At 41.4% G+C, this 228,422-nt stretch overlaps 9 protein-coding genes and 3 long non-coding RNA genes across 22 annotated transcripts; 5 read left to right on the forward strand and 7 right to left on the reverse strand.

The window, feature by feature from the left end:
- Positions 1-2,598: 2,598 nt before the first annotated feature.
- LOC127599621 (uncharacterized) lies at positions 2,599-3,175 on the reverse strand. The gene is made up of 2 exons (XR_007962154.1): positions 3,059-3,175; positions 2,599-2,762 (listed from the first exon to the last, which is right to left on the reverse strand). It is a non-coding gene; the product is annotated as an uncharacterized LOC127599621 (long non-coding RNA).
- A 1,150-nt stretch (positions 3,176-4,325) lies between these two features.
- Positions 4,326-11,796, forward strand: eif4g2a (eukaryotic translation initiation factor 4, gamma 2a). 3 transcript variants are annotated; one of them, XM_052063639.1, is made up of 20 exons: positions 4,326-4,433; positions 4,570-4,626; positions 4,975-5,100; positions 5,184-5,286; positions 5,380-5,511; positions 5,585-5,651; positions 5,728-5,879; positions 6,279-6,389; positions 6,487-6,669; positions 6,763-6,916; positions 6,993-7,156; positions 7,238-7,345; positions 7,488-7,595; positions 7,684-7,788; positions 7,874-8,089; positions 8,418-8,676; positions 9,244-9,448; positions 9,526-9,734; positions 9,812-9,933; positions 10,788-11,796. In XM_052063639.1, exons 7-20 carry the CDS (start codon positions 5,796-5,798, stop codon positions 10,851-10,853), a joined length of 2,094 nt encoding a protein of 697 aa, XP_051919599.1. In that variant the 5' UTR covers positions 4,326-4,433; positions 4,570-4,626; positions 4,975-5,100; positions 5,184-5,286; positions 5,380-5,511; positions 5,585-5,651; positions 5,728-5,795; the 3' UTR covers positions 10,854-11,796. The 3 variants fall into 3 exon arrangements, with proteins under 3 accessions (XP_051919599.1, XP_051919598.1, XP_051919600.1); XM_052063638.1 differs by having other exon boundaries at positions 6,993-7,345; XM_052063640.1 differs by lacking the exon at positions 4,570-4,626.
- Positions 11,797-12,812: 1,016 nt separating this feature from the next.
- ctr9 (CTR9 homolog, Paf1/RNA polymerase II complex component) lies at positions 12,813-29,588 on the reverse strand. The gene is made up of 23 exons (XM_052063598.1): positions 29,420-29,588; positions 28,927-29,025; positions 28,274-28,513; positions 28,073-28,190; positions 27,636-27,725; positions 27,290-27,546; positions 27,103-27,210; positions 25,967-26,203; positions 25,472-25,690; positions 24,538-24,721; positions 24,354-24,442; positions 23,091-23,276; positions 18,994-19,081; positions 18,763-18,911; positions 18,570-18,686; positions 17,674-17,819; positions 17,424-17,495; positions 16,298-16,433; positions 16,068-16,214; positions 15,413-15,561; positions 14,871-14,961; positions 13,498-13,607; positions 12,813-13,423 (listed from the first exon to the last, which is right to left on the reverse strand). Exons 1-23 carry the CDS (start codon positions 29,462-29,464, stop codon positions 12,994-12,996), a joined length of 3,507 nt encoding a protein of 1,168 aa, XP_051919558.1. The 5' UTR covers positions 29,465-29,588; the 3' UTR covers positions 12,813-12,993.
- A 1,079-nt stretch (positions 29,589-30,667) lies between these two features.
- Positions 30,668-61,600, forward strand: mrvi1 (murine retrovirus integration site 1 homolog). 4 transcript variants are annotated; one of them, XM_052063582.1, is made up of 39 exons: positions 30,668-30,810; positions 31,161-31,249; positions 31,927-32,046; positions 32,126-32,306; positions 33,592-33,653; positions 33,736-33,796; positions 33,867-34,025; positions 34,195-34,312; positions 34,384-34,434; positions 34,608-34,685; positions 34,758-34,814; positions 34,886-34,945; positions 35,028-35,083; positions 35,777-35,870; positions 35,956-36,087; positions 36,161-36,246; positions 36,510-37,218; positions 38,109-38,244; positions 38,321-38,389; positions 40,430-40,458; positions 44,587-44,790; positions 47,295-47,401; positions 47,530-47,591; positions 47,931-48,104; positions 48,408-48,454; positions 48,606-48,647; positions 49,438-49,839; positions 49,940-50,018; positions 51,178-51,295; positions 51,401-51,431; positions 52,818-52,958; positions 53,388-53,519; positions 53,898-54,051; positions 54,180-54,229; positions 54,316-54,453; positions 55,513-55,577; positions 57,518-57,640; positions 57,984-58,115; positions 59,329-61,600. In XM_052063582.1, exons 1-39 carry the CDS (start codon positions 30,761-30,763, stop codon positions 59,486-59,488), a joined length of 4,758 nt encoding a protein of 1,585 aa, XP_051919542.1. In that variant the 5' UTR covers positions 30,668-30,760; the 3' UTR covers positions 59,489-61,600. The 4 variants fall into 4 exon arrangements, with proteins under 4 accessions (XP_051919542.1, XP_051919544.1, XP_051919543.1 ...); XM_052063584.1 differs by having other exon boundaries at positions 38,109-38,217; XM_052063583.1 differs by having other exon boundaries at positions 35,959-36,087.
- LOC127599620 (uncharacterized) lies at positions 32,413-148,085 on the reverse strand. Its single transcript, XR_007962153.1, has 2 exons — positions 148,025-148,085; positions 32,413-32,753 (listed from the first exon to the last, which is right to left on the reverse strand). It is a non-coding gene; the product is annotated as an uncharacterized LOC127599620 (long non-coding RNA).
- Positions 63,880-169,484, forward strand: lyve1a (lymphatic vessel endothelial hyaluronic receptor 1a). 2 transcript variants are annotated; one of them, XM_052063674.1, is made up of 6 exons: positions 63,881-64,054; positions 64,122-64,299; positions 64,380-64,519; positions 65,906-66,088; positions 66,176-66,248; positions 66,721-67,060. In XM_052063674.1, exons 1-6 carry the CDS (start codon positions 63,970-63,972, stop codon positions 66,782-66,784), a joined length of 723 nt encoding a protein of 240 aa, XP_051919634.1. In that variant the 5' UTR covers positions 63,881-63,969; the 3' UTR covers positions 66,785-67,060. The 2 variants fall into 2 exon arrangements, with proteins under 2 accessions (XP_051919637.1, XP_051919634.1); XM_052063677.1 differs by lacking the exons at positions 66,176-66,248; positions 66,721-67,060 and adding an exon at positions 169,455-169,484 and having other exon boundaries at positions 63,880-64,054.
- ampd3a (adenosine monophosphate deaminase 3a) lies at positions 68,440-98,945 on the reverse strand. Its single transcript, XM_052063637.1, has 15 exons — positions 97,169-98,945; positions 75,811-76,033; positions 75,196-75,382; positions 74,310-74,475; positions 74,021-74,240; positions 73,736-73,865; positions 73,444-73,638; positions 73,238-73,369; positions 72,771-72,934; positions 72,564-72,690; positions 71,622-71,785; positions 71,420-71,540; positions 70,191-70,364; positions 69,855-69,965; positions 68,440-69,082 (listed from the first exon to the last, which is right to left on the reverse strand). Exons 2-15 carry the CDS (start codon positions 76,029-76,031, stop codon positions 68,909-68,911), a joined length of 2,286 nt encoding a protein of 761 aa, XP_051919597.1. The 5' UTR covers positions 76,032-76,033; positions 97,169-98,945; the 3' UTR covers positions 68,440-68,908.
- Positions 75,268-93,987, forward strand: LOC127599617 (uncharacterized). Its single transcript, XR_007962150.1, has 3 exons — positions 75,268-75,418; positions 75,948-76,060; positions 93,491-93,987. It is a non-coding gene; the product is annotated as an uncharacterized LOC127599617 (long non-coding RNA).
- On the reverse strand, positions 88,061-90,058 carry adma (adrenomedullin a). Of its 2 annotated transcripts, XM_052063684.1 has the most exons (4): positions 89,846-90,037; positions 89,127-89,229; positions 88,894-89,007; positions 88,061-88,803 (listed from the first exon to the last, which is right to left on the reverse strand). In XM_052063684.1, exons 2-4 carry the CDS (start codon positions 89,219-89,221, stop codon positions 88,500-88,502), a joined length of 513 nt encoding a protein of 170 aa, XP_051919644.1. In that variant the 5' UTR covers positions 89,222-89,229; positions 89,846-90,037; the 3' UTR covers positions 88,061-88,499. The 2 variants fall into 2 exon arrangements, with proteins under 2 accessions (XP_051919644.1, XP_051919643.1); XM_052063683.1 differs by having other exon boundaries at positions 88,061-89,007; positions 89,846-90,058.
- Positions 94,724-186,443, forward strand: sbf2 (SET binding factor 2). Of its 4 annotated transcripts, XM_052063578.1 has the most exons (43): positions 94,724-94,889; positions 105,120-105,205; positions 129,765-129,902; positions 137,255-137,383; positions 137,477-137,587; positions 138,614-138,719; positions 142,613-142,745; positions 143,271-143,379; positions 143,555-143,668; positions 143,938-144,015; positions 144,242-144,355; positions 145,026-145,154; positions 145,357-145,455; positions 146,865-147,069; positions 147,171-147,280; positions 149,374-149,523; positions 155,473-155,541; positions 161,114-161,284; positions 162,294-162,559; positions 163,895-164,067; positions 164,310-164,383; positions 165,413-165,496; positions 167,048-167,243; positions 167,397-167,524; positions 168,905-169,080; positions 169,259-169,392; positions 169,493-169,694; positions 170,214-170,410; positions 170,596-170,736; positions 171,567-171,650; positions 172,797-172,871; positions 175,026-175,204; positions 176,280-176,456; positions 176,648-176,749; positions 178,897-179,082; positions 180,643-180,769; positions 180,985-181,112; positions 182,983-183,207; positions 183,283-183,384; positions 184,000-184,190; positions 184,993-185,080; positions 185,153-185,284; positions 185,474-186,443. In XM_052063578.1, the coding sequence occupies exons 1-43, from the start codon at positions 94,835-94,837 to the stop codon at positions 185,570-185,572; spliced, it is 5,772 nt and encodes a 1,923-aa protein (XP_051919538.1). In that variant the 5' UTR covers positions 94,724-94,834; the 3' UTR covers positions 185,573-186,443. The 4 variants fall into 4 exon arrangements, with proteins under 4 accessions (XP_051919538.1, XP_051919539.1, XP_051919540.1 ...); XM_052063579.1 differs by lacking the exon at positions 172,797-172,871; XM_052063580.1 differs by lacking the exon at positions 165,413-165,496.
- A 3,263-nt stretch (positions 186,444-189,706) lies between these two features.
- swap70a (switching B cell complex subunit SWAP70a) lies at positions 189,707-207,155 on the reverse strand. Its single transcript, XM_052063643.1, has 12 exons — positions 206,986-207,155; positions 204,192-204,332; positions 202,397-202,570; positions 202,090-202,314; positions 201,023-201,169; positions 195,339-195,447; positions 194,919-195,100; positions 193,662-193,769; positions 191,880-192,046; positions 191,620-191,818; positions 190,916-191,012; positions 189,707-190,035 (listed from the first exon to the last, which is right to left on the reverse strand). The coding sequence occupies exons 1-12, from the start codon at positions 207,079-207,081 to the stop codon at positions 189,917-189,919; spliced, it is 1,764 nt and encodes a 587-aa protein (XP_051919603.1). The 5' UTR covers positions 207,082-207,155; the 3' UTR covers positions 189,707-189,916.
- An 880-nt stretch (positions 207,156-208,035) lies between these two features.
- Positions 208,036-227,088, reverse strand: ipo7 (importin 7). The gene is made up of 25 exons (XM_052063620.1): positions 226,853-227,088; positions 225,050-225,131; positions 222,703-222,856; positions 221,320-221,478; positions 221,095-221,251; positions 219,959-220,048; positions 219,767-219,861; positions 219,609-219,693; positions 219,373-219,507; positions 218,988-219,087; positions 218,815-218,891; positions 218,564-218,680; positions 218,066-218,155; positions 217,747-217,912; positions 217,475-217,635; positions 216,698-216,826; positions 214,010-214,076; positions 213,731-213,856; positions 213,503-213,600; positions 213,324-213,419; positions 212,997-213,217; positions 212,069-212,277; positions 210,627-210,833; positions 210,417-210,533; positions 208,036-209,257 (listed from the first exon to the last, which is right to left on the reverse strand). The coding sequence occupies exons 1-25, from the start codon at positions 226,934-226,936 to the stop codon at positions 209,160-209,162; spliced, it is 3,120 nt and encodes a 1,039-aa protein (XP_051919580.1). The 5' UTR covers positions 226,937-227,088; the 3' UTR covers positions 208,036-209,159.
- Positions 227,089-228,422: the final 1,334 nt, after the last annotated feature.

The raw sequence follows: 228,422 nt of genomic DNA on the forward strand, positions 1-228,422 counted from the left end.
TGTGCCGGGGCCTATCGCCGGCGGCAGCCGGGTTACACCCTGAACTGGTTGCCACCCAATTAATAATCCAAACACTGCTTATCCCGAAGAGGGTCGCGGAGAGTTGCGGGAGCCTATCCCAGCTGACTGCACCCTAGTCGCCAGTCAGTCAAAGGGCACATATAGAGACAAATGACCATTCACGGCCACATTTACAGTGTCACTGACTGGGAACCGATCAGACGCTGCCTGCATACGGGTCAGGCGAGGGTACCACTACTCCATCAGCGACACCAATTAATAATAATAATCGTAATAACAGTTGTAGTAGTAGTACCAGTTATCACTATAATAACTTTTCAAATTATATTTAGTGACAACTAGCCAGAATGTTGTACAGTATCTACAATAGTCAAACCTTTACTTATTATTAATTGCTCGATTACTGCAATGCCCTTTACTTTGGAGTCAGCCAGTCCTCCATTAAGCGCCTTCAACTGGTCCAGAATGCCGCTGCTCGCCTCTTGACTGGTACTCGTAAGAGGGAGCACATAACTCCTACTCTGGCATCCCTTCACTGCCTCCCCATTCATTTTAGTGTGTTTTCATTTTATTGTTTTCAAATCTCTGAATAATCTCGCGGCACCTTACCTCTCTGAGCTCATCCGCCCCTACACACCTGCCCGGCGCCTCAGGTCTGTGGACCAGTCTTTGTTAGAAGTACCAAGGACTAAACTGAGGCTCAGAGGGGATCGAGCCTTTTCTGTTGCTGGTCCCTCTCTCTGGAATGACCTCCCACTGAACATTCGGCAAGCCTCCTCGCTGCCCATCTTCAAAACCCTCCTCAAAACTCACTTGTATTCTTTGGCATTCGACTTAGTTTTGTTCTTGGTTTTACTGTTTGGTGATTTCTACCGCCTTTATTACCGATTTGTCTTACTGTTTATTGTACATGTTAAATTGCTCCATGTACAGCACTTTGTATGCAGCGATGGCTGTTTGAAAGTGCTCCAAAAATACTGTTGACTTGACTTGACTTTAGCTTTTAAATGTTGGATCCACTTGACATTGCTAGCTACCGTTTGTTTCTGACTCTTTTTTTAATCAAGGTATCCTCAAGTCGTTTAAGCGGTAAAGGGTTTGCCATCAAATCAGTTCGGGAAATGCAGTGAATTGCGAAACGCTGGGTGAGTTTTCAGTACGTGACGTCACCGGGGCAGGCTGATGACGCCCTCAAACATCCCTTGTTCAAAAAGCGACTGCCTCCCTCGTGACGCACACAGCCAGTCAGCAGCCTTTCTTCACAGCAGCAGCGAGCCTGTACGACTAGGCCGTCCTCTCTTATTTATTGGACACCGAAGCTTTCTGGTGATAATTACGACAGATTGTCATCCATTTCCCCTTATTCATCGCTTAGATTTCCGAACACTTGTCGAAAAGAGAACAGTTAAGCTGACGTTCTTTTTGTAAAAGGTAAGCGCTTTCGGTATTTCACGGCTTCACCAATGTTAGCTAATTGACCTAGTTTGTGGCTTTCAGTGGATTGGATTGTTTTTGACATTATCTGACGTGAAAGATCAAAGAAACTATTGATAGCAATTAGTTACGGCCCGATGCTGTCGTCTTAACGGCCGCCTCGAGAAGATATTCACCATTTTGTTGCTGTGTGCTAACATCCGGTTTCTAAACAAAGACTTGAGGGAAAAACAGCTCCTGGTCTATTTTTCCTGCTTTCACCCTGTATTATTATTTAAATCTGGACTCGTAATACTCTTACGAGAACAGTAACTATCACGGTGTCTACAATTAACATTTAAATAGCCCTTAAACGCCCTTTTTAAAATCATTATTAATCATCCAAATCTGACGTTGATGCTAAATCGCAACCATTAATACAGAGCAGGATTACCATCAGAAATTATTTGAGAATCCGAATAATTTTACGTCTGTATAAATGTATTCGGTTGAATTGTAGACGTGGTTCTAATGCTCTGTCAGTCTGGTGATTGTTCTGTGACAGGGATTGTTAATTGACGTTATCACTGGTAATTTTCCATCTAAAGAGGTGTATCGGACGCTTCTCTGACCTAGACATTAAAGCGAATTGAGACGTCGATGTTTTGCTAGGCTAGTGCCTCGTGCCAGGTTAGCAGCGCCTGTGTACACCACTGAAGAATGTCTCTCCACCGGCACGTGGACCGGTCATGTGCTCAAGTGTCCTTTTCATCAAGCAGACGTTCAGCTCAAACGAGAATGCACTTGGAACTCTGGAAAGCCGTTTGAGCATGAATTACAATTCTATTATCCTTGCTCTCCATTGGAATGAAAGCTCGTGTCCTAGTACACTTTTTGTCCTCAATTTAGTAGAACAACTAAAGTACATTAGTATGGAACGACACTTTACAAGGGGGGTGTGGGGTTCCACTTGAGTCGTGAGTATGGAAAGGTATTTCTTTAGGATGACGCCACTTTATTAACCATATTGTTGCTGTTCGTTTGGTCTTATTTAATGTTAAACCCCCACCCCCCCAAAAAAATTAAGCGGTTTAACACAAGTGTACTTGCCAACCTTTTTGAAATTGAGAGCTCCTTGGATTAATGTGAAGATTTAGGAGTTTGATATAAACGACTGAGACCCCTTCAGGTTCAGAAACGTGTCACTTCCAGGTATACGGTATGTCAGTTACATTCTACAACTGCTAATAAGGATTGTTTTCATAATGGATGAATCTGACTTTTTTTTCTTTCATCACTTGACTCATACCCTGCAAATTTAATAAATACTATGAAATCAACTCATTTTTTTCATATTGAATATTCAGTACCGGTATTTTGTTTTATCTACTTAAATTGATCGATCGACATTGACCCTTCCATAAGGATTGGCTTGAACAATATAAAGGCCATTATATTTTAAATATATGCATACTGATGCCAAATATGAAATCGTCATGTAAACTTATAAAATTAATATACAGGAACAGTGCCGGTTCTTTTTGGGTCACCACAACATGAGTTATGCTGGGTTGTTTGACAATGTAACAAGTGGTCGGCATCTTTGTAGAATTGCCTTAAAAACACTTCAAACACCTGTCAAATCCTCCATAACAAAGAACATCCCAAAGAACAATTGCTGATTTAAGCATGTGGCCTAGTCCTCTTCTACTGCCCACATTCTGCTTCTCATGAATAGTGCTCCGTTTGCACCATTACAACTGTATGTTTTTAACTGAAGTGGTGGCATTTGAAGTGTCATGCTCATTTTGAACATAAACAATTAAGTCTTTGTCTACATTGTAATACAGTGTAATTGTAAATGCGTTTGCGTCAGAAGCTACCCCAAAACAGCATTGTTGATGATTACATGAACCATCATTCAATGTTGATGCAAGTGTTGTGAACTAATACTCTCATGTGGTGCATGTATTAGCATCTCAGGACTACTTTATCTTTTTGGCAGACCCATCATTGTCATAATCCGTTCATATTAGCATGTTAGCGATTGCTTAATATGAGTTAATGGTTCAAGATCCAACCGTCCATATACAAACAAACACACACACACACACACGTGTTTTACAACAGTAGCAGCACAGTATTTATAATTCCACATGTACCACTGAAAACCGAGAAGCTTGCACAATCTCCTGCCCAAATGCCAAAGAGGTCGTAGATGACTGGAAAGCCTTCCTTAATGAAAGCAAATAGACCTCGTTAAGTTTGATGGCCGTTATCATGGCAAACGCAGCCGGACTTCGATATTCATTTATTTTATTTATACAGGAAGGTTTTCACCTGACACGCATTGCGTCTTCAGTGTGCAGTCTGACAGATGGAACGCCCTCGCTGTATGTACCAGTAGCAGCATTAAAACATGCACTCACACTGTGCAACCTGATGAGATTTTTAGCAGCACGCGCTGGGAGGAAGAAAGAGATAATTTCCAAGCAAATTGGGCGCACTGTCAAGGCCTGGGGCTGCAATTATTCTGATATCTCAAGTAGTTGTTGAACATTTGCAGAATCAGCTGTTGTACAGATATTTCCATTGATTAGATAAAAATGTGTTTTGCATTCTTATGCACTATAATGTGAGGAGCATGTCTTGTTTTTCTCCTCTTGCACTAGTGAATCAACAGCCGTAAACAAGTAGAGATTGTCACTAGTTACACGTAGTTGTTCTGCCAGTGATGACAAAGCGTACACGAGTACATGGACCTTAAGGATGCCAAATAAATCCGTTCGCATTTATCCATAGCACACTTTAAAGATCTTCAATTGTTGACATTTGAATGTGATTTTTTTTAATGATTTTTTTAACAGGGTTATTCTCCTCTCTGCTTGTAGGTTGCTTTTCCCTTGTTCCTTCCCAGAACACAATTCTTTTCCAAATATTTGTAGTCAAGCCGCCAAAGTGGAGAGTGTTGTTGCACCAGGGGTTCCTTCTCATTTCAGGTATCGATTATCTTCGGACCCGTCGCTTACTGCTTGCACTGATCTTTCCCAAAACATGACGCACACAAACAGGAACTAGCATACACATAACACCCATTCTCATTTCAACACACTTTTTTTTTCTGTTGCATCACAGAGTAGGGGGAGGAGGTGGGGGTGCACCTCAGCACTTTCCCAAGGCTGAAAGCAAAAGGTGATTTTTATTTCTATTTTTAATGTTTAACATCAGTCAATTGCATGTTTATCAACTTTCTGCTGGCCTAAAAGTAGTATCTTTATGAACACAGATCAAGGGGGGGGCAGATTCTCAACTGACATTTTATTGCTCCACTTTTGGCACATTTTTTGTCGCTGCCAGCTTATTTGCCAATGAAGATTTATGCACATAACTCATGCACTAGCTACCATTAGTTTACACTGTAATGGACAAAAAGCAGCAATCAAAGTGCATGGTTTTATTTAATTGACACACGGTTATGCTATGCTATACTTTTTACTGTATTATCAGGTTTTCTTTTTTTTTTTTTGCCGTCCATCACAGCGAGTTCCTGGGGAAGCCCCCAGGTTCTGCCGCTCAGAGATGGATACCTTCTCGAAGCACTAGCCGAGAGGCCAGCTTCTCTGCTGAGAAAGGGCAGCACGATGCAATCTTCCGAAAAGTGAGAGGGTGAGTTGTGGCTCGAAATTCTTGTGATTGTTGCCTTCGCTTTGTGTTCAACTGCTGGCTTTTTGTTTGCCTCTGCTTTTTAGCATACTTAATAAGCTGACACCTGAGAAATTTGACAAACTGTGCCTGGAGCTCCTCAATGTGGGTGTGGATTCCAAGCTTGTCCTTAAAGGAATCATCTTGTTGGTCAGTGTTGTCTACAATTCTTATAGCCGTTTGTGTAGCCCATCAAGGGACTCAATCATGAACTTCGATGTGAGTGGTGTTTGTTCTTTTTAGATTGTTGACAAAGCCCTTGAGGAGCCCAAGTACAGTCAATTATATGCTCAGCTATGTCTACGCCTGGCAGAAGACGCACCAAACTTTGAAGATCCAGCAACAGAAAATCCCGCAACAAAAAAGCAGAATACAGTAAATGTGAACATATCTAGAAGAAAAAGCGTGAGCCTTTTTCGATATTCAGATTTTTTTCCCTTTGTTGCAGACCTTCAGGAGGCTTCTTATATCCAAGCTTCAAGATGAGTTTGAAAATCGTGCCAGAAATGTCGACGGTGTGCAGCAAATGGTTCTTTTATACTGCGCGTTTTATTTGTCAGGATGTCATTTGTTTTTCTTCTCCCTCTGTAGTCTTTGACAAACAAGATTGCCCTCTCACCTCGGAAGAGGAGGAACAGCGTGCTATTGCAAAGATCAAAATGCTTGGCAACATCAAATTCATTGGAGAACTTGGGAAACTCCACCTTATCCATGAATCCATCCTCCATAAGTGCATCAAAACAGTAAGGTTCCATTTAGGCATTATGCAGAGGTACTTTGACTTAGTGATTCAAAATTTGGTTTGTCTGTTTAATTATATTTTTCACTAATGAAAGGTTTGGTTGACTGTGCATATGAACTGGTTGGGTTTGGTGCCTCTAACAAGATTAAAAACCACTGGTCTAGAGCCTGTACACTAATGTACAGTACAATCTTTTTTTTTTTTTTTTTTTAAACTTGCGTTGAAACAAATTAAGCAATTGTGTTGAAATTGCGATTCACTTAAAAGGGCATAGATGATTTGGGACAAGCATTTTCGGGGTATGCTCACAGAATAAAATATGAAGTCAAGGGCGTAGTCAATAGTCAAACAAATTGGCATCCAGCACGAGAAATGTCCTAACATGCCTTTTTGCCTGAAGCTGCTGGAAAAGAAGAAGAGAGTCCAACTTAAGGATATGGGGGAAGACCTGGAATGCCTCTGTCAGATAATGAAGACGGTGGGACCCAAGCTTGATCATGAGAAGGCTCGGGTATGTTTTTAGGGAACGTTCTCATGACAAAGCAGTCCTTTTGAATGCTCTTGGTTTATATAACAAGCCACTCTTTTTTTTTTCTTTTCTCTCTCAGTCCCTGATGAATCAGTACTTTGACCGCATGCAGGCCTTGACCAACAACAAGGAATTACCTGCAAGGATTCGCTTCCTGTTGCAGAATACAGCAGAGCTGCGGGAGAACAACTGGGTGCCTCGTAAAGCGTATTTTGACAACGGACCAAAGACCATCAGTCAAGTTCGGCAGGATGCCGTAAAGGTTCATTTGAATTTTCACACCGTCGCGCGATTATCAGCGATTTTACTCGTCAGCTGTCATTTTGGACTGATGCTTACCTAATATGCCTTGCAGGACTTGGGTGTGTTCATTCCACCACAGTCTGACTGCACCAGATCGGACTTTTTCATGGATCATACCTTCCTGGACAACGCTTTCCTGCAGACCAGGGTCAGATTTGACAAAGAAGCGCTTGGGGGATTGGCTGATATGTTTGGACAAATGCCCGGTATGCCACAGTACACTTGTCCTCATGCCACACACAGCACCATTGCAATGTTTGTTTCTCCTCATAAATTGTGCAGGGATTGGTATCGGAACGGGTCCCGGAGTTATTCAGGACCACTACTCACCAACTTTGGGCCGCCACCGCTCCAACCCAATTTTCAATGGCCATAGTGGGATTAACAGCAGTTCGCATCAGCCCCAGTTTGATCCAGGGAGCAAGCCTTTCATCAAGCCAATGCAGGTGATTGCTGCAGTGGGTTGTCCTCTTGCTTACATCCTGTTGATTCTGGACCGAACCAACATTCAACATTTTTCTCCCCAGGGTCAGAGTTCGCCGGTTTTCAGCCATAAACAAAATGGCTCGGTTCAGATGCAGTCTAAAGATATGGGCCCACGCTTTAGTAAGAAAGGGAAGCTCAATGTTGATGAGGTACTTGGACTTTTCTTAAGATGGTGGGAAGACTGTTGCCACGTTCTACCTTTACATTTAATCTTGTCTAAGCACTTGACTGTGGCTTGGCCTGGTTGCATATTGCCGGTGATAGTTTTAACTCTCGTTTTTACGCCTGTAGATCAGCCTGAGGCCAGCGCAGTCATTCATCCTAAACAAAAAAGTGCCAAAGCTGCAGCCACAGATGACAATGATGCCACCAAGTGCCCAAGGTTCCTTAATGGGACAGGTAAATATTTGCATGTCGGTTAAAAACAAACCAGAAAAAAAACACGTCTTTCCAAAACCTGAATAGTGCAATGTTTTTCTTTTTGTAGTCCCCACAGCTTGGTCTCAAAACCAATCCACCACCAATTCAGGAAAAACCTGCAAAGTCCATCAAAAAGCTACCTCCGACCAAGGAAGAGCTGCACAAAATGACGGTAATGTTCTTTCTTTCTCACAGTCTTGTACAACAATGTGGATATTACATTTGCCTAACGCATTTGGCCGTCGTCCTGTTTTTAGGAGGTGCTGGTTACGGAATATATGAACAGCAAGAATGTCAGCGAGGCTGTGGCCACTGTCAAGGAGATGAAGGCGCCAAAACACCTTTTATCTGAGATGGTGAACAAGATTGTGGTGACTTCGCTCAGTCGTTCAGACGACGATAAGGAACTTGCGAGCACCCTGATTCACGAGCTCTGCACTGAGGGTCTTGTCACAAGTGAGAACCTTCTGCAGGTGAGTGTAAACAACTACGGCCATAGCACACGCACAGCAGCAGCGCTTGCAGACAGACGGCATGCAATGAAAGAGCAACTTCTACACCGTAATGTTCATTCCACCGGAGAAGTTTGTCTAATTGTCTTCTAGCTTAATGCAAACATAAATTTGCGAAGCTGCTATGGTAATGACAAATGGTAGCTTTAACGCATAGCATTAAAATTGTTTTCACTTACACTGGAACAGAGAAACAATATTACAATGTTTGTTCTTCCAATTACAAATGAAATATTGTATAGACTATACAGTGAGGTACTGCTGCTGACTGCCAACGCTCTCTGAACAGGCCATTCTCGGTGTCCTGGACCAGTGTCCCAAAATTGAGGAAGAAGTCCCACTGGTGAAGTCGTATCTGGCTCAATTTGCGGCTCGGGCCGCCGTGGCCGACCTGATCAGCATGACGGATTTGGCCCACCAGTTGGAGAACGGCGCCCATTTCCCGCTCTTCCTGCTCTGTTTGCAACAGATGTCCAAGCTCAAGGATCGCGAGTGGCTTGCCGATGTTTTTCAGAAGAGCAAAGTCAACATGCAGAAGATGCTACCCGGTACGGGCTGTCACCCCCTCACCTCTATGCGTCGGGATAGACTATAATTTAGTATAGACTAGAACGTTGGGTAATCGCTGGACTGAAATTTTGACTGAAATCTCAGTCAATAACATCTGTACACTCGGTAAAATACTCAAAAGTCACAAAGCAGAAAGGAAAGGCAATAAAACTGTTTAAGACTTGGGCAACGACGACCTAAAGGCCCTCTCACATGGCACCTGGCTATATTAGTGTGCATGGCACAGCGCAAAGATGCGGTAAAAGCTTGCCCATATTTGCAACCGCTTGCGTGGCTCTATGAAGTAAACCGGTGCTCGTTTGGCGCCGGAGTTGTGCTTAACAAGTTCTTACGAAGAACATGCTTGTTTTTCCACCGGCAAAGAGCCAAGTAGGAACTACGTCATTACATGATCATTAAGCGTTCAAGCGGCGACGTTTACCCAATAGCGCCTGCGCTAATAATAATAATAATGCACTGTAACCATCTGCTGAGCAACTTTGCATAGAATCGATTATACTTGTATGTACTTTACTACATAATAGTCAAACTGGTCCCGTCTGTAGAAATGGACCAGAACAAGGACCGCATGCTGGAGATTCTGGAGGGGAAAGGCCTGAGCTTCCTGTTCCCACTGATGAAGCTGGAGAAGGAGCTCCTGAAGCAAATCAAAGTGGACCCGTCTCCACAGTCAATCTACAAGTGGATTAAAGACAACATCTCTCCCAAACTCCATACTGACAAAGGCTTCGTCAACATCCTCACAACCAGGTAGCCAGCACCCTCCTTCACACATCCACTCTTATTTCCTCTCGCTTGCTTTCAATATCCTTTTTTGTCCCTGCTAGTTTCTTGCAGTACATTGCCTATGAGATCAACCCAGATGATGACGAAGAGCAGCTGGCAGCGCCGAGCAAAGAGCAGCTGGATGAGGAGAAGCAGCTGCTGCTCTCTTTCAAGCCCGTCATGCAGAAGTTCCTGCACGACCATGTTGACCTGCAAGTCAGCGCCCTCTACGCGCTTCAGGTCCACTGTAACGCTAAACACTTCCCCAAAGGTGACCAGCAGCACAGACACACACACACACACGCACACACATTGTCAGAAATGCTTAACCTCGCTCTCTGCTTCCAGGAATGCTGCTGCGCTTCTTTGCCTACTTTTATGACATGGAAATCATCGAAGAAGAAGCCTTCCTGACATGGAAAGAAGACGTCACCCAAGAGTATCCGGGAAAAGGAAAAGCCTTGTTTCACGTACGTTCGCTCCCCTCACACCACTTCATGCACACGAAGCAGCAACACATGCAAAAAAGAATGAAACACCAACATGTTCAAGAGAGCCATGTAATTTCGACTCTGAAAAGTCTACTAGCTTGATGCTAGTAACTGCCTGTAGTTGCCACATGATGGTGGTGCCGAGACTTTAGTCAAGGCGATGAGCAAGCAGCAGCCTAACTATGTAATTTCCCCATTGCGGGACAAATAAAGGATATCTTAATCTTCTAGCTCCCTTCACTTACTCATCCCAAAACAATATTTTTATTAGACATGGCTTTGGCCGCAGCCCAAAAACAGCCAAGTTATCCAGCGAGGTTTGTTGTGAAAAATATGACATCTACTCCCAAGATGTCAGACTTGGTCCAGAATTGGCTGGTACTGAATGAGTTAATAAAACACATTTGTTTTTATGATGCATCTGTTCCGAAGAGTCTTGACTAAAACTTGGCTGAAAACGGAAGCAATATTTCCTATACAAAATACATATTGTCGAATATCTACAGTCGAACATAAAACAATTAGAAATAAATATAACTGAATGAATTGCGTCATGGGCATAAAAATGTTATTCAAGACTTTTGATTTAGGAGTATAGCTTCACATTTAATAGACCATCAATTCTGATCGCAATTTTCGCTGCCACAATCAAATTAGTTGCCGATCAAGTGTTGCACCTTCATGAAATAACAAACAAAAATCAGTTCATCAGAAAAATTGTTTTCAAACAAAAATGTTGATTTTTAATTTTATCAGATTAATCGATTGTAAAAAGATTGGACAGCTACTGCTCTAGAAAATGCTGTCTGATTTGTTGGTTATTTGCTATGCAGGTGAACCAGTGGCTCACCTGGCTGGAAACCGCTGAAGATGAAGAGTCGGAGGATGAAGATTACTAAGAAATCTCCTAACCCAATGTTGGAATTTGATTCCTATTTTATCTACTTGGCCTCAGTCAGCAACAACGCCACTGTTATTAATCGACTTAAACCAGCGCCAGCATGTTACCATTCTGTTTATTTAAAGAGGTAATTTGTCCGAGTGTATTTAGGAATTGATTTGCATTCAGCCTAACGGGAGGTGTTTTGCCAAACATACACACACGGTTTCAGAATTTGGTCGCAGTCATCACGTGCTGCTGTTTACAAATGAGAGCATGTATTGTAAAGAGACTCTCATTTTTATCTGTTTTTAGATGCACTTTGCTGCACACCATGAGTCGTTGCAATAGTATCCTACACTTTTTTTATTTTGATATAAAGGAACCAATCCTAAGTTGCAGATTTTTGTGGTTGACAGCTGTCTGAAAGCTCCTCCAATCATTTTGTTTTCCTGTGTTGAATTTTCCACCAGGCGGCCATTTTGTATGTTTGTGGCACACAGCACAAGTAATTAATGACGGGGGGTCCCAATACGCTGCCATTTGTTTTGTTTTCCTCTAAGCAATGAATTTATTTTGCTTTCCGGCGACGTTTATATTTGAAGCTTGCAAATTCACTTTTGATGGCAGTTAGGTTTTGTTTAGTTTTTTTTTTTAATACTAAAATCAAGCATTTTGGAGTGTGGACATTAATGTGCTGTAAAGTAAGTGTGTTGCCTTTTTTAATTTATCACTTTTTATGAATATACCTCTGTATCTGACTATACTTGAACGTGTTTTATCATATCGAGACAGCCAAAGCTTAGTTTCCAGTTTGTCATATCATCGGGGTTTTTAAAGTGGTCTTTTTAATCTTCTTGCATGTGGCCACCTGCGCTTTCTTCCGGGTGTCGATGTAATGTAAACAACAGTTTGAGTGGGCATCTGCAGATCAAATTTGAATAAAGTACATTTCACGGTCACTTGTCTCTTGCTTGCTTGCTTGCTTGCAGTGTTGCCTGCTAATATGTGATATTGCAATTGAAGTGAATTAGATAAATACTGGTGCTAGGAATATATAGCGGAAACCAGAATAAAGCATTGTATCGCTGAACAGCAGTACTTGATGGTTCGTTTTATTGTGAAACCATTTTGTCTCACAATGGAGAAATTCCCAATTTACAGCAGCAAAATTATCAAAGTGAAAAAATTGTATTTTGTTGCATTTCTGGTGTTTCCCATTAATTTTCTTAAGACAACCACATGTTCTCATTGGCAGAGGAGCTGAAGTCTATCCCAGCTGATTTTGGCCACCATTCACATTCATACCCAAGGACAATTTGAAGGCTCAATCATCTTACTGGGCATGTTTTTGGAAGTGGGAGTCACCAGGGAAAGGAACACAGAGGGCGAACATACACTAACTGAATCTTAATGGAGGACTTACTTGGACGCTTGAGCATTTTGTGAAACCACACAATATTCAACCAGGTTGATGAAAAAGAAAACAATTTTGGAAACGCAATAAAATGAGCTAGAAGGGGGCGGGGTGGGGGGCAATTAATTCTTCAAACTGCTTATCCTCCCTAGAATTTTACAATTATAAAACTACTACCACTGTATAAATTAGCTTCCACAGTTTTAAATTAAATTTATAAACAAGCTTTTGACACATTTCATGTATTTGCTATTGCTGTCTGACCAAACTGAAGAGTCAGCCATTTGAGGATCATTGGAATTTTTTTAATCTTGAATTTGACAAATATTCGATACACAGAAAAAAAAAATCACTAAACTAAAACATATTTTAAAATACAAACTCAAAACTAATTATTTTTTTATATTTGGTGGTTTTAATCAAACCCAAATAAAAACTGACAAATTCAAAATTATAATACAGCGATGCAACTAGTTTCTTGCCTCACCCCCTGGCATCTGGATTTTGACTACCGGTAGTTTTATTAACCCAAACCACAATAAAGCATTTAAAAACTCAAAGTGGAGAAATTGAAAAGCATTTTTTTAATGTCATTTGTTTTTAGGATGACAAAATACAGTATTGCTCTCTTTCAAAACATTCATGGATCTGGAAAAAGAACAAAAGATGTGGTTGTACTTAAAAAAAAAGACACTTGTAAGATCATTTTCAGTATGGTCATAAATGAGACAAGTCCGTCAACTCAATCGCTGTCATCATCATTGATGGAGCCTTCGGGTTCTGAACCGTTGTCAGAATGGCGAGGGGAACCCTCGTTGTCTGACCTGGGTTCTGATTCTCGATCAGACGCCGCGACAGGTGAACCGGGCCTGGACTCATCGTCCGATCCTGACCTCTTGCTCTCGTTTTCCGACTGGTCTGAGTCGGACTGCCGCTGCACCCTCCTCTTCTTCACCGGGCTGTTGCTGCCAGAGTCGTCGTCGTCATCGGAGCCCGCTGAGCGCTGAGGGCTGCCCGCCTCACTGCCGGAACGGTTCCTCCCCTGAGGGCTGCCCGCCTCGCTACCGGAGCGATTCCTCCCAGCGTCGGAGTCGCTTTCCGACACGATGCGCTTCCTGTGGTCGTCCTCGTCATCATCATCATCGGATCCGGAACCGCTTTCTCTTTGGTTCCTGAAGAGAAGGAAAGTAGACTCGTGAGACTGCTTTTATTTTTGCGTGGACAGTTCCTCCTGCTCGCCTTTTACCTATCCTCCGCTATTTTCAGGCCATCCTCGTCGGATGACTCAGATGATGAGATGATTGCCTTTGATTTGATCTTTCCTTTGAGAGAAGGCGGGGGGCGCTCAGGCTGAAACTGAAAGGGAGAGTTCAAGAAACTGATTAATTTGAAAATTAATCTTGCTGATTATCCCTGGTATACAGGATAAGAGTCAAAGTATTTATTTATTTTTTTTTAACTTAAGATGCATCAAAATAAAAAATAACTAAACAGATGTTTAAAATGTTTAATGCAGTGATACTGTAATAACAATATAATAGGCTAATATAAAGAAACAAATTGGCTTCATGAAGTGTAATTAAAAAGGGCCATCCGGAAAAGGGCCCGGCAGCGGATGTACTTCCTGAGGCTGCCGAGGAAGCATGGCCTGCCACAGGAGGTGCTACGACAGTACTACACGGCAGTCATCGAATCAATCCTGTGTTCTTCCATCACGGTTTGGTTTGGGGCAGCCACAAAAAGGACAAAATCCGACTTCAACGGACAGTTAGGACGGCGGAAACAAATCATTGGCACCGCCCTACCCACTCTTGAGGACTTGCACACTGCAAGAATCAAGACAAGGGCACGGAAAATCCTCCTGGATCCCCCGCACCCTGCCCACCACCTTTTCCAGCTACTCCCCTCAGGCAGACGCTACAGATCCATGCGCACCAAATCCAGTAGACAAACAGCTTTTTCCCTCTAGCCATTAACTCCTTAAACCAGGGGTGTCCAAACTTTTTGCCAAGGGGGCCAGATTTTATGTGGTAAAATGTCGGGGGGCCGACCTTGGCTGACATTCTTTACATTGAATAACAATAACCCATGGGCCGAGTTATGGGCCGGCAATGGGCCAGCTAGTATGACATATCAGTCAATATAAACACGGAGTGATGTCTTGTTAACTCGTGAGTGATGCCCTCTAGTGTCTAAATGCTATTACTCATTTAGTGAATGCTATTACTCATTTAGCCACTAGAGGGAAGCAGTACTCTATGAAACATCACTCACCAGTCTACGAGACCTCAGTCAATGCAACACGTGTTCCATTGCGCCCAACCTGCGGGCCAGACGGCACTGATTTTATGACGGGGGCCGAGGGCCGGATGAAATTCGACCGCGGGCCGCATTTGGCCCGCGGGCCGGACTTTGGACATGCCTGCCTTAAACAGTCACTGACGTAGTCACTCTTCTTGCACTACAAAATGGTACTACAAAACTACTGGTTACTCTAAAATGGTTCAATGATTTTGTTGTTTACGATGATACTAGTGCATCGTGTTATACCGGAGACAAATTCCTTGTGTGTTCTACATACTTGGCCAATAAAGATCATTCTGATTCTGAAAAGGGTACCTTTTCCATCCTCTTGCGCTCTTTGCTTTTGCGCTGCTTCTTGGCTTGTGCTCCTCCGCCCTCATCATCGCTGTCGTCTTCTCTAGGAGCTCTGCGGCAACAAAAAAATCAAAACTCAGTGTCACTCACCTATTTGTACCTTAGTCCATGTTTGAAAACAAATGGTTCTATATGATTAAATGTAGATGCTCGATATGTCCCGATCACACTTTTTTGCCACTGGAGTGAGTTTTTGGTTTTAAGGATCTGCTGATACCTCAGCAATACATTTCTATTAAAAAAATAAAATGTTAGATGTTAACATATATTTACGTTTGTTATACATTATATTACTCTTCCGTTTGACAAGCTATTAATCAGTTTTCGATTACTTGGTTTCGCTCCGATGCCCAATTAGATGTAAACTGCGGGATCAGATCCGAATTCGGGTTATGTGACAGAATCGGGACATAGCGAATGCACGTAATAAGTTAAATACAACTGAACTGTACTTCCCATAGATGTTTGAGAATCAGTGATCGAGATGAGAGCGGCACACTTACTTCTTCCTCTTCCGGCGGGCCTTCTTCTCTCCGTCCTCACCCTCGTCATGCTCGCTCCCGCTAGCTGCCTTTTTCTTCTTCTTCTTCACAGGCAGCTCTTCATCAGAGTCGTCATTGACAAACTCGTCCATGTCGCCTCCCTTCTTGCGCTGGGAGCGAATGGCAGGGTGAACTGACATTATTATTATTATTATTATTACGCCGCATTCAGACCAACATCATGGTGGGGAAACAAATCAGCTCACAAAATTTTCAATTACAGGGAAACAGAGATGGGGCACTTTGTAGAGAAAACATCGACACAGGAATTCGAGCAGTACATGTAGGTGATGACTAGTCAGCCAGCACATGCTACTAAATTATTTAGTTTATGAAATGTATCCCACCATCAACAGATAGAATGTAGATATTATTCTGTAGTGTATTTGTTTAGCAAATGAGGATGTGTGAAATACAACGTATAGTCGGCTTGAAAAAAATTGCATGTACTAATGTTAGCAGTGAATGGTCAATCCTTTGAACAGGCAACTAGAAAATTAACATTGAGCTCCAGGAGTGATATTCTTTCAAATAAGGAATTTTTACACACAAATTCCGCAAGAACCCAGGGTGAGAAAACCTGGTCTATTTGAGTGTGTGTGTGTGTTTCACTCACACGTCCTCCACCTCCACCACCTCCCTTCTTTTTCTCCTTGAGGCCGCCTTCGGCAAAGGTGAGCAGGCTCTTGGTCTTCTCCACGTAGAGAGCTCTCTGCTCCAGCAGCTTTTTTTGCTCCTCAGCCTCTCGGCTCTTCTTCTCCTCCTGAGGTTTTTTTTGGGGGGTGGGAGGGAGTACGTCATCAGAGCGCAACTCCGACGCTCAAATTGTTGCCGTGATACACGTACTTGCTCCTTCATCATCTGTTGACGCAGCAGGTCGCGCTCTTGTTCTTGTTTGGCCCGAAGTTCTTTCTCCTCCTCATCCTGCTTTCTGGCGCGTGCCACGTGGTACTGAGCCTGACTCAGCAGGTCGGAGCACTGCCTGCGACCCCACAACGCACATGGTCAAAGTGTTACACAAGCACGAATCCAATCCAACCCAATCTAGCAGACATACAAGCAATATTGCGAGCCGAATGAGAATAAACTTTAAAAGCATCACACGAAAATGGGACAATCAACAAAATACTATATGCATGTGTATGGTGCAATAAGCCCAAATGCAACAAAATAAATGTTTTTTATGTCGAAGCAAGTAAGTGGAAAAACAGCACTACCGGTATATAGAACTATATAATTATAACTTTTTGATTTATATTTAGTTTGACAACTGGGACTGGCATTAAACGGCTTGAAGCCTTTTTTTTATCTACCAAACTGGTTCTTGTGTGACGTTCTCACTGTCATCTTAATTTTTTTTTCTCTCAAGTCAAAGCAGGAAAAAAAATGTTTGAACGGCATCTCGTATTTCAAAAACCCATAGGTTGGGTCACTCATGTCGCAAGCACCATTGTAACTTTCAAAATCATTTAAAAACAAACTGCTTCTTTTCAATTTATTCCACAAACCTCTTCTGTCATCTATTGCATGCTTTGTTACAGGTGTTATGAGGATGTGTTGGATTGTATGTTGCCATTAGTCAAGACCAATTTTTTTCAATCAAAGATGGGTTGAGTGGGGTATCCCTGAATTTATTTTTGACGCCGATTTCCCAAATGTATGACCTATTAAAGCTTGCCCAAATATGGATTTTATCATGGATTGTAATTCATAACAATCAGGTTTCAGGAAAAAAAAAAGTTTACCTGTTGCCGAACCGAACCGTTAAATTATAAATATTATTAAATACTTTGTGTGAGAGGGGGGAAAAAGGGGCAATTCAGAATCAAAGCAAAAATATCATCTAAAAGGTTTACTTTCATGTGTTAAAAAAAATAAGACCAGCGTTATCATTAACAATAGAAGAGCAGCCATACACTTTGCAGACTACAAAAAGAATTGGGGGGAGGGGGGGGGGGGGTCCCCAATATACCTGGCTTCAGAAGCTGCGTGTGCAAGGTCAAATCTCATCTTGTCTCCAGCTTTGCTCAGGTAACTGAAATACCTGAAAGGGGACAACAAAATGAGGAAGATGTAGAAGAGCCTGACTGGAATGATCATTTTCAAGCATTTTCCCCAAAAAATGTGAAATTTCAAACCCGATATGGCAACATCAGGCCCGCTCTGTCCATTTGAAAAATCATAGGTTTGGCGACCAGTACGTGGAAAGCGACTGCCACTACCTGTGAGCAAGTTCCAGCTCTTTGACAGAGCTCAGCACAGCCTTCAGGTTACTCTTCTCATCCTTCAGCACCAGAGTGGCGAGCCGCTGAAGCACCAGGGCCACATTGAACATCAGTACTGTGTCGTTGGGCGCCACGTGGCGGGCCTGATTGGAACAGAACAATCCATTTCAATTGCTCATATAGAGGAAGGGCATAAATAAAGTCCTTTCTAAGACAGGGTTTCTCAAGACTTTTGGGGCCCAGGGACCCATACCACAAAGATAACCCAAATTAAACATCAGTATTCCTAAATGCAATAGGAATTTGACATGTGACCATGATTTTATGAGCAATGTCAGTTTGCACTGAATTGAACTCACTTCGCAACAAGCAGGAGTTTGGCAAATAGCGAACAAGTCTTCCAAAAAAAAAAGAGGCTTCAAAATGTTGAATCCACATCCCAGTTAAAACTTAGTCAAACTCAACACAAAACCAAAAGAATTACACATTGTCTGTTAATAACAACTACATAGCTTTGCTTTAGATAAGACAGTTTATCTTATTGCTAACAAACAATAATTGGACAAAAAAAAGCATCAGTGTCATTGTGCTATAACCCGTTAAACAATGGATATCTGCACACAAATGGCAACATATGTAGAATGACAATAAAACAAGGTTTGCAGAAATATATTCTTTATCCCCTGCGAAGAACGACTAACAATACAGCAGCGTTTGGAGGAGTTTTGACAGTCATACATATGAGTATGTCAAAATCATATATTACCCCAAAGTGGCCACGGTAACAACACCAGAACTGTCTGCAACTTTTTAAAAACGGTATGACAATACTAACCGCAAAATATTTTTGCCGACACAAAATTATGTTTTGAGAAAGGCGTCTCTGGTTTTACCTTCAGCAGCATCTGCTTGCACTCCTGGAGTTTCCCACATTTAAAGAGTGCTCGTGCCAAGTAGAGTAACACCTCCGTGTTCTGGTGTTTGTAAAACTTCTTCAGGCAATTCTCATACTGCACAGCAGAAATTCACAGTGGTGGACACTCATTGACATGCGGACAAAAGATGTCAAAACGTAAGGTCTCTTACCATCTGCACAGCGCTGATGTACTGCTTCTGCTCCACGTAGATGTGAGCCAGATTCAACCACACGTCGCTGATGTCTGCTGTGGCCTCCCTCACCTGTGCAAACACGTCCCGGGCCTCTCTGAAGTAGCCCTTGTGAGCAAGCACGGCACCTGCACACACAATATTGCTCTAGAGGCCGACATCCTTTTTATTTTTTTATTTTTTTAAAGTCAAATAGGAAGCTCAACACACCGATTCCATTGGCCGCATAGAGGTTCTTGGCATCATTTCGCAGGACCTGTTTGTAAATGGCCAAGGCACGATCCTGATGTCTCTTTTCCTGTACAAATGAAAACATGAACAAGAAAAGGTCAGTAGAATGCAGACTTTCACAAAGGATGAACAGTGTAAAAAAAAAGGAAATTAATACAAATGAATAACTGAATTATTCATAAACCCTATCCTCACCTAAATTAAATGGGATCTTCTTTGTCCTGAGCCTTACAACACAAATGTATTGACATTTTTCCATTGTCCGTTAACTAATTTACAAACTAAACTTCAACTCAGAAGAGACTACCGCCAAATTTAAGGAATTCGCTTCAGACATTTTGCAGTCCATGCTCAGGTGATGTGGTGTTTGGGGTGTACGGGAGAGGTAGTACCCTTGAGGGTGATACGGTCGCAGCTGCATTGCTGATGCTTTATAGCTGGTTGATCCCTAACTGGTCCTCACCAACACCCAGCTCTTGTCTATGGCTCCAAGTAGCAGAGTTTCTGCGGCCACACCACGGTAAACTGCTTCGACCGGCAGGCTAAACTAGACAAGGGTAACCGAGGGGTCCTTGGCCCCCTGGTGAAGAGCTTGGAGAGGAGATAGGCACCACCAAGTTTAATCGCCTACTGAAATGTCATGAGGAATAAACAGTCAGGATCACACATGCCGGATCGGTCGAGGCCCGGAAAAACAACGACCGCGCTACCCACTGATTTGCCCCAGGGTGGGGACGACAAGTTTACTACTGGGACAAGAACACCATCAAGTCATCACAGCCTCCCAAGGAGTGATACCGTCATTGGTACATGGAATGTCCGCACACTGTATGCCTGTGGGAAAGTGAAAGAGCTGACCCATGAACTAGACAGATACAGGTGGGACGTCTTGGGAATGGCTGAGGTTAGGTGGACCAGCTGTGGTGAGACCACCACAGAAGAAGGTCACAAGATATGGTATAGTGGAGAGGAATCTAGACACCAACATGGAGTTGGCTTTATTGTCAACAACAGCAAAATCAACTCAGTCATCAGCTGCACGCCTATATCCAGCAGGCTCATCAGCATCCGGATCGCTGCGCGGCCCATGAATATTACCATCATACAAGTGTATGCCCCAACGATGGATTATGATGATGCAGTAGAAACTTTTTATGAGGAGTTAGAAAACACCATCAAGGCAACACCCAAGAAGGACTTTCTCATTGTCCAGGGAGACTGGAATGCCAAAATAGGCACAGACGCACCTGAGCACTGGGAAGGGACAGCAGGACGTTTTGGGCTAGGAGAAACGAATGACAGAGGGCTAAGACTTCTGGAATTCGCAAGGAGCCACAAGCTCACCGCAGCCAACACAATGTTCCCACATAAAATCTCCCGCAGAACGACATGGCATTCACCAAATGGTGTGACACACAATCAAATCGACTACATATTCACCCCACAAAGATTCAAGTCAAGCATCAACAAAGCCCAAACCAGAACGTTTCCTGGTGCGGACGTGGGAAGTGACCACGATATGGTACTGCTGACGCTCAGACTCAAACTTAAAACACAAAAGCAACACAGTACACCACGCATCAGGTTCAACTTAGACAAACTGAAAGACCCACAAGTTGCAGGAATATTTGAGGCAAGCAGCGGAGGAAAATTTGCAACACTTAACCTACTGCAAGACATAGACTCATTGACAGACACTATGGAGAGCATACTCGTAGAAACAGCGACAGAAGTATTGGGGAAGTTTAGAAAGAAAAAGAATCCGTGGGTCACAGATGACATCCTTGATTTGTGTGACCATAGAAGGACATTAAAAAGGACCAAGAAGGATGACCCAGAGGCAGCAGAACAGCACACTCTGGTGAACAAAAATATCAGGAAGAGGATGAGGGAAGCGAAGGAGAAGTGGATCACAGAGCAGTGTGAAAACATAGATGCAGGGATACGACAGGGCAACAGTAAAGCAGCATACGCCACATTGAAGACACTGACAAAGACACGGCAACATACAGCAACAATAATAGAAGATGGGGACGGTGCTCTGCTAACCGAAAAGACAGCAGTAACCAGAAGATGGACAGAGTACTGCCAGGAACTCTACAATTTCACAATAAAACCCAACCTTAACATAATCACCGACGCCACAAAGACTACCAGCGAAGATGCCGACGTGCCAATACTCCAGGCTGAAGTGGAGGAGGCAGTAAGGAACCTGCAAATTGGCAAATCACCTGGCATCGACAACATTCCTGCAGAGCTTTGGAAACATGGAGGGCATGAGACAACAAAAGTACTCACACACATCTGTCAAAATATCTGGGTAACCAAGCAATGGCCCCAAAAATGGACACAATCTCTCGTTATTCCCATCCCTAAGAAAGGGAACTCAAGGCAGTGTCAGAACTACAGGACCATCAGCCTGATCTGCCATGCAAGCAAGGTGCTACTACGGATCATCCTGAATAGACTAAAGAGCAGGGCAGAGGAAATCATTTCAGAAGAACAAGCAGGATTCCGACCAAAAAGGAGTACCACGGAGCAGATCTTTAACATCAGATTACTCATCGAGAAACACCTCCAGCATCAACATGACCTTTACCACAACTTCATCGACTTTAAAAAAGCCTTTGACCGTGTGTGGCATGAGGGGCTGTGGCAGGTGCTCCGAAACTACAACTTCAACAATAATCTCATCCAGGTCATTCAATCACTCTACACAAATTCGAGTAGTGCAGTTCTCATTAACAACACTATGGGAGAACTTTTTAAAACATCGATCGGTGTCCGCCAAGGATGTCTTCTGTCCCCTGTCCTATTCAATGTCTTTCTGGAAAACATCATGGACGAGGCCCTTGAAGAGTTCCACACCTCCATATCCATCGGAGGAAGACCCATCTGCAACCTCCGGTTCGCTGATGACATAGACCTTATGGGAAAAAGCGAAGCTGAACTCCAGGATCTTACCACCAGACTGGAAGAGGTAGCGAGGGCTTATGGCATGGAGATAAGTGCAGAGAAAAGCAAGATACTGGTCAATAGCCACAGTAAAACAACACCAACAAGCATCACATTGAACAGGCAAACCCTGGAAGTGGTTAAGGACTTCAAATACCTTGGGTCCTTTGTGAGTGAGGATGGCAGCTCCACAAAGGAGATTAAAGCAAGAATAGGCATCGCAACATCAGCCATGACAAGACTGGCCAGAATTTGGAGGAGCAATACCATCAGCTTCACGGTGAAGGTCAGGCTGTACAAGTCCCTGGTACTCTCCACCTTACTATACGGCTGTGAGAGTTGGACACTCTCAGCAGACACGGAACGCAGGATTCAGTCCTTTGAGAACAAGAGCTACAGAAGGATGCTCCATATATCTTATAGAGAACACCGGACAAATGACTATGTCAGACAGCTAGTCACCACCCTCGCTGGAGAACAGGACCCCGTACTGTCAACGGTAAAACGTCGCAAAATGGCCTGGTATGGCCACGTTACAAGGCATACCTCGCTATCTAAAACCATCCTACAGGGGACAGTGGAAGGGAAACGGAGAAGAGGCAGACAGAGAAAGTGCTGGATGGACAACATTAAGGAATGGACTAACTGCAGCTTCCAGACCCTGCTACGAACAGCTAAGGACCGAGAGTGCTGGAGATCCCTGACTGCCCAGACCTCCACCATGGCACCCCGACGGCCTCTTAGGCCATGGGATAAATAAGAATAAGAAGAATAAGAAGCTCAGGTGATAACAGGCGAGTCATAGATAATTTTTCAGTTGTTAACTCACTCTGTGGGCACAACTCTGTGCCTTCGGCCAGCAAATATAAGCTCTCCCTCCCCGCCATATGCACCTTCACACCAATTCACGTGACACAATTGCAAGGTCGCAACGGGACTATAATTTAAAATAAATGAATACATCAGAAGAGGCGGTGAAGGTGTCTGTGTGTGATTATATGAGTAGATCACGGTCGAAAAAGGAAACTCCACGCACGGAAGACCTCAGCTGACATTCAAACCCAGAAATGCATAACTATGCTGCTAACCATGTCATTTATTATTCATTATTAATTTATTACCTTCTCCCGGTCTCTGGTGGGCTGGTGGAGGGTCTGCAACCACACGTTGCCCAGAGCCAACATGGAGTAGGTGTCATTCTGCGTGGAAGGCTGCTTCAGAATACGCTCAAACTTCTTTTGACCTGGCCCCCACTCCTGTTTGGCCAAGTGAAGGTTCCCTATGAGGGACCACGCATCTGGATGATCCTGCAACAAACGGGAACAGAGTATGGTGACGACATTCTGGGATCAGATCAACAATAATGATAAATGTAATGGCTTTGCAGATGGGCAAGGGGTGTTTGTTTATGACAAAACAAAATGTTTCCCGTTATGTTTGAATGTGATATCTTGCCATTAAATTACCGGTACAAACAATTCGGAGACCCCTGACGACGTGACAAATTTGGAAGACGTTCTCCCTCGCCCGGATGCGGGTCACCGGGGCTGTTCTGATTGACACGCCTCTACAACATCGCTTGGACATCGGGGACATTGCCTCAGGATTGGCAGATCAGGGTGGTGTCCCTCTTTTCAAGAAAGAGGGGCCAGAGTGTGTATTCCAATTAGTAACCACACTCCTCAGCCTCCCTGGGAAGGTCTATTCAGGGGTGCTGGAGAGGCTAGGATCGACAACTCTCACTGGAGCAGTTCGCATTCCAAGTGTGAAGCGGTTGGGATGAAAATCAGAACTTCCAAATCTGAGACCAAGGTCGAAAGGCAAAGTCTCAAATTACCAGTCGAAGTACATTCCTATGCTCACATATGGTCACGAGCTGTGGGCTGTGAATCAAAGAACAAGATCCAGATACAAGCGGCCAAAATTGATTTTTTTCCGGATGGTATTCGGGCTCTTCTTTAGAGATGGGGTGAGAAGCTCAGCCATCCAGGAGGGACTCAAAGTCGAGCCGCTACTTCTCCACATTGAGAGGAGCCAGATGAGGTGGCTCGGGCATCTGATGAGGATGTCCCAGCGGCAGGAGGCCGCGACACAGGACACGCTGGAGAGACTCTGTCTTCCGGCTGGCCTGGGAACGCCTTGGGGTCTTTCTCAAAGAGTTGGATGGTGTGGGTGGGGAAAGGGAAGTGTGGTCTTCCCTGCTAAAGCTGCTGCTGCCGCGACCCGATCCCAGATAAGCGGTAGAAAATGGTATGATACACACAATTCTCAGTTCATTCCCATAATTAAATTGTTTCCAATTTCAAATACTTCCCAAACTCCCCATCTTAGCTTCCCATGGATATTTACCAAATCCTTTGTGAGAACATTTCACCAAAACATACCTGATTAATCTGTAGGGCTTCTTTGAACCAATCAGAAGCCTCGTAGAAATTGCCTTTGTCACGTGCCATCGCACCAAGTCGCAAATAGCCTGGAAGGCAAAAACACAAAAAAACCTTGCGCAATACATTCTCATCATACTTGAGCTGTGTAATGGATATTTGGTTATATATTTGGTATGCTTACAGTCCACATAGTTGGGATGTTCCCTCAGAATGTTTTTGTAGAGCTTCTCCGCCTCATGGAATTCGCACATGGCCTCGTAGAGACGTGCCAGATTGTAGGAGGTGGTGACAGAAATGGCATTGTAGTAGTGCTCGTCGTGCTCACCTTCGGCTTTGGCCCGATCCAGAGAGGCCAGGAAGTATTTCTGGAGGAGGGAGGAGATTTCATGTTTAGATTTACATCTGTTTAAGGAAGACTGGGATTTAGGATTCAGTTGCACCCGAGTGAAGAAAGAAAGAAAGAAAGAAAGAAAGAAAGAAAGAAAGAGAAAGAAAGAAAGAAAGAAAGAAAGAAAATAATCAGACATTTATTGAACAGGACTAACAGTCAAAAGCACAAATAGAAAATCAAAGGACTTACAAGGAGCATGGAGCAGACACTAACACCGGACGAACCGGCCTATAGGCCCCTAACAGTGCAGTCTTGAAATCAAATGCAGTATAAATCATGTCTTACTTATTATTATAATTAAATTATAATTTGCTCATGTACAGCACTTTGTAAGATAAGCTAAGATATCCTTTATTCGTCCCACACTGGGGAAATTTACAGCCTCCAGCAGCAAGAATGTATGTAGAAAGAAGAAAGGAGAAAGAGAAAAAAAAAACAACAAACATCTTTTGTTTTCAAGTGCTCTTTACAATACAGTTGAGTTGAGTAAACTATCGAAATAAAATAAAAATAAATCAGTAAAATACTCAAGTTTAATAAGAGAAAATTACTTTTCATTATTTGGCATCTCTCAAATACTTTTACTCTAGTTAAATTCTACAAGAGGAATTTATCTACCACCGATATTTGTAGTTTTTAATCAGGCATCACTTTCAGGTATTTTAAACAAAATTTTTAAAGGCATACGCCAGACACGCATGTGTGTGCGTGTGTGCGGGTCTACCTTGGCCTCTTCCAGGTTGCCCAGCCGGAAGTGAAGAGCCCCCAGGTTGTTGAGGATCTCTGGAGGCACGTCCGCCTGCACTTTCTCCTGCAGGATGCGCGTGGCTGTGCCGTAGGCAGACAGCGCACCTTGGATGTCGGTCTGCTCCAGAATCTGAGCCAGCTCAATCCAGGCTTCCACGTCATCGGGGTACTGCTCGGTTACCTTCTTTAGATGACCCTATGTAGCAGATATGGATATTTCTTGTAATAATAATCAAAAATTATTAATGGATTCTTTTTTTAATACTCGAACTTAGTTGCGACATCCAAACCTTTGATAACGGAAATAGTGGTACCTGGGGAGCTCAGTATTTTTTTTTAGGTTGAAAACTGGTCGTCAACCAGTTGTATGGCACATATACAGCAGACAAAACAGTCTAATCAAGAATCGCAGATGTGCGAGGAAAACTGATAAAGAAAGGCATGACTGAGTTGTTGTACTTAGGACACATACTTTGGCAATGTCTCGCTTTTCCTGGTCGTCAGAAGTTGCGTAAAGGGAGCCCAGAATTTTGATGGTCTCGTAGTTGTTGGGGTAGGCCTTTAAAACCTTTTCGAAGCACTGGGCTGCATTCTCTTTGTCTCTTCGATAAACGTACATCTGCCCCAGGCCGAAGAAGGGCAATACGAAGGTGGACGAGGCAAACTGTGTGGCCTGGTAGTAATACTGAAAGGCTTGGTCGTAGTCCTCCTAAGGCCAGAGAGGGAGAAATGAATGACATGTATGAGTGAGCATGATTCTCATTCGTTCGGGTCATTGTGCAAAGCTTGAATCGAGGCAACGGTAGTCCGCCGGTTTGTTGAAGAAGTTCCGACTTTAATCAGTTAATCCTTTCATCCGCTGTAAATGTTTAAGCTTCCCTAATTAGGTCTCTGATTGGTGTGTGACGTGGATGGACACAATAGGGTTGTTGTTGTTGACAAAGATCATTTGAAGATGCATTTCAGACTCACAGACCAGCCGTGATGAATTCTGACCCACACCGAGGACAAAATCCTCAGGAGCAATTTTGTTTATGCATAGCACAATAGAGGACAGCGGTTTGTACGGGCCCAGATTCAGCAGTTCATTTACATCTTGAAAACGGAAATGCCATTTGAGGGCATTGCTGCTTGTATTCTGGACAGGTAGTATCACTGATTCTACAATTATTTGACAGCTGCAGCCCTAGCCGCCAGACTTAGCTGGCAAATGAATGTCCTACAAAGTATATACAAATCGGTCATTCGCCTTCTGACTCTGGAGTAACATAAGTCCATGTGGACAAATGATCCCTGCAACGCTTTGACGTAGAGATTTTGATAGAACTTTTTTCTTTTTGTATTCATTCTTTAGTTATTCAATGAATCGCTTTGGCCCTACAACAACAATCCTATCGCGTCCGCACCCACTAAAGACATGAAAAGGGAGAGTCTTAAATTTCAAAATGGAAAACTGAAGAAGCCTTTGGATTGAAGTCGAAACGTCTTCACCCAAAAACTAAAAACAGAAATAAATAAAAGAGTCCAATTGCCTGGAAACAAATTTGGGGGATAAACAACAAACAGTAAATAAGAGTGAAGCGACTTCACAATGACCGTGGACGCTACCTGCACGTGAAAAGATCGAGCCAGCTGGTAGCAACTCTCTGCCTGCATGGCCTCCACTTCCGTGTTGTGGAAAGCATGCAGGGCCAGATGCTGGACTTTGCTGTAGTCCTGAAAGCAGAAAAGGGCAAACCATATGAAACACAGTCAAAGCGAGGTCAAGTGAGCGTATCGAGATGCTCGTGGCTACCTTTTTGAAGAAGAAGTGGTTGGCGAGGTGGTTGAGCACCATGGGGTTGCTGGGGTCGATGGTATAGGCGCGCGACAGGAGCTGCACTCCGTTCTTGATGGAGTCGGCCTCCTTGTTGTTGAGTTCGAGCACGGCCAGTCCGACGAGGGCTCCCACGCATTTGGGGTTGAGCTCCAGGGCGCGGCCAAACGCCAAGCGAGCTTTCTCCAGTTTGTTGAGCTTGACGAAGCAGTGGCCCATTCCCAGCCTTACCTCAGCTGGCCAAATACAAAATCAATGCGACAAAGCATGTCATCTATGCATGGCTGGAGAAGAAAGTTAACACACCATATCTTTCGATCTTTACCTGGACAGCCGGGGTTTGTGCGCAGAGCCTTTTTGTAGTACGCCAGTGCTCCTCTGTAATCCTTTTTATTGAAGGAGATGCACGCCTTACCTAATAAACAACAAAGGGGTGTGTTCATTCAGTGAATGGGGGTACATTATTTGATTAAATGTGTCTATTTTTTATGATGCACCAAGCTCCTGTTATATTTTTTACATTAATTTTATTTATTTGTCTCTCTTCTCTAGTGGCAAGTGCTGCAACAACGCTTGTATGTTATCGTTTCTTCTACTATTCAATTAATTTGACATTGTACACTCTCCTAGTGACAAAAAAGAAAAACAAAAATGTAAAGATAGCTCCGAAGGTAATGCTTTTTTGCATAAATACTAGAGGGCCAAGCATTGTAAAACAGTTTTTAAGTTGATCAGTTAATCGTTCATCTGAATTCAACTTACCAAGTAAAGCAGGGATGTTATTGGTGGACTGATTGAGGACAAATTGGAACTGAGCGTCGGCCTGGTCCATCTTGTCTCCTTCCAGCAAACAAAAACAAGCTCTTCCCAGCAAATGGTTCTGAATGAGACAAGATGAGTTGTATTTATTTTAAATACTGCAAATGCTTTATTTTGTCACCTGCCCTGAGATGTTGTTCTCACCTGATCGTACATAATGATCTTGTCGGCCATTGTGTACAACAGCGTGGCCTGAGTGATGAGCTCTTTCTTGGCATCTTTGTTTTTCTCTTTGCGGGCCTGTTGCACGTAGTAAGCTGCCAGAGTGTCCAGACATGTCATCTGATCCTTTTCGTGGTCGCTGTAGTCTAGGTTGCCGTCGATACGCGCCGCCTCAAGGAGTTTAACAAAGTCCTCTGTTTTGCCCTGCTTGTAGTACTCCAGCTAAGAGAAGACAACATGGTTGTGATATCCTTTCAAATTACTTTTTCAATACTTACACTCTTTCCAAAAGGTTAGGGATACTCTGCTTTGTGGTGAAATTTCAGAATGCACTAGGATTTACACAAGTGAATAAAATTTATCAGAACCTTTGACTGCACAAGCCCAAGGGTTCAATTTTTCTGTACAACTTGCAGTTCTCCAACAATGGCACTTTAGAGCAAAAGTCCCAACAGGTGATTCATAACTCAACCCATACATATCCAAGGACATCTACTTCTATGCATTTCTGTGAGAAATGTATTCTCTCAAATTAGACTTGATTATATCATTATGGTAACTATAAACATATTCACATTTTATTTGTAAACCGTTACAATGCAAACCACCTTTTTTAAGGTAAAATATATGCTTACCGCCAAGGCAATCCATATGTGCAGCTGTGTGTGCTCCTGCTTCAGGATACTGATGACCTCGTCGCCTTCGGGCAACTGGTCAAAGTCAAGCTCAATTACCTGCAGGATGAATTCGTTACACTTAAATTAAGATTTGACAAAACGGCCCAAATAAGATCGTCCCAACCATCTGCAAATGTGTTCGTTCAGTTTTGGTGGACAAACATGGAGCAAGACCTGGTTGCAATATTTCGGTTACTTTTTTGGGGATGTTTTGTTTTTGAAGCTCTTGATGATCACCATCATCATCATATTTACTTTAGATTGTCACAACATCCCGACGGTGTATTTTAGAATACAGACATGCTGGATTAGACATTCGGTTTGTATATCGACGTCACTCAAGCCGCTTGCAGAACTGAGCAGCACTATTGATGTTAGCAATAATTAGCACGCACGGCGAGCAATGTAGCAGTGGTCGTTTAGGAACCGACATAAAAACGAAGAGGTTTACCTCATCTGTGTCCCGCAGAGGGATCTCGATAGACCCTCGAGACATCTTGGAGGAGGAAAAGCCCAAAGGCAGTTAAACCGGGAATTCAAAAACCTGCACAGCCGATAAAGTTGGTCGTAAATTGATGCCCTAAACCGGAAGCCAGCACACAGTGTGTGCATCCTAAAACTTTGTCCGATCGGGAAAAATAATATTTGTTTCTGTTTTACTGACGCAGGTTTGCAAAAATGACTACAGTATTGACAAATTTTGTTTCTTCGTTGAAGCAATTCTGAATGAAGTTATTCATGTAAAAAAGCAACAACAAATAAACTTCATGTTCACGTCTTCCTTCTCCAACCATTTAATCATCTATTACTCCATATTCTTTTTCCTTCTGCATTACCGCATCCTACTGGATAATATGAAATACTGTATATAGATATGAAACTTGGTCTGTATGTACAATTATGTAAATGTATTTCAGACAGTGATGGTAACAAAATACAAATCGTTACTGTACTTTGACCTTTAAAATATATGTCATTTACTTATAGCATAGTATTTATTTTAATGAGGGTTTTTTACTTTTACTCCCGACAGATATCTTTACTTTGTTTCTACCCATCACTTTGCCAAAATCGGGGGAGGGGGAGATACCTCCTCAAAAGACAACACGCCATAAAATTGTTTGTGTTGTGAAGACGAGAATGCTAGAATTGCTTCTTTTGGCACTGGTTTAAGCAACCTGAAGTTTGAATTGGTCACAAATTAACATAATTTTTTACGATGTACAGTACCAGTTAAGTTTAAATAGCCTGTCAGTCTGTGTTTTTGGGGATTATTCATAAATGTCCAGAATCTTCTGAAGAAATGCTGATGGCATGACAGTATTTGGGAAACAAAAATGTTAATCAAAAAGAATGTTTTACAAGTTTTACAACAGCTTTGCACATCTTGGTATTTTGTCAGTCAGCTTTATATGGATGCTGCTCTCTGACCGGAAATGACTTTCGGTTCACAGCTGTGTATTAACAAGAGTTAATAGCTTGGATTTCCTGAACACTCAATGTGCTTGAGACCATTTGAGTGTGTGAGTGTATCCAAACTTTTGACTTGCAGTTTATGGTTTTCGTGCGCTAGAGGAGGCAATTTAAATGCAAACCAATTAAATGTACCATTATCACAGGGAGTCATTTTGGCAGCGGTGAGGGGCGGGGGCGGGTAATTCTGTTGTTTGGGAGGGGGGGGGGGGGGGGGTATCAGCTGGTTTTGATGTGAAGTGCATCCAAGCACAGGAGCATCTTGAAGGCTTCTTTTACGTGAATCAGAGGACAAGCCAAATAACAATGACAGAAATATATGTTTACGCGTTCTTATTACCTGTCAGACGAACCGCGTTGGATCAAGAAGTAAGAATTTATCATTACAGTTGAACTATCTCTTGAAATATGTGTGGTGGCTTGCACCATTGATTGATTTGATTTCAATAGTGGTTTAATAGACAAGCACGCCTTCTATCGTAGACGAATCTTTTTTACAGTACCATTTAAAGATCTTATCTTTCTTTGTATACACTGTATTTATGCTTCATTCTACTATTTGATGTTCTATATTCTTTTAATAATCAAGACCACATGATTTCCTCTGGCGAGATTAATTTAATCCCTTTTTTCCATTAGATATGTTCCACTTGCTGTCATTTTGTGTGTTAAAATCATCAATTAAAAAAATAAGTAGCTGTTCCTCTATTTGATTCCAGTTACAACATATGTAGAAATGTGACAGTCCATCAGTCTCTTAGATGTACAGGAATCCAGCCAATTGGCACAATGTCTGACAGCAATGATGGTAAGTAATTCAGAGACCTTATACACTATTATCCTTTTGGCAATGTATTATAGTTTTCAGAGGTTGGTCCTATATTTACTCTGTTATGTTGACTGAAGTAACTGTACTTTCCAAGTCACCTGACCGCACACAGAATCTCTCTGGCCCCACAAAAGAAACAAAGTTTTGCGTGACTACACTCTAAAAACATTTGAATAAAAAATAACTAATGTCGGGTTAAATTTGTCTGTGTTAAAAACAGGGACTGGACTGACCCACACTTGGGTCAATTTGAGCCAAAATATTGGGGTATTCAGTTTTGACCCGAGTTTTAGGGTACAATGAATATAACAAATTGGGTCCAGGCCTTCATGCTCTGATTAAAAAAATATACATCCAAAGTGACTCAGTACTTGAGAAGTTTTGTTCACCAAGTCCCGACTTTATTCTTAGTCACTCAATTGTTTGGACGACATGTTTTTATCTTTATTTGATTCATATTCTTAAGTAACAGTACTCTCAGTGGCGTTACATCAGGGCCAGCAAGGCCTTCTCTGCTGGCCTAAACATTCTCGGAAAAGTAAATTTAATAAACTCTTATTTTTACTCTTTACTCTTATTTAAATAAAATGTTGGCACTTCTACCCACCTATGATCTTTACATACTGTATGTATAAACTACATGTCTGAATGTTTAGTGTGGGAGTTTCCTGACAGTGGGATGAGGGACGAACTGGAGGATTCAAGTGACGCAAATGAATTCTCAGAACATGAACTCCTTGACATCATGTACAATTCATGTAACACTTCCAGCACAGGTGAGTTAACAAAGATGAGTACTGGAAAACACTCACAAAAAGTGTGTACCATTAGATCCATCTTGTCCATCTCCATCAGGAGAGGTGTCAGCATCGTGCATCATACAATACCTGCACAATGTGACGTCCCAGAGTCATCAGCAGGGCCATCTTACATCCTTACAGCAGCTACTGGACCCGGAATGTCAGGACCCCATGGTGAGCAGAGAAATGTTCCACCTCACTATGAAGGAGTGGATCGCCCAATGCAGTCAGGACAGGTACAAAGTATTTCTAAAGCATCACCTGCAACTATTAAAGACAGAAACATTTAGCAAATGCATTTTACATTCCGTCACTCAGTTTACGAATGCATTATACATCATGTACAGCAGGGGTGCTCAAACCTTTTGGATCGAAGATCTACTTTTCGATCAACTAACCTCCCAGGATCTACCCTTACCAGCACGCGCGCGCGCACACGCACTCCCTGATGAGAAACAGCCTGAAACTGAGGCATGCGACGCACTTTTGCTGCCTAGTAACTATCGTAGCTCACAGGTACCGTTTTAAAGTGCTTCCCTGGGCCCTCCTAGATTCCTATTCTTTGCTCGTGCCCTCGGTGAATTGTACACAAAGCAAACTCTGAATGAGAATAATGACGATAAAAGATAGAGCGCAACAGTTCTGATCACAAGCTGCAATTGCAGACTGCTGAGAGCTAACAACTTCCGTAATCACGCGCCACCGTAAATTCAAGATTTACCTGCTTTATTTTATTTTTAAATATTTTTTGGTGAAAATGAGACTGATAAGATGATTAGGGTGCAGTGTACATTAACATAAAAACATATATTATTAACATGTACAAAGACACACAAATGGTTCTTTTTTTTTTCTCCTCGACACTCCTCGGATCTACTTGGGACCCGTCTTAGATCTACCGGTAGATCAGGATCTACCTAATTGGCACTCCTGATGTACAGTATTTGGTTCCTGGTCTGGAATATAATTGGACAAAAGAATCTGACTTCTGGCCAAACTAATCAGAGGACAGAAAAATGTTGAGGTCATCAAGAGGCCAGCACACTGGCCCTGTGGGGAAAAATCTGAAATCTGAGTGATTAAAGAAACAATTCCATTCTTAATATACTTTCAAGTTACAACTGATCCTGAACACTTGGAGCAAATAAGCTTGACTGGTAACGCATATAGGCTGAAATTTTATTGGACAAAAAAAAAAAATCTAACATCTGCATAGACGCATTTGAAGCAATGCTGTCAGGAGAAATGCTACCAAATGAAAGGAATAGATTGTTGGTAATAAATGAATACAATTTTGTGGAGCCAATGTTGTTACTGATATAGCTCAGTGCTTCTGAGAAAACACTGCTGGGCCAACAGTGCTGTTTATGATTGATGAGACGATCAATGCATTTGGACACAAACGTCTCTGTAGATATTAAATTATGTTTGTGTTTGAGTTTTATCATTTTGCTCATAAGTGGGAAGTGAGTGTTTTGCATTGACTATGACTTGTAACTTGGAATTCTTTTTGCTGTTTAGAGGTGAGGTGAACATTAGTGGAGATGCATCTTATCCAGATGCGTCAGAACTGCCAGTTAATGGTGAGCCAACTTTATTATTTTTAATCAGATCTCTTAAATAGTTTTAATCTGACAAAATGGAATCAACCAAATGCTCTGTCAGGCTTTGAATTCTCAACTCCTACGACAAAGCCTACTCCCACCGACAGCCAACAGTGTGCCTGGTTAGTTTTGTTTCCTTCCGTGTCATGTGTTATTCTTATATTACCCACTAAACTGCTCATTTGGTTTAAGCAATGAAAAAGACCTGTCAGCAACAGTGTCCGAACTTAAGCAAGCTCACCGCAAGCTGAGCGAACAGAACAGCAGCCTGCTGAGGACGGTGGCTCATTGTGAAGACGTCAACCTGCAGCTCACCCTGGAGATCACTGAGCTGAGAGCAAAGCTGGCCAGGTAAAATATCTCCTTTGAGCGTATTAAACCCGCAACTTTATTATCTACGATGAAGGAAGTGTAATCTATCGTGCATGACAACACTCTACAGTACTGTTGATGCAGTTGCTGAGCTCCTTGGAAGATTTATGGTAGAGTTGAATATTCCTATTTATTTTGGCATGAGTAGTTCCCAGCGGTCAGCCGTTCGAGCCCGATCCATAACAGAGGAACTCGAGGAGACCCGTCGGGCTTTTAAAGAGGCCCAGGAGAGAGCCAGCCGGATGCAAGCTACTTGCACCAAGCTGGTACCTCTTAAAAACATAGAATGCTAACACAATAAAAGAAAAGTACATTGAGATTTTTTGGTCTATTACAGAGCAATGAGGTTGAATGCCTGAAGGTTCACATCAGGAGGCTTGAAGACAAGGTAATGCAGATGTTCTTATGGAAAGACGATGTTGCTAGAGTTACTTTTTCATGGCTTACCGGTACACTAATTTCACAGATATACCGGCATGATCCAAACAGAAATGAAGAACTGTTTTAATTTGTGTGAACCTCGCAAAATGTATCTCCTTTACAAAATGGTCATCTCTACAGAATGAAAAACTCTCCTTTGAAAAGACATGTTCAGAGGACGGCATCAACAAACTCCGCAAAGTCAATGCTGAGTTGAAGGTAGGAGCATGCCAGTCAAATTCAGGTTTCTGCACTCTGGTTTTGTTTAATTAGGAATTCAAATACCGACAGGCTGACCTCCAAGAAGTACTGGTCATGCTGACTCTGAAAGACAGAGAAATGACGAAGGTTGGTTTACTGATCAATAAAAGCATATTTTGTTTCATGTCTAAATCACGTTAGTGTTTGCTCCTGTGTAGAAAGACATTGTCATGGATAAGATGAAGAGCTCTCATGCGGAGAATCATAACCTCATCGAGGTTGGTTTTGACACTGTAATCAGGAGCAGGTCATTGTAAATATGATGCAGGGCTAATCATTTTCCATGGTGTCACGTCACAGGGCGTGCAGGCAGAGCTGATGAGGTTACATGAACATTCACATCAAGTTCTGTCCAGGTATTTCTGTCAAGCATTTGCTGGTCGATTGTAATACCCCCTAAATAGTGTATTATTGCTGCAACATTGCCATTGTCCCGCTTGCTCTCACCCTTCATATTTTGATGTTCTAACAGAACCAAAACAGTGGATGTAAAAATATATAAATAAATACCTAACACGCACCTGCAATTTAAATGGGGTTGTTAAATCGCAGGTGCGTGTTAGGTTAGATTTGAGAGAAACAATAATGATTTCAATGTTTTGTTTAGTTTTTTTTTTTTTGCACCACTAATGTGACCTATAACCTCTAGAATGCGATTGATTTTAAAAAAATTCCAGAGGGGAAGTGTAACTGAAATTCTGTGGTTGTTCAAGTGCTCACTGGGATGTGCCTCGGTCATGTTCAATGGATGTCAGCACACAACTGCCATCACTTAAAGTGCCTCTTAACCTCAAATAAAATTCAGCAATTCTAGTAGGCTTTATTTTTCCATTATTTCTTGCAGAGTTTAGGAGAAGATTTTAAAAATTCAAGTGAGTTATACAGTTTGTAGGTCACATTAGTGGTTGGAAAAAATGTGATATGATTTATTTATTTGTTAATATCTCAAAAACATGGACTTCAAACGGGTGTATAGACTTTTTGTATGTGCACCCCACTTCACTGCTAATAAGGTAATAGTTTGACTGCGGTTTATTTTCACCTGATAGCTATGACAGACTCTGCATCAGTCCTCAGACACTGTATGGTCGAGAGCCTCCAAACCTACGTTCTCTGCAAAGTGAGATGCAAGACTTGCAGCAGGTACAGTTAAAAACTGTCATCAGGTTGTCTTTTGCTGAAACAATTCTCAGTCGCATGTTGACTGTGTCTGTGTTCCTTTCCGCAGCAGAATCACAGAGCTGTGGATGAAAAAAGCCTCCCTCCTCTCCATACAGAATGCGAGGACATTCAGAGCATCATCCGCAGGATCAAATCGTCAGAAATTGCTCATCTTTGGCGCAATAAGCATCTAGAAAAGGTGGGTTCAAATTTCACAGAGACACCTATTCAATTCAAGAGCCCATCAATTGCTTTTGGAATGCTCAACATAGGTCTCCTCCTCTGTTGAGAGCCAGGAGAAGCCTTTTCCTGAGCACCAGCAGCAACAGGCAAGCATCAAGCAGCAGCTTGTCAATGTGTATGTGGACTTTTTGCCTTTCTTTTCTCCTGTTATGGTAAAAGAGCGGATTTAGTTGATGTTAGAATCCACTCTGAGCAGCTTCCTCCTGCTAATAAAATGTCTGCTTTCGACAGAATATTTATGGGCACCTCCCTTACACAACATCGTCGTCTGTATGTAAGACTGTATTGAGGCTAAGTGCAGTTTTAGTGGCCCTTTGGTGACTGAAGACATAACAGCGCGTGAAGGAGATATTTATAAAGCTGTGCTGGTGGTTTCAGGCTGCAGGACCTTGAGCTCCAGAAGTGTGTGAGGGAGGAGAAAGGGGAGAAGGTGGATGAGCGGTCGAAAGCCTGGGAGCAGGAGCAAAAACCAAATCAGACCGGCAAGTCAATACCGCAATCAAAGAAAGTGGCCATTGTGAAGTGGTGGAAAACCCTTAGCGTTGAAGGAGCTAAAGCCCGGACTGGCGAGACCAAGACCTTTCGGGAGCTCTCCGAGAGAGCTCGGCTCCATCAAGCAGAGCATACCATCACTGATATGAGGGAGCAGGTCTGCCACCTGCAAACTTCTCTTAAATATTTGACTGAGCAAAAAAGCAGGAGCAGAGTTGTTCTCGTACACAAGGAAACCAACACTGAGAGGGAGGATACAGACAGCGCTGAGAGCAAACGCGTGAAGGAGCAGAGGGATGCGTCGGTGGCCACTGGACCTGTTCACAGCCCAGGTGGAGGAGCCTCACAGCAGCGACAAGTCCAATTTACGGTGGCAGCAGACGCACTGCTCGGGGCCCTCAGAAGAACGGAGGCCATTGTCAAAAACGCACTGGAGTCGAGCAAACTCGTCAATGAGAGCGAGAAAAGGCTGAGCCGGGTGCGGGTGAGGATGGAGGGCATCACTCAGAGGGTGGAGGCCGCTCTGGGACGGACAGCTGATGCAGACTTGCAGCTGAATTCGCTCGAGGTCCGGATCGTGGAAAAAAATAATCAGGTTGGTTTGGAGGGGAGAGGAAAATTGTTGTGTTTTTCTGCAGTCCAAACGGAAGCTCAACATTAACACAGATTATCTCAATGTTCCCTTGATATATATGAACATACAATAATTAGTCAACTATAACGGAACAATATAAAGACAATTCGTATTGTCACAGTACCAAAAGACCGACTTGGATACTACACTTGCCGTACCTCGATTCCAATAATGAAATAATAACACGGCAAAAAACATAAAACAGCATTGAAGCTGTGGGACAATAGCTGAAGAAAACAAATTGAAATTATTTTTTATTTGTATTCATTTAAAACCTCATTAGCATACTAATTATGGTACTCTTAATAAAATAAAAAAGGCAAGGGAATGCAGTACTTTTTCTTACTATCTGCACACCAAGTAAGATTAGACACAATAACATGGCATGAATGCAAAATAATTTAGCAGCATTCATATTTCCTTTAAGACTATTTCAGTGTTTGATTTGATTTAAATTAACCATTATTTTGTCTAGAAAATACCAACAACAAAAACAAAATGGCCCGTTGTAGCCTCTAATTTTCAAAAAATGTTTTTCCACATTTTGTATAAATATATATAGTATTTTGATAGTGGCTTAGTACTCGACATTAGCAAACACAACCAAGATATTGGTCACTTTTGATTCACATTGTTTTCCCCACATGTATGTGCCTCTCAGACTGATGGTAGCATCTGCGGGAAAGCCTTTTTTTTATACAGCAGTTGTAATAAAACCTCATCACATTGTTAACTTGAATTTATGCAGTATGGATGTGCAGAAGCCAAGCTATTTTCCTGAACTTCTTATATGAAAAGCAATGTGACGTGGAAAGATTGAAAAGTGTTCCCTGTGCACTTTTGTGAGGCAGTCCTGTCCCGAGCTGTCAACTGGTCCTGACCACTTGACTGAGTGTGTTGCGCCAGAAAAAGAAAGAATGGAGACTCCCCCGCCTCCACCTCATGTAATCCCAGAAGCCAGTGAGTCTCCGCAGCTTCCCATCAATGGTATGATGGCTGCATCACACTAATATTGCTTCAGATGCAGATGAGTTAAAGTGGCTGCCCTTTTTTTTTTTATTAGTCACTCAAAGAGATGAAATCAGACGCGACAGGCAGTTATTCACATCGCACACAACGGCTGGCACCATAAGTAAGGAGTGAGATTATTTTCTTTGCGAGCACATGAAATCAATTACGAGCTATGGGTAAAATTGGAGGCGGTCTTATTTGTTTTTTATAATGGCAACCTACTGTCCAAGGGGAGGCTCAAGTATATTTAACTGTGTTGAACATCTCATGAGAATTGAATAGCCTTTATTAGCTCTTTATTTATTTACTTCAATTTAAAAACCACACGGTGGTAGACCGCACCAATGTATGCCACCACATGGCTGCTGTACATCTAATGCGATTGCACTGGACAATCACAAACAAATTACAGTCGCTGACTGACACCCGGATGTCTGGGGATTGACCGTCGCCCAAATACTAACTCGCTGCTACTAAAAAATTGTGACCAGCGATGGCCCTACACTGGTGCTTTAGGAGGGATGGGTTGGGGGAGAGATATTAGCCCACAGAAATCTGTGCAGCTCCAGTAAGACACTCCAGCATTTGATTTGACATTCTAATTTATAAATTATTCTCTCGCCCCCTTCCCTTGCTCATTGCTCATCAGCAGCTCTGCAAAATGCCATCTGGCAAGAATGTTTTTCTGTCCCCAACTGCAGGTCAGTTAGAAAAGCTTCATACTCATTCGTGGAACTCTGCACCAACAAAAGCTTAATTCAGCGGATGCTTCCGAGGGTGAAGAAGCTTTACTGACTTTAGGTTGTTTGAAAAGAGAACTTTCCCTGCCTTTGCACGCCAGCTCTAGGACTTTGAAGACCAGATCGTTTTGTTGCGCTTAGAGTCTAAGCTGTCAACTGCTGATGGCCACATATCTGTCTGAATCATACCTGAAACAAGATGAGGTGGGGTGACTGTAGATGCCATGCCTCAATAAGTCTTCTAGAACAAATAAGTCAGTCTTTTTTTTTTTTCATTTAACCTTTAATTAACCAGTATATGTCCCGTTGAGGTTAAAACCTCTTGTTAAAGGTAGTCTTTGCCAAGAGGCAGCAACAACAATGAAAAAAGGTTACATACTGAACACAGAATTTTACAAACATATGAAAAAAAGTGCATATTTAGGAATATGACTCAGAACATCAGTTTGAATTTCCTTTTTGTAACATATTCCATGAATAAGGAGCAGAGTAAACAAAAGCTCTTTTACCCAACTCCATACAGGCACAGAGAACCGAAAGCAACGAAGAGTTATGTGACACGAGAGGAGGATTCTGCATTTTTCACTGACTAAGCCACAAATCCAGCTTTCCCAATATCGCCTTATAAATAAAATTGTACCAGTGACTGGCTATTCAAGTGGCCAAGCTGGCCATCCTAGTCAAGAATATACATCGATGCATTTATTTCACTGCGCTCAAGAGTGGTCACTCCTTTCTCTTTCAGTAGCTGTTATATATAATACAGACATTTCTTTAATGTGGTACTCTTCAGTTCTCTGGCGCAACCAATCCATAAGAACAAGGTCGGAAAAACATATCATTCATCCATTTTCTGTTGTATACGCTTCTTGACATAGAGAAATAGGTGCCTCTGGACAAGAGGTGGGGGAACACACTGTACTGGTTGCCAATCAATCAGAGAGCACAAACAACCACTCACATCTCACCAACGGGCAAATTTAGTCTTCCACTGAGCTAATCTAAATATTTGTAGAACTTAGGAGGACTTAGTTTTGTGCTGTTTAGCTACAGGCTGGTGTCGGTGTAGGCAACCTGAGCAGATGATTCAATCATGTCTCTGGACTTGGTTGCCAGGTTGTTGTTGCCCCCAGTGATGAAGATGATGGAGTTACAGCTGTTCTACTTCGCTCTTGCCAACACCTGCCAGGACAGAACGCTCAATTTCTTTCCAGTCAAATCTTTGCTGTGTCAGTGTCTCTCTCTATCTATCTCTCTCTGTCTCTGTCTCTGTCTCTGTCTCTCTCTGTCTCTGTCTCTGTCTCTGTCTCTGTCTCTTCCTCTCTCCCTCTCTCTCTCTCTCTGTTGTCCTGTCACATTTGCATTGCATATGATTTCCTGTTAAATGCAAATCAAATGTTCTGTCTCTTTGGCCACCACAGGTGACACAGAACAAGACAGCTGCGACAAGGTGAGACATCTACTATTAATACAATATTATACGTTTGCATAGAGGCAGAACCCCACATACAGTGAATTTTAAATAGCGGTATGCGTCTTTACATGACATGCCTCTTCAATTATACAAGACTTCAAACAAAGTCAAACATTTGGACATTGTGCAGCTGCAGCTGAATGGAATACAGATTTTGCTCTTGAAATAAAAATGAGCTGACAAGCTTTCATAATCATGCTCCTCTTAACTCCATGTGATTAATCACAAATGTATTAGGGACAGTCACTCGAACATGAAAAACTTGTTCATGACCAGAGACGGCAGTCATACTACATTCGAAGCATTCAATTTGATTCCTCTTTTTTATTTTAAATTGCAATTTGCGGGGAATATCAGTTGTGTTCCGTGTGACTACTAACCTCCAACATGTGATAAAAAAAATAAAAATCAAACTCAGTATGGTTGCGAAAGAAAAAAGGACAGTTCTAAAACTTCACATAATTTGGTCCCCGCCTGACAGATTCTAATAGGTTAGAGAAGTAAATGCGGTTTCCTCTGAGCAGCTAGAGAACAACTTCGCTGACTTTACCCCCCCGCACCCTAGTCTGAAGTGGCTCAAAGAGGCATACAGCCCTTCTCCTTAAATGGTCAAAGCTCCCAGGAGTCAAAGAGAGGCTGTTGCTGAAAAAAGACAGGGAACCGAGGGGATGGGAGAAGGAAGCGGAGACCAAGAGGCAGGAGACGTTTTCTGAGAAAAGGCAGAGCGTGGTGATGGTTGGTGGAAAGTCGGCCTGAGTCGGGAGGTCTGGGAACTGGAGCTGGACACAGGTAACGCTCCCATCTGCCTGGACAGATTCTGATGGAGGGCTTCTGTTGTGGGGGTAAGGTGACGGAAGTCTCTCTGATGGTGGTTTATTTGAGATGTGTGCAGGATGAGAGGCAGGTTAACCTCCGCTGTGTCTTTTGGAAGGTCTTATTCTCTAGTATGACTTCTAACCGGAACTTGGAACTGTTTTAATGCAAGTGTCAACTGTGTTTGACTGTGCTGATCTACTGATGCATTTGAAAGTCAGCGGCTATAGTGACTACATATCTTTGTTCACTGGCTCTCACTCCTTTGGCTCGTTATGTCACATTGTGGTTCTCTAGCAGAGCACATCCTCTGTGGGCCCCGTGCTTGACTTCGCCACATTTTACACAAATGTGGCGAGAGGGGGGGGGGGGGGGGGGGAGGTGTCTGTCTTATGTAACATCAGGATGAGGGGAACAAAGGTGACAATTCTCGCGTCTCTGTTCTTTGCTTGCTAAAAGCACTGTGGGTGACCTTATTTCACAAGAAAACAAGACTGCATTTGGACTGTGTATGCAGAGAAATGTTTGTACTGTCCCCTTGTCCCACAGGAAATAATCAAAGCGCTCATATATCTCTGTCTCACGGTCATGTCTGCAGTGTGAAGCCTCCCTCATTCAGTGGTGGCTAAAATATGAAGTGGTTTATGTTTATGTCGTGTTTTTATCTACTTGGGAGGACAACTGCTATCCAAATACACAACAAACACAAAAACTGACTATCTGATGTCAAATGATTTGGAAGTTAAATCAGACATTCTTTGTAGAAGTAGCCTAAGGAAATGAGATTAAAATACCATTGCTGATTTATCACAGCCTTTTCCTTCTTTTGTTGCGCTACGTCTTTCTATCCTATCCTTTTTAGACCAGTGTTGCTGTTTTTTTGTTTTGTTTTGGGATTTTTTTCCCTTCAGAAACTTTCACTATTGCTCACTGCAAGGCCAACTTGTTTCCTCACCAGTGACTCACTTGGCTTTTTGTCCCAGCATGTTCCTGAAACATCCTGTTTGTGATGACAGGGACTGGCAAGACAACTTGCGCAGTGAAGCTGACTGAAGATTTGTCAAATGTACCTGAAAGAACCATGATTTTAATGTACTTGCCATCTGACAGAGACGTGCGTGTTATGAGGCAAAGGCAAATGGAACCTAATGCAAATATTCCTATACCAACTGAGGTGGAGTACATTGGCCTGGCACTGTGTAGGGATTTACATATATTTGTTTCAAAGAGGGAAGCGAATTCAAAAGAGGGTTTAAATTATCATTATTATCAAAACATGGAACTTGTCAGATCACCTCCATCTGTATTATTATACTACATTTTGTCATTAAGTCACAATACGCAATGTATTTACCCCAAACAACTGTTTAGAATTCCAAATTTTCAATGGACGCCTGTGTTGTTGTGTTGGTGCTAATGTGACCGTTGTGAGCAGTGGGAGACAAACAATTGTCATTAAAATTGATCATAAAATGTTTATTTCAAGACATTTTGTAAAATGTGAAATTTGGGCCCATTTTCATTGGATTGACTGTTTTATCTTAACCCTTTCGGGGATGGCAGTTGCTACAGTGGACACCTTAGCATGTTATCAGGTTACATAGTGCATGAAAGGGTTAAGGCCATGATTGCAGATTATGACCACTCCATCTGTAGTTACCACAGTGGATTAAATATAGACTAGCCCGGGAGCAGAATAAACCAATAACACCTTACAGTACTTTACAATAGTGATGCTAATATTTTGAATGAATACGGTATCACAGGACGTCCTTTCACTCGTTATGCTCTTTCCTATGGCAATAAATGTTTTTCCCCGAACAACCACTAAATTAATTGTTCTACTATACATATTATATATTATGTATTACATCAGGGCGGCCCGGTAGTCCAGTGGTTAGCACGTCGGCTTCACAGTGCAGAGGTACCAGGTTCGATTACAGCTCCGGCCTCCCTGTGTGGAGTTTGCATGTTCTCCCCGGGCCTGCGTGGGTTTTCTCCGGGTGCTCCGGTTTCCTCCCACATTCCAAAAATATGCATGGCAGGCTGATTGAACACTCTAAATTGTCCCTAGGTGTGAGTGTGAGTGCGAATGGTTGTTCGTCTCTGTGTGCCCTGCGATTGGCTGGCAACCGATTCAGGGTGTCCCCCGCCTACTGCCCGAGACAGCTGGGATAGGCTCCAGCACCCCCCGCGACCCTAGTGAGGATCAAGCGGTTAGGAAAATGAATGAATGAATGAATGTATTACATCATATATTCTGTATTATGATATAAAATCATTACTTTTTCTAAACCGTTCCTGATTTTACCCCCTCAAAAAAATGATAACACAGCTGTCGTTATGTAATCCCCCCCCCCCCCCCCCGCCCCCTCTGTTACTGAATGTGTGATTTTCACACAGGATGTACGTATTAAATTGTGTATGTAAAAGCCCCTGTGTTTATTTTACAATGTCCCTCTGAAACTCATTGCCACAGCCAGCCTGTGGGAGTCACTCATATAAACCCATATACTTCTATGATTATTCTTTTTATTTTTCGAGAAGGAGGCAGCTCCACTGACGCTTGATGAATTCAACGTTTACAAGGGTACACTGTATTCATTTTGATTTAGCCTTAAGTCTGTTCACAGGCAAGTCTTTCGTATCTAATCAATTTAGTAACTGTTGCATGAAGGCCATTTCAGGATTTCTTTTGAAAGAAGTGTTTTTGTATCATCCTGAGCTGTGATTTCGCACACTGACGAGTCGATGTGACACTCACAGTTCTCCTGCACATAATGCAGACGCTGCACAACCTGTAGCCTGACAACATAATAAGCTGTCCACTGTAGTAACCACTGTCCCTGAAAGGGTTAAACTACTGTATTGATTATGGCGTAATTATTGTATCATTGGCAAAGTATTGCCTGAATATCATAAAGCAAATTAATACGCCGACCCTTTACTCAAATGGTTGTCACAATCTTTCAAAACGATAAAAATGGTGACAACCATATGAATGGCCAGTCATGTGATATGATGAGGCTATATTATTAGGGTTCTCACTTGAAGCCTCTTAGGCCTTTTGTCCCTGTAGCATTCAATATGCTGTATTGTATAGTGCAACTTTTCTGGATTTATTTTTAACGGAACCCTGCAAAAGCATGGCCCGCCTGTCAAGGAATGGGTGGCTTGACATAAAGAGAGAAAGGAAATGGAGGATTTTGGAGACAGAGACTCTCCTCGCTTTGCTTTCCAGCCACAACCAAATAAAATAAAAATGGGAGACCTTTTCAATTTTTTTTTCAGGTCGCAGAAGAGGCGAAGGACTTTCTGCAGGCATCTATCCAGCATAACACCAAGGAGTCCAGCAAACACTCCACTGCTGAGGGCATCTTTTTTTTCCCCCTCACCCGCTCCCGGCCCTGTCAACTCCCTGCCATGCCCACACTGCCCGAGGAAGAAGAGGACTCCCCCGAAGATCTGGACAGTTCATCAAGCTCGCCCAGTACGGTGAGTATACAACACAGTGCCTTTCTATCGAGATGCACGTATTAGGCCATGTGAGTCATTAAAAGCTCCTCAAAAGTAGTCATATTGGCCATGGTGAGGAATCACTCTCAGTGTTCCCACTTCAGGCTTCCTCCTCCAAAGAAAGTATGCTTTTGGGACTTTTTAAGCATCGACGAATCCCTTGTAGAGAAAATCCTTGTGTCCTCCTTGTTATAAGTGATGGAGGTGGTAATGCGTAGGCCTGTGTTTGTTTTGTTTCTTGCCAACGAAACTGAAAAATATTAAATCTTCACATATTCCAACAGGACAGAAAGAGGTCATTGTTTATATATTAAATGCAAGCCCCGTTATTCACTTCTTGAGATGTTAGTCAATTGTCAGTTTTTTAGGTACAGCACACACCATTTTCTTCCCTGCGATTTTTGCTTTGACTTGATTTTTGCTGTTAATACTGTTATTATGCTGTTATGTACAGACTCTGGCCTAATCTCCATCCTCATCCTCCTTGACCTGAGTGCAGTCTTCGACACAATCTCTCACCCCATCCTCCTCAATAGACTCTCTACCATAGGCATCACCAACAACCCTCTACGTTGGTTCCACTCATATCTCACTGGCCGCTCTCAGTTCATTCAACTTGATTCTTTTACTTCACAATCCCTCCCCGTTTCTTCTGGTGTTACCCAGGGTTCTCTCCTCGGTCCGCTCCTCTTCATTGTCTACCTCCTTCCGCTCGGAAACATTTTCTGCAAATTTGGCTTACACTTTCACTGCTTTGCGGATGACACGCAGCTCTATCTCTCCAGCAAACCCGACGCTTCTCTCCCACCCTCATCCCTCTCTCACTGTCTCTCAGAAATCAAATCTTGGTTCACCCATAATTTCCTCAAGCTAAACGGCAATAAAACTGAACTCCTACTCGTCGGTACCAAATCCACTCTAAACAAAGCCGACAGTTTCTCCCTCACAATTGATAATGCCACTATATCTCCTTCCCCCCAGGTGAAGAGTCTGGGTGTCATCCTTGACAGTTCACTATCCTTTCACTCCCACATCAATAACATTACCCGGTCCGCTCATTTCCACCTTCGCAATATAAACCGCCTCCGTCCCTCACTCACTCCGCACACCACCGCTATCCTTGTTCACAGTCTCATCACTTCCCGTATTGACTACTGCAACTCACTCCTCTTCGGTGTCCATCAAAAATTCCTTCATAAACTTCAACTTGTTCAGAATTCAGCAGCCCGGATCATCACGAGAACCTTCCATCATATCACCCCCATCCTCCGACAGCTCCACCGGCTTCCTGTCAAACTTAGAATCAACTTCAAATTACTTCTCTATACATTCAAAGCCATCCATAACCTTGTGCCCCCCTATCTGTCAGATCTTCTTCAAATCTCCATTCCCTCTCGCTCACTCAGGTCCTCATCCTCCCTCCACCTTTTTCTACCCTCTGCCCGCCTCAGTACAATGGGGTGCAGAGCCTTCAGTCGCTCTGCCCCCAAACTCTGGAACTCACTTCCTCCCAACATTCGTAATATTGACTCTCTTTCCTTATTCAAAACCCAGCTCAAAACCCACCTATTCAGACTCGCCTACCCGCCTTGAATCTTTCTTAATTTATTTATTATTTTATCTGTGTTTTACTATTGGTCTTGGCTGTACAGTGTCCTTGAGTGTTATGAAAGGCGCTTACAAATGTGATATATTGTTATTATTATTATTTCGTGAAAGATGGAATGGATTAATGGCATTTCCATGCATTTCAATGGGGTAAGATGATTTGAGTGTGGTCACGGAATGAAACATCACAAGACACAACCGTCTTAAATTTAAGTTACAAATCATAAAATTCGAAAGAATAACGATTATACTGCCTTGTAGATTAACTACATTGTACACATTGTTTTAACACAAACTATAGACACAATTAGACACAACTAGAAATTACTCCACAATCTAATCTAATCATCAGGGCTCTTTCTCATGAGTAAATACATCTACTAGTCTGCGAGTGACTTTTCTGCAATCCATCACTATCATTTTTTTCATTCAAATCCAAAATGTAGGAATGAATTGCTCCTTGCATCTATAATGCTGGCATCCATGAAACAGAATATTTATGACCCTAACTAAAACGAACAAAACTGCAACACATCAGGTCTCACGTTGCAAAGATTTTGGACACGCAGCACTAATTTTCTCATCCACACAATTCTTTTCACAGATTTATTCATGCAAAATGCCAAAATGTATAAATGGCACTATTATTTTACCTTTCACTGCCCGTGAGTAGAATTCTCCACATTACCAAAATATTGTTTTGTTTTTTTTTTGTCATTGTGATGGTAATGTTCTTCCATAGCCCCTTAATTAATGTCATAGTCATTTGAGCGATTGCAAATTCTGTATGTTTTTCATACACCCTGGATGACTTCCTCACAATGAGCTTTTTTATTTTTTCTCAAATGTTGTCTATGTGGTGTTTTTTTGCACAGTGTGCACCTGCTGATAGCGGCGCTGGTATCATGACTGGCCCAACTATGGTCTACCCACAGCAGGCCTCCATTGTCCAGCAAGATGGACGTCCTCTCGAGCAGGCCAAGTGAGCACAGTCAAAATCTGGTTCCATTGTATTACTCTGTCACTTAAAGTGTGAATGTGAGTGTGAAAGTTTGACTGCCTCTGCAAGTGACCTGTGATTGACTTAATAATTTGTGTGCTATGTCGTAGGCCACACAGCCCAAGAGCTCGTCTGGCCAGAAACTCCTCTGCAGGATCCATCACCACAGTTGGTAGATAAAATGCGCACACACACACACATATCAACACCTGCTCTTTTGAAGCAAAATACTGGTGGTTAGATAGATAGAGCGGTGTGATCATTTTAATGGGTATAGTTATTCCCATTAAAATAAGTCCATAGATATTGGACAGTGACGGCTTTTTATAATTTTATTTTTATATGTTGTTACCACAAGGGATCTGAAATACGGACATTCTACAGAACATCTCAATTTTCAGTGGTTCAGAAGTGACATAAACTGGAAACATAACCACAAATATGACTACTTTGAATAAAAAAAAAACAGTGTGAATTCTTCTGGACTTAGCTGAATGCATGGATTTGTTAGACAGCGCAGGTCATGTGATCGACCTGGTCAAGGACAAACTGCCGGAGATGCAGCTCTCAGAAGAGGATCGCCAGAGGAATCTGGAGCTGTTGGAACAAGCCAAAAAGGTCAGCGATCGCTTCCTGATGCGACGGGGCCGCCGTTCTACCAGCAGCCTTTCTGACTCAACCACAGGTGACACAATCCATTGGTGATTGACTCTGTGTTCAATTCTATTCCATCCAATGTGTTCATTGTAAAATGTTATGTGCTGTCAGCTCCATGGGGCCTTGAACTTGTATTTTGTGAGGAGCATTATGTAGAAATTATTGAAATTACTATTGTGAAATTCTCTGAAACCAGGGATTTTCGAATACTTATATTTACTTTTCAAGATGCAGTTTTAATAGTGCAATTAATGCTTGAAATCCTTAAGACAAAATTACAATATAATTGAGTGACATTTCTGTTATCAGTTTTTTACTTTTCTTCGTTCAGTTGTGGGAGTGCCAGAGGTGACTTGCACTCCACAGTCGATCAGTCAGGTAAATAGTAATTTTTCCTCTCTTTCCCTCGCTCCAATTCACCCTAAAGTTGTCTCTTCATTTTATCTGTGTTTCGAAGGTAGGTCAACACATACTGTACTGTATACCTTGCTGCTTGTAAAGTCATTGTCTATGTTGCCCTCTACTATAGCATCTGGACGTTGCCTCAGTGAGGGGACAAAAGGATGTGGAGGTCAGGTTTCCTTTTATTCACTCTATCGCTCAAACCAAACATAGGGGTGCCTTGAGATACACGCGACTCAGTTTACAGGTTTTTGAAGATGCCAGACATCGTTCAGCAGATTTTTTTTGCATTGACTTGCGAGCAAAAAGTTTAGATACAAACACTATATGGTGGCAATGAATTAAACTCAACTCACGTCACAACTCAACACAATTTGCCAGATACTGAACAATTTTTCAAAAGAGAGGCTTCAAGCAGTTTCATGTCTCTCCCAATTGATGTTTCCTGTCAAACTACACTAAAATAAAGATAATTGCACTTTGTACATTTTGTATAGTTCTCCATGGACTCTGTTTGCCTTTTTTTGTGAAATAGTTTTTGGGAAATTATGTCTCCTCCCCTTTAGTGCTTCTCCTGCTTGATATGGGTCCACAATAGCTTGCCCTCCACCACAACCATACATGTTCTTATATGACATTATAACACAAATGCTGCAGCAACACAGGCACGCAGACAATGGAACAATGCACAGAGGCATCTATTTGTTAATAAATGACAAACTGGCTAATTATTTACATTCTGTTAAGTTACATTATTACTGTATGTTTTCTACAATACAAAAATACACTAGAAAAAAAAATAGGGGGCTGGGTGAAACGGCAAGGCAGCATGATATTACACTTCAGAAATGAAGTCAAGTCGAAGAGGGTTGAAACTGTGTTTTGTGAAGTTCTCTCAGTTAAGCATTTACGCACACCAATGGTCCTTGAATTCACGAAAATGTCATTGGCCTCCCCAGAGCGTCCGACTTGCAGTGGATTGGAAGCCCACAGAGAAGAGGAAAGTGTCTTCTGGGACCCTAACGCCCCGTTTTACCATTCCGAAGGAGAACTGTGAATCCAAAAGTCCTCCGGGAGCCAATAAAAGTGAGGATGGAGGACGGAATTCCAACCAAACCCCGGCTACAGGAGTCGCCAAGCCCGTCCCTCGACCGCCAACACAACAGGCGCCCTGTACAGCAGAAATAAAGACCATTGGTGCCTTTCCACCGCTAATGAGGGCTGTTTCCTGGGATGCCATCGGGGGCATTAACTCCAGAAATGGAGCAGAAGACACAAGCTCAGACAAAGCTCGGGATGGCATTTTTAAATCGCCGGGGCTCAAAGAGCTTCCTGCACCCAAACTGTCCAAATTCAGAGAGGTAAAAGATCGCTCTTGGGACTTCATGTACTGCAATTTTTCCCCCCCCACATTTACCAGTAAATGCATTAAATTTGCATGTCTGTGTGACACATACACAGGAGCACAAGTTGATGCGTAACCAAACCATTGTCGGCTCCAAGTTACCAGACTTGAGTGAAGCTGCTGAACAGGAAAAAGGTGAAAAGTACTTTCATAACGGAATTTTTCTGAGGGTGTGCACTTCCTCAATATCTGGGAAAATCTGATGATGATGATAATAGTGTTTTCCTTTGTTGGTCAGATGTTCTTTTCAGGTTTCCTAAGCAGATGATGTGATTGTTTAGACGCACAGAGTACCTGTGGCAGAAGAAAATGATCGTGGTAGTGTACAAATGGGAGGTCAATTTCTGATCATCAGAGTAAAATCTAAAAAAAATTACCCACTAGGGCTGATGGTTGCAGTCCAATCAATTTCTGTGGGTAAAACAGTACAGTTTTGCTCTCAAGCTGTGAAGTCATGAGTGTCAAGGGTACAAGTCTGAGTTTTTGAATTGAAAGGAGGAGTTTCATTTCGGCAGTTACTCTCGAACAGTAACAACGTCCGGGTATTTGCCAACATCGTGTGGCATCTGGAGTTAATGACAAATTTCATGCAGATTTTCCCTATTTGTGCAGGACTTATTCCATATAATGTACCTAAATTGCGAAAGCGGTGAGGTTCACTGTTGTCATAGCACGCAGTTGTGAACTAGTTACACATTTGCTTAACCTTTAACATGTGAGGACAAATAATGTGTTAGTACATGGAACTTAAGATGGCTCTCAAGGATATACCATAAATCTAATCCAATTTACCGTATTTTCTGCCTTCTAAGGTACACCAAAAAGCATTCCATTTTTTCCCCAAAAAACTTTTGGTGTGCCTTATAACCTGATGCACCTTAAATATGGATCAATATTGTGATTTCTTGGACGTAGTCTTTTAAATGTTGTGGAGGGCTGGGCCAAAAGTTAGAAATAGAAATAGAAATAGAAAATAAAGAAGATAGCACAATGTCTTTGTATGCCAGTAATAAGGCAGAAGGCGGGTGACACCCAGAATCGGTTGCCAGCCAATCGCAGGGCATACAGAAACGAACAACCATTCGCACTCACGCTCACACCTAGGGACAATTTGGAGTGTTCAATCAGCCTGCCACGCATGTTTTTGGAATGTGGTGCTAACCACTGGACTACCGGGCCGCCTACTTTTTATCAGTGTGCTAAATTATCGTACATGTGAAACCAAAGTGTGTATGAGAACAAGTATGGACCTCAAACTGTATTTCAAGGATATCAAATACATTTTTGTACGCAGGACCTGCTTCCTCTCCAAACTCAGCACCGAGCAGCGAGGAGACCAAGTCGGACGCCATGCCAAACATCTCCGATATCATGCTGAGAAAACTCAAACTTCATCGCGGCCTTCCCGGCTGGTGCGTGTCTCAAAGCAACAGCTGCTCAATTGGATGTTTTTAATGTGCCTTTACCTGCATCTGTACTCCTTACCAAACCACCTGTTGTCTTTTATTTCATTCCAGTCCACCTCCACTCACTGAAAAAGAAGTTGAGGTTTGTCATCTTTCCATCTTTGCAACATAATTCACCTGAAAAGAGCGACGCAGAATTTGAAATATGTTTTTACAGAGGGTCAGCCACAAATTGACAATTTTCCATCATGAATAAGTCATGCTAGCCATCTAACAAGACATGAGACCATCCACGTTTGACAGCTGAGACTACAGTTTTTGGAAGCATATCATTTCCTGGCTTGCCTCGCCAAAAGACACCGAAGCAGAGTTGGAAAATTGCCAGCTGGCAAGAAGTTTTTCTGTCCCAGACTGTATTTCGGTGCCTGTTTGAGAAGCTTCTTGTCTGTCATACTGTCATTCAACACAAAGCCGCACACTGGAACTCATCATGAACAATTGCTCTATTCAGAGAGTAATTAAGTTTTACCCTTACCGATTTCAGGTTGCTCAGCATCCTAATCCTCCACTTGAAGCCTTTGAACTGAGATAGCGTGTGTGTTTGAGTGATTTTAACACCTCTCAACCTGGCACTCAACTGCAATCGAGGAGTGCACGGTGACAATTTTGAAACCCTGCTCCAAAGTCAATTAATGAACAACGAGTAAGGGAATTTTTACTAAACCCTAATAATGTTCAAATAATAACTGCAAAGCCTTGGTTGTCAAATGCTGATCGCCTCACATCTCTCAGAATGAATGATGAAATAAAAAAAGGAAATGTGACGCGACTGTTGGGTCACCCTGTACAAATCGAAAGCTTCAAATTTTTATTTCAGAGTAATTGCCCTTCCACAGTAGTTTTGCTTGTAAATGTTTCAAGAGTCCATTATTACTACTTTGATGCTCTCAAACAGTCGTTTAAGCACGAGTCTACATTGGGTCATAAAATGCAGATTTCTTTTGCCAGATGCATCCCACAACTGACAAAACCGCGTTTTGTTACCATAGTAGTGAGTTACAGTCACAATCACAGCTGCTCGGATGTTGCGGCGTCACATTTTGTCAACAGGAAAGTGATTTTGTGGTCACGATCGGCCAAAAGCGACTCGGGTGATTTCCTGTGGAGAAGATGCAAAATATGAGTGACGTTCTCTGGCTCGGGCAGTGGCCCGTCTGGTCGGTCCCGCTGGGCTGTTTGTGCATCAGAACAGTCGAAGGTCATATGTTTCCTCCCAACCCTGTCTATAGTGTGTTGGACAATGTGCAGCTTGGCTTTGATGTCTTCACAGCACAAGGTGAAAAGTCAGAATCAAAGCGGGTCCCCCTGGTTGCTTGCCTGCCATGCGATAACGTGACCATTTAATGCACACAGGCAACAATAACACGCAATATGGCTTTTACCGTGGAACACTTCCTTTGCTCTCCGCCTACTCAGTGTTTTATGGGGAATATGTGCTCGATAAATGTCTGTGCCTTCCTCCCGCCAGAATGCATTCGTCCAGCTGTCTTTGGCCTTTCGTAATGACAACTACACCCTTGAGACGCGCCTCAAACAGGCAGAGAGGGAAAGGAACCTGACAGAGGAAGATACACAGAAAGAACTCGAAGAATTCAAGGTTGCGCTAAAGGTTTGTCCTTGAAAAAAGCAATGCATCAAAATAGTGTTTCCCACCATTAATATTAATATTGTCAAGTTAGTAATCCTGATTTAAAAGGTGAGGTAACTGGTTGAGTGACCATAAATACTTTGTACAGCTCTCAAGTTTATTTTTCAGAGGTCTGTAATTCATTTGAGTGTTAATTTTTCCTGATGCCTTTTTACTTTATTTCCCTATATTTAAAATCATATACCGACTTTTCCCTCGTTTGTGATGAGTTACTGGAAGTGTCGTGTATAATTGACTGAAGTACAAGAGTTGAGTACTTCTGCTTCAACTATTTTTTACACACGCATTTAAAATTGTATTTACATACAGTGTGCGAGTACATTTTACTGTACACAATTTTGCGGAACTGTTTTGTTCATTTGTTTTTTATGGTTTTTTTTCAACTTTCAGATGACTTCCCCACAGTGGCAGAATCTGGAGCAACGTGAGGCCTACCAGCGGCTCATTGATACGCTGGCAGTGCTGCACCGGTTGGCTACTCGCCTCTCGAGCAGATCCGAGATAGTTGGAGCGGTTCGACAAGTACTGTCACATTAACCTTTGTCTACTGTACACTCACTGCTCACAACATTAGGTACACCTAATATGAAAGCTGACTCCAAAAATCTACCTCAGATTGTTTGACATACAGCAGAGTGCTGCATGACAGCAAACTGGATTCAAATTAATTTAACAAAGCATTGTTAAATTAATACTCGGCATTATTATCTTTATAAAGGCAGACAAGTATTTCCATGCACAATATTCATACATCAACACGTGTCTTCGCAAGTTTGCTTTTGCCAAAACATATACAACTGTACTTTTATTTTAGCACGCCGCTGTCAAATCGACAGAAGCTAGATCTGAGGTGGGTAAAAATTGACCTTTGCCCCTAAAATGATTTCCAATTTTCCACAGGAGAAACGCATGAGCAAGGCTACTGAGGTTATGATGCAATATGTTGAAAACCTCAAGAGGACTTATGAGAAAGACCACGCTGAGCTGACGGAGTTTAAAAAGCTTGCCAACCAAAATTCCAATCGCTGCTATGGAGGCTCCGTAGAAACTGGAGGTCAGACAGAGGAATCCATAGCAAGTTAAATTTGTCCACTTTAGAGTCTATCACATTTTATTCAATGGAAATTCCAAAATGTAATATATAGCGCTTCCAAATATAACGCTGAATGTTTCGTCATCTAGATGATGGAGTTTCTCGGGCTTCAAGATCCATGTCGCTCACTCTCGGAAAGGTGGGCAACAATCTCAGTACATATTTCTCATCCTTTTTTTATTGTGTGTACTTAACATGAACAAGCTGATATCATCTCTCACGAAGGCATTGCCCAGACGCAGAGTGAGTGTTGCTGTGGTGCCCAAGTTTAACCTCCTGAACATCCCGGGTCAGATGCCGCCCACCACCGCCGCCCCCAATGTGCCAACAGCTTCCATGCCTGGTGCAGCTCTTCCTGCCTTAGTGAGTCTTTCCTTTCCTGCGCTCATCCAAATGGGACTCATCATACTATTTGCTTTGCCAGCGAGGACATAGCAAAATACTTTCCTTTTCGTGGTTGTTAGTTTCTTGGAAAAACGATGATCAGTTCAAGTTACGGGTAGAATATGGTTTCTTTCAAATATTTTGAGTGTGTGATAGTGAGATCATGAAACAACTGGCGCTTAAAAAAAATACTTCCACAAGCCTCAGACATGACAGGACAAAGAACATTTAAATTGTGATCACAAAACAGGAAGAACATTGCACAAAATAAACCTTAAGACGTGATGTCCCTTACCTACCCGTTTCTGTTCCCAGAAAATGTGTGCTTGATTTGCTTATGCAACTGTGGTTTAACGATACTATAGCTAATTCATGGCCACAAGTTAATAATTTGGGATATCTGTCATGTGTGTTGCTCTGGACAGTTCAACAACAAAGAAACAAAATTACCGCTTGTGTCAGAAAACGATTGATCACAGTTCTATAATGTTGTCTTCACATTACCTATATGTAAATTAAAAATCTGGAAAATGTAAGGCACAATCCTTTGATCTCTCAAGTCCATTAAAAAAAAACACAATTAGCCTAATTGCGCAATTTTTGCAGAGCAATACGTAAAGAAGAAAAATATTTTTCGCAGGCATGGTGATATTTTATTATTGTATTATTGATGGTAAGTTAAAAAAGACTTGGGCAATTATACTATTAGGCTAACAATATATCACTCAAGGTCTTTATATTATCCCATGGTAACTTCGAAGAGATGATACCCAACCTTACAGAGAAAGGACGGGGAAATTCAACAGACAAAATCAGACAGACACACACTTGGCGGCATGAATCCAAAACAACACACACAATCACTTTTGTGTTTTTTATTAGCCCTTCTGAGTCCTCCCACTGAAAAACCACTGGCTTAAACATTGCTGTTTATTTTGATGGATGAACATCTGCATTGGCCGTCGAGAAATTTGAAATTGTGTCAAATTGAGATTACAGGATGTTTTAACAATTTTATGACTACTCCCATCCTGGCAGAGTGAAGCGAGTGATGTGAAAGGAAACTCCTCACCAGAGTCGACACAACAGGCGACAACAGAGTGGTAAGGTTTTTTTGTTAGACTTTTCACACACACACACACACACACACACACACACACACACACACACACACACACACACACACACACGCACACACACGCACCAGTTGATTCCTGAGGTCACTGATCATTCTTTCAAACAATGGCTCAAAAATGCCTGAAAAAGCATTTTATGTGACAGTGGGAACTTTTATCTTGTTTGTGTGACCTAGAGGATGTGTTAGAGTGCGGCAAAGCTTGAGAAATGTGGAAGTGGAAGAATATCATCAAATGTCACTGAAGTTGCTCTCCAGGCTCATAATCTAACCACAAGCTTTTGACCAAGTGCAGACTCAGTGCTATAGTCGTATCCTGGTTACGGAGAGAGCTCAGTGTTATGCCAAAGACAGAGAAAAAGAATAACAAACAACTTGCTTCCACCATTTTTTCGCACTGTGGGCCTAATTTACTCGTAATTTTCCATGCGCAATGTGATTAGTCGAGTGGAAACTGATTTTGCGTCAAATGAGTCATCTAAAGGCAGGTGCACTTTTTTTGAAATCCCAGGAAAAAAGACAAAATATTTAAACATATTGCCTATTCGACAGAGTTTTGGAGTTTCCGAATGTTCTAATCTCAGGGATGGCTTGGAGTTAGTCATAAGGAGTCATGCCCCATCACCTAAGACAAAATTCCTCTTAACGTTCCCTTGCATCTGGGTAATTTCTGTGCACTGTGACAATTGGTACTGGCATCTCACCGAGCCGTTTTCAGCAATTGCTTGACATGGCCTTTAATCCATCTGCACCAAACTATCTACCTCGGTGATTCCCAATGTTTATTGAGCCATGGTACACATTTTAAACAAAAATGTCATGTCGGTGGATACACGTCAATTATATAGTATCTGCCATTTAATAGAAGATTAATTTGTTCCGCCTCAGTAAGATGCTGGCAGAGATAGATAAACGAAAATACATTACATGTTATAAGTAAATTTAAAAAAAAATCGGTCAATCAAATGACATTTGAGAATTTCCCATGACATACAAGCGCTATTACATTAATGTGCCCCAACAGTGGCACACTGGTTGAGAATCACTGACCCTTATTTTTTGCTGCTTGCGGGCTGGCCCTGTCCTTATACCCCAAATAGGCGGTCCACTGTACACAAATGTATTTTGTAGCAATATTTATATTTTGTCTTCATTTGCATATTTTGAAAGGATAGTACAGTATTTGGGGTAACTCACAAGTACAATACAATACATCTTTATTTCGATAGTGTTTTCACAACAGCTACAGGTGTAACAAAGTCCTTTTCAGAACATCCACAGTAAAACAATGGGAAATTACTTACTTTAATATTATGGCGGTTGGATTAAGTTACAAACTCCCTTTTTTAACAGGTATTTAGTAACTACATGCATTTTAAAAGTAACTATCCTAATCCTCTATAGTTGTAAGAAAGCAAAGGAGAATGCAAGTGTGCAGTCAGTGAATGAGGCACTCATGACCAACAGCCTCTCGAAATATCCACATTCTCGCCTTAATTGTCACCAGTTGACCGTCTATATGGGAATCGGCTTCATCCTTGACAATTCCACAATGTTTTTGTGGTTCAGTAAAATACCGTCCAGTATTACTGTATGTGGAGCCTCACAATCAGAGAAGGGGCACAGATAGATATGCAGTGCTCAACTGATTGGTGTGCGGTGAAAAGTTGTGGACTCTCTAGTGTGTGACGAGCCTAGTACATCTCATGCAAAGCATCCACTGAATAGTGAACGCGGTATTTAACGCATGCTTGTTGGGATCTTAGTAGATCAGGCCTTTTGTGTTTTTTTCTTTGGGAGTGCCAGTGTTGCAGTTAATCATGTTTATGGTGTGATTGACGTACTTTCAAAATGATTGCCACTATGTAGCCGAGGCCTAGCTGTGCTTTCCTATGCAAAACAATGCAGTGGAAAGAGCGCGTCGGAGCAGGAAGGAGAGCCAGCCAAGCCCGCTGTCAACTTGGAGGAGATCAGAGCGGAAATCAGGGCAGAGCTCAAGGCAAAGATTGAGGAAGTGGCGTACAATAAAGGGTGAGGCCTCTTCTCTATGCACATGCAACGTCTGTGATAAATAAACACACCAGAGCCATTATGGCTGTTCGTCCCAAATCAACATAACATTTAAGATTAAATTTACGTGGACTAAGATATCATCCTTTTTTTTTTTGTTGAAATGATACAGTGTAACCTGTGAGGACAAACGGTTCATTACAGAATGTTAATGACCCTTTTTTTTTCCTACATAGGAAATAATAATAATATTTTCCACGGTCCGTCAGTGGCCACTATAAAACCTGTCTTAACTGTCAATTTTTTTTCCTGTAATATTGTACTTCTGTTGATTAATGGGATTATATGGGATTGTTCACTGCAGCTACCAAGAAGGGCTAAAGCAAAATAAAGCAATCCAGGAGGAAAAGCATGAAGTGGAGAATGAAGCTGCAGAAAAGTTGCTGGACTCAAAGATAAGGGATGAAGAAAGTGGAAAGAAAATCAAAGCAAGTCGGTATGGCACACAGTACAACACAGTACCTTTTAAGATGATGTACAGTATACAGTACACAAAAAAATCTCATGTGTAAATGAGAAACAATTTCATTTCTGACACAATTTTATGGCTCACTTTAATTTTCAATGTTGGAATTGCTTGTAAATATCCATAAATATCATATTATGCTGCTCCAGATATTTAGTATTTCAGTATGCTTGCAATTAATATTTTGGATTTTTTTTTTGGTAGTATTTTTGCAATTTTAAACATTAGCCTAAATTCCATGTGCAATTACTGAGTAAATTCTGTGCTGACTGTTGTTCCCATTCTTTGTTCTCACTATTTACATTGTGTACTTGTTACTCTAAGTAAAGATTTGTCTTGATTGAACTGAAGGGAATTAAAAGATGACGTCCATTAATTTTGATGTCACCTGATGTCCAGGACTGTTGGGAAACCTTTCACTAAAACACAGGCGGTCCTGACATGATTGGCAAATGACAAAAGAAAATGTTGATTTTGATTTTCGGCCATTTAATAGTGAAAAGTGAAAATGAGTCCCTGAACTGTTGGACAATCTACCCCAAACATACCAAGGGCCAAAAGGGGAAAGAGCAATTTTACAGGGAGTCAGTTTCCAGACATTTGACTGCAAAAGTACAACAACAACAAAAAAACCACAACAGGACTGTCAGGAAACTTTTCACAAACACACAAACATTTTGCAAGGGTGCCAATTTCCTGCGATTTGACAGGGAATTTGCTGATACTAAAAAAAACAAGCCTCCAAGACAACATCAAGATGATGGTACCCAGGGATATCCTGCTTAGTGCCTCATGCAACAGTAGCACAGCTAGAAGAAGGAGCCAGTTGGACTGTCATGAAAAGACAAGCTGATGCATGGGGTGTACCACTACCAAATTGAAGAAGGCATTGACATCAAGAAACTATAACCACTGGCTGGAAAATGTTGGATTGAAAAACAGCAAAGAGGCACTAATTATGGCCGGACAAGAAAAGGCCCTAAACACAAGATAAAGTAAATAGAGGCTGGGGCCTCCCACATCAGAAAAGGGCACGGGTGCAGGCTGTGTAAAACAACCTCAGAGCTTGTGCAGTACATCACACCAGGGAATCAGATGCGGACTATTTGGCCTGATACCTCCGAAGGTGGTTGAGAACAGCCAACTCATACTTTTGTGTTTTGGTATTTTTTTTTCTTCACAGGAGGATGGAGGAGGTCTTACTTCTTCTTAGTCGCATTCGCCCCAAGATTTCGTGGCGCAAACGGCTTCTCTGGATGGCGCTAATGATTTTTCTGGTGATGTGTCTCGTTATCAGTATTTTAACATTCTTCTCTGGGTACAACAAGCGTGATGACTCATAAGAGCATCAGCACTTTAATAAGAACCAAAGAATTGCTTCACAGACACTCACGTCTCAGTCAATTTACTCCTGAGTGGAATATAGCTGAATGCAGTTAACAAAGAGTTTTCAGCAGCCTTATGTATAATGTTTGTTACAGTTACTACTTGTTCACTTCTACTGAGGGACCAATTAACATTGTGGTACATGTTAAGATGATAAAAATGGCACTTTGGATATCAATCATTAACCTGCAACCATGTAAAAGTATAACGTATTTCTCAGGTCCAATAGATTTTTTTTTCTTTTGAATGACCTTGAGTACCAGCTGATACATAGAAGATATGGAATATGTATGTTATGGTTATATGGTTATTTATATAAAGTGTATTTAAATATGTTCAATTCTGAAACATTGTGAAAAATAAAATCAAGTTACTGCTGTTCTATTTGGCAAGATATTTGCACATTTGAATTATTTTTTAGGTTTCTAAAAATCGGGATCTGTCTGGTTTCTTGCTAAAATCTGTACTAAAATTGAGCCACTAAGAATGAGAGTGGGCCAACTCCATTTTTGTCATTTAGCAATAAAACTGATTTCTATTTTGACAGTTTATCAATCGAACTTCACTTTTGTTGCACAATGAATCAGAGAAGGCAGTGAATGAAATAATGTAATACCCTCTACAGATTAAACAGAATGAAACTAAACCTTGATTTAGATCAGTATTCAATCTGAAAGTGATGCCTTTTCTGTATTCTGTTCTGTACTTCAATTAAAAACTGCAAACATGGACTTAGCCCAGTCGACAACAGTTCGCAGTGGATCAATAACAAATTGTCTTCACTTTCAATAATGTTCGGCTAATGCAAGCATTTTTGCCAACCGTCGTTTGTTAAACAAACCATTTGTATTGATCTTGATGGTTGTGCATTTGTTATTATATGACGAGGCCATTTTGCATATACTGTATATTCACAGTCAGAATGGCTTTCAAAGAAAAAACAAATACAACGTGAAAATGAGTTTGGCATCCCATAAGTGGTCAAATTTGGAGTTCAACCGCAACTTTGTGGGGGTCATTTCTTCAACGTATGTGACATTACACAAGATTTCAACAAATCTATTGAGCACATTCTAACATAAACCCACTTATGACTACAAAGCACTTAATTCCAGCTGTAGCTATAAAATGCTACAACGTGACAGCGTCCCTCTGTGTCTGTCAATCGTGTACAAAGCACAAGTAGTTTTGCTTTTTTTTAGTTTTCTTAATGATAGTTATCATTATACGTATATGACATTCAGGAATGTTAAAATGTTACTTAAAATATTGCCTGTATAGTGGTGCCTTGAGATACAAGTATTTGAATTCATTCTGTGACCACCCTTATACCGGTAATTCAAAACACTTTCACCATTGAAATGAATGGAAATTACATTTTCATCTTCCCTAAAAGAGCATGACAAAACAGTTTTTGATGATCCGATATTAAGAGCTGATTTGGGCCAGTTGAAGCAGTCAGTCAATCGGTCAGGCCGTTGTAATATTGTTTTTCGCAGAGGATAAAGAATACATGCCTATGAGCTTTGTAAAATTGTATGTCTAAGTGTGTTTGCTGTACAGCTTGTGTTCCAGTACCCGTTGCTTCAAGGGTTCTTATAACAGCACTACTATTAATGCTATTTGTTAGGATGTCTGTCACATTTAGCATTGCGTGTTAGCATTAAGCTAAGCTGATTTTCCTGAGGCAAAGCTATGTGGTCACTTGTATCTCAAGACACTACTGCAATGAATGAAGGTTTTATGACAGTGATAGATCTAAGCCTTAACAAATGATGTTACTTTCCATTGTTTTTAATGGTCAAAATGCTTTGAAATTAGGACAATTTAGAAGTCAGTCAGGAAGGGCTTCTTTTAGACTTTGCAGGTTCCATTGTGGTTTGCAGAGTGCAATACGTTTTGCAATCAATTAGTCATTTGTGCCATTTTGGATTGTGTCTTCGGGGCACTGAAAATGTTGCACACTGTTTATTTTTGACTGTCTTTACACGTGTGCCTATTTGTGGTGTCAACTCCTTGCAGGGATTTGCTCTGCCACTTCACCTTGAAATAAAGGTTTGTCAAATCGATCAATTAGACTGTCCGTTTTATTAAGAAATGTGATTATGATGTGAATAGAATGCTTGCAGCTCACACACACACATGGTGTATTGTTAGTGGAATAAGCAGGCAAGCAGCTGGGGCTGCAGGATGTTATTGTGCTTAGCCATGAAATCGTGCTCCAGATAACATTCTGTAAAATGGCAGGGTCAGTTGATGAATTCATGCTACAAACAATACAAAACTCAGGACTGTCAGCGAAAGTAAGACAAGAAAGGTGGGGCAAAGTGGAGGGCATATGAGGACATGTATACTGTAAATCTTGATTTAAAAATCCTGGAATAAACAAATTTGGGTGAAAATCACATAAACTTGTCATTGGAGGTCCAAGCAAAGACCTTGTTAAGTTTAACCTCTTCAAAGATTTCCCCTCCCTCTGAAATTGTATTATCACTTTGCAGCGAGACGAAGCAAGATACTGTATCTGTAGATGCAGCGGGGTGCCAATTGCATGACGGGCAGATGAGAACTGCCAGGAAAAAAAATGACAGTAATTTCACGGTTTGTTAACAATGCTTCTTCAAGTTTTGTTCGCACATGTCTTTCTAGACAATGTCTCTGCAGGTATCAATTAGGTGTGCACCGATCGATGTTCCGCGATTAGTATCGGCGCAGATCTTTTTTCAGGAGATCGGTGATCCACCGATCCCTTAAAATTAGACCGATCTTGTCCACCGTTTTCAACTCCCTACGCAGTGTTATGAAAAAGTCGATCACTGTCCTCTTCTGCTTTAAGATGACGAAAAGGCTTTTAATTTTTAATTTATTTATTTTGCCCATAAAAAAGACAATTTTATACTTCATTGTAATTAGTCCCGATCTTGGAACTACTGTTCCTTTTAACTTAGTTTCCATGATGTTTGATGACAAATAAAGTGTGTGGGGGGGGGGGCTCTTACTGGTGAAGGATCAACCACAAGAGTTCTGTACCTGCGTCATTTCCCGTGTTGCCGTGACATGCGGGGAGGTGTTTTTGTGGAAGCAGGATCATGGGAGGATCCTGAGATCACGGGCATGTTCATGGACTTTGGAAAGCTCCCACGGGAGGAAATCATTTGGACCATACGCATAATATCAAGTGTCAGTCACACTGAATGTGTTATTGTGGGACAGTCCGTGAAACCTCATGTACAGTATTTTGCATAAGTACTGTTGCATTTGCCCTAGATTTGTGATCTTAACTGCTTTACTGGGATGTTACAGCAGTCCGTATTGAAGCAGTCCCGTATTGTTCACTGCTTGGGAGCCGTGTCGTTCGCAGAAAACTATTTTGTCTGCCTTTCTGCATAGCTTCTCTTATCGATGTTAATTTCTTTTGTCATTTGGTTTCGGGCGAGTTTGTACAGTGAAGGCAGTACACTTCTGAAGGCAGTTTCTTTCGCTTTTCAAAGTTTCCTGAGTTTGGCATTGAACCATGGCTTGTTATTGTTGAAGGAGCGGAAAGACTTTGTTCGTACACACATGTTCTCACAGCAACTGATGTATGATGTTACAGTGTCTTGTGTATTCATCCAGGCTGCCAGTTTGAAGTTTCAAAGATGCCCCAGTCAGTGCAGTCCGATCATTCTTGCAATGCCAGCTTTGCTTCATCGATCCACCTCTCTGTCACAGTCTTGACAACCGGATATACACATTTGAGAGTATTTAGGGATGAAGTGTATTAAACAGTGGTCAGAAAAGCCCAGTGCTGCATGGGCAGCAGATCGGTTTGAATCTTTAAACGTGGTGTAACAATGGTCCAGATTTTTGCCTTCTCTGGTGAAACAATCACCGTGATGCTTATGTCTGGGAAGTTCATGGTTAAGTTGTGCTCTATTAACCCTTTCAGGGACTCTGGTTACTACAGTGGACAGCTTATCATGTTATCAGGTTACAGGGTGCATTAAAAGGGTTCAAATCACCCAAAATGGTAAGGGGTGACTCTGGATGCTTTAGCTCAACTTTGTTTACTTGGGTCAGCCAGCGTTTGTAGTGCTGCGTTCGTGTTAGCTTGTGTTGGGATGTAAACACCTGTGAGTATGCAGGAGGAGAACTCACGTGGTGAGTAGAATGGCTTCTAGTTGAGAAACAGTGACTCCAAGTCCGGGCTGCAGCGTGTGTTGAGCTTCTTTTGCCTGCTCTTGAATTTCAGTGTCCTTTCAATATGTTTTATCTGCTGGTCTCGTGGGCCTTACGCTCAATCCTTTGACCTGACTTCCCACTTCCCCTTCCTTTCCGTTCTGGCAATGGGCAAAGAGTCCACACAGCCCAATGAGAGCAAATCTCCTCTATTTAACCCAGACGCACACAGAGTGCTCAACACTGTACACGCATTCATTCGTCTCAACCGCCAGAAGCCATGAAGAGCATTTTGCTTTCTGTCGCCGTAGCGCTGTCTATCACGATGGCCTTCTCTCAGGAGACAATCACAATCAACCTGAGAGGTAAAGCTTTTCCTATTTCATACGGTCTTTGCGCTTCCAAAAGTAACATTGCGTATGCTGTTGACAGTTTTTCCGGCAAAGAGCATTGCCGGAGTGATCCAACTCAGCTTTCTGAATGACGAAAGCCAGCCCGAGTACGGCTTCAATGTCACCGAAGCGCGAGACATTTGTACTAATCTTGGACTCAACCTCGCTTCCAAAGACCAAGTCACCGAAGCCCTCAATAGGGGTTTCGAAACATGCAGGTAAGACCAAAACACACAAAAAGTGAAATTTACCCAAGAAAAAAATGCATATTCTTTCAGGATTATTTTTTTTACTAAAGGTTTGGCTGGATTGATGAGCATTATGCAGTCGTCCCCCGCATCAAGGCGCTGTCAATCTGCGGCCAAAACCAGACCGGCTTGGTCTCATGGCGAGCTGCACTGGACAAAAAGTTTGATGTGTTTTGCTTCAACCAATCAGGTAGGATTTATTTGTCATTTAAGAGTGCACCGAGCATCATTTAACACCGTTAGACAATCCATCATAAAAATAAGAATCCAGCATCATGAAGGGCTTTAATATGGATTATTTTAATTCTACATATTTAAACTAAAGATTTTTATTTTTCCTTGCCGCCCTGCGGATCAAGATCAGGGGATGTGGTTAATATTTGTCAGCTGCGGGCATGAGAAACTCTTTGAAACTTTTTTGTGCTTAAGGAGTATATAAATAAACGTGACTTGACTTAAAATATTCACATGCTTTCCAATTTGATGTATATTATTGTGGTTGTTTGACACAAAAATGTCAGGGTTTTTTGGGGTTTTTTTGGGGGTAATGTTAACTGCTCCCATGCAGTTGTATTTTCTATGTTCAACAAAAAAGAAAGGCTTATAGAGATGCCACAATCAACTGGTTGACAACTAAAATTCATATTACAGTAAAAGTAAAGTACGGTACTTCCAAGTCAATAGACTTGGAAGTATTATTTTGTTATTTTATTATCAGCTAGTTCTATTCCAATGTATGCTTTTTTCATTTCAGATTACTTTGCTTTTTTTTTCTTATGCGTATAACAGAATAAAATTAGTTGTGCAGACAAGAATAGACAAAAAATATATATAGGTTTAAATGAGTGTTAAGACTTTAGTAACCAAAACATTCAAATCAGTTCTCCGTAACAGGCAGCACAACACTGCAAATTGCAACCGCAAGCGTAAACATGTTGTTAAACAGTTGCAGCAAAATGGAACATCACTTTCTTTTTAAGGGTTGTTGAAACACACATGCTATTTTTTTTCCAGAAAACACCAAAAATTGAACCAAATACTAAATACAATAATATATAATGTAAATTCAGAAGTAGAATTGCATGAGCAGCTCAACTGAGGATGGACGTAATCGGATCGCTGCACAAGCACAGTACAGTTTTATTGAACTTTTAAGTTCAGTTCATTCAATCTTCAAGGAATGTTTGTTTTTAAATAATTGTTTAGCTGCAGTTTTATTTTACTTTCATGTGCCACGCAATTTAATTGTATTTCCTATACTCAGTGCAAGTGTTCATGCGGTGATCTGAAATAATTTACATTTTTGGCAATACGATTCCTGTCTCACTTTTTAGGTGGTTTAGGCAGTGCATTTTGGGAAAATTTTGACTCACTTAGATCATTTTAGGAAGTTGTCCATATATAAATTTGCAACTTAATATCACATGCAATACTGATATGTTTTGCAAATTCAATACTAAACTCATATGTATTACCATATCTTTATCATTTGACAACCATAACAAAAGCCTGAACATCACTATAGCGATATGTACTTTATGTAATACATCTCTCCTTGTGTTTTTGTCATATACAGATTACACAGCTCAACCCGAAGAAGAAATGACGACCATGATTTCCAAGTTGGATGATGCCCCAATTCCTACTGCCTCTCTCTTTATTTTCAATCTTTCTTTGACCTCCGACCTCACGTTGCTGGACAGTCTGGATGGGGCACAGCTCGCCCGTTTAGCCGGCGATGAACAGAGCTCTGGGAAAGGTTTGTCACTTGTCTCCATTACACAAAACTCACGATTGTTAAGTCCCGCATGGGGACCAATGTACCTGTCATGTGTCATTGTTCCAGGGAAAGTGGTGCTCATCACCTCCGCATGTGCTGTTCTCCTTGTTGCAATAGCCGTCCTTGCATACATCAAAATGTAAGTTGCCTTATCATCGAGAAATAATTTTTCAGCTTAGTCTCTAGAAGTACTAAATAGCGGAAGTCCACAAGTAATGGACTCAACCAACTAAAAGAGTTTGTGATTGTCTATAGAAGCCACAAGATGGTGATAACTACTTTTGTCTAAACCAGGGGTGACATTGCGGACCACATACGGACTCGGTAGATGTCAAGTGGGCCGGACCATTAACATTATACCATACTCTGCTATAAATAACCAAAATATCATGTCTTTCCTTTGTTTTGGTATAAAGAAGCATTGGCGCATTGTTACTGTTTGATGTGTTGGGTTTGTCTCAGAGACAGACCGAGACTGCTGTTTTCTTCTCGGATCAAAACAATGTTGTCTTCTACTCTGATGGTTTTATTATATGATCTGATGATATTATACAATGACTGTATTTGCTATCGGTATCAGGCATTTAATGTGACGGTGTATTTCTGAACAGGAAAAGGCGCTTCCAGAGAGCTGACGTGACTCAGGAGCATGGAGACATCGTCATTGCAAGTTAAAATGATCACTTACAAGCTATAACCTCTCTGATTTCCCCTTTAATGTGTTAGAGCGACACAACATCTGATTTTGCACCGTGCATATTGTTTTATGTCTAATGGCAGCAGCTTTTTGGAAGGATGTACAGTAAATAGGTAGCCTCTCCATAACAATCACAATCTTTGTTTGCATCAGTTTGATATTGCAAATAAATATGAGTAATTGAGACTTTAAAGACATTGTTTGTGTGTAATCACATTGGTACAAACTAAAATTCTTGGCAAAAGCTTCCGCAACAGGTTTCTTGTGTTTTGTGTAAAGGGCTCTCACACATTCCCCCATCACACAATACAGTCTGGAGTGCAAATGTTTATATAGTGTGGCTTTATGTGAGGATGGAGTGTTTGCCCTTGCTATCATGGTTTTTTATGCCTATGATTAAATTAATCATGCAAGACATTTTCCCTCTTGTCTGCTTAGTGAATAGTGCCTTATTCAAGATTGCATTCTGTTGCAGTAAAGTTGGTTTCTCTCCTCGACACTCTCAAAGTCGAGAACAATAATGTACTCTACTAAGGGTCCAATATGAGACACTGTTGTAAATTTAATACTACATACTGTACCTACATTACCCAAATACTGTACCGAAATGCTCTCATACACACTATGGAAATGCTCCCAAATGTACAGTTCTGAATTTCTTTACAGATTATTGTGAAATATGATCATAGGGCATACGCGAACCAGGCAGTCGCCAAGGGCGTGTCACGTTGTGCCAGAAGCGATAGAATGATCGCTTCGTGCACAACAAAATAAGGAAGTGGATCCCCGAAATAGCAGACACAAAAAGAGATTTTTTCAGATAACAAAAGGAGTCTTTAATAACGAACACAAAATACCCGACAGGGAGGATAACAAAAAACGCTGGTCAAAATAAGGACCAGGAATCGAATAAAGCGAACAACAGAAAACGCTTGCGGAAAACAAATGGCAAGGAAGGTCTGATTAGTCAATATAAAAATGTCATACGCAAGAGGAACAATGGCGCGTAATAACAGCCACAAGGTTAAGAGGCAACGAATAATCTGAATAGGAAATTTGAGCGAGAGAGTATTGGCGCGGCGTGGAATTCCCCGGCAGTGAGTAGACTGCCAGAGCGTCCCAATAAAGGCATAGTAATCACTCATAAATGAGTAACAGGTGTGCAGGCGGCGGAGAGAAAGCCCGCCCCCTGCTGGCAAACACGGGACGTGACAGGGCGCTATCTGCTGGAAGGAGGCGCAAAAAAGGCTTTTGAAAGAAAAACTGCTTGTCATACTTTCCAACTTCCCGATTCAGACTCCCTAATTTCAAGCCTATCTCTCACTGGTCCCAATCAGCAATTCCTTCCACTGGCGAACAGATCTTTTATTCTGCGATTGGCTGGTGACCGTTTCAGGGTGTCCCCCGCCTACTGCCCGAAGACGGCTGGCATAGGCGCCAGCACCCCCTTGTGAGGATAAAATGGATCGAAAAATTGATGGATGGATCTTTTTGTGTTAAATTTGGTTGTTCTGAGTCCCACACTGCCTCACTGTCATATGGTGTTCCACAGGGTTCAATTCTGGGGCTTCTGCTTTCTTCATCGTATCTGCTCCCTTTGGGTTCTAGCTTAAGGAAACATTGTATTTTCTTCCACTGCTATGCGGTCAGATGTATGTTCAGATACTTTGAAAACGTGATTAATGCCTTCAACACATCTCGGCTGGATTACTGTAATGCACTTTAGTTTGCCAGCCAATCCTCTGTCAAGCGTCTCCAGTTGGTGCACAATGCTGCTCTTGACTGGTGAACGAAAGTGGGAGCACATAACTCCTACTCTCGTTCCCTTCACTGACTTCCTGTACATTTTAGAGTTCTTTTTAAGATTCTATTTGTTTTCAAATCTTTAAATGGTTCCGCCCCACCTTACATCTCTGAGCTCCTCCACCGCCAAATTGGTAATGTGTCTGAAATAATTTTATTAGTGTGTGAGAGCATTGCAGTGTGTGTGTGTGTGTGTGTGTGTGTGTGTGTGTGTGTGTGTGTGTGTGTGTGTGTGTGTGTGTGTGTGTGTGTGCGTGTATGTTAGAGAGTATTTAGTAATCTCGAATAATGTACCTTATTCACACAACAGAATTTATGGCTTCTGACTTGACAGCGTCCACAAGGAAACTGAGTTCATTGCACAGAGTTTCATGTCGGTAGGCCATGCGGATCTGAGCCACGTTGGTGCGGCGAATGTCATTTCCTTCGGGTCCATCTTTCAAGTAATCCACACCCAAAAAGTGCTTCTTGTCCTGGAAATTCACAATAGCAAACGATCACTCCTCTGGCTCCCGAGTCAACAGCTTATTGTCTAGTGCAAAGTCTGAGAAAATCGGTAAGGGTTTTAAAGTAAAATAGAATACAATCAGCCTATATTACTAGCGTAATGGGGAAATTCTGGTTTTATGGGAGTGGCAGAGAAGAATGCTAATATTTTGGCTCTCTGGGCTCGATGCTGGCCTTTTGTGTTCACCTTGCTTCTTTTTTCATCTAACCGCAAAATTAAACGTAAAGTATGGCAAAATTTACAACTGCAGGCAATGGAAATGAGTGGAATGAGCAGCAATGCATGTACTGTCCTTAGGCAGAAATTATACATTTGCAAATACATGTATGAATGTCTAGTGAAGTTATTTATACTGTTCATACAAAAGTGAATGTAAACAAGAAGAGACAGCATCATTACAGCCAACAAAACAACGTAAAACCCTGATTTAATTTCCCTATTGTCATAACAGCCAACTTTCAATTTTGTAAATTTTTGGTTTATTCCAATTTATTCCCATAAATTACTGTTAATAATCATTTCCAAGTTAGAAAATTCCCATAATTTTGCAACCCTGCGTGGCTTAGGTGTCAAAGTCAAGACTTGAGGGCCAGATCGACTTCATGTTTTTATCTGAAAATACCAACACTACAAATTGTCTTTACTTTTAAAAACACAGGGCTATTGGAGGCATACAAAATGTTTGTTACAAAAATGTGTTTGACACACCTGCTACAGAATTCAACCTGAAACTGTACCTTGTCAGAGAGTCCACATTGCAGCACGCTGTTTCTGGCTATTTCACACACATCACACGTGCTGAGCTTCCACAGCTGAGCTGCTATTGCGTATTCCTCCATCAGTGGCTCCTGTCAACACAGGAAGCTCAGTTTTAGTAGTTGTAGATTTTTATGAAATAATGACATTATACAGTTCTAATAGTTGTCATTGAGCGCCCCACTAGCAGTACAAATAGCGCAAATATGTCAGCCAATCAACAAATGTCACTCTTCCGTAGTTTTATTTCAGTGAGTTGAGTCACTGTGCAGTGAAATTCAGGCCTGAACCCATACAAACAATTACTGCGGTGTTACCTTAGTGTAGTGGAACTGCATTGGGTCGTCTGTCGACAAGGACACGCAGAGACCTTTGTGCAGGAACTCTCGCAGAGGGTTTTTCGAGTATTCCAAGAACAGGCTGTTGTTACTCAATGGAGACATCGCAATGGGCACTTGGGCCAAGTAGTACAGATACTGAAGCACGGGGCTCTAGAAGGGGGCCATAAAAACAAATGTGCTGTTTTATGTATTATAAAATGGGGCAAGTTAATTTGTGTTGATAGCTGTTGCTTAATTTCTAATCTTGATTGTTAAAGTTGTTTATTTTAGTCAGTTTGCTAGGCTGCAGTGGTGACCGGTCAATGGAGGGCGCAAGGGCACCCCATCACCACTGGCGGTGGTCACCGTCTTTGCTTTTTATGAAAACTAAGAGAAAGATACAAAGTTTGACAGTCAAATAATATTTTGAATTGTGTTTATCTATTTTATGAGTTGCACGATAAAAACTAGATAATCACTATCATGACTAAAGTTGTTTTGCTGTTGTTTGAAATCATGACGCGCTTTAGGTCTTGGGCCGCACACATCTTCACCCACTGACTCCCATTAAATGGTGGACATGCCTAGTACTTCCTCTTCAATGCAATGGCGAAGGCCAAGGTGGGGTATTGAATTCCAGCGCATCGAGGTGACTTCCTGGCTCATTTTCTGTGCGCACAATGCTTTGGCATTGACGTGTCCCTTGTTCAGGAATTACTGTTTCTGTATTTCAAGTTTGATATTTCTTTCCACCGCTGCGATTTAGAGGGCATGCTAAGATTGGTCAGTAGTTTACTCTTCTGCGGACTTGGTGTAGTCGTGCTTACTCAATCATATTAGTCTTTCAGACTACTTACTTAATTAATTACTTACAAGACAAGACAATGCAGATAAGACTGAAATGTTGGTCGGGGGGTTTCTCGGTCTGACGGTTGCTTAGTGTGAAGCAGACATGTTTTATTACCGGTAAGTTGCTGCTTGCGCTATGCCACACCATGTAGGCCCTGCTATCCAGATGTCCTCAGGAGGGTCATTGGACACTGACTTGTTATCACTTGTGTTAAGTTGAGTGGTCAGTGCCAAAGCCAACAAACCCCACAAGCATTTGACGACTTTGCTAGTTTGGAAAACTCCTTAAACTGCCGCTATGATGTTAATAACATTCAGCTGATTTTAGTCCCTCCGGGTCATCGATTAACAAAAGACATCAGGTCAGTGTAAAGTACCTTCTTCAAGTTGAGCCCATGTGAGATGTTGTCTGCTGTGAGGAAGGCAGAGACCAGATGAGTGATAGAGCCTGCTTCTCCACAGTGCGGGCGAAACTGGAAGGTGCTCAGACCGCGTTCCCTGCAGACCCCACAAGGTTAAAACTACATGCTTTCAACAACACTGATTATCCGACAAGATCCTGGAGGAATAAGCTCTTACTTTCTGAGATTATTCAGGACCATGATGTTTGCATACATGTGAAAGACGTAGTAGCTGTATGGAGGGTTCTTATCTCCAGTCCACTGTTCTGGCTTTGGGCTCCTGAATGAGAACATGTGATCGCTGTGTTTGGACTCATCATCTACACTGTCAAACCCCGATACCTGTGGAGGGAAAAACATATGTCACAGGTACAAATGATTATTTCCTTGTGGTGAATGACAAGAGCTGCCCAAATACTGGCTACAAGAGATCATGTTTCTTTATTTGTGTGACAGAAGTGTGACACTTTCAATATTTTTGAAATACAAGAAAAAAAACTCAATTTTTAGAATTTTTTATTGGCTCTTTTCCCTTTTGCATACTTGTTCACCCATCGTGGATATCAATCCATCCATATTCCAATCCGCTTTATCCTCACAAGGGTCGCAGGGGATGCTGGAGCCTATCCCAGCTGTCTTCGAGCAGTAGGCGGGGGACACCCTGAACCGGTCGCCAGCCAATTGCAGGGCACAAATAGACGAACAACCATCTGCGCGTACACACTCACACCTCGGGACAATTTAGAGTGTTAAAATGTTTTTTTTTCCTTGTTTTCCCGAAATATTGAAAAATTACTCAACAATATATCAAAATGTTACATTTCTGAAGAATTTAAATTTCATGGTAAATTCTCAAATTTGGCATTGGTTCAGCCGGTTTTCCAATGTTCCAAGTTGTAAAACTTAATCTTGTAAACTCATTTGATCAAATATGCTGTCAGATCAATATATAGGACATAAACATTTCTTTTACGATAAATGTTATGCACTGATTTGGTGGAATGGCCTTGATCTAGTACTGCAGATTCTGAAAGCCCTGGGCAGATAGGTAGGAAATGCGTGTTTGTTTGTTTTTATTACAGCAATGTTAAAATGCCCAACAGCATATTGTACTACTTACATATTTGAGGAAAACATGAAGTTCTTTATGACTCTGCGGGTGGATGGTTGCTTCAAAGAGGGGAAGGAATATATTCTGCAGCATCTTGGCAAAATTAGGCACCAGCTTCTTTGACTTAAATATGTCACTAGACACAAACACAATACTTTCTAATTAAGGACATTTTGAAAATTTGGGGGATTGGTCCGATAAATAAAGAGGACTCACTATATTCTCGGCACTTGAATCATCCACCTCATGTTGGGAGAGTACACTTTGTGGAGAATGAACCACTTGGCCAGGTTGTGCCACTCCTCTGGAGCGCGTCCGTAGATGGATAAGCGTGGCTCTGCGTGCTGGTATTTACTTTCCTCCAAGTCATGGGACACTTCCTGTTCATGGTGGAGATGGAATGTGACCAAAACAACGTGCTCTGCTCTGCATATTTAACCCTTTCAGGGACAGCTCTTACTACAGTGGACAGTTTATCATGTTATCAGGTTACAGTATATCATTATTGGTGCAAGGAAGGGTTAATACAGTGGTGCCTTCACAGACAAGTCGAAATTGCTCCTTCACCACATTGCGTTTCTTCATCGGAAATGAGGCACTCTAAATATTGTACTTCATCAAAATATCCTGTAACCCTAAAACATTCAAGCGGGCACAAAACCGCCAACTATGACTCTATTTACCTTGATTATGCGAGCAAAATACTCGCCATTGAGATGGTTGTCCGTTTTGAGAAAGATTTCTCGGAGTTCACTGGCTCCAACGGGATTATACTTGGAATTGAATTTATCAAAGCGATGGAATGTATGCCTTCCCTGTCGAAATTAATGAGCAGTCACAACTTTTTAAATATAGATATATTGGCAAATCGTGACATTCTCTTCCTTACAGCATGCACATCCAGGGAGTCCACAGTAAGGTCATAGGGGTCCATGTTGAGCTTGTGGAACACCTGCTCAAGAGTCATCTCCTGCCCAGCGTTTTCCATGACCACGCGGTCCGAATCTGTGTTGTATGTTTTCTGAATGAACGTCAGCAGGTGCTTCTGAGACATGCATGCAGCTGCATGAATGTGTGTATCCACCTGTATGAAAAACAACAGTGTTATTTTTATTTTTTTATTTTTCAAAAGAAGGCATGATTAATGGTCCCATTGCCCATGCGCTCAGAAGCATATCAACCTTTCTCACGTTGTAGAAATCTCGGTGAGGAACACTTTTTAGTTCCTTGAGCTCAGCCATCTCATTGAGCATTTCATGGAGGTGGAATTTGGAACTCAAGAAATTGAGTCGCCTGTGACAGTAGGTTTTCCTAAAAAAAAAATCAGAAATCGGCACGTTCAGGAATTTGGGGGTTTTGAAGTTGCAAAGTGTCAAAAATGGAAAGAATAATCAAAAGCAATGAAATGCTTTTTTTGGTATACAACTGGCATAGGTCATTAGCTGTCAGTTTGTTGTGCAACTTACGTGGGTCCATCTGCAATCATTGCCAGCACATGACCAAGGTCGATGGCAAAGGTCTCCAGATTTGGATAAGGAAGGTCGTGTGGACGATTTTTTCTGAGATCCTCAGCGCTATCATACACGTGCACTATTCCATCCAACAGTTGTAGTTCGTATGTCAGGTTCTCTGGAATGTTTTCCAGACTGTATGGATCCTCATCCTCTGTTGGACATGGGCACATATCTGAAGACCGAAGACAAAGTTAGTCTTCCACCAATCCGAGTCATCTTGTTTGCTCACGAATTTTAAAACCTGGTTGAACTTCCTCCTCTTCACTCCATCTGATGTTTTCAGCCCTGCGAAGGAACTGCGCTGTAGTTCTGCAGAATCGGTGGTAGGCCAATTTGGAATAATTCTCACGAATCAGCAGAGCTTTGAGAAGACTTTTGGCTGCCTGTTCATAGTCTTCCACTGTGATCTGAATCAAATATGAGCAGTAGTAATGAGTTAGTAGTCATGTGAATTCGGACTTTTTTGTTTATAACTTGATCACACAATAAGAACAAAAGTATTCAGACACCGTTCATATTGAAATAGTCTGTCAAGATCTGTGTTGTGTTGCCTTTGATTGAGAGGGGGGGGTTGCCATATTTTCCTGGTGTCCCTTTTTTCATGTCTTGCCTGGCTCGTTAGGTTTTTGTTTCCACCAGTTCTCATTGGTTTGCTCTCATGTGTTAACCAATCAGCTCTCTGAAGATACTCGTGTCCTCATTGCCCCAGCAATTTTGGATTTTCTTCAGGGTTCGTAAAATGTTTGGACAGGTGAAATTTTGAAAATGTTCAAATACCTAAAATTTGCTACGTTGGCAGGCATTCACTGCTCAGTGAGGTACAGGTTTTACTCAAAGAATTTCTCAAATTGCTTGACCAATTCATTTGGTTGCTGTCCTGTGGAAAAACACTTCCCAAATACGGACATCCCATTAATGTTTTAAAAAAAATGGACATAGGTATTTTTAACAGCATGAGTTGACACATACTTGTGACATCCTCTGATCTAAACTTTTTTTGAAAACGCACATTAGTTTGTTTTTTGTGGGAGAGATGCTTTTAATGTGAAATATTAAACTGATATTGCATCTATAGTCATCGCTGTATAGTGTGTGTGAGCCAATCCTGCTCTTCTTGCTGCACTCACCCCTGCACAGTAATCACCACTAATTGTGACCCTTTGGTAATCAGGACGGTATTCTGGCACAGATGAGCAGAGCGAACTGGAGCTGGCTGATTTGTATGGCGTAGGAGCCCCTGGCCATATCCAGTCTGGATTCCCTGAGTGCTGTATGGACATGGACTGGGAACGAATCATCTTCAAGCTTTTGCGCCTGTAAAATGAGAAACACAATTAAGTCACTATAAAGGTCAGTCTGATTTGGTGTCTGAACTTCAAAATGGACATATGGCCACATAATTTGGAAATTTGTCAAAATTACAAGTACTGTATACAATTTGTACATTCGCAGTTTGGAATTGACTTTCTTTGTGCAACCGATCCTCTATTTGTTGAAAAACGTGCCTGTTTGTTTCGACTGTTTGTGTGCCCGGGCCAAAGTGCCGTACTGAGGAGTATTAGTTTGGAGTCTTGGTGCAAGTCAATTGATGAGCTTCATCGAAGCAAAAGTAGCGTAGTGAAGTTAAATTATGACTATCGTATACAGTATATGGTCAACGTTGAGCCCAAGCTGCTTGTGTACAAATTTGGTCAGTTTTCCACAAGTCTTTTCTATTGGTTAGTCCTACAAGTGAGTTATACCTTTTGGCGCTTTCCTCAGAATGCTGTTCTGCCAACTCCTTAAGCAGTTCATGCTCTTTGGCTTGCTGCAGGCCAATGGGGCAGTCCTCGGGGACGGTGAACATAGATAATGCATCCTTATTGTCCTCTTCTTTCAGGGCCGACGCGTACACCTTTTCCGCCAGGAGTTGGGTCTCCTCCTCAGCCTGACTGAGAGTTACCTTGGGGAATTGGCGAGGCATATCTGCACGTTACAAGAAGCCAGAGAAAAGTAAGTGGTAACGTATAAAATTGCGTGTGTACAACACAGTGGGCGAGTCCTCCCCCCCCCCCCCCCCCTTGCTCAGACAGGAGTTTGACTAGGTTGTACTGTTTTGTAAACAAGAAAATCCTCACAAGGGACACTTTGTGACATGATGAGGGCAGGCTGCTGCACAACGGCACCGCCTGGAGTGAATTGTTCCTAATCTCCTGAAGACCACGGCATTTCTAATATGCATGTAGTACACCCTCGTTCTAACCAGTAAGACAATTCAGTGCAGTAGTACATCGACTAAGGGCACATCTGGAGAACCACTGTTTGTCACTAGCAACATTTTTCCACTACTGTATGACATTGCTGCACATTAGCAGGGTGGCTTTTGCATAATAGTAGGACAGCTGCATGTTACAAGTGAGTACTGTACTAGGGAAGCACTTGATGTTAGTGAAATTTTGGCTAGTAAATTAGTAGTATACAATTGTCAACTCGTGCATAGTTTTGCCATGAAATTGTCCTCGTAGCATATCACAGTTGTTCTTCTAATGAAGACAAAGAGCATACGGACCGAACGGAAAACGTGAATCCCCCTTCTAATGGGAGGGGGCAAAGGGCTAGCGGGCAATGTGTGCTGGGCGGCCGCCTTGGCGCTCCGATCCCTGGCTACAGAAACCAGCTCTCGGGAAATGAATGTCACCTCTCTGGCAGAGAAGGAGTCTCAGCTGGTGTGAGGTGAAGAAGTTCCAACAAGACATAGTCGGGCTCGCCTCGACAGCTTGGGCTCTGATAACAGTCCTCTTCAGAAGGTTTGGGCTCTCTTCCACTCTCAAGCGGCCCACAGAGAGAGGCGTCCAGCAGGTGTGAGCATACTTATCACCCTTGTAATGATTCTCCTGTCCTAGAAAGGAGGAGCTGACAACCTCATCTACGGTCATGAGGTGTGAGGTCGTGACCGAAAGAACATGATCCCACACACAAGTGGGCGAAATGGGGTTCAGGGTTTCTGGGCTCTCCCTTAAAGTTAGGATGAGAAGCTCTGGCAATTTGGGAGGGACTCATAGTTGAGCTGCTGCTCCTCAGCATTAACAGGAGCCGGCCGGGTGAGGTGACATCTGGTTATGCAATGTAAGACAGTAGTGGAAGGTGCTGGAAAAAAACACCAATAAGACGTAGTCATTCGATTCGTGTACCAGGGTTGTTCTAAAAGTGTGTTGAACTGTCTTACTAGTGAGGACAAAGCGCGTATGAGTACATGAACAATTCGGCACACTAACAGAATCTTGAATAAATGTTCAAACGGCTCGCCATACATCAGAGACTGGCTGAGTTGAATGTTATTTAAGCCAGTGTTCCACTCTCTCAGAGTGCATCCGGGAAGAACACTGTCCAGACAAGTGTGTATTGCTGAAGCGCATTATCACGAAACGGGATAGGCTCATATTGTTGTATTGATCTGCAAATGGCGATCTTTTCAATTATTCAGTAACACGAATGAGTGTATACTTAAGTTTCACAAGGAAACTCTTTCGCTGACTAACTTTTAGTCATCACATTGATTACCAACATGCACTAAAGGGATAGAATGTTTGTTTAAAAAACAACAACAACAACAACCTAATATACATCCTCCTCACATTTTTCAACCTTCCGTCAAGCATGGTGGTGAAGCATGTGCAGTGTCATACTGAAGTAAAGGATTATCAGCTTCCTTCAGAAATCAGGCAGCAGGGCAGTATCACACAAACGTAGACACACTCACACACACACACACACACACACACACACACACACACCCACACACACACACACACACACACACACACACACACACACACACGTGCACCCAGTACATTATACAGTACAATATAATTTATGTGTTTCTTGCATACTAGAGTCAGTAGATTCAGGTTTTCTGGTGATGACTATCAAATCAGAATGAATTGTTCAAATATTTCCAGGAAACATGTTTTATTCATTGTTACTGTAGCCTGTCGGCGGCAAAACGGATCTGATTTAATGGCACAATCTTTCGAGGAGCAAGCTAATGGTGCTCTCTCTGTTCCTCATAGCAATTGTGGCAAAGACTGCTCGAGCGTTAAGTCTGTTTGTATGCACTATAAATGTGAAATGCAGACAGGACCATAAATGTCTTCATTCATTATTTCCCACTGCAATGCGTTAATCCCATAGGAGTCAGTACATTACTGGGCCCAAAAGCTTAATCACCAGACAAGCATTAAGGAAGCTGTCGAGAGGAGTCGTATCACTTTTTCCGAAGGCACACCTTGTTGCTTTGAAAAAGTAACGATTCCTCTTCTCATCTGTTCTTTCCCAGAAGACATCAAGATGAATGCAAAATACAGTAAACTGCAGTGAGTCGTGAATATAGCACCGCTTGACTGTGATTAAAAAAATGAATAATTTAATCAATACATACACTACTAGTAGTAGTAATAGTTCTTGTTTACACAATTATTTCAGAAAGTGACCGGCGCACAGAATAAAATCATCTGGATCCAGATACATTTGATATATAGTCCACTTAAAATATATATAAATATATATTACGCCCGTCAAAGTTCAAGCATTAACTTTGGAGATTAATTTAAATTATTTCAATTTTTTTCACCCAACTCAGTCGGTTTTATTTACTTCCTGTAACAGCATATAATCTCTGCCCAAATGTGCAGCCAAACTTTGAGGAATCACTGGCACGAATATGGACAACCTGTCATGAATCGATTTAGGGACCAACAGGTGGCACTTAGTGATGGGTCCAGCGACACCGATGCATTGACACGTGCGCCGGGCTCACAGAACAAACCACGTGTCGATGCATTTGCTGCTTCATTACGTCACGTGATTGACACGTGAACTGCGTTGACACAGTCCAGGCTGCTAATTGACACATCGACTGTGTTGACACAGTCCAGGCTGCGTTGACACAGTCCAGGCTGCTAATTGACACGTGAACTGCACCGGTGCAGTTTAGACCGCATTGGCTGCTTGGCACAGTACAGGCTGCGCCACTTAGTCCAGGGGGCGTCGACTCAGTGCAGAGGGCGTTGACGCAGCAAAAGCCCGCCGCACAGTGTTTATAAGGAAGTGGGTTTGGCGACACAATGCCACTTGCCGAAACAAGCCAGACCTCACTCACGCTCGCTTGTCGAAGTTCGTGTCAGTGCAGACTTCGTGTTTGTGCCTTGCCTTCCTTGCCGATTATGGAGCAGAGACGCAAATCATCCGCCGTGTGGGACCATTTTGATGTCCCGGAGAATAAGGTATTATTTATTTATTTATTCAAATCGCCTTCTGTCGCCGAGAGCCTCTTGGCGAGAGGCACTCGCCGAGTGCCTCTCAGATTATTGACATGTGTTGTACCATTCTAATCCGAATACATTTCAAGGTAACTCTTAGTTACTTCTTATTCACATTTCATTACAGGTGAAATGTCAAATTTGCCGGGTCGAATTGTCATACACCAACAGAAGCACCTCCACCATGCTGAGGCATTGTTCCACCATGCTGAGGCGGGCCAAGCATGAGAATGAAGTTCGCGATACACCCAGTATTACGCCAGGTATACAAACATTCACTCATCTTTTCACGGTTGCTATGTTGATGATTTAATTGACAATCAGTAATTATTATTGGTTGACTCTCCACTCCATGTTTGACAATTAAGGTTCCAGGAAGCAGCTGTACTGGAAGGACCAACACACTTCTTTCCCAAACCTCTCCCACCTCGCAAAGGAGTTCCTTTGGACGCCAGCCTCATCCGTCCCTTGTGAGCGTGTGTTCTCCACAGCAGGAGAAATCGCTTGTAAAAGACGCAACAGGCTGAAGTTTAAAACATTGGAGCATCTTATTTTTCTCAATAAAAATTTGTGAAATAAAAGCCCTCAAGCATCCTCATTCAAATGATCTTCACATTATTTGAACACATTGAATGTTGCAAAATGAATGCATGGATGTGAATGATATTGTATACACTTCATCATCAAATCGATGAATGACCTTATGAAAATGTTTTGGAACAGTTGTAGATGCAAAACCGTGCTGGCGGCTACATAATAGATAATAAAAGAAAAATATCCCAAACCATAGGGATCCTCCCAAAAACTAAGGATGTGCTGAATAAGAGATCCTTATACACATACTTTTATTACTTCCATATTTGACCTATTGTGCGGGAATATGGGGAAATGCCAGTAAAACACTGTTTTAAAACTACAATACAAAGCAATCGGAACAATCACTGGTTCCAAATGGACGGAACCCACAAATCCACTGTTTATCAAATTAAACAATGAAATCTCATGACCTGATTGACTTCAAAATCGCCCAATTAATGTACAAAGCACACAATAATAACCTTTGCCAAAAGATCCAGAAGCTTTTTAAAATTCGAGAAAGTTGTCATAATTTAAGGGGTACTAACCTATACAAAAAAATCCAAAACACGAACAAACATCACACAAAGGAGTGTATCTGTAATAGGTGTAAATCTGTGGAATGATTCTGAAACGGACCAGTAAAATGAGGAACTCTCTTGCTGAGATTAAAAATGAATTCGAGAGTAGTACAAGACAACTACACAAATCAGAATTAAGATGATAAATTCGATGCACTCATGAAATATAGCAATACATCAGAAATACATTGATGAGATTATTTAATATATTAATGAAATGTAGCATCCATTATGAATATGAGAAAATCGACATATACATGTGCTCTAAAGAGTATGTACTGTATATACAAACCTAATGTAAAAATGTATTAGTACAGCATACATAAGGGTAAAAGCATTTGTTGATATTTAGACTTTCTTTCCTATTTAGAAAAATGATCAATTCATATATAAGAAGGGGTAGGACTCGGGGTAGGTTTTTTGCTTCTTTCTACTCCTTTGAACACATATTTGTGATGATGACTATTTTCTTTTCCTTTTTTTATATCTTACCTTCACCTTTTGCCAATTTATTACCGAATTGTATATTTTATATGTTCAATATACAAAACAATTTATCAGTCAGTTCAGTCTGTTAAGTGGGTTGGCTGCAGGGATCTTGAAGGTCCAGCAGGTGGCAGTGGTCAGTGACACAGTATCAGCACAGTATCAACACAGTGTGTCAGTGTGTCGACACGCCTCATGAGGCCTCATGGACCCATCACTAGTGGCACTATAGGGCTCCCCCGGCAGCTGCACGCCTGTTGGTCATTTGGTAATTAGTTGTATAAAAGGACTCCTGCCCGAACACTCGAGGTCGGGTCATTGTTGCTTCTCACTACTGTCATGTCTGTTGTTGTTTGCTCTTGTTTTCTGTTATGTTTTAGATTTAGTCATGGTTTTTGTTTGTTACTTTGGACTTTGTATAGGATTTAGTTTTCTTGTTTTAAATACAATTCTTCAAGTACACTCTGCTCCTCCCTCCTGCCTGCTTTTTTGGGGTCCACCACCACCTCGTAACGTGACACAACCACAGACTTTTGGTAGTTTTTCTTTATTTTATTTGATTGACACTTGTTGGATAAATGTAAAGTAATTTGCACGCTTTGCAAAGCCCAATTGGTATACCATATTAATTCTGTCTTTCGTCTATCATATTCAAGCTAAATACACTGGCTAAAGTTTCCTCTCAACACTGCTGGAAGATAGAGCTCACGGGCCGAACTAAACATGGGAGCGAGAAGTTTTGAGAATTGTTTAAGAAGGATTCCTGTAAAGATGAGTCGTTTTGATTGTTTTGTTCAACACTCGTATTACAAAGGAGAAGAACTGTATTCAAGAAATAAAGTAAGATATTCGAACAGTGTTTGGATTTATGTATACTTCAATTGATGATTTTACATTCGGAAATTGGAGTACAGTACTTGAAGAAAACACATGAATGCCAGGGGACAACATGTAATCTCCACACAGGAACCCCGGATCTCTGCACTGTGAGGTGGACGTTTTAACCAGTTCTCCGCCATAATCATTTTGTCTGATATTCATTTTACAAACACTTTATTGCTGTGCTTGTATAGTTGTGAACTACGCAACATCGGTATGAGAGCCGTTTCTAATATTTTTGGTAATCGGGCTGTTACCTCTAGAGCTGTATTCTAGCTTTGGGTCAGCAGGTGGCAGCTTAATATCATCGTGACTAGTCCATTTTAGAATTGCTGTTAAATCTGATTGCAATGTACATTCGGCCATAACATGCATGGCCACTTTCAGTTTAATGAGAATCACTCCAAGAGCTGTATCAAAAATCCTCCCGTTACAGTCTCATTCTTTTATTTGTTGTCCACATTTAGCTACATGGGAGTCAATTAGAAAACACGCTAATTATGGTGCAATGAGGGTCAACTAGAAGCAAAATAACAATCCTTCCTTCCATTTTCTAACTGATGTATGACAAAAGGCAGGCTACATCCCGGACTGGTTGCCAGTCAGTCACAGGGTGCGTACTGTAGGCCTATGGACAGACAATCAGGAAGACATTGTTCACACTCAGTGGCGACAACACAAATAATATATAAACTTATTAGTACTGTAGATGAATACCAGTCTGGCAGTGTGCATCAACACTGAGCATTATTTTGTTTGTAAAGACAGAATTAGATTTCTGTTCTCGACATCATTGGATTTTGCATGTAAGAAGAAAGCAAATAATGAACAAAAACTTACTGTATTTAAGACTGACTATTGTGTTGGAACAACTTTAATGTACATATTCAAGATTATGCATTCAAACTAGCACCAAAGATGAGCCTTTGTAAAATGTACTGTTTTATATCTGTTTTAAATATCATTAGATATTTAAAACAGTGAAATGTAAAATATGAGTGAAATGTATGTAATTACAAGCCAAGGTCTACATCCTTGGTTAGTGTGAGAATGTTGACAAAATTGAATCACTGCAGAGATGCCAACAACGTACTGCAGTGATCTTTCAGTTGGAATGTGAATTGTGCATGCATTATCACAAAGCTTTTTTTGCTAAACGCGACCCATCAGCACGATTACAGGCACGATTTTTCAAATGAGTTCACTCACCGCTTCAGATTTTGAAGTGTTAGTAAATAGCGGACACGTCTCCTTTTGAGAATCAACAACTCACGCCTCATTCAAATATTTGATACCTCATCCACCACCCTGCAAGTCCACGTCAGTCCATCCTTAACTCCTTCATTGCCGTAGCTTGCTGCAAAAACATCAGCCTGATAAATAGGGCTCAATAAATGGGCGTACTCCAGCAGTATTAAAGATTTGTTTCAAATTAAAATGTGCGGCTGAAATATACATGTGAAAGGGCATACTCCTTGTACGGACACCAAATTATATGCCTATCTTTTCAGATCGATTAAACGCAGATGAAGATATTGACAGTAAAGATTTACCCTGATCGGTGTAGGAAAGATTTCATTAAACATGATGAGTGTGTGAGAGTGTTATCCAATTGAACACCCATTTTTCCTGTTCATACCACCTGAAACCTTGTAACTTTGAGTCATGTGACCCCAGGAGGGGAAATGGCCAATTGGCCTCAATTTGGACATTTGCCACTCAGGCAGGGGTGAACTCACCCTTGTTGTCAACCATTAGACATTTCTGGCTGTGTAAAGAATTACTTTGACATGTACTTTACAACGTTATACAACGTGTACACCGACTTGTTTACATCATAGCAAAGTATCGTTTCTTCATTGTTGTCTCATGAGAAGATAAAATAACATTCGAACAAAAGTATGAGATATTGTAGGGTACTGCGTAGTAAATGTTATATGTATACAGTATGTGAACAGAATTCCATCCCTTGTCAGTTACAATCAAGACAGAAATGTGAGCCACAATACAAATAATCTCTTCTTACAGCGATCCATTTAGCTGCTTGTGTGTGCATGATCCTGCTACATGTATCCAAATTCCCAATTTGAAGTCTCCCTCAAACGCATCCCACAAATTCCAACAAAACAAAAATCTTCTTTTCCTTCTTCATCAAATATAGCACGCCAGGGTGTTCAAAAGGTTGCACTCGGCGCTTACATCCTTTTTTTCATTCATACATTTTCCGATCCGCTTATCCTCACAAGGGCCGCGGGGGGTGCTGGAGCCTATCCCAGCGGTCTTCGGGCAGTAGGCGGGGGACACCATGAACCGGTTACCAGCCAATCGCAGGGCACACAGAGACGAACAACCATCCGCACTCACACTCACACCTAGGGACAATTTGGAGTGTTCAATCAGCCTGCCATGCGTGTTTTTGGAATGTGGGAGGAAACCTGGAATTGAACCAAGCACCTCTGCAGTGTGTGGTTCGGTCCTTTTTTATATATTTAATTCTCAGGTATCATCGAGCTAGATGTAAAGCCACCCACATTTGACAGTTTAGGCTTAACATTTCTTTTAATTTGTTGCCACAATACCTGAATAGAGCTGATGAAACATCATATCAAGCTGATGTTCACTTCAAAGCTCCTTACGGAGTCCCTGTAAACGACATAGACTTCCTGCTGGGGCCATAAGCAGCCAAAGGCCCCGGAGTCCCTGATTTAGCCAGGCAGTGTTTAGGATATGAGGCTAATCCTCTTAGTCCAGGTTATCAGTGTACTTTAGAGTTGGCTTGAGAGTACTGACGTTGAGCCGCCCATATCGCCTTAATGGACATCAGAGTTGGCACAACTGATGATGCACTTGCCCTCTCCTCCCATTAGTAGTGCGCCGTCAACGAACACATCAGTTATCTGAAGATTATTATTCTCTTTAACTGAATATGCAGGTTGACCTGCCCGGATCGGCGACTCTGTGCTGTGACACACAAGTAGCATCATCAGCTCATTGGCTTACTTGAAGCAGTGACTACTGCACTTTATTCGAGTATGGTGACTAGGCCACATCCAGGTTAATTGAGTTTAATCATGGCACACCTTTACCCATCTACTTTTCACACGAACGACACACTTGAGGCCACAGTTAGTGTTGAAATATAGATGAATGTTGCTCTATTAACTAGCTGGTTTTAGATTTTGTGTTTTTACCAGTCCTGTACTTGACAGTATACAGTATTGACACCCAGATGCTATTATAATTAAATGAATGTCTTTATAAGATATCCTTTATTTGTCCCGCAATGGGGAAATTACAGTCAGAATTCAGAAAGGAAAACACTGGGTAGGGGGAGGGGGAAAAAAACACACTCGAACTATCCTCTGCTGAGACTAAGACTTAGTTTTAACACTAATGAAACGCCTTCATAGAAAAATACAATAGTCTATAGAACTGTACTGTCCAGCATTATAATGAGAAAAGTTTTGAATGTTTTGCTCTCATTTAGCAAAAATGACAGTAGGTTTGGATACAAAATTAGTACAGTAATCTCAAACCAGTGTTCCCTGGCATATTAGTGTGCCAAAAGAGATCAAGTGTTTCACGGGAAATTATCTATTCCATTATTTGGATAAACATTTTTTAATTTTCTCGATTTTCCCTGGGGGGTGGGGGGTCAATTTCATAATCAACCTGTGTTTCCAATATATGTGAATGGATTTCTTAAGTGGTGTCCCATAATGAGATTCCGATGTGAACTATGTGCTCTGGCTCAACAAAGGTTGGGAAACACAGTATATAGTAACAACTCTCAATATACTGCAGTGTAGATTAACTATGCTGAAATCTGGAATAGTAGGAAAAATGGGGTTGAACAAGAACTATTTTCGAAAAGAATCAAGCATTACTACTACCGGAGAGAGAATAGTGCAGTTCACCGTTGAGTCCTATGAATTTAGGAGGTGAGGTGAGTTCAAAAATGGAATCTGTATACATATACCTGTTTGACAAATTCGATTTTTAATTCCATGTATTGATCATAGCCAAAACTTTAGAAATGTGACAATTTGAAGTTGTAAGAGGTTTTACACACTAGATGGCAATAGAGGATATATAATTGAAGTTATAACTAGGTCACAGACTGTCACACTTGCCTGTTCGGATCATCCATTTTTTGGTTTTGTATGTTCAACTAAATCAAAGAACATCTCCAGCAGATATTTTTAAAATCAACAGCAATGCAACTGTGATTCAAATTCAAATAAATATGCTGTGCTTCAGATCCGATAGTAGAAGCGTGATAGGCGTGGGTACAGCTCCCAAGCAAGAGAGTTTAGGTTGGGTTTTGGGCTCAAATCTTATCCTGTACTCATGGTATGACAAACTTTACACAGACCAAAAAAAAAAGTTGGGAAACACTGCCCTTGAATTGAAATGTTTAACCATACACAAACCAATCTCAAAAATGATATGCAATGATTAAAACACGACTTTATCATGTTCATTTGACCCTATTGCATTTAATGACCCCCTGAGTTGCGATAGCACGTTTTTACCTTCTGAATGACCTCAGTGGGTTCTCATGGTCTATGACCATGGTCGTGCTGCGACTACTTTGATAAATAAAATACAGTAAGAAACATTATTTATATATCTCGCGGTTCATTTGCCTGACCAACTCCCCGCTACCCTGTAAGAGATAAGTGGTGTAAACTGGAGAATGGCATATTTACGTGAAGTCAATGCTGTTGTGTATTTGTTTTATGTGATTTTTAGTAGTGTCCAAGGTCTGGCCCAGAAATTTCACATTTTTTATTGGCCTGCTGATATTCTAATATTAAATTTAAACAAACCCACATTAGAATATGAAGTGATTTTTTTAAAAAGCTATCACAAGTTTTTTTAAACACACAAAAATGTTTGATGTTACAAGATAGGACACTTTGTATTTTAATGTTGTTTTTCTTATATAACAGACATCACCCAATTTTGAATCTTAAAAAAATCGAAACTAAAATACATTTTGATTGTTACAAGATAACACAATATTTCTAGCAACTTCATGCTTTGTCAGCAATAAAAAAAAATAATAATACATTTTTTATTCCTTCAATGCATTCCCAAAAATAACTTTGGCCGCTATGCTATCAGGCTAATGATATGTTGATCCATAGTGTACAAGTGGACAGAGCTGGATTTGTTTCAGCATGTTTCCTACACACAGGGTGACGTGGCCCACTTCCTTCCATTTTTCTACATGTGGCCCCCCAGTGGGAACATTTTGGACAACTCTGCTGGCAATAAATGAGATCTGCGGCCTTTTAGTTCTTCTCTGGCTGCTTAAATATGAACGGAATGACCAGCAGTTTGTTCCTGCGGGAATGTGAGCCCCCACCCACCATCACACCACCACATCCTTCTACTTCTGTTCTAGCCATCTTTTACCAATGAAGCTAAAGCCTCAGCATCCCGAGGCGGCTCTGAGATGGCTTAGTCGACAAATATGAGCTGAATCAAGCAGGAATGCGCCTCGCACCCTATCTGCCCTTTTTTTTAAAAGAAGGGGCTGCAGAGGTGGGAGGTCATAACTGAGGGAATGTAGTGAGACGAAGGAAACTCTAATGAGAGTCTGTAATCACTTAACAGAGACCAGGTGCTGCCTGTCTTGCTATATTCTAGACAATAGACTGCGCCACTTGTGCTGGAATTTACGACGGCCAGGAGCAAAAGGAAGTCAGGACAAAGTCAAGGTTTTGTTTGCAAGTTTGTTTGTTTTTTTTTTATTACAGGACAATATTATTGCTTTAACACAAATAAAATAGAGGACATTTACAAATATATAATATACCAAATAAAACAGTTATCTTCTTAACACATTCTGTAAAAGAATATAATGCCCATATACCGTATATTCCTTTCTGTACAAAAATAGTTCTATGTGTATTTAAATGTAAATTCCATATAATATTAAATAAATGAATTCCTATATACATATGCTCCAATAAAAAAACCCACACAAATATAGATTGCACGTGTTTTTGTACAAATAACAACTTCAAGTATATTTCAATCCACTGTGGACTTGCACATAACTCACAGAATCTAAGGCATTCATTTTCCTTTATACAGTGCCCAAAACTTGATAAAGGCTGAGAGCATCTATCCCCTTATTTGGCATCGTGATGCACATCATCTTCTCCCGATCATTCATTAGAGTCCAAATGGAAAAGTGCTCACAGTTTTTTGTTTGTTTTTATCCTTGCAGGACAGCACTTATCAAAGTGGAGGAGGAAGTGTGAGACTTCGCTCTTTTACACCAGAGGATAAGTCCGCTCATTTCGGTAGGAAGCAACACTCTTGGGGACGCCCAAGTGCCAAGCAGAGAGCGGGACCTGTTGTTGCTCCATGCTGTTCCATCCAGTGTTTGCAGCTCCACATCACCGAGCAGCGGGGCTCAGCGCTTTTAAAAAACTCAGTGCAGACAGTCTTGCTCTGACCTGGTCCCCAGTCCTGGAAAGATTCTGGAGAGTACTTGGCAAATCGGAGGCGTTTGGAGAATTTGAGAACAGAGCAGAGAGTCCGCGAACTCTTCGACTGCCTTGGCTTTTGTTCTTCTTTCTTGCAAAGTTCCATTCATGTTTGCCTGAGAAGAGCCTCGAGCTTATGGACTTGGGAGTCAGTGGTGCTCCACACAGGCCTGAGCCTGCCCTGCTCCAGTCTCAGTGCGACTCTGCGGTCTGGTAGGGAGCGACGTCTGCGGCCGTATCCTTGTGGGCTGATCTTGACAGGGGGGGCGCTACCAATCTTCAGCGTGTTGTTGAGAAGGTGCAGACGGTGCGCCAGGTCGTGCACTGAGCAAGTCCCCAGGTAACAACCCTGCCGTCTTGACTGATTGGCAGAATTTTTGGACCTCTTGGTTCGCACATGGGTTTCAGTGCTGCAGGAGAAACAGAGGGAGGTTGATTCAAAATCCTTATTTCTCTGACAAATGCATTTCGAAATGGTGGCTTCAGTTGAAGGTATATACCTGGAATGGGGCAGCATGGTATCCCTGATGTCATCTTGCCTGACAAAGCTTTCAGAGTTTACAGTCTTGCTGTCCAGATCCCGTCTGAGTCTGCTCCCGAGCCATATGCTGAGCCTAAATGAGGGAGGGCAAAAAGCCATTAGTCTTAAGGCAGATCATTCTGACAACTGTCGTCTCGACAATCAAACCCTATCTTTTATGAGTGCACGTGAAAGACAGATGAATCAACTCACCTCTTTTTTAATTTGGGTTTCACTTCAAGTTCTATACAGTGTGCTGCTGTGGCCACCAGGCAGCAATATAGGAAGGCTTGGACGATTAGTTTCATTTCTCCTCCTGTGGAAGCAAGACAACATCCAGTTAGTCATTTACAATATCACATGCACATTACAATTTAACTTTTCAAACTCCCTACTCCTACTGTGTCACTAGTACAGTATGCCTGTAAACTAGTAAAGCGTACACTAGGGTCCAAAAGCCAAGTTATTTGCACTTATCATTTATTTATTTGAGAAGTTAAGCTCGGGTCACATTTTCCTCCGTTAGGTAAACCTACAACCATGCTTTGGGCCCGTGGCCAATAATGTGAAGGACAGCGTCTACCAATAGAACCTCCCAAAATAGACTTGCCACAATAAAATTAAAACACAAGCTATGAAATAAGAAAAGAAAAACAATACTTGAGATTAATTGAATTGAGATTAAAATGGCCTGTTATTATGTTGCAAGAGAAATCTTGCAACAGGTTGTGCTACACCTTGAAAGAGGTTCTGACACAAACGCACGCACATTAAGAGCTGAACTGCTTATATAACCAGACAGATAACCTGTCCTTGTCTATAAACTGTGCCCTGACCTCAAAAAAGCAAGGATAAAGCCATCAGGTGGGAAAGCAGCAACCATTGGAAGGTGCTCATGAAGAAAAAAAAATTAAAAAATCAAATACACATACCTGGAATTCACGTGGGATAACAAAGCTCTTCTTTTTCTGGTCAGATGTATAGATGAGTATTCCACAGGTTTGGGGAATATTGCCACTGGTCCTGTAAGGCAGCTGTGTCACTCTGCTAATAGCTGTACACCAGACTGGGAGCCTTTATACAGAAGGTGGGAGGGGCTCATTGACTGACTCTCATCCTTTACCCCCCCTCCTACTCCCAGTGGTGCAAAAAAAAAAAAACACCCCAGAATCGTTGAAGAACGTTTTTTCAATTTAAAAAACATAACGTACACCAAAGTAATTTCACAACTTTGGCTCACTTTTTGGAACATATCCTTCAAGGCAAATGTAGCTTGTCATATTTGAACTATAAGGTTGATTTGATTGTGTTCCATAATTTTGCAAGTCAAATTGAAGGAGTGTGTCCATTTTCTCCTTTTCATGCCACTCCTTGACACAGTGAAGTTCCATGTCAGCTTGATGAATTAGAGTGAGTGATTTTCTTTTTAAATGAGAGAAGCATTAGTCAAGTCAACAAATAAGATAAATATGCCCGACTGTAAATCCAATACACTCAAGGTATTGTTTGGACAAGGTAAATAACTCGCCTTACGCCTTGATTTATTTTAACCTGCTGACTACAGTGAGGTGGAATTTTACAATAATCTAAGAATAAATCAAGAGTACCGGTAACAAAAAAATCAACTTGAACAATATTGGTCCAGACATGTTTTCAATAATTTGGATGAGTTGTTGCTTTCAGGAAAGAGTTGGCAAATCATTTCGCCACACGTTTGCCCTTAGGAATGCATGCACAGGAATTCATCAATAAATAGAATGGAATAGATAAATACAGCCATTTTTACGGGTTTTTGTGCTTCTACTCGTGTTTTAAATAGAATATTAAAAAAAACAAGGTAGAGTAATGTCAAATATTACATTTAGAGGAAGCAGTAAAATGTGATAAACAAATACAGCATATGTGTGTATATAAAAAAAAAATCCTCGTCTCACCCCCCCTCGGGTGATGTCCATCCCTCATTCAGCTCGGGTCCTCTACCAGAGGCCAGGAAGCTTGAGGGTTCTGCGCAGTATCCTTGCTGTTCCCAGCACTGCACATTTCTGGACTGAGATGTCCGATGTTGTTCCAGGGATCTGTTGCAACCACTCATCTAGTTTGGGGGTCACTGCCCCGAGTGCTCCGACCACCACAGGCACGACTGTCACCTTTACCTTCCAGGCTCTCTCCAGCTCCTCTCTGTGCCCTTGGTATTTCTCGAGTTTCTCGTGTTCCTTCTTTCTGATGTTTCCATCACTTGGGACCTTTATCTATGATCACGATATCTGGTTGGTTCGCCATTACCATCTTGTCAGTCTGGATCTGGAAGTCCCACAGGATCTTCGCTCTGTCATTCTCCACCACCTTCGGAGGTGTTTCCCATTTTGACCTTGGGGTTTCCAGTCCATACTCCGCACAGATGTTTCGGTAGACTATGCCAGCCACCTGGTTATCGCGTTCCATGTAGGCTTTCCCTGCCAGCATTTTACACCCTGCAGTTATGTGTTGGATCGTCTCAGGTGCCTCTTTGCACAACCTACACCTTGGGTCTTGTCTGGTGTGGTATATCTGGGCCTCAATGGCTCTGGTGCTCAGGGCCTGCTCCTGAGCAGCCAGGATGAGTGCCTCTGTGCTGTCCTTCAGGCCAGCCCTCTCTAGCCACTGGTAGGACTTCTTGAGATCGGCCACTTCAGTTATGGTCCGGTGGTACATCCCGTGTAGGGGCTTGTCCTCCCATGATGGTACCTCTTCCAGTGCCTCATCTTCTGTTCTCCATTGTCTGAGACATTCTCTGAGTACGTCATCCGTTGGAGCCTTCTCCTTGATGTATTCATGGAGCTTGGATGTTTCATCCTGGACAGTGGCTCTCACACTCACTCGTCCCCGGCCTCCTTTCTTTCGGCTTGCGTACAGTCTCAGGGTGCTGGATTTGGGATGGAACCCTCCATGCATGGTTAGGAGCGTCCGTGGTCTGAATCTCTTCCTTATTATTCTCACCTTATTATTCCTGCAGGGTATCTGATCACTGGCAGGGCATAGCTGTTTATTGCCCGGGTCTTATTCTTGCCATCAGGTGGCTTCTTAGGACTTGCCTCACTCACCGCAATGATGCCTGACATGAGCTTCCATGTTGTGGAGAGACAGGTTATTGGTCGATAGTTGGATGGGACTGCACCTTTTGAGGGATCCTTCATGATCAGGATCGTTCGTGTTGACCCCCGGACGGTTTTAACATTGCAGAAATTGCTGAATGGTTTCTTCACCAAGGTCCAGTGAACTTATAAATTTCTTTTATAGATCACAGTGGAGTAATCCTTTCAGCTTGGAATTTTTCTTTTGAGTTTGGAATCGAATGGGGTAATGTGTTGCGACATGTTTTCCTAATTTGACGCAAACCTTACACTTGACATTCCATCAGCATCTGAAAAATTCTATAAATAAATACAGCAATAAAACATTCGTTTTAGTATCGGGAACTGGGAAAAAGGGGGAACCCTCAGCTAGCTCTTCAGAGCTTAATATTTATGACTACATTCGACCCTTTTTACACTCAGGACAAGACAAATGCCAAACACATGTGCTGTAAAACAGTAACGACAGTTGCCTTAAGTGATGCACTTACAGGAAGACAACAATTCGAATTGTGAAATGACGACAGTAAAGCACCCGCTTTCTTTTTGGCTCCTTATAAAGAATTTTTTTGGCAATGGCAGGATGACTGACACGGTGTGTCCCGTCTTTCACTGCCAGCTCCAAAGTACGTGTGGCAGGAAACGTGTGTAATTACACCCGTGTATGTCAGGAAAAAGAGCGCTTGAAGCCTGAGGACACGCTTTTGATTGATGATTCATGATTGTAATTGATTAACCGTCAAACCTGAGCGGGTTTTTTTTTTGGGGGGGGGGGGATAATTCTTGGGTAACGATCAGCAGTACATGAATAATCCAATGTCGATGACCTCGTTTTGGCTCAAGTTCAAAAATGTTTCTGCACGTTTATTCATTGTTTGTTTTTTTTAATGTAGTTTTTTAACAAACTTTGTGGTGGCAGCAGAAAGAGCGGGGCGAACACAAAATCATGGAAAGATTGAAGATAATAGTAGCGATTGTACTTTTGTGTGTTCCGGCGATTTTTTTTTGACAACCGCAGTTGAGTTTGAGACAACTTTTCTGTTCCTTAATATAACTGGCTAACCATTTGCACGGTCAGAATAGCAAAGCTGGCATCCATGTGCAGTAGTTGGGGCATCTGAATATGTTATAATAATTGTCAATAAATGAAAGATGCGTTATGCCTATTTTTTTTAGAAAACATACAATGTAAATATTGTCAGGTTGACTGTTGGCTGATGGTTATTTATGGGAGAAAGAAAAAAAGAGGGAAATGCATGCCAACAATTGTACAGATTTTGAGGAAAAATTAAGGTATTCAAAATTTTTTTAATTTTAAAAATCAACATCTGCGATGGAGTGTGCGATGTTTTTTTTAAATTGATTTTTTATTTATGGCATATACCATTTGTTTGACTCTCAGGTCTGACTTTCCTGTTTGGAGTTTGCGTGTTCTCCTTGTTCTTGAGTATTCAGTCTTTCTTTCAGACCCTGACATATGCAGTCGGCCTGTTAAACTGCCGCTTCTCTTCTCTTACACCCCACCGACGCCTGAGCGGAGAGGGCACTCTGTGATTATGATTGAAGTTGGGCTGATGCTGTAAGGATTCTGCTTCGAGCTACTGGGAGAACTTGAAGGAGTCTACTCATGCCACTTGAAGGGTTCTTATGTTTCCATCCCCACCACGCCACCCCTAAATAGATTTTCTGTGTTTGTCTGTGCCCAGATGGGGTGTTCAGGACCTGGCCATTTTGTTGTTTTTTGTGGACTGTACACCCTTTGAGACACAAGGGCTCTATAAAGACACTTTTAAAATAAAACAATTCTCCAGGTATTCTGGCTTCCTCACATATTTCAAAAATATGCATAGTACATAAACAAGTTGCGCCCTACTAGTATGAGCACTAGTACTTATAGGGCACAGAGGCCAACGAGTACACAGTTATTCCTCACTGGTAAAACTTCATTGTCCTCAAAGTATACCAAACTTGTCCTACTAGTGAAGACAAAGAGCAAACTACAGCACGATGATAACCAGTTTAAGACCCATGTACTAGTCACCTCGGCTCTTTGTCCTTACATGTAGTGGCAAGTCACATGAGCGCACTAATCGAACGATTGTGTGTCACTAGAAATGTCAATTCCACACTGCATGACATGGGCTGCACGGTGGTCGGCTGGTTAGCATGTCCACCTCACCATGCAGAGGTGCAAGGTTTGATTCCGGCTCTGGGCTTCCTGTGCGGAGTTTGTATGTTCTCCCCTTACCTGCGTGGTTTTTCTCGGGGCACTCTGGTTTCCTCCCACATTCCAAAAACATGCACAGTAGGTTAATTCAACACTCTAAATTGTCTTTCGGTATGGTTGTGAGTGTGAATGTTTTTTTTTGTCTATGTGTGCCCTGCCATTGGTTAGCAACCAGTTCATGGTGTACCTCGGTTGCTGCCTGAAGACACTTGAGATAGGCTACTCTGCTACAGCATGTCTGCAACCCTGTGAGTAAGTGCCACTTAGTGCCATTTAATTGTTTCTCTCCTTGAAGAATATTTAATATAATTAGTGTCTTCAAACAAATGATTATTAACTAATAACAAGGGGGAGCAATGACCAATTCCCAAGAAGTACCTCTCAGTTTCAAAAAAGGTGGTGATCCCGGGCTGTTCCATCAATTTGAGGGCCAAAGCGGCGTTTGTATTTGCCATCTCGCGGACCCACGCCCATGGATGTCGTCCACGCATGCGCACTGACGGCCCTTCTGTCAAAAATGGCTGTGCTTTGGAAGCAGGAAAAATGCTGAATTGTGTTGGCACAGCTCAGGAAAAGCGGCAGACATGGCTAGATTGGCTGACTACTTTGTTGTTGTGGGATACGATCAGGAAAAAGCCGGTAAGTGTGTAAGATGAGATTTGTGGCCAGGGCGACACTCAGTGTGGGATGATGTTGATGCTACATAGCTAGGCGACTAGCTTCTGGTTAGCCGCAAAGCTAAAAAGCCAGTTTAGGGACCCCTTCGTTTTTTCTCATTAACTTGCTCAGTGCCGTGGATCCTCTGTGGGCACCGGTGTTTTTCAGAGTAACAGGCTTTTATGTGCTGTTGAGGTTGTATACCATAGGAATCTTCACGAATCCAAAATGAGTCACATCCTGTCCGCGACGGTTGTGCTTGCTGGGTGTCAGTCAAGGAAAAGCATCTGCACTGCAGTTACTGCATGCTCAAAGCAGTTTACAGGCTGCATAAAAGGAACAGATTGTCATAAAAATAGCTATGTTGACATGAGTGAGTTCAGCAGTCCATGATAGTCAAGCTGTGCATGCATTTTTTATTAAGTATTGGCTGCTTGGTTTAGTCCTGCCCCCGATGCTATTTATACGCTGCTGCAAAAGCGCTTGATGATTTGATGTCATGTGTTTGTTTTTGCGGAAGAAAGCTTCACGTTTATTTCCACGATAGCGGCTATTGTGCAGCTGTGAATAAAGGCATTCAATCCTATTCCCTCTTTTTACCCTCTCAAATGTTGATCTGTGCTGTGACAATAATTTTTACCTTGCTTCCACTTGTGACCCAAGCTCAGCTCCACTTGTTCCTTCTAACCTTGGTTCAGAGAAAAGTTGTTCTCTTCCACCAGACAACCGCAATGTTTTGTCAAGCTGGTCGTCAAATAAAATTTCCATTTAAAAGGTTTAGATGAACTCGGCTTATAAAATCTGTATTACGGTACAGACAACGTTTCAGGATATTTGAATTAATGTAACACAACCAGTTCTTTGTGTTGAGATTGGAGTTTCAAATACAGGCTCCGACCTAGAGTTGATATGTTCGCTCCTGTGCGTTGATAGGATTTCTTCTTTATCGCACATTTCAAAAACATGCATATTTCACTCAAAAGGAACAGCTCACAGGTGGAGAAAATGGTTGGATGGATGATTGGTATGCCGAAGTCTAAAACAATAAACTTTGTTAATGACGAACGTGGCTGGTAATCAATGTTGCGTGACTGATGCACCTCTTAGCAGTAACTGTCAGAAAATAAAGACACTGTAAACTGCATTATGACATTTGTTCCAAAATACATTGTGTATGTTTTAAGACAATTGTTGAAAACGTGTGCAAAGGCTAAGAACTATGTCAATTCCATCACCAAACGAGAACTTGAGTGCCTTTGTATCAGTGGCTATTTGGCGCAGTTAAGCTAGCTTTACTACAAAAATGCATCTTCCCTTGGATAGTTTGGTTGCATGACCGCTTTAGAGTGCCTCGTTGCCGAATGTGAATGCGTACGGGCCGGCTACTCTACACTGTCTCGTTGTCATGGCACAGAAAAAGCCAGTTATGTTTCGGGCATAAGAAAGATGGTACAGAAAGAAGCATCCATTTTGCTGGTCGTAGTTCACAGATGCGCCGAGCAAGACTTTAGCGCAACTCAGCAGACACGCTCACAACAAGAGTAGAGACAGCATCTTGCTTTTGTATGATTTTTGAGCCCCGTTTTACGTGCCTTTTTACTTATGCAAATTTGTCAACACACTTTTTTGTGGGTTGTAAAATTTACATTTAGAGGACTTAAATGTACAATGTACGTAAAACGTTAAAACATAACACCACATGTACAGTATATAATTCAACATAGGTATGCAGCTAACTGTCACCCAGCATAAGATGCTAACATTGCAGTCAGGCTACATCTTTATTCAGTGCTCCTTCTTGCCAGACTGTAAACAGACGTACCTCAAATACATGACAACACCTGTGCAATCAGAAAAGATCAAAATTGAAATCTCACAGTTTGATCAAGCCAATGGAAATGTGAGTTGAAATAGGAAATAAAATGAACTTGCCAAAGTAACAGCAGCCGTCGTTAAATGTCGCGACACAGAACTAACAATTTTACTCATTCAACCACGTACCCGCAGACGATCATCTGAGTGTCATTTTGATTGATAGCACTTACAATTCATAAAGCTGGACAAAATAGGAGTTTGAAATAAGTTTTAGGATCATCATCATCATCTGCGGTATAGTCATGGTTTAAACCTTTTATAAAGGCAATGATAAACATTTTTCGGGAAGGCGTCAACTACATTGTAATGTTGTATACTTTGTTCAAAGTTGTTGAAATGAAGAATTGAAATCGGCCTCGAAGACTCGATAAAATAAGTTTCCTTACCTCATGCAGTGGCATTCAAAGTAGGGCTAGAGCAAGTAAATCTTCTTTGCCACCATAGCATGCTTGTTATTCACAATAGCAGAACAGTGACTTTGATCAGTTACGTATCCCATCACAACTGACAAATGATTTTTTTTAGACACTCATGGGACAAAATGTTCTTGGCGTCATTAAAGGAGTCTGAATAGAATGACACTCAGAGAGGCAGGGGATTATTTTTTTAATCTACTGTATTTTTATCCACAAGACTGTTAGACATTGTGATGGTAAGCAGATGCACTTGTTTCCAAACAGGTGTGATACAAACATCCAGTCATCTTTTTATGGCTTACCTGACATGGATAATTATGCGTATTTCATGTCAGTTTTACGGTTCTGGAGCCTTCGGGGCATATGTGGGTAATATATTTTATGTTTTCATATTTCTGGAAGCACAAGCACTTCACACTTCCAATCAATCAATAGCCTCATTGACCAGAAAAATATCATTAGCAGGCTCTGTATAAGGGTAGAACGCTATGCAGGGTTTTTCCTGGCTCAAATTGAGCCAGAGGTGGTACCATTCTGACCAGGTGCCATGACATACTTGTATTGTGTAAATTCAAAGGACTCGCTTTCTTTTACATGAAATATACTTTAAGTTAAGAGTTTCAATAAGAATATGACTACTATCATGTTTAAGAATTTGTTTATTAAAACTTGCATAATAAAGGACTCTTCTTAGAGTCCACAAACTCTTGTATAAGGATAAAGTGCACTCATAAGTACTGCAAGGTGAGGAAGTGCAGTTTAGAAGTACCAAGAACTAAACTGAGGCTCAGAGGGATCGAGCCTTTTCTGTTGCTGGTCCCTCTCTCTGGAATGACCTCCCACTGAACATTCGGCAAGCCTCCTCGCTGCCCATCTTTAAAGCCCTCCTCAAAACTCACTTGTATTCTTTGGCGTTCGACTCAGCATGACTTAGATTTGTTTCTAACTTTATTACCATTTCGTCTTACTGTTTATTGTGTATGTTAAATCGCTCCATGTACAGCACTTTGTATGCAGTGATGGCTGTTTGAAAGTGCTCTATAAATACTGTTGACTTGACTTGACTTTAAAAAAAGCCAATAGAGTATGCAAACATGCTAGTTTAAAGAAATATATTTTTGAATGAAATCAAATCTTGATCATTTTTTAAGTGACGGTGTAGTGATTCATTGGCCTGACTTGAACCAGTTGGGTTTATGTTCCGCTCGGTGACGGCCCAAATGAGTTTCTGTCGCTACGCATGCCCTTGTGCTTGACTGGTGGCCAATGCAGGGTTTCTCTCCAAATCAGCAGAGGTAGGAGGACCCTGAACAGGATATGTGATGTTGAGACAATGGATTGATGGATGGAAAATGAAATGTGAGCACATAGTGTCGTCTATTTCATGTGTCTTTCCGATCTTGTATCCTCTGGTCTTAATCGGGGGAATTCTAATGTATCATGTTGTCATCATGGGGAAATAAGCTTGCCCGCAAGACAATTTGCCCCATAGAGTTTGTTTTGACAGCATTGTTGAACAGAATCGGTTCCAACGTACAATCATGAAAAAGTTAATAAATGCCTCACAAGAACTTCACCAAGTAGTTCCCAAGTCTATCGTCTGAAATCATCATGAATTGGATCTTTGTTGCAAAAACTCAGAGGGTTTGCTCTGTGCTGCTGGCACACTCTGCACACCCACAAACGAGTGCTTTTGTTAAAAAAATGCTTTTGACCTTATGTCATTTTTTTGTCTGTATAATAATGCACTTGTATAATAACAGATTAGAATTAGAATTAGAATGATTATGTGGGCATCTTGGGTTCTCTGATTTCGAACATGGGCTAGGTCAAAGAAGCTTGTCCATTGGTGCGACATACACTATATAGCTCTCAGTTTCAAGAACATTGGTGAGTGCAACATCCTCACTCTCATGTGATATTGCATAATTGTTGTTTATTTGGTTTTATGTAATCATTACACAATACCAGATGGAAAAAAAAACAATAATTGAAATGAAGGTCATGCATTTTGGTTCAAAATAGGTTTTAAGACGATTAATCGAATAATCAATAGAATAAGCGATTTTTTAAAATATAAGATAGTGACAGCCCTCCGACAAAGTCTCAATTTTGTACAATCAATCAAAGGTTGTATTTGACAGATTTTAATATTGTCTGAGGCTGTGGATCCAAAACCTTTTGATAACTTTGAGATTTGTATTTGATCACATTTATCAGTCTAGTTTATCAGCCGGAGATGTGGATTTCTTAAATTGCGCCCTTGTGTAGTGGTTTGAAAATAGATTATTTTAATCCCATAATTTGATTTGATTGAAAAGACAAATACATGTTGAAATAATTTTTACAGGACTGGAAACACTGTTCACTGATGTTGCTTGACTATGATGCTTTTGTATTGTCCTTTCTCAATGAACAGCGCTTCCCAGTTCTGTGTACGATTGTATAAACATTGTTTTTCATTGAGCACATTTTGTTTTTGCTCCCTTCTTTGTTTTCTTTTCACATTTGGCAATGGTGGGATTCAGACTGGGCGGTGAAGTGGCCCTCGCCACGTTGGAAGAGTTCCTTCCTTCAAAGTAGTAAAGTTTAAAACTGATTGCCGACTGAGGGATTTTCCAATTCTCCACTGACAACTATTACCACCTGGTTAATCAGATTGAACACAGTCAGATCCTTGTTTTTCTTTGACAATGCAAATTAAATTCAAATTCAGGGCAGGGAACATTTGACTTCAACCATATAATCAAATATGCCATTCATTAGGCATGCAATAAAATGAAAGAAAAGGTCAGATTGAGAATATGTTGCCATTCAGCCTCAGAAAGAGGAAATACGGACTGCAATTACACCTGGGGATGTAACTACATCTGAGCATTGGGGAAGTTTGGCAATTTGTCAAGACATTGCCATGTTTGCTGTTGTCCAAATCAGCAGAGTTTCTGAAGATGCCTTTAAAAAAGCAGAAGTTTTACCATTTGTGTTGTACAATTTTGGACAATTGACCAAGTGAAAAAAAAAGCAGAATACATTTTTTGCCCATATCTGAATGGACACAATTTTAAAACTCAACCAATTCCTGAGCACTTCGACAGCGATTTCTGTGACAAAAAAAAAAAAAAAAAAAAAAAAAAACCCACCACCATCTCTCTCTCTAACATATTTTCTAATTGAAATATGCCAGCGCTCCCTTTACATTTGCATTTAGCACACAGAAAGTTTTATTTTGTCTTTTTTTCGCATGTTGTGTGAAGCTGTTCGTACACAGTCCAAAAAAAAAAAAAACAAGGGTACTTTAGGGGTCCATTTTTGTTCTCCACTGTACAAGTTCTGTGTCTATATTTGAACCTCTCTGATAACGATCCTGACCATTTGGATCAGTTGTGTGGCATGAGGGGGAAACATCTGCAACGGGCTTATTGGGGCTGGACCAGGAAACGAATAGCCAATATTGAAATGTATTGTGAAAATATAATAACAATTAAACCTGAACAATTCTTCCCAAAATGCTGCTAGACATTCTATACATGTAAAATGGGCTGTGTGTGATGGTATACTCTATGATGACACTGCATGTTACTGTTACGCAGTGGTTCTCAATTAATTTCTGTCATGCCCCCCCCAAGGAAGAGGAACACATCTCCCCCCGCACGACTATAAATTGTATCATTTGCCTATAAAATGGTTATAAGTACACCTTGGCATAACACTGTATCCTTATTAACATATAAGAGAATAAAAAAAGAGAAATATGGACCAACTTACAACAAAGAATAGCTTTAGTAATTGGACCAAAAAAGATTTAAAGTGCATCTGAATTTCAAAAATAACATTAAATCCTTAATTTAACAATAAATATTTTTTGACTGACCATGTCAAACCATATGATACTGAAAAATAAAATTACATAAAATCAATAACTAATAATGCATTCAAACTAATCAACATTATCTCAGGAACACAATATTTAAAAAAAACTTTAACCAGCAAAACAAAAATATATAAAGGATTTGTGCTTTTTTTTTTTTTTTTTTTTTAATCAAAGATGATGTCTGGATTAATGGCTACAATGAGCACAATGCACAGCTTTTCGAAGCAGGACACAGCAACTCTCGGCTCCTGCTCAATGTGTAGCCGGGACCTGTACTGTATTTTAGTTTACTGAAGTAGCAGTCACAAAGCGGAAAGATTGTTGGCAATATTTGGCAGATTTTTGCTGAAAAAAACTCAAGCAGCTTATCAGCGTGATTGGGGTGTAATGTCGTTAAGTGACACCCTAATTTATTTGGCTTCATGCTGTCCGCTACCAAACGTTTTAGACAAAGTAAGCACATCGATCTTTCCTCGTCTGCCACTGCAGTCACATTGAAGCCTAGCGCTACATACGCCTCGTCATATTTCCTCCCTGAGAATGCTCCCTGCGCAAACTCTGCCAATGAGAGCGCCACTGCCCCCTAATGTAGTGGAGGTGCAACTGCACATTATTTTAGGACAGTAAAAAAATTAAAAGGCAGGTTTCCCGAGATCAAACGCGCCCCCCTTAACGGAACCACATGCCCCCCAGGGGTCGCGCCCCACTATTTGAGAAACACTGCCGTAATGGACACATAATGTTTGTGCATTTTCTCCACTGTCAATTTGTTTTTAGATAACAAAAAGGAGTGACATTTTGATACAATGTTTTTTTAAAAATCATTCATCAATTATTGAAAACATAATAATTGACAGATTAATCGATTATTCAAATAATTGTGAGTGAGCAGCACCACAATTGTAAAAAGGTGAGCTAATCCATATGATCGATATCAGCATCGGCAGAAGTTTCATGGTTCACACTCGACGCTCACCTCTCCCATCATGGTCGTGATGATGTCACAGATGAAGTTCTCCGGTTGTTTGCTCTTCAGAATAACTTTTGCTTGAATAGCTTCTTTTTTTTTTCCTTTTAAAGAGCTCAACCAGGCATCCTGGCGGTTGTTAAAAATAGTCTTCTCAGCTTGGCTTCTGTTCTTCTTTGTGATGTTCTTTTTATATCAGGGAGATGGCTTTGGAGACCGCAGCTTGTTTTAATACGAGAGAGTCGCCTCATGGAATGTGAGGAATTCCGTCATTTATTATCATCCCGCTCGAAAATTAGAACTCGCCGCATTCCGAGCATATGATTTCAATTAGGGGAACTGGAAAATCCCAAATACAACAGCACTGTCATGCAGATTCCTCTCTGACTAGCATGACTACTATTCGCGCACGTACGATAGCATCAAGATGCTCCAGGTTTTATGTGTTTAAGCTATGCATTTGAAATACAGAGCTAAAAGCCGTATTATCATTTGCGCCCTCTTTAACAGAGAGAGGTATTTGGTCTCGACCGATTGTTGACAGCAAGCCTTAGACTCCAAGACCCACATCTTGGAGTCTAAGGCTAAGCAGTCAGGAACATGTCAAGATGCATCGTTATTCTTCATCTGCCATCATGTGATGTGTTTGCAAATTCGGATCATTCGGGTGTGTGGCATGCTTCCTGGGATTATGGTATTAATGAGGGACGGTCAAAATAATGCATTGATCGTTTAGATTTTGGTTTTCTGTAATTGATTCCTGATCAATTTGTCAAAGAATTGACGAAAGCAAGTGGAACCTCCAAGTCAAACACACATCGTAAGTAACATTTTAACATGATTAACTGTCCTATAAGTACGAACTGATACAAACGAATTTATGCATTAATTGCCCGAAGACAGCTGGGATAGGCTCCAGCACTCCCCGCGACCCTAGTGAGGATCAAGCGGCTCGGAAGATGAATGAATGAATGAATAAAAACAATACAAAATACTCTAACTCATTCAGTACCAGCCAATTCTCGACCAAGTCTGAAAAGACGTTTAAAACGTCTTTGGGAGTGAATGAGTTAATCAGTCTCTGTCTGTCTGTCTGTCTGTGTCACACACACAAAATCTCCCCAACGTGGCAAGGTAAATGAGGATCTTACAGTGACTGAGTTAATGATGAATGAGGTGCGATAGTAAACATTTTGCTGATGCAATAAATGCATTTCATTTTTTTTAAATCTAAAACTGTTTACTTCAACATCAACTGTCACACAACTGTAATATAAAAACAACTACTAATATTATGTTTAAAATTAAAACTGATACAACGGTGCGCGGTCACGTAGAAATGTCTGTCGTGTGGACGGGGCGAATGTGCCATTGCACATGTTTGTGACTGGTGATGGCGGAAAAACTCTTCCTTCAACACATAACTCCGTCAGTATTTCAATTTTTCTGTCAGTTGTCAATTCGCCAGCAAAACGCAACTTCCTCTCCGTACTGATGGACTGCCCACTATTGTTACAGAGTGTGCAAAACAACATCTCTTTTTACATATTTTTGACATCAAATGTCAGCTGCGAAAAGCTCCAGCATGTACAGGATAAAGCGATTCAGATAATGGATTGATGACTGTTACCGTTGTAATGCAAAAATGAAGGAAATGGCCTCACTGCTCCAGTACTTTTACAAGAAGGCTGAACAAGCCTTCAGAAATTGATTTATTACGGAAAGATGCAAGGGGTACAAAACCAAACTCATGTTGACATGTTGTGTAACAGCAAAGCAAACAAAAGCCTTTTGTGTGGTTGTGTTGTCTTGTTGCAAGTAATGGGTCATTTTGACATGCCTTTTTCTATGTTCTTAATTATGCGCTTTGTCTGCAAGAAATAGAGGGCAACATTAGGGCCTTTTATCGATTCGGGTTGAACAACAGTTCGGCCCGATTCATCGAATGTCTTGTTTTTTTGTAAATAAATTCCATCTCTGGTGTAGATTAGGCAAGCGCCAAAATGTCGCCCATAAGTCGTGTCACTCTGCGTAATCGCCAAGACACAGAGTTTAATTTGGCACAGACTGACCTGCACCAAAGACTGGGGTGATGATAGTAGGAAGGAGTTTCTCCACATGCGTTGGTCAGTTTTTTGTTTGGCCGTCTGACTTAAGGGGGTTGGTTTGAGTTCAACTTTATGGAGTCACGTGACGCTGGACAAAGAGGATGCCAACAGAAGTTTCGGGCAGTGTCGTTTAAGCCTATGTAAAAATGCATGTAATAGGGGGAATTATAACTGAGCGTTGTGCAAGTTTTGCATGACTTTGCGAGTGTCTGTTTGAGCACATCAACACAGGTTCTGACAGTTACTCAAAAGGTTAGTTCTGTCATTTGTATTTTAAGATTTCAGACAATCAGCTGTGCATAAAAATCTGAATCCAAATTTGCCCTGGAAAATTACATATTTGAATGGATGCAACAAGGAACATGAACTGATTAGATCAGAATGTATTGTGCAGTGTGTCGTTTCTTATATCAAATAGTAAATATCTGTTAATCTAATAATAATCTGTTTTCATTTAAAATAATGTGTCACTGGGCTTTCGGTGCATTCATTTGATATATTTAAATTGGCAATATCAAGATAATGGTGATAATCATGATGCACAATTTTCGTACTATTTCCTCTACTGCAGAGAAATAAATTGGCAAAATATTTTTATTTTAGATTAAAGAAATGGAAAATACAGTGAGGGGTTTCATCTTTTACGTAGCACCAATTTGATGCCCACATGTGGAAATTGTATTAATTGACCGGCCATTATTCCGTTTGGAATATGATGAATCTTTGGGTTGTTGTGCATTGGAAAAACATATTTAGTTTGCCGCTTTAGCGTCCTATGACGTCCTGAACATGTTGTCAAATTAATGAGATTATTTATTGGTGTCTTTAATATTAAGTTGCTTGTTTTAAATGCACATTTTTATCCTGTGTTTTTATGCTCTTGTAAAGTGTCTTTGAGTGAGATGAAAAGCGCTTTCAAATAAAATGTATTATTATTATTATTAAGTTGCTCTCTTTGTCCATTTTAATTGGCAGGTTCTGGAGAGGGATGTGGGAAGATTATTCAGCGATTTCCCAAGAAGGATTGGGATGGGACAGCCTTCCCTCAAGGGGTGGAAATGGTGAGTAATAACAATTCCGTAAAAACGAATGCAATTTTTTGGGGGGGGGGGGGGGGCAAGCGGGCGGGGTATTGTCTGATGATTGAATGAATTTGCAAGATTTATGTCAACACCATAATCAGCTCTGTTAAATGCTTAGGGAATAATAAGCGAGCTTGTGCATGATTTTACATTGGTTTTCGGACTACCGTATTTTCACGACCATTCGGCGCACCGTATTTTTTGGTGCAGTCTCAGTAAGGGGTGCTATTTCTGTATACACACATACACAAAACGCGCTGTATTATTGGGCGCAGCCAGGCATGGTAAAACATACGCCAGCTTAAACATACGGCATGCATGCACGCACGCTAAAAACACGTTTTTAAAAAGGCAATGGAAGCAAAACTGAGTTCGGTTGTACTTTATTTCGCCATTTTACAATGTACTCACGCGACTGGCACCTGCTAGGGGCGTGCCTTTAGCGTCCTCTTACACTCCCACCCTTCACTCATTGGCGGACTTCCGCATGCCTGTCGTCACTCACGCCCGCCTTTTCTCTTTATAAACAGTGTGTCGGCCAGACGTGCTCTCAGTTAGGCTTTGGAACTCGGCGGATACACTAGACGCTCCGCATTATAAGGCGTCCTGTCCATTTTGGAGAAAATTTGACTTTTAATGGCGCCTCATAGTCGTGAAAATACGGTTTTTGAATTGTGTCATTTCTCCATCGGTGAGACCAACCCACTCCAAGTGAATTCACATCGAATGGTCAATGGAATTTCCTGCCTCATTCATCAAGGACTGTTTACTCAAAAGCACTTCCTGTGCTCAGTAATTAGCAAGCGCTTCAAATTTTTTGAATAATTGACCCTCTTGGTCTTGTCTTTGGTGATATTAAGCTTTTCTTTGTAGCTTCAATCTCTGGAAGGCCATTGGGGGTCTGTGACAGAGGGTCTATTGCCCATATTGCAAACACATTCCATTGGAGCAATGCATACCTGCTTATTTGAGTGGACAAACAAAACCCCTCAATCTTTGTCACAGAATATCTGTAAACCTTTTTTGTGCAATGGATGTCAGCGTCTGTCTTGCAGTATATCAATTTTGTTCATTTGTCTTGGCTGCAGCACATTGGTAAGCTCAGTGGTCTTGGCAGTGAAGGAGCGAAAACCACATGATGACTTCTGATCCCAGTACAGCTCTTGGAAGTACTGATCATGATATACTGTTGCAGTGTTTTGGGTTTTGCTAATTCTTTAAATTGAGATCCACAATGTGGTTTTGTTAAAATGACTCAAACACCTTGGTATGTACACTTTGTTTCTTGTACCTAGAGAACAAAGGGGTGACAACTCTGTAAATGTCAATGATGGAGAGACAGTGTAAAACTTGCCCCCTGTTTAGGGATTCAGAAGCGACAGTTTCTGTTTCACTCTGGTTTTGTTTCAGTTTATTATTTTATCCAGACATATTTTCACCCTTGGCCATTTTCTCGGAAATCATAGTGTCCACGTCTGAAAGGGAAAATAGGCTGAAGCTCTTATAAGAGGCTGAAGACTTTTGTTTTTTTCGCAACATAGTCAACATTTGTGAGTACAGTTGGAGCCAATACGCTTATCAAAAACGCAGAAAACCTCTTAAGTATGACATTTCATTTTTATACTATTTGGTCTTGAAAGAGACAACTGTGCCAAAGCAACAGATTAATAATATAGTAATCACAATGTTAAAATAAGCAATAGAGCCGGTTCAGGTTCCTACTGCTGACTCTTGTCTGGAGTTTTGTTGCTCTCTGTTCCGAACCCCGCCCCCAGCTCTACCCCACCATGTCTTATGCGCCGGGTGTTTTGAGTTTGGGGAATGTCAGAGATCACAACCTGAGGTGTTAGGTTCAAGAGTGATGTCGAGAAGAACAGCAGGTGTCAAGGCCGGCGAGTTGCATAATATGAGTCAGCCATCTAAGTCAAAAGAGCAAACCATCAAGCATTCTTTAGAATTTCACTTGATGAGGCTAATTGTAGCCATACGCTGTTTTGCCCGAATGGAGCCTTCAGTCGCTGATATAAGAGATGGCCCACAATCAGGGGTGCAGGTGGGATTTTGGTACTGGGCTTTGACGGAGGGGAACAAGCTTGTAAGAAGTAATGTTAAAATGAATATATCTGCGCCCATGCCCACAATTAATCTAGCTCCCGCAGAATTCTGTGTGAATGTTGTCAAAGGGATACCATGGGCCTTTTTTCTGCAGTGGGAATTATATGCCCTTGAGGTTAAGTGATGGGTTATTTAAACACAAATGGGTAAATTGTGAGTGGGTGAGGTCAGCAGCCTGCAGGGTCTTTCAATCTAAGGCAAAAAGTATGTGGAGGTCCGATTATGAGTTCATTGTTGATGACTCTCTGAAAAGACAGATACCTCTCTTTTTAAACCAATTTAAGACTACAATTACATTTTAAGGTCTTACTCATATTTGATAATGCAGTTTCTCTTGCAATTGTTTTATTTTACTAGATCATTCAAAAACACATTGCACTTAATGGAGCCTGTAACATGGCATTTGAGTTACACGGTGTCTCAGTCTGAACACTAGGGGTCTGTTTTACAAAAAATAGCTTTGAAAGTAAGAAGAAGAGAGTTTGACAAGATGCCATGTTACTTTCCTATGTGTTAACTACAAAATAAAGCGAGAAAAAAAAAGACAAGACTACTTCCTGAAAAGACCACCAGCATAGCGTGTCACCTGCCTGGCTTTCTCCGTGGGAGCGGAAGGGCTGTAGCCTGGCTGGCTTGACCAGAGTTGACGACAAGGCTCAAGAAACTTCGTAATTTGCGGGGGATGATGGATCTATCGCGACATGAGCCCTAGAGTGGCGTTCCAAATCAGTCAGAAAATGATTTGCAACAAGGGGTGTCAGCGTGTTTGTAGTCTTGGGGCAGAATCTGTGATTTCCTTGAAAATATGAACATTTCCACATAAATTAATTGAATTCATTTTAGGTTTGGATTTATTTTGTCAAACTTCAAAGTGCAACACTGGCCTTCAAGTCGCTCTGGGTGATAAACCATGTTGGCTCTCCTTTCTGAAAATCATCTCTCAAGTATCATGTGGAGGTTTCGTCACATTTAAATATAGTAACACGGCCACATGTTTGAAAAAATCTATTTAGTTTAGTGTTTCCAGATGTCACATAGGGATCTGCACGTTGTTTCTGCATCCTTGTGAACGTGTTCGTTTATTTTGTTATTTTTTGTTCAGCAGGGTGACTTTGGCATTTCATCTTCACTATGCTGTAATCTGAAGGCCACACAGAGAGCATTTGTTTTTTACCTACTTGTTATTAGCTAGGAGCATGTGTTTTCAAAATTATTCAGTCAATGGTGCACCTGCTCCCAGTTTTTGAAATTTAACAAAATGTACATGAACACAATGAAATGCATAGATAACAGGCAAATGGGATTCGTGTGGTCTCGTCATTGTTTCGCAGCAAGTCCAAGGGTCTCGGACAGAAAGGTTTCGTCCAGAAATTCTTCCTTCATACTATTTGTTCGTGTGTGACAGTGTTTGGTTGAGTGGTGCCAAATGACATGTAGCCATCTTTGAAGCTTTATGAAGATGAACCATAGAGTTTAGCGGACCCACTCAGCAATTTGCATTTTGGCCATGTTCTGCGCCGGTATGTTGACCATTATTCGTTGCAGATTGTCTGTGCTCCATGAAAAAGAAAATGAGTCATTTACAAACAAGAAACACATCTGGTGAAAACAGCGCATGGAGTTAAGCACGCAAAGCATTTTGTGGTCACAACCGGCCCCCAGCAAACTAAATAACCACAGATGAGGAATGCACCTCCCCAAAAAAAGCGTTTACAACTCGTGCGCGGAAAATGTGTTTCTAATCTTTTCAGGCAAGTGATGATGATAGGAACCAGCTCAAATCCTCATCTGTTATGGATGAGCCATCTCTTTCAACGGAGGTCAGTACATTTCCATCACATCATACTCTGATATAACAATCCCAAACTCATTGGGTGCTTCAAAAGGATGTTTGAGAACTTGTGGGATACTTACAGTATGTTTAAGAAACCGGAACTCAAGGAATCGGAATAAGTTGCGCTAAAACGATGAATGGAAAAACTCAAAAAATTCAATGACATAAAAGATCGAGGGAAAATCCCTGTCTCAAAGCTTTGCAGGAATCTGATTTCCACATGGACTAATGTACTACTCCCACTACTCTGTGTAAAAATACATCAGCTTGATGGCAGCGAGGCAGGAGGAAAGAGTCCGCTGTAAAAGAATTAAAGCAGTGCATATGGGCTATTAATTTAATTGTCGACGATTTTGATTGTCAACATCATTGTGACTAGTCGGCTAATTGTGGCAGTCCTAATACACACTGAAAGTCACAGATAATACAGTAGAACGTGAGGATGGCGACCAAGTGGACAAAATTAACTGCTCCTCAGATGCACTTTTTTGTGTTTGATAATGCAGATTCTTTAAAAAAAAAAATCGATGGAGCAATCGGTGGAATACTTGATTCTAAAAGTATTCTATAGCTGCATCCTTGAGATTAAGAACCACTAAAATGTGTCTGACTGCAAGCTCTCCTTATGAGACTCATTTTTATTGTTAAATTGTTTTTGTTCCTATAACAAACATTTTAGTTGGCTTTGCTAAGGAAGGGGGGGAGGATCCCAAGGGGGCATGGTACAGTGCATGTACCACATGCTCTACAGTTGAACTAGATAACTGTTTTATGTTTGTGCTTGGCTGGCCTTGTGCTTGTGTTTTTGTATATTTTGTGAGTGTTGTCTTGGATACGACACCTGTGATGTTCGAATGCCACATATTTCGGTGTTAAACAAGTCTTTTACACGTAGCCTGCAGACATTGTTCAATCAGCAGACTCATTCCTGCTGTCTACACTGGGGTCATGTTTGCCTGCGGGGAGAATATATGAAAAACGACATTTTAAACAGCAATGGATAGACGAAAAAAATCTCTGTCGTTATTTTGAGACATTTCTGAGCTCCAAGTTTTTAATTGTTAAATTTTGTTGCAGTCCTTTGCAGAAGAAAAACTGATCTGGAGTTTGACATTGACCTTTTATAATTAACAAGACTTGCTGATTCACAAACTTCCATTTGTTGCACATTCCCCCTCCTTGACATATTCTAGTTTATTTATCTATTCAAGTTTGTTTTTAGTTTTTGACGGTGACCTGTAACCTTTCCAAACGGTATTTGAAAGTGCAAGTCTCAGACTTACCTTGTCAACCATTCATCATGTGCCTGTGGGCGAGATGCTTCACAAAAAATCACGATCCTGTAGCAACCCAATCAAACACGCTTGATATAGTGGTGGGTTTTCTCTTCCACTCAGGCGTTTATCCAGCCGCATACCACAGTTATGATGAGGTAGATACACCCCGTTTGAGCTGCATGCCTATGGCAACAACGCTAGGAAAGGTCCAAATTCTGTGTGTGGATGGCAACAAAAAAAGGTTAAGAATACTGGTACAGTATGCTGCATACAAAAAGACCAAGAATGCCGGTTCATTATTCGGTTGTGTACAATGCCGTACAATTACTACAAAGCAATTGAAAGCAACCTTTTACAGGTAAAAATATTTTAAGGGCGCTTTCTTCCCAATTTGTTTATATTGATAGCACATACATTGACCAAAAAAAAAAGTATATTATGAAAACTACTTGAGAAATGAACAAGGACCAATTTATTTTCAATGGCATTGCAGTTACTTGTACTGTACAACTAATACTAATACTAATTCATACTAATGAATTGACTATCAATAGGCCCTTGGAGGCTGAAGCCAGAGACGCCAGCCATCTTACGTTGCCACTATTTCTGACAACTTCTGCTATATAATGAGAGCCTCTCAATGAAGTAACGTCACAGTTTGACCATCCGGAATATATTTTCTCAGTAACGTGAATTGTAACTGACAGAAGGTAAGTTTGTATTCTGCAGTGGATTTTGTCCGGATCGTTTTGCTTTCATTTCAAGGCGAATCTTTGATTAGCACTAAGAGATATACCATCCATCCATCCATTTTCCCATCTGCTTTATCCTCACGAGGGCCACGGGGGCGTGCTGGAGCCTTTACCAGCTGTCTGAGGTGCAGTAGGAGGGGGACATCCTAAACCGATTGCCAAGTAATCGCAGGGCACACGCAGACGAACAACCATCCACGCTCACGCTCACGCTCACACCTAGGGACAATTTAGAGTGTTCAATCAGCCTGCCATGCGTGTTTTTGGAATGTGGAAGGAAACCGGAGTACCCAGAGAAAACCCACGCAGGCATTCCACATAGAGAGGCCGGACCTGGAATCGAACCCAATACCTCTGCACTGTCTGTGAGGTTGACGCGCTACAGTGGGCCACCTAAGAGATATACCCTGAAAGAGTTAAAAACCTCAACATGTTTCTTTCAGCTCATTTAATACGGCTGTGAAGCATAATGGGAGAGATGTTATTTTGATTCTTTTTTTTCTTTTTTTTTTACAACTATTACTTTTAATACCCCATCCAACAGTTCCTTGAACTCATTATTCTTACAAGGATTGTGTGTGTCCTCGGGCTTACCCCAGCTGTCCTTGGGCGACAGTACACCCTCAAGTGAGTGCCAGCCAATTGCAGGGCACAAATAGAGTATCAATAAATTATGTCAGCATGTCAGGCAGTGGAAAGGGGAATTAAGAGGGGACAGAGATGGCATTGCCTCTGCTGCAGAGTGATATTTTACTGTTGAAATTGCCTGTATCTATATCTATATAGGATGCTCAGTGCAACAATCAAAAGAGAATAAAGTATTGCATTTAAAACAGTGTATTTACTTAAGTACACTTAACTAATGAGCATACATGAGTATGTTCCACACCAGCACACAACGTAGCTTGTTCATTGCAAAAAAAATAATAAATAAATAAATAAAATAATAATAAAAATAAAATAATAATAATAAATGAATAAATATCGCACTCTGAAATTGTTAAAAAATTCCTCTGGTATGGCCAGCTTCATATAATGAAGGAATTTGACTTCACTTGACCAGCCTGTAAACGGTTGTGTAATTTCTCTTGTCGAAAATGTTGACCCCTTCTATAATGAGGATCATGGCTCCGACTTCCGGGAAGGACGCTGATGTGATCCCAAAAACTTGCACACTGCTGGCTCAATACAGACAACAGAACATTAAACAAACCTTTCACATTTGGTCATGGCTATGAGAGTTGGCTAAATTATATTTTCAAGAATTGCTTTCAGCATGATTTGGCAGAGGTCAGGGTCAGTTCAGTAGGAAAGAAGTCTCCCTTAGGACTGCAAGCAGTCATTGCTCCGACCTTGTTCTCCTTGCAGCTTCACCATAACACACCTTTGTTCATCTTGAGCCACATTATTAGTCATTCAAGCTCCCCAGCATACCGCTGACTCAAGAAAGAATGCAGCAAAATGTTATCACTTTATGGTTTGAGTCACGTCACCAGAGTTTGACATGTCGCACTGCACGTCTGTCTCATGATGTTTGTAAAACATTCCGAGAAAGTCTAAACAGTGCATTCCACATAGCAGGATGCTGTCCTGGCCAGTGGGGGAACGGGATCATGTGTTTGTCAGGAAGACCAACTCATAAGTAATCAATGCTTTATGTGCCAGAGTGATGCTAAACATACCAGGAAACAAAACTGGAGCTGTCAAGCAAGCAGGACTTTCCATGCTGAAAAGTTCTGTGAGATCACCCGGAAATGGGACAAGATGAATTGAAGCCACACGACACTGAGGGGCGCACATAGTATTTCTGTTCTTCTGGCAAAGCAAATACCATCTTGAAGCAATTGAATCACTTTTAGTGTATAACCACCAGTGACACTGTTCATTCCCCCTCAACTAGTTTTAAGGTCTAAATGAAGAGAAACATGACATTGTGAAGTTGTGGTAGAAGACCTCTGCAAAGACAAGTGCTCAGGGCGGTCTTATTCACCACAACACAATACTAGCATTATTTTAGAGGTCTGGAACCATCTGAGAGGCAGATTCGTTCATAGCATTAAAATATTTATGGAAAAAATATATATAAATATTAGAGCTGTCAGTTTAGTGTGTTTTTATTGGCATTCATTTAAATTAATTTTAACAGGAGTAAATTTTTTCTTGCAAGATTAACGTGGCACACGTCACAGCAGATGTTACGTTTTTCTATAAATAAACCAGAAACAAAACAACAAGCGCGCTGCATAGGTCCACGCACGTTTGTTTTGCCAGCCACAGCAGCGCGAGACACCGAAAACAGATTCTTAAAGAGTTTATGAATGGAAAGTTCACATTTAAAAAGTTGCCAGATTGCTCCACTGACAAGACCAAAGTTACCTGTATCGTACAGGTAAACGATGTATGCCACTGACGCGATTGTTGTTGTTTGGAACTATTTTATGTGGAAGGTTACAGTGTTCCGTGTCCACATAAATAGAGTGAGTGGAGCTTCTCTGTGTTCGTCTGACAGTGACGGTGAAGTTCAGCGGTGCAGTGGTAGCGACCTAGCGAAAATAAAACGTCTCCAGTGTTGTCATCAAACCAAGTATAGTCATCCGAAATGATGTCTACTCAAAACCGTAAAGAGACTTCTGCACAAGAAGGACCAACAGAATCAACATAGCCTGACTGCTCTGTTCAAAGCAAACTTGAGAAAAACGAAGTATGCAACCATGGTTTAAATCCACTATAGGCTGAGTACTAGTTTACCTTAGATGTGCACTTTATAATGTTATATTGCTCTGTTTTGATTCCATAAAAAGAGCTGTTAAAGCAGCTATTGTGTGACAAAATATTTTTTCACTGTTGTTGATAGACAGTAATATTGTGTGAGAGATTATGTGTGAATAACTGCTCCAAGTGAAAAATGTTCATGTAAAATTGAAAATCAAAATTATTTCAGTAAATATTTTCCTTTTGCACATAGAAAACTGATTCATGATGTTGATGAGAGCATTAAAATGGGGAAAAATAGGACAAAAAATATATAAAAGGAAATTCTGAAACGATAAAAAATGTGTTATTTTAAATATTTTAATCGTTTGACAGCTCTAATATCTATTTTATATATATTTATACTGTATATAAAATATACGTTTTACAAGAGGTAGGCATGGGATAGTGCCTTCCTCTGCTTGCTTGTGAAATTCTGAGCTGTAAACCTCTGTAATGACAAACAAATCCTTTTAGATGGCATCATTGCATTGCTTTGGATTTGAGATCAGTACAGCTTTTATGTAGAAGATAACGATTAGGCGGTGCAGCTTGGCACATTTATTATGAGGGAGTCTAAGTTTAGGCACCTCACACTAAAACAGAGTATCTATGGTATATGTCAGGTATAAACAGAGTGAGTGCGTGTCGGGGTTATAACAACTCCCATGTAATAAAGCCACTGAAGTTCAACTTAAGCCGTGCAGTCAGTGTCACTCATGGCATGTTTCATTGTTGGCAAATGTCTTAGTTTTACTGACAGTATTTTTTGCACAGTCAACTGTAAGCCAAATCATGCCACTTTTCCACCCCAAAAAACTGTGCTTAGTTGGTGCTCAACAAGTTCTTATGAAGAACGCGTTTGGTTTTCCACCAGCAAAGAGCCAAGTAGGAGGTATGTCATTACGTCATCGTAAAGCGTCCAAATGTCACCGCTTATGTCGACATTAACCCAAGAGCTCCTGCGCTAATAATAATAAGAATAAATATAATAATGTGCTGAAAGCACCTACCAGGCAATTTAGCATAGCATCGATTATATCTAGTATTTAACAGTCGGGGACATGCAATCAGCAACCTCTTATATCTTTCTTAATCATTGTTTATTGAATATATATCAGTGCACATCTGCGATCAAATATTCTGGTGGAACACAACTGTGAAGAAGTTCACCGCTCAACATTTTGTGCAAAACTTCCCGTGTATCCAGGGAGTCATTCCTCTACATCTGCAAGCGTCATTATAACCCCACCCCCCGGCCCTTGATGTAGAGGATGCCAGAACCCAACAAATAATTGGGGGCATTTTAAGATCCTCTTAAAGCACCAGAGCTTGAGTTTAGAAAATTTCGGTGATGGAAAAAGAAAGAACTGGTGCGAACATGGGCGCTGGCCCGGAACTAGCACTAACACAAGTGCGGTGGAAAGGGGCCATCAATCATCCTTGTCATCATCAAGCTCTTTAAAGTAGATGCTGTAAAGTTGCCTTTTTGGCATATATTCCCAATTCCAAAAGATTGTTCAAGAAATACTATGTTAATATTGACCCGAGAGAGATGTTTGAGATTCTTTTTGGAAAAATATCTCTAGATCCTTTTGGACCAGTCTTCGTCTCTGACAGCAAAATAACATGGTGGAGCAATATATTATATCCATTTTTGACATTTTTAGTTCTCATGGCTAGACTGTAGGGCTCTTGGGATGACCGTGTTATGGGGGTGTCAAACCTTTGACAAACAGCGAAGCGATTGAAGAACTCTATGGTTACTGGCTTCCTTTTGGCTGTTTGATGAAATATGATTTCATATTTACCACATCCTGCCGCTGTCCCAATAGTTAATAAAGAGACATATCAGCACGAGAAGATTCAGTCAACTGTATTGAAGCAAATCATCGCATCAGCCATGTTCAGGCAGTTGTTGTGGAACCAGATGCCTCCTACTTGGTCCTCACATGGGTACCAAAATTACCAAGAAAGAGCTTTCTATTAAAACACTTGAGCTATTTGTTTCTGACAGGGAATCTGTAAGCGCAATCAAATCAACTGTAAAACATGTGACCCCAGACATAGCACATAACTTTCAAAAGTAAAACTTTGTGGAATGATGTGGGGCCCGGTTGAGGAACGGTATTACATATAGTTTGATAAATATTAAAAGCAAACTTTCAACCGCTATGTGCGTCATAAAACTGTTGCACTGTTGTTTTAAGCCATTGTATACCATGTGCGTACCATCCGCTCATCATTTGGAAAGCTGTGGAATAATTAAAGGCCTCAAATGACACGTGAAATGTCCTGTTGTGTTCTTTTTTTAATTTAAATTGTATTTATTCTTGGACTGATCATACTCTGTGTAATCCCACATTAAAAACCTCCCCTATGAGTGAGGAGGAAACGTTGTGCTATAGAAGTGGAACGAATAATCAAATAACAAAAATAAATTAGATTATAATTAAATGTTGGAGGAAAACCTCTACCTCCTGGCTTTGCAGTGATCATTTTCCCCACACGGTCTAATGTTAATGAGAACTCATGCACCATGCCGTGTAAAAATACGTTGTCAGAATGGCAGCAAGCCAGGAGCAAAGACTGCATAAAAGACGAAATGTCGAAAGTTTGAGATCATTTTTCACTCTTAAAAAGAATATTCACATTCCAATGCGTTGACTGCAAAGCAGAACTAACTGATGCAAATGTGCAATCTCTAAAAACAAAGTGTATATGTGAAGTCTTTTATTTATTCCTTTTTTTTATCATTCAATTAATTACAATTACAATTAAGACCACAGGCCAGTCATTTTCAACAATGAATATTGTGTGCACCGTCTCACCCACACAAACTCTCGGTTCAACCAAGTTCACAAACAAAAATATAATCATGTTTTTCTCTTACTATGCATGTTGCTTAACGCTTTAGTGGGACTTCTGGCATTCCTTCTCTTGAATAATTCTCTTCAAATCTGGCTTGTATTCCGTTGTTGCCAAAGCAGGCACTGTCTGCATGCGAGCTGCAGCGGTTACTTACTACTTGGTTCAGCTTGCCACATTGGGCAGGGGTAGTCAAACTTTTTTTGACCGAAGATCGTCTTTTGAAGCTACTCCCGCGATCGACCCGATCTCGCACGTGCAAGCATATACACACGCAGGTGCGCAACCAAGTACACATGTGCATATCCACCCAGGCACGCCACGATGATCAACAGCCGTAAAGGCCCAGAAAATGAACGAAACCGAAACCTACCGAGACGCAAATCTCTCTCCCCCCCGCCCCATTTCCTCTTCTCACTCCTCGCGGTTGACTTGGGACCAGTCCGCTGTCTCCTGGTCGATTGCGATCGATGTACTGGGCACCCCTGCCTTAAAAGTCAGAGGTAATTCGTTGACTAGTTCAGCGCTTAGCGCCGTTGTTTGCGCAAACGCGGTAACCTAAAGGTCAAAATTGTCAATCAAGTAACAAGATTGATGATCGGCTGACATCGTCAGCACTGTATTGCTTAGCACCGTTGTTTGAATGGCAACCAACATGTATTCTCTGTGGATGAAAGCTGTGGACGAAAACCATGTCTTTAGTACAAAACAAGTGATATCCTTTTGTTATTGTTTTAAAACTCCTGTGGCCACGCGCTGCGGTTGTTCCACAAGTAGTTGGGTGCACATTGTTTCCTTTCCTCCCAGAGGAATAGCTTCCCCTGTCCAGACTAATCATAGCTGCATATTTTAAATTTTTTGGGGGGGGGGAAAAATAGTTGTTCATCTTCAAAGCGACCATTTAAGATGCGTCATGATTAGTCTGTTAAAGAGAATGTCATTCACTGCATGCACGCCGGCACGCAATCCACAGGTTTATTTATACTTGTGAAATAGCATTCATATTTTTACAGGTTTTAGCTGAGCTGATGAGGAGAAAAAGCATTACTGTAGCCTATAGTGAACATATTAAAAATGGCCTCCTTAGGCGGCGGAGGAAGCACCTGTTCCATTGCAGGGTCATTATCAGCCGTTATCTTAGTGCTTTCTAAAGGCCAGCGCTCAGCACTCTGACGCAGGGTTTCATTGTACTCTTCTGCAAGCTCAGGATAAAGCTGTTTACCCTCCTCTTTTCATTCATCACCCTTTGAGCTCAGCAGTGTGTTTTTGATGTTTTGTGTTTAGATTCTGCACATGAAATCCATAAAAACACGTTAACTTAGACTCTCGAAGCGCTTGTGATTGTAACATTATTTTGCAGTACAATCAGAATCAGCATTTTTGTCATTCATGTACGTATACATAGTCTAATCAAAGTGTATGACATCCCATTATCTCAACTAAAACCAGCAAGATTGCATTGATATCTATCTTCTATCTATATATTGCGCGTCGTCCCGCACGCGGTCTGTCCTTCCGTCTGTCCCTTTTCAAAACGTACCTACTTCACCGCGCCGCTGCGCGCCGCCACTGCGCGCCGCCACTGCGCGCCGCCACTGCGCGCCGCCACTGCGCCGCTCAGGCAGTGGCTCACTACGATCGCGCGGGCATCTTGGCGAAAAAATGTTGTCTACCCACAAGCATTGCAATTAAATTGTTAGTTATTTAGTAGAGCTAAACATCTCTTTATTTTCGCGATAAGCAATGAAGATGAACAAAAAGTTGAACCAAGCAACAACACTTTTGTGGGCCTAAGGCCCACCTTACCAGCCTTCCGCAGGAACTAGCTGATGAGCCGCCCGGAGGGCGGCGAACCAGCTAGTAAATACATAAAAAGTAAATTACGTAGAACACACATTTGGATTATATTGCTGTAGAAGTATGATATTTCAAGTGGACATTGCTCGTATTGTGCTGGTTGATGAAAATGAGTTATAGGAATGACGATTTTTAACAACACGAACTACTATTTTCTATGATAAGGGGAGGCCAGGTCAAAAATGTTCTTTCCAATATTGTTGTCTGCACAACCATGAGTCTAAACACGACATTCTGATTAGCATTGCATTTGTGTAATATTTCTGAAGCAGCTAAATACGCTTTTTTAAACCCATCTCAGGGGCAGGCCATCTTGCCATTTACTATTGACGAGAAATGACATCACAGTGCAGGTAACGACCAATTACAGCTCACCTGTTTTCTGGGTTTGGTCATGTGACATTTGGAAACTGAGCCCTTAGGCACTATGGTGTTATTTTCAGTCAACAGTAAGTGGCAAAATGGCCACCCCCTGAGATGGACAAGAACAGTTTGCTTTTTCTGCTTAATTCACCTTCCATAAGCACAATATTAATCAGAATACAGAGTTTAGACTAGTAAGGCCGCTTAAAACATTTTGTAAAGAAAATTTTGACTTGAGTTTGTCATTAATTATATATGTCACTTGGCGTTGCCAAAAGCATCACATAACTTGAGCAAATCACTTTCCAACTTACAAAAAACACCTTAAGTGATCTATCTTTTTCTCCCCCAGAGCTGTTTTCTCATTCAAAGGAAGGTTATAGAAAGCCAAAGATAATGTGTGCAGCTGTGCGGTGCACTCATAGCACATTGGGGGGGGGGGGGGGGGGGGGGGGAAACAAACATTACTTTGTAGAAAATGTCAGATTAAAATTTAAATAATAATGAAATTTGCTTTTTTTAAAAACAAATTTACTCTGGGTTGCTCAGGCTCAACACCCACCGCAATGTATACAGTCATCGGTCCTCTCTTTCACCTCAGATTTTTCTAGCCTTATGTGGAAAAAGTGGGGGGACGGATCCGAATCATTGTGAATCTTCACCATTTATAGCGCCTCTGATTAGCCCCAAATACAGTTAAGTTCAGCTCAACTGTTGTTCATATAATACGTCACATTCATGGTGTAAAACGGATTTATCGTGGTCTCATTTATTTATTTTTCATGTATCACAAACACCTGGTATTTGCAAATGGGTGTTTAGACTTTTTATATTCACTGTATGTGAACTGGGAAGGCAGTTATACAGGTGTAGTTCTTGATGTTTTGCAGCCAGGCAAACCAAATCATCCAAGATGTTTGACATTCCCATGACATGTTACTTTACATCAATTTCCACCGATTTCCCCCCCCCCCCCCCCCCCCCCCCATCAAATGTTGCAAAATACAAATGAGAGAATTTACCGGATTATGCCTGTTTCAAAGTCAATGTTGCCCAGACAATCTGCAGTTTACAGTAACAGTTCTATGACATTCTGAGGCTTCTCAGTGGGGATTTTTTTTTGTGCCGCCGGCTGTAGGCTACACATATTTCAACTGCTCTCCTGAAGTGTGACTAAACCGTGTGAGTCATAGTCAGGTGAATTTTTACTAGGCTGATCAAGCAAAAAAAAGAAAGAAAAAAGGCTTCATCTTCCAATTGATTCTTCATATCACATCTTTGTTTTGGAAAGACGCTAAATCTGGTTGATGTTGAAAATCAATGACAAAACAGAGCTTTTTAGTTTGATCTTGAGAAATGATGAATTTGGGAAATGGATGAAATGTCTGCTTTCAAGTTTTATGCGGTTAACTCATTTCATGTTTTCAATCTACGCTGAGTGTGGAATAAATCCACATATTGAGCTTGTTTCTGGACAATGCTTGGCTGCAAAACCTCTGCATTTACAATGCAATACACAAAGTATTCTGACATTGCAGTTCCTACACACATGGCATTTATGAAGGCCAAATTGCATGCATGAGAATTTGTAAACTTTCTTAGATGATTCTTCCTGTTCTGTATCCCTTACATTTTTTTGTTCTTATTTCTGTGGTTCAGACCATCATGGTCATCTAAAAATATCTATCCCTAAAGTGAACCATATGTGCCTACCGTTGCATAACATATCAGCAAAGTGGAACCAGGATTGTTGTTAACAGCGGAAGCTAAGATGGACAACGGCAGTGCCATTTTTGGGAAACGATTCATGATGGAGCTCACCGTAACAGACTGCACGTAATGTTTACAACTGGGTTTCATACCTTGTTTCTTTCTTATATTTATCTTGTTGACCTGCTGCAATTAAGCTAGGTGAGGAAGGTGAAAGACGAAATTTGGGCCACCAACCATCGTGGCCCGACCTCTGTGGTTGTTTTGTTTGCTGCTCATCCTGTCAACCTGATAATATGGAGCTTCTGGGCAGGCAGCACGCCGTTGACCTTCTCACCACCTCTCTGGCCTCTGACGCCTCAGTCTCCACTTTCCGTCATTGTGTTTGTCTTCCTGCCATGCGACTCTTCCAATGAATGCGGAAAGTACAAGTTAGAAAGATGATGATGACGAAAGGACAGACTTGAGCACACTTTATCCTGACTGAATCCTCCTATATCGCTTTACATTTCCCCAGTGTGGGACGAATAAAGGATATCTTATCTTATCTTATTTTTTACATGTTCTCTAACATGGGAATAAGTAAAGCAAAGTTAACCACAGTGTAATTAAAAAGCCACCTGTTTACAGAAGATGCTATTGCATTACAAATTATATAACCCGAGCGATCCTACTGAATACTGAAACCCATTTAAGATTGAGGCTTTCAGGAAAAATATTGAATTGAGATTTTTCTGACAGAAATGGCGATTGCGATTCCATTCACAATTTTTTCTCTTTTTCCTTTTCAAATCAAACTACAGGTGAATGTTCACAATGCACACTACTATAATTTTTTATATTTATTTTTTACAGTTGGAACAGTTTTACTCCCTTCAAACAGAGATAGTTACCAATTAAAACTAAAAATACATTCACACACAAACGACAGCACAGATCTCAATTAAGTTGTTTATTTTATCTCTGTAATATGTCTGCAATATTATAAGCAGTTAAATCTGCTGATTGATTGAAAAGGGGAGAAACGAATTACTCTTGAAGGGAAGTCAACATGTGTGCTTACTATGTCGATGTTCTCCGTCGACAATTGAGCCGCTAATTTGCTGTTTACTCTCGACTGAAACGTGGTTCCAGCCAGACCGCTAAAAAAAAGTGCACTGTACACTGGAATAGTTTTGTGTTTGGAGACACATTTGGTTCGTGATCAGCATTGGCTTCTTCTATTCTCTCTCGCTCAATGTTACATGCGTAGGCCAAGCCTCGTCCACCTTGCGTGATAACGATGTGTATTAGAAGCGTAGCAAATTTGCTGCCACGGATACGTGGCTTAGTTACTTGGATGAGAAGATCTGCATGCGAGAGGATATTTCAGCCGAGCTGCGTCAGCAGCAAGCACAGTTCGTAGCTTGAGCCCTGGCGCCGCATGTGTTAGTGCCAAGTAATCTCCCAAGTTCGTGAGCAGCGGCTGATTGGTTTGCAATACCTGTCACAAGTAGCATGACACTCTGATTATGAGCTCTGCAGAGGAAGAGGAGAAAAGAATTTCTTCATGTGAGATTGTTGTTTCAACAGGTTCTGTGTCAGTCAGGAGCACCGACAGAAATAAATAAATACATCATTTTTAGAACATATACCCATCCTATCCGCTTTAAACACATTTTAAAACACACATTAATAAACAAACTTATGTTTGAAGTAGTCCTTCACGCAATGGGAAACTATGGCGTAACATCACTTTCGGAAAAGAAAAGACTCGCACAAAACAAAAGAGAGCTACACATTGTATATTCAAACATCAAGATGTACCAATCTACGTACTTTAGTTAAAAACTAGCTTGACATATCGAGTGAAACGGGCTAATGGAAATTAGCATAGATGTTAACAGTAATTATAAATCTTTAATCAGCTACTTTAACACACAGAGCAGCAAAACATACAGGCAGACCATACAACAGGACTCAAAGTGTACAGTATATATTGTATTATCTTTGTTCTGTGGAAACAGTGACTGTTACTAGGGTGGGGTAAGTAGGAGTAAGTTGCTAGTAACCTTTTCGTCATCTTCTTGCGCTTAATCTTTTCATATTTGAACTATTCTGAATGTTCGCAAATAGTCTCAAGAATCAAACAATAAACAATAAGCAATATAGCACAGGCGCAAAGGATAAAATCTGATTATAGTGGGGCCTGGGGAACACTGCATTATACTTTAAAGCACAATGTGTCTAAGGAGCTTTTGTGATTTAAAGATTGTGTGAAAGTTTATCTTTATTTGTTCCCCTAAGAAATATACTTGCAAGTATAAGCACAAATCTCTTTCCTTCCCTTTTTAAGCTCCATCACTGCGGAGAAAGACAAAGCCTTGTGACACTCCCGTGTACCGGTCATCCCCTTTCCAGTTATATTTGGGATGGGTCACCCTTGCTTACCGTCACAACAGGAGAATGCCACCCCCCCTGGTGCATTTTTATTTTCAATCAACGCTGCCCCTTGCGTACCCCACTGTGACGATGCTTCGCAGGTCAGACTGCAGATCTTGTGTCACATGCGGAGGTGGACGTGAATAGTGCAGTGGGGTGGGAGTCAGTCATGCTATGCTGCAGCGCATGATGTGATGCAGGAACATTAGCTGCGGGGGCACCCATGTTCTCGACTTTGACATCAATACAGCAAGCGTGTCCCGGAGTTCCATTGTCACTTGACTGCAGGCTAATTTGAGAACAGGAGATGTCTTGTTGCCCTATGTGCGCGTGTCGGTGTGTGTGCGCGCGTGCGGCGTGTGCGCTGTAAAGGCTATGTTCTACTTGCTGATCTTTGCACCTGTGAAACTGACATGAATTTTCGGTGCCTTTGCTGAGCTAATTTACAGTACAACTTCTCTTTGATGGTATCTGGCATTCATTCCTTCATAAATGACCACGCTTCAGGTGGATAGACTTGTAAATTGGGACATCAGATGTACCCCCGAGCAAAGCTCTAAATCTCTGCTTCTCTGAATAGGCAGCTGATCGGTTTTTGCTTAATGCTGGTGGGCTTCCAGATGTGCATTTGTTTTACTACCTCAGGATGATCATGCTAGCAACCTGGTTTATTATAACCATCAAATGCCTACTTGGAACTTTTTCACTGCCAGCCTTTTTCAAAGCCGAGTCCTCCAGAGCATTTTGACTGAGCTTTCAAGACACGCAGATATTGTCATCCTTGACAATATACTGTAAGTCACTGAACTTACAAAGAGGAAGAGTGGACTCTTCTTTCACTAGAAAAGTTTTTTCCCCTAGTATTGACCGTTCTTTAGTATTGACCGTTCTTTTATAGTCACCTTTAGAACATGTGTTGATTCCATGAAATCACATCTTTTTGACTAAAAAGCGGAGCAAACAAATCAAGCGTGACAAGAACAGTGACTTTATACTAACTAATGTTTCACGTTTGTGATGCCTAAAACTATAAAACGGCGTAATCAAGACTGATTTGTTCTTCTCTTGGCAAATTTATTATACAGATATAGTGGACTCCTGCATACTCACTGTTTGGCACCCATGGATTTGCAAATTCACACAACAATCAAGATGAGATTAATATCTACATATAATAATATGCATCATGTTTTGGATTTATTTTGAAATTTCTTTTTCAGAAAATCAGAACAAAAGTTAACCTTTTCGGGATTATCTGAAGGAGCATCCCAAAACACAGTAAGTTTTTGTCACCATTTTCAGCTCATTTCAACAGTGGTCACTCAGACTCTGCCAACCAGAAATACCCTTGGCGGTTATTGTTTCAAACATGAATCGGATAAGTACATCTGAAACGGTAACAAAAACCATTTCAAATTGGAAATAAACCGACAATTTTTTGCCGTCTCAACAGTGCACAGGTAAGATAAAAAGAATGATCTCTCCCAAGTTTGGCATGCTTTGAATTGCCTGGTGTGTTTGTGTGTTTTTAACACCCCCCAAACTTCATGTTTAAAATTTTATCAGATAACCAGCGCAGATATTCATTTCCAGGATGTTTTTAATGTTGACAATCAAATGTCTTTGACGTCACACAAGATATATTAAGGTTAAAACAATATTTAAGCAACACAGTGGTGAATGGTTAGCGGATTTGCCTCACAGCTCAGAGGTTGCGTGTTCAAAACCGTCTCTGGCCTTCTTGTGTGGAGTTTGCATTTTTCTCCATGCCTGCATGTCAAATAGTATCAAATTTTGGAAAAAAATGGTTGCTGTCAGTCCATCATCTTACTCAACATGGTGAGCCCCAAAAGTATATGCTGTCTCCACACGCTGCACTGTTTGATTGGCTCGTTTAAAGAAATAGCATAAGCATATGGTCTCTGTTTACAGGCCCTGTGCGTCATAAGAGTTCATGATAAACACAATTTGCGCAAAAGTTGCACAAAGGCAATCTGAATTCAAGACACTTGACTCAGTCCAAATAGTTCATTCGTGAGCAGGCAACACACTCAGCAACTTCATGCGGACAGAGCTCACGCCAAGTTGTTTATCACTCATTTCAAATACTCAAAGAGGTGATTTGTTCTTGTTGCCTCATTTCATGACGGTATGTACATGTAATCACCTATTTTTACACATTGGAGCTTCTTGTTGAGTCATGGGTTTTGAGAAGGCAGCTCGAAGTGGCTCCTGATTTAAAATTATTGCAATTGTAGATTAGACTGAAAGTGTTGGAACATGCTCCAGTTCTCAAGTGCTTCCTTGCAGACCCTGAGGCCAGCTTTATGGCTAACACTGGAATGATATCGCATAGCAAGACTCCTTTCCCTGTAATCGCCCCGTATCCACGTGTGCACGGTGTGTGTGCGTATGTGTGTGTCTTTCCCACATATACATACACTTATATACATATACAGGATGTTATGTCAACTGTGATTGTCTGAGGTATGTGATCTTCGCAGTTTGAGCTTTTGTGTGTGTGACAACAATGAATGGCATAGTTGGAATAGTTCAAGACGGGATCACAGTTGTCATCCTTGGGTCATTTTTGGTGCAAGTGTGCGCGTGCTCGAACACCTATCTTCACAGCACCACAATACAGGTTAAACAGATTTCCTGTGAGCCATTGTACTGTATCTCCTGGAATATGGCAGCTTCCTGGTCTAAACCTTCACGTTGAAGAAGCTCAGTTAGTTTCTCCCCAGCAATTTCCACTCTCAATTCCTGTTCCTTCCTTTTTACATGCTCTCCTTGTCTTCTGCGCTCTCCTTCTCCTTTGTCCCGCTGCTTTCTGTGTTGTCTTGGTGCCACATGACCACAGGTTTTGCACCAAACTCATCCCTAGGCCTTCCCCAAACAAAATTTCTATAATTAAAATTTTGATTTTGAGTAGTACATCATATACAGTGATAGGAATACAGAACCTCAAAAGTTTTATTTGTTACTGGTTGACATAAGATTTGGTCCATTTCCAATAAATAACTTCCCGTGATCAATTATGTTTCTAATAACTTTCTAGAGTGCCGGCTCTCCCTATCATAATTACTTTTTAACATATAAGCCAGACTTAATAAGTCTAAAAACAATTAAACACTCACTTTGAATGAGGAGGGGTAAGAAGTGTCGTGTCACTGATGACCTCATGTAGATTTTTTTCCCCCCACTGTAACGCAAGTGGCGGCCCGGTCGTCCAGTGGTTAACATGTCGACCTCACAGTGCAGAGGTCGTGGGTTCTACTCTGGCCTCCCTGTGTGGAGTTTGCGCACCGTGCCTGCGTGGGTTTTCTCCAGGTACTCCAGGCTTCCTCCCACATTCCCAAAACATGCGTGGCAGGTTAACACAACACTCTAAATCAGGGGTGTCAAATTCATTTTTTGTTGCAGGCCACTTTGGAGTTATGGTTGGAGGGCCAGTGCAAAATCAACGTTATTTGTTATCTATGACATTTTAATATTTCAGTACAGATTTCAGCAAGAATCATGATAGTTGACACACATGATTTGCTCCCGCGGGCCACATAAAATGGTGTGGGGGGCCGCATCTGGCCCCCGGGCCTTGATTTTGACACATTTGGTCTAAATTGTCCCTAGATGTAAGTGTGCGCACGGATGGTTGTTCGTCTATGTGTGCCCTGCGATTGGCTGACAACCGATTCAACGTGAGGATCCAAAAATGGATGGATGGATGACGGATTTCATTAGAATTGCAAGACGTAATCACATCCTATCAAAAAACACAGGTTGAGCTCATCATTTGACGCTGGCTGAAAGGAGGTTATGTGAAATGCTCTGACGGCTTGTTTGAGACGATGCCACACATTCAGGCATTTTATTCGCAAAGTTTTGCTGAAACTTTCATCCAACTCAAAATTTGACAAGCATTTAAGGCATTTGGGAATTGTGGTTCAACTCTAAGGGTCTCGTCAAACTTTAGCAAAAATGATTCATTATTAACAAGACATTTTTCCCATGTAATATCTCTGTAGTATCTTTTATTGATTTTACACAGACATTAATGCTAGTCCAGATGTTTGGCGCGCTCTCTAAATGCTCAAACGGCTTTCGGCCGTGTGTGTGTGTGTGTGTGTGTTTTCTCTCTCTCTCTCTCTCTCTCTCTCTGTCTCTCTCTGTCTCTGTCTGTCTCTGTCTCTGTCTCTGTCTCTGTCTCTGTCTCTGTCTCTCGCTCTCTCACTCACACACACACACACACACACACACACACACACACACACACACACATACACACACACAGTCTTCCTCCTGCTGTCCAGCTTTCTCCAGGGAGCAGTCTAAACATGGTTTCAGAGCCAGGCCAGTCAAGCCTCCAGCAAAAACACAACAAGAGCAGACACAAACACTTAACTCCAAATGCCTGTCTGCCTCCCATGTTTTGGCACAACTTCTCTTTACGTCCTCAAAGTTTGTTCATTTGTTTACCCTTGTCAATTGTGGACAACAGAGGTTAATTGATTCCCTGCTCTTATGGCATGTAATATCTGTTTAAATTCAAAACTACATGTTATACATATCATACAGTGTTGTTTTATCGAAATCAATTTGCTTTCAAATGTTTTCTGCAAGGAAGTGACATTTGCAAAATTCATGATTTTGTCTTCTGTGTTTGGAAAATGAAAGATCATGTCCAGAACTATATTTTGGAGTTGAGTCTCTAAATGAGGATGCGATTGTAATACTGGTGAAGACAAAGTGATACATTGTATTATGAGAAACCCATATGAAAGACAGAAAGATAATGTATCCATTTTGTGCCTTGTTCCTTATGACATCTGGGGGGTTTTTTTGCCCCACTTTCTCCATATCTGTTATTTGCTCCTATAATTTGTGTGGATGTGTCAAAAGTTGTCATTGGAATGCAACCTTTTATTGGGCTATTGTCCCCCCGCTTTTACGATGAGAAAGCCAGGCATTTCTTCTTAATATGATCATGACACTTTAGCTTTGATGAGTAAATACAGTTGCAACACCCCAACAGCACATCCTGTTTGCATTCTACACGGAGGCATTAGGAATGACTGATGAAAAATTTTTTGTCTAGTCCAATAAAGGAATGATGCTAGTACTAGCAGAAAGTATCAAAAGAAGGGATGCAGGATAATTCTTGACCCTATAATTATATGGCTGTTATTAGAACTTAAGCTGCCATATCAATAAATCTGACAACATTACAAAAAAAGCAAACAAAAAAAAACATTCAAGAATCAAACTGAAAATCCATTGAAGCCTTACTTCGCTGTCTGTCAGTGCGCTCCTTCTGATTGGAAAGGCCTGTCATAATGTAAACTCTGCTCTCAGCTTGATCATTCTTGCTCACAAACAACATATGGGACATCTTTATGAGGAAATCAAGCTCTCCTTTGTACTTAATACGCCCTGTAGTAAATGTGCATTGAAGGCACATTAATCAAACATGACACCGATGGTGCGGGATGTATTCAGTTTTAGAGGAAGACATTTTGCATGGTTTTTGCACCCCAAAAAAATCAATCACCTTCAACACAACAAATCTTATCAGCCACTTTATGCATTGTCATAGCTAGAATGTACAACAGTATTTTGAAACCTACAAAGATGCCTGTCCTGGTAAAGAAACTGCCCAAAAGCAAGCCACAAAGAGACCCTGGCTTCTTCCCATTGCCGCTGCATTTGAAAAGTACACAAAGTGACCCAACTGCTAAAACAATCTGTGATTTCATCATGGAAATGATGGCCGCTTGAAGAGCAACCTGGTTTTTGTCAGCTAATAAAACCACGTGGTGCTACGTTTATGTTACTTCCGAGCCGCCGCTATTTTGGAATGTATGTTTGCCATCAAAATATGATATGACACAATCTTGCGTTCACCGAGAGATGGAAATACGGACACAAGCTTTATGGATGTGTGATGTTATCCCTGCTAGCTTTGTTAGCTTGCTAGGTCTGACTACACAGTGGCTGGATGAGAACTTCAGACTTTACAGGGTTGTGCTATATGCAGTGCTCAGTTATGCATTTACTTTATTTCTTTTTTTTACAATGCGCATTGTCAATTTTTTTAGTGCACTTGATGAATCCTTACCCAAGATTTTTTCTACTCTTCGAAGCCTGTTATTTTTAAAATTTTGTATCTGCCATGTGCATTCAGTCGCGTGACATGGAGTAGTTACTTCAGTCAAGTAAAAGAACTTCCACAAAGTGATCAAAGCTGTTGTACGAGTACACACACCTGCATGTTAAGTCGCAGGTCAATGTCTATCTGTACTCATTTGTATGCAAACACCATTTGACATTCAGGTACTGTATCTTTTCATTATGCACTGAACAATGCCTAAAGTTTACATTTGACAAGCCATTCAGAACATAGCATTTTCTTGAAAAAAATAAAAGGGAAATTCTAGAAACAGAGGTTTTTGATTTTTCTTGTAATAGTTATGTCATATTTGGTTAGCGCAAATCTGTGAGTATCGCTCTCTTCATATCACAAGTAGGTCTTGCTGCTGTGTATAACTTCATTTCTAGAACATTTTACAATCGTAGCATCACTTTTACAGTTCTGCCAGCCAGGAGGTTGGAAGCTGTCCAGAGAGAGGAAAGCACCCACCTTCTTCACTGTCGTGCTGACGGATATTGAATCAGACAGGCACTACTGCTCCTGCCTCACTTTTTATGAGGCTGAGGTCAATCTGCAGGTAAGATTGCATACACAGAGCCAGCTGTAAACCTTTCCAACATGATGTCATACATACTTGTAGGTGGAAGAAACTCAGATTGCACCACGAGCAAACAAACCGTATCATGTCATCTGACCAAGGAAGAGCAAATTAGAAAACAGGGAAAATGGCTTGAAATAATGATTTTAGCTTTCTTCTCCACCACCGTTGTTTGAACGGGAGGTGTGAGTTGAAAAGAAGTTATATGAGATTAAATTGCCTCAGAGGGAGATGGAATGCTAGCGGTGATTCACAAAACGGTAAGTTAGTTTGCAGGTTCGCCATTATATTTTGATCAATTACTCAATGACAACCAACCACAAATTTCATACATACCTGTGGGAAACTGTTTTCCACACGCCCATTGATGGAGAGTTTAAAAATTAAACTCTGGCTGTGCTACATCCTAACACAAGATTTTTATCATCGTTGTCAGTTCAAGGCAGCGGCAGTCAATGCTCTTTTATCATATTAGCTTGTTCCGTTTACAGCTGTCACAATGTTTGACACGTGATGTGGTGTGCTTTGGATCATGAGTTGTTAGTTTCCTTCTGCTACTTTTCTCTTCCCAATCATTGTGATACAAGTTGGCCTTTGTTTCGTCTAAAGTATTCAAATTAAGATAAGATAGATATCCTTTATTCGTCCCACACTGGGGAAATTTACAGCCTCCAGCAGCAAGAATGTATGTAGAAAGAAGAAAGAGAAAAAAAAACAACAAACATCTTTCAATTAAATGCAATATGAACACAAAATGGATAAATCACAGTACTATTTACAATTTTCCTTCACATCATTTAATTATTATTATTATTATGATTGTTATTTTTTATTCATCAGCCTTACAGCAGTCAGTAGGAACGAGCGTCGGTATCTCTCCTTCTTGCAGCGCGGGTGTAACAGTCTCTGGCTGAAGGAGCTACCAAGTGCTGTCAGGGCGGGCTGGAGGGGGTGGGAGGGACTGGCCATCATAGCTTTTAGCTTAGTTAGCATCCTTCTGTTGCCCACCTCCTCCAGAGTGTCAAGGGAGCAACCCAGGACAGAACTGGCCTTCCTGACCAGTCGCTCCAGTCTCTTTCTGTCCCGGGCTGAGATGCTGCCTGACCAGCAGACAATGCCATAATGGATGGCCGAGGCCACCACCGAGTTATAGAACGTCTTAAGGAGTGACCCCTGAACCCCAAAAGACCTCAGTAGGAAGAGTCGGCTCTGTCCTTTCCTAATCAGGGTGTCCGTGTTTGTAGACCAGTCCAGTTTGTCGTTCAGAAGAACACCAAGGTACTTGTAGGAGGTCACCCTCTCTATGTCCATACCCTGGATGTTCATCGGTGCTGGTGAGGACTTTTTCCTGCAGAAATCCACAACCAACTCCTTAGTTTTCCTAGGGTTGATCTGGAGGAGATTCTGCTGGCACCAGTCCACAAAGTCCTTTGTCAGTCCCCTGTACTCCCGATCGTCCCCTTCTGTAATGAGGCCAACAATCGCAGAGTCATCGGAGAACTTCTGAAGGTGGCAGTTTGGAGTGACGTGTCTGAAGTCCGAGGTGTAGAGGATGAACAGGAATGGAGCCAGAACAGTCCCCTGCGGCGCTCCAGTGCTGCAGAGAAGCCGGTCCGACTCACAGCTCTGCAATCTCACGTACTGCGGCCGATTTGTGAGGTAGTCTATGATCCATGCTGTGAGATGGTGGTCCACTCCGGCGTTCTGCAGTTTGCCTCCCTGCAAATTGGGCTGGATGGCGTTGAAGGCACTGGAGAAATCAAAGAACATGATTCTCACAGTGCTCCCAGCCTTCTCCAAGTGTGACAGCACTGAGTGGAGGAGGTAGATAATGGCGTCTTCCACGCCGATGCCAGGCTGATAGGCAAACTGCAGCGGGTCCAGTGACGGGCTCACCAGCGGTCGAAGGTGGGCGAAGATGAGTCTCTCCAGCGTCTTCATCAGGTGAGACGTCAGCGCCACCGGTCTGTAGCTGTTCAGCTCCTTAGGGTGGGGGGTCTTGGGCACTGGGACCAGGCACGAAGTTTTCCACAGCTGTGGAGCTCTGCCCAGCTTCAGGCTCAGGTTGAAGATGTGCTGGACAATGTTACACAGCTGGTCAGAGCAGGTCCTGAGGAGCCGGGAACTGATCTTGTCCGGACCTGCTGCCTTCCTCACATTCATCTTCCTCAGTTGGTTCCTTACCTTCTCTGTTGTGACGTACAGGCAGGAACCAGGTGACATACTGGGTTGATGAGAGCTGGTTTATAAAATTATAATAATTTATTGTCTCCCATAATCGTACGATCCTTTGATCTTCAGCTTTTTAATAATGGACCAAACTTTTGAAGCGTTTCCTCTCCTATTAGATTTATGTTGTTTTCTTAATCTCCTCATGTCCACATTCACTTGCAGTGAGATCTCATTGGACTTCAAATGTATTAGATGATAAAATCTCTGTCATAGTCCAAATATCTCTGGACCCATGGGTACTTCAGTTTGTGTGGTGCTCACTTAAGAAGATCCTCATTAACTAGGAGGCCCCACCAGACCCGCTAACTCTGCACTTCTGCATGAGCCTCATTAATCCTGATGTAATGAAATTTGAAATCTCAGGCTCCTCGCCGTGTTTTAGATTGCCATGATAGTAAAATTAATTTTGTTGAACACTCACACAATGATTGTGAAATACTTTTCGTTTGGTATGTCACCTTCATAATGCTTAAAGGTCAACAGGGGGATTTTGGTTGAGAAAGATGATGGTTCTCATCTTCTGTTTTCTATTTTTGGATTATCATTTTTTTTTAATGCTCTTCGGCTCTTTTGTTTTTACTTCAAGGAACGCGTGACATCGTCAAGAATTAGGAAAAAACAAAAGTCTGGATGAATCCAGCCTAATAAAAAACATGCCGGACGCTGATACAGTGCACTCCGCTTAATAGAACACCATTGGGCCGAAGCGCTTCTGTTCTACTAAGCGGGGTTTCTATTAACCGGAGACACTTTATTAGGTACACCTTCAGACACGTCGATGACCAAGTTATGCACGCAGAAAACCCCCTGCTGACGAGTTAGAAGAGATATTTCGACTGTGGACGTCCATATCTTTAATCAAACAACAACTTTAATCTACTTCAGTCAAACATCTCAAATCACGAGAAAAATGTCGTTACTTTTGTCTGGAAACAGGAGTCCGTAATTTTGCGGTTGACTTCCCTCTCAATGCGCTGTATAAGAGGGAAGTCCTGGAAACCGCGGGTGTACCTTCTGAGAATCCGGCAATGCATCGTATCGTCCGAGTATGTCCTTCTTATCCGCAGGTGATAGCCCTCGTCTCTTGAATGAAGTTGAAGCCATTGTGACGTGCGTGTGTCTATGTGTGGAGTGACGCGTGCTACCTGTTACTGTATACGGCTAGAACTACCGCGTTTTCTCGCGATAGTGGTACAGTATCGCGATAGCTACACTTCGAAAACCACTAGTTTACAATGTTCATTGCTTACGGCCTGTTCTATTAAGCGGAGATCTGTTCTACTAAGCGGAGTATCTTTATAGGAAATTGCATTAGGCAAATGTGTTCCAGAGCCTTTTGCTCTATTAAGCGGATTACTCTATTAACCGGTGTTCTATTAAGCGGAGTGCACTGTAGTAGAGATACTTGTGCTCACCTCGGCTTTGGATTTACTCATGCATGCAAGTCGACCCGTCTATCACTGATCACAACAGATTCAATGGAACTTGATTAGTGTATGATTATGAATGACCTCGTTAAATTCTCTCCCCGCCAAAAGCCCACAGAATACCAAAGTAATTGTTTCACTGTGTTTGCCTTTGCAAGAGGCCTCCAATGGCCCCTGTCATTCTGCCCATTGTGATTTCACATCCTTTAACATGTGCACGGCAGTCGTCAATCACATTCCAGTTTGGTCAGCAAATCGTTGCTTAGGTGATTTTGAGATGGAACCTCATAGAGGAAATATGCGCCACGTCTCAAAAAGTGGACTAGTCACTGGACAGGAATCTTTCAAAGAAACAATTGTTGATGATCTTTTGTTTTTAACCTCACAGTTGTGTGAATCAGACCATAATTTTTTTCATCCTTCCTGGTGTAAAACCAAGTATACATGTCCCCAGAGGTTGAAAACCAACATTGGACAAATTACCACAACAGAGACAGAAAATGATCAAAAATAGCCCTGTTGTTTTGCAGAGGAGCCAAATGACATCCTTTGTTGTCTGTCACTAGCTGTTAAAGTTGTTCATCTGTGTAACACACTGCAGACCACTGGATCATCCTTTTTCAGTCAATTGTTTTTCATTAGTACACCTTTCCTCTTCAGATATTTGATTGTAGTCAAAAAAACATGTGGGAGTGTTAGGCCTGCTTTACCTACCAAATAGCGGGTCCTAAATTAGGTGTTCACTTACCCAAATAGATTACGCATGTTGTTGGCAGCAGGTGATGGAGACCACCATATCAAAAAGAGGAGCACCGCAAGCTCAATATGAAATTTGAAGTGATGTAATTGGCAGTGTTAGTGGAAGACCACCACCGTACTGATTTATTGAAAAGAAAACCTGTTGCTCCTATAATTTGTTGAAGCCAGCAAATGAAAAGAAGCCACGTCTTGTTGGATTTGACTCATCGCGAATGCCCATCCTTGATTAACATTCCATTTCAAAATTGGGAAAGCACATACAAAAAACAGCTGCGGGACAGGCGAGCGCCAGGAAATTGACAGTCGACTCACCTGACACGACTCCGCGCCAGACCGTGGATCATTCAGAAGCCCCAAAATGGATGAATAGATGAAGTGTTGTTAGAATTTTTGTGTCTGGGATTTTAAAAAGTGTTACATGAGCTCAAAATATTAGTACTCCCTGTCACCTCTCATTTTGCTTGCACCTCTTCGGAATGGTTACACACATTTGTTCCTGTTAACTACCTGCGTGAGGAAAAATAAACATTTATTAAATCCCATGGCAGTGTTGAGGTCTGCATTCATGTAGATTATAGCTGACATATTCTTCAGAAAGCGCAACATAAGCGAAAGCCCTTATGTTGGCCAAAGCCAAGCAGTTCACTCCATTGTCAATGGAGTGATTGAAATACACAATCAACAATTATGACCACATTTACTCAGTATAAACTACTTTTGCAGTCGAATTATGTGTAAAACAAAAAAGTTAATATTTTTACATTTGAGCTAGTAGGGTAAAGTTACAGTAAATACAGCGACTTAAGTATTATTTATGTATGACCTATACAGTCATCTTTGCTACCCTCTTACTGATGTGATCCCTTAAAACTCCACTTAAATGTCAGTTCCTTCGTCTGCGTCAAGGTCTTACCTTCTAATCTTTTAAGGAAAGTCATGGGATTGGCAAGCGGGCTGTGAATTCCAAACCAGAAGCAGGAAGTATCTTAAAATAAACATAGCCTATCAATAAGTGTTCAAAGTTAAACTGAGTGGTCTTATTTTCCCAAAGCAGATATTACTCAAATTGTTCTCTTATCCTGCCAGCTGACTGTAAATTAAACGCAACTGTATTATACCACCTATTCTTTGAGTCAAGCTCATCCTGATAAGGAACTCCAAGGACTATATTTGGCCGTGTGCCGACATCTTGCTCCAGCATAACAAACACACATTCTTCAGTTCCACATAAGGCACTGAAGATCTTGAAACGTGACATTGTTTGAACAGTCTTTACTCTAAATGAATCCTTATCTGTCGAATCAAATTTCCGAGAGTCCAGCCAGTGGGCGGAGGAATGTTTTGCGTCTAGTAATTGAACTGAATCCTGAATATAACGATGAAGTGGGCCCCCCATCTGAATGAGATTTTTTTTCAGATTCTCTTGACATGTTTTCAATTGAGTGAAGAACTATACTAGAATCTGATAAACGCTTTAGTCAGGAATGAACACTCCTGGCTGAGGATTCACCCAAGATTACTTGACCTTGTAGCATTTTTTTTTAATCGCAGCTTATCATTTTGACATTCATTAATCACAATTATTGTTATAAAGTGTTTTTGCCAACATTAGAGGAAAGATGCAGTTCAAACGTGCAAAGGTTTGCATCTTCTAGTCCTCTAATCATTTTCAAGTTTTGCATTTTTCTGTTTGTTGGACCAAACATAAATCTCATGTCTTATTCTCCAAGTGTTCAATCTAGAAGAATAAATATTTGTAATCATATATCATTAATACACCAAATATAAAAAAAAATAACCAGGTAGGAACTTGACTTGTCTAATGTATGTTGTACTTCTTCCCCCAAGAATGTTTTTTTTTTTTGTTGTACCTGCTTCATTTGAGCAATTAATAAAACAATACTTCATGGTAATTTGGATGCGTCGATTTGGAGAACTTCTTTTTGGTGCATATTTTCAACTGTAACTTGTGAGTGAATCAGAGAAAAAGGTTCCCCCGAGGAGCAAAGGAAACCAAAGGTCTCGAAGAAACTTATGTTGAGAAATAATGAAATTCTGCCGTCTTCATCTGGTCTCCCAAAAGAAAGTCAACATGATTAGGGAATGTGGATTTTAGGTGCCAATCCTAGCTCTAATTGTAATATATACAAATCCCACCTGAGTCTTCAATTGCAGGACCAGCTGAACTATGGGGGAAAAAACGTGACTTACGCCTGAAAAAATACTGTACTTTTCTATTAAAATTGTGGTTGTCTCCATCAACTAATTTCTTGTGGTACCGTAATTGTATTTGTGTTCATTGTTCCGCTATTCATGTTTCAGTTTTGGAATGTTTGCTACAAAATAACATAGCTAAAGACATTGAGAGACGACAGTTTGCAAGTGTTTGTGCACAGCCCGAATGTTGATTTTTCATTCGCCAGATGTCTTTGAGACTGCGACCTTGAAGGAACCCTGACGAACATCGACATTCGGGCCATGCACAAACACTCGCAAACCTCCGCCGCTCAGTGGGAATCGTGCTTAAGATCTTGAATCTTAGATTAGCAACCTCAGCCATCAGAACAATGTATATTTGTTATAAAAGACAGTCATATGCTTCACTCTATCACTTTATCTTGATCTTGGAACAAATGGTGTGGTTTTTTTTTTAATTTCCCTGGGGTGTGATCAATGCACATGGCGTCTAATGACGCAAATAAAGCAAAGGACCTGTTGGAAAACATCTTGCTTGTTTTTTTGAGTTTAGGACTAGCTACACTAGTATTCTTCCCAAACACATGCATTGGATGTGAAAACTATCAATTACACAATGACTTTGAACCGGGATGTAAACAGTGCTGAGATGTTCCATTTCATGGTTTTAAGTCTTCTTCTTCTTCTTCTTTTTTTTTTTTTTTTTTTACATCCCAGGGATCTAAAAGTATCGAGGTTGACGAAGATGAGGAGGTGGAAGAGGATTGCTTGATCCAGCCAGCTCAAGTGTTTGCTCCAAAAAGTCTCATTCTCGTGTCCAGATTAGATCATCCAGAAATATTCAGGGTAAAAAGGCTAAATGTGATTGATTTTAAAAAACTATATTCTGTCTTCAGAAAACCTTCATTTTGAATGTCTCTGTATATATTGTCCTTCCAGGGTTGTTTGGGACTTATCTACACCGTGCACATTGATAGCCTTACTGTCCCTTTAGAGGGTTTGGTGGCCAATCTGTTCATATTTCACGTCCCTGTAGCTGGTGGATCCCAGGTATTGTCCAAAGTATAGTATTTTGTATTGATTTTGACTGTTTATCTTTGTTGGTGGCCATGGATTCATGATGAAATTTTACAACAGTGACTGCCAAGATTTCCACATAGTGTAACCAAAGTCGAAGGTCAAAATAGTGAATATGCTTTTTTCCCCCCAGCTTCAGAATGTTAACATCAGAACAACAATCGGACAAAAAGCTCACCCGCAGCCCCTGTTGAGGATAAACAGTATAGAAAATGGATGGAAATGTCTAATAAGCTATATACCACTCTAAACATTCCTAATGAAGAAGTAAGCTTCTTCAATGTTTGAAAGTAATACCAGTGATTCAAATGAATGCAGATCGTGGACTGATCTAATAAGAAATGATATAGAATGCAGCTATAAGATACCATGCTTATTTTGGACATGAGTTCCACTACTCATGTCATAATCGGAACATCAACAACTCAAATACATTCTTAAATTTTTAAATGTCGTCACTTTATTACTGCTGATGAGGGAAATCTAAATATTTGCCTCACATTGTTCTGAGAGTGCAGCTCCTGTACAAACACCAGTAAGAGGAAAGCATTTGGTATGTCCCCAGCATGACGCCTCTTCAATTCCCAACACCTTAAGTGTGCCTTTAGGCAAGGGAACAGACACATTAGTGAAACTAGCACACAGTAAAACCTTACTGGTATGCGAGGAATTGTATGAATGAACAAGCTGGATTTCCCTTTAACTTCAAATTTGACTTGTTGCCACGTCTTTAAAAGTGTGCATCCTGCAAGCAATGATGACTGTTGCATCAGCCAATTGATCCAAAGAGCCAACAGTATTGCGCACTTCATGAAGACACATTCACTCACAAGCACATAATTGAAATTACATTTTTTTGCAGTTTGATCACTGACATTTTAGTTGTAGCTGGGTGCCCATGCAGCCTTGATTAGAAAGCGCACCTTGCTATAACTTGAAATGAGTGGCTGTCAACGAAAATGATTTTTGACATTTATTGTCATGTTTTTTTCTTGACAGAAGCTATTTAGCCTGGGAGCTGGTGACCGACAACTAATCCAGACGCCTCTGAATGACACATTACCTGTCACATGCAAGAGTGTCGCTCTGCTCTTCCAGCAACTAGGTGCGTCCCGCCACTGAGCAACCAGTCAGTCATCCTTTGATAGCAAGCCTACAAGGTGCCATGTCATGCTCATGTCATTTAGTCATGTTTAGCGGCAACACGGTAGGGATGGTGTAGAATTCACTGCATATATCAAGAATTCCTTCTTAGTTGAGATTGCATGAAATGTCGATCCCTTTATTTGCTCTTAATCTTTTAAAATAATATTTTAAAATATTGCTAAAATCCGCTTCTTAGTTGATTCAACCCAGCATCTTAATATTTTTGACATGACGTGGTGTAAGTTAAGTCAGCTTTATCCGATTTTAGAGCCCCAATTCCTTTGGCTAAATCACAAGTGCAGATTTTTAGAGTCAGGAGACATTTGGATTTATTGTATTGTAAACGTGCCCGAGGCAAGATTATGAGGTTTTGACCTCCCACTAGTGATTCTGCAATTTGCTCGAAGCTAGAACAAGCACATGGTGAAGATTTGATACCGTTTGTTGGGCTCACGTTGCTCCATTTGCACAATACATTAACTTCTGCATAAGCCAGTTGTACGGCCAGTACGGTACATGCTGAGTTCATTGTGACGCGTGCAGCTTTTAGGATGTTTATCCGTCATCAAATTACTATTCCACAGAGACCACTAATGTCGATGATGTATGTTGTATCTTTAGACTTTAACCTCACTTTTGAAGTAAGCCGACTAGTATCTGATCTTGGGGTGAATTAATTACAAAATCTGATTTACAGTGGAAAATTGGCATTCGTCGAGCCTCATTTGGGAACAAGAATGTGCTTGAAAACACATTTGATTTTATTTCGGGAGTGCACATGGGGGGTACTTACACCATAGGCTAAGCAAGGTCATGTGGAAGTTATATTTGTAGCCAATCTGCGGAAAGAAAACAAAACTGTTTTGACATGAAGGCCAAACACCTCAGTCATTACACATCTGTTTTCATTTACCTGCAAATGATTCTGTTGCTTCTTAAAGCAGATTTTAGGACTTGCATGTGTTGGCAAGGTGCAAATTCATTGCTCTTAATGTCAAGAAAAGCTCCATTCTCCGAAAGAAACCGGTGCTGCCCTATTCATGTTTGATTTGCTTTAGTTAAATTCAGGATTCAAGATCAGAATTTGAGCAGTCACACTGAACCTCTGCCCAATTGCACCTCCGTCCGTCCATCCATCCATTCATCCATCCATCCATCATCCATCTATCCAACCATCAAGTTACTGCTGGGGTTGAGTTGCAGGGTCACCAGATTGAGCAGGGAAGCCCAGACATTCATTTCCCCCAACAACTTCATCCATTCTTCTGGCGGGGGGGAGGGGGGGGGGCGTGAGAGACAGTCTCTCTAGTGTGTCCTGGGCTGTCCCTGGGGCCTCCTCCTGGTATGACAAGCTTTGAACACATCAGCAGGTAGGCGTCCAGGAGGCATCCTGATCAGATGCCCGACCACCTCATCTGGCTCCCCTCGAGACAGAGAAGCAGCGGTTTGACTCTAAGCACCTCCCAGATACCTACACTTCTCAACCTAACTATCGGGGATAAGCCAGACGCGCTGCGGACGAAAGTACTTGTATCCGCAGGCTTGTTCTTTCGGTCTTTGGGCAGGATCTCATCCTCGACTCACAGAGAGCACGCTACCCTTTTCCAACTGAGGACCATGACATCAGATTTGGAGGTGATGATTCTCATCCCAACCGCTTCACACATTGCTGTGAACTGCTTCAGCCATAGTTGATCATGGTCTGACATCGGAATCACATCAACTGCAAAAAATGAGTGTAATACTGAGGTCGCCAAACTGGACTCGCTCAGCGCCTCAGCTGTATATATTAATTCTGTTTAGGTCATGAACAGCAGCCGTGACAAAGGACAGCCTTGCCAGAGTCTAACTTTGATTAGAAACTACTCTGACTTGCTGTGGGCAATGTGGTGCAAACGGCTCATATTGAAATGTCTAGTTCCACATAGTCCTGAGCCCCCTCTCCAGGACTACGAACACCTGCTCCAAGTCCACAAAGCATATGTTGACTGGTTGGGGCAAACTCCTTTGTTCCCTCCAGAACCCTGCTGAGCATGTCCGCTGCTCGTCCACTATTCCATGGTCAGGACGAAAACTTCGAAACCACCTCTATAGCCGTCCGAAATAGATCTTACCAGGGAGGCTGAGGAGTGTAATCCCTTGGCATGTTACAATTGGCATGTTGCGTCTATATTTTTGTTTAGTGTATGTACTGTAGAGCATCATAAACAATTAATGGATGCCTGGAGTGATTTACTGTCATAATATATGACCAAGTATCCTAAATTAGATCAAATCCCCACATATTTTCCAAGTAACCCTAAAAAACACATTCCTCCCTACTCATTTCATCGGATTACTCTTTTACAAACATCCTCCTAAATTATCAAGAATACCCGCTGCCCAAAAAGGAGCTGTTCTTTCATCCCCTGACATTTACTGTCAGTCTTTTGAACAGGCCAGAACTAAAGTCCAGGTATGTCTGTATATATCCATCTGCTGCCTGTGTTGCTGTTGTAGCTACAGGTGACAGTTATAACTGTGCCGGAGTCCCTAATCCCTCTTTGATTGGCTGCTCACGTACAGTATCTGTCTTTGATCATTATCTTCAAAGCATGTCCGCTATGACTCGTGTTAATCATTCATCAGATTCCTCTTGGGTGCTATCAGTAGTTTTTTTGGCATCTGATCCGCAAAGAACAAACGTAGCATTTCCACTAATTCGTCCACCCTCCTACCCAAATAAGGATTGCAGAAAACGACCTACAGACTGGCGGCTCGCCAAATCTTTCGGCGTGCACAGGTCACTGAAGTCAGTGGAGAGGAATGTGTGTTAAACATGACACACTGTGGAGGAAGTACAACCCCCTGAACCTCCCGGTCGTGAGATAAAACAGGCAATCAAGAGTGCTGCTGTTTGTTTGTTTGTTGCCTTTGTCTCCACTGTTATCGGGGACTGCTGCTGTCTCTTTTTATTTCAGGCTCGGAAATGTGTCACTGTTTTCATAAAATGAGTAAACACCTGTGTCTGACATTAAGCTGGGGCCTCATCCGTCCGTTTCAGGAGATTTCTTCATATAGTGTGCACCATTACTATTTGTGCTTTTTAGTGTATTAGGAATCTACTCAAAAGGATCAATTTACTCATCTTCAACATTTAAGATGTTCTCCGTGTCCTGTTTATCAGTGTCAAGCTGGACTCGGGGGTGCCAAACATCCAGCCCCAGCGCCCCCGGTGGACCCGATATGTCTGCGAGTGTTCTTTTCTTTTGTCGTTCCTATTTGTGATTAATTGATCTGTCAGATACTTGGTAGGAAACAATAACAGGAACTGTAAACTTAGAATTCTTCCTGCGTGTCACACTTTGAAAGATTATTATTAATGTATGCGACTCTTTCATTTCCGTTGGTTGGCCTAAAGTTATTACTAATGAGTCAACTTTTTCGAGGGCTTTAAATAGTTGATACAGCCAACAGATTGGTGACTTACTTTTTGTCTTTGCCTTAACATTTTATTTATTTTTTTAACGTAGCAGTGCAGCAAAATAATTTGAGACCACCCAAATTAAGCCACCCCTTCTGTATTTGACGCTGTTCCAACCGGTCATGCAATTAACCCAGTCGGACACAAATAACCCAAATAAGCAGTCTTGTACCCATCTGAGACATGTTGCGTATTATTTGTTGGATTTTGTCTATTTTTTACCTCTAAGGCCGTCGACTGCTCCTATTTTCTCTTTTCTTGCAATCATAAATCCCCTCAACTGCGTGCGTTAGATTGAAACAAGGGGGCCATTACCTTTAACATTCCTTCCTATGAACACCTCATTAGTTGTGCTTTCTTTGTTAATTTTTATTGTTTCCCTCTTGCAGGTATTCAAAATGTTTTAAGCCTGTTTTGTGCAATACTGACCGAGCACAAAGTTTTGTTCCACTCCACGAGTTACCAGAGGCTTGGGGAGGCGTGTCGCGCTTTGGAAGCTCTTATGTTTCCCCTCAAATACAGGTGAGTGTATGCACTGCCACTCTGTTCGTTATGTTTATTTAGTGCCACTATTTTATCCGACTGTTGAAGGGCCATTAGTATTGTGATTTGCCCCTGTGTTTTTTTACAACGTCTTGAAATACGTATATTTCGGCCCACCGCACTCATAATTATTTATATTGGCAGATCCAGTTTTTCATACACCCGGTGGTGCAAGCACCCGTTGCTGCCAACCCTTGCTCTAATACCGTATCTGGCTATAAGCTCATCAAAATGTATTTAAATATTTGCCAAATTAGGGCTGGTCATTTTGCTGTAATTGATGATATTCCAGTCATGATGATGATGTTATTACAAAATATCTGCACATTGTCTGCGTTCTCATGAATTTACTCATTTGAGATTTCTTGTGAAGGCCTTTGAAATAAACACATTTCTCTGCTGAGAACTGGGAAGGTGCTTTGTGATGCACTTGTTTGTTAAATTTCCTTTATCTTAGTCTTGCTTGAAATACAATCTGTGTTTTTTGTATGCATATATCTGTAGTTATCCCTATATCCCCATCCTGCCGTCACGTCTACTGGAGGTGCTCAGCTCCCCGACTCCCTTTATCATCGGCGTGCACTCCATGTTTCAGAGTGAAATCCAGGAGCTGGTGAGTACAGAATAACTTGTAAATGTGATGATACAATGTTTACAGTTTCACAAGCACTTTAGTTTGTCAGCAATTAATCTACCCTTGTAGAGTATATATTTGGCTGCTTCTCCAACGTGTTGCATCTAGCAATAAAAGCACCTGCCTGACATGTCAGTATTTCATGTGTCAACAGTTGGATGTCATCATCGCAGACCTTGATGGAGGCACAATAAAAATCCCAGAGTGCATCCACTTGTCTCTACTTCCTGAACCTCTTCTCAGCCAAACACAGGCGGCCTTGTCATTGGTAAGCATGTGCATGCCAACATCTTCATTCATTTTTCCATTTGACTCTGTTCACACTCTCAGGACTGTCCAGACGTACTCACGAAAATCTTGTAAAATTTGTCGGCAACACTGTTGGGATAAGCAATGACTGGGGAAAAGAACATTTGATTACTAGAATTTAAACTCACACCAAATGTGCTTAGTCTCACATTGAAATCTTTTTAAACATTTTCGTAGTGTGCTGATATACTTGGAAAATTGTCATGTGCAAGGTCTGGCCTCTTCTAGGTATTGCATCCTGATCTGGAGATTGCAGACAATGCGTTCCCTCCACCTCGCACTGCACCCTCCAACCTCAAGTTGTTGGTAAGTCAGCATCATGTCACATGCGCTCCCTTTGCCCATAATTTGACATCTTCCTCCCCCTTGAGGAGGATATTACTGCTTTCAATAAAAGGCTTCTTATCTCGAAAAGGTCACAATCGGAGATTCCGCATCAACTGACTGTTATCTAAACCTGCTGATTAATTTATAATCAAGTGATGTTGCTTCATATTTTTTTCGGGGTGAATGTGTTGTGTGAATGTGTCAGGACAAGGAGGTGAGGGCTGTCTTTCTCAGGCTGTTTGCACAACTCTTCCAGGGCTACAGGTCATGCCTGCAGCTCATTCGCATCCATTCCGAAACTGTGATTCACTTTCACAAGGTAAGATAACAAACAGCAATTCCTGTGCAAAGTGTTCTAAAACATAGTTTTCCTGCTAGTCCCCGCCTGATCAAACCTTTTTAGCAACTGCTTTCCATAAAGATTTTCCTGTAATCTTCCAGGAATGATCAGTAAAAGGACCAACTGCTTTCTATAAAGATTTTCCTGTAATCTTCCAGGAATGATCAGTAAAAGGACAAGCATGTGTGTCCCTAAAATGTGACAAATTTGGTATTTTATTTTTGTCTGAGGTGTTCCCATTTTTAACTCCAGAACATGTCATCATCATCAAAGTACCCCACATGGATTTTGTTATAATCGTGCTCAGTTTCTTTTCCCTGAAATGAACCCATTCAGTACCAGCCAATTCTAGACCAAGTCTGAAAAGACGTTTAAAAACGTCTTTGGGAGTGAATGAGTTAGTGAATGAGTGGGTAACATTTGAGTGAAAGAAAATAATGATACCTCAATTAAATGGCTTCTTCGGTACATCTATTTCTGTTATACAAGAGCTTATACTTGATTACAACATTGCAGCGATTGTTCGAAAGATAATAGGTCAAATATCCTGTAGTTATACACTAACCTGCTGCTTTGTATCAATGCCAGCAGTATATCATTGTTCATGTATGTGCAGTGTTGTAATTGTTCTAATTCTGACATTGTCCAGACTGCCTTTCTAGGCCAGCGGGGCCTCATTGAGAACGATTTCATCACTAAAGTCTTGGATGGCATGGCCTTCGCTGGGTTTGTCTCTGAGCGTGGTCCGCCTTACCGAGCTTGTGATCTCTTTGATGAGGTAAACCACCCCAAACCCCGGGCCACGCCTCACCCTGCTCAAATTGAGATAAGCTGTAGAAACGTCTTAAACAGTACACCTATATTGGACTTGTTTTAGTATTGTTGTTGCTTTCTAACTAGAGGATCCATTCTTGTAACTATAGGTTCTTCGAGAACGTTTTGCAGTTGTTATTTTACTTTTATTCTGTGTGTGTTCATAGCTGGTGGCCTTAGATATTGACAAATTTAGGGAAGAAGATCTCAACCCTGTCAAGCTGCAGAGACGCATCAGGGAACTCTCCGAACAACTATACAGAAATGTGAGAATGGCAACTTTGTTTTTGTAATGAATATGAAGCATGAACAAGTTTGGGGGGGAAAATAGATAAACAATAAAAAAGAACCTTCAACCTTTCCCCGTTGGTGGATTTGTCTCAAAACCAGTCGGGACCGACAATCTTAAATAATAAATTTGTTCAATATTTTGAAACAAAAATCTTCATGTGTGCGGGAAGCCAAGTTCTTCTGAGCATGTTAACTTCGCGAACTGTGATGTGACACAATTTAGCCAATCAAAAATAACTCTGATAAACTAGGAGAGTGATATCTCACCTCAATCTGTGTGCGTGGGGCACTGTGCTGAGATTATCTGAGCACCCTGCAAACAATATGACCAAAACTCTGAAATGCCTGATTTATTTTTTTCTTTGTGTGGGGTCTGACAATGATAAAAAAAAATCCTGGGGGAAATTCTGTGTACTCAGTTTCAGGAAAGTCAGATTAGCTCAATGCTAACAAACAATACAAAATGCTGTAGATGGGCTCATTAATACAATCTGGGTTGGCAGTGTAATACTCATTAAATACTGTAATGGGTATTTGTAAGCAAATTGTTGAGCAACTGATACAGACAGATAATATAAAAATACTAACAGGCATATATTGTTTATCCGCTGCAAAAAATGAATCATATTCCTGCCGTTTACTGACAAATTACCACTGTACTGTATATTCATATGTCTACATTATACTGCCCCTGATGGCCAAGGTGAGTACACCAGAAGGAGCAGTACGATGTCCAAAACCAAAATAGTGGCAAAAACTGTGAAATTAATTCCATTCTATTTAATCATGTCATTACCGTATGTTTTAATAAAGTACAATATTACATACTATGTTCTTTTTTGAAAAACACAATTTGAACCAATCTCTTTTTTTTCAATGGATGCTACAGCTTCTTGTTGACTTTGAAACTTGGCTTGTAGCCGACGTGTGCACATTTCGAGCATGACGTCTCTGATCCTCTGGTTAAAGGACACTTTCATCTCAAACTGCTTCAAACAACAAAGTGTGTGATGGAAAAGTGGTTACGACTGCACGACTGTCCGTGTTTTATGTTATGTGTTGTGTTTATTATTTTACTTTATGTTAACTGTTTTGTTAAGCTCTTTGTTACAGCTGCCGCTGTTGTGAAAGCGCTATATAAATCAGCATGTTGTAATGTATTGTAATTTTGTTCTTTTTGGGGATAAAGGCTTCAGATGATTACTGGCATTACGGTGCATTTCATCTGGAAAGTTGGTTTGACATACGAGTGTTTTAATTTACGAGCATGGTCATTTCTTCATGGACTAAATTAATCTCAACGGACCACTGTATATGATTTTAAAACTGTATGCTGGTCAGTCTCTTCATACTTTGGTATTCCTTTTGCATGTGTTTTCACTAGGAGATTCCAAACCCACACTTGACATTCCAGAAAGTGCCCAGACCATCAGAGGGATCACACCTCCGAGTGCACCAAATACCTTTCCCCCTGTTGGGTGACGACCAAGTGGAGAAGCTACTGCAGGAGGGTCTGGCCAAACACACCAATGTCCCTCCATTAACACGGCTGGAGAAAAAGTGTGTTGTACCTGCTGGTCCTCCTGTTGGTATGACCACCTACAGTATCCTACAGTATATAACTATGATGATACGAGAACACTTTGTGAATATTAATGTTTGAATTGATTCCTTGCTTGTTTTTTTTCAGTGTCCATTATGGGAAAGACTGCCTCTGTGTTTAACAGTGCTCGCAGGCTTGAAGTAGTCAAGAGCTGCATAGCCTTCATCTTTGAAAACAAGATCCTCGAGACGGAAAAGGTTCAGTGTTCAATAATTTAATTTGCTTCACAAGATGTATGATGGATTGGTATATTTATCCCCCAGATTAGTGGTTGTCAAACCTTTTACACCTATACACACCTAATACCAGTTTTAAAAACCTTTCTCTCTGCAAATCCCACCATCGTGAGCAACATTAAAATAATGTAGCGCAGAAGCATCGAAAACAAGACAGGTTTCATTGACCCCCCCCCAAAAAACCCCAAAACCCATGTGTTTAATATTACTGTGAAGGTGGGATGATTAATGGAAGTAATTAGTTGTCATATTAAGGTAATTAATTTTGATAATCTATTTATCTTTCGGATACCTTTTTTATTTTAAAATTGTCCAAATCAATGTAAACAGTATAGATCAGGGGAGCCCAAACTTTTTGGACCGAAGATCTACTCGATCAACTAACCTCACGGGATCTACCCTTTCCCGCACGCGCGCGCCCGCACACACACACACACACAGAAACACACACACACACACGCGCGCCATGATGAAAAACAGCCTGAAACTGAGGCATGCGATGCACTTTTGCAGCTTGTTAACTATTGTAGCTCACATGTACAGTTTTAAAGTGCTTCCCTGGGCCCTCCGAGATTCCTATTCTTTGCCCGTGCCCTCGGTGAATTGTACATGAAGCAAACTCTGAATGAGAATAATGACGATAAAATATAGAGGGCAACAGCTCTGATCACACGCTGCAATTGCAGACTGCTGAGCGCAAACAACCTCCGGTGACGTACTCATGCGCCACCGTAAATTCAAGATTTACCTGCTTTATTTTATTTTTTATTTTTATTTTTTTTGTGTGAAAATGAGACTGAGGATGATTAGGGTGCAGCGTACATTAACACAAAAATATTACTAACATGTACAAAAACACACAAATGGTTGTTTTTTTTTTTTCTCCTCGACACTCCTCGGATCTACTCGGTACTGTCTTAGATCTACCGGTAGATCAGGATCTACCTAATGGGCACCTCTGCTATAGATTCTCAGATTTCTGTAGCCATTCATGTTTGGTTGGTATTGTTCAGTAATGAGTCATTTAAACTACATTGCACATAAAAGATAAGTACAAACTGCCTTTAAGTATGCAAAATTACGTTTAAAAAAACCACATCTAATGGTTCAGTGTAAAATTGGATGTTTAACATGCCACAAGAGGAAGCTCACGGAGCACTGGCGGTATCCATACCACACTTCGAGAATCACTCTCCTTGATTTTATGTACTTTTTAACAGTAACAGTAACTGGTAATTAGTGGTTTGTTGCCAATTTTCTTGAGCAATAGATTATTTCACTATTAAGGTAAATTAGTCCATCCTGTGTGTTTTAACAGACGTGCAGGTTGTGTCACAAACTGGGACGAAGGCAAAACTACAGCACTTATTTGCTTTTTATGTTGGCTGTTGGCCAGTTTTGTATCCTACTGACTTTATATACGTATATGTTTTATAATAAGAGCCTCCATCTCGCTGTTTATGTAAGAATGCATACCATTTATACTGTGCACCGTCAGAGGGCCTATAAAACTTTGACACATGGTCTGAAAAAACAATGGGTCTCGACCCAAGGGAATGTGCATACTGCTATTGCAATCACTGAATTTACAGTAAAGTAGTCATGGTTCATCCTGCTCATCAAAATTAAACTACAAAAGATTCTGTTTAAATGACACTTTCTAAAGACCACAGATCTATTCCAAAAATGAACTGCATTACATTAGATTATTAACCACCATGGCAGACACTGCGGTGATATAAGATAAGATGAGAAAACCTTTATTTGTCTCACAATGGAGAAATTCCCAATTTATAGCAGAAAATTATGAAAGGGAGAAGATAGAAGACAAAAAGTATTTACATAAATATAAAATATAAATATAAGCACATTAAAAATGGTTGAGTGGGGGTGAGTCCAGGTTTTCGTTATATTAATCGGTCAGTCATTTTTTTCACACTTATTATTCTTGTTATTCCTGATATGGCTCATCAAATCTGGTTGTTCTACATTAATTACAGTCTCAGGAAGTTCTTCGCCAACCCTGTCTCTGTCCATCATCTCCCTCTAAACAGACTCTTCCTGCTGCTCTGCGGGCACTCAAAGGCAAAGCAGCTCGCCAGTGTCTAACTGAGGAGCTAAGTCTTCATGTTCAGCAAAATCGGGCCATACTGGACCACCAGCAGTTTGACTACATCATTCGGATGATGAATTGTGCCCTGCAGGTAATTCCCACAATTTGTCCCAATCACTTTTCAAACAGTAACCTCAGCTGGCCAGCAATCAAATACCTAAACCTTTTTCTTCTCCTGAAAATGGCCACACTTTGCTATTCTTCAACTTTGCCAAATGACTGATGATTACAGTGGTATTGCATCAAAAATAAACAAGAATGACATACCGGTACATTAATTATTGACATAAATGAAATAAATTTCTCTGTCATTTTTTCTTACCGAAGACATCCCTCCCCCACCCCCCCATAGGATACAGTTTATCTTTTTTCTTTGTGGGGTGGGGTTGGGCAGGTGGTTGCAAGGCTACTACTGGGTAGCGCACTGGCCATGCCTAGGTTCCAATAACAGTACCCGAATTGCCAAGAGATTCCATGAACATACTTGTCTATTAGACCACACTAAGAGGAGATTTTTACCTCACTTTGCTGCAAGGTTAATGAGACGAGAGCATATTGAGGAAAACATATTTGGAATGATTCTTCACCCGAAACTGCCCTAAAAATGTTCTTGCCTATTTTGTTGATGCAATTGTATTTATTTTGACTCAGATGAGTGTTGTTAGCCACTACTTGTTTGTTTTTGCACTAAAAAAGAATGCATCTACCCCACATTTTTCCCCGACCTCTTACATAAAATCATTTTGAGGTAAAAATAACCACGATTTATGGTTGTGGATCCATCCAGAAAGGAAATCAAAACAGGAAAATACTTACAATGTCCTCAGCTTTTAAGCAAAAGCAGTGTCAGAGAAGCACAATTGTACACAAGACCTACTGTCCATGGTTCCCCTTCCTCCTGGTTTTATCTTTCCTGTATTCTACAGTTGTTTACAATGTGTCGTAAGAATGAGTCCAATAATGGTGCTCATTGTTTATATTAGACAGCTTTTTTGTCTCTTCTTGGTGCCATCATGGTCAAAACAAGTGTCAAAATCAGTTCTCTGTGTGTTGTTTGTGTAGTCCTGAAAGAGACTGAGGCTTCATTCAGCTAAAGCAGCCAGATCTTTATTGCTTATGCTTAATTTTTACTGCCTAGAATCAACTCTTTCCCTGGATTTTAATCATGGTAAGCAGTCCCCAGTGTACATTTTTCATGGAGTGACTTTGGATTCCAGTCATTTTTTAAAATACAAAGCCAATTAATCTTGGAAGCTGCTCTGGGCATGAACACAAAGTTATTGCCATGTGACAAAAATATTGATTGGCAGGAGCATTCTCACCTGCTGACTGGATTATACTGAACTGGGCTTAATGTACTGACTTCCTTAAACAGTATACTTTACTATCATAGAGTTGTAAAGTATGCAAGAATAAGTTTGGGAGAATCACGTGCACTCCTGGCGTGCTGCTAAAACTCGTGACACACATTCAGATTTTACAATCTGGGTTTTTTTTTTTTCATTTCATTGGAGCCAGGCATCTGTTCTGAGCTCGTTTTTTATGGATTTCATGAGATGAGCCGAGAAAGGAATATAAATAGAATACTGGCGGTCAAGTTATTAGAACTTCACACCACCCTTTCTTGCAACACCGTGCCACATAACAGATTCGGGGTGATATTTTAGTTGTGTGTGGGTGTGAGAGAGAAGCAGAGGGATAAGGGGTTGAGTGTGACCGATCCTGTAAAAATGTTGCTGGCAATTATAGAACGATAGCATGATGCCTCATTAGGATTTCTGGCGTAACATGTATGTGACACATTGATTCACAATGACATCATCATGAGGAGGCCAATTATTTGTATTTAAACTTTTCCCCTCGGGGTAAATAACAGTTTTGGTTTGTGGTTGTAGTCAGTGTTCAGAAGGTTTTTCAGGTTCAAGTGTTGGCCTGTGAAACAAAACTGTACAGTAAGTCAAATGTCTGCATATTTGAGTCAGGTTGATTTAATTTGCATGTAGGGATGCACCTTGTGATTGGCAGTAAGAGTTTTACAATGTTTTTTCCTGTTGAAACAAAGGATGTTATCCTTTTCTGTGCTTCTGCTATGAATCACCCAAAGTAACACGCCTTACTGACGCATTTGAGCCAATTGCACATTAAGTTGTGTGTGCATGCACACCGGTCAGTGCTCCTGCTCTCCACAGTACACAAGCCATGTGGGGGAATGGGGCCTGCTGTGGATGTATCCTGGCATCCCAACCATTTCCTGTGAGATAGGATTATTAGCCCTCTGTGCTCTGCTCTCTCATGGCCCAGCGCATCATCTTAGTTAAAAAACACACTCTAAATGGCAGTTTTAAAAAACACACCCTGAATGGCAGTTTACTCGGAGAGGGGATTACGGTGAGAGGTTCATCTGGCCACAGTGCAGCTGAAGCCATATGTCCCACATGACGGTGAAGCAAAAAGTGGGCATGTTCCACACAGATGTTCAGAGAAAATTGATCTCACTGTTGTCTTGGCGCAGACATACTCGAGGCACCCCATGTTCAGCTCAATCAGTTGGATGTCCAGTGTGGCCAGGTAAACATCTGTTGAAATCAGATTTCAAAACTCAATACACCACAGAGGTCAACTATGTGGCCTTCTTTTCCTTTCTTTTTTAGCTCACATATTTTTATGGAGTATATGTGCGTAAAAGTGCCTTTACGTGTGCATTCCAGACACATCACTTCATTCCAGCAGATTTCCTGGATAGTGTCTCAGGAAGTTTCCCTTTGTTCACTTCCTGCATCATTTTTGTCGCATGCTTGAGTTCCTTTTTTGCGCTCGCTGCATGGCGTACGTGTCTGAGGCCGAATAGCCAAGTTAGTCATCATAGCCGTGAAGAGTTCCCGCAGCTTCAAGGGGGAGGAAAAGACTGGTGAAAAGTACAGTAAATAATGGGAGGAAAATGAGACAGTGGGGTGTCGTAGTGGCCAGAAACACAAGGCTACACATTACAACAAGTTCTTGTCTGGAAATCCTTGACACCCCGAATAAATTAGCATGTAGTCTCAAACCTGCATGCAGTGAATCCATTAGTGGCATTGCCTTCAATACCTTGCTAATTTTCCTTATCCCTCTAGATAATCCGTTTTCACTTCACTTTGGGTTTATTCTGAGCCACTTTGTAGATTGTAATGGTTATCTCCCTGTGAGTTTATCTAGAAAGCTTTTGTGCTGTCGCTACTCATCCAGTCTGCTTTGAGGAGATTGTAGGTGATAATGAAGTATGCTGAACACAATGCCATATATTGACATGTGGCATTTTAGAATCCAACAGATGTTTAGGCTGCATATGTATTGTATATACGTTATAAAAAAATATACCTGTATCTATACTTTTTATGACACAATTTCCAAATGTGGTGTTTGGGGTTATTTGAGTCAACCAAGATATTTTATGTGCGTCTGGATTATAAATTACCACCTCCTACTGGCATCCAACTTCCCCGTATATTCTGTTTGTTGATTTCATCATCTGAAAAGTTTAGTTGCAAAGAAAAGCAGCAACATTTCAGAACACATGATCGATGACAATGAAGGCATTCTATTCTAGAAAGATTAGAGGCATCGTAGTTTGGCTTGCTAGATATTCACTCATTACCTGTGTTTTTCCGACCGGGAACTGCAGTGACCTGCAGCATTGTTCCCTATACCGGTAAACAATGCTCTGATGCCGCTCCAAGGTGGAACTTTTTATCGCAGCCCCAATAGCACAAAAGACAAACGCATGTGACGAGCAAAATAAAACAAATGTGTGTTACTTAGACCATGCATGGGCCAGGCAGGCTTTCATGTGTAGCTGTTGCACTTATGTTTTGCATTTTCGCTCCTCTGTACATTCTTCTTTTGGTCTTCTGTTCTTGAGCAATGATGGCAACAGGGGGCCCCATTACAGACCACTATCAGAGAATGCTGCATTCTTCACCTTATGCTGTGAACTCTTGATTTCCCAATGTGTGCCTGTGTTTACGCAGATACTTTTTCATGACTTTCAAAATAAATGCTCATACTTTTTTTAGGGTTATGAGGTACGCGACCAGGTCAAAATCAGTGTATGGTATTACTTTTGTTTCTTCTGGCTGAATTATCCCTAAGTCCAGTTGCTTATCCTGATGTAGCTTAGCATCAATAAGTACCAATTTCCTGTGATTTAAGTACATTTGGAGTCCGACTTGCATCCTTTTCTCCTGTGCTCATCAGGTTTTTTTTTTTTTTTTGGAGCCCCAAAGCTCCTGCTAGATGAATCTTCATGTACTTCCCATCCCAACAGTGTTCTCTTGAAACAGAGAAGAGTCACCTCTCTGACCCTGACCGAAACTAGAATACAGTGTGGACATGCCTGCCAAAGTGTTGAGCAGTTAGTTGTCATTTTTGTGACAGAAACACTGTATTGTATCCAGGTTATGCTGAACGTGTATAGAGTTAAGCCTAAAATGATCAATTCCCTGTGATTTTAGGATTCAAGACTTAGCATGTAGCCGACGTGTGCACATTTTGAGCATGACGTCTCTGATCCACTGGTTAAAGGACACTTTGATTCTCTCATCTTTCATCTCAAACTGCGTCAAACAACAAAGCGGGTGACGGAATAGTGGTTAGGACTGCACGACTGTCCGTGTTTTATGTTATGTGTTGTTTATTATTTTACTCTGTTAACTGTTTTGTGAAGCGCTTTGTTACAGCTGTCGCTGTTGTGAAAGCGCTACATAAATCAGCATGTATTGTATGGTATTGTATTCAAGTGGATATTTGTTGGATGGTTATTGTTTACCTAGAACATACCCAAGAATCTGTGAAGCGGCTAGAAGATTGTGAGAACATATTTTCATTTAAAGCAAATTATTATTATTGTTATTAGTACACTGTTGACATGCTGTGATGAGAAAAGGTTCCATGTCCAAAAATTCTTCATGCCGTTTCTCAAAAAGATTGTTCAAGATTCTACATTTCTAATTGATTCGAATGCTGGAGAAGATTCTATTAGACAGAGCCTTTTCAATGGTCAAGTTCAGTTTCCTCAAAATCTTTGATATTAATATTTTTTTTCAACTGGAAAAAGAATCAAAATGGCGAATAGTTTTTGATTGATATTTCTAACATAATTTTGCTCCATTTCCTCGTTTCATTTGTAGATAGACAGAGGAAATTTAATCTAAGCAAGAAGAAAAATTAGAAGATGAAAATTAGAATTAGAAGACGAAGGTGGTGCCCATGGTAAGTCATAAATCTGTCCACGAATGCAATGGGAGCATTCACGCAATTAGCGTAAATTAATATGCATGATATATTTGATATATCAGAGGTATGAATATAGATAATGCTATAAAAAAGGTGTTAACACGCAGAATATTTCTTAAATAGTACATGTTGTAATATGGTTAAACAGCCAAACGTTAGCCATTTGGTAAATATTGATTTGCAAATTTGGCCAAGATTAAATCGCTTTGGGCTAACATTTTCAGTTGGGTTCTGTGTTTTCGACAGTTTATTTTCCATAGCACCTCTATGATTGTTATTATTTTATTTTTTTTACTTTTTAAGTATACCTAGGGCCAATAAAAAAAAGATTGTAAAACCTAGCAAGTTTCCAAGACAGACGGACAAGCAGGTGCAAGGAGACACAACAAAAAAAAACTGCTGGCAGGGGTAACACTTATTTTGTCACTGAGGAAATATTTCCAACCATTCCTTGAAAATCATTGGGTCTATCTCGGCATGACCAGATGGCTCGGGGGGCCGTTTCACCCATTAGTGTTCATCACATTGATCATTCCCTTGTGTCGCATGCATGCTTGATGTCCAGATGGACAGAACATTTCTTAAGATATGGCTGAGGAGCATGTACACGATGTACAATGTCTTACTTTTCCTTTGCCAAAACATGCATACGCCCCCCAGCCCCCCACAGTGGTCCTGGTGTGTTTTGTGAGCTGTAACAGAAATACGTAACCTGTGACCTGCTGCGTCTTGCCCCACTCACACTTGTCCCCTGTTGTTTGACTTACAGGACTGTTCCAGCTCAGAAGAATACACCGTGGCTTCTGCACTGCTGCCACTGTCAACAGCTTTTTACAGAGTAAGTAGGTTCATTCAACACAGATGTGTGTTCCACGTCAGGCTTCTGTTTCGCTCATTTCACAGATAATGCATACAAAATGTTTTGGGTGGCACGTGTCGCTAAAACCACTTCCAGTCCTTTACATGCAGTAGGTTTGAGCTTTTAAGACATCCAACAATCATACATATTCACTTCAAAATGGTGCCCTGACTTCGAGTCTAATTTGTTCCATGGCCACTCTCGTAACAGTTATAGCATCATTGTCACAGTGGAGAACTGACTTGGACTTACTTTCCAAACCACACTGTCAGTGGAGAATAGCTTGCCATGGCTCATTACATGTACCCACGGCTTGTTGCTACGGGGACAGACACAATTGGCCACATTGCCATGATGTTGGGTACCAGTATTTTACCCTCTTGAGCTAGACTGAAACCGGAGTTGCACTTGTGCGCTACATGGCACATACTGTTCAGTTATTAACAAAGAAAATAAAAGCATTAAAAGAGAAGGCTTTCATTGATTGATGCCGGTTTAAAGATTTGAAAGCGTGTGGTTTCATAGGATTTTTGTTGGCCAGTGGATTATCACTAATAATTTCTTACTCGGCCTTGAAAGCCAATAAAGGAGACTCAAGCAGCATATACCACTGTTTTTGTTTTGGCAACTAGTTTTCGCCTTACCTAGTCGGTAAAAAGCAAAGCAAAGTCAGCCAAGAATACGCCCCCCCCCTCTCAAAAATAACACCAACAAATAGATTCTGTAAAAACTGGTGCAAGAGTCACCCGCTAGAACCAGGACATAAACAGAGATAAGTAATGGAGTGTCCAACAGTCACCATCTCCAACTACGCAGCATTTCCCAACCACTGTGAGCACTGTTGCCTTTTGGTACTTTTCCACCTCGCTTATAAATAAATCATCCCATTCTTTGCAACATTGTTTCATTTCTGTAACTTCATAGATTTTCAATTCTTAAGCTTTGGAGTGAGGTTAATGTCTGCACTTTGACTGGACCCTCACTTGTCTTTCCCCCTAGCCATTCTGTTTTCTTTTTTTCCCCCGCTTTTTTTTTTAGAGGGGGGGGCATCATTATCGTGTTAAATGTCTCTAAAATATGTTGGTACATGCAATACGTGGTTGTCTAAATCACTGCAAGTAGCCTAGATCTTGTGGCAGCGACATAAGCCCAACATATTTGGTTTGCGCCAATTGTGGTGCAGTGCATGATGGCCAGGCGTCTTCACTTCGGGCTCATATTTCCAAAAAGATTGCTTGGCAGGTCTTATGTGTGTGTGTGTCCCCCCCCCCCCTTAAGTTAAGACAGACCGCCATGTTCATTTTAGACACGAGAGACTTTCTCTTGGCAACCCTTCAAAAGAAGACACATGTTTCAACAACTATTTCTACACCGACTGAGATGTAGTGTTTGGGTTTATTTCAATGCATCATTAAATGTTTGGTTTATAGGGAAATTTAAAAGGACATTATATTCCTGGTTTAAATGATAAGGACATGTCCATTTTTGATGAAACTTTAATTTGGACAAATTATGTACTTTTGCAACAAAATCTGTACTGTACTAATTTCATCCATTTATATGATTCACTCATTTGTTTTTGAAGTCTTGTAGGAAATCTAAGATTATTTTCCCCCCCGAGCCCTCATGTCGGTTAAGATTGGAGGATGCCGTTTGTCAACAATGGACATGTGAAGACATTTTTTGTGATTCAGGGCCACATGAATAAATTTGACTTGACTCATATTTGTGAAATCACATTTTGCACATCTCCTTAACTTTATTTTGAAAAAGGAGCATGTTACAGTAAATGCACGCATGCATTGTAGCTCACAGTATTTATTGGCATGGGTGTGGGGAGAAAAAAATGGAATTTCATGTTTCATATGTTTGAGCACAAGTGTTTCGGATAATGGAGGGATGTTTCTATGGGTCTTAACCATCAAGACAAGAGTAATGAAATGAATTTGTTGAAACCACACTAGTTGTGTGAAATCATGAACAAATGTGATGATTTTGTAGTTGTCATTTCCCTTTACTTACATTTGGAATGTTTGAAGACAGTTTGTCTTTAACTCTAGTACAAAAGTCACATTCGGGAGTCCAAATTCGCCCTGTTTTCGCCTTGTTGTTATCGGCGATGCTATCCACAAAAATCTCATGTATATTCCTCAAGCCAAGCATCATGGGAGTGTTTTGGTTTGTTTCCATATGTTGACGCTTACAGCTGATGTTATTGACCCACAGTCTTCGTTCATTCCCAAAACGCCTCTGCTTTTCGGCCGGCGTCCCCTGACTCTTCTAACATACTGTACATTGCAGATCATGCTTGTTTTGCAATAGAAGAAAGTACAAATGCATGTCCAAAATATGCCGTTGCATTTTGCATGCGTGCTTGCCAGTTGGTAAAGTTCATCTAGGTTTCATCTAACCACAGTCACCCTTTATTAGATGCAATCAGTGAGTTTTGTCGAGCTGCACATTTCCTCTGGCCTTTATTATGTAAAGATTAAGAGTGTTGAATTGGAGAGGACAAGGCATCACCGACATTTGTAGATATCTTTGTTTTGCATAATATTCAATCGATTTGAATGTGCCACAGTAGATGCCTTTGTTCTTCTGGGTGCAGTGTATTTTATCCAAGCAGATCAAAGGAATTTGATGACCCACTCTGGCGGAGCACTCTGCTGTGAGTTGGGGGAGTTGGCGGGGCATTTTACTCCAGCATGTCCTCGTGCGCAATGTGATGCACTGGTTGATCCTTGTGCAACTCCAAAAATGTTCAACTTCTGGTTTACTTAATCTATGTTTACCTTCTTTTGGAACATTTACGTTACTTGTACAATGTGTGATTACACAGTTATGTTCTATCGGCGGGTTTGTTTATGATTCTGACTTTCATTATTATCTTATATATTTAATTTTTTTCCTCAGGAGATTATGTGCCAGGCAATTATGTATTTCCATAGAGGGAGAAATAATTACTTTTTTTTTCTCTGCCATTTGGGAATTCTGAATTTCTTCCCAGTACTTTTTCTGCCTAAAGGCTGGTGACATATTAGGTTCGATTCAGCATTTTCAGCAACAACATGCACCATCACTCATTACCCGCGAGACATACTTGACGTGATGTCCCGTCAGTGCTTGAAGGCTACTTACTGGTTGTCATAAATTGGACCTCAGGACCGTAACCCTCAAGTTAAAAACAAGATCACAGATCCTGAGAGCCACTTTACCATTACACACAATTTTTCCCTTGCATCTCCTTTTTATTTTTCATTTTTGGCTTGTTTTTACCCCTCTCTCAAATGTACATTCCACGCACCACAAGTCGAGTACCTCAGCCAGATGGGTCTGATAGGAGTATACTCCCCTTTTTCGCTTTAACTTGATTTCCTTCCCTCCTCCCTCTCTATTATTCTCCCTTTCCCCATCTCCCGCTTTGCCATATGTCTTGTGAGTGTCTTGCTATATTCGGAAGAGATGACCTAGGTCAAAATGACCTGCACATATCCGAAGAGTCAAAAAAACACCCAGGCTGAGTATAGACAGCATAGACGCGTCACGAACACCGCCCCTGCACACAAATACACTCGCGCATCTGCTTTTGGAAACGTAGCATGTAGCACAGAGAGGTGTTCCAGCGCTTCTGACTGGGCCCCCCTGCTGTTCATATTTACCTGTTTGTTTGTAATTGAGTCTCTTTCATCCTTAAATCTTAAATTTAACTTGTCTGTGCAGAATCTAGACTACAATGCAATCCTCTTTTGCATGCACTGTCATCTTTGGTCTCAGTGCAGCCTTCAAATTATTTTTGACCGCAGAAGTTGAGCTCTTTTTTTTTCTTTCTGAAACGACTTCGCAATGACTTATTGTATTTCCCCAGTGTGGGACTAATAAAAGATATCTTATTTAGGCTGATGATGGGACATTTTTGTTGCTCTCACTGTGGCATTATAGAGAACAGAGCATATTAGTCGTAGTGTATTAATTTAAACAAATTATATGAAAGTGCAGTAGGTGTAGTTATATTCCAGAGGGAGAAGAAACAATATGAAGCGCACAACATTTCTCACTCTTGACAGGAGTGAAAAGCCAGCATTTCCACAACTGTCTCCTGCCTAGCTTTCTGTGTGTAAGGGACTGTGAAGTTGACCCACTAATTTGCCAAGCTTCCGACTTGGTGTTCGAGACATGACAGACAAGATTGGTGTGGAGTTGAGCAGTGTTGAAAACAATAGTGGCTGTCAAAGTTGAACTTTTGCATCCTCTGTGTGAGCGTATATTTTTCGGACAAGACAGTGTTCCGCTTAGGGTTTACGGGGAACGTAATGGAAAAGTAGCATGAGATAAGTAACCACTTTGGCCTATGTAGAATTCCATCAAGATATTATGTTGTTAAAAGAATACTCTATATTTATACAAGTCCACCAGTCGAAAATTTGAACGCACTTTCTCATCGTAGTGTAACGCGCGTCCGAACGTTTGACGTTCAGTGTAAATCTTCTGTGATTTTTAAATTATTTTTGTTTAAAAAAATTCATTGAAGTCCTCACCTTTGTTTCTGATTCTCGAATAACGTTTGTTGTGTTGTGTGTAGTGTAAAACAAGAGGGGCACAAGGCTTTGTGTTGGGTGTTGCAGTAACATGTCGCTTTTGTTTTGTTTTTCTCCTCAGAGACTTGATTTATAAGTTTGTGGTCATCAGCTGCATTTTGGGCATAGTTTTATTCCGAGCTTAATTATCATGTTATTGTTATCACCGAATCCAATGAACTTGGATCCAACATAGTACGCATGAGGAACAGCAGTTGGAGGTTGTCAGTCTGTTGGCTTCAGGCCCATCGTAGAGGGATTAAAGCTGTTTTGTTTCTGCTGGTTGTAATTATATTAACCACCTCCGCTTCTCATAGTTGTGGATAAATAATGAAATAACAATTAAAAAAATAAAGAACAACAACAACAAATAAACACTGCTGAAATACCGGGGCGGGAAAGGAATCGTAAGCTGGTCTTTTAAAAAAACAACAAAAAACAGCGCCAGGTCTTAAAAGATCATCATCACACTGAATGAAGATGGACTGTTGTTTTGAGTCATGTTGGTCTATTTTATTTAGGTGTTACCAGAAGTTATATTGTGGTGTTCCAGAGTGGAAACCCAATTTAATGCCAGAAGCATTGTAAGTGCTGAATGTTCATCCCCCACTAGTTCTTAAAAAACAACAACAACAACAAAACACTAGCACAAAATATCCCGACCGGAAAAAAAGTGTCTGTTACCGCATGACCATGACCGTAACCTCAAAGCTTCACAGATTCTAATATGGATAATTGATTGATTTTCCTTGAAGTCATGACTGGTTCGACTCTTGTATTTGAGTGAAATGGCAAAACAAGAAGAGCTGTCAATGTCATCACATTGAAAAGAATAGTAGTCGTCGAAGCAATAGTTTCATTCTGAAGACCCTAGCTACTTATTTTAAATCAAAGGAGACCTGAGCTATGTGGTGGTTCTCTTGCTTACAATGGTCAGGCTCATTTTCATTGTCATTTAATGCTTTTTTGTCTTTTAGAAATTGGTTGCTGGGGTGAACCAGTTTGCCTACACCTGCATCCAGGACCACCCCATTTGGACCAACCAGCAGTTTTGGGAGGCCACTTTCTATGGCGAGGTCCAGAGCCAGATCAGAGCCTTGTACCTCAACAGCCCGGAGGAGAAGTGGGGCATCGCTGTCAGGTTGAAGGTAAAATGATGCCGTTGCTTGAGCTTGGATTTATCTGGAGTCTTATTTAGCTCCTCTCTTTTAATCCATGTTGGCGATCATGAAAAATCCGGGGGCACAATTTTACAAAGCTGTAACATGTTAAAATAACTTTGATAAGAGATTTTTGGTTGCTCTTGTCATTTCATTTAACACTTTGTTCAACTACATTAATTGGTTTTGAAGAAAGGTAGGACACTATTTTAAACTTTAAACTCTAAACTTACCATAAATTTGCAAAAAGGGCAGATGATTTCATACCAATTTCTGTCAGGCAGAAGTTTAAATGTTGAAAAAAACTTGAGAACAAATCTAAAATTCTTTTGAATACTTGAGCTGTCTGAGAAGTACTGTATCGTAAACCTTTGCTTCTTCCACACTCCACAGGAGCTCCGTGTCAGTATGTCGCCTCAAAATTCAAATTACTTTGGTGTGACAATAAGTGAAAGTAGGCAAGTCATTTGAGTAAGCCTGCATTGTTAAAAATAGATCGTTGTGATCCTTCAATAGTCAGCCACAATGATAATTGTGCGCAGGTTCATTTCTGCTTGTTACACTGCTTAGCTAATTTGGATTGTTCCGTTAACCTGCCATGCATGTTTTTGGAATGTGGAAGGAAACCGGAGTACCCGGCGATAATCCACTCAGGCACGGGGATGAAAAAAAATCAATTGATGAATCGATTACTTAAGATGATCGTATCGGCAGCTTAAAACCTGAATCGCAACATCCCTAGTAATAAGTGCAGATTGAACTTCAAATTGTATTGTTGAAAACTATTAAAAGAGAGAGTAGTATAGTTGTATTGAAATAATAGTTTTGGGGTTACCGACATAGCCTCTTTAGACATTTTTTATTATTTTTTTTAATTATAAGCTAACCGGTTGTCTGTTTTCTGCATGTAATATTTACTATTAAATCAGAGCTTTTTGTGAACTTACCTCAATTCTCTCAAACATTTCCTCTCCTACCGTTCATTGCCATCTTCCAGGATGTGGGCAGAGTGCCTGGAAAAGACGAGGAGCAGACAGCGATGGATCTGGCCGCCGAGCAGCTGCGCTTGTGGCCAAGCCTGAGCAAAGAGAAGCAGCAGGAACTGGTGAAGAACGAGGAGAGTACCATTTTCAGCCAGGCCATCCATTATGCCAGCCTCATGGTATACTTGCTAGTTCCTTTGGACACCAGCAAGAACAAGCTGCTTCGCAACACGCCCGCAGCCGACTGGGAGAGTGGAAGCAACAGCATCGTCACCAACAGGTGAGCAGGGAGAGGAAAGAGGTTGGTTCACTTTCTTGAGTTTACACGTTATTTTGTTTGAGCGGTGCTCTTATATAGTCGCATTAAACGGAATTATATATTTCCATATTGCCATTGTGAAAATGGCTGCTGCTGTGCCCATTGTTCTCAAGTCCCTCCCTCTGTCGCTCAACCCCTCTACCTGTTTTCTCTCTCTCTGTTTACCCTCTGTCCCTCTATTCTGTTTCTCCATCTCAACCCAACTTTTGCCGAGGCAGATGTTCACTGTCTGAGGTTTCTTCTTACGTTAGAGGGAGGTTTTCCCTGCCTCCATCACTAAGTGCTTTCTCGATGTGGTGTTCAGGTGGTTTTGGTGGTCTTGGACGTCATTCATTGGGCCACTTTGTACTAGAGGGTGACACGGGATTCCCACTTCCACAGAAAAAAATCCATCCTGTCCCAATCCCAGACCCATAGTATAAAAAATATATATATTTTAAAATCATCTCTCGTCCCCACTCCCAGTGAAAATGACCGTACCACTCCCATTTTGGATGTCAGCGATGTAAAAGAAGAAAAGACTAAAGTTACATTTTACTCATATATAACTGTTTGTCGTCCCATTTCTCCTCGTGGACTCACTCTTACTGTTTTGTGCAACACAGAAAAGAAAACAAATTTGTCTGCTCCCATGAACATTTTAAATCCCATCCGTCCCAATTCCATGATTAAAGGTAAAGTTGAGTCCCATCCCGTGGGAATTCTGCGGGATTCTTGTGACCTGTAGGATTCTTGAAAAAAAAGTAGTCTCTCTGTAAATCAACTAAAATCAAACAAAAGAGCAGTGATTATGCTTGCTGAACACTGTGAAGTAACTCTTCAAAGTGGCTAGCTTGTTGCCAGAAACCCTCGGATGAACACAGTGTTCTCATTTTGTTTGTGGTGTTTACCTATTTTTTTTCACCCAAATTTTGACGTTTCATTCTCAAAACTGCCTCGAGATGTAACATTTTATTTATGTTTTGAATTGTATGAGACAACAGCTGCAAAATTGTTTGGGTAGTCATTTTCCTTCATTGTTTTTTTTTTCCTCTCCATTGTGGCCCCAGACCGTTGCTTTTTATAGAAGACATTTGGATCCTGTCACTCACGAGTGAGGATTCCAGAAGGCAATTTGCTTCATGTGAAACATTCGCTATGGCTAATAGATTGATCCCAGCATCAACACGTTTCCTGTGCCGGGCTCACTGCTCCTTTATCACTTCTGTCGACACGCAACTCTCACATCTCCCCATGGACGCAGCAGCTTGACCCTTTACATGTTCTTATTTTTATCATACCATTTCTCATTTATAGCATCGCTGGCAGTGTCGCTGAGAGCTTCGACACAGAAAGCGGCTTCGAGGAGTCGGAGAACAGCGACGTGGCCCATTCGGTGGTCAGATTTGTGGCTCGCTTCATCGACAAGGTGTGCACTGAGAGCGGAGTAACCCAAGAACACATCAAGAACCTTCACAGCATGATTCCTGGTACGTCACAGACGGTGTTCATTCACGTATATGCTGTCCTAATTCCCTCAGCTTTGTTCAGAGCAACTCCTCCTGGTGTTTATTCTCACTAACACCGGCCTTTGAGCTGATTAACTCTTGACATGTTAAATGGCCTTAAAATCTCAAAATACACACACTGCTTGTGTTAAATGTGTGCAAGCACATGTGTGTCTTTGTACGGGCTCTGTGGACACCAGGTAACCTTATCTTGTGACCTACAGGCGTCGTCGCCATGCAGATGGAGGCTCTAGAGGCAGTTCACAGGGAGAGCAGGAGGTTACCGCCCATTCAAAAGGTGTGTGATGCTCCACATGGCAACATGTTTGGAGCATGTATAGTTCAAGTTGCGTACAAGCATGAAAAGGTGCACCTGAATCACTCCTCCCGAGACTGTCGACAATAAATGTAACTACCATCCAGCTAAGCAATCATGTAAGGGAATCTAGGCAAAAAACTATATTTTGAAAGTTTCAGTGACATATATATAAGTGTATGTATTTATTTAGCGGCACTGTGGTAATCGCGTCAACCTCACAGTGCAGAGATACATGGTTCAATTCCAGCTCCGGCCTCCCTGTGTGGAGTTTGCATGTTCTCCCTGGGCCTGCGTGGGTTTTCTCCGGGTACTCCGGTTTCCTCCCACATTCCAAAAAATATGCATGGCAGGGTGATTGAACACTCCAAATTGTCCCTAGGCGTGAGTGTGAGCGTGGATGGTTGTTCGTCTGTGTGTGGCCTTCAATTGGCTGGCAACCGGTTCAGGGTGTACCCCGCCTTCTGCCCGAAGATGGCTGGGATAGGCTCCAGCACCCCACGCGACCCTTGTGAGGATAAGCAGACACATTGTGACACATTGTTTCCATTTCACAAATGTTTGTATAATTTCCCTTTGAATTTATCGCAGTGTTGTACGCACATAGTCTGATTCGAAACATTTTGTTCTGCGACAGCAGTGTGGTATTTTAAATTTCTGACATGTGAATCCATAATAAGCATCAATGTGAATCAGTATAATGTGACACTGTAAGCACGCAAATGAGCATGATTTTTCTTGGTGGTTTTCTTAAGCTTCATATTGGTTTTAAACTTTACAAAACATTCGTTTCTGAGCCACTTTTTTTGAGCCACAGAAACAACCACAACAGAAAGTGATGATATTCGTTGACCTTTTTTGTAGACCCTGCCATCCAACTTTCATCCCCAGTTTTTAATTCCCTTTCCTGGTCATGTGAAACAAGTGGAAGATATCCAATGTTTTCAAGTGCACTTTTAAATATTTTATTTGGTATTTTGAACCCCTCTGTGTTTTTATTGCCTCTGCCAGCACTTGGTAATCCTTGTTACACGCACTCATACACACAGACAAACACCATCCCAGTACTGCCTTGAGACCAACCTGGAAGCTGTGGTGAGCTGTCTGCTGAACTTTGTGGCTCATTCCAAGCTGGACTGCTAGCTGCAAGACGCATGCCAAATACTAAAAAGTGTCTAAACAACAGTGGCACCGGCCTCATGACGAGTCCGAGTAGCAGCTCTGATTTCTGGAAGGAAAAACAGGGAATGCATTAAAGATGCAATCTAATACCTCTTTTAAACTGCTGATCCGGGTCAAAAAAAGGTTCTTGAACCAATGTTCACCTGATTCACTTAGCCACAGACAAACCTGGGCCATTCTGAAAGGGTCCCCATTAACTTACTTTAAATGAAAAGGATTGGCATTGCCTGACATTTGATTATGATTATCAAAACCCCATTAGACACCAATAGACATATTCATCATGATGTCATACCTGCTTCCGGGTGGCAATAGTTCCGGTGACACCACGAGTAAACAAACTCTTCTGTCATTTGACCAAGGCTCGTGACAACAGAGTAAATGATTAATTTCTCTCCTACCATGGTTCGAATGTGTCACGTGCCAGTTGAAAAGACGATAGGTTAGGTCACGTCATTTCCGTTCAAACCAAAAATTCCCATGAATGGAATCTGTGTGTGTGTGCGTACAGTATATAATACAGTTATATATATACATTTTTTTAATTGAAAGAAGTAAATTGGGAAAAAAAATTGGGTATACCTGAGAGCAGAACCCCCAAAAAGTAGTTTCTCATCATTTACCTTGCAGTCAATGGTGGTCACTCGTTTCCTGCCATCCGGAAGTACCCGAGCACCTATTGTTTCCAAACATGATGAAAAGGTCAATAGTCGGGGTTACTGTGTCAGATGCAGTTTGCAGTACTCTCTTGAAACACTCCCAACAGCCTACATTCACTAAAACAGCTGAGACGAAATGGACAACAGCGTTATGAGACTGGTTCCACAGCTGCTGTGATCCCAGTGCGAGCTGCATATTGTGTCAGTGTGACCTGCCTGCATGCTGTAATTATTTACCTCCCATGAACTTCACATGCTCTTGATTTCAGTGTTGGTGGTTTTAAAGTGAGGCTACTCCCTTTGGTTGCTTAGGTACTGAATACGTTGCAGCCCTCTATTGATAAGCCTCAATTTAATTGGAGGGCAAAATGTGATAAATGCAATATTTGCAGCTGGCATGATGAAGAAACAGATTATTTTGGCAGTGATGAGCCTGATTTAGCATGCAAGATGACCCATGTTAATGAGTGTCTGATTTCAATGAATTAATTTTCTCAAAAAAAGCTGAATTGTAATTCATTGTGGTATTAACCAACAGTGGGAATTATTCATTCATTCATTCATCTTCCGAGCCGCTTAAAATTATTGTTTGAAAATTAAGTTTCATGCGTGCCTGTTTTTGAAAGTGTCATGCATGTGGAGTTTGAATGTCAATCATAGCGTGGCGATTTGACATTGTAATTGAAAATATTTAAAGCTCTCATACTGATACGCTTTTAGATTTGGACTTCCAAGAATTCAAAATGAAAAATTACCTATTTTGGGTTGTTTCTGGCATTTAACTTTCAACATGTCCTCCCATCAGCCTAAAATTCTACGTCCAGCACTGCTTCCTGGGGAGGAATTTGTGACCGAGGGATTGAGGGTGCTTCTGGATCCTGATGGCAGGGAAGAAGCCACTGGGGGGATGCTGGGGGGCCCACACATCCTGCCAGCAGAGGGAGCACTCTTCCTCACCACGTACCGCATCATCTTCAAAGGCATCCCCCATGACCCCCTGGGTAAGTTCACTTTGCGCCAATGGAGGTATCGAAGATAACGATAAGAAACACTGATGCAGTCATGTGCTACCAACCAATTCGAGTTTATGCCATTGTATTTGATCCCTGTTGGACTGGCCATACTTCTGCATGTGTCATTGTCCACGTGTGCAGTGGGGGAGCAGGCGGTGATCAGAGCCTTCCCAGTGTCCACCTTGACTAAGGAGAAAAAGATCAGCATCCAGAACCTACTGCAGCAGAACATGCAGGAGGGTCTCCAGCTACGCTCTGCATCCTGTCAGGTGATTAGATGGCAGGTTTCTTCATACAGTGCTGCCTTGAGATACAGGTGACCCAGGGCACCAAGCCATCATTTTGGCTTCTTTTTTTTCTTCCATTTTGACGTGCACTTGCAAACCTTAGATATGATGCTGTTTGGTCGCAGTGAACTCAATTCTACTCACTTCACAATAAGCAGCTTTTTGCCACATAGTGAACATTTCTTCATAAAAGTTGCTTCAAGCTATTTTATCCCACTCACAATTTAGGTTTACTGTCAAACAAAACAAAAAAAACTGAGAATGTTATGTGCATTTAAAACAACCCCGTGGCTTTAGGAAATTCCAGTCAAAAAAACAAAACAAAACATTGACATGCTAATGGCTAGCATCAATATTCAGTTTGAGAAGCAACAGAAATTTGAACATAATACTGGTGCAACACATGTAGAAATAGCAGTACTCCTCTGTATAACAGTATTCATATTTCCTTTATCCTGTACAAAAAATAATTATCACAGCATCTTACTGAGAACACTTGAAGTAGTCGGAGAAGTACTACTCCTCTTCAATTTGTTTCTGCAGACATCGCACGTTTGACAACACTCCTACCTTTGAGTCTTCTTGGTTTCAAGATGGCGCCGTAGTTGGCAGCCGTCTGCAAGAGCTATGCTCTTTCTTGTTTTTGACTTTTTTTCATTCATTCATCTTCCTAACCGCTTGATCCTCACTAGGGTCGCGGGGGGGTGCTGGAGCCTACCCCAGTTGTCTCCGGGCAGTAGGCAGGGGACACCCTGAATCGGTTGCCAGCCAATCGCAGGGCACACAGAGACGAACAACCATTCGCACTCACACTCACACCTAGGGACAATTTAGAGTGTTCAATCAGCCTGCCATGCATATTTTTGGAATGTGGGAGGAAACCGGAGCACCCGGAGAAAACCCACGCAGGCCCAGGGAGAACATGCAAACTCCACACAGGGAGGCCGGAGCTGGAATCGAACCCGGTACCTCTGCACTGTGAAGCCGACGTGCTAACCACTGGACTACAGGGCCGCCCGTTTTTGACTTTTGTTTTGTAATATGGTGTTTGTTGTTCTTTGTGTGGACCCGTTGTGGACTGTTTTCAGCGCTTTGGACATGACATTCGTTCAAGGAGAAGAATCTGTGCTTGATGGTTGTGGCTTCTCGGCAGCACGCATGTACCAGCACTGAATTTTGATGGACGGGAATCTCTATCAAAAGGGCGCTGTTTGACAGTCGCAGCTTGACAGCCCCAAAGCATTTTCCACAGAGATATGCTTTGAGTTCTGTTGTCTCAGATGTAATTCAACTTTGTTCTGCAGGCACCACTGTATATTCAGATAGTAATGTACATCTTGATTATTATTTTTTTTTTTACAGTTGATAAAGGTGGCTTTCGACGAAGAGGTGAACTCTGAAATGGTGGAGATGTTCAGGAAGCACATACAGCGAATCCGCTACCCACAGTCCATCTTCAGCTCCTTTGCATTTGCCGCAGGGCAAACTCAACCTCAGCTTATCCTTCCAAAGCAAAAAGAGAGGAACACTGGCTTTAGGTTCGTAGTTGATCTTGCTTGATTATGAACAATATTTTACTAAACTGAATTTCCATCTCTGGAGGTAATCAGACCTAAAAGTCTGGTACCATTTTAACTTGGCTGGAAGTGATGGACAATCTTCATGTGGTGGGGGGAAATGCAAGTTGAGTTGTTCTCTGCTCTGCCATCGCTTCAGAACACTATCCAAGACTATTGTCAAAGGAGCTAAAAGAGCCAGCAAGATCACAATGGGCCGTGGTAGCGTGACCTCACTGAAAAGGAATGACAGAGGCAGCAGAATGACCTGGCACGAAGATGATGACATATCAAGTGAGAGGGCGTGGGGGATGCATCTATCAAGTTCTCGTGATTGAAGCCCAACTTAATTGTAGGTTAAGTGTCAAACTTCACCTCTGCATGTGTGCTACAGTATCAGATGATGGGGAGCCACCACCTTGCAGCACTTTGAGATCCTCCGAGAAGTCCACCATGGAGCAGCTGGTGGAGCAGTCTTGTTTCCGTGACTACCAGCGGATGGGCTTTGGTACGATCACGGCCAGCTCATCTCGCTCCAAGTCGGGCGACCAGTTTCGGATCACGGCTGTGAATAGGCTTTATTCTCTTTGTCGCAGGTATGCCAAATCTCAGGAAGTGGAGAATCCTGTGACGCACATTGAACTTGTGACGCATAATAGTCGAACTGACGAGTTGACTTGCCCACCCAGTGACTCACTCATCCAATCATATATCACATTCAGACACCATCATCATCTCACAGACTATCAGACCCTAGCAAAAAGCCACGTAAGATTGTCTTTACAATACATTCGTCATTGTGCCGTCCCGAGCAGCGACACTGCAGTTGTGTTACATGAATTCCGGCAATCTGCAAGCTGAATACGATTGGATGATCTATTTGAATGTGATCGAGAGAGTCGAGGGAAGTGGTGACTGCACTCGGGAATAGCAAAAGCGTGATTTTGAAGGCACAAGGAAAGTGGTTACACGGACACCTATTTAACATTTAATGACTTAACCATTGACTTGACTCAACTTTAGTTACAAAAACTCAGAAGTCATTCACCTCATTCAACACATACACTTTCTATGTCATTTTCCCAAGATCAATATTTTTTTTGTGTCTGCTTCAGTTATCCGGGTCTGCTGGTGGTTCCCCAGGCCATACAAGACAGCAGTTTACACAAAGTGGCACGATGCTACCGACACAATCGTCTGCCTGTTGTGTGTTGGAAACATGCTCGCACCAAAGCTGTGCTGCTGCGCTCAGGAGGCTTCCATGGCAAAAGTGTTGTGGGATTGTTCAAGTCACAGAACCCCTCTTCAACAGGTGATTGTTAATGTCTTTGCAAGAATTTACTCTACTTTTTCTGGGCCTCTGTTTGTATCAAATGAATCCAACCTGGTTTGTTTGATACTTTTCTCTCAACCTGTAGACCGTTTTCACTATTTCAAATGAGTCTGAACCATTCAAAAGCATTTTTGGTTGAAAAAGCATGCTGTGTTTTGATTTAGCACCTGCATCGTCCTCCGAGTCATCCAGTAGCCTAGAACAAGAGAAGTACCTGCAAGCCATCTTTGACTCCATACCCATTTACTTCAAGATGAATGGCCATAACACCCTCTCTAACCGCTCGATCATAGGCCTCTCACCAGGTATGTGGATGGTTACGTTCACATTCTGGTTTGTTTTTAATGCCTGTTATTGTCAGCTTCCTCTGGGAACATCTAGAGATGAGAAGCTGTGTTTATTTTTGTTCTTAACTTCATCATAGATTCCCAGTGACTTGAAGTTATTGGCCAGCAAATCAATCATTGTGCTTTGACAAGTCTGGTTGGTACTTCCACCTGACCTGAATTTGTCAAGTGACAACTCACTGGAGGGGTGGGGGACTCAAAAGAGGCCAATTGCATTTTGGAGAAACTGCTTGCTTGCACTTTTTAGTGTTATTTTTGGTTCACTCAAAGTGTGTTATGCTTTGCAATCAATCTGAAAATGTGTTTTCCCCAGTCATTTCTTATTTTATACCTATTTGGTGTGCGTGTGCGTGTGTGTGTGCGTGCGTGCGTGTGAGAGAGAGAGACAATAAGGCACTGTAGTTGATATTTGGTACCATTTGGAAGGAAACTTGTACAATAAAAGGTTATGCAAGAAGCACGGGTCACCACCCTGCCCATCCATCTCCTCAGACTTGTGTATCCTCCTCTCAAACATTTCAGGATGCATTTTGCTCTCACAAACAAGCAAACACTCTGTATTGTTTTGCAATGTAAAGTGTGCTTACCGCTGCACATATACCAACAAATATTAGACGCTGTCTCTGCCCAAACATGTTACGCTCTTCTTTTTTTTTTACTTGTTGACAAAAAGAGTAAATAATGGATTTGACATTTTGTCTTGTTCTTTTGCTTCAGGGTAAATAACCATTCTTGGTTGTGTTTCTTTTTCCCCTCTTGCATCATGTGTGAATGTTTTTTCCCCTCAGGGAGCGAAAGGAGAACATCCAGAATACCAAAGATGGCTCCCGTCCATTTAGACATCCCATTTTCAAATAGCTTTACCAGAGGAGGTGAGTGTTACACGATGCTCTAAATTAAAAGGCAACGGATGCAGTTTTGTTGTATCTCCAGACACAAACTTTAAATCATACTGCATGATAACGTGCATATTGTGAAGTGAGCAATAACTAAAAATAAAACAACTAAATTAGTCGACTGACCATGACTTGTGTTAACCTGTTGTCAGATAAATATTACTGTAAATGTAATCACACAAGAATGTGAAGCCTTCAGTGGAGTCCATTAGCACTGAATGTTTGGTCTTGACCTAAAGACATTGTGCTTATGTGTGGTGTATATATCAGGAATTAGTCATTAAATTAAGGTCAAAGCTGAAAAGGCTTTTAGGCTAAATCTTCATTTTGGGACAGATTACTCAAGGTTGTTTATCAATACAGTTAGTGCTCAAAAATGCTCACACTGTGTTTGCCCCGAGAAGAAGAGTGACAATGCCAAGAAAATGTCAAAACCTAACTAGTTTCATTCATCTGGCAAACTTATGAAATCGGTGATTATGTTGCTTCATTCTCCCAGCACGTTCTTTTTCAAATCCAAACTGACTGCTCCAAAGGTGGCCATAACCTTAATCACTGCAGTGGGTTGGGACACGTAATCCACCTCCAATTAATCGCCACGCTCCCACATTAGTTCTTTGTAAATTGCCTGGATGACCTTTCCAAAAAATGTAGCCACATTCCAGAGCGTTTTTATGAGCCTTCAATCCTGTCATGGGAGTGCTGGAATAAATGGAGCAAGAATGCATTTTTGAGATTGCATTGCAGCTTGTTTTCAAATTTTTTGAAATATTTCTGTTGATTAAAAAACAAACAAACAAACAAAAAACACTGAGAGTCTTATCTTCCAGAAACCTGCAAATCAACCATTTTCATACCAGTGTGGTGTGTGTGTTTATGGAGTGAACCATTAAATACACTATCTCACTACGATACATAACCGTGAATGTCGTGCATGCAACCCATATGACTCATTTTCAAAATATAAAGGTTTTTAAATGGGCCGTGCAATCGTTGACCTTGAGCTCTAACTTCATTACGAACATGCATGACCGTGTGCGCCATGTCTAGATTAAATGTTTTTATGACACTGACATTATTTTTCATGTTCATCTTGACCTCCTCTACACAACCGCCATGCAGTGCTTGAGTACAGAGATAAACTATTCACTCACTCAAACCCCAAACCTACCAATCAGGAGAGAATCCACAACCAAGGTAGAGTGCAACTGCTCCCCCCTCCTGCCCGTCCTCACCCACTTTCTTTTCCAAAGCTGAGTTTCATTCTAACACCTCAGCTGTCCTCTCAAAAACTAACCAGACACCAGGCATATCGCCATTCCCCAAAGTGCCGCTGAGCCACTAATGACTAATCATCACTGGAGTGAAATAAGTGCACCTCTGGGAGCTGCGGTTTTTCCCAAACCCAAGTGGCCGCTCTGATCTGGCCTATTCCACGGCTAATATGTTGGCTCAGCAAGGCCCGCTGTGGTCAGTTGGAAGCCAAGTACTGACTGCGGAGGGAAGGAAGCAGTTTATCCTGGCAGACCATCATGAATCAAATGAAATGAGGCACCTCTGACCGTGCACGTAGTTCAGCGAAGACAGCCCAGATAAAAATCTCCATGAAATTCAAAAGGAATAATTCATTCTAGTCCCAGCGAAGCAGCAAGACAATAAACACCAATTGGTTGTAGGATTTCTACCATCATTCATTACTTCAAACTGTCTGGGGTCGTTTTTGAAATGTCAGCTTGAGATGTTTCATTTTAGCTGGAGTCAGAGGTTGGCGGAGTTGTTTTTAGCACTCTCGGGTCATAATGGTGAAGATATCGTGAAGTAATCAGTTTTGATGTTAAACCAGGAAAATGTGTTCACTTAGCTGACATAGTCACACTCTATGGGCAAAGGTATTAGGACATACAATACACTGCGGCCTTGAGATAGAAGTCACCTTACGAAGTTTCCGCTGTATGACTCACTGGTAGGATTCGTGATTTTGCTTTTACTTGCAAGCAAAATTTGAGATATGAGCGTTGCTGAGTGGCAGTGAACTCAACAAGCACAAGTTTGGCAGATCGTGAATAATTCTTTAAAATAAATAAATAAATAGAACTGGCTCCAGGCTGTTTATTTGCTATTCCAGTTGAAGTTTACTGTCAGACTGAACCAAACAAAGAGATTTGCCAGTGCATTTCAAGGGACAGTGTGTAGATTATTACGTTTTCAATAATTTACAAAATCATTACAAAAATAGGTCAACATTAAGTGTTGACATGACTTTTAATCCATCTATCCATCAATCATCCAAACCACTGATCCTCACAAGGGTCGCAGATGTGCTGTAGCCTAACCCTCTCTTTGGATAGCAGGCGAGCTACACCCTAAACTGGTTGCCAGCAAATTTTAGGGCACACAGAGACAAACAACCATTCGTGCTCACAATCACACCCAGGGACAATTTTGAGTATTCAAATAGCCTGCCACGCATGTTTTTGGAATGTGGGAGGAAACCGGAGTACCCGGAGAAAAATCCATACAGGCACGCTGAGAACATGCAAACTCCACACAGCATGGACTGAGGCCAGATTCAAACCCTCAACCTCTGTCCTGTGAGGCGGATGTGCTAACCAGTCAGTTGTATGCAACCTTTTGACTGCAACTGTACCTCTCGATCTTAACCTGAATTCCCAATCAGACCGAAACAATTTGGACAATTCCATTACTTCCAGATTTCAGAGATTGGGTTTGGGAGAACTGTAGAATCATGACCTCAAGTCCATAAAATAACTTAAGTTAACTAAAAATAACTTAATAACTGAGTTCGGCCACCTCATACAATATCAAAATGTTCAGCTGAAATAACTAGACAGACACTTACCCTGCTCAGGGTGATGGCTCAGTGTGATGGCTCTGTGACCCAATACTTTGTGACCCAATACCTTTGTCTTTGTGTATCCCTTAGCACAGTTTATGGCAGCAGACAGAAAAAACAAAAAAACTTTTAAAAAATTGTTTCCAGGGATTACTGTGAAATTTCCTTCCCGTTAGTAGTTGATGATGTTTTCGATGCATGCTAGTTTTTCCAAGGAGCTGCTTGTGGATTTGCTGACACGCAAAAAAAAAAAATCCATTACCTCCTGCATCCAACATCTCATTGACCGATTCAAGGTGCAAACATCTTTGCTTGTGCATGTAAAGAATGAAGGTGTTTACGTTATCCTGTTTGCTGCCTGTAAACTCCTTCTGCATGTGTTCATCACTCAGTCTTAGTTTGTTTGACAGCATGTGTACATCTGGGGCATTGTGAATGAGCACGTGAGTGTGTGTACGTGTGTTGTGATTTTTGTTTGTGTCTCGATGTTTTTACAGGCATGTGGGCCAGCCTGCGCTCCAGCAGCAGACTGAGCCAGCACCCATCCACAGTAAGCGTGGGCGCCAGACTCGCAGGGAAAGATTTGGCGCCACCTGCAGGGAGTAACAGCCTACAGGCCCAGCTACTCAAACAGCAAGCTGCCTTCTATGTGTTTGGTGAAAAGTCACATTTGAAGGTAAGAATGGAGTTGGCTATGGAAATGCACTGGGCAACTTTTGCCAAAAGTTGTACGAAGAAGTTCCAAACGCTTTGTTTTGACACAAAATTGATAACATTTCGAGCAGTTACATCGAACTGTAATTCACTATCGCTGTGCGGCAGAGAAAGGTCATCGGGTGTGTCGTAGCAAGAAGAGGTCAGAAAACGTATTTGCTTTAAAAAATGTTTTTTGTTTAAATTAATCTATATTTGCCAGCGGTGTACAGTGACTCTAATTGTCAGTCCATCATGCCATCAGTTATTTTAACCAAGTCTTCCGTTATTGCTAAATTACACAATTTTAGGAAATCAGTACATTTCACCAGTCTGTCGGTCCAAAAAAAAAAAAAGGTCACTGTCCAACAGATGAAATATTCAATATGATTAAAATGGGAAATGAAGTGCACTATCTATCAGTGTAGCTACATCATATAGAGCAGGAGCGTGCTGGCGGCTGCCTGTCGCTATTGTAACTTCTAAAACGTCAAAATGTTAAACAGTTTTCAAGTTTAAAATGGCTTACTTCAACCAGGATCCCATTCCGCAGAATCCAATCCAAGTCGCTCACCAAATGCAAGCTTTTGCTTTCTCTTGTCTCTTTGTCCTCCTTTTTCGTCTGCATACCGCCACCTCCTGTACTGGAACCGCAAAGCATTCCATATATGCATATTTGCAGTCCACTCGAAGCAACCCCAGTGTACACACATGAGACAGGCTGCGCATGTTTCTGTCAGCCGTCAGTAACGGATTAAAAGAGCTTCCATCGGTACGGGCGGACTGCCCAGCATATACAATAACTGCATTAGCACTTTACACAAATTGTATTAAGTCATTAAGATTGCTTTTTGGCATTTACACACAATAATAAATAAATCAGCACTATCAGTCCTTTTATATTTTGGTGGGGATACTATGAGGTTTTCCTAAACTAAAATGTTTTCCTTCATTCAACATAAAGGTGATGAAAAATTGGTTTGGATTCAGATTTGTCCTGGTGAAAGCACAGCGTTATATTACATGGAAAGACCCGTGCTGTGTGTTACTTTGTGCAGGGCCTCAGAGTGGACACCTCTCTGAACTGTGAACTGGTACCGGTGGACTTCGCAGACATGCGGCAAGTGAAGAGCTCCTTTAAAAAGCTGCTGAGGGCTTGCGCTCCCAGTGCCAATTCCTCTGACTCCGAAGACTCTTTCCTCAAAGCTTTGGAAGACTCCGAATGGATCCTGCAGGTGACGATTTTTTTTCATCAAGCTTTTTGTGCAATGTCCGTCATGTCGGTCATCGCTCTGTCCCTCTGTAGAGTTTGTTCCTTTTTCGGATATGTATTCTTCATGGTCAAAAAGTAGACAAGAAGTAACAAAGCAACATTTATAAGGGATTAACTGCTGAGATAAATTGTCCATATGCCCATTTGTCACAGCTTCACAAGATCCTGCAGCTGGCTCTCTTTTTGGTGGAGCTCCTGGACAGCGGCTCATCTGTTCTGCTCAGTCTGGAGGACGGCTGGGACATCACCACACAAGTGAGAATGTTGCACAAGTAGGGCCTTTTTTTTCCTTTAAAAAAAGTATAAAAGAAGACAGATGCATAAGATTTCTGAAGAAATTGGAAAGTTGGCACCTTGAGAAACCGAAACAGACATTTTGTCTTTCCCAGAAAGCTTTAAAGCAGTCATACAAATACAAACATCACATTCACGCCTGAGGGAAGTTTAGAATCTTCAATGAACCCAACTTGCATGTTTTTGGATTGTGCCAGTAAAACAGAATAGCTGGCGTACACCCACACATTCATGAACAGAGAAAGGGTTGAGCTGAGAGTTGAGACTCGGGACCTTAGGCTATGGCTGTGGACATGCTCACCACAGGGCTCAGTCTGCTGACTCCACTCGGCGAAGCAATGATTTAAAATAGCCTTCAATGATGGTGTAGCCTTTATGAAAGTCACATACATGATGAAAATGTGGGTTCCCGTTATGGCTGTGTGATTTCGCAATCATCCAGGTTGTGGTAATCTGCAAAGGTTGAAACGAGGCAATGGGACTCTTGTTGAGTCCGCATTCAAACACGTTCTGACACTGGATGGCCGCTTCTCCTTTTTCATGACCGCCTTTCTCATAAGATGGGTTAAGCCTGACGTGAAAGCAAGCTGGCTGTGTCAAAAGCGTTAGATCTCATTGAGGTTGCCTTTTGTTTTTCCTGCCATGGTTTGCTTTCTCTTGAGTATCTCATTCCCAAACACAGTCCAAAAAGTCCCTCACACCCCCCCGTGAGTCAAAATATTACAAGGTATGGAGGCTCTGACCCCACTTCGGCGCAGCCCCTGTAAGAATCACAAAAATGTTTTCTCAGCTCATCTTCCAGCCGATTGTGTCACCGTTGAACTCATCGTGCAAAGACGGATTTTGAGAAGGGTTGAGGTTCTTAAAGGCTGATGTCACCAAATTGTGCGGAATTCAACCCGAATGGTTTCTGATTGTGTTTCCAAGGCATGTAAACACTTGTCAAGGTCCTTTCTGTGTCCACGTTTCGTCATGCTCATTGCTCATGTTTTCCATGTTGGTGTTGCAAGCGCGCGGTCATCAGAAGTGTTTACGGGGTGTCTAAAGACCCGGACTGCTGTCTAAAAAGCACACTTTGAGGGTGCCTCATACCAGGCTCATGTTGGTCCTGAGACATTCTCACTCTACGGGACACCGGCTTCATCTCGCAAAGGTCCTGGTCAGGCCCACGTGGCCAAATGGCGTCCATATGCTCTGGCTTCTCTCTCCATGGGCCATAGACACCCAGCAGACAGGATACACAACTTTCTTTTCTGCTATCCCCCCCAAGTCCTCATTTTTGTCTCTGTGGTCTGCCTGTAATTTAAGTGCCTCGTATCTGTGCCAGGGCGCCAGCGGCTTTCTCTATCATTCAGTGTTGGACGCTAGAGTAAAGCCCGCCGGCAGGCCATGAACCCCCCCACCCCGGGACTCCTCTCATACCATCTCTGTCAGGGCTCATTAAAGCGTCAGAGGTGACATGGGCAGGAAGGCCCGCCAAACATATTGCATGTGTGGGCAAGTGGCGTGAGCCTGAATTGAACTAGCCTTTGTTATATAAGTGTTATTGATAACAGATGATCGGTTTGACATTGGGATCCGCTTCAATGAGGAGGCGGGGGGTGCATGTATCCCATGTATAACACATATGCTCGGCGCTGCTTTGTGACTGGTCTTTTAGCAAGCCACCTCTTCCCTTTCAGTCGTAAAATATTTAACTGCTATTTTTTTCCCTCTAAAATGATTACGAAATGCTGTCTATTGACAAGAAATCCCATTCCAAAAGTGTCAAACTGTCAGTCTTCATCACAATCTAAAAGGCAGAGATCATTCATGAAAAAATGTGATTTCCTGGCTTGCATCTCATGTCAGTATTAAAGAATCCACTATTGATGACTTTTTAATTCCACACGGTATACACAGTACACTCTCTGTCTACAGCATTAAATACACCAAGCCTTCAAATGTTGTGAAACAAAACTCGGTTTGACATTTTTACAGCGAGGCTGTGTTTTAACAACTGATTCTCATGAGGACACTGCAATATTCAGGGAAACTCACATTTCAATATTCATCTCATCTTCTCATCTTTCAACCTTTATTTTTTTTTTGGGGTGTCATCTGTACAGGTGGTGTCTTTAGTGCAGCTGCTGAGCGACCCTTTCTACCGCACTCTGGAGGGCTTTCACGTGCTGCTGGAGAAAGAGTGGCTCTCCTTCGGCCACAAGTTTAGCCAACGCAGCAACCTGAGTCCCAGCAGTCAGGGCAGTGGCTTTACACCAATCTTTCTGCAATTCTTGGACTGTGTTCACCAGGTGAGTATTTATACTAGCAAATGTGCGTCCACCCCTCTTTCTAAATGAATCATATCTTCTACATGAGCTCATCACATTCGCAAAGACAGAATAGACGTGTGGGCGAAAAAAGCAACAAGCGCAAAGCCATGCATTTGCTTTCGTTTTGCGCTTGCAATTCCCAAGCGTGATTTCAACGGCGTCTCGCACCAGCAAAGGCTGTGGCCCAGATGTTGCGTGAACCCTGTGATCGGCATAGAACTGTCTGTGCTCGCGTGTTTCAGCCACTCTTCGCAATTGGAGCAACACGTGAAAAAGTACCGTTTGGGGGATTGAGAGGAAGGCTCATGTGTGCGTGTGGGGCTTTTGGAGGCGGCTTTAAGAATGAAGTGCAAACACGTGAGGTTCACGCTAAAATGCTTACTTTAGACAATATTGTGTATTAATGTGCACACCCACTGACATCAACGCATAGTTTCTGCATTTGTCTTTTGAAAGGGTCGTTTTGGCAAATTACAGGAGTGGGAGAGTGTCTCTGGAGCGTTCTAAACAACGGGATTTCAGATAAGAGCTGAAAATAGAAGTGCCTCATGTCCAAAACAGCTGTTGTTTTTGCCAGCAGACCCAGGTGGCCTCAAATGTTCAATGGCCACTTCACACTATTGGGTGGGAAGACTGGCACTTGACTATGATTGTCTAGCTTCAGATCATGCAGTGATGACATCATTTGCCCCCCAAAAGACCAACCTCACTTCTTTCCTGTTCAAAATTAAGTCATTCCGGCCCTGGTGGGGCGTAATGCCTCTAGGATGTGGTTCAGCTGTCATATTGGAGCTTCCTTTTTCCGGTCTCACCAGTGTTGGGCAAATTATTCAGTAAAAGTAATCGATTACGTGTACCAACTCCGTGACGTACGATCTCATCAATTATCGGCAAATTGGTTTCCAGTTACCTTCCTGCTTCGGTCACAACAGTGGGGAAAAATGAACAAAAAAGCTGGAGCGCATAAACTGCCAGAAGAGTGTAAATATAACGTGAGGGATAATTTTTTTAGTACAAAAATCCATCGAGTGGCTCAAATGTGCGCAATTTTATGGAGCAACTTCATACAGTACGCCTTTTTCTGGCATTTCTGGTTCATAATCAGCATGTATTGTATTGTATTGTATATTCCCACTGTTGGGAATGAAACGGGAAGTCAATCATCCACTATTTTGCCAATCACTGAGGAGATCGGGAGTATGTCAAGGATCTGATGCACATCGTAGTTACAAGTAACTTTGAATTGACTCGGTACCTGAATTACTTTAAACAACTTACTGATGGACATAGACATGCAAAATAAAGTCAGAAAATGTCACACAGCTTTCAGACAGCGGCGGGTTCTGGCATGTGCCACACGTGAGGTTGCACTGGGCAGCGTTTCTCAGATGGGCAACAACATGGGGGTTTGTGACGGTGGGGTACCATTCAAGTGGGGGACCGCCACTGCTTGTTTAAAGACAATTGGTACTTGCTATACTTGTGGTTATTTCCAACCCAGCATTAACTGAGTTTGTGTTTTTGTGTGTAACCTGTCAGATTTTGATGCAGCATCCTGTGGAGTTTGAGTTCAATCAGTACTATCTGAAGTTCCTGGCCTATCATCATATCTCCAACCGCTTCAAGAACTTCCTGTTGGACTCTGACTACGAGCGCTTGGAACACGGTGGGTCTTCTTTTGCATCCAAACCAGCAGATTGTTTTTTTAATAAATATTTATTTTTATTGGACCCTTTGTTGCCGCTGTTATCATCTCACGTCATTCTCATTCATGCTCCCTGGGCAGATGAGAAATCCCTTTGCAATTCCATCTTTTCAACACAAAGAAAGCAATTTATGGAAGCAATAATTCTTGTTGTGTCTTCTCTTATTGTCTGACAGGCCTGTTATTTGACGATAAGGGTGATAAGCAGGCGAGGAAAGGCATCTGCATCTGGGAGTGCATCAATAGGATCCATCGGCGGAGTCCAATCTTCTTCAACTATCTGTACAACGCATCAGAGAGCGAAGTGAGTTTCTCTCTCGGGGTGCACTTTGTTGCAGTGCTTTTTCATCCTGACATGGTATGAGATGATCCACCGTCCATTTTCCCCCACTTCATCCAATTGCAAAAAAAGGCAAATGTTACAAAACCATGCAATGAAATTCTTACTTTTATGCCTCTCTTCACAAGAATAAATACATCTATAATGCAGTGGTGGCTTGAGGTACAAGTTCGCTTTATTTTGTGACCGCATTCGTAACTCAAATGATCGTTTCCCACCGAAATGAATGACAATACCTTTAAAACGTTCCAGCCTTACCCCCAAAAAACAAAACAAAAAATGTTTAATAATGAAAAATAGCACTTTGTAATATTGTGCATACTAAAACCAGACAGTAATGATTCCATTCAGTAGAATTACCAGTACAAAGACTTGAGGAATATGTCAGATTGCATCAATTAAAAATGCTGCTCACACCTCGGCCACCTGAGGGCAGTGTAAGACAGACATGCAGACAGCTCCAATATACCGTATTTTCACGACCATTCTGCGCACTGTATTATTGGGCGCAGCCAGGCATGGTAAAACATACGCCAGCTTAAACATACGGCATGCATGCACACACGCTAAAAACACGTTTTTAAAAAGGCAACGGAAGCAAAACTGAGTTCGGTTGTACTTTATTTAGCCATTTTGTACTCACGTTTTTCTCTTCACTTCTTACACGCTCACCCTTCACTCATTGGCGACAGGTACTGTACCTGCTAGGGTCGTGCCTTTAGCGTCCTCTTACACGCCCACCCTTCACCTCACTGGCGACTGGCACCTGCTAGGGACGTGCCTTTAGCGTCCTCTTACACACCCACCCTTCACTCATTGGCGGACCTCCGCATGCCTGTTGTCACTCACTTTGCCTTTTCTCTTTATAAACAGAGTGTCGGCCAGAAGCGTTCTCAGTCATGCTTTGGAACTCGGCTCATACACTAGACGCTCCGCATTATAAGGCGTCCTGTCTATTTTGGAGAAAATTTAAGACTTTTAATGGCGCCTTATAGTCGTGAAAATACGGTACTTTTCAATGAGGTGTTATAAATCCATCTTGAGTTTTGGTCAGGTCTCGCCTCTTTGCCGCAGCCAATCGTATTACAGCAGGGTATGGCCTGCTTAGCACTTGAGTGGAATTTTGAAACACCTCAAGCCCTCTCTGAGCTCATCAGTAGGATACAAATTTTGGTAATCTACACAGAGGATGAAGAGTATATGAGTACTGTTATAATGTCTTTCTCGCATACATGCGTTTGTTGAGTCATTCATGTTGCATCCTTTTCTGACAGTCAAGGCTTAACATCCTCCAACATGGATGTTCATTAGCATTAGCATGACACTAGCCTTTCATTAGGCAGTTGATATTTTAAATTCACAGGATGTAATTTTCTTTGTTTTGTGTTTAGTTTGACAGTAAACCCCCACTGTCTGTGGCAATAAACGACTTGGGGCTCTTATTTATTTATTTTTGGGGGGATGATTTGTTCACAATTTGCCAAATGGATGTTCATTGTAATTTGCTGTGCCAACATACAGTGCTTGCATCTCAAGACTTCAGTCTCTCTTTTGTCGCGCGTATGCCAAGGCACCCCTGCTTAAGCGAAGACAGAAACAAAACTTAATAACTTAAAACCATGCCCGAAATACTGTACATGGGGGGCATCCATATTCGATGACCAAGCTACCTCGTGTGGTTGCTTTTATGCGGAGGAACTGTTTAGATGACAAAGTCTTGCCGTTAGCCACGATATAGAGACTATATCTCATTCTCAATCACTTTCCAGTTGCTCATTTACCACAACAATGGTCTTGAATTGTACAACGTTTCAAAACGGTTCTGTTGTCATAGACCATCCTCAAACCATCGGTTGCCATCCCCAACCTGAAGACGTGGGACTTCTTTACCGACGAGACGCTGTCGACGGGACCGTGTTACGACTGGCGACTGATGGCGGCGAGGCCAGACAGCTCTGAGGAGCCCCAGACCATCTCCAGCAGCAAGAGGAGAATCGTGTGGCCTTGCTACAGCAGCGTGACCCGTGCTCAGCCCGATGCCATCACCAAGCTGCTCGCTGTAAGACTTTCAAACCTCAGACCGGTTTCTCTTCTGCCATTTTAAAAAATAATCCGTTGTTTTTGTGTACTGCAGGACATTGAGAAGCTGGAGGGAGAGATGAACCAGACCCCCGAGAGATGGCAAATCGTTCTGGACAGAGTCCTCATTAGTATCCAGGAAGACCTCAAGCAAGAAGTAAATGTCAGTCCTTCTAGCCAGCCGTAGTTTAGCGCACATGTCACCGGATCGCAGGGATATGATTCCCACTGACTCAATTACTTAAAACCAATTAAAAAAGAAAAAGACAAAAAAAATAGCATACCAGGAAACTTACACTTCTACCGTTCAGATTGTTTTTTTTAACCCTTTCAGGGACAGCCGTTACTGCAGTGGGCAGCTTATTATGTTGTCAGGTTACAGGGTGCATGAAAGGGTTCCTGCTGGTTACGTGATTATTATCACCCTCAATATGAAAGTGGCTTCAAACATATCTGAGCACAGAGCTGCTAGCAACCACAATTTTTCTATCCCGCTCCAAGCTTACATGAAATGGTACATCCACATCGAACAGTCACACAACTGCACTACTTTTCCTGCAGGTCGGGTCACCATTAAGTGAATGCTAGGAGCTAAACTAACTTGGTCCCAATTGCAAAAGAAACATAGTGAATGCATTTTTTGTTTTGTGTGTATGTGTCAGACCCTGGGTGTGGGTTCACCACCTGCGTCTTTCGAAGAAAAAAACCCCTCACTTTTCCTTCTCCACCACATAATGATCTGTCGTCTTGACCGCATTTTTGTGTTTTGCAGCTCTGCAAGCAGTCTCTGTCCATTTCCGGCCTCATTCCCACGTCCAGCCTGCAGGCACTGCAGCGGCGCTCTATGCTGCACCTGCCAGACAGCAGCCTGGTGGAGGACCGCAGCACGGCCACATCCAATGGGATCAACCGGCGCGCCGCCACACTTTACAACCAGTTCACCCCCAAGAGCGAGGAGAACAGGTGGGACGGTAGCCCGGTTGGGGGTTAACAGTTGATTTACTTACGGCAGGCCTGATCCTGACTCACAGCTGGAGAATGTTGTGTGATATGGTGGCGGGCAAGAGGTTCAAGTACATTATCTTGGCCCTCATCTGTGTATAATTTTCCCCCCAGTCACACTTAGGAATACTATAGTTCCCCAAGTCAACTTCCACAGATGGATTTCCAATATAGTGTTGGAGGCTTGCAATCGTACACGAGCGCTTCTCACCCTTCCTCAGCGATGCCAAGTATTGATACATGATCATTCCAGATTGATCAACTTGCATTGGCACATCCGTGACTGTTAGAATGGCTTTCTTCGAACGCTGAAGTACGGATATAAATCCCCAAAGCACATGTGTGAAACTGTTCGAGAAACCCGCAGCTGGCCCCCCTTCTTAAAACGGCAAGACTGCAATGTGCACAATGCTGTGTGGAGTCACTATTTGTTAGTGTGCGCTACATCATGCTAACAACATCCACCACTTATGGAAAGCCATCCTGCTAGTGAGGACAAAAAACTCAGTAGTACACTGAGCCTAAGGTAGATCTACAGGATATCGTCTAATAGGTCAACTCCACGTTATACGTGCGGCAAAACTGTGCACTAGTCGACAACAACCATCTACTTGTACTACTACACACTAGGGATGGGAATTGAAAAACGGTTATTTTTGAGAACTCTGTGTTTCGACTTAGGGAAAAAAAAAGATGCACCACTTTGATTGTAGTAAGACCTAGTAAAGCTGAATATAAAGAAAATGGCTCTCCATACTGGCAGGTCGTACGAGGGTGTCCTGTACAAACGAGGAGCCCTGCTCAAAGGTTGGAAGCCTCGGTGGTTCGTGCTGGACATTACCAAGCACCAGGTGAGGCAACTTCCCGCTAGGGGGCGCCAGAGAGCGCTCAGCCTTTCTGACCCGGCTCGTTTGTCTTTGCAGATGAGGTACTACGACACCGGCGAGGACACCAATTGTCGAGGTCACATCGAGCTGGCAGAGGTGGAGTCGGTGCTCATCGCCACGCCCACCACCGGCGCACCCAAACACATCAGTGAAAAGGCTTTCTTTGACGTGAGTTCACGACATTCGTTTTCTCATTTGACCCCGAAATCATCAGCGGCAAAGTATGGGCCACCGGATGCGTTCAGTTGTATTTGTTTCATCCAAAATCTGCTTCTTCTTTCTATTCATCTCATTTAATAATCGGGTGCTTGATCTATTGAGTCTGTTTTTTTTGTTGTTGTATTTTTTTTTCCGTAGTTGAAGACCAGCAAAAGAGTGTATAACTTCTGTGCGTCAGACGCAGCCAGTGCTCAGCTGTGGATGGACAAAATCCAGAACTGCATCTCTGACGCCTGAAGCGCGCCGCCGGGAGGTCGAGCGAGGTTATCCGCGCTGCGCCGCGCCGGGTGGGCTGGACGGGGACATCAGAGACAGCTCATCATCCCCCCCCTTTCTGACATTTTCTTTTTTAGGGACCACAGCTGCCATCACAGCTCTCTGTGGAAAAGGAGGTAGGACCACTTCAAAGCAATAAGGCTCGTTGGTCGTCCCAGCTGTGCGCCATTTTGTAACAGAGAAGAAGTTGTATTTTACTACCAGGAGAAGTTACTGCTGCTTCGTGTTTAATGCACAACACGACAAGGCAATTTGTTGCACTTAGGAACCGTATGCACTCCTGAAGTGAGGCGGAAGCCATTTTGTTAGCTTTTCAATTCACACTACAAGTGAGCAGTCCCTCCAAGCTAGGTTCCATGTTCAATTAAAGATGGAAGCGAAAACAACAATTTGCACAGCCAATTCAAAAGTTACCTGACCTTGTTTTATTTAATTTTGTTTTGTGTGTGTGAAATGTCCATTAGGCCTAACAATGTTGTTTCGTGGATTGTAAATTATTTTTTTTTAAAGAAAAATTTCCTTGTCCTCGTTTGTGTAAATATTTTTTTCACTTTTTGATTTTGTAAAGCAAACGTTTTCTTACCTTCCTGATGTCACTAATAATTGTTTCTTGAATGTTACTGTCGCAAATACCTGAGTGGCCTTCTTTGTCAAAAGGAAGACTTTTTTTTGTCTTTTTAGGCCTTTTAACAAAACAAATAAGTGTTTTACTGTTGCATCAAAGTAAAATGAAGCAATTCAAAGATATCAGCAGCTTTGTTACTGCATCCTTTTACAGTGTTGTGCCAACACTAATTGTGTTTTTTGAGGGGAAATAAACAATTGAAATGCAGATTGTGCTCTTACTGGTGCGTGTACGTGAGTCAGCCTTCTACGATAGAACAACATAAGCGGCTTCATTCCCATCAGTGGTTTTCTGGGACAATTGTCACTTGCAGTGAGTTAGCTGGCTATTTTCCTTTCAGATGGTGCGTAGGCGTGGCCATGTTTGAGTGCTTTGTTGTTGGTGAGTTCTGTGAGTTCACACAGAGAGAACCTACGTTTAAGTTTCAGTGTCCAGGACTTTACCATAAGAAAGACAATGGACAAAAATGGCAACCATGGGAGAGATCCCAGGCGAAAACCACTGCTGTCCAAAAAAGAACACGAAGGCTCGTCTCACATTTGCCAAAAGACATCTTGATGATCCTCAAGACTTTTGTAAAAACATTCCGTGGAGTCATGAGTGGAAAATAGAACTTTATGGACGTTGTGCGGCCCGTTACGTCTGCAGTAAAAATGGTACCGCGTTTGATAAAAAGAACATTATGCCAACAGTGAAGCATGGTGGTGACAGTGTAATGGTCCGTGGCTGCTTTGCTACCTCAGGACAAGGACAACTTGCTGTGATTGATGGGACAATGAAATCTGCTGTCTACTAGAAAATCCTTAAGGAGTACATCTGACAATCAGTGTGCGCCCTCAAACTCGTGCGCACTTGGATCTTGCAGCAGGGCAACGATCCGAAACACACTAGAAAGTCCACCTCTGAATGGCAAAAGAAAATATATATTATTGCCCAAACCCCAATCGCCCAAAGCCCAAAACCGATCGCCCTAACCCCAATTGCCCTCTCCCCACTCGCCCAAACCAGGTTTCTCACAGGTCCTTAAAGTTCATAATAATCCATAAAAAGAAGTTGTAAAATGGTGTTCTTAATTGCCCTTAGTTTTCAGGGAAAAAACCCTGTCCAGGTGTGACCTTAATTTAAATGGGCAGTTCATGCTAGACAACTCTCCAATATGGCGGAGTTGAAGCAATTCTGCGAAGAAGAGTGGATCAGAATCTCCACAGCGATATGAAAGACTCATCACCAATTATTGCACACGCAATAATTGGTTTTGGTTATTGCTGCGTGTTCACCAGAGAGTAAGCAGCGCACAATCGAAAAGAAGTGCATACGAGTGGACTGAAAAGTTTAAATGTCTGGGCAAGAGTGGACCAGGCAGAAGGAGGAGGACTTCAACCTCGACCACTAAAAAAAAACAATAAACGCGCTCCTTGGAAAACATGATGGTTGCATCCACCATCTAAAACTTGAACCACTTTCATGAATTGTGACCCTACTTCAAAACACAACTTTTACCCCTTAGCATCTCGCCATTGCTGGAAGGAAGCCCTCTGACCAAATTTCAGAAAAGCTTTCCAGCAGGAACTGTGGAACCATGTCATGGCCGCAGACTTTTTCTTCTCTTGTTGAATTCCTGCAAAAAGAGTCCATGAGGAGGATGCGGATATTTGTTAGAATCCACATGAACGAGCATGCATTATTGTTGTTAGGTAAGCGCAATGTTGTGAATAATACTTCAACTATGTAAGCAACAATCAATACCAAATTGAGTCCAGGGCCTGTAAACTGGGCACACAGACCCAACAAGTACACTGAGATGCTGCCACTTTACATCATTATGCTTCATATAATTGTGTGTGTGTGTGTGTATACACATGTGTGTGTATATATGTATATGTATATGTATATATATATATATATATAATATATAATCATCTCGGGCCATGCCTTGATAAGTGAAAAACTGCGGCGGGTTGGCTCCCCCCTAGGAATTTTTGTGTAGGTGTATCTGGGTACCAGCATGTTTAAAATATGTACCGGTAAATAGTATTTATACTTTACAAATTTGTGACAAAAGCTACAGCAGTACACGTATTTATTTAAATCTTCAATTATAAAACCGTATTTTTTTATGTCTGTACATTACCATGAACAAATCGTGGAACAGAAAAAGGCCTGAGGCTTTGATGCTCGTGAGTCTTGTTGTTGTGTTTTTGTGGTGCCGGTGAAACTTTTGGCCCATGAGGTCACCCAACAAATACACATCTGTCAAACTTTGTTTTTTTGTAATGGAGAAGAATGTTCCCAATCAGTTTAGATGAGGAAATGTAGGAGATTAATCCAAATGAATTCGTTGCGGGTGATTTTCGGTGTGAAACATGAGGCGAGACAACTGGAGATGTTCTCTCTGTTGGAATGCTTGTGTGATTGTGAAAGTTGGACATGTCGGGGGGAGGAAGAGGCACCACATTTTTATTCGCTGAGATATAAATATTTTACATACATAGAAAAAAAAACGTGCTCTTTTCGAGGAGCAGGGGTGGACTTACTATTTAGGTCAACGTGGGGGATTGAGCCAACTATGTCTTCAAAAAAACGATTTATATTATTTGATTAAAAGAAATGTATTGTTTTAGTCTGAATCAATGTTAAAACCATGAATAAATCAGTCTTCTACCGTAATCGTTTGGACTGCACATTCGTCTTTCTCACGAAAGTCCATCCTCTTACTGTAGATAAATCAGGATTTTTTTTTCTCTGTGTTGTTGGATTTAAAACTAAATCTGACAAAAATGTTGGCAAAATATTCATTGCACCTCTGATCCAGACTAATCATAATGACTAACAATCAGTTAAGTATGATATACACGTTATATGTGCCGTGTATTATATTAATTGGCAAGATTTCTTTGTACATGAGCTTGATCAAATACGCAGAAAGACGGCTAAAGTTGAACTATTTAACCTGTCACATGATTTAGCATTATGAGCTAAAAATAATGAAATAAAAGAACAGTGACACCTGGTGATCCTCAAGCACAATTTATAGCATGTATTATCGCCGACATTGGATTTGAAGTGTGAACGTACAAAAAAATGTCATCAACCTCCGAAAATGATGGCCAAAGTCATATGTTGTAAAGAAAAGTGCACAACAGCGCAAACAACTCAGGATGCTTACCACCTCTGCTAAATTCGATCTACATTCTTAGTTAAACCGATCATTCAACTGTAACAGTCAAATTAATTGACTAATAAATATAATCAGCGTTTGGTTCAATTTTTCGTATTTTCTGAAAAAAAAGGTGGGTAAAAATGATTCAGGAAGGTGACGATACGAACAATAAAAATGCGACGTTAAAATGTTTCGTTTGAACCTTTGAAGTGTCATGACAGACTGAGTAAGATGGTCTTGTGCTGCCCTCTAGTGGACACTTGCGGTCAGAAGATCCATGGCGAAACAAGTACAGTACACAGCAGGCATGTATCTTGCATTGTATCTATTTTTAATGAGTAAAACGACAGACTATCACACGCTGTGACATGATAAATGAGGAAAAACGAGTCAATCCAGTATTACGCAGTGAACCATTCGGTCACACAAGTCAATGTACCACTGTGTGTAATCAACAAATGGAATGTGGGTGAGGAGAGAAAAAGGTTTCAAATTGTTTTAAGGTGTTGTCATCGGTCGTTCATGAACTTTGACCTTGGTAATTCTTGCTCTCCTGCCAGAACTTCTTCCTCAGCTCAAGCTCCACGTCGGTCACCGAGGCCGGCCCCCAGTTAGTCACCCTCTGGGGAGCCTTGTGGCCTACAAGACGACACAGTGATGTCTTTGAACCATACGACGACAAAGTGCTCCTCGTGTAGGCAACAACACCAGCAAAAAAATCACCATGTTCTGAACTCCTCTTTCCACGCTAGTGTTATCTGATTGTTATCCGGAGGACTTGCGCTATGTAAAGTTAATGGGTACAAGTAAAAGATGTTATTTTCATAACGAAATATGGTCATTGTATTATCAGCATAATATTTCGAGCTAATTATAGTGCATTCATCAATGATTCAATAAAATCATTTAAAAAGGTTTCATGTCTATTTTTAGTTGGTTTAAGTAATGTTTCATTTTATTTATTTTTTTACGATAAATCAATAAACCAATCAGATAACCAAATAAAAAGATTTAACTGTAAAATAATTGTTATAATAAGTGAACAATGACTTCCCTCTTTAAAATGATTTATAATTCAGTGAATTCTAAATCACCAATTATTTAATAAACGAATTTTCAAACCTTGGATTTTACAGTTCTCATTTCAGTGTTTTATTACAATCAATCAGATGAATAAGATAATGACAAAAATCTGATTTTTAAAATACTATAATTTTCACCAAAAATATGTTTTGTAATATTCAGAAATGATTTAAGTATAAAGTACTGCATTCAGCAGTTATGATGTGTATGTTATATAAAAAATGCAAATATTAGATGTGCATTTTAAATTGTTTATTTCCAGTAAATCAGGCAATCAATGAATGACATAATTATGGCAAATCATTCCCCATTTAATATGATTTATAAGGATTGTTTTGGTTGACCATTTCCGATAAATCAATTCACCAATTATTTCACGAGATAAACAAATAAATAAAAATGACTACATCGAAAGAAAAAAACAACAACTTTGTACCTGGCTGGATGAGACGCACCAGTCCTTCATGTTTGGCCACTTGGTCTTTCCACTTCTTGGTCTTGTTCGAGGCTCGCTCCAGATTTCTCGACACCTCCTGTGTGATATGGATACAGGCGCATAAGAAAGTATGTACAGGGACGCTTTCACGGGGAGCAAAGTGATGATGATTCGAAGGGCAGGTGACCGAAGAAGTCGGAATAAATAATGTCGCAACTTTCTCAGTCAATTCGGGATATGGTAGAGAAGTACCGCTAGATTTCTTTCGCTAGTTCAACCCTCCTGCGTTCTCACGAGTGCGCACAATCAAGGGGAGGGGAAAATATAATATTGGCACCATGAAGCTCATTAGCCCATAAAAATCCATATATTGGGGTCAAAGCATTGAATACACTACAAATTAGGGCTGAACAATTTTGAAAAAATATATACAGTATATAGAAAATATTCCAAAAATGTATAAGTGTGGTTGATCGTTTCCTCCCACATTCCAAAAAACATGGCAGGTTAACGGAACACTCTAAATTGTGCTGAGGTGTGAGTGTGAGCGTGGATGGTTGTTCGTCTGTGTGTGCCCTGCCTACTGCGCGAAGACAGCTGGGATAGGCTCCAGCACGCCCGGCGACCCTTTTCTGGATAAAGCGGATCAGATAACGGATGGATGGATGTTTCAGCCCAAGTAGTAATTCCACAATCCCGCTGACCTCGTACTTCTGCAGAGCACCGTGTCGCTCCGTCTCCACCCTCTCCAGCTGCACCACGGCGGCCTGCAGCTCTCGCTCCTTGTCCAGCCGCTCGGCCTCCAGCTCCCGCTTCTCGGCTTGGGTTTGGCACAGCGCTTGCTTCTGCTGCAGGTGGAGGCACTCCAGCTCCGCCCTCCTGGCGGCCTCCTCCTCCAGCAGCCTGTTAGGGGAACGCACTAGTACAGTCTTTGTCATGACAGGTGCGAGTGTGTGCGCCAGACCTGGCCTGCAGTCTGCGCATGGCCTCTTCATCCTGCTTGGCCTGCCTCTCGTCTTCCAAGGCTTCCTCCAGTTGACGGTACATGTCCTCCAGCTCGCGGACGCGCTGAAGGTACTGCTCCAGTTCACTGGACTGCTGGGCCACCTGCTTCTCCATCTGCTGACGCACCTGCACAAGCAAACACACACACACACACACACACACACACACACACACACACACACACACACACACACTCTATGACACGAGTGTTGTGTTGTTCTTGCCTTTCATTTGGCTCCCACCCGACCAACGCCGTGCTTAACTGCTAGCTAACCCAAGAGGCATTCCGTTCAGCCGTGCCTTACTCAATATACAGTACAAATTGTTCAAAATACTTGCTGTTGGTCAGCCCATGTGTTACTTTGACTTGCGAGCAAAAACTTGACATACAAGTGCTGCATGGATTGTTGAAAAAAATTCAAAAACGTTTAAACGTTGGATCAAGTCCAAATTTCAAAGGAACAAACTAGAAGCTGGTCAGTTGAACTTTTTTGTTGTTGAGAATTACAAGGTATATATTTACAACAACTTCGCAACTTTGCCTCAGGAAAAGATGTTTGACTTCATGCCAACTAACAATGTAAAATGCCCTAGAGCTATGGTGGCCATTAGGTAGATCTAAGACAGGTCCCAAGTAGATCCGAGGAGTGTCGAGGACAAAAAAAACAAAGAACCATTTGTGTGTCTTTGTACATGTTCGAAATATTTTTTGGGGTGTTAATGTACGCTGCACCCTAATCATTTTATCAGTCTCATTTTCACAAAAAAATATTTAAAAAATAAAATAAAGCAGGTAAATCTTAAATTTACCGTGGCACGTGATTACGTCACCGGAGGTTGTTAACGCTCAGGAGTCTGCAATTGTCTTTTATCGTCATTATTCTCATTCAGAGTTTGCTTCGTGTACAACTCACCGACGGTACGGGCAAAGAATAGGAATCTAGGAGGGCCCAGGGAAGCACTTGAAAACGGTACGTGTGAGCTACGATAGTTAACAGGCTGTGTGTGTGTGTGTGTGTGTTTGTGTGTGTACGTGTACGTGTGCGTGTGTGTACGTGTACGTGTGCGTCTGCGTGCCGGTAAGGATAGATCCCGGGAGGTTAGTTGATCGAAAAATAGATCTTCGGTCCAAAAAGTTTGGGCACTCCTGCCCTTTATGCATTTTTGTCGCTATGCAACAAATATTAGAACCCAAATGATGCACACTGATAACATAGCAACACTCGCAGTCATTATTTATCCTCTGCAAAAAATATTTTGAACAGTAAATACAAAATACCACAAGGGGGCAGTATCACTCTTCACCAACATTCCCTTTTTTATTTTGCTTACTTGTACAGTATTCTATTTTTTCTTTAAACGTGTATGATGGTTAGGATGTTACTGAAAACATTAAATGAAGAGTTGAGGGTGTAAAGATGCACATAATTATTTCCAAAGAAAAATCTAAATATGGAATGGTTTGCAGGTGCAACGATGAATCAACAAAGAATCGATGATCAAATAATCAGTAATTATTTTGATCACCGATGAATCCTTTTGAGACTTTGTTTAACTTCAAATTCCCCACAGGATGCATCCAAATCCTTTTGCGTCGTCTCTGATCAAGTAGAGCTCACGAATCTGACACGCACACACGCAGATGCGTCAACTTCTTTTTTACGCGTGTCCTTCCTGGAAGAACGGACGCACACATGAATGATGGCAGGAGCCCAAAAATAAAACGGCTGCGCGTGTTCACCATTTTCTCTCTCTCCAGGTCCAGTCTGAAGCGATCCTGCAGATCTAGCTGAGTCTTCCTTCTCCTCTCTTCCTCTGTCGCCGCTTCAGCGGCGACCGCCTCCATTTTCTGTCGGCAAAGAATCACATCAGGCCACATGGAGACAGATTTTAACTGAGCGTGGCGTGTTATTGTGGGAAATGGCACTCCATAAAATCACCATCTTGATAGTAAATGATTTGTTGTCCTATTTTGACCTAAAAGGGGTCATGGTGAAATGGGCCGTGACCAAAAAGCTCACATTGCAGGTGGCTAAGGTACAAGATGCTATTTGCATCGAGGTTTTACTTCCCTCTTTAGCGCGCGCGCGTGTGTGTGTGTGTGTGTGTGTGCGTGCGTGCGTGCGTGCGAAGTTGATAGTGTAATCCTGGACTGTTTGAAATGGAATCGCGTTGAGATCACGTTCATATTCAATTGACGCGACAGAAATAAAGCAGACTTAAACAATTACAACATTTGATTCACAAATAATTAGTATGAATGATCACGGAAATAAAATATCAGGGAAATATACTTCGTTCACTTGAATGAAGCTTACAGCTAAGCATACATTCGGCCAGTTTCAACTTTTTTTGTTTTTTAAAAATTCAGTGCGGCACATTTTTAAGTGCAGTTCAGTTGTATTGCACTTTACATTCACATATAATATTTAACTGTTTGAAATATTGGGAGGAAACACATTTCATTTATGTTCATGGGCAATACAGTTTCAGTTGAATTCTCCCGCGCTATCTTTAAACATTTTTAACGTGTAAAAATTGGTGCATAATGCTCCAGTGGCTTAAAACACAAAACAACAAATACACTTTTGTAGGAATGTTATGATATAATTTCTTGACGAAAGCTAAGGTCTACTACCTTCGTGTACTTTATTTAATGATTGTCATGATGTGGGCACTAGTGGTGCGAAAAGTGTGACCACCACGGTTGCAGTCAAGTTAGTAGATGTGGATTGAGAATGACTTCACTCAACCACATTAGCCAGAAGGAGCCCACATTTCAACCTGGAATTTTGAAAGATTTGCTACAAGCAGCAATGTATTGCCATAAATAGATTAAAAGAAATATGTACACTACACTGTTTTCAGTGTAGCATTTCCACCGCACTTGCGTCCTCGTGTGTGTCGCTCAAGCTGCAGTAAAGCACTCCAGACCGAGTTCTGAATGGAATCTGTGACTAACTTCTACTTCTCTGTCAATGTGTCATCAAAGCTGCACCTTCCTCAAGACGTCCAGTTGCATTTGGTTGCTGTCGTTGGCCGCCTGGAGCTGCTTCATCCTCTCGGCCAGGTCGTCGTCCTTCTCCTGCTGCCTCTGCCGGAGCTCGCGGCGCCTCAGCCTGGCCTCGCGATGAGGGGAGGGCAGCCCCAACCTCAGCAGCTGGATGCAGCTTTGAATAGCTGGCGGGTGATAAGGAGAGACGGAGCTCCAGTCAAATATTCACAGACAAAGCGGCAGGGAAATGACTTGACAGATCGGTTACAGAATAATGTTGGGAATTTCCTTGGCAGACAAGGTTATTTATTCAATTTTCAATGTGCAATGAAATGATGTTTCATATCAAATAAGTACAAAAGGCAAAAATCACACCCGATGACTTTGTTCAGTCTTTTCATTGTGGAAATGAATGTCTTCTACCTTGAATCCATTCCAGCTTCTTCTTTTTATCAGATGCGCTGATCTCAAAGCTTTTATTGGGGCACTTGATGATGAACAGACATTTCTTTGTTTCTCTGTCTGGGAGAGACTTTAAGAGAGAACATTATTTCTATTTGGGTTTTTTTTGTTTTTTTATCCACTTCCTAATTCCACCACTGTAACATCGCAATTAGATAAACCATTACCCAATTGGAACCCCCAAAAAAAGCAATATAAGAGCATGCTACTGCAGTGTGCATACTGTATAGTAAAAAGTCTACATAGCAGCGATGTGTTCCTCAAGCCGGTACTTGGCCTCAAGGACCGGCTGGAGGACCGAAGGGCGGTCCTTGGTCCTCGACCTAGGCCTCGGTGTCTAGTCCTTGGCCTTGGGTTGCCGGTCATCGGATACAACGAGGGATTAGAGCCCCTAATTCTTCGTCCACAGGTATAAAGTGGGGCGGAGTACCGCAAAAATCACAAAGAAATCAAACAAAATCCAAACCCACGTTGATAACTTTGTCTGGCGCTTTGGGGGGGGGGGGGGGGGTTGGCTGTCACTGACAGTCAGTACAACGTGTAAAGAGCGGCATCACAGTTAGTTTCAATCACGGTTCGTTGCGTTCGCGATCGGCAGTTTAAATAGCGTGTAAGCCTTTCTGTAACAGTGGTGTCTTTTATTTAGTTATTTTTGCACAGTCGTCACATCTGTGCAGTCCCTAGAATGTTTGTTTGACCCAAGTAATTTGCGTTACAGCTGGAGTCAATAATGTCGGCACTTCACTTCCGGGTTTGGCCGTTAGGATTTGGAGTCCTTTTGCTCGATTCCAGTTATGTTTGCTGAATGTTTTCTCATGTTTGGAATAATAAATATTGATAATACATAGTTTAAAATCATGGTTGATTGAATTATTTGTTATTATTATTGTGAAGTTGAAGGTATTAAATTAATTAATGTAGTATTAGTGGGAGTGGTAATAATAGTAGTACTCAGAGAATGTTTAGAGATTCAGCCATCTCGTTACCTCTGCGTCCCGCGTCCTAGACGCATAATTTTCCCAACAATTTTTTTGCCGTTTTGGGGACGCAAGGAAATTTCTCAGTCAGTTTTTCGGCTATAAATTTCGTCCAAAAACACCTTACGGTCGTTTTTTCGGCTAAAAAAGCCTTACTATACTTGGTCGTTTTCTTCGTGAAAAACGCCTTACGATACAAAAAACGACTTCAATAAGCCTTACTTATCATGTTGGTCAAAGAAAGAAGGGATATGGTTGCAACCTCTGTGGATTGAACACCCAACCACTAGTGTGAGACATGGTTTCTCTACCCCTGAGCCACACTACCACATAACTTCTTGTTTGTTTTGTGTTTTCTTCAATAAAGCTTCAAATTGTTAAAGAAAGATGTGACCTTGCTGCAAACACTGGGACTCGAACACCCAACCGCTGGATTTGGGACTTGAGCTTTCTACCACTGAGCTAACCCACCACAATGAACCTTTGGGTTGTTTTGTGTTTTTCCTCAAATAAGTTGTATATGGTGGTTAAAGAGTAGACACTGTTGCAACAACCAGGGAGAGAACACGCAACCTCTGGTGTGGCACGCCATCACTCTACCACTGAGCCAAAGCACCACATGGCGCAGCCGAGATGTGTTTTTTTATTAATCATAGTTGTTTTTTTCAGCTAAGCACGCCGTACTATACATGGTTGTTTTTTTCGGCTAAAGATTTTGTCCAAAAACGCTTTAATATACATGGTCGTTTTTTCCGCTAAAAACGTCTTACTATATATACATGGTCGGTTTTTCCGGCTAAAAATGCCTTTCTACACATGGTCTTTTTTTCGGCTAAAAACGCCTTACTATACATGGTAATTTTTTTCGTCTAAAAATTTTGTCCAAAAATGCCTTACTATGTACATGGTCGTTTTTTTCCCGCTAAAAACACCTTACTATACATGGTCGGGTTTTTTTCGGCTAAAAACACCTTACTATACATGGTCGATTTTTTCGTTCAAAAACGCCTTACTATACATGGTCGGGTTTTTTTTCGGCTAAAAACACCTTACTATTCATGGTCGATTTTTTTCGTTCAAAAACGCCTTACTATACATGGTCGGGGTTTTTTCGGCTAAAAACGCCTTACTACACACGGTTGGGGGTTTTTTTCGGCTAAAAATGCCTTACTGTACATGGTCGTTGTTTTTATCTAAAAACGCCTTACTACACATGGTTGTTTTTTTTCGTCTAAAAACTCCTTACTATACATGGTCATTTTTTTCGGCTAAAAACACCTTACTATATATGGTCTTTCTTTTTTTTTAGTTAAAACGCCTTACTGTTCATGGTCATTTTTTTCGTTGAAAAAAGCCTTATTATACATGGTCTTTTGTTTCATCTAAAAACGCATGACTATACAGGGTCATTTTTTTCGGCTAAAAGCGCCGTACTATATGTGGTCGTTTTTTTCGGCTAAAAACGCCTTACTATACGTGGTCCTTTTTTTTCCGGCTCAAAACGCCTTACTATATATACATGGTCGTTTTTTTCGTCGGAAAACACCTTACTACACATGGTCGATTTTTCCGTTCAAAAACGCCTTACTATACATGGTCGGGTTTTTTTTCGGCTAAAAACACCTTACTATTCATGGTCGATTTTTTGGGTTCAAAAACGCCTTACTACACACGGTTGTTGTTTTTTCGGCTAAAACGCCTTATTGTACATGGTAGTTGTTTTCATCTAAAAGTTTCGTCCAAAAACGCTTTACTATACATGGTCGTTTTTTTTCGGCGAAAACGGCTCATCGTTCACTTCAAAGAGCCGGCCGGCTCTTTGTACCGGCTCGTTCGCGACTGACACATCACTAGTGAAAATGTAGGTGATTGAACAGTCGGAGGTGCTGCCAAAAAGAACCCTTTCTACACTGAAATACAATGAAATTAATTTTGATTCTGTTTGCTGCAATACAAACCAGATACTTCATAATTGACCATAAAGTTAATTTAAAACTTAGTACCTCAATTCAAAAACTAAATCTGACATTGAAAAAAAATGTAGTTTTGTATTTGTAAGACTGAATATGCCCGCGACCCTAGTGAGGATCAAGCGGTACGGAAGATGAATGAATGAATGGATGAATGAATGAATATGAAAATAAACATAATTTAATTATCAGTGATGATCAAATTCAGTTTCAAAGAAAAAAAAGGCTGTTGTTTCAAATTCAGATTCAGTTATTCAATATGATTCAGAATAAAATATACAAATCCATCAATTATTCGAGCCACTGACCTTCAATTCAGGTAATTCAAATTCAGTATTTAGTTTTTGGTGGCAAATATTCCGCCCCACAGCGTCACACCTAGTTTAGTTTTGGTTGTAAAGTGTCCTAGAGTGTCTTAAAAGAAGCTTATAAATATAAATGTATTATTATTATTATCATAAGAAATTTCAGGGGGGGCGGCCCGGTAGTCCAGTGGTTAGCACGTCGGCTTCACAGTGCAGAGGTACCGGGTTCGATTCCAGCTCCGGCCTCCCTGTGTGGAGTTTGCATGTTCTCCCCGGGCCTGCGTGGGTTTTCTCCGGGTGCTCCGGTTTCCTCCCACATTCCAAAAACATGCGTGGCAGGCTAATTGAACACTCTAAATTGTCCCTAGGTGTGAGTGTGAGTGCGAATGGTTGTTCGTTTCTGTGTGCCCTGCGATTGGCTGGCAACCGATTCAGGGTGTCCCCCGCCTACTGCCCGGAGACAGCTGGGATAGGCTCCAGCATCCCCCGCGACCCTAGTGAGGATCAAGCGGTTAGGAAGATGAATGAATGAATGAATTTCAGGGGTTTTATTTTTATTGTTCATGACATGTACAAATGTTTGTTTTCCTAACACGCTGTCCATTTTTGTTTGCTTACAGCCGCTGTGAGACCTAACAACCTAACATCTTGGGCCTCAGACCAGGAAATTGATGTCACAATCAAAAGATGTGACATCAAGATGTCAAGTCAAGTCAACTGTATTTATAGAGCACTTTCAAACAGCCATCGCTGCATACAAAGTGCTGTACATGGAGCAATTTAACATGCACAATAAACAGTAAGAGAAATCGGTAATAAAGGCGGTAGAAAGCACAAAACAGTAAAACCAAGAACAAATCTAAGTCATGCTGAGTCAAATGCCAAAGAATACAAGTGAGTTTTGAGGAGGGTTTTGAAGATTGGCAGCGAGGAGGCTTGCCGAATGTTCAGTGGGAGGTCATTCCAGAGAGAGGGACCAGCAACAGAAAAGATGTGATCGGGATGGTGACAGGAAGGAGAGCATGAGAAGAAAAGAGGACATGGAGAGCGCAACAATTTGATGGACAGAAAAATACCGTTCAAGAGTAAGCTGCATTCCAATTTGGACTTTGTATTCACTGTTAAATAAAGAAAAGTGCATTTTTCCAGTGTATGTGGAGTGGAGTGAGGTTCACAAATTATGACAATAAACATATTTTTATAGCAGTCGTTTTTGAGACTTTTTTTTTAACGTGGGTCAAATATGGCTTAGTTGAGGTTGAATTCAGGCTGATATCAGGAACCTGTTCTGGCCCAGCGTCGGGTCGGAGTAGGGCCAGATATGGTTTTACAATGCGGCTCAGATCTGGGCCGAATGCGGCCCACATCGTGGATGCCAGACGTGGGCCACTGCCGGACCGTCATTCATTGAGGTATGTGGGCCGAGTGTACGTGTCGTGTCTGCCCCAGAGCTGGTCCAGACCAATTTTGCTGATTGGGTATTTTAGTCCGCAAACTGAGGAATTGCGCGGATGAAAGTTTGAGATGGGGGCGAAAAAAAAAGTCACAAAGGTCTACTAATTACGACAAGAAATGGGAATGCCAGTCTGATTTTTCGTATGAATCGTCCAAAGGGCGTATCACTAAACTCACCTGAAATGTATGCACAGAACATGAGAGCAAGATACAACGAGAGGCACGATTACGAGGCAAGTTGGTCATTAGATTTGTAGGCCAATGGTTATGAAAAATATTATGAAACAGTATTGGTTATTCTATAATTTACTGGTTGTAGCATGGTAACTTTATGAATAAAACTTTCATCACAAGGTGTAGTAATGCTAATGTTAACTGTTGGTAGAACTCATGATGACGTGAAAAAAAAAGAAAAGTCATGAAAAGCCTATTACCACAGCTGAACTGTAATGACTGAAACTTTTAATGGCGGCAAGTGATGCTGATTCTTAAATTATTCATGTGTGCAGATTGTTCTAAATTTTTTGCAAGCCACACTTTGAACACACGTTGAATAAACCGTTATTTCTTGACTTCTTTATATGGCCCAGGGAAACAGTAACTACAATGTGGCCCACGACAAAAATGTGTTTGACACCCTTGGTTTAAGTGATATCAGCCAACACAACTCATTCTGAAGGCCACGTGCAGAGAAAATTGGCATGGCAACACATACAGACTGAAATGGAATTGGACCAAAATAAATAAATGACATTTGCAAACACATCACTGAAGCAGCGCAGTCAAGAGAAATGCTACAAAATGGACAGACGAGACTGTTAGGAATGAAGGAAATGTCAAGAAATAGGAATGTCAAGTTTATATTGAAATTTAGGCTTCTGATCGTGTTTCGGCTCTGCGGTTCACCATCGCACAAAGTAAAACGTGTGATAATGTACCTCCACGGAGCAGTTTTGTTCCAGTGTGATGTGACCTTTTATATCAACAAGATCCTCGCAACGGTAGTATGACATTGAGGTGGGTCGCAGCACAAACCAGCGCTCTGTCCAGTTCTTCCGCTTATGGCCTTTTTTCATCATGTAGCCCTTTAAATACACAGACAGCATTAATCAGTAGACATTAATAATATGTTAGGAGTCACTGACTGGGGGGAAAGAAGGGGCTGGCACAGGGTTGGGATTTGGAAGAAAAATAACAATGCAGCTTGTAGCAACTCGGGGTGTGCATCTTTCCACAAAAGACGATTGATTCAATAGGGATTTCAAGGATGGTTCGAGTTGAAAGTGGACCGATTCGATTCACCTCAACTCAATGGAATGACGATTCCATTTGAACTGGCTCCAGTTCACTCAGGCCTCATCTTGCGAACTTTGCATGACCAAACTCAGAAAAGTGGTGAGCGGTGGGTGGTCGGTACCGAGTTGGCAAAATGGCTGCATCCCGAGATAAATCAAAATGTATTTATTTTTGCTGTTTAATTGACATTCCCCAAAGGCAATATTAATCCTATATACCAAATTTAGACTCGTAGTGCTGCATAGAACATATTTTGGTCAAGAAAACCTATTGTAAAAGTGCATTTGCATTTCATCGTTATGAGATGTTTGTTCTTATACATGAATTTCGGCGCAATGCTTATTGAACATGGAAGTGCACTCTATTTTTAACTGAATCACATTTGTAAAGTACAGTTTCTTCTATAGTTACGCACAATATTGATGGCAAAATGCTGCAGTGGCTTCTAATCATGCGACATTCATTTTTAACTCATTCACTCCCAAAGATGTTTTTAAATGTCTTTTCAGACTTGGTCCAGAATAGGCTGGTACGGAATGAGTTAAGGAATACGTCCAAGCTACCTATGTTCATTCATGTTGGTCATGACGCCGGCCGGGTATTGTATAGATGGCACTCGGTGTCATCAATTTCAGAACCACTGCCCATTAGATAGACGAAAGATTTTTTCTCTGCATTGACAAGTCATCGTGGACCTCTTAGTTCCAACCTGCTTTATCACGTCCAGTATGAGCTCCTGGAAGACCTCGTTGATGCCCATCGAAAGACTTTGCTGGTGCATGCCCTTGCTGAAGGCACCTGTTCCCACCAGTTGGATCATCTCCCACACAGTCAGGAAGCGTCTGCTGCTCAGCTGGAGCTTGGCATCCGAAAGGTTCTCCTCGCTCCACCCGCTCGCCATGGCGTCCGTTAGCTTTTGCAGGAAGTACTCCAACTAAAGACACGGCGGCAACTCTCATAAGCTAAAGCGCAATATAATAAGAGAGAGGAAGCAGATAGAAGCAAGACCCTCTCACCTCCTCGGTCACAATGGCCAGCGGGTACTTGTCTTCAGACAGGAAGTTGAAAATGCACCAGATTTGAAAGGCGTCAGAGTTTGAAATGAGGAGATTGCTTGTGCAGATGTTTTTCTTGTGACAAAGCGTCCAGCACATCTTGTTGAACTCCAGCACATCAAAATCCTCTTGTACCTGCACTTGGAAAAAAAAGCAGCATTCGCTACTTACACGATAGTGACGATACTGTTTTAACAACGATGCCTTTACAAAGATGACGATGCTCTATTTTGATCAAATCGAAAACATGACTAACACCAGTTTGTATGATGGTGTGTCATTTTATTCGTATAACACACACACAAAAAAACCCCCGTTTTGTTACATTTGCACTTTGCTAATCCAAACTGAGTATTATTATCCGTATAAAGACAGCGATAACTCTTGTAACTTTGCAAATCTACCTCAAGGAGTCTCCAGTGGTTGTGCAACTCCCCAAAGCAGTTAAAAGACCTCATTTTAATTCAAGTCAGAGCCCAGCAGGGAGAAGCAAGTAAACAGCCTCCAAGTAAAAAGAGAGAAACTATGGCACTTCACTCATTTTACTTCAAATGAGTGGGAAACGGCTCTGGAGAGGACTAAACTTGCAGCTATATCTTACTAAAAATGTACTTCTTGTAGCATTAGTTCCCAAGATGGATAACAGTACAGAAAATAATGGATGAAACAATATAAGCAGTGCTACCTTTTTGATTACAATGGAAGAGGAGAATGATAAAACCAGGCTCAGCAGGATATCTGATAGACTTCACTGAAACTTTAAATATATAAAGTACATATTACACGGCCATTGGATTTTTAAAAAAGGCCGATGAAGTGCTGCCTCCGTGAGGAAAAACACATCGCATGGTGTCTTTTTGGTGACAAGTCTGTGCATTGAAGTTGGCACTCGCTACTTCAGATTCAGGGTTCAAAGTGCAGCCATCATTTGTTCTGCACCGAATCATCATGGTAACAAAATAAATACATGCTCATCACTGGCTTGTATGAGACTGACCACCACCCCCTCAAAAGAGGCTAATTGCATCAAGACAAAAAGAGATACTTTAAATTGTGCTATTATTCCTGACCCTAGGCATATTTTAACAAAAGTACGTCACGTTACCGTGGCACCTGGGAATTGTATGAAATTGTGAGGAAAAAAATGATCATGTCTCCTTTATGAAATGTTTGGAACTCACCACCGTTATATATGTTTGTTATTTATAAATAAAATGAACGATGATAATAATAAAAGTTTCACGTGTTAATATTGATGGTGGTGAACACGAGGTGTGCTCGTGAGCGCGAATAGTTGTTGGTCTCTGTGTGCCCGGCGATTGGCCGGCAAGTGGCAACCAGTTCAGGTCAACTGCCAGAAGACAATTGGGCTAGGCTCCAGCACACTCGCGACCTTCATGAGAATACGCTGATTAAAAAAATGGATGAATGGATGATCGTTCATATCAAAATGTTATTTTTTTAAAATGCTTGTACAAGTGACGTTTATATGATTGTTGCGAGACTAGGGAGCAGATAATTTCTATTTTCATAATTTCTAATTAGAAAAGACGTTTTAAAATTTGGGATATGTGTTTCGACGTTCCAGCTAAAGGTTACACTTATTGCAGTTATTTAGAGGACTCTTGTCAAATTAACTTTTAATAATCTGAGACATGTTTATCGGAGTACATTTCAGTCAGGCTATAATCTCGATTTATGGAAATAGTTTGACTACCGGTAGTTAAGAGAGTGCATTCACTGAGAACTGCCCCACCTTGTCAAGAATGAACTTATTGAGGTAGGGCATATAGCCCTGGTTGGAGAGAGGCCCTTTATCATCATCTTTAAAATGCTCCTCGAAAGCCAAGGGGTCATGAGGAATCTTCATGACGGTGCACAGGCTATGAGATAGCACCTAAAAAAAAAAGCACACAGAACATATTCATCTGTGTCACAAAAGTGTTCAAGAGCGTAAATGTGTTACGGTTACGAAAATGCAAAATAGGGAGGCCTTATTCAAGCATGACTGACCAAGCAATGACACCGTTCTCAGAAACATTGAGAGGAGTTAAATGTCACTTCTTGAGCAGTTACCATGAGAACTACGATACAGGGCTGCGGCTTCGCATCAGCAGTCATACATTTGACAGTTGATGGCATGGTGGACTCTTTCACAGAAAAACTGCAAAGTATGCCGCAGGCCGGTGTACAAGTGCTGATTGAAGATACAAAGTATTAACGTAATGTGCTGTACGTTTTGGCTTTCTTCTTTGAGGAAAAAAAAACGTTTTTATAACCACATCCAAGATGCCCACACTATATTTCTGATTAACGCAATGTTATGTTCATTCAAATAATTTTGGGATTTTTTTTCAAAAATGATAACTCAAAAGTAACCCAATAATGCTTATTTTTGAACGAAAAGTACTATCCTTGCATAACTGTGTAGCAATACAGATCTGGATAAAATCCAGTCTTGGTCTTAAACATTTGCAAAAACACACTTAAAATGTCTCAAACACGTGGGAAAGAAACTGTTCCGCTCAGATGAAACGCAGGTTGAACTTTTTGCCCAGAATTCTAATAGGTATGTTTGGTGCAAACTGCGAACACAATACCGCTCATCATCAAAACATTTAAATGAGTTGGAATGTAATTGGTTGTCAGCACATAGGCTGACCCCAGACCCTCAATGACATAAACAGTGATATGTAGGCTTTTTTCCCCCATAGCATTGTACATGTATCCTTATTTTTGAAAATAAAGCACTGTACTATACTAGTGTTCAAACGATTGGAGTCACTCAGAAATATCCTTTTCCTTTTTAAGGAAAAGCATGTTTGAAGAAAAAACATTACATGAACCAGAATTACACTAGTCTAGACAACATGATTAAAAACAATAATACAAAAAATGGAAAACGACTTTTCTTTCCAAATGTTTCTGAACAGTTGTGTATAAATAGTACAATTTACAGTATTAGAGGTGCAACATTTAATCAACAACTAATCAAGAATTAATCAAATTAATCGATGAATCCTTTAGAGCCGTTTATCTTAACATTGTCCAAATGCTGATTTTAGTACCTCATCAACAGTAACTACTACATTTTCTCATTTATGTAGGCCTCAATAAAAGCTGCATGATTCCTAATTACGGCTATTTCATCAAAATAAGACAATAGCAAACAGATTATTCTTTGGGAAAACATCATTCTTTCTTTATTTGATGAAATAATGGATAGAATAACCGATTCAAAAATATCTGATAACTGCAGTCTGTTTATAATTGTTTATTTTAACCATCAGGGGAAGTTTTCTGATTTCACAGGAGATGAGGGATTTGTTTAATAGATTTGTAATAATAATAATAATAATAATACATTTTATTTGTGGGCGCCTTTCTAGAAACTCAAGGACACCTTACAACAAGCAGTTAAAATCACGAGTACAATGTTAAAAACTACATCAAATAAGATAAGAAAAAATACAACAAAAATAAATAAATAAAAATAATAAAAATAATGGCTTTATGGTCTGAGTGAATAGGCTTGTCGAAACAGATGTGTTTTGAGGCGGGATTTGAAATGTGTTAATGAGGCTGTATTACGAAGGTCAGCGGGGAGTGAGTTCCATAGCTGGGGAGCAGAGCGACTGAAGGCTCTATTTCCCATGGTGACGAGGCGAGCAGGGGGGACAGAGAGGAGGACAGAGGAGGAGGAACGAAGAGAGCGGACAGGCGTAGGAATATGGATGAGGTCAGATAGGTATGGAGGGGCTAGGTCATGAATGGATTTGAATGTGAGGAGCAGGATTTTATATTGAATGCGGTGTATAATGGGGAGCCAGTGGAGATGTTGAAGGACGGGTGTAATATGGTTTATGTATGGTGTGAGTGTGATAATGCGGGCGGCTGAATTTTGGACCAGCTGAAGCTTATGGAGGGTTTTTTGAGGGAGACCAAACAGAAGGGAATTACAGTAATCGAGTCGCGAGGTGACGAGGGTGTGTACAAGTATAGCAGTGGACTGAGGAGTGAGAGAAGAGCGGAGCCGGTGGATGTTTCGAAGATGATAATATGCAGAACGAGTGATGTGGTTGATATGTGAGGTGAAGGAGAGGGTGCTATCAAGGATGACACCCAGACTCTTGACCTGAGGGGAGGGGGAGATGGAAGAGCTTTCGAAGGGAATGGATTGTGGACTAATTGTGGACAATTAGTTCTCTATGTGCCTTTGTCTATAATAGCCTGCTATAATGTCCCATTTTTGTGAAGCTGGTTTGAAGAGCGCTTTTTTCCCCTTGTGAGTCAAACTTGTTTGAAAGGAACATGTTACCTGTATTCGACAATCAATTCCATTATTTAAAGCGACTACAACTGGTTATATGTATGCTGGAAAAGTACATTTACTGTAAGCACCTATATTAATTTTGTATAGTTTTTTAACTGTTAACAAGCTCCAATACTTACATTCGTGTGTGTGTGTAATGTTAGCATGTAAAAAAAATAAAAAAATAAAAGTTAATTGAATGAAACGCGACGATGAGCAGCAATGGGATGGCGCTCACCTTTAACTGAGACTTGGACACTTTCCCACGCTGGTCCACGTCCAGGGCTGTGAAAGCGTGCCATATGGACTTTAAAAGGTCTTCGCGAAACCACATTTCACTTAAGTCTTGGAGCCCGCGAGTGCGTTCGAGGGTTAGTGCCGCTTGGCTGTTTATACATGCGCGAGTCTTAGTGGTGGCGTCCTCCAGTCTCTTGTCCTGCCCGACAAAGCTTGTCTGTCGATGGCGCCATCATGCGCTACGTTTGGAACACTACGTCTGCAAATATCTTTTTTTTTTTAATCAAGTCCACCTCTGGTCAAAATCGGCTACATTATTAGTTAACAGTCAATTGTGACCTGAACTGAAATCAAAACTTTGTACTTGGTTCAGTTTTTCCGGAAACGACTTGGGGCATTATTTTAGTAAGGTCATAAAATGTGAAATGCGGACCATCACTGCATAAATGTTAAGAAACACTGCTTTAGATTGTGATTTCAATAATTTACACACCAAGTGCATGCTTTGTGTAATACAATGCACTATTTGACATTTCGGAGGAAGAAAGTATCCTCCAATTCCGAATGGCCATTTGTAGGTCAAACGAGTCAGATCCATTAATTCACTCAACACATGAAGATACTTTTAAGAGAGCAAATTCCTAGCCGATTTCTCCATTCAAAGTGGATTCTTACTTATTTCTGAAGCAGTTTAATTTGGGCTTTAAAAGCTACAATAAAAATGGTGCGAATGTGATGAAACATGCAGTGTATCCATATGGAAATATGACATTCTATTGTGAATTACGTAAATAGCATTTGGCCTAAGATTATGTGGGATGCACCTATATTATCCTTTTTCAGCAGAGTACTTAAGAGTGTTTTACCGGAAATGCCAAATAAACAAGTGCTATAGTTTTACAATTTTTAGCATGCAGTCTATGGAATGGAGGAAGTACAGCAAGTTCGAAAACTGGTTATGGGGACAGGTGTGTCAGTTGTCAAAAGAATGGACATTAATTTGTGTTCATACAAAGGTCGTTATTGATGAAAAACAGATTCTGTGGGATAATCATTGGCCATAGATCCTTTTTAATTATTTCAAATACTAGTGAGCATTATTTGTCAAAGTCAAACTGATACTTGCTATATTTGTGCCAGTGAGTGTATAATACAAAAAAAAAAAAGAACAATAACCATGATCGCATAATGAAAGTAATGAAACGTGGTGGGACATACATTCCCTTAGCTTTGTTTTTAATATGTTGTTATATAGATGGTTCATCCATACACCAACCAAATGCTTGAGACCTTTATGTAAAGTCCAATTGTACATGCTTCAGTAATGTAATCAACTGTACTTTTCGGCGCTCACAAACACCTGTCCTCTTAGCCATACTGAACACCAAGAACATTTTCCTCTAGCAGAATTTTTTTCCAAGTTGCCCCCCCAGTCCCGGATACAGGATCCGCTCTGTATGCAGACAAGCAGCTGTGGCAACAAACTTACAGCTGAGTTCATTTTAAATAGTCTTCAATTCTTAAAAAAAATTGCAGTCTGATACAGAAGGCTAGGAGACCTGAACAATATGAAAGTGCTAGTCATTAATTTACAGAGATCAGGCATCGCATAGCGCTGTGAAGTATCCAATATGCTACATATGAATACAGCTGTTGACACCTTATAAATGCCTCTGGTTGCTTTTCAAGACTACTTGAAAAACAATAACCTTGGCTTGTATGTACATAAACCGGACTGTTTATGCTGAAAACAACAGATCACCACTACCAGAGGTATAATCTTTTCACGGCCATGTGGCCAAGACAGTGATAATGTGATATTTAGTCCCATTATCAATTTCAAGGTTAATCCTCCAATTTTGTTTCAGTGGGGAGAAAAAATAATTACAGAAAAGAGTTGTCATCGTGACAGCCCTCTTCACTGGACTCCAGAAGACAGTGTTGCTCAGAGCATTTCCTCTTGCATCGTGCTCAAGTTCTTGGTTTGTTTTCCCCAGCCATTGGTTGCATTTTGGTTGCTCTCCCGAATCTTCTCGTGCTATTTCCCCCGTTTGATAACATTGAAGAATGACTGAGAAGAACCAGTTCTGGAACCACTACTTAAGGGAACAACACAAGCTTTTTTTTCACTTCACTACAATCAGTCACAGAGTAATAAAAAGTAGAGACGGTGACTCAATTCATTCCAGGAGTGGTGCCTCCAAAGTCAAAACTAGGTGGCACCACCGGCGCTGTGAACCTGTATCCGCCATGTTTCTCGATCATCCTGGATTCTGAAAGTTGAAAGGAGAAGGCTTAGTTACAACAAGGTGTTATTTCCTATCAAACGGGCATATGCGCAACCCCCAGTTTGGTTCGTATCTCCATTTTCTGGTCACCGTTTTCCGTTTGGTACACATTTAACTTATTGGGAAGGATCAATTATGTCTTGTTGAGTTAAAAGTGGAAGAATGAGATCAAAAAGCATTCTCAAAGAATTATTAATTACTATTACTGTGGGGGGGGGGGGGGGGTTTCCATCGGAAATATATATCTGACAGCTATGCAAGCGGTGTAAAGTGATATGCAGAAAATGTCGTCCATTGGATGACAAAAGGTTTAGACATGCCTTCAAGTTTCAAGTCACAAGTTACTGAAAAAGGGCGTGTGCGCACACACGTGTGGAAATCAAGCGACACAAAACTTCAGTCGAGTCAAGTCATTACTTTTTTCCAAGCTCGCTGAAACACAAGTCACACATGTTACATCTTACTCAGCACAACACATAAGTTGCAATGATCAAATATTTTCACCCGTCAGCAAAAGAGAACATTTACATCTCTAAACAAACAACTAAGAATATGAATTGAATAAATGTAAATAATATTACAAAAATTATTTATTTAACATGTGTTGGAGTGTTCTCAGTAAAGTCAAGTATATTCTACATGTCATCACTCAAAGCACAATCATCACTCTAGAAAGAGTGCAAGTTAAGCAAGTCTCATATGATGAGAAACGACAGATATTTGTATTTAAAGCGAGTTGATGCACGAAATGGTCCAGTGGGAAATCTGTTTTAGGCATGTATGCTGGTCTCGCTGTCATCCTGGTCTGTTATGAGAGTAATGAAAGGCACTCCTCAGTCTCTCTATGTTCCTGGCAGGTGTGTAGCAAATGTTCGAAGCACAAGCAAGGAAATAGTACAAAAAATAAAATAAAAAAAGAGCAACTACGAGGAGCCTCTACAAACACGCATCTTGGCTATCATTAGCTCGACTGGACGCTCCGATTCGCACCATATTAGCTCTACTCAGAGTGCGGGTATGAGTGTGAAGCACAAGTGGGCTCCCTGTCATTGGCACTTTGCGCTGCCGGGCGGTGTCGTGTGCCTGCGATGCATAATAAATGCGAAATCTCCTTATTACGGCTGGAAACCAACTGCACACTCACCATGTGCTGCCCGTCTCTGGTCTGCAAGTGTGCCAATGTCAAGAAGCTGTTTCCCTTGTTCTTCATCAAGTACTTGAGTTAGTGCTTGGTACCACGCCGGGTCACGCGTCTGGATACCTGCGGAAGAGTGCCGATCATTCAAATGTTGACGTATGCAACCTACAGGGAGTGAAAGCGATACTGCTTGTTTCATTTGAGTGGATGTCTTACTCTGTAGTATGGCTTTAAAGATCTGGTACTCATCCACCAAGTTGTCTTCATCGTCTACAGCAGTAGTGTAGCCCTCGAGTGCAGTCTCCTCCGCATCGTCTTCCTCCCAGTCTTCGTCGTCTCCGTCCTCTCCGGCCTGCTTGGCAAGCATCTCCAGGTATTCCTGACCTTCCTCGTCAATGTCGTCCTCATCGCTGCCCAGCTCAGCTACAAACAAAACAAAGGTTGAAAACGTCGCTCGAAACACCAAAGCACTCTCCAGACGTATAGCAATTAGGGATGCACCGATACCCATATTGTAAAAGTAAATTGAGTAACAAAATCTCTTTTTAATCAAACATTAATTTTTTTAAATAGTAATTTTGACATTAAAAAAATCATGAATTTAAAACAAATGAGCCTAGGCGGTTTGAACACAAAATACAAGGTATGATATTTAACTAGTGAAGTATAAATAATACTAACAATAAAGCGTGACAAATAAAGTGTGGATGAAAAGTTCTTTGTAATTAATCGCACAAGGAAGCAATTAAAACCAGTTAGACAAAGAATGAAGATGCATGTTATTAGTGTTTGTCTTCATTTCCTTGGGCAGTTTTTCATGAATACAAAGGGCTGTCACATGCAGAGTTCGAACCCATCTTCGATCGAACGCTCGTAAAAAAAAAAGTTTCACATTAATCATTTGAATGTACCCGACGCAATGTGCAATGCTCATTACATTTTGTTTACTATTTCACCAATATGTAATTATAAATATTGTTATAAGGTCAATGCCAATTTGTGCAGAAATGAAGAATATTGACGCTGATGGAATACATTTGCTCACAGGTTTGGCTTCGTGTGGCCCAGTACCAAATGGGCCATGGCCCAGTAGCGGTCCACTGACTCCTATTGTTTTATATCACAATGGTTTTCATAATAATAATAATAATAATATTTCATACAATGTATTTAGTAATATTTATGAATTATGGATACGGTTGCACAAAAAGTGTATTTTTTTTCTCAAATGTCCATTATGAATTACATTGCATGATAAAATCAATTTTGCCGAAGCCTTATAGGCCATACTTAAAAACAAAAATATGCAAATAACCCGATGTGGTAGAAAAAAAAACTGAAAGAAATGTTTTTAAAATCGGCATCAAAAATTTGTTTAGGGACACAAAGCCATCTGTGATTTTGATTTGCCGAGAACCAGTGTAATCGGTCTATCCTTATCCCAGGCATATATTATTATAACACTACGAAAAATTAAGTTATATTCCAGCAGCTTTGTCGTGATGTTGTTCTGTGTATTTTCATCAAACAGAAAAGGCATTATCAAGTGTTACCTTGTCAGCAAGTACTCGAATGCAAGTACTTGTACTCTTACTGTCTGAAAACAGTGCGATTGGGTTCATCCCTAGCTAGCAATAGGCCAAATAGTCAAATCATACCATGCTCATCATCATCATCCTCGTCGTCGTCGTCGTCGTCATCGTCATTCTCGTGCTCTGCTCGGCATGCGTACGCCCTTTTGAGGCCACTGAAGAGCAGGATGGCTGCTGGAAGAAGCTGACCGCCAACTTGGTTGATGACCTGGGGCCTGTGTTCCAGGTCAATGAGAGCACAGAGGCCCAGGATGCACATCTTCCTGTCGTGGAGGCTGTTTACAAAACAAAACAACAACAAAAATCTAGACACTATTTATGCAGACCGAGCTTGAAATGAGAAGATTTCAGATTACCAATGTGTCCCACAGAACATCCTCCAAACACTAATGACATTCCAATTGAAACATTTACTGTACTGTTAGTCTTCATTAGTGCCACAACTAACTGGAGCCTTTTCCAGCTGACTATGGGCGAGAGGTGCGATTCACTGGAAAGATAGCCAGTCAATCTCAGGGCACGCATGGGCTAATAACTTCACAATTGTATGTTTTTGACAAGTGGGACGGAAACTGAAAACCTGGTAAAATCCCATACAATCACAAGGAGAACACGCACAGGAAAATGTTTCAGCAGGGATTTGAACCCTTGAATTACACGACTGAGTGCTGCCATTTATGGTTTTTAACATTAAAAAAAAAACGTAGGTTTTCCACTGGAGGGTACCTGCTTGGATCCAGCATTTTATGTCAATTTTTTTAAATTTAAGTTTTTTTTAAGCAGAATTGACTGCTTCACTTTCAGCAGAAACAGTAGAAGAGGTGGTGATTGAACATTGTCAATTTTTCTCATTTAATTACATGGGATTGACTAATAAGGTCTGTATCCGCTTTGCTTATATTCCTTTTAGTCATGATAACCCCCTGAAACACCTGGCAGCCGGTCAACTATGCGAGCTGTATTACCGTATTCTTGCCGTGGAAAGAAGGCTTACCCAAGGAAGCAGTCCACATCTTTGAGCCACTGCGTGATGAAGTGGTTCGTGATTGGCTCTGTGTTATTGGGGAATCGCAGATTCTCCAACGTGTTGAGGAGCAAAGGTGGACTGTAGTAAAGTGCGGCAATGGCCACCTGCAGGCACATCGTCCTCAGCTCACTGGTCTTCACCTCCCGTGTCAAACGCTCCAGTGCCGCAGCCACAAACAAGGGCACAACCTGTAATTGCACACAAAATAATTACTTGGGGTGGTATATGCATTGTGCAGATTAATCTTTGGTACTGTGAATCTCAAGTATAATCATGAGCTGTACATAAACGGACCTGGTCAATCCCTCGACCTTTGCACTGCAGAATGATTACTTCAAGAAGCTTGGCTGCATGGCACTCGGGATCTTCCCCTGGATCACCTGTCAGGATCTTGGTGGGGTCAAAAACAATTGGCAACCTTCCGTTAACAACACACGCCGCTTCAGAACATTAAGTAGCTTGCAGCCTATTACCTTTTTGCACATGTCATACATGATTTCCAGATACTTGGTGTCCGAGAGGAGGGTGTCTGTGTCAACTGTTACATAGTTGTGAAGGAGCGGCATCATGTCTGGAATTGAAATTAAGTGTTAGTCACACAAAACTGGTGGCAACCATGGGGAAGTTTACAACAGGGAACCCAGTGTGGATCTGGAGTATCGGTGTGCATTGACAGGAGGTGCTTGTTCGAGGGTGTGAACCTGTGAAGTAGTCAAATCCATCCTGTTGGAAGACTTCATACACCAGTGGAAGGAGCTGCCACATTTGTGGTGACACCTGCTGGCAAGTCAAGCTGTGAGCCAATGACAGGATCTCCTCGTAAAACTCTGGAAAATGTTAAGTAACAAAATGAAAACGGGTCTCTACCTCTTCAGTTTCTAGCTCTCTCACTCTCACACCAAGCATGCATTTGCCATTAAGTGTTGAAAGCAAAGCCCAGACAGAATGTGGTTGATCAGGAAGAACTGGCCACAACTTACCCATTACGTGTTGTTGCAGCACGGTGACAATCACCTGCCAACAGATGCCCTCCAGCTGCTGGGTGATCTGTGAAAGGTTAGAAGGCAATTGGTGGCAACACGAGGTGCTTTAAAACCCCCGTGGCCTGCAGGTACACATGTACACCTTACAAACAACAAACAAAAACTTTTTTTTTTTTGCAACACAGCGCATGTCAGTTGTACACAATGTGTATTTAAGTCACAAAAATTGCATCAGGCATTTGATTATTTTTTTATTCTGGCCACGTAACATGTAGCATTAAAAAGGCAATTTACGAGTTCATTATTCATTGGTTTGTAAACCACTGTAATGACTAACTAATGGTTGGACATGGCTGTGTTGAAGTACTCTTGATTGGAGATTAGCAGAGGTTTTGAGTAGAAGATAAAGGGTGAGAAGTAAATCTCATGTTGTTTTATCGATTATGAGGGACAGATTATATCAACATATCGGACAAGCCTAAGCGCCTCACATCTAAATAGAGTATGCATGTGAATGGTATAAACAGAGTGTGTTGCTATAGTTAGAAGAAAGTGTGTTATGACTGGGGGAAAACAAGATTTATGCAGTTCAAAGAGTGAATGAAGAATGCCTTGTTTATTTTTTTTTTAATTGGGGGCGGGGCGTTCAACTTGATGCTGGCAGCAAGTCAGTGCCCCTTCAGATCTGATTTCTAAATAACACATTTTGGGGTGTTCCAATCAGGGTTTTATACCACAGATTGTACAACGGTGTAATCGATTATCCTGTTAGTTTATTAGATTAATGTACACATATACGCACGCACATCGTTTTGTTCAGTGTTAGAAATGTATGTTTTTGGTGAAACCAAGCAGTGTTATGCTGCTCATGCCTAAAGAGTGGAAAGTGCAATGAAAAGCTTTTTTTTCTTGATTAAAGAGTAGTATTCTTTTAGAAGATTGGCTCTTTAATTTGTCACAGCACTCAATTTTCTGCAGCACTTCAAAAGATCAGTCATAAACTGCTTTATAAAGTAAGGGTGTGGAAAATAATCGATATAAATCGATACATCAATGCGCACGTGCGCGATGCGAGTGCATCGGCTCATTCACTGGGTACGACGCGATTGACGGGTGAAATCGAGATTCATCACGATGCATTGGTGGGTATCGGTAAAATCCAATTCAAGCGCCGTTTTATTCATGTTAAACATCACCTGTCTGCCCTTTCCTAGGCGCAATGAATGCACCATCATTTTTTTGCGTTTTGTGTTGAATACGGACGGTAGCCGTGCGTCACATACAGTCCAGTACACAACTAGCGAAACACTATGGAAGTTCGCGCAAGCAGCAGCGAGGAAACTACTGTATTTAATGCTTCCGCAACATTCAGATCTTATGTCGCAGAATGTCGCACTACGAAGCCATACAATGGCAGCACCACAAATATGCAGACCACTTAAAACGATGGCACCACATCACCGACAAGTTTCCCGCCCCCTCCCCGCGCCTCCCCGTCTAGTTCCTCGTTGGACACCGGAGAAACTCTTGGCAAACCAGGTCAGGATCAGAAAAAAACGCCTCTTATTTTGGGGGTCCCCTTGCAGCTCACTGTGACCGCGCAAGGAAAAACTATATATGGATGACTCTTTTGGACATTTCATTTTGACACTCAGTGAGAGTGGTCTGTGTACGCTACAATACACACAGCAGCTTTGAGGCTGTGACTGCCACGTTGTTTCAATTGTATTTTTTTCTGTCCTATGGAGATGGAAATTTCATATAAGTCACTCAGTGAGTAGTCTGTGTGTACACTACAGAAACAGCTGTGGGTCTCAGGTGCCAAATTGTTTACATTTTCTTTGCACAAAATCCAATTGTGAAAGGGCTTAAATAAGTTGTTTTACACGTTCTGCTGTTTATAAGGAATAAAGTGGTCTACTTTTTGCAATACCATACTGAATTCCATCTTTTTTTAAACTTTTTTTCTTTGCGTATTTGCATCATGTTTAATTGCACAATATCACAACAAATTGCACTGTATCGTATCGGATCGCATTGATTTGAACTAAATGTGTATCGCGTCGCATCACATCGTGAAGACAGTGAAACGTTATCGCATCGTGTCGGCAAAAAATTCCATGCATCGTTTAAGTATCGCATCGCTGGTAGTGCTTCGAGATGTGTATCGAATCGTCCTCAGTGCTGAGATTCACATCCCTATTATAAAGGCTGGAAAACTCAGACAATAGCTGCCAGTGAATGAGCTGATACAAATTTGCACTTAAATGAACATCAGATGTTACTTTTGAAGCAGTTGTGAGAACATTTTAAAGTTCATCCCAGAGGCGGGGCACAAAAAGCTGAGAACCACTGCTTTAAAACATGCATGTAATGTATTGCAACACTTGGTGAGAGAAACCTTGAAGAAACAGTTACATTTTTATTCTGGAGCGCAAGGCTTTGTAACATCTAACAGCATAGACATACCGGCAGTGGGCCCCGGAATTATTTTTATCTATTGCCTGAATGACTGTTTAGAACATAGCGAGACAAGAGCATGTTCCAAGGAGTTGGTGGGCGGCTGAATTGTGTTGGGAGAAAGGCGACAGTAAACCAGAGGAAGTGGGACCTAGAGAAGACAGGCGTGCGTGTGTCTTTGTGTGATAATGCGTAGGCAGCCTGCTCAGAGGCTTTGCTTCTTACCTCTTTGTGGTCCTCCACCACACTCAACAAGGTGTCAATAGTGTTGAGGATGCCCATAGCCGTCACAGCTTTGTCATCTCCTCCCTCCTCATCAGGCCCAGTCTGAATTACCTGGTTGAATGTCATAGCCTACCAGAGAGCAAACAATAGATTTGTGATCATTTGTGTGCAGTACATTTCACACAAAATCTGTGACTGAGAGTGTGGCTTTAAAAAGTGAGGCATGCCCGGTGTGTGACCTGGGAGCCAGTAAATTACAATGCACCGTTGATTGTTGTGAGCTCAGGTTAAAGCCTGACTTGTTAACGGTTCGCCAACGTTATGTACTGTCGAGTGCCTTGACCATTGGAGAGGATATTACAATAAGTTTTAACTAGCGAGGGTGAACTATATTATATTAGCTGAAACATAGTTTGTGTAGACATTCTGTCGGTGACTCATTCTGATTTTGAATGGACATGATGCACTTTTTTTTTAAAGTGTGAAAATATCCCAAACTTTAGACATTTGTATGCACTCTTTCCTCCTGGCAAACTGTGGTGACGCCAATTTATTTCTATATTGAAAAATGCAATAGTCTGCCATTCACACGAGTTGAGGAAAAACTATGACTTTGAAACTTCAAGGCTGATTTTTCTTCAACTTTTTTTCTGCAATTGAAATGTTCTCAAAGTTATTGGATTAATTGTTTTATAATTAATTGTCGAATAAATTCAACCTGAGAGTCAATCATGTCCACAAGCAAAAAAAAAAAAAAACCGCACAGCAAATGCTTACCAGGTGCTGAGTCATCTCTACTGCAATGGGCGTGACCTCCTCGCTGTATTCACAGATCATTTTCTGTATGACGTTGGTGAGGTCATCGTTTTCTGTCTCCCTGACAATATGCAGCAATGCCTGCATTACCGGCCGAATGAAGGGTGTTACGTATTCTTTGGCTGAGGGAAGAAAAACAAAATACAGTGCCACAAGAGGTGGTGGGGGGGGGGGGGGGCTTAATTACTTCCAAATTATATACAAGAGTCATAAGAAGCGGCATCTGTGATCACCTTTGTCCTGGTTGCTGACGAGAACCTGCAGGGCAATGGCAGCCTCCACCTTTACTGGCATCTCATTATCATTGATCAGACAGAGGCGGGTCAGCTCCAGAGCATTTTGGAGGTTCTGGTCACTTTTGAACTTTACCTCACAGAAATATTGTATCACCCAGCATGCCTACAATGAGGTTTAGCAGGTAGGTATAAAATGTAAAAAAGGGATACACAAAATAATGTCACAGAGAAAATTCAAAATGACAGTTTGAGATTTCATTTATAATTTTTTCACAATTATTAATGCACAAACCAAACTGTTCAGTTTATCACTTACTCTGGCTCTCATGTAGCCCAGGTCACTGCGGAATAGGGGGAAGACATAATTCTGCAGCATGAACTCCATCTGATCCTTATAAACCTTTTTCTATGAAAAGGGTGTGGGGGATCAAGTCATTATTTTACTCAAGGCAAAACACTTCACCGTGAAAATGTCAATCCAAAAAAAAAGCTGTATGATCAATGACATGTACTTAAAGCAATAGTTAATGATAGGGATTCTGAGAATATTTTATCGGAGGAAAAGATGATGGGTAGGTATGTTGGCAAAGTAAAATTATTATAAAATGAAACTTTACAGATCCTTCAACATCAGTATACAGTATCAGTTTACTATTGTAGTATACTGTATCCGATACTTTGCTAAAAATCAACATTTCCAGTTTTGTAACCAGAATTTGTCAACTATGAAATAAGCGGTGTCAGGGTGAGAACGCTTGCCAATGATCTTGTCAGGGCCAGTCAGTTTTAAAAGATGGGATGAGATGCGATTTACCTTGAGCAGGATCTCTGCCAGGGAGCCTATCATGTGGAGGGCACCGTCTTTTTTCCTGGGATCAGTGACAGGATCAGTGAGAATCTGGTAGCAGAAGCCCATTGTCTTTTGCAGCACCTTAACAGAATGAAACAAATGCTCATATTACTGCCAAAGAGGGTTATGATGGGTTTCATTTAGCCTTTACAACTACTGAACATTCATTAACATCAACTAAAATCATCAGGGGAAAAAAAGGAAGATTAACTGACCTCCTTTCGTTTATTGCAGGCAGTAAAGAGGAGCGTCTGGGCGGCTGTCGTAGGAGAAATGAAGTCCTCGAATACATCTGAAGTGGACAAAGGTGATTGAATAAACAAATTCCTCATTAGTGAGTTCATAAATTTCTTAAGGAACGACCCTGCCCATCAGCTCCTTTGCTTACCAAACTTCATGCGAATGTATTCATAGGGGTCCTCTTGCCAGCGCTCTGCATCTGCATCTGTGTAGCACATGAGAGGGAAAACCACATCCTGAATGATGCCCTGTAAGACAAAGACAGAAGTCAGAATCAGGGCAGCATGAGGAGAGAAAGTACACAAACTTTCCTGTTTATTGTCTCAATTTTTTTGTCTGCGCATTCCAAATACACACAAATTAATGAGCAAAAGATCCACTTTATCTTCAATAAATTGTGTCTATGAAATTCTTAGTTTCTTCCAATGCCAATCTACAATTGTTAATATTCTGTTGTCTGAGCATTTTTCTTTTATGATATAGCAAAGACTTTCCAAACCAAGAATCAAAACGGCTTCACATTGATGGCCTACCTGAATGTGTGGTTTGAGGTTTTTCCATGTGAGAGCATGGGCTATCCCCTGGTTAATGTAGTTGAGCGTCTGCTGGAGTACTCGGGGAGCCACATATTGCTTTTCCTTGTACTGTAACAAGACTTTCAGCAGCACCTAAGAGCAGAGGAATGAACAAATGGCTTGAAGATCACTTGCAATCCAGCGTTTGGCCAGCGAGACGTAGCATACAGTACGTCACAGCTCCTAATCCATACCTGCTGAGCTGCCACTGCATATTCCTTGAGGAAAAGTTCCGCAAACTCTGTGTACTCTTTGGTAGTGTTGCCAGGGCTTCCGTATCTACAAATTAAATTAACTTGTAGTGTTTGAAAGTGACATCAATTACATGTTAAGACTGTAATATGATCTGTACCTTTCAAATAGCCTAGCTAAGATGTGAAGGGCCCACTTCTTACACTTCCACCACGGAAGCTCAGGACGCTCCTCTTCTTCAACCTGCAATGTCTCCTGAACCAAAAACAGCCAAACCAGTGGATGAAGAGGATATACGTATGTCCAAGAGATCATTTGTCATTTAAAAGCGACACAGCGACTCAGCTCTCACCGGGGGGACATCTCTATCTACTACGGTCTTGAGAATCTCCATCCATTCTGTCAAGTTTTGTCTGTTGATGAGTTCCAGTGGGAGGTTATACTGTGCAGAGAAAAGAAAAGTCACAAATACTTCTCACACAGATTTTGATCAAATCGGTTTGTCACAAACACAGACCACTCTTAACAATGCACCTTAAAGATGATGATTTTCCAGCACTTTACAGTTGCAGCAGTAGCCCTAGCTCTAAAATGGCTAGTTATTAGTTTACAACAATATGATGCATATGAAGCCACAAATTACTTTTGAAAAGCAAAGGCGGACAATGCATATATTTCACGGAGAGGTTTATGAGTATGGATATTAATATTCTGCCGAGCGTGTGGTCAAATTGTTTAGATTGAATGCTTCAGCTGAACAGAGAGAATATGTACAGTATGTAAAATACAAAAAGTCCCACCAACCCATTGACTATAATTTTTGACTTGCAGTATATTACCGCGGCGTGCCTATGCGAGTTGCGGCAGAAAGTACAACAATGGACCAGGTCATTAGCGTTAAGCAACGGAGGGGAATCCCACGTTGTACATTTTGTTTAGCTGCAAGGTGTGTGGCATCAGTTAGCTTTCCACAGTTCGTCCTAATGAAGGCCTCTTCACTATTTTGTGGGAAAAAGCTGGTTGTTATAATGAAGACTATGTTATAAAAGTGATCATTGGAAGCAAAGTCGAAAAACGGGACCTTTGAAATGTGAACAGGGCATGTTGAAAAGCGGTTCCACTGCATTAAAGAAAATAATGTATTTATTGTACTGTAATGGAGGCTCTCCTCATCTTTTGTAGCAAATGTACTTCTTGGAGGCGTATCACACCTTACTCAAGAATCTTTAGGCTTTTTCATTTTCAATGGATGGGCTTCAGTTATCTGCTAATTTTTATTCTTCTTGAGCGAGCCCAGCCTCTAAAATATTTATCATTGTTGCAACAAGTCCAATGAACGTGATTTATTTGTGATAAATAATGGGGTTTCATGTGATTATTACGCTTCTCAAAAATGTATGTCCTTGTGTTTGTAGTTACAATAGAATATAAATTCAAGCTTTCAGAACTTAGCCCTTTCACAGGGCCCAAACACCAACGTGGTGTTACCTGGAAAAGGGCATAGAGGATTTTGAAGATCTGTTTCTGTACGAGTACAGAGTCGGTGGAGTGATCTGGGAGGAGCCGGATGAAACGGTCTTTCAACATGGGCATGAATATGTGCATGGCAGCGACCAAGGGCTGACGTTCCTCAGGCTTCTTGTATCTGTTCGATATGGAGAAGTCAGCCTCAAGCATGACAGTTGCTTCCCATCTGATGGTACAGTGACTCACTCATAGTTTTTCACTAGCTGGTAAAGGCAAAGCAAGATGCCGAGCCATCCTCCACTGTTGTCAGAGTGAAGGTAAAAGCCAATTTTGTCCACAATGGTTGTCCACTTAGCGGGGTAGTCGTGCTTGATCATGTGGTGGATACACGTTGTCAACTGGACCCTGTCCGAAGTAAAAACAGATAGGTTCGATGCAGAGGTTCCAGAATATTAGACATTTGAAACTTCAGACCTCCTATTAGGAAACGTTACAAAGTAGGAGTTCCCACATTCCACTGCATCCACCCTCCACAGAGATGCAGTAGTCTGACAAAAACACTTGTGTTGAACTATAAACTATACTAGGACTGCAGCTATTGAATATTTTCAGGATGGGTTGACTTAACAGACAAATACCCTAACAGACATGTATTTTGCATTTCTAAAAACCAACAACGTGCATGAGGTGCAGAAATTTTGGTCTTCACGTTCTCCAGTAGCATCTGTGACTTTGAGGTGTATATGGATATAAATGGCTGTGTGCCTGGTGAGTGATGCAGGCGTCAGCAAATGAGACTTTAAAATTTGCTGGCTGTTGACTTGCTGCGCGATAAGTGACTCAGCAGGAGGTGTGGTCATCAGCAGCTTGCGCATGATGATCCCATTAATAATAATAATCTTAAAAAGAGAACTACCGGTAAATTAGATAAAACTAGATTATTGGCACAAATGCACATAATATGTCAGCATCATTACTGTTTGCACGTGTGGATGATCAAAAGACAACTTTTGATTGCTGCTTTGGTCTGGTGGATGCACACTAGCCGGTAGCGGCTAAACTGCTTTCTACTTGAGCAGGCTGTGGAAACCGCTCACATTTTCATGCTTTCCAAATCATTATTTGGTGGTATTTGTTCATATAATTCAACAGGATTGTTGGAATGCCCGTTTTTAAGGATACAGATATACCATGCTCATTGGCTTAATTCACTCCATGTCACTCTGGAGATAATCTCAAAACGAGCGATGGTGAGGAACTTCTCTCGTCAAATTAGCTCATGGATGCCCGTCAGCTGCGCGTTTAGCTGCATGTTTGGACATTGCTTACTATATCTATTCATTTCTGTTTACTTCTTCAACTTGCATAGCAAAATAGAGACGGAGAAGCCAGACTGTGATTGGCTGCTGTCGCACACATTTTCGCAGCGTCAGATCGTGTATATGTTCACAGCTGCTCATCGTAATAACAGGATTCTTGATTATATAATCGCATAGCCCTACTTATGGCGCCCTTTGGAAGATGATAGGGACGGTGGGTTTTAGGCCAGCTGTACCTAGGACCAAATTACCGTGACCAGTTTTTGGGGACCAATGCAATATATAATAAAATAGATGCGTGTGTAGTCACCTGATGCGCTCAGGTGAGTGGATGATCGCCTCCACTATGGTGTCTCGAATGAATTGTCTGTCTTCATCAGGGATGTTGTTGACAGGTGTCTCTGTGGAAGAACCATCTCCACCACACCAGTGCTGAGTTATCATGTTCTTAAGGTAAATAACACCTATATTGAAAGGGATTTTAAAAAAACTGTTAGGAGGCAGGACAATGGACAATGCTTAAACATGTGTGCAAACACCTAGATATGGAAACGTAAACAATACTTTTCATCTCGCCGTCCCGTGGATTCAAAGACCTTTAATCTGTGTTTTATTCTGAACGTGACACACAGATGGTATCATGGTATATTATGTGCACGGGGTGGGGGTTGGTCTATGTGGCAAAGAATGAGGTAATGGGGGTGGGGGCGTTGTAAATGGAGTGTCTCATGAGAGGCAGACATTAGAAAGCGGGCAAATACCAACAGTGTTGGTTCGGTAGAAATCAGCCTACCACAAAAAAAAAAAAAAATTAAGTGACTGTCGTGTTCTTGTTTCTTATTATTATTCTTATGATTGCAGTGTTGACTGATTTATTGATTGAAGTTGTATTCCCCTTTCTCAAAAATGTTCTGCACATTGACCATGGAAAAAAATACTTTTAAAAATTTAAAAGTTGTATGCCCCTTTCTCAAAAATGTTCTGCACATTGACCATGGAAAAAAATACTTTTAAAAATGCTATTAGATCCAAACTCATTTTACACAATGACTGAAAACAGTATTAATCGCGAAATGAGTTGTAAACACTTTCTTGTCCTGGCTACTCTGCACAGCATCCATCCATCCATCCATCCCCCTCTCAACTCCTGTTTCCACTTGGGGTGTCCCAATCTGATGGCGGCCAAAAGGATGGTATCGGATTATATTGGTCTACATGCAAAATCTTCAATATTAATACTCATATAGAAGCAGTCCTTTCCGGTCTCCATTCCTGCTCTTATATCCAGCACCATGAAAGCAAAAAAAAAAAAAAAAACTTTGGAATGTACTGAATTAAACTTGTATTGTTATTTTTCACCTCAAAGAGTATAATTTGTTTTCCATCCATCCATTGCCCGAACCTCTTATTCTCATGGGGGTCATGGGAGCGCTGGAGTTTGTCCCAGCTGTCTTTGGGCAGTAGGCGGGGGACACCCTGAACTGGTTGTCAGCCAATTACAGGGCACCCGGACGAACAACCATTTACACTCACACCTAGGAAAACTTTTGTGTTGTCAATTAACCTACCATGCATGTTTTCAGAATGTGGGCGGAAAACGGAGTACCTGGAGAAAACTCACATATTGGGGTTTATAGGACTTTATAGGGGTTATTTATTTCATATTTATTTTAGTCAACTATAGTCAGTATATGGGCATGTTTGAAGGCGAATTGATGCAAAGCACTTTTTTGGGAAAAATGTGCCAGATTTTCTTATACCTGGTGTTGCTGACTATTCTCATTATCAGACAGTATTCCAGGCTGCAATCTCAGAATTGTATCAGGAGTGACAAACTTGTATCGGGACCCTCCTACATGCTACTACTGCACTGCGTGGAAACAGTGCTGTGCCCGGAAGAGTTGTACGAACCACACAAATATACTAAATCCTAAATAGATAATTGTATCCATTGAGGACAGTTTTAATCTGGAACGAATATTCTAATTACAAATTTGTAATTAGGAAAAAACAGTTTCAAACATAAAACTTTAGGGGGGTCACGTAATTTTGGTGCCATTTGCAACCGCAGGCAATTACTTGAAAATATATTTTTAAATCATCATGCACAATATGTACCGTTTAAAGTTAGCCTTCAATTCAAACAATCCATGAAGAGTTTCAGTACACAAAAATATAACACGCATTTTTATGTCTGTCATCAAATTGTGAGTGCCGAGTTTATTTTGAGAGTTACAAAAAGCAATTCTCGCTGATTTGGTGGAATGGCCCATATAATCTAAATAGATTTTTATATTTGAGAAAAATCAGATGCACCCAATTTTCTTCCAAATGCATTGTCGAGGTATCAGATTGGAACTGTGACTCAGACTCGGGTGAGTGTGATTGGGACACCCCTACAAATGAGGTTGCAGATTGAATTTATATTTTACAGGATCTCCTGTATAACCTACTGCTTCATACTGAATTCAACTGCAAATAAATGGCTTTTAAAATCTTCCCACATGAATTAGTAGTGCTTGAAATAGTGGTAATAGTAACACCTCAACTTCTCTCATTTCTTTTTCACTCACCCCATTACTTTTTAGTTTAGATTTAATCCATAGTGTTATATTAAACCGTTGACAGAGAAGATAAATATTGTACTAAACACTCACCTGCTTGCCTAACTGGCAAATCCAGTTGATCAGTCATGGTGATGCGCAGCAGAGTGGATAAAAAGTTGACCTGGGTGTGACCCTGTACATCAGAAATGGAAATAACTTATTACATACAAAAAAGAGGCACTTCTATCTCCATCAAGCATGCATCCATCTAGTTTGCCACATATGCACACTCGGATCATGGGTGTGCTGGACCCTATCCCAGTTGAAACCACGCAAAAGGCTGAGTACATCATGGACTGGTTGCCAGCCAATCGCAGTGTATACAGAGACAAGGCAGCGCACATGGACAAACACCCAATCAGTCACTGATAAATCTGTGATGTGTAGGTGGCACAGTACAGCTAAAATTGGTTTGTATATTTCATTTCCGAACACCCATGACCTACATGTGTACAATTATCCTCTGACATGATGCAACCCATGTTTTACATTCCCGTTAAATTGTACTGCTAACTCAGTCACCTGGGCATCTTCCATAAAAAAAAACACACAGCCCATGACTAAGCACATGTCTGTATTTAGAAACCATGCACTTGAGCAGGACTCCATCCTCCCCCAGACAACGTGCTTTTCGCTAGCTGCACAACTTGATGACAAGTATAGAATTTCTACCAGCACAATGACAAATTTGGACCTGCGGCCAGCTGCATTATGGACACCATCACAGCTATAGTGAATCACAACCATGTTTAAAAATGGCTCATCAGTTTACAGGGAAACACGTAACTGATATTTGACAGCAAAAACTGAGCTACATTAGCACGTCCAACAGTTCAAGTAAGGTTCTGTTACTCCAAGCTGTGACTCCCAGTTCTATTATGTTTTAGGTTTTTAATAATATCGCTTCATTCAGTATCCAAACATTAAAATGCATCAAGAAAATTGGTACTGGTTATCACACGTCTACGTATTATGACATTTGTTTTCCGTTCATACGGGTATTAAAGTTATTTTTTTAATATCGTGGCAACACGACGACAGCAAAGGAGTGTAAACAAGTTAGTGTCGTTACGCAACTCCCCACACAAATACTAAAATATGGAACGAACCTAAATAACGAAATTTGTTCATAGACATTATTATCAACAGCGTGGGAAGCAAACGTGGGTTTTAAAACAACACAGGAGCCAAGGTTTCTTCAGCCCGAAGCAATGGGTGTCGCTAACCTTTCGTCAACCCTACTTCGGTCAAACATATACCAAGACATTCACCAAATAAATTGTTATTTTAACATGTCGTCGTGCTTAATGAGTATCGAAAGTGCTGGCTATATCTGGCGAATATAAACTAACTATGTCGACGTTGACTCGATATGTCATTGCTACTAGGCTTGTCAGTGACACGTGAGCAGCAGCAGCAGCTAAGAAACCCCTACTAATTTAGCTCATCATTAGCCCAATAGCCCCCGGTTCTCTTCGATGCGTTAAATGGCGACTGTTTCCTCGATTTTTTTTATATTTTGTTCACACGATTTACTTTTACTACACGTGTGCGTGCTAAGCTAACATGTCTTTTGAAGGGGGCAAGACGAGGCGGCTATGTTAGCAATATTAGCCGCACAGCTGGCTCATTGAGCTTGCGATGAACGAAGAACACAAAACAACATGACTGAGATTTAAGGCGACCTGCCATTCACTTCTGATGTGTCACTAAAGAGTGAATTGTAACAGTGGGTCGGTTACGGTAACAAAGTCCAGCCTGTGGAATCGTATCATCCTGATGTTATGAGCCGAGGCCCGATCTGAGACCGCGCCATCATAAGCCACGAAACAAGCCCAAGTTGGAAACCTTTACCTCGCTGAGTTGTCTCTCCGCCGCCTCTCGCAGGTTGGGGTCCATGGTGCCCCGGAGGGCCTCGACCAAAACCTCGGGATCCATCGCTGGGTGGGGGGGAAAACCAGAACGCGCTTGCTTGGCTCGGATTGAGGCTATTTCAGATGTCTTATCAGCTCCCAGGCACTCCGCACATGGACGCACAGCTCTCCGGTTACCCGGCGCGAAAGGAAGAAGCGAATGAAGTACCCGGATAGATCAGCGCCAAATGTGTACGACCAATTTCCGGCTGCGGCCGCGCGCCTATGGGACTTGTAGTTTTTGTGTAATTGCCCAAAAATATTTTCAAATAATCAAGGTTTTACATGTTTTCCCCTCATTTAAGACCAACAAATTATTGCACGAAACTATATTCAGGTTTTGGCAAGCTAAACACATGTTTTTTCTGTGTATACTAATCGCCCATAATCCTAAAAATGTGTTTTTCTAACGGATGACGGTTGGTCACGATGAGTAGGCTGGTGTCGGAAAGTGCGCGATCGCACAAAAGGGGATGACAAATACCAAATGTCAAAGCAAATGATGTAACATCTTTTATGATGACATTGTAAAGTGTCTTGTGAAAACACTAGATGACACCTTGAGGCAAAGAACAGTGGGGAAGTCAGAGGGTGTATTGACTCTCGTCGTGCCAGACATTTATGGATTTAGATGACTTGTCCCTGCTTCAACATTTACAATTCAAAATTTCCAATCATTGAGGATTCAAATACTGTAACAGTCTCTCATCTCCATTCAAGGCAAGTTGTCTCCCTCTTGTGGCTATGTTGGAGACCAACATCCATTCTGGAGCTCTCTCATCATTTCAATGATTGGCAGGATCAGTACCTTAAAAATTATGTTTTCCACAATCATTGCACGTCATCCAGTGCCTCAGAGTTTTCTTGCCTTAATCCTATAATATGGCATGAGCTGCATGAAAACTGTGGTGTTTTCAAAATATAATACACACAAGGAGTGTCTATTCTGGCCGAAACACTCTGATCGCTATGGTAATGTTTAATGCCTTCAAAATACGATACAACGCAAATTCAAAGTGCATGAAAAGAATACGCAATATATAACAATTTATTTGGTGAATGTCTTGGTATATGTTTGACCGAAGTAGGGTTGACGAAAGGTTAGCGACACCCATTGCTTCGGGCTGAAGAAACCTTGGCTCCTGTGTTGTTTTAAAACCCACGTTTGCTTCCCACGCTGTTGATAATAATGTCTATGAACAAATTTCGTTATTTAGGTTCGTTCCATATTTTAGTATTTGTGTGGGGAGTTGCGTAACGACACTAACTTGTTTACACTCCTTTGCTGTCGTCGTGTTGCCACGATATTAAAAAAATAACTTTAATACCCGTATGAACGGAAAACAAATGTCATAATACGTAGACGTGTGATAACCAGTACCAATTTTCTTGATGCATTTTAATGTTTGGATACTGAATGAAGCGATATTATTAAAAACCTAAAACATAATAGAACTGGGAGTCACAGCTTGGAGTAACAGAACCTTACTTGAACTGTTGGACGTGCTAAT

The sequence above is a fragment of the Hippocampus zosterae genome, chromosome 4 (assembly GCF_025434085.1).
Source record: "Hippocampus zosterae strain Florida chromosome 4, ASM2543408v3, whole genome shotgun sequence".
Taxonomy (NCBI): Eukaryota; Metazoa; Chordata; class Actinopteri; order Syngnathiformes; family Syngnathidae; genus Hippocampus; species Hippocampus zosterae.

What these genes read in the sequence shown, in the direction of transcription:
- sbf2 (XM_052063578.1), top strand. Translation starts at nt 94,835, where the DNA reads ATGGCTAGATTGGCTGACTACTTTGTTGTTGTGGGATACGATCAGGAA. An exon ending in CCTTCACAGCATGATTCCTG is followed by an intron (nt 164,068 to 164,309) that starts GTACGTCACAGA and finishes TGTGACCTACAG; the next exon opens with GCGTCGTCGCCATGCAGATG. An exon ending in GAGAGGAACACTGGCTTTAG is followed by an intron (nt 169,081 to 169,258) that starts GTTCGTAGTTGA and finishes CCATCGCTTCAG; the next exon opens with AACACTATCCAAGACTATTG.
- ctr9 (XM_052063598.1), bottom strand. Translation starts at nt 29,464, where the DNA reads ATGTCTCGAGGGTCTATCGAGATCCCTCTGCGGGACACAGATGAG. An exon ending in ACATATGGATTGCCTTGGCG is followed by an intron (nt 28,514 to 28,926) that starts GTAAGCATATAT and finishes GTCTTCTCTTAG; the next exon opens with CTGGAGTACTACAAGCAGGG. An exon ending in CACGCAGCTTCTGAAGCCAG is followed by an intron (nt 16,434 to 17,423) that starts GTATATTGGGGA and finishes GTGGGGTCGCAG; the next exon opens with GCAGTGCTCCGACCTGCTGA.
- ipo7 (XM_052063620.1), bottom strand. Translation starts at nt 226,936, where the DNA reads ATGGATCCCGAGGTTTTGGTCGAGGCCCTCCGGGGCACCATGGACCCC. An exon ending in TAGAGATGACTCAGCACCTG is followed by an intron (nt 216,827 to 217,474) that starts GTAAGCATTTGC and finishes GCTCTCTGGTAG; the next exon opens with GCTATGACATTCAACCAGGT. An exon ending in CCAGAGACGGGCAGCACATG is followed by an intron (nt 209,258 to 210,416) that starts GTGAGTGTGCAG and finishes TTCAACTTTCAG; the next exon opens with AATCCAGGATGATCGAGAAA.
- swap70a (XM_052063643.1), bottom strand. Translation starts at nt 207,081, where the DNA reads ATGTGGTTTCGCGAAGACCTTTTAAAGTCCATATGGCACGCTTTCACA. An exon ending in TACTGGACGTGATAAAGCAG is followed by an intron (nt 201,170 to 202,089) that starts GTTGGAACTAAG and finishes GTGTATTTAAAG; the next exon opens with GGCTACATGATGAAAAAAGG. An exon ending in ATGCGCAGACTGCAGGCCAG is followed by an intron (nt 191,819 to 191,879) that starts GTCTGGCGCACA and finishes TTCCCCTAACAG; the next exon opens with GCTGCTGGAGGAGGAGGCCG.
- adma (XM_052063683.1), bottom strand. Translation starts at nt 89,221, where the DNA reads ATGAAACTAATCGTCCAAGCCTTCCTATATTGCTGCCTGGTGGCCACA. An exon ending in AAACCCAAATTAAAAAAGAG is followed by an intron (nt 89,008 to 89,126) that starts GTGAGTTGATTC and finishes TCCCTCATTTAG; the next exon opens with GCTCAGCATATGGCTCGGGA.
- lyve1a (XM_052063674.1), top strand. Translation starts at nt 63,970, where the DNA reads ATGAAGAGCATTTTGCTTTCTGTCGCCGTAGCGCTGTCTATCACGATG. An exon ending in AGGGGTTTCGAAACATGCAG is followed by an intron (nt 64,300 to 64,379) that starts GTAAGACCAAAA and finishes TTTTTACTAAAG; the next exon opens with GTTTGGCTGGATTGATGAGC. An exon ending in GTTTTGCTTCAACCAATCAG is followed by an intron (nt 64,520 to 65,905) that starts GTAGGATTTATT and finishes TGTCATATACAG; the next exon opens with ATTACACAGCTCAACCCGAA.
- mrvi1 (XM_052063582.1), top strand. Translation starts at nt 30,761, where the DNA reads ATGTTTACGCGTTCTTATTACCTGTCAGACGAACCGCGTTGGATCAAG. An exon ending in AAGACAGAGAAATGACGAAG is followed by an intron (nt 34,815 to 34,885) that starts GTTGGTTTACTG and finishes GCTCCTGTGTAG; the next exon opens with AAAGACATTGTCATGGATAA. An exon ending in TGTCGCTCACTCTCGGAAAG is followed by an intron (nt 54,230 to 54,315) that starts GTGGGCAACAAT and finishes TCTCTCACGAAG; the next exon opens with GCATTGCCCAGACGCAGAGT.
- eif4g2a (XM_052063638.1), top strand. Translation starts at nt 5,796, where the DNA reads ATGCTTGGCAACATCAAATTCATTGGAGAACTTGGGAAACTCCACCTT. An exon ending in TTGATCATGAGAAGGCTCGG is followed by an intron (nt 6,390 to 6,486) that starts GTATGTTTTTAG and finishes TTTCTCTCTCAG; the next exon opens with TCCCTGATGAATCAGTACTT. An exon ending in GTCAACATCCTCACAACCAG is followed by an intron (nt 9,449 to 9,525) that starts GTAGCCAGCACC and finishes TGTCCCTGCTAG; the next exon opens with TTTCTTGCAGTACATTGCCT.
- ampd3a (XM_052063637.1), bottom strand. Translation starts at nt 76,031, where the DNA reads ATGCCTCGCCAATTCCCCAAGGTAACTCTCAGTCAGGCTGAGGAGGAG. An exon ending in AGAGGAGGAAGTTCAACCAG is followed by an intron (nt 74,241 to 74,309) that starts GTTTTAAAATTC and finishes TTCGGTCTTCAG; the next exon opens with ATATGTGCCCATGTCCAACA. An exon ending in TGCAGTTCCACTACACTAAG is followed by an intron (nt 69,966 to 70,190) that starts GTAACACCGCAG and finishes CTGTGTTGACAG; the next exon opens with GAGCCACTGATGGAGGAATA.